Source organism: Falco peregrinus, chromosome 7 (genome assembly GCF_023634155.1).
Source record: "Falco peregrinus isolate bFalPer1 chromosome 7, bFalPer1.pri, whole genome shotgun sequence".
Classification (NCBI taxonomy): Eukaryota; Metazoa; Chordata; class Aves; order Falconiformes; family Falconidae; genus Falco; species Falco peregrinus.
In genome coordinates, this window is record NC_073727.1 from 377,255 (window position 1) to 661,238 (window position 283,984).

The 283,984-nt window shown below is 44.1% G+C and overlaps 8 protein-coding genes and 1 non-coding gene across 35 annotated transcripts in view; 4 read left to right on the plus strand and 5 right to left on the minus strand.

Annotated features, from left to right (window-relative positions):
• Window positions 1-35,735: 35,735 nt before the first annotated feature.
• Window positions 35,736-45,584, plus strand: LOC101914298 (casein kinase I-like). Of its 3 annotated transcripts, XM_055809925.1 has the most exons (6): window positions 35,742-36,563; window positions 41,031-41,094; window positions 41,356-41,382; window positions 41,778-41,853; window positions 42,020-42,168; window positions 42,650-45,584. In XM_055809925.1, the coding sequence occupies exons 1-6, from the start codon at window positions 36,532-36,534 to the stop codon at window positions 42,656-42,658; spliced, it is 357 nt and encodes a 118-aa protein (XP_055665900.1). In that variant the 5' UTR covers window positions 35,742-36,531; the 3' UTR covers window positions 42,659-45,584. The 3 variants fall into 3 exon arrangements, with proteins under 3 accessions (XP_055665898.1, XP_055665899.1, XP_055665900.1); XM_055809923.1 differs by lacking the exon at window positions 42,650-45,584 and having other exon boundaries at window positions 35,736-36,563; window positions 42,020-42,642; XM_055809924.1 differs by lacking the exons at window positions 41,356-41,382; window positions 42,650-45,584 and having other exon boundaries at window positions 35,739-36,563; window positions 42,020-42,642.
• A 2,275-nt stretch (window positions 45,585-47,859) lies between these two features.
• On the plus strand, window positions 47,860-70,054 carry ERGIC3 (ERGIC and golgi 3). 4 transcript variants are annotated; one of them, XM_055809919.1, is made up of 13 exons: window positions 47,860-48,017; window positions 48,168-48,238; window positions 48,768-48,855; window positions 50,134-50,253; window positions 54,067-54,160; window positions 55,311-55,476; window positions 57,142-57,199; window positions 60,717-60,748; window positions 61,388-61,484; window positions 62,835-62,899; window positions 65,399-65,535; window positions 66,500-66,555; window positions 69,197-70,054. In XM_055809919.1, exons 1-13 carry the CDS (start codon window positions 47,930-47,932, stop codon window positions 69,274-69,276), a joined length of 1,152 nt encoding a protein of 383 aa, XP_055665894.1. In that variant the 5' UTR covers window positions 47,860-47,929; the 3' UTR covers window positions 69,277-70,054. The 4 variants fall into 4 exon arrangements, with proteins under 4 accessions (XP_055665894.1, XP_055665895.1, XP_055665896.1 ...); XM_055809921.1 differs by lacking the exon at window positions 48,168-48,238 and having other exon boundaries at window positions 47,862-48,017; XM_055809920.1 differs by lacking the exons at window positions 57,142-57,199; window positions 60,717-60,748.
• LOC114010756 (CMP-N-acetylneuraminate-beta-galactosamide-alpha-2,3-sialyltransferase 2-like) lies at window positions 70,047-77,648 on the minus strand. 8 transcript variants are annotated; one of them, XR_008748044.1, is made up of 4 exons: window positions 75,616-75,692; window positions 75,413-75,512; window positions 74,487-74,593; window positions 70,047-72,299 (listed from the first exon to the last, which is right to left on the minus strand). XR_008748044.1 is itself a non-coding variant. In XM_055809926.1 (3 exons), exons 1-3 carry the CDS (start codon window positions 75,446-75,448, stop codon window positions 71,926-71,928), a joined length of 291 nt encoding a protein of 96 aa, XP_055665901.1. In that variant the 5' UTR covers window positions 75,449-75,711; the 3' UTR covers window positions 70,196-71,925. The 8 variants fall into 8 exon arrangements, 1 of the variants encoding a protein (XP_055665901.1); XR_008748043.1 differs by lacking the exon at window positions 75,616-75,692 and adding an exon at window positions 77,549-77,648 and having other exon boundaries at window positions 70,050-72,299; XR_003552394.2 differs by lacking the exon at window positions 75,616-75,692 and adding an exon at window positions 76,647-77,027 and having other exon boundaries at window positions 70,050-72,299.
• LOC114010758 (small nucleolar RNA SNORD45) lies at window positions 74,930-75,014 on the minus strand. Its single transcript, XR_003552396.1, has one exon. It is a non-coding gene; the product is annotated as a small nucleolar RNA SNORD45 (small nucleolar RNA).
• A 3,519-nt stretch (window positions 77,649-81,167) lies between the features above and the next one.
• LRRC14B (leucine rich repeat containing 14B) lies at window positions 81,168-86,029 on the minus strand. Its single transcript, XM_005232331.3, has 2 exons — window positions 85,125-86,029; window positions 81,168-83,617 (listed from the first exon to the last, which is right to left on the minus strand). Exons 1-2 carry the CDS (start codon window positions 86,027-86,029, stop codon window positions 82,972-82,974), a joined length of 1,551 nt encoding a protein of 516 aa, XP_005232388.1. The 3' UTR covers window positions 81,168-82,971.
• Window positions 86,030-98,778: 12,749 nt separating this feature from the next.
• Window positions 98,779-183,294, plus strand: MAP4K3 (mitogen-activated protein kinase kinase kinase kinase 3). 10 transcript variants are annotated; one of them, XM_055809732.1, is made up of 34 exons: window positions 98,779-99,010; window positions 107,989-108,046; window positions 111,241-111,331; window positions 117,566-117,630; window positions 119,772-119,827; window positions 123,259-123,306; window positions 125,462-125,504; window positions 126,147-126,219; window positions 129,325-129,456; window positions 129,760-129,822; window positions 129,906-129,987; window positions 130,089-130,199; window positions 135,200-135,275; window positions 136,278-136,336; window positions 138,971-139,033; window positions 147,779-147,837; window positions 149,015-149,053; window positions 149,359-149,409; window positions 153,050-153,092; window positions 154,080-154,242; window positions 155,220-155,329; window positions 157,093-157,134; window positions 161,146-161,230; window positions 162,334-162,413; window positions 165,055-165,115; window positions 165,202-165,319; window positions 167,940-167,998; window positions 170,537-170,640; window positions 171,423-171,594; window positions 174,135-174,203; window positions 174,318-174,410; window positions 176,694-176,764; window positions 179,275-179,330; window positions 181,808-183,294. In XM_055809732.1, exons 1-34 carry the CDS (start codon window positions 98,906-98,908, stop codon window positions 181,893-181,895), a joined length of 2,688 nt encoding a protein of 895 aa, XP_055665707.1. In that variant the 5' UTR covers window positions 98,779-98,905; the 3' UTR covers window positions 181,896-183,294. The 10 variants fall into 10 exon arrangements, 8 of the variants coding, with proteins under 8 accessions (XP_055665707.1, XP_055665709.1, XP_055665710.1 ...); XM_055809734.1 differs by having other exon boundaries at window positions 165,208-165,319; XM_055809738.1 differs by lacking the exon at window positions 98,779-99,010 and adding an exon at window positions 99,990-100,008.
• Window positions 183,295-197,242: 13,948 nt separating this feature from the next.
• Window positions 197,243-249,350, plus strand: SOS1 (SOS Ras/Rac guanine nucleotide exchange factor 1). 6 transcript variants are annotated; one of them, XM_055809512.1, is made up of 24 exons: window positions 197,243-197,663; window positions 198,951-199,068; window positions 200,494-200,659; window positions 206,496-206,621; window positions 208,879-209,010; window positions 209,548-209,712; window positions 213,599-213,808; window positions 214,311-214,454; window positions 218,236-218,346; window positions 218,451-218,549; window positions 230,955-231,082; window positions 232,062-232,717; window positions 237,848-237,929; window positions 238,358-238,480; window positions 239,045-239,148; window positions 240,297-240,519; window positions 241,132-241,251; window positions 241,580-241,742; window positions 242,088-242,205; window positions 243,557-243,729; window positions 244,714-244,830; window positions 245,006-245,270; window positions 246,269-246,387; window positions 247,759-249,350. In XM_055809512.1, the coding sequence occupies exons 3-24, from the start codon at window positions 200,552-200,554 to the stop codon at window positions 248,245-248,247; spliced, it is 3,975 nt and encodes a 1,324-aa protein (XP_055665487.1). In that variant the 5' UTR covers window positions 197,243-197,663; window positions 198,951-199,068; window positions 200,494-200,551; the 3' UTR covers window positions 248,248-249,350. The 6 variants fall into 6 exon arrangements, with proteins under 6 accessions (XP_055665487.1, XP_055665488.1, XP_055665489.1 ...); XM_055809513.1 differs by lacking the exon at window positions 198,951-199,068; XM_013295198.3 differs by lacking the exon at window positions 197,243-197,663 and having other exon boundaries at window positions 197,736-199,068; window positions 245,033-245,270.
• A 6,338-nt stretch (window positions 249,351-255,688) lies between these two features.
• ARHGEF33 (Rho guanine nucleotide exchange factor 33) lies at window positions 255,689-275,572 on the minus strand. The gene is made up of 14 exons (XM_027779663.2): window positions 275,546-275,572; window positions 274,463-274,627; window positions 272,730-272,851; window positions 271,668-271,810; window positions 270,266-270,325; window positions 268,844-269,059; window positions 268,072-268,201; window positions 266,612-266,744; window positions 265,717-265,800; window positions 264,752-264,835; window positions 263,794-263,942; window positions 262,751-262,936; window positions 260,303-261,056; window positions 255,689-258,535 (listed from the first exon to the last, which is right to left on the minus strand). The coding sequence occupies exons 1-14, from the start codon at window positions 275,570-275,572 to the stop codon at window positions 258,398-258,400; spliced, it is 2,391 nt and encodes a 796-aa protein (XP_027635464.1). The 3' UTR covers window positions 255,689-258,397.
• MORN2 (MORN repeat containing 2) overlaps window positions 274,623-283,984 on the minus strand; it is a 22,659-nt gene continuing 13,297 nt past the window's right edge. Inside the window, 2 exon segments of the mRNA XM_027779647.2 lie at window positions 274,623-275,650; window positions 280,789-280,838. Coding sequence (XP_027635448.1) covers window positions 275,577-275,650; window positions 280,789-280,838 — 124 coding nt within the window. The 3' untranslated portion in view covers window positions 274,623-275,576.

Here is a 283,984-nt window from a genome sequence, read left to right on the forward strand (position 1 = left end):
TCCTGAGCAAGCCACCACTGTGGGACGCACTGAGATGCTCAGCAGAGGCAGTTTAGGAGCGACAGGGGTGGCTGGTGATCTGTCCCGCTGCTTGGAGGTAATCCCCTCCATACAACCCTGAGATGCAACGTACCCAGCTAGAAGGAATCCCAGAAGAGATGGACAAAAAGATGAACAAGTGCAGGTATTGCTCCCCAGCAACATGTGAAAAAATTCATCAGCAGTACATATCCTGGCATGTATCCGTTCATATGGAAGGTGAATATTTATGGTTTTTAGTGTAAGTCAAAACTTGTTGGACAGTCTGTTTTGCCTTGGAACGAAGCCATACAATTAAATTTCGCAAAGCAACCTGTGTTTCACATCCGTGGACAAGGTGAAATGCCATGTGCATGAGAGCGTTTCTCATCAGCGCGGATCTTTGCTGTCTCTAAAGCAGTGCAGGCTGGGGCTGTGGGTGCTACTGGAGGTATGCAGCCCGCCTGCACTGTAGGAAGGTCATTCTGGTCTCACTGTCAGATGGAGCTGTATGTTGTACAATATTGTACGTGTTGTGCCAAGCTTTCTGCAGGTAAAGAAAGAAGCAGTCATGTATTTGACAACAGCAATCATAGGTGTTGCTGTGAAGAAATTCAGGGAAAATCTGTAGCACATGTAATTTTGACTGCAACCAAGCTGTAGTTCTGACTTGTCTTGGTCACTTTAATTAGTAATGTGTCATTAATTTAAAAATAACCAGTGCAGTTAAAGAGCATGGGTGTTGGTCAGAAATGCCTGGTTTCTCATGTGTAAATGCACCAAGTCAGAGGCACTGATGCAAGTGCCTGGATGAATTGGTGAAACAGGGCTGGGCTAGCCAGGGCTGGCACAGGCAGCGTGTGCAGCATGTAGTTGTTTAGGCAATAGCTCTAATTCAGAGTTATGATGGAGGCGCTGAACGTGCTTGGTTTTGAAAGCACACAGTCTTTGTTAGCTTCAACGGAAACTGCAGGTTTCTGCTGTCCAAATCAATGAAACTGTGAGATACAATCCACTGTTCAGGAAAGTCAGAACATGTTTTTAAGGAAGTCTCTGTTGGGAGGTAAAACCGCTGCTGAAGCAATAGCAGTGATGGAGCGTGTGTAAAAGAGCCTAGGGAGACCAGCAGCCTTCTGGAGCCAGGCAGAATATTTAGGTTTGCATAACGCCATCCAGCTTTACTCCCAGCACTGCTGTGAAGTTTCGCACCTCATCTGAAACCAGCAGGCAGGGAAATAGGGAAGTGATTCTCCCTTCCAAGCCCTGAGGAGGAATGTGGCCTCTAGAAATGCTGAGGGACTTGGTACTTTATGCAGTAAGATTTGCACATGTATTTTGCCAGAGATACCGAGGCTAGAAAAACGTGGCAAGCAATCATTCTATGTTCAAGACACCCATCATTATAAATTATACATATAAGCACTTTTCAGCTGCAACGCTAGGACTCCTGGAATAAAAAGGGTTTCAACACCAGCTGTTTCCCTTTGAACTGGTGGAAATTAAGTGTCAGGATTACCTGCTCTTCTGCTGTCAGACAAATGGCGTGTGAAGTGAGTTGGGAGGAGGTATGAAGATGCACAAAAACCTAGGTGAGCTGAAGACGATTAGATGTCAAGTTTACAATCTGCATTATCTGTGCTCCTGGGAGCCTGGGAGCCCAAGCCCGTGTGCCGCCTCCTCCCGGGTGGACTTCCTAGTGAGAGGATCCTTAGCCCAAGTGGGGCGGCTGTGGTTTGTCTGTGAACCTGTGGGCAAGGGTCAGGAGGGAGAGGAGAGCCTGATGGGGAAGAGCCCGTTTGTCATGTCAGAAGCAGATGGTCCCTGTGTGAGGCCACGTGACACCAGCCCCCCGGTTCCCGTGAGAGTTGCCCCCCTGAACGCAAAGTGCCAGGGCCGGGAAGGCTGGGCTGGGGCTCGGGCTGGGGCTGTGTGGGCCTTTGTGTCAGTCCGTGAGTGACCTCTCCTTGCCCCTCGCCTTCCCAGCTCGGCCTGAAATGGGTTTTGCTCGTCTGTTGCGCGCTGTAAAAACTGCTGGGTGCTCAGGGAGCAGGGAAGCAATGGCAGCTGCTCTCATGTAACCCACCCGCTGTCACCCTGGGATGTGCCATGTTATGTCAGCATCACTCCAGTCTGTGAGCAGCAACTGAAATACCGACAGAGAAGGAAGAAGAAACCCAGGGTGCAACTCTTCTGGAGAGCAGCCGATAGCACTTGTGCTCTGTTTGTCTTGTTCCATGTCAGTAATACATTTATATAACTTTTCGTAGTGATTTTTTTTTTTTTCTTTTCTACAAGATCACTTCTACAGGATCCGTATCACAATGTCTGGAAGTAAAATTCAGTTTTCCAGCAACATCAGTGGGTCATTCTGCTCAGGCATCTATTGTCAGGGCAGCAGTTTGACTGAAATACTCTGTCTAGATCCATGTCTAGAGACACATTTGTGTCGTGCAAGGAATAAAGCTGGGGTCTTCAAGATTTCAAGCCTGTGACTTTGTTGTTTGTGATTTTCTGTGCACAACACATACGGAAACTGGAATTGCTGGAGGAATACTGTGTGGCGCACAGTGTGTCAGAGATACAGAGGTGTATATCTACGTATGAGACAGAGAGGTTGTGCATGTTTAAGAAATAGGAATGGCCTATTTGTGACCATATATAGTGATTCTCAGCAAATTTCCCGTATACATTAAGAAGTATAATGCCCTGGAAGAAAGGAATTCACACAGATGCATCTTAAATCTGTATTATGATAATTTTCTCTCTAGGAGTGCACAAATTTGAGGGGATGTTTTATTTTGTGTTAAGATTTTTGTCACAAGTAGGATGATTCAAGATGCACTCTAGGTGTAAATAAGTAGTATTAAGTCATGCTGGTTATAAAAATGTGTGGTTTTTCACTGCAAGTGAGAACTCAGGATCTACCTTTCATATGTCGTCATCATCTGAAAAAGAAGACATGAAGGATGCCATTGAATATTGTGGGGTGTGGGTATGTAAACCCATATATTTTGGATTACAGTCTGATTCAGTAAGATGTACTATACACTAAGGTAAAGAAAACTTACCAGTCAGTGAATAATGCTGAAGGGAGAGTCCTGTAGGTGAAGGCTGTATTACAGTCTGAAGTAAAGTTGGCTACAGTCGTCTTATGGTGGGGTAAAATCCTTGTCACTATGCCGGATGCTTGCTGTTACACTGATTTGTTTTCAGTTCGTTTGCTTAAATTTTGAGCGGTGTTTTTCCTCTTGTGCACTGCTGAGAAACAGTGCGGCCAAATGCGGGGTTTTTTGCCTATGCAAAACGCACGTTCAAGTGAAGAGGGAGATTTGTCTATAATACGCTGATCTGTTTGAGGAAACATGCCGATCTTCCTCTTTTATAGACAACGATCAAAGAGAACGCCTTGAAATGTGGTGACTTTTCTGATGCTGCCCCAGCCTCTGCAAAATATGCTCTTGTTTGGCCACGTGAAGTGTTTGAAAAGGGTTTTCTCAGAGGGTATCCTAGAGGGGAATAAGGCAGGCGTCCTGCTTGTGTTGGGCGTGTGGGGCAGGGCTGCACAGAGGGGTCTGGCGTCCTCTGGAACACCCGAAGGGACAGCGTAGCAAATGATTTCCACCCCACAGCCGGGCATCACGAGAGAGGGATGTGCCTAATTCTACTAGGCAAAGCACAGGACTTAGTTGCAAGGTGGTAGTAGTTGGCCAGTGAGCTTGGGAAGGGGGAGAGTGAGACAGGTGGTGTCTGGCTGAGGTGCTCCTTCCCTCTTGTTAGGGGAGGGGTCTTTGCCGCGGGAGAACAGGGCCTGGCTGTCAAGAGGGGAGCGCGAGGAGCATGAGGGTCTCAGCCCGCTGGGACACCAGGGCTGCAGGCCCTGTTCATAAGGCACCGCGAGGGGAAGGAGCGTGTGGGGAGGGAGCGTGTGGGCAGGACTGTGACACGGGGCAGAAGCAGTCGGAGCTGTTGAGAAAGAGGGTGGGGACAGGGGCTTGAGGGGGCTGGGTAGGGTTAAGGCATGGTGCGGTTTTCCTGCAAGCTTGGGTTCCTGATTTCTTGGATGACGGCAGGAGCAGGCAGGTTTCCCTAATAAATCCTTTCCTTTGCACGTTGAAATGGAATTTATTATTTCTGAAGCTTGGGTGAAGAAATAATCCTCCCTTAGCCAGTTCTCTGTGTGGTGAACGGTAAAAAGCTTGTCATGTTCATTCCCCTTGGGTTAGCTTAGACGGCCGGGGACTGTAAAATGCCAGACAGTAGAGTGCAATGGAGGGAGGTGGGTGGGTGAGAAAAGTGTTGGCAGTTTTAATGAAAAATGGTATTAAAGCAATAAACCGTGAAAAATAAACATGCTCTGTGACAAATGACGGCAATTACAGAAAGCAAGCAGGCTAAAAGGTAAAAGCAACCCTAATGCCTAGGCAAATCTAACACCAGAAACTGTTGTTTCCGAGTCCTTCTCTTGTTAAGAAGATGGTGATGCAGTGAACCTTTCATTTAGTATCCTTGATTTTTATTATAAAAATGGCTTTCAAAATGCCTTATTTCTATTATAGGATGAGTTTGCAACATAAGTTGCATAGATTAACTGTAATGTTTTTTCTTGATAATCTTTCTGTCTGTACCTGTTTACTTAAGGATAAATATATTTTAGAAACTACCAACTTGATAGAAAAAATCAGCACATGAAAATCACACTGATAAGGCAGAAATTTTACATCAGAAAATGAGGAATTGCACAGTGCTGACAAGCAGTTCTACATTTAAAACCTTGGGAAGAAAGATATGCAAGAATGTGGGTTGAAAATGAGAAAAGGGAATTGAAAACAAGTTTTCAAAACGTTACAGCAGAACTAAAGCAGCTGTTTGGTGAAATTAATGAAACTGGGAAAACTACTTCCCATGTGGAAGAAATGTCAGAAGATGGCTTCAGCAATGAATTGAAGAGTTTTCCTGTTGTTTCATCTCATGCAACAGAATCAAGTAACAACTTAGAAAAAAAAGGTGAATTTGGAGGTATTAAACTTATGCTAGGTGGAAAAGTACCCAAAATGGAAACTGTAATCCAAGTCTTGTTGTCCTTGCTGATCAAGATAACTGAAATGCAAACACGGAAGATACCTGGAGTACAGATGAAGAAGATTGCACAAATAATATCAATGATACAAAGGTGCCTCTAGCAAATGGAGAGAGAGAACAAAAAAGCCTCCTATGGAAATGGAAGAGAATGAAAATGGAAGTAGTAGAAATGCAGTGGGAGGTTGTGAATACTTCCTGAGATACAGCTTAAAAACCAAGTCTTTTGGATGACGTTTCTAGTATTATTCTTAAAATAAGACCAGTTTCTACACATGATGAAAATGCACTTTTTGTAACAGAGAGGGAACTTGGAAAAGACTCTGGATTTAGTGGTGATTTTCCCAGGGACTGCTTTATTGACAACAAAATAGGAGAAACAGAAATGGAAAGTCTTTTTGCAAATGCTCAGCAATCATGTGCCATGCTGAAAAGGAATCTTGATGAAGAACTAAAACAAGATATGGGAAGATTTAAGGGTAAGGTAGGAATGCTGCAAATAGTATTCCTGGCTTTGGAGAAAGAGAAGGTACAGCTGCCAAAAGAGGTAGTTCACCTGCTGCTCTTTATTCTTTAATCTCGCTCTGGATCAATGGTCCTGTTCACTTTAGCTATTTGTCATGAAGTGAAGATGCTTCCTACAAACTGGGTTTTGTTCTAATGGAAATAGGTGACTGGTGAATAAAGAGGGCAGTGGAGAGTTGTCTTTTTCCCCATTTTTGGAAAACGGAATGCATTATTGTTCCAGTTTAACAGCAGGTGGCACTCGGTTCCAGTGCAAGTAGTTATCACTTTATTGCCATAAAAAAAAATCCATATAAATATGTTGGTTCTGATTCTGAATCAAAGAATGAAAATAGCTTCTGAACAGGGTCTTGACTATTAATTCATGTGCTGTGATATCTGCGTGGTGTGTCTTCATTGCCTTTCATGAAAATTCCTCTTTCCTGTGAAACCATTTGTGTTTGTGGGTTTGGGATCTTTTTTTTCTTTCCTCCCCTTGTTCAGGGAGCAGTAGCCCAGCACAGTTCCACTTGATTTTTTTCTGGTGGTGTTACAACTAACACTGCAGTCCTTCTAACTCTGTCCATCTGTAATGCTTTCACTTTTTTGTTGTTCATGTTTTAAGATACACTATTGTTTTCTTTCTAAGGGCTGTATTTTTGTTATGTCTTTCATGATGAGTGAATTTGAAGAACTCTCAATGACAAATAATACAATTTGTAGTGTATTTTTGTGAAAATGCTTCTCTGTGGATTAAAAAAAAGATAACATTTTATATTATTTGAGGGGTAAACCCTGAATTAATCCATCTTGGATGTGGTGTTTCTGTCTTCCAGAAATACTAAGAAATACATGAAGCTTAACTTTGTTTTTATAGGTTGAGAAGAAAAAAGCAAACAAAGATGTTCAAGAGCACAGGCGGTGGCAAAACAGGAATGTCTGGATAAATTAAATACACCACCAGGCAACATCACTAACTGGCAAATGAAGCATAAGATTACTCTAAGGAAGAATGACTGTTTGAAAATGGAGAATAAAAACACGATAGAAGAAAAAGACAAAAAGAGTTTTTCATCTGGGGAGAGCTCAAAATTGATTAAAATGCCAATGAAAGGGTAAGCTAAGGAAATAATCTCTAATTCTTATTTGTAGTGCTATGTAAGTGTCTTAGGTTTTCTAATACTGTAGTAGTTGAAGTAGTTTCCCCAGTGGTGAAAGCCATAGTGAGTAGTCCACTGCTTCTCAAAAAGTGAAAAAAATTTCTTTTTAGAAAACACGAAGCTGACGATGGAGGTTCAATTTTATTGCCTGCTCTTAAAAAAGAAAAGGGGGAAAAAAAAGAAAACAAAACTCACCGAAATTCCTGTGATTTACATGTCAATACTGAGGCAAAATGCATCTTCAAAACCAGAAAGATGCATAAGGAATGTTGAAAATAAAACTTACTGATAAAAATTGCCCTGAGAGCTGGAAGCAAGTTTGGATTTTTGTTGTATTTTGGGGTTTTTGGCAAATCTGATGCATATGAAGATTCTTGTTCTTTTGTGTGACCACACTACCTGATGCGCTTTGTGTTGACACACAGTTCTTTTTTGTTTAGAGTGCTTTGAACATGCTGGCCAAGTCAACAATAAGGTCACGTGCGCAAATTCTTATTAATTGCATGGGTGTGTGCACAGGCATAGAAGTATTACATGTGTTTAAAAAGGACGAGGAGAGACTTACAGAAAAGCAAAATTACTCTTTCACTGCAGGTATCAGGATTTTTTGCCCTGCTCCCCGCTCCAACTTTTCTCTCGCAGCTGTGTACCCTCCTGACTTCTTGCCCACCCTGAACTTACTTGTGTGGGTTGTGGCAAAGTGAGAAAGAGAAGTTGTTGACACTGTTCAGCCTTAGCTAAAAATCTGGTGTGTTATCAACACTGTTTTGGTCAGAAATCTAACACACAGTGCTGTGTGGGCTGCTGTGAAGAAAATAAACTGCATCCCAGCCAGACGCAGGACACCAGAGAATCCAAAATTACAGTTCTTTGACCTGTAGGAGAAGGATTCTCAGTACTGAAGAGAGCTAAACCCCTGGTATTAAACAAGGAATGCACATAACCGTATAGCTACATGTCTGTAGCTCTAAGATTTCTGTCACTTTGTGTGAAGCTGAGAGAATAGTTATTTCAACTATTTGCTTAATATCTTGTGGAAAAAATAGCCTTCCAATAGACATAATGGTAGACAATAACTGTTTCAGTCTTCAACTACATCTAACAAAGTTGTTGTACTAGATTTTAGTTTAATTAATTTCTGCAATGAAGTTTTCAAAGCAACTGTAGTGTTTTTCATAATCAATGTAAGCATTTCAGTACTGAAATATATTTCTGTTTTCTAGACCTGCAGCAACAACCGGGAGTGAAAAGAACACGGTACTGTAAAACTGGTTTCTTGATAAACGGTTTCTATCAGCTTTTAATCACTTAGATGGGAACTGTGTTTATGTCGTTGTGATAAATAACTTAGTCCCAAAATAGGATTACAATCAAAGTTTGCAATTTATTAAGCAAATAGAGGCAAGCAAACAGCGCTGGGTGCGCCGGGAGCCTCCGCTCCACCAAGACGCGCGCTGTACAAAGTTTATTTTTGGTTTATATTTCCTAAACTAAGACATATTCCTCACTATTTCTAAGAAAGGGTCGGTTTATGTAAATGGGTCCATGGAACAGGCCTGTACTTCGTGGCGCATGCTCTTTCTATCTCCGAGGGTCTTCTTAACCCCTGTCTGGCGGTCGGTGGATGAAGTCAGCAGTCTTCCTCGGCTCACCCTTAGGATGACCCTAGATTTTACGCATGCGCCCTGTAAACTTCTCTTACTTAACACTGTGCTGTTAGCAGCTCAGCCTGCATATCAGGGTGTGTAACCAGATGTCCTTTTTAAGATACAGAAATGAGGTATGTAGCCAGATGTTCTTTGCAAGATACAGGAACTATATACATTGATCACTCTGTTTTTCTTAAGCGTGTGGTTATACAAGGGTATGTAAGACAGAAGGTTACATTTCATCATGTGGTCCTAGCATTGTTCTATATTGACACGAATCAAATGAACACATTTCACACCATCCCCTGTCTTCTTTTTTATGGTATTGATTCATGTTTTTGTTTCCAGTCAAGTCTTGTCGAATTGGTATCAATTTTGGATCTTTTTTTGTTTTTATTATCATCAGGGAATGGGTTTTCTCTTTCCCTGTTCTGGGTGAACAGGTACCGCAGATATTTGTATCCCTTGTATAACCGAGTGTATTAATCTGGTAAAACAAGGTATTAAACATGGAATGATTAGCAATCCTCCACATATCCCCAATACAATTATCCCAATTTTAGTAAGCCAACCACCGCGTATAAATTTTCCCCCTAATCCTTCTAGATTGATTACATTCCAAGTTTGAACTGGGACATGTGCAATTTTCTTCATTTCTTTTATCAGCTGATTTACGGCTTTTCCTTCATCATCAATCTCTAAACAACAGTTACTAAGGTTAAATTTTCCACAGACAACTCCTTCTTGTGCTAACAAATAATCCAGAGCTAAGTGATTATGATACAAAGCGGTTCTTATCTTGGTATTTTGTTTTGCAATTAATCCAAGTACATCTCCGTTTTTATTTTCAACTATTTCTACTACAGCTTGTAGCCTAATTACTCTATTAAGCATATATATTGGGGTCCTATAACCCCAGGATCCATCTTGTGCCCACCTAGCTGGATCATAATAGGCAATGATTCTTTCAGGAGGCCATTCATTATATTTCCAATTTCCATTTGTAAGCTTCATTTATGGCGCCTTTTCCTTAGCTCATCAGCTTCGGCATATACTGGGACTCCTAATCGCTTTCCCTGATCTATGGGTAACAGGAAAAAACTGGGTCTTATAGTTCCTAATACACAGGATCCTGTCCAATTCTTTGGTAAATATGCATAGACTAGTTTGCCACATATCCAGTAACGTCCTTCAGGAGTTGGCCAACCATTTGGTGTGTTTGTTCCATCGGTCCAGTTCTTAAATTGATGATTCATTTCCCGTGGGTATCCCCATTTATCCCAGCTATTCTGAGTTTCATTCCATAGGTAACCTCCTTCACACTCCAGGTTGCCTACTTGTCTTCCTTAGGTTTTTTAGATTTTGCCAACAACTTCTTCCAATTATACTCGTTTGGAGTACCCATTGTTGTTTTCTATTACCCTTTTTCGTTGTTTCCCATACTTGGGGATTGCTTATGTTGCTCTCCATAGCCTCCCATGGCCATCGTTCACCTTGATTTGTTCCACCACAAACATAACAACTAGTTATATTCAATGACTTACAATGTTTTCAGCAAGATTTATAAATAGATTTTTAGCAACTGTGGGAATTTCATATTTTACTCCTGTTTCTATTTCATGATAAAATGAGTTGAATAACAGTCTATGTTGCACTGACTCTTTTATCCTTTCTTTGATTTTAATATTAATAACTACACCCGGGTCTTCTCCAGGTCCATATATCTTAAGTCCAATTTTGGTTACTTTCTTCTGTTTCCAAATCTCTAAATTTATAAGTGTTAAATTTACTAGATTGCAGGTACAGGTTGTACAATTACTGTCTGTTTGTACCCTTGTGATTGAAGCTTGTAAATTTCCACATTGATTATCATATCCCCCGCCTGCAGTATCCCAACGTACACAGGACCATCCCCTTCTTCGGCAGAGGTGTGCTGCTTGATGCCTCGCTGTTTGACTAGGTACATAATCAGGGTTTATTTGACATTGATGTCTGCCAGGGCAGATGTATTTTGGTTGATTACTATAGTACCGTCTCCACTCCAAACTCCCACAATTAGTGTCTAGATCATCATCTATAATATCACATGCATCAAAGATTACTGATACTGGATGTGTTCAAATTGGTTATAACCCGACTTGTTCCGATTAATCTACATACTTCCAAATTTCTCTTAATTTCCACCCAATATTGATAAAGGAGTTCTTTTGGATCATAGCATACGGTCCTGTTACCTTTTCTGCATAGAGCATACTGGGTTTGGTTATGAATGCAGTTTCCTATTTTCTGGTCTTTACAGTCATAGTAGTTACTATACATTGATTGCAGTTCGTCATAGCCTGGGTTAAGGAACTCACCCCAAGTAGGACTAGAAGAGGTCTGGTAAGGGCCATAGTGATCGATGGTCACAGCCCGAAGGGGTTGCAGCCCTTGGCAGACCTTCCAAGCCACAGCACCAGTTCCCTATCCAGTGTTGCCCTCTTCTTTAATCTTAAGATCGTCTCTTTTAAACAGCCAGATAAGATAATTTGTATGCTGTGTCCCAAAAATTTTAGTATATATTGTGGATAGCTTATTATTTTCTCTTATTTCATAAAAACACTTCTTGATTAAATCAACAACAATAAAACCTTACCCAGGGAAGGTTATGGAAGGGGGTGGTGGCTTTGTATCGAATACACCGAAACTCTAAGCTGTTATTTAGATAGTGTTCCTGTCCTCCTCCTAGGGAAGTAATATACTTAAAACATTTGGAACACTTAGCCCTTAAAAATAAAAAACACTGTTTACACGACGGACAGGCACTAGTACCAGCTCCTCTCCAGGGGCCTGAGAGGGTACAACTTTTTGTCAATCCTCCTATACATTAATACATTACTGGCTCTTAACTGTTCCCGGTTACTGCTTAATTCTACAGGAGTAATTACAATGAAATTCCCACAGCAACTTAACTTATGCTCTTTGATGAAGGCTTCGTCAAGTTCTTCTGATGGTTAGTTTAGTTCTTCCTGGTTCAGATGTTATTTTCCACTCCTTCACCAGACCTTTTACTCGCGAAACATGTGGCCATCCTTTCTCAGCAGTTCTTACAGCTGTTTCTGTAGTTAATAAAACAAGAAAAGGTCCTTCCCAGTGAATAATGAATGCTGTACCACTTATCTAAAGGATGACACACCTATGTTTAGTTAAAAGTCGGGAAATGTCCAAGGACCCTTATTGCCACATGACAGATGCACAGACTGCTAAGTCCTTGGGTTGGTTATCTTTAGAAGGGACATTTTGTCTTAGATTCCTGTTGTACATGCGATGTGGTGAAGATGGAGACTTTAAACATGACCGCTAAGGAATAGAGTCTGCATAGAGACAACTCCTCAAGGACATTGCGCAGGCACGAGATATGTAAATGAATTCTCAGTATTGTAATGAATATATAAACAATTTCTTGGAAAACTAATGAATAGGTCTGAGTAGCATGTATAAAGGGGGGACTGAAAAGTCCCCTCGGTGTGCATGACTTTGGTGGAGCAATCCCCCATGCAGCCAGCGCTGCCTAATAAAGATAACCTCCGCCCGCCTGCATATTGCTGACTGATTCTTCAAATCACCAGAGGGGAGATAGGTTTTCTTCTTCCCATGTTTTTATCAAAACCTCATCTCCCGCTTTCAACTGATGTATTGCAAAACCTAAAGGTGGTGTTTGAGCCATCATCCCAATTTCTCTCAGCTCTTTTAATCTCTTTCCAATGGTAATGATATATTTTTAGATACTATGATCCTCAACTACACTGTTCCCTAGAGGCATCCCTTGAGAATAAGGCATGCCATATAACATTTCATATGGCGATAATCCAGTCTCACTGTGTGGTTTAGTTCTTATGTTTAAAAGTGCCAATGGTAAACATTTCGTCCAGGGCATTTGTGTCTCGATCATTAACTTAGCTAATTGTTGTTTTATTGTTTGATTCATTCTTTCTACTTTCCCCGAGCTTTGTGGGTGCCACGGAATGTGGTATTCCCACTGAATACCTAATGATTGACATAATAATTTTATTATCTTGGGAGTAAAGTGTGTGCCCTGATCAGAATCAACGTACTGGATTATACCATATCTAGGTATCAAATGCTCTAATAAAATATTTACCACTGTTTGTGCTGTAGCTCGTGCTACAGGATAAGCTTCTACGCATTGTGTTAAATGATCTACTATTACCAACAAATATTTTATCCTCCCTACCTTTGGTAATTCAGTGAAATCAACTTGTTCTTTCTCAAAAGTTCTGTAAGCTGTTTTTCTCCCCCCCATGGCTACTTGTCAAACACTTTCTTATTTATCTTCTGACAAGTTAAGCAACCCTGTGTGATTTGCTTTATTTAAAAAATCCCAGTGCAGCCAAATTGTTTAAGGAAATGATCACTTAATGCCTTTGTACCCCAATGTGTTGTGCATGCAAATGTTCCAATATTTGCCTAGCATAGGCTTTTGGCAACATCTCTCACCCATCGGGCTGTGTCCATTTTCCTTGTTCTAACTTAGCTCCTATTCTCTCCAATTTTGTTTGTTCCTCAGGGGTACACTTCTTTTCTTCTTCCTCTTGTCTTTCTTCCTCCTGTACTACGTTAATTTTAACGTCCTGAGTCCTCAAGGCTGCTTCCTGGGCTTCTTTATCTGCTAAATTATTTCCTCTGGTTTGGTAATCTAATCCCTTTTGGTGTCCTCTCACACGTACCACTGCTATCTCCCTTGGTTCTCTTAATGCCCTTAGAATTCTTACTATTAATTCCTGATGTATAAAATTCCTCCCTTGAGTGTTAATTAAACCTCTTTCTTCCCAAACTTTTCCAAGTGTGGACCACCCCATATGCATATTTAGAATCTGTAAATATATTCTCACTTTTCCCCTTTAATAATTCCAGGGCCCTACACAGGGCATACAGCTCAAAAGCCTGAGCTGACCATGATGGACTCAAAGGTCCTGATTCCACAGGTTCTAGGTCCTTATTAATTATTGCATATCCTGATTTTATTTTCCCTTCCACTACCCGGGAGGAGCCATCTGTAAACAGTGTTTCTCTTTTCTCCAATTCAGTATCCCTTAAATCTGGCCTTACCTTCGTCTGGGTTTCAATTACCTCTAAACAGTTGTGTTGTCATTTCTCCGATGGTTCTCCAAACAAAAAATGCGCTGGACTCTGAGCAGAGGTTACCCTCAGTTCTAAGCCAGGGGAGTCAATTAGTATTGCTTCATACTTTAGGATCCGGCTATCTGTTAACCATTTTTCCACTTTCTGTTGTAAAACACTTCTGACATTGTGTGAAGTATACACCTTTAAAGGAGCACTGAAGGTAATCTTCCTAACTTCCTCTATTAGTAATGCTGTAGCGACCAAAGCTTGGAGACAAGCAGGCCATCCTCTACTTACTGGATCAAGTAACTTAGAACAATACCCCATGGGTTTCTTAATTCCTGCCCAGTCTTGAGTAAGGACTCCATATGCTGTCTGGTTTGATGTATTCACAAAAAAATAAAAAGGTTTTCCCAGATCTAGGAGACTCAATACAGGCACTTGTATTAATGCCCTTTTTATTTCCTCAAATTTCTGATCATCTTCTGTGAATCACTTAAGTTGGTTATTAATTTCTCATATAAGAATTTTACCTTTTCGCTGTAGCTTTCAAGCCATGGTCTACAATATCCTAATAATCCAAATATCTGCCAAATTTCCTTTTTAGTTTGTGGGGGTCTTAAGTATAGGATCCCAGATACCCTGTCAGGATCCAACTTCTTTCTTCCCTTACTCAGCCAATGCCCTAAATATTTCACTTCCTGTTTTACAACCTGTAATTTTGATCGAGACACCTTTAATCCCTTTTCTCCTAGAAAAACTAACAATTTAATAGTAGTTTCTCGGGTTCCTTCTTCAGTTTCTCCTGCTACTAATAGATCGTCCACATATTGCAATAATTTTACCTCCCTGGGTAATGTAAAATCTTGTAAGATTTTCTCTAAAGTTTTTCCAAATAAATTTGGTGATTCTGTAAACCCCTTTGGTAGTACAGTCCATCTTAATTGTTGTTTTCATCCCGTTTCAGGGTCCTCCCACTCAAAGGCAAAATAATCTCTGGGTCTCTCACCAAGAAGGCAGGCCCAAAAGGCATCTTTTAAATCTGTTACGCTATACCAGGTATGTTTGGGAGATAGATGGCTCAGTAAAGTATAAGGATTTGCCACTACAGGGAATTTAGTGATTGTTTGCTGATTGACAGCTCTCAGGTCCTGTACCATCCTGTATGACCCATCAGATTTCTTTACAGGGAGGATGGGTGGATTATGATGTGACATACATGGTTCTAAAGTTCCTTTTTCCAGAAGTCTGTCGACTACAAGTTTTAATCCCTTTCGACCCTCCATTGGTATAGAGTATTGTTTGACTCTAATGGGACAATGCAGATCTATTATTTGAACTTTTATGGGGTCCATTTCTATCTTTCCAGTTTCCCCCTCCTTATACTGAAGGGTTAATGGCTTCTTCATCCTCTTGTGTTAAAGTGTAAAATTTAATCTGCAATTTGTCCCCTTGACTCTGAATCCTCAAGTTTAGTTTCAAAATCAGATCCCTTCCTAATAAGTTGTACTCCGCTTCAGGGAGCAAAAGTAAATCATTAAGACAAATTTTTTCTCTGTTTCTACTTCTACATCTTTCAAGACAGGTACTTGAAAAGGTTCTCCTCTTGCCCCTACTACTGACATATAACTCTTCCCTTTTTCTATTCCTTTTGGAAGTTTTCTAATAGTGGATTTTTCAGCCCCTGTGTCCACTAAGAATAAAACTTCCTCCTTATGGGGACCGATTAATAATTTTATCAAGGGCTCTGTTGATGTTGAAGTCCCCAGAAGATATAGCCCCTGACACCTCTGTTCTTCTTTGAATACTTTCTCATCCTGTTCCCGCTTCCGACAGTTCTTCCGAACATGTCCCTTCTTATTGCAATAGTAACAGACAGGAATTGTGGATCTTTCTCGGTAAGATTGTCCCCTGGGTGTTTTCTCTATTCCTTTTTCCCTTCTCTCTTCAGACGGGCTTTCTCTTACTGCTGCTACAAAGATTTTGGCTTTTGCTTTTTGTTTTTCCTCATCTCTCCTAACATATACTTTCTGTGCTTCCTTAAGTAACTTTTCTAATCCTCTCTCTTGCAAGTCTTCCAACTTTTCTAATTTCCTTCTTATGTCCCCCCAGGATCTAGCCACAAATTGTGTTCTAAGGAGTGTGGTTCCGGCCACTGTATTTGGATCAATTCCAGAATACATTTGTAAGCTTTTCCTTAATCTCTCCAACCATTCTGTTGGAGATTCATCTTCCCCTTTTTGTTCATTAAATGCTTTATTAATGTTTTGCACTCGGGGAACCGCTTTCCTTATTCCCTGTATGATTAATGTTCTCAAGCCCCTCATATTCTGTCTTCCTTGGGGTTGTTGATGATCCCAGTGGGGATCCACATTTGGCCATTTTTGGTCTCCTGGGGGTCCCGCCTGATTCTGTCTTTCCCAAATTCTCATTCCAGCTTGCCTAATCATTCCCTTCTCCTCAGCAGTAAATAAGATCCCTAAAACGGACTGTATTTCTTTCCAAGTATAAGTATTGGGGCCTAGGAACTGGTCCAGTTTTTTCAGCTGCTCCGAAGGGATCGCCTAATAGGGTCCCCATTTCTTTCATCTGTAGTATTTAATGGGACTGCCACAAACCCGATGCCTCCCTGATTGCCTCTGAGGGGTACCTCTCGTAAGGGATATAGAGAAGCTCCCTCAGATACGGCAGTCCTACTTCTCATACGTGCAGCCGGGGGTCGATCTAATTCCGGTGCTGTTGGTGGTGGAGGCAGGGGCAACGGTGGTACTGGTGGAGATACCCCGGCCACCGGAGGGGGAGCTGCTGCCGGGGGTGGATTGTTGAGATATGGAGGTGGTAGGTTATCTAATGGCTCCCATTTATCATCTTTTTCTCTTTCCTGTTTTTCTTCTTCAGCTTTTAGTGTAAGTATTGAGGCTGGAAAAGGACATGAAGTCCTGATCCATAATCCTGCATAATCACTTTCCTCCTGACTAAAAGGTTCCTTTGAATTAACATGTATATTTAAGGCCTGGAAAATCCAGTCTTCAAAAGAACCAAAACCAGGCCAGAAGACATGTGGTCTTATAGGTTCCTTTGGCCATTCTACCATGCAATACTGGATCATTTTTAATTTACTTTTTCCTTTTATGGGGCCATTGTTGTTCCAATTTCTAATCATGATTGCTAATGGACTTTCTGGTGGTATGTCTGGCAATTTGCTCCCTTTCTCCTGGTCCCTGGTCTTCGATTTTGTCTGACCCACCTAGGAATTTTACTGTGGCAACTCCTACAGCCCTTGGTTACCTTAGTAGGAGTGTCTTGCAGGGGGTTTAGGACCCATCACCCACCCACGAATCCTATAGGAATCGCTTCGGTCCTTCACGGCCAAGTCCCTCGCGGGAGATTGGAACCGCGGTTAGAAGACCTCCACAATGGCTTTGGAACAAAGTTCCGTCTCAGTCACACTCTTACACACACAGGTAACTGAATCCCACCCAACCAAACAGTATACACCTTAAATACTTACGACTCTGTCTTCGTTCGGATCTTTGCACGCAGAATTACGGGCAACATATAGTGCTGCAGGCAGCAAGGGAGCTCATTAAAAAAATCAAATTCTTTGCTTGCCTTTATTCAGGTTCAGGATGGTGTTAGTCCCGACCTGACTCGAACAGGAGCCACCAAATGGTGGGGCGCCCCTCCTCGATCAAGTCAGACTTCAGGAACCAAAGCCATCCTGGATGAGCCCCCAGTTGTGAAAAGAACTTAGTCCCAAAATAGGATTACAATCAAAGTTTGCAATTTATTAAGCAAATAGAGGCAAGCAAACAGTGCTGGGTGCGCCGGGAGCCTCCGCTCCACCAAGACGCGCGCTGTACAAAGTTTATTTTTGGTTTATATTTCCTAAACTAAGACATATTCCTCGCTATTTCTAAGAAAGGGTCGGTTTATGTAAATGGGTCCATGGAACAGGCCTGTACTTCGTGGCGCATGCTCTTTCTATCTCCGAGGGTCTTCTTAACCCCTGTCTGGCGGTCGGTGGATGAAGTCAGCAGTCTTCCTTGGCTCACCCTTAGGATGACCCTAGATTTTACGCATGCGCCCTGTAAACTTCTCTTACTTAACACTGTGCTGTTAGCAGCTCAGCCTGCATATCAGGGTGTGTAACCAGATGTCCTTTTTAAGATACAGAAATGAGGTATGTAGCCAGATGTTCTTTGCAAGATACAGGAACTATATACATTGATCACTCTGTTTTTCTTAAGCGTGTGGTTATACAAGGGTATGTAAGAGAGAAGGTTACATTTCATCATGTGGTCCTAGCATTGTTCTATATTGACACGAATCAAATGAACACATTTCACACAGGGAAAGCGGCTGTGAAGAGGGAGAGCGATTTAGTGGGGCAGAAGGTTTTAGCCCAGCCGCAGGGTGGGAGCGGGCCAAACCAGGGGAAGTGATACAGGCTCCCCTGCGCCAGGCTGTGGGAAATGAAGGACCCATTACGGTGACAGTCTCATTTTCAATAACAGAGTTGAAGAATTGCAAAAGCAACCGCAGGAAATTACCGAGACGACCCTAAGAAGGCGGCTGGTGTTTTTGAAATAATGATGGGTAAAAAACAGGATGGTCCATGGCCGGAGCAGTGCGCTCCCCAGCCAGCTCTGGGAGCCGAGCGGCAACTCCCTGTGGGGCCGAGCGCTGCCCTGGGGGCTGGCAGGGGAGCCGGCACAGGGGCTTTTCCAGCTGGGACACGGGGGCACGGGCGAAGGGCCACAGTCACTCAGCCTCTCTCCTCGCCTTCTCTTGCAGACGGACAGCCCGGCGTGCAGGGTGGCAATGCCCTCCATCAGGGTGAGGCGGGAGGAGACAGCCCGTCTGCCAGCAAGGCAGGCAGCAGCACCACAGAAGGTGCACGCAGCTCGGGCACCAGGAGCTGCCAGAACTTGCTGCAAGCTCCCGCCTCTGCCAGCAGCAGCCTATGCAGCTTCTGGCCAGGGCAGGGGAAAGGCCAGCAGCACTGCAACCAGCAGACTCCGACAGCTTGTCCCATCTACTCGGGGCATCCCTGGTGAGCAGGGGAAAGCCACCAGTGCGCAGAGCAGGAGGCATGCCCCACACAGCCCTGCAGCCAATGCCGCAGCTGGGAAGGAGACAAAGAGGTGCCTTTTGAGGAAGGACCCGGACAAGGTTTTCACTGGGAGCCACCGACCCAGCCAGCAGACAGCGGCACAGTGGCACCGGGAACACAGGCTGGGTGCGGCGAAGATGGCAAGATCAGAGGAGGTCCGGGCGTCCCACAGTGGCAAGGCCTCTGCAGGTCAGCACGTGCGTGACGCACGTAAAAGCACTGGTGCTGCTGGCAGGGTTTCTGTGCCAGCTTCCCTGGGCAGGCGGGATGTGGCTTCAGGGCAACAGGGGCAAGTGGAAGAGTGCCACCCCAAAACACAGCTGTCTCTCATAAACACCAAGTGCAAAGGCAAATCGCTGCGGGAGCACCAAGAGGCTCTTAAGGAGCATGTGGCCATCCCGTCAGTGAAGACGGAGGATCAGATGGCCACCATCACCACAGCCAGCAGACACCAACAGCTTGACTCATCTACTCGGGGCATCCCTGGTGAGCAGGGGAAAGCCACCAGTGGGCAGAGCAGGAGACATGCCCCACACAGCCCTGCAGCCAATGCCGCAGCTGTCTCCCAGCCCACCCGCACCCGCTGCCTCCAGAACCAGCTGCAGCAGGAGATGGCACTGTCCACCCAACCCATCCTGCAGCGGTTCAAGCGCGAGCTGCCTGCCTCCCCCTGCACGGCCCAGCCCGAGGGCTCTCCTGGCCACCAGGGCCATCAGGGGACGCAGAGCTCCTGCTCCTCTGGCAGAAACAGGCCCCACACCTTGGCGGCTCTGCAGGAAAGACCAACAGAAAGCCACAGTGCTGGGCCACAAGCAATGTGCCAGGCTGTGAGAGGTGCTCAGCTCCGGGTGATGGAGCGGGAGGACTTGGTGCTGCCTGGCAGCGCATGCAGCCATCTCCTGGAGCAGAGCAGACGCCTGCAGCGTCTTCTGAAAGACCTGGAGAGGCAACAGAGTGCCCTTGAGATGGAGAGCCGCCTCCTGGGAAAGGACGGTTCTCCAAGAGCGTGCAAGGAGGCAGGGAGACTGCAGCAGAAGAATGCTCAACTAGCTGCCCTCACCTTGCGGCTGGGAGAGCGAGCCAGGCAGCTGCAGGTGACCATCGATCGCCTGGTCAATGCTCGCGGGCCACTGCCCATCCAGCGCTCCGCTGAGCAACTGTGCCCGCCATTGCTTCCTCAGCCGAGGGGTGGAGAAATGGGAGAGCCCACCAGAGCTCTGCTGGCACGGGACAAGCGGCACGACTTGGCACAGAAGGCAGCTGAGGGGCTGGAGGCCCGAGCAGCCGCAGATGAAGAGGGATCCTCTGATGTGAGCACCCCCGGGCAAGCTTGTGAGGAGTTGCAGGTGCAGCTCGCCAAGGTGACAAATGAAAACACCCACCTGGCTGAAGAAAACACTCGCCTGCGTGGGCAGATGGCTTTGACAGAACAGGTTCAGGCTGAAAATGCCAACCTGAAAGGGCAGCTAGCGCAACTGGCAGAGGAGCGAGACTCTGCCATCCAAGCAACCATCTGTCTTTTTACCCAACTGGAAGCGGCCATGCGTGAGCTGACAGCCATGAGGGACAGGGCAGAAAGGAGTCAACAGCTGGAGAGGGAACATGAGGAGACAAAGCTGGCCCACAGGGAGCACAGAGAATCCCTGTGAGCGTTTCCAGCCCCGCTGAAGGAACTGAGTGATCGGTTTGAGAAGCTAAAGAAATGCTGCCAGCAGCTGTTTCAGAAATTGGGATGGCTGGAAGGAGAAAGATCCAACAGCACCGTTTCCAAGCCGCAGCAGGCTAACCTGGGAGCAGACAAGGAGTCCGTCCTGCCGGAGGCTATGAGAAAACAACCGGCAGAGCTTCGAGCATTCATCGCTCGTTACAGCTATGATCCTTTCGATGGTCCCAACGAGCGGCCTGAGCTGGAGCTTCCGCTAGTTGCTGGACAATACGTTTACATCTTTGGAGACGTGGATGGAGACGGTTGGTACGTGGGAGAGCTGACCGACGGCACAAGGGGATTGATCCCCTCTAATCTCGTTGAGGAAGTTCCAGGTGACGGGCGACCTGATGACACCACAGTCTCCCCAGAGACAAGTGATTGGTGGCAGGGCATAGATGACGTCTGTCCTGTCTTCTCATAGAGCTTCTCATTAAACCTCTTTTAATGACCTCTCTGTGTAATCTCACTCCCTGTCCTGTTTGTCTGTGAGCTGAAGGGACTCTGTGCCTGCTACGGGGGACGTGGCGGGGGTGGACTGAGTGCCAGCTACTGGAGTCAACCCGAGGCCGTAGGCAGCTCTGGCTTGTGGTGCCAGCTACTGGTGTGCGTCCCAGTGCAGCCAGTGGAGTGAGGGGCGGTCCGAGTGCAGCTACTGGAGCCAGTGGGGATCTCAGCCATCAGGCACTAGGGGTGGGATTGGTGTGCGTCCTGAGAAACCACAGGGTATTTGCACTACAGTAGCATGTGCAGTAAAGAAAACTGCTCTTGCAGTTTGATCCAACGCTGCATCTGCAAACAAAACGAAGCAGAGGCATGAGGAACATGGATGGAAACCTCACCTGCCACACCAAAGTTACGCCACGGAAACTCTTCCCTTTTTGTCACCTTCCTCGGTTTTGGTAAATCTTTTGCTGAGTCTGAAGCAAAGGCCCATTGCCTCTTCCTGCTTCTAACAGCTAACGTCTGGGTTTCACAGGCTGCTTTGTTGTGCGGCACCGCTTACACCCCAGAGTTGCCTTCATAAATGCATCCTTGTACTAGGAAAGGAAAATTGCCTGTCATGCCAGTCATACCACTGTACTACCCTACCTGCAGGGCAACAGACCGCCCTGCTTGTAAGAGGATTTAATACAGTAAATAATCCTCAAGTATCTGGGTGTTTTAACAGTTTAATCACGTGCTCGCAGTCTGACTGCTGACACAATCTCACAAGAAAAAATATTAAGGGGGCTAAATCTGTGTTTCAAAAGAAGTGGGGTTTCTCTTTCCTTTCCTGAGAAAACTTGCTCCCTCTATGTTTCTGCCCTGTCATTTCATCTAGCAGCTTCGAAGAAGGGTTTCCCGGCCAGCTATTTTGATGTCATGGTGAGCTCTGAGATGTTTGAGTTTGTTCATTTCACGCCCCCAGAACTTGGAGTCCTGTGGCTACAACAGCATCTCTGCTGCTGCACAAAACCAGGGCCCTTGCCAGGTCCTCACGATAACGCACTTGATGGGCAAGGTGAACACGTTATTTTACACAGCTTCAGAAATCTCACTGCATTGTTGCCTGCAAAAAGCCACTTTCCTTTTGGCATTTGAGACACCTTTGAACACTGACCATAGAGCCCTGTGGCAACCTCTAGGCCTGGGGGAAACCTGCATTAGGGAGGAAATAGGCATTTCCTCCTCCCCTTAAGCTTTGAGTGTTGTTCTGTAGAAGGAAGAGAGTTGCCTTATTGCCCCAGGATGGGGTAGGGGAGCCCGGAGGCAGCGCTGCCTGAGCCTGGGACAGGGTTCTCCAGCCTGGAGGCCAAAGCTGTTGGTGGGACTCTTCCCTCCAGCCTCCCGCCTGGTCTCTGCAGGGGGCAGGGGACCCGTGCTGGGGCAGCAAACACTGCTGTAAAGCCTAAAGATGTCCCCAGGGGCTGCTCCCAGCTCTGCCTGGGAGCTGCTGCTGTCAGATTCACCCACTAGCAAGCAATTCCTGGTGCAGGAGTGACAACTGCAGGGAGGAGAACAAGTCTGGGTGCCTAATACCAAGGTCTCCAACATCAGCTGAGCAGCGTTTATTTTAATGGGTTTTTTTGTTCTCCCCAGCAGTTTCCATTGTGCCCCAAAGCCATTTTCTGTCAGAAAAGGTGCAGGCACGTGCACGAGACACGGGTGTTTCTCTGTGATGTAACTGGGAGCAAAGGCGGCTTTTCTTTTCGTTCCAGCTCGAAGGGGAGCACAGAGCGTCAGCCCCAGGGAGGCAGCCCTGCTCCCTCGTCCTGGCTGTGGGTGTGAGCCCTTGCACGCTCCACCTCTGGAGGAAAGGCACTGAAGAAGAGCAGCCTGGGAGGGGCCTCCCAGAGCCGGCTGGGGAGAGGGCTGGTCACCCCGCGGCCCATGGCGACTGCCGGGAGCAGCTCGGCGTGGCCAGTGGCCTCTGGGCACGGGCCTGCGGGCCTCCCCTGCGTTGCTGTAGGCGGGCACCGGAGCGTCCCCAGGCCTGGGCGCCCTGTGTGGGAGCCATGCCTGGGGACAAGGCCCCGGGCGGTGGCACCCAGAGCTGCTGCACGCACACAGGACTGAGCTCTGCAGAGGCTGCTGGCACCGGGGGGATGTGGGAGGTGCGGGCTCGGGCCTGCTGGGGCCTCTGTGAGGGGCAAGCAGGGGCTGCCCCACGCCGGGCACAGCCGGGCACAGCCGGGCACAGCCAGTCCCCGCCAGGTGTGGGTGTGAGCGTCTCCACAGCAACCGCAAGGGCTTTGTGATGCAGGCGGCGCACCGTGCCCAGAGGTCATTGTGATGCGGGTCCCCACGGTGACCCCGCGGGTATTTAAGGAGCCAGAGCCTTGGGGTGCCCACTCCCAGGAGAGCCACTCCCTCAGGAGGCAGCATCTCCCCTGGGTGACCATGGCCGGTCGTCGGCAGGCGCCGCCAAAGATGCTCACGGATGAGGAGGCAAACGCCCCCCCCCAGCCCAACAGCAGGCTGCAAGGCCTGCAGAACCGGCGCCAGGTGAGGGACGGGGCAGGAGGGGGAGGCCGGTGGTGGGACGGGGCCACGCGGAGCTGCCTTAGTGCCAGGGCCGGGCTTGCCGCCACTGTGGGGGCCGCTGTGCCAAGGCAGCCGCCTCCAGTCCTTGACTTCTCCTCCTCCTGCCCACAGATGGGCCACAGGCAGCCGCTGGCAGCGCCGCAGGACAGCCAGGGACAGGCTTCGTCCCCCCATGGGAACAGGCTGCGACGGCTCCCCTGCCCACAGAGCTCGCAGGCCGCTGGGAGCCGACGCGCACAGGTAAGGAGCCCGAGGGAGCCAGGGACAAACGTCTTCCCAAGTCCAGGAGCTGCCGACAGGCAGGCGGGAGCTGCAGGAGGGGACGGGAGGGCCCGGTCACATAGCAAGCTGAGCCCACCTAACCGTGCCTGCATGCTGCCCGGGCATGCTGGGGATGCTCCCAGGAGTCACTGTGGGCCGTGGCCGGAGCAGTGCGCTCCCCAGCCAGCTCTGGGAGCCGAGCGGCAACTCCCTGTGGGGCCGAGCGCTGCCCTGGGGGCTGGCAGGGGAGCCGGCACAGGGGCTTTTCCAGCTGGGGCACGGGGGCACGGGAGAAGGGCCACAGTCACGCAGCCTCTCTCCTCGCCTTCTCTTGCAGACGGACAGCCCGGCGTGCAGGGTGGCAATGCCCTCCATCAGGGTGAGGCGGGAGGAGACAGCCCGTCTGCCAGCAAGGCAGGCAGCAGCACCACAGAAGGTGCACGCAGCTCGGGCACCAGGAGCTGCCAGAACTTGCTGCAAGCTCCCGCCTCTGCCAGCAGCAGCCTATGCAGCTTCTGCCCAGGGCAGGGGAAAGGCCAGCAGCACTGCAACCAGCAGACTCCGACAGCTTGTCCCATCTACTCGGGGCATCCCTGGTGAGCAGGGGAAAGCCACCAGTGTGCAGAGCAGGAGGCATGCCCCACACAGCCCTGCAGCCAATGCCGCAGCTGGGAAGGAGACAAAGAGGTGCCTTTTGAGGAAGGACCCGGACAAGGTTTTCACTGGGAGCCACCGACCCAGCCAGCAGACAGCGGCACAGTGGCACCGGGAACACAGGCTGGGTGCGGCGAAGATGGCAAGATCAGAGGAGGCCCGGGTGGCCCACAGTGGCAAGGCCCCTGCAGGTCAGCACGTGCCTGATCGTCATGCACGTAAAAGCACTGGTGCTGCTGGCAGGGTTTCTGTGCCAGCTTCCCTGGGCAGGAGGGATGTGGCTTCAGGGCAGCAGGGACAAGTGGAAGAGCGCGATCTCAAAACACAGGTGACGCTCACCAAAAACAAGTGCAAAGGCAAGTCGCTGCGGGAGCACCACAAGGCTCTTCAGGAGCATGTGGCCATCCCGTCAGTGAAGACGGAGGATAAGAAAGCCCAGCACAGCAGGACAGGAAGTCATGCAAGCGCAGTGGCCCGTGTCCTCAAGAAGAACTGGGCAAGGGCAGCAAGGCCACAGAACAACCCAGGGTCCCTGCCAAAGGAAAAAGACTGGGGAGAAGACAGAGACAATGAGCTGCCCCAAGAAGAGGCTGGTCCCCAGGATGGGCCCTGCTGGCTGAGCAGTGTAGGCAGAGGGGCAGCAGCAGACGCAGCTGGCAACCTACAGAGCATTTCAGCTATGCAAGGGGAACCCGTGGAAGTTGAGCCAGCAGCTGCTGCCCTGGCCACACCTTCTGAGGAAGAGGGGCACTGCGCGCATCTAACTCGCATAGGAAAAGAGGTGGCAAAGGCACAGGAATCTCCTCTCCTCAGTGAGCAGCCCACAGCAGCACAGGCAGAGAGCCAGGCGGCTGCCCCACACAGCCCCGCAGCCTACAACATGGCTCTGCAGGACACAGACCAGTGTAAAATGAGTGGGGTCCTGAACCAGGCTGTGGCTGCAATCCAGGGACTTGGTCAGCAACTGGCAGAACACTGGGACCCAGCACAAAACATGCATGTGGTGATGGCACCAAGACCACCTTCAGCAACTCAGGACAGCGAGTCTTCCTTGCCTGGAAAGCCTCCAGGAGAGCCCAGCGCAGCCTCTCTCGTGCAAGAGGAATGTGAGGATGGAGAACACATGGCTTCTGCCATGTCTGGAGACCATCAAGGAGAGCCCAGCACAGCCACTCTAGTGCCAGCAGAATGTGAGGATGGAGAACACACAGCTTCTGCCATGTCTGGAGACCATCAAGGAGAGCCCAGCACAGCCACTCTAGTGCCAGCAGAATGTGAGGATGGAGAACACACAGCTTCTGCCATGTCTGGAGACCATCAAGGAGAGCCCAGCACAGCCACTCTAGTGCCAGCAGAATGTGAGGATGGAGAACACACAGCTTCTGCCATGTCTGGAGACCATCAAGGAGAGCCCAGCACAGCCACTCTAGTGCCAGCAGAATGTGAGGATGGAGAACACACGGCTTCTGCCATGTCTGGAGACCATCAAGGAGAGGCCAGCACAGCCATTTTCTCCCCAGCAGCGCACGAGGAAGGTCTGGCTTCATTGCTGCCTCAGATCTCTCTGCATGATGCTGCCGCACCCCACCTTGACCCAGCAGTAGAAGATGAAACAGATGCCACGGGGACTCCCTTGTCCTGGGACTCTTGGCACCAGGTGAGCCAGGGGCGCGTGACCAGCACTGAGCACCACGAGCTACTGCCGGCAGGTGCAGTGTCCAGGCCATGTGCAGCAGGGAGATGGCTGGTGCTGTCCGTGTCAGCCCGCTGACATCCCCTCCATCCCCTGCCTGTGCTCTTGCTCTCCACGTGCATGTGGCTTCCCAGCACAGAGGTGACGCACAGCCCTCATCTGGCTGCAGGGACCATAAACCTAACCAACCCGACACATGGCACTGCGTAGTCTACCACTAAAGCATGTCCCTAAGCCCCTGTGTTTCCCCCGGTAGCCAATAACGGGTGCTTAGATGTCCTTTGGCTGTTAATGTTTTCATAGGGGCAGCCAGGGCACTCAGCCATAGAGGAGGACAAGCGGGAAGACAACGACAATGGCAAAGAGCTGTGCCAAGGGGAAGACATCGCCATCCACAGCATCTGGGTCAACCCCTCATTCCTGGAGCTGTTCCAGGACCCCCGTGGTGGTTTCCAGGAGGGGCAGCCAGCCCCTGAGCAGAGCGATAACACGTGGCCCTGCTCCAAGCCCAGGGATGAGCCCGAGGATGAGCCAGGTACATCCCCGAGTGTAGCGCTGGCCCGGCAAGGGAAGGCTTAGCCCAGCCGTCCCGGCAATGTGCACCCAGGCCAAAGCAGAAGGACTGCGTGCATGGGGGCTGGCCGTTCCCTGGCCACCACTCCCTGGGGAAAGCTCTCGGTGGCGGGGAGCAGGCAGGATCTTGCCCGGTACCTGCCCAGCCCCCTGCCTACACTTGTCTTCCTTCCACAGGCATGGCTGCCCTCCCGCATGCCCCAGCTCGACGGCGACGGCCCTCCCTCTTCCGCAGGGCACTCAGGGCTCTGCGCAAGACTTTCTGCCCTACTTGCATCAGGCCACAGCAAGAGCAGCAGCGCCGTGCTGGCAAAGGGGTCCCCAGAGATGGCAGCTGGCCCTGATCCTGTGCGGTACCCAGAGGGTGTGGCACAGGGAGGCACGCGAGGCATGGGTGCATGGATGGTGCCCAGCACGTTCAGCTGCCATGAGGACATTGTGCTGCCAGACTCTGCTCCACCTGGACACATTCTGAGAGCAATAAAAGCTGAGCACGTTGCCCCGGTGGTTGCCTGTGCCTGCCTGGTCCATCCTGGGAGAAAGACGTGTGCAGGCAAGGCCCATGCCGGCAGGCAGAGCTGGAGAGCCCCTGTGCTCCTTCTTCTCCATGCCAAGCAGAGCCCACGCCTTGGGCCTCTGCCCGTGCCTCTGGCGCTCCAGCTGCTGACCAGCTGGGGCCTCTGCTGCCCTTGCTCCCAGGGCCGGTTATTTGAGTCAGCCTCTGTCCTCAGGGTGTCCTGGCACTTGCTCGGGAGAGCCCTGGGCTGGTGCTGGCAGCAAGCCGGCACTCTGGCCGGAACTTGCCTCTAGCTGACTTCCAGGTGCCTCTCTGCCATTCAAACCGAGGACTTTGACCATTTCCTTTGCATCGTAAACTTGGTCTGGTTTAACTAATGCTTGCACCGCACCACCCCGCAGCACCTTGGTCTCACGAGGAACCTGCCCATGGCAGGGGGGCGTAGGAGCACCTACCTGAGCCACTTGTTTTTAAAGCCCTCCGTTTTTAAGACCTGGTCCTGAGAGTAGCTGTTTTGGTGAGAAAAGCCAGACCTTCGGTGGTTTAGCTGTTGGCCAGACGTTTGGGGGCTCCGTCTGAGTTGGTTCTTGACATTTTGACATATTAGCAGGGCAGCAGGACCATGCTACGAACGAAATGAGGTGCACAACAAACCTCTCAGAATAAACTGAAGTAGGTTTTTACAGACGTTTGAAACAGAAATAGGGAAGACTGGATAGGATACTTGAACATTGCTGCCTGAGGAAGCAAACCTCATAGTAAACTGTTACGTGTATGTGCATTTATGTCTTTGTCTCAGGCGTCTTTCCACTTGTGCATTTCCCTGACCTTTGGCTGTTCTTAGAAGAGAATCAGTTCTGGAGGAGAGTGCTTCCAACTTCTTTCTGTAACACTGGGACCCAGGAAGTGCCTCGGTGGCACCCCTAGCTGTGACGAGAGAAGGATTTTCCTTCCGTGGAGCCTTTCCTTCACTGTGGCTGTTTGGAACAGGAGGAGGCATGGGAGACCTTCCAGGGTGCCTGCTAGCTGAAATGATTCTAGCGTTCCGTGGGCAATATAGCCACACCTTTCTCTGTCCTCCTTTATGGAGAACATCTGGCATGAACCTTGGGTGGTAATGGGTGTCATTTTGATTCTCTTTTGAAACGTAATTTTTCACAGTTTAAGCTCCAAAACGCTCTAGTGATTACACGCATGCATGCAGTTGGGCATCCTTTTCCTTCCCTGAGAGAAGCCTAGAAAAACCTCAAGCATGTGGTGTAGCTGAGAGTTGCAACGTGTAAGAAACTAGGCAAGGAAGCTCTTTCTGACATCAAGGACCAAGCGGGTTGACAGTTTCCCCCCTTCTGGCTTGGCACTGGAGTTTCAAACCGTGGCACCGCATGCCTTGCAGCACCATTTTCTGTGTTGGCTGCCTGAGGCAATGGAACAGCCGAATTCAGAGGGATCCTGTGCCCAGGGCTATGAGGCCTCCTGCCGGGCCTCGCCCCCCTCTCACAGTGCAGCCAGGAGCTGCTCTCAGGTGAGCGTCCCCTGTGCCTGACGGTCGGCATGAGGAACAGAGTTGGCTGCTTTGGGAAGAGCCCTGTCAGAGCGGCCATGGCCCAGAGGAGGTGACTTTTCGACGGAGGGGACCTGCAGGCTGTGCTGGGCCGTGGCGGGAGGCCCACCCGATGCCACACAAGCTGGGGCTCCCAGCAGCTGAGCCCTGGTGGCACTGGCTGTCCTGTCCTCCTCTCCCTCTGAGGGTGACCTCAAACAGCAGCAGCTGCAGAGATGCTTGGCAGAACCTGAGCGCCTTTCCCACCGCGATGGTAAAGAGCCAGCCCTGCTGGGGCCAGGGGGGGCTGTTGGGGACAGACCGTGGGGCCGGGGGAGAGATTTCAAGGACGGACTGGGGGGTGGGGGGAAGGAGTCTCTAGCAGGCCTGGGGGGGCAGGGGGGGGATGGATTTAGTGACGGACCGAGGGGTCGGGGGAGGCCTGTAGGTAGTGAGAGGGGGGTTCCAGGGAGGGTTTTAGGGGCTGCCGGGGGGCAGGGGAACGATTTTAGGGACAGAGGGGAGGGGGGGCTGTGGGAAGGAGTGTAGGGCATGACCGGCAGGGGCTGGGGAGAAATAGTGACGGGAGAAAGTGTGGGGTCGGGGGAAAGGAGTCTAGGAATGGCCGTGAGGGTCTGGGGGGAAGGGCTTTAGGGACAGGACGGGAGTGAGGGGAAGGATGTTAGGGCCAGGCTGGGGGCAAGTGGAATCACTGCAGGGCCCAACGGAGGGGGGTGGTTGGGGTGTTGAGGAAGGTTCTCAGGGTGGGATGGGGGTACAGGGGGAAGGTTGTGGGGGCAAAGGAGGGGGGTGGGGGAAGGATTGTGTAGATGGACTGCTGGGGTTGGGGGCACAGGGGAAATAGTTGGGGGACAGTCCGAGAGGCACGGGGGAGGATTTTAGAAATGAGCTGCAGAACAGAATGAAGGAGGTAGCCCGCAACTCTACAAGTGCTGACCCTGAATCTTAAGAGGGATGACATCAATTGGCCCCTCTATTGGTGGGCCAATCCTGGGATGGTATTAGAAGAAAGATACAGAAGTTACAAGGAAGTGACTGCTCGAGGTAGGGGAAAGCTGTTGGATGTTGCTTGGATTGCAGATCGTCATAGAGAGAGTCGAAAGGGAAGAGTAAATTGTTGCTTGTTGGCGGTATCAGAGTAAAATGGTAGGGTGAGGGCAAGGGCCTGAGGATGGGGCAGAGCCCCGAGAGGGGGACTCCGGCCCAGCCCTCGGTTGGCTGATAATCAGTGTGCAGAGTGCAAAAGGGATGGGCGTTCAGAAGAAGACCGTCTGCTTAAGGATTGGAGCCCCTCTGCCCCCTTGCTCCCAGTAAGCGAGGAATGAGGGGGAGCGGAGGAGTCTCTCCCCAGAGGAGCCTCTGGTGAAAGCGGAGCTGGGAAGTGAAGAAGTTGAGCTTTGGGTAGATCCTGGGGCTGCTTCCTCTGTTCAGAAGACTTTAGAGGGGAACTAAGCAGTAAGGATATAAGCATTGCTGGTATGGCAAGGACCCATGAAACTTGGCCATTTTTGAAACCCTTAGCAATGAAGCTGGGAAAACAGTGGGTTCCTCATCAGTTTTTATATTAGCCAAATTTTCCAAAAGCATTGTTTGGGGAGAGATCTACTCCAAAAAATTGGAAGCAGAAATCTGATTTTAAAACGAGGAAATAGAAATCTTAATTCCAGAAACTGTTTGTGTCGAGAGGCAGCAGCTTTGTTATTACAGGCTATGCTGCCTTGAAAGGAGAAAGATACGCCCGGAGGTCAGAGATGCTGTGATTCCTATTGTACGAGCCGGAGAGGTTCCTGGAAAATCCTGTAAGGATTGACTTAAAGCCTGGATCATCCCCGCTGAGAATGAAACAGTGTCGCCTGAAGCTGGAAGCTAGGAATGGGTCGGGAGCAATAATTCAGAAATTCTTGAAGTACAACCTGTAGGTGGGGTGTGCGTCGAAATCCAACACCCCTGTTTTGCCAGTGAAAAAGGCCAAGGGTCAAGATTGCCGATTGGTGCAGGATTTAAGAGCAACAAATCACATACCTCAAGGTATTTATCCTGCAGTAGCACATCCATACAGATATGAAACCACCCTTACAGGGGAACAGGGATGGTGTACAGGTTTTGATGTGAAGGATGCCTTTTTCTGTGTTCCCCGGGGCACTGACAGTCAGAAGCCTTTTGCTTTTGAATGCGCAAACCCAGAAACGGGAAGGAAAATGCAATACACTTAGGCGGTTGTACCACAAGGCTTTCAAAATATCCCGACAATCTTTGGGAATCAGTTGGCAAAGCAGTTTGACATTTGGAGAACAGAAAATGATCAGGGAAGAGTTCTGCGATCATAGGATGATATTCTGGTTGCGGCAGGGACTTGGGAGCTGTGTCTTTCCCTGACGATAAGCCTTCTAAATGTCTTGGGAATTAGTGGATATGGAATTATCGAGGAGTCACTTCCACGTTTGGGGTTTGAGGTGCTGGAAGGCCAGAGACAGTTGGGATCTACTTGCTGGCTCGCGGAGCCTCAGACTCTCAAGGAACTACGAGGATTTCTCGGGGTGGTCGGATGGTGTCGGCTTTGGGGAGGCAATTGTGTTTTATTTGTGAAAGCTCAGTACGAGCTACTGAAAACCTCCTGCCATGGGTCTATTCGTGGGACAGAGGAGGGTAAAGCCACTTTCAAGCGTCTGAAAAAAAGTGAGCTCTGGTGGAGGCCCCCGCGTGGGGATTACCTGATGTGACAAAGACCTGTGCACTTCTTAAGCGTGAGGGAAAAGGCATTGCCTTTGGAGTTCTGGCACATTGTTTAGGGCCTCAGGGGCGGGCTGTAGCTTACTCCTGCAAAGAGCTGGATGAGGTGAGCTCAGGATGGCCTGGATGCCTTAAAGCAGGAGCAGCACCTGTGCTACTGATGCAGGAGGCCCCTAAGTTCCCCATGGGGCAGAAGGTGACCGTCCATTTACCACCCGTGGTCGTCACGGCACTAGAGGAAAAAGGAGGACATTGGTTGGCCCCTAGCATAATGTTAAACTATCAAGTGTCATGTGGGGAGGGGGTCCTCCCATTTTGGGATGGGGAGGGGTCTGTTTCTGGGGCTCCGTTTCCTTGACAGTGCAGATCTGAGGGCTGCCCTGCTGCTAAGGACTTCCATCGAGGGGGAGCTTCTGCGTGATAACTGAGAATGACCTGCTGGAGGGTCCCCTTGGGGGGATCCTGATGTCCCAGGAGTGCTCTGTGGAGGGTCCTTCTGCTTCCAAGATGTCCCTAATGTCACCAGGGTGTCCCTGGGAGGGTCCTAATGTCCCCAGGAGTGTCCCTGGTGTCCCAGGGATGTCTCCAGGGATGTCCTAGTGTTCTCAGGTGGCCCTATAGGCATTCGGGTGTCCCAGTGTGTCCTGTGGGGGTCCTGGTGTCCCAGGGGGAGTTCCTAATGCCCCTGCAGTTTCCCTGGATGCAGGTCGTGTGTTTCCAGGGGGGTCCTGAATGTCGCTGGGGTGGTCCTGGTATCCCCAGGCCATTCTAGATGTCCCAGTGGTGTGTCAGTGGGTCCTTGTGTATCACAAGGTGTCGCTGGTGGGGGTCATTAGTGTCACAGCGGTGTCCCTGGAGGCGTCCTGATGTCCCCAGTCCATTCTAGATGTCCCAGTGGTGTCTGTCAGGGGGTGCAATATGTCCTTCTGGGGGTCCTTAATGTTCTAGTGGTTAAGGTTCTAGGGGAGTCCCTGATGTCCTAATGGTGTCCCGGGGGGGATGTGTGTGGTGTCCTGGTGCCGCAGTGTGTCCCTGGGGCGTTGTGGGGTGTCCCTGGGGGTGGTCCTGGTGTCCCCAGGGAGGTGAGTGGGTAGGCTGTTATGTCCCGGGGCGGGTTTCCTGGGGAATTCCTAATGTCACGGGGGTGTCCCTGGAGGGGTCCTGATGTCCTAAAGGCTATTCTAATGATGTCCCAGTGGTGTCTCCCAGTACGTCCTTGTGTTGCAAGGTGTCCCTGTGGGGGTCCTTAATGTCCTTGTGGTGTCGTGGTGTCCCTGATGTCCCAGGGATGTCTCCAGGTTTGTCCTTGTGTTCCCAGCATGTCCCTTGTGCGTTTCTGGTCCTGTGGGGGTCCTGGTGTCCTGGGAGGAGTCCTTAATGCCCCTACATTGTCCCTGGGGTAGGGCTGTGTCAAAGGGGGGTCCTTAATGTCCCAGTGCTGTCCCTGGAGGGGTCCTGGTGTCCCCGGGGAAGGTGAGGGGGTGGTCCCTGATGTCCCAGGGGGCGTCCCTGGGAAATTCCTAATGTCACAGTGGTGTCCCTGGAGGGGTCCAGATATTACCAGGCCATTCTATATATCGCCGTGGTGTCTCCCCGTGTGTTCTTGTGTCCCAGTGTGTCCCGGTGGGTGTCTTTAATGTCCCAGTGACATCCCTTTGGGAGTCCTGGTGTCCCCCCGGAAGTCCCTAACATCATAATATTGTCCCTGCCTGTGTCCTGGTGTCCCCAGTGTGTCCCTGGAGAGTTCCTTTTTCCCTGGGGATGTCCTCGGTGACCACAACCTCTCCTGCCTGATCTCTGCCTGCCCTCACCCTCACTGCACTCTGCGACCGAGACCTGCAGCCGCTGAAAAGCTCACCCTCACCCAGCCCGATGGCCAAGGCCGAGAAAGGTGAAGCGCTGCTGCTCCTCCCGCGGAGGATTCACAGCGGGCCTCTCTCACGGAGTCCCTCAGCAGCTCTCCTGCTCTTGCTTCGTGGTCAACCAGGGGCGAAAGCGTGCCCAGATCTAGTCTGAGAAAGCATTTGGCACGTGATAGAGTTTCGCTCTTCCCTGTGCTCAGCCTTTGTGCCGTTTTCCTGGGCAGGGGTCCTGGTCACAGGACTCGGGACCTTTGCTACGGTCCAAGAGCGATTCCAAGGTGAGGAAGAGGTGTACGCGGTTTGAAGACACGTTGCTGAGTTATCTCTGCGGGAGCTCGCGTTCCTCACAGAGGTTATCCCTGGTGAGAAGGCAACTTCACATGGCTACCAGTGCAAAGTGAGAACCACAAACAGAAATCCTTCCTGGCACCTTCTCTGGTGGAGCTGTGCATGGGTGGTGCCGTGGAGCATTTTGGCTGCGGCCGAGTGCAAATGTCAGCTTTGCCCCATCTCACCCCAGAAAGTAGTTAGCACAACTGTTGTGGTGTGCTTCACATGGCTACCAGGGCAAAGTGAGAACCACAAAGAGAAGTGTCCTGGGGCCTGGTTGTGGGCCACAAGTTCCTCTGGGGGGGCCCGTGGTGCTCATTGGTGCTGGAGGGGGGGGCACAGGGGCCTCTGGGGAGGCTTGGAGGGGCCATAGAGTCTTCCCTGCCCCTAGGAAGGCATAGGGGCCTCGGGGGGCGGCACAGTTGCCTCTGGGGGGGCTTGGGAGGCATAGGGGGCTCTGGGGGGGCACAGGGCCTCTGGGGGTTTTGGGGAGCCCATGGGGGCCTTAGTGAGGGCGGCTGGGGGCTTCTGGGGCCTCTGGGGGGGCTCCATGAGGCTAGTTGAGGGCCTGGGGGGGGCATAAGGGCCTCTGGAGGGACTTGGCGGGCAGGTGGGGGGGTACAGGGGCCTCTGGGGGGGCAGTAGTGTTGCTGGGAAGGGACTTAGGTCCTTTAGGTGAGCTGGGGGGTGCAGTGACTATGCAGGGGCCTTGGCAGCGGCTGGGGGGCTGGTTGGAGGGCACAAGGTCCTCTGGAGGGGCTTGGGGGGCGTCTGGGGTGGATGGGAGGCACAGGGGCCTCCTGGGGGAGCCCATGGGGGGGCCATGGGGCTGGGGGGGCCATAGGGCAGCTGTGCCCCCAGCCCGTTCCTCTATACTCCCAGTTCCTGCTGGTGGGTCCACAGAGGGCCCAGGTCGAGCCCCCTCCCCAGGTAAGGGGGGGGCCAGGACGGTGGACACGGTAAGGGGGCCGGGGGCGGCACTGACACACACACCCCAAGCCCCCCCGGCACCGCTGTCCCGGGCGGGGGGGGGGGGGGGGGGGGGGCGTGCGAGCGATCCCCCCCCCGGTGCCTCCCCAGCAGCAAACAGCCCGGGGGGGCTGCCCCACCCCCCTGGAGCAGGCAACTGGTGAGGGGGCGGGGGGGACAGGATGGGGGCTATAGGGGTTAGGAGGGGCTATAGGGGCTATGAGGGAGCAAACCGGGGCTGTAAAGGCTGAGGGGGCAGGGGGGCGGGGGTGCACGGGGGCGCGGGGGGGGCAGGTGGTCGGAGGAGGCAGGGGGGCGGGGGACACGGGGGGGGGCAGGTGGGCGGTGCGGGGGGGGCGCACGGAGTGAGCGGGGGGGGCTCTCCGGGCAGGCACAGATTTGGGGGGGAGGGGGGGGTGGGGGGTGGGCAGAGGGGGGCCGGCGGGAGGAGGCTGGAGGGGCAAGACAGGGGCTATAAGGGGGGGAGGGAGGGGGGGGGAGGGCGGCAGGGGGCGCCACAGGGGCAACCCCCCCCCGGGGCCGTGGGCATGCCCGTGGCCGGCGGCGGGCCCGGCCCGGCCCGGCCCCGGAAGGCGGGTTTAATTTCCGGCCACGCGGCGCCCCGGAGCGGCTGAGGCGGTGCGGGCTTCCCCGGGAGCCTGGAAGGCTTTCGGGCCGGGCCGTGCGGCGGCGCGCTGGGTGAGCGGGCGGGCCCGGGCCTCCCCGTCGGGCAGCGGCCGGCCGGGGGGGACGTGGTGCCGGCGGCGGGCGGGCTGAGGCGGGAGGACGGCCCGGGACCGGCGGGGCTGCCGGCGGTTCTCGTCTCCCCGGCGGTGGCGGTAGTCAGCGGGCTGCTCACGGTGCCGCCTGTTTTTTTTCTCGGAGCTGCGCCGCTACCTCAGCGAGGAGGCGAGGAGCGGCGGCGGGGCCCGGGCGGGGGGTCGGGCCCGCGGCGCCCTGCCGCCCCCCCCGCCGCCTCCGGGTGCCCGGCAGCCGCCGCAGCTCTGCGCGGGGCTTTGTCTTTCCCCCAGCCGCCGGCCGGGGCCGTGGCAGCGGGCTGGGGCCGCAGAGGCCGCATCGGGGCCTGCGGTAACGCTGTCGCAGGGGGGCGGCTCTGGAGCCTCTTCAGCCCCTGCGAGCGGGCACGACAAAAAAGAAAGCCGGCGGCGGAAATTCACCCCACCCCCGCGGCTGCTGTCTTTCTGTACAAAGTATTACAAAGGGCAACAGCCGGGGAGGAATTGGTGGTGCCTCGTGGTTACGCAGCCAGGCCTGCTGGGCGCTTAAACCAGCGCGTCCAGTCGGGCAGTATTATTTTTCTACATTGTAAATGAGCCTGAGGCATAAACCCGCTTACATTTCTGTACGGCAGTGTACTTGGTCAGGGAGCTCAGTCGCACTGACAGAGCTGGCACAGAGTTCCCTTGGGACTCCAGACTTGACTGTCTTGTTGAAAGGCTTGAGAGCCTGCTTTGGAAGTCACTTGGCAAGGCACAGCTTTGCCGTGATTTTGGTACTTGAATTCTGACTGTAATGTCAATGCCATGTGTTAGCCTTTCTCCAGAAGTTATAAAAGCAGAATGAGCGTTAAGAATCTGATTACCTTTTAACTAAATTCAAAACAAAGTTGCGGGATGAAGTGAATGGAAGTCCTTCAAGTCTGACTGGGTATTACTGCTATGCATGTTATCCGCCTGTCTACCGATCGTTCCTGCCTCTTGTTCAGTTGTGGTAATTCCTTTGGGTAATGCGTTGGGGCTCTAGATGTAGTGAATCTTGACTTCCTCCTGACCCCCCGAGGTGTTACCGGTCTTTGCCTTCCTTAATTTTAAAACGGTGTGGGAAGGCTAGAGAGACTGGAAGCCTCGGCTGTTGTGTGTGGAGAAGCTGTCGGCCTTCTAAGAGAGCATGTAGCCAGCAAGCGCATCGTGGTGCTTCGGTACCGAGCTGATACCACAGGCCTCAATCTTTTTGTGAAAAGAGATCACAAGGAAATGTGCTGATGTTGAAGGGGGAGAGGTGGCGGGGGAAGAGGTAGGAGGCAGCTTTCAACCAATTTTAGGCTTAACTCCTGTGTTCCTGAAAATGGTTCTGGGCTTTGAGGGGTTTGCTTTTGGCTTTTTGCCTTAAGCGCGTCTACCTTTCAGGGTAACGCTTTCTTGGAAGTTGGAAACGGTCCTTCTGGGACACCAAACCAAACCCTGTACCTGGGAGGGCCATTTAGCATGCTGCATTGTGCGTTTTATTCCGTCGGTCACTTGACCCTAGCCGTACACGCTCTCCCAGTTTGGCACATTCTTACCCTGCTGGCTGAAAGATTCTGTCTTTTCACTTCCTCAGCTTGTCACAGGCCATAACACTTGTGTGTTCATAGACCGCTTTCCTTGCTTACTGCTTTCAGATTTGAGCATCGATGCCATGGATGTGGCAGGAGAGCAGCAGCTGGACGTAGAGCATAATCTGTTTAAACAACGCTTGGATAAGGCTGGCAATCGTGTGACTCCAGAGGCCGACAGACATGGTAAGATGCTATTCTGCCATTTGTGGATGGATGCTCTCATAGCCTTTCCATCGCCGTATGCCTGCTATGAGGTTCATGGGAACAAGTGATGGCTGAATTCACAGCGTTTTAAACGCCACAAACTCTTGAAGAGTTTATAGGACACAAATCTATTACACTGGCAGATCAGACAAGCTCCTCTGTGTGTGTGTGTGCGTGTGTGTGTGTGTGTGTGTATATATTATACTCGGTACTTTTGCGAGGCAAGTCTCTGCCTGGTCCCTCTGAAATTGGGACAAGGACTCATTGATGCATTTCAGGAGCAAAGCTGCTGAGTGAACAGGCTTTTCCTACTAGGAATCAAGCAGCTGGTCTGGCAAAACTTGACTTTGGTTGCATCTTTAAATCCTGGTAGGCTGGCAGATGGGACGAGCTGGTTAGAGGAAAGAGCCTCTCTCCAGGGAAGGCTCCGCTGACTTGACCCTTAAGCCTAAGCTATCATCTTACTGCGTTTATTTTGCGTGTGTCAATGCATACCTGATAAATATATTTCAGTTGATATATCAATAAGTTACAAGTTGGAGTAAGTGGTCCTTGGCTACATAAAGCTCTACTCTGCATTTTTTTACGTGTTATGACTTACCGTTGTACTTCAGTACAAACCGGGAACGATTCTGGTAGTGTTGCAGTCAAACAGTAATGCTGTCCTGACTTTGCAGTCTGCGTGTCTTCAGAACCTTTGGTCACTGCAGAGTATGAGCAAATGCCTCTTGCTTGCTTGCAGCTGGTACGTGGGATAACACTGCCAGTCCTGATGTGAGAGGAGAGTTCTGGGAACAGAGCGTGTGTTGGGATGTGAAGTCAGTACCATCAGATCTGGATTTTCCAACACCTGTACAAGATGTCTGAGAGGTCCCAGACCACTGAATTTGCCAGAGGGGCTAGCAGGTCCATTGAGCCTTGTGTCTTAATTCTGATTTCCTGAGCTGTGGCTTGGTTGGAGTGTCAAGATGGTGAGTGGGAAACACTTCAGATCTCTTTCATCAAGATGAGCTAAGTGTTGTCTTCTAGCTCCTACGGTACTGGCTTGAGTAGTGTTCCCAGTTGTCAGTACTGCATGTTGTACCTGCGTGAGCACCTGATCTTCTGTGTCTGCCCACCAGTGCTGAAATATCTCTTCCTAGGCATCCGTCCTAACACAGCCTCTCCCTCCACTCTCACCCACATATACATTTTTGGTCAGGCATCCCAGGGTGGAGAAACTGTCGTCTGTTAACCAGACTCGTAACTCCTTTGCTGAAGTGCCCTCGTGTGTTCCATCCTTTGATGCTCCACTACTCTACCAAGGAAAGTGCAGGCTTCTTTCAGACCTTGTTCCCGGCTTCTCCCAAGGTGTGTGCCACGTTGTCACGTGAAGCGGGGGGGAGGCAGCAGCAGTATGCAATCCTCTCAACCCAAGGTGTTTGATCTGTCTGTTAGCACCCCAGGAAAGCAGAGACCCTTGTTCCCGACCAGTCTGTCAGCATCCCAGTACAGGGACCCTTCACTGAAAAGTCCCACTGGATCGAAGGGCAATTCGACTGACTTGTTCAGGGTGGCACACTAGCAGCATTAGGGGGACCCCTCAGCAGGTCTTCCCACTTTGTTTGAATGTGTTACCCGCTGCCGGCAACTGCCAGCGCCCACAAAGGACTCACACCAACAGTTCACGGAATAACACTCTTTATTAATAGGAAATCGTGACAAATTAAGGTTCGTGATTGCCAGTGATAGGGACTGTCTGCAAAAACAAGCTTTGAATTATATACAACTAAACTACATACAACTAAATTATAATCGCTAATAACAGCTAGCATGAGTTAGTTATTTAACATGCATAAAACAAAGTTCTTACCCGATAGGTGTCCCTACGGGGGAGAAGACAGGTTCAGCCCATCGACGGATCCCAGAAGTTCTGATGGAGTCTTCCCTAATTTCTCCCTTCATCTGTCCACTTCTTATACTTCATAGTACATTGCATATTCATTTTCATACACAGGGTTAGTTACAAGTTTCTGGCTTCTAGTACAAATTAGTACGTATCCCCAGATAACACTGCTGAAGTTCTCTGCTAACTACGCATGCTCCTCAGGCGGGGTTTTGCCCTCCTTTGGTGGGGCTGTTTGAGTTGGAGGTTGTGATCTCCCGCTAAGAATAAGGCAATTATCTTTGTCTTATTTTCAACTAATTTTCTGTTGATGTCAGTGGATTGCAACACCTTATCATCCCGTTTCCTCTCGTAGCCAGAACTTTCCTCACTTGAAGGTTTCTTTCTGCGTAACTTAGGTAACAGCATTGTTTTCACTACCTGTTCTTTGTTTCTCATCCTCCCCAAGGCTGACTACCTTGGTGAGAAGTCCCTGCATAACAACTGTAGAGAGTGAGTCAGCTTGACCTAGCTTTGTGAACACTGAATCAGAGTTGGGTAATCGAGGAGTTTAGACAATCCCCCCCCCCCCCCCCCCCCACCCCCTCTTTGGACTTATTTCAGTCCAGGACCAGTCCATTTCCATCACATTTAGGCAGAGCTTGAGTGACTTTAGTCATGCATATTGTTGTTACTAACTGGTGTTGTGTGCCCAGTGAGGTGTAGTAGTACCTTGGAGGCAGGCAGCTTTGAGGTGGAGGTGTGTGTTAGTATTACAATGCGATTATTTCAGCTGAGGAAAGTAATTTCACCATAATGGTTGGCTCAGCCACAGACATCTCCTGGATTCTTCATGTGACAACTGGTGTGCAGCTTATCAGCTGTGTGGTGCCATCTGGTTCCCTTTCCTGCAGGGAGCACGACAGCCTGGCCGTGGTGTCTCCACTCCGCACTGTCCTCCGTCACCACTATCGGCATGCGCTGAGCTGCCAGGAGGTGTTGCTTAGGGCACTGTGGTGATACGGATTCTGTGCATGCCAGCCATCCTGAAGGCCATAGCTGTATTTTACCCTAAAAAAGCTTTCCGTAATGCTACGCTTCTGTTAGGACACAATTTTGTCGAATTCCCCCCCCCCTCAAGGTGATTTTCCCACACACCTGCAGGCAGCAGGACTAATGTCATCTCCTTTTGCCTGCCTGGGCTTGGACTAAAATCCCTTCCCTGACTATTCTTTAGCTCTTCCAGCCTTTGAGCCTTCCCTTGGGCCTGGTTGATAGCCCTTTGCCATTTCACCCTGTTCACAGCCAGCGTGAGTCTAGGTACTGAATATCTCAAAGAATTTCAGTTACACGATAAACCTGCTTTTTTGTAAATTAATTTTAGCATTTTAATTGCTTTCAAAGGGAGCTTTGTGGAATCCTGTCCACATGGTGACCTAGCATAAGCAATGATGGAAAGATGCATCAGATGTGACCTCTGTGTCAGCTCAGTGTGCCTCAGACTGCATTTGGCACTCCGTGGCATGCTGCGCAGCTCCAGAAATTCATGCTAGGGAAAAAATGGGCAAAAATAAGTCACATAGAAACATGAGTTAGGAAGAAATGCTATAAATTAGGTATTTGTGTTGATTTGAGACAGTTGATCTTGCTTGTGGATCTTTGGGGTGTGAACTTGATGCTGAATGGCTCGTTTTTCATTTGACATGCATTGAATTATTTTAAAAGAGATAGAAGAGAAGCTTATGAAATAGAATAGGTTATTGAGCCTTCCTAAAATGCTCACAACAATTATGTATAAAGCCAAAGTGAAGGATGATGGAATAAAATTCTGTGCTTTATAAGTAAATGCAGTACAGTTAAACCTGATCCCCGGGCAGGGTCCTAGTTATTTCTGTTCTTAAAATCCAAAAGAAGTTTAGGAAGTCTTAGAGGTTAGTATTGTGGGAAATAAATGGCTCTTCCACAAAAAATTCCACGTAAGCAAGGCTCTTTGAACAATTCTTTTTGAAATCTGTTCTAACTACAGCCAGTTAGCAGTTTAATGTTGAAATGTATACTTGCTCTCCTATAAAGCAGTATTTCATTTGCATTTCAGTGCTGTGAGTCTTGACAAATTTAGGAAGAGCCCAAGGGAAATTTTTCATCCTGAGATACAAAAGGTAGGAGGTGACTTCTTTTTTTGTTTGTTTGGTTGTGGCTTTTTATTATTTTCTGGAAAAATAAGTTGTTACATATAAATGCTAGTGGTTTGTTTCTTTCGGTAGCAGGATAATAATGAGGAGCAGGGTTACAGTTACAAAATAAGCTGTCTTTATCAGTTGAACTGGCTACTTTGAAATTAAACAAATACATGAATACCTTACACGGGGGGTTGTGCTGTCTTCAGTACCAGTGTGCTAAAGATACTGTTTTGTTTACAGGATTTATTGGCTCTTGAAGAGCAAGAGGTAAATGTAAACTTTTCACTCCTAGCACTTACTTAGTGTCTTATAACAACTTAGATATCAATTGCTTATTGCAGTAAAAAAAAGTGGTATTTCTGTGCAAATATGAGATCAAAAATCATTTTAAGCACCGGCATAATATATCGTATTAATGGATGAGCAACTTAGTAATATCATAAAATTCATAATCTGTGATCAAAAGTGAATTATTAGGTATCTTCAAAAGTGAATTATTAGGTATCTGCTACTTGAACATGCAATGGAGCTGGTATGAAGTGTATATTCCCGTGTGTAGGACGTATACAAAAGATGTATAAAAAAGTCCTTGGAGGAAACATTATTTTAGGTCTTTTGTTTGATTGTCTGTTTATCCTATAATATTTGGTTTTATTTCTCAGGGACCTGTGAATTTTAAATTTGGAGTCCTTTATGCTAAGGATGGGCAGCTTACAGATGATGAAATGTTCAGCGATGGTGAGTTTTTCACCTTTTTCTCGGCTGACGGTTGCATAAAATATTGAGCTTCACTGTGAGTACAAACATTCACTGTCGTGACCCTCTTAGAATTCATCTTAGGAGCCTTGAAGATTTGTATATAAATCAAATTGTTACACTGAATAAACTGTTTCTTTTTCTCTAGTGTGCGTTCCCACAATTAAGTGGTGTGGAGCTGAAGGGGACTACAATGTAATGGTGATGGAGCCGTTTGGACCGAGTCTTGAAGATCTCTTCAGTTTTTGTTCAAGGAAATTTAGTCTCGAAACAGTCCTATTACTTGCTGACCAAATGGTAGGAACCTGCTTTGTTGATCTTGACGGTGCAGTATGTTGGAATATTCAGATTCCTTGAGAGATCAGAACCAAATACGTTGCTTCTGTAATTTAGGGGTGAATAGGCCTGTATCATTAAAGACTCAAAATTGGTTTTGTTTCTCTTAAATACAAAGCGCCCCATCTAAAGTGATTACAAAGTCTTGATTTTTAAAAAGCAGACTTGCACTGTTTGCAAACCATTTGTTGCACTGCTCAAAGACAAAAGAAATTCGCCCGAGAAAGTTTTGGGAAACAAACATAAAATAGACACGGGGAAAGAGCTGGAGAGGTTTATGTATTGTCTATCGAATTATATTCTCTTTAATGCCCTTACATTTTACAATAAAAAGTTTCATTACCTCTTTTATCATTAAGACAACGTTGCTAGTGTTTTTATAAGGAAAAAAGTGTATGCCTAGTCTCTCTCGAGTGATTTCTTTTTTTTCCTCTTTATCTAGATTAGTTGAATTGAATATGTTCACTCTGAGAACTTCATCCACCGAGATGTGAAGCCAGACAACTTCTTAATGGGCCTTGGGAAGAAAGGCAATCTTGTCTACATAATAGACTCTGGTTTAGCAAAGAAGTATCGAGACTCTCAAACTCACCAACATATTCCATATCGTGAAAATAAAAACTCAACAGGAACTGACTGTTATGCATCCATCAACACTCATCTTGGAATCGGCAAGCTGGAGAAAGCAATACATAGAAACTTTAAAAGTGTTGATGCACATAATTTTAGCACAAGTAGATGTTGCTTTAATGAGGCATAGAGTATGATCCTTATTTATGGCACTTAACAGTGCAGTGTGCTTGGCCTCTTATCTCTTGATTGGGTGGGAATTGGTCAGATTGTAATTCTCAGGAATTAGCACGTTTTTTTAATAATTGCAAGGGTGATAGGCTTTTTCTTGTACTGGATGAGTTTATCATGGGCATAGTAACTCTCAGCTTTCTCTTGTTTTTCAAAGGGTTTTTATGATGGTCTTGTTGCACAGTCTTTTGTTTTTCCAGTACTCCTAATGAGTCCACTTTTTTATACTGTTGTAGAGCAATCTCGCAGGGATGACTTGGAGTCCTTGGGCTATGTACTGATGTATTTTAACCTGGGCTCCCTCCCCTGGCAGGGACTGAAAGCAGCAACAAAGAGGCAGAAATAGGAACGTATCAGTGAAAAGAAAATGTTTACACCCGTTGCGGTTTTGTGTAAAAGGATATTCTTGTAAGTTACTTTTCCGCGGCACTAGGCTTACGTGTTCATGGTTTAGTGGGATTTCTTTTTGCTTTACACTGAATTCTACCAGTCTTTTTACTTGTCCCTCTCTTTTTTCCTTTTTTTTTTTTTTCTAAATTCCCCCAACCCCGCCCATGGTTGGGCGTGTCTGTGATAAAGATACTGTGCTTTGAAGACTGGGATCTTTCTGTTGATAGACCATTTCTAATTATCCTTTGTCTTAACTATTAGTAAACAATCATTGAGGTGCCCTCAATTCAAAGGGTAGCTTAGTACATCTGATTTGCACTGTGTTGTGTGTGCATGTGTTGGTGTTGGCTGGATAACTCTTGACGGCAAACAGCATTTTGAGAAACTACCCATTTCTTCATATGGGTGGGTACTGTTTCTTGAATTAATTAGATTGCATAGTCAGATGCACATATTGCAGTTGTTTCACTTGAGAATTGTCGTTCCAGGTTCATGTAGTTTGGCCTGCTGATGGTCAGCATCTGTGAGAGGTGTAAGAAACCCTCCTATATCCTAGCATCGTGCTTCAAAGCTTTTCTGTTTCTCAGTTTGGTATTCACGCCACAGTAATAATGAGGTGGTTTTGAGCCCTGCAAAATGGTACTTAAATCGATTTTAAAACTTGTTAATGTTAGCTGCCATCGGGGAATATTGTTGATCTTTCACAAAGAGTGCTGTCTCTATTCTGTCCACGCTCTTGGCTTCAGCAGCTAGGTATGACAATGGGAACTATGGTTTCTGTCATGGTTGTGTGAAAACTTACTGTCTTCGATGTGTTTTAACTGTCCCTTCATAGGTGTTCCTTTACATTCATTAACTGTGTTTTTTCTCTGGGGTTAACAGGCAGGAAAGACTAATCAACTTTTCTTGTGCTCTTCGTTAGAATTTCTTTCTTAACATAAATTACTAATATATAATTTCAGCCAGAAAGACTTGAGCTTGTTAGAGAAAATTTGCTTTTCACTTTCCCAGTTCTTGCTTACTCCATAGCAGGTGAGATGCCTCAAATTGTTACAAGTTTTCATAGCTTGTGCTCTTACTGTGTTCATAATGTTAAAGTAATTCTTCCATAATCAAAACGCATCCTTAGATGTTAACCAGGTTACCAATTAAAGTCATGGTTTTCCCATTATCTTTATACCTTGTTCTTAGTCAGGAAAACTTCAAGTATCCAGGTCACATGGCAAGGTTACTAAGGAGAATTTTGATTGGCTAAGTGTAAGACTATAGAAAATCATTCATACCGCTTCTTACCAGGAGAACAGTAAAGAACAGCAGCTGTTTGTCCATACCCATTCCAAGTGTGTTAGTTTCCTTGGTAAGTCTTAAGTAAATGTGCTGCTGCTGTTCCTGTTTCAGGAAGTGCTTAGACCATACTCCTGGTAGAAAGCAAAGTTTGCTATGCAGATCTACTGATGTCTTATGTTAAGGACTACGGTTTTTATTTATAACTTGATAAATCAGTTGTTATTTTATTTGGATGCCTTCGTTTGCTAAGGCAGTGCTGCATCTGCGATCCCCACCTTTCGTCGTCTAGAGGAAGGGCTACTGCCTGTTGAACTCTGGGCAATGGAGATCTGCAGAAGTTACTCAAATAATGAAAGCTGCTTACTTCTAGGTAGAGTTCTTAAAGATGACTCTGCATTTTTATCTTTTTTTTAAAAATGAGTTCTGATTAGTTCGGTCTGAAACTGAAAACTAAGGCTGGGAATGTAGCTAATATGAATGAAAATTCTCTTATGGAAAATACATTTCTCCCAGAGAAATTTAATACTCTTAGAAAAATGGTAATTGGTAAGGATAGCAAAGTGTCACGTATATTCCCTACCTCCAAGGTATTGTCCACACAGTACCTAAATTTTTCTCATTAGAAAGGCTAGTGCTTTGTAACGCTAAGTAATGAGGGTTTATTGGAGTAACAGCTAGCACGTCTACAAAATGGTTCATGAGACTTCAGTGTTTATAAGGAAATTATGTAAATTCAATGTCACACATTATTCGGTAGTTCTCCTGATTATGTGGAAGCGAATGCAACAGCTACAAACCTGCAAGTTGTGAGATGTTTGACAGTGATAAACGTTAGTGAGAGTTGAGCAGTCAGGTAAAGCCTATTCATATAAAATGGGCGTTACTGCAGTACTCCAAAACCCGATTAGGATGATGAAGTGGAGCCCATTGTCTCGTATGTGGGAACTGTATCTGTGGTAAGCAATGGTTGAGGAGGCTTTAGGTGTAATGGTGGAGGGGTTGGTGTGATGTCATAATGAAAGGGAGTAACTTCATCCTTGAATCTATGTGTGGTATAGTAATGAACAGAAATTGAGACATTATTTCATGTCATTAATGAGACAGATGCTGGAATATTATGCTTAGTTCAGTTCTCAGAATCTTAAGTTCTTGGAAAACTGTATGTAACACAGAGAAGAGGCATAAAAGTTGAGCTTGGGAAAACAGGTACAATGTAAGAGTTTCAAATCTCCGTCTTTCAGTTTGTCTGAAAGGTAAGAGATCATCTTAAGTTAGTTGGTGTAGTATTTTATAAATTGATTTTAACAGGAACTGACATTTATGCAAAAGACATATGTGAAGAACCTATTGCTTAACACTAAAACCATTCACATTTAAAAAAAAGTGAAACTGAGGTCTAAGTGAAGGCAGTTAGCCACTGGAACAACTTCTAAAAAAGTAGAACATCTGTCCCCTTTGCTTTTGCATCAAAACTGGATTCATTTCTAGGTGGTGTATTCAGGTCTAAATTAAGCCTAAGTTACAGGTCTCTGAACTACAGCGCAGAGAAACCCTCCATAGACAGCATTCTCAAATGAGAAATAAATGCACATATGACATTAGGCATTATATGTTGGTGATGTGGTAATGCGATGGCTGTTTAACAATGATCCTTCCTCATCAGGAGAAACAGGATTTCTCTTGTTTGGAGATGCACAGCTTTGAGGTCGACCCATTTCTTCAGCCAGCTTACATTTTTCTGGACTCTTCAACTTCAGCTATGGCAATTAATCTAAAAAGTAAGCATCATATCTTTCCCTTTTCACATACGCAAATACAATTTTTAAAAAACACTGAAACAACCAAAGCAAAGCGAAGCCAGATACCGTTAATGATATTCACAGAGGAGGAATGTATCACTTAGTCCTCAGAGCAGACTTCAGGGGACAGAAACAGCAAACAATCGTTACCAGTATTTATCCTAGCTAGTGCTAGCCAAGTGGGAACGCCACATTCTGTAAGAGTATTTGGTGATACCAAGGGTCTGCTAAATGGCATTTTTGCTTCCTCCTTTCATCCAATTCAGTCACCATAATTCAGAAAAACCTGCTCAGCTGTTTTTCTTTCTCAGCATTTGTTATTATTGATTCCATTCCTATAATAAACTGTGCAGTCTGTTAGATAGATTGGCTGCAGTACCCAATTTTTTGTCGCCAGGTGGCAGCAGCGCCCCACCAGCCCTGTGCTGAGCACTGGCCGGGCGAGCACTGGGCCGGGTCTCAGCCCAGTTTACACCACCGGGCCCCGGGAGTGCTCGCTGCGGCTGCGGGGTGCCCTTCCCCCTGCCCTTTGCCCACTCGCAGCCCGGGCATTCACACTTATTGCCTCCGTATGCAAAAGCATCTACGTGCCTCAAGCATTTCAGTCCTTTGCGTATGATGCGCTGTGTTTTGCTGTGGGAAATAGGGGTGCATTTGCTCTGTTTGCATTTGGAAGCATCTGTTGGTAACAGCAAATTTAAATATATATTTTTTTAAATAGAGATTTTGCAGGAGTGCACTTTTTGAGTAGGACAAAGCGAGTGGTGTGAATGTGGCTTAGGAAAAGCTCAACAAGGTTTTCCCCTGCACAAGTAAGCCATTATGAGCTGTTGCACGATTTAACCTCTTGAGTTCACAGCCCTTCCCTGTGATGGGAAAGTGAGCCGTTACCGGAATGAAGGGGTGCAGAGTACGTGGCAGGGCTGGAAGGTGGAACAAGGGAGCGGGTCTTTCCTCCTCCTGCCTCCCTCTCTCTCCCCTCCGTACTCCGGCAGCGGGTACCCTCCCGCAAGGAGTTGCTTTTTGCTCCGTCGCCGTGCCAGCCGGTCGGAGGGGCAGCTCGGCTGCTCTCGGCAGGGCGTCTGTAAGCAAGTGCAGCGCCTTGCAGGGCGGAGTCAGCGGCGGGCCGGGGGGCTGTGACACCGAGCGGCAGCTGCTCTCGGCCAGCAGCTTCCCCTCGGGACCGAGCCCCCCCAGGCAGCCGCTGTGGGCACAGCCCGCACCCCGCGGGCGGCCCCCGCAGAGCCCCGGGGCCGGCAGGCTGAGGGGAGCCCGCGGCGGCACCGAGCCCCGGCCCGGCGCGGAACGGCAGCCCAGCCCCTCCTCGGCCGGCTCCGGGCCGCGCTGCCCGGCGGGGCGGGGCCATGGGGCCGGGGGCGGGGCCGGCGTCGGGCCCGGCCTGGCCCGGCCACGGAAGTCGCGTTTTTTCCGGCCCGCGCGGTGCTATGGAGTCGCTCCGGCGGCTGAGGCGGTTCGATGCCTTCCCAAAGACCCTGGAAGACTTTCGGGTCAAGACGTGCGGCGGCGCGCTGGGTGAGCGGGCGGGCTGAGGGCGGCTGGGGCCCGGCGGGCGAACCCGGCCCCCGCCGTGGATACCGGCCGGCCGGGGGGGGACGTGGCAGGCGGGCGCGCGGCCGGGACCGGGACTGGAGGGGCTGACGGCGGTTCTCGTCTCTCCGGCAGTGACGGTGGTCAGCGGGCTCATCATGGTGCTGCTTTTTTTCTCGGAGCTGCAGTACTACCTCACCGAGGAGGTGAGGAGCGGTGATGGGGCGGCCCCGGTGGCTCCCTTGTTGGCGGCGGGGCCCGGGAGGGGGGTCGGCCCGCGGCGCCCTGCCGCCCCCCCGCCGCCTCCGGGTGCCCGGGCAGCCGCCGCAGCTCTGCGCGGGGCTTTGTCTTTCCCCCAGCCGCTGGCCGGGGCCTTTGCAGCGGGCTGGGGCTGCCGGCCCCCGCGGGCCGCAGAGGCCGCATCGGGGCCTGCGGTAACGCTGTCGCAGGGGGGCGGCTTAGGAGCCTCTTCAGCCCCTGCGAGCGGGCAAGGGAAGGAAAAGAAAGCCGGCGGCGGGATCCCCACCCCTTTCCCCCCACCGATTGCTGTCTTTCTTTATAAAGTATTACAAACGGGGGAAGGTGTGGGAGGCAGCAGCTCAGGTGTCTCGCTGATCCTGTGTCTTGACAGTCAGCTCCTGGGCCAGAGCAGCCGAGGGGAAGAGGCCTTTGGATTTGCTTCCCAGTGAAACGGCTCTCTTTTTTTTTTTTTTTTTTTTTTTTCTTTGTACCTAGGTTCATCCGGAATTGTACGTTGACAAATCAAGGGGAGATAAACTGAAGATCAATCTAGATGTTACTTTTCCACATATGCCTTGTGCTTGTGAGTCGAACTGCTGACTGTGGAGGGATAACTTTTGCACTTGCCGAGGGCCCAGAAGTTTCCATCTGCCCGCTGCTTCCAAGTGCTGCGCTGCTGCTTGGGCAACAGCCGGGGAGGAATTGGTGGTACCTCGTGGTTACGCAGCCAGGCCTGCTGGGCGCTTAAACCAGCGCGTCCAGTCGGGCAGTATTATTTTTCTACATTGTAAATGAGCCTGAGGCATAAACCCGCTTACATTTCTGTACGGCAGTGTACTTGGTCAGGGAGCTCAGTCGCACTGACAGAGCTGGCACAGAGTTCCCTTGGGACTCCAGACTTGACTGTCTTGTTGAAAGGCTTGAGAGCCTGCTTTGGAAGTCACTTGGCAAGGCACAGCTTTGCCGTGATTTTGGTACTTGAATTCTGACTGTAATGTCAATGCCATGTGTTAGCCTTTCTCCAGAAGTTATAAAAGCAGAATGAGCGTTAAGAATCTGATTACCTTTTAACTAAATTCAAAACAAAGTTGCGGGATGAAGTGAATGGAAGTCCTTCAAGTCTGACTGGGTATTACTGCTATGCATGTTATCCGCCTGTCTACCGATCGTTCCTGCCTCTTGTTCAGTTGTGGTAATTCCTTTGGGTAATGCGTTGGGCTCTAGATGTAGTGAATCTTGACTTCCTCCTGACCCCCCGAGGTGTTACCGGTCTTTGCCTTCCTTAATTTTAAAACGGTGTGGGAAGGCTAGAGAGACTGGAAGCCTCGGCTGTTGTGTGTGGAGAAGCTGTCGGCCTTCTAAGAGAGCATGTAGCCAGCAAGCGCATCGTGGTGCTTCGGTACCGAGCTGATACCACAGGCCTCAATCTTTTTGTGAAAAGAGATCACAAGGAAATGTGCTGATGTTGAAGGGGGAGAGGTGGCGGGGGAAGAGGTAGGAGGCAGCTTTCAACCAATTTTAGGCTTAACTCCTGTGTTCCTGAAAATGGTTCTGGGCTTTGAGGGGTTTGCTTTTGGCTTTTTGCCTTAAGCGCGTCTACCTTTCAGGGTAACGCTTTCTTGGAAGTTGGAAACGGTCCTTCTGGGACACCAAACCAAACCCTGTACCTGGGAGGGCCATTTAGCATGCTGCATTGTGCGTTTTATTCCGTCGGTCACTTGACCCTAGCCGTACACGCTCTCCCAGTTTGGCACATTCTTACCCTGCTGGCTGAAAGATTCTGTCTTTTCACTTCCTCAGCTTGTCACAGGCCATAACACTTGTGTGTTCATAGACCGCTTTCCTTGCTTACTGCTTTCAGATTTGAGCATCGATGCCATGGATGTGGCAGGAGAGCAGCAGCTGGACGTAGAGCATAATCTGTTTAAACAACGCTTGGATAAGGCTGGCAATCGTGTGACTCCAGAGGCCGACAGACATGGTAAGATGCTATTCTGCCATTTGTGGATGGATGCTCTCATAGCCTTTCCATCGCCGTATGCCTGCTATGAGGTTCATGGGAACAAGTGATGGCTGAATTCACAGCGTTTTAAACGCCACAAACTCTTGAAGAGTTTATAGGACACAAATCTATTACACTGGCAGATCAGACAAGCTCCTCTGTGTGTGTGTGTGTGTGTGTGTATATATTATACTCGGTACTTTTGCGAGGCAAGTCTCTGCCTGGTCCCTCTGAAATTGGGACAAGGACTCATTGATGCATTTCAGGAGCAAAGCTGCTGAGTGAACAGGCTTTTCCTACTAGGAATCAAGCAGCTGGTCTGGCAAAACTTGACTTTGGTTGCATCTTTAAATCCTGGTAGGCTGGCAGATGGGACGAGCTGGTTAGAGGAAAGAGCCTCTCTCCAGGGAAGGCTCCGCTGACTTGACCCTTAAGCCTAAGCTATCATCTTACTGCGTTTATTTTGCGTGTGTCAATGCATACCTGATAAATATATTTCAGTTGATATATCAATAAGTTACAAGTTGGAGTAAGTGGTCCTTGGCTACATAAAGCTCTACTCTGCATTTTTTACATGTTATGACTTACTGTTTTACTTTGATACAAACTAGGAACAATTCTGGTAGTGTTGCAAGGTAATGATAATAGTGTCCCGACTTTGTTTTTCTAAAACGTGAGCTCTTTATTATCTGTTCTGGGAGATAGTGTAGTTCCGTGTATTGGCATGAACAAAATTTGCTGATTTGTTGTAACTCAGATTTAACTTTTGTGTTCTTGAAGCTGAAAGACTAAACTAAGCCAAGAGCTGAACAGTGGGTAGGTACAAGAGCTTCTCCTGTTGTCACGGGAATGTGATGATTATGTTCTTACTATTGTGTCACTTAGCAGCCTTTCTGTATTCAGAGGCTGTGGCGTTACAAATGTAATGTCTCGGGATAAACCCCACTTTTCTGTATCTAATTCTCTGTTAACACACATAGGCCTCCTGCCTTACTTATGTTGCCAGCCTCAACTGGGATTACTCGGTCTGAACCGATTGCTCTCACTCCTTATATTATCAACACAGAGGAAGAGAAACCTGAAGGGAGCAAACCATCTCATCCAGAAGAGGCATTTTGAAAGCAATCAAGTTCCATTGCATGCAACAAGCAATTTCTTCTGCTGTCTGGAAAAGGGACATGGCTAGTTTGATTTCCATCACCAGTGTGGCATGTTAGATAGGAAGTGTCCACTCATCTTCATGAAACTCTATGGTTATCAGTTTCTATTAGTAACACTTGGTTCAGTCAGTTATTTAAATGGCAACTATATCAGTATTGACTGTTAAAGGAAAAATTTACACAGTCATAGGTACCACTGGGCTTTCTTTAGTCACAACTCAGAGCTGGGCCACCACCCCAGTGAGTGGCAGAGAACCAAGCGATACAGCACAGCTTATATACACTTATCAAACCATTAGTCAACATCTGAAGTTTGTAGCAGTTTCCTTTGGTCCTGTCAGTTCTGCAAATCCATCGCCTGACTGTCCCAGGTGATTCATCTCCTCGGCTCCAGGCTCTGCCTTGGCTCCAGGCTCCTCCTCTGATCGTGATCTTCTTTCTGCCAACTTTAACTCACACGCTCCTTCAAGCGCACTTAGTCTTTGAACAAGCAATTCCTATTCTCATATACTATTTTTTCTAAAAACACCTGTGTTTCTGAGAGCACCTGTGTGCACAAATTGGTCATCTAGTGTTTCTCTGTTCTCCCACTGACTAACTGGCCTGGGTTTTAAACCAGCCTTGGATTAGGGCTACGCTAGGGATGAGGCCTGGTTCTGCCACTTAGCTGCTTCGGCACTTTAAATTTCTTAGTTAAAAATACATTTTCTGTAACATTGACCTTAAATTTAACAAAGCATACCTAAATATTATGGAGTAGTATGTGGAGGCTTTTCCTGATCATAGTTACATTAAAATAGTTAATAGCTTAATGATTTCCGTGGTAGGTTGCATTCTGTGCTGGGATGTCATCTCATTCATTTCTATTGAATGACAATAGAGGATTGGATTTTTTATGGGTGGTTCTTACTGTTTCCTTCCTTTTAACATGAGCGGAGTTTTCCTGTGTCATGTGTCATATCTGCATGCAGGCTGAGGACCATGTTAACAGCAAGAAACTTTGCATGTGGGGTTTCATTTACTGCAGTTTCTTTATAGTATCCAAGCTGTGTGCAGTACCTCTGGGTGCTCTCTGAGACAACTCCACAGGCAGCTACCGATTGCATTCAGAAAGCTGTTACTGGTTGCTGTATCTTGAAAGATTCTGTGTGTTGTACAGGTGTTCTTCAAATGGCAGGAATCATGGCTTTGACAAAGCGTAGGAATTAAGCTGCATTCTTCCTGACACTATCTTTTAGTGTAATTACAGGATCAAAACCCATACTGGTTGAATTCCTATGTGTACTTTCAACTTGTTTGAATGTTGTAAGCTGTAGAAATTAAGTCTCATACCGTTGTTTAAGAATGGGTATATTTTCCTAAAAGTTTTTATTTGCTTGATCATAACTACCATAAAGTATTTGATTAAAGAAGTGGGGTTAATGGTTGATTTTCATGCATATTTCATACTTTCTAATTAAAATCTCTTTTTTTCTGTGGCTAATACAGATGTCTTTAATACTCACTTCTGTCCACCTGTTATACTTCCCAATCTCAACAAAGAGGGTCCTGATAACATTTTGTCCCCTCGGCAGTGTCTGACTTATCACCTGCCCCAGCCTTAGTTATCCAAGAAGCCACCTTTTCAAGGCTTGTAAGAGGGTAGTGCAGCGGTACCTAGAGAGTGAGCCTTAGAGGGCTTCTGTAACCCAGCAGACTTGGTCTTGTCCTTCAGGATTTGTGAGTGAAACAGCCTGGTTTTAAGGGGCCTCTTCTAATAAGAACCCATGTTTTTGAAAATTTTAGACATGCAGTTCCTTGGCTCACTTATTCCGAACTCCAAAATTTGCAGACCTTTGGTATTTATTTTGGTTCTTGGAAAAACAAAGGTCCTGTTTGAGTTTTCTGGAGGCATGTCTTGCCCTTTGGCGGGTTTCAGCTGTCACCAGCTCTCATCTCCTCTTTTACGAGTCCCTCTGCAGCCTTCTGCACTTAAGAACATAAAACTCCATGAGTTTGTGCCCCAGCTGTACTGCAGCTGTGCATTCAACACACAGGTGGCACAGACACTGGCAGAATTGTAAAGTCATGATGAAGACAGAAATTCCTTGGAGATTTCTAGTAAGCCAGTGGTTAATGTGTATGCATTGTCAGCATCGTTTTTCTGGAGGACTGAGTGTCAGTTTTCCGCTTGGGAGATTCCCACTCTGATCTAGTTCCACAGCAATGTATAACTGTGTTCCCTACGTATCTTGGGGTAGGATTACCCGTTACGCCCTGTTGTCTGCTATTTAAAATGTTGTTTGTGTAACAGGTCCTGTATCAGTTGCAATTTGCTGTTTGTGTCTGCTTTAGACAAAGTTTTAACAAAGCCTTTGTGCAAGTAACATCTGATCAGCGCTCCAACAAGGCTTTCAGGTGACTGGTTCTTTCTGTGGAGGGTGTTCTTCAGATGACAAATGCTACTCTGCTTGATCTTACTTTGCAGCTCAACAGGTTCTGCATTCTTTCAGGTGAGCTTCGGGTGCAGGATGCGCAGCTTCTGACACAAAATCATTTCATTCATGTGTAGAACAGTTTCTGTGCATAGAGCAGAAGTACAAGATAGTGTTTCTAGACATGCCTCGTGACTTTGAATCCTCTTTTGTCTTAGAACTGGGGAAAGAAGAAGAAAAGGTGTTTGATCCAAATGCATTGGATGCCAATCGCTGTGAAAGCTGTTACGGGGCAGAGTCAGAGGACATTCGGTAACCTTTACATCTTCTTAGTGCTTGAATCCGTACAGTTAATGTGGCATACGTGGGTTGGGTTTTTTTTCCAAAATGTCTGTGAAGATTTGTGCAATGAAATCCTCCTGGGCACCTGTTCAGAGAATGGTGAGAGCTGTCGTGTTTTAGTATGCCTATGCTGCACTCATGATTGTTAAGAGCATGTAGGGTTAGGTTGTATGTTTTGTCTGCATGCCTGTTTAAGGGCAGTAGCACAAAGATTGTATCTCAGCAACCTGAACCTTTTCTGGGATTATTTGGTGTCCAGAGGGGAGCTGTGTAAATTATTTTACCGTTCTGTGAGCTGTCTTGGAATAAAACCTGGTCATGGCTTTGCCTTCTCGCTTCTGCTGCAGGCTTTGCATCCTTATGGGAGCAAAGACCAGACACCTGTCACTCACACAAACGATGGGTGCCATTCAGTGTTTCTCATTCCTTCTACCTGCAAATTTGTGTAAGAATGGATTTGTGATAGTCTGCAGGTTCTGGACTATCCTTTGCTATTATTGTCTCTGTAGTAATTTACTGAGACCCATCTGTCAAGTTGCATCCTTCCCCAGGGAGAGATGTTTCCATCTTGAGGGATTTATGATTCCAGGCTTCAACTTTTTGTTTTGTCCAGCACAACACGGAACCAAGACAGACAGTTGTTTTTTCTGGTGACCAAGATGTTGTCCAGAGGTAGAAGAGCAATGAAGAAAGTTTGCCGTTAACCCTTCCTCCAATGTTGGCAGTCTTGCCCTAAAAACAGAGAAAGGGAGGAACAGAAACAGGCAGATGCTTTGTTCACATGGGGAAGTTCCAAGATGCTCAGAGATGTGGGACACTGATGTCATTTCTGCAGCAAATTTCTTTGCCGAGGATTGACTTGGCTGTCTGAATGGACAACTAAAGCCCTCTTCAGGCTTAAGCGCTGCATTAAAACAGCTTGTACCCTCGTGCCGAAATCTCAGAAAGTACGTCAGGAAGCTCAAGCTCCTTCAGGAGCATTAGACCACCTTTCAGTGTTTAGTCCCTGATGTTTGCATCATTGATTTGTTGAAATAGGATCCACCAGGGATTCGAGTCCTGAGCTGGAGTGTCTCTATCTCGCTGTAAAGATGAGAAGATGATGCTTATGTTTTTGCAGGTGTTGTAATACTTGTGACGATGTCAGAGAAGCATACAGGCGACGAGGCTGGGCCTTCAAGAACCCAGATAGCATAGAGCAGTGCAAGAGGGAAGGATTTAGCCAGAAAATGCAAGAGCAGAAGAACGAGGGCTGCCAAGTGTACGGTTTCCTAGAGGTCAACAAGGTGAGAGATGGGTCTTGCCATGAGCCTGTTGCATGGTGGTGATGGGCATGAGAAGGCACAGTCGGGGCATTCCACTCCTTTTCCAGCTTTAGGTGTTCACAGGTCTGTATTAACCCCTGGGCTCAGCAAGGTGCTTGTGCCTGTAGAGGGATTCAGTGGGAGAGTTGGGAAAAGCACTGGGAAGGGGCTAATTCTCTGTTTCATGAGGTGGGCTGGATGGAGAAGCTTAGCTTTTTCTACCATCTAGCTAGCGAGTCTTTTTACCAAAGTTTCTGGAGGAGGAGAGGCAGCTTCTTTGAGGTTAGATTGTCCCACCTGCCCTTCTAGTCTCAAAGCAGAGACCACCAGCAGGTGCTGGAGATAACAGTAACCAACAACTTGTCAGCAGAGGTGCTGGAGGGAGTGAAATGTTCCCTTCTTTAGAAAACCGGTGGAAGCAAGACTTGGAGTTGATTGTCAAGGTTGAAGATATTCAAAGAGGTGGTTTTTTGCAACTGGTGTATGAAAATGTAGTACAAGATACACCAGATGTCTATGTAACTACCCTGTCATTTGACAGGTTACCGAGCTCAAAACACTTGGACGTGCAGGTTACATACCCAAGTACGTTCTAGCAGTCAGGCCCAGGCTAATTTTTTTTTTTTTTAATTCCAAAATTTGGAGGGTTTTTTACATCTTTGTGTACTATTTCTGGAGACAACATTCTTTATTTCTGAAAAAAAAAAAAAAACCAAAACAAAACCAAAACCACCCGTTCACTCATGAAGCCAGACATTGTGATTTGAGCATCATCATGGGTGCTGAACCATTACGGGACCCTTTGTCACAACGTGTGATAGCAAGAAAGATTGAAAGATTCAAAGGGGAGTGCTGTGGGTAGCAAGAGTCCAAGGGTGGGTGTCACTAGGGAAATTTCTGGGGGCCACTGTTAGGCACTTCTGCGCATCTCCATTCTCATCAGGTCCGCAATTAACATATGTGATAGGTTTGCACAGACATCAAAGTTGTAATGTAGCATGTGAGCTTGATGCGTTGAAATCCTCCAGGAGAGGGTGTGTATGATTGCTAGTGAGTGTCAGGGAGGACTGACATCTAATATCCATATCCTTTTCGTATTCCAGGTTAAAATTTTAACAGACTTTGTCTTTTGGGGGATATTGGGGGGTTGTTGGTGTTTTTTTTGGGGGGGGGCGGGAGGGTTGTGCTAGGTTTAGTGCGTTTTTGAAAGCAGCTTATTTTCATGGATGCATATATAGGACCACTGCTGTTTATTGTATTAAAGGTTTTCTTACCCTACCTGCTCACCCTCGCAGTTACTTTCTCCACCCCTTTTCTGCAATACCTTTTTATTTCATACAGCAGCAGTTAGTTCCCTCCCAGTAGACTTGATTCCTTCTTCTCATTTTTATGTCCACTCAAATACTATGCATAGAGCAGTTGTTGTCAACATCAGTATGTGCTTATGGCTTTCCACATGACTGCCTGTGAGGAAGAGGGGAAATTCATACCTCTTTTAGGACAATATCTGCTGGTGTTGTCACCTATGAAAATGAGTTGCTTATTGTCTGTCTCATTTAAACAAAAATTTGAAAATCCAACCACTGGTATGACTGCTTTATTTATATAGATTCAGGCCTTTTAATGAAAGATTACCATTTCCTGCAGGTAGCTGGAAATTTCCACTTTGCACCAGGAAAAAGTTTCCAACAGTCTCATGTGCATGGTAAAGTATTTTCTTTTTCTGCTTATTGTGACCTTTAGCTTCCAAGCATTTCTGACCATTTCCTTTGAACATCTTTGCATTGCTATCTGTGATAACAGCAGCACTGTTTCAGGGGGGAGGACATTGGTAAAATTTTGTTAGAGATGTTTAGAACCATCAGGAACTAATAGAAAAATGTTTTCTGAAGATGCCGCCACCTGGGTGTGGGAGAACATGGAGGAGAATGTGTCTGGGCAGTCTCTCAGCCTCACTTGTTCTACAAAACCTTGCTGCCCTGCAGTAAAACAACCTGGAGTATGGTGTTGGGTCCAGGACCTGAATATCACTATCTCTGGAAGGGATATTTTGGAGGAAAGCTGTTGAGAATTTTAAAGCAATTCAGAACTTTCAGAGTAAAATTTCAGTTGTGAAGGACTTCCTCAGGTATATAGAAATACACAGTGGCCGGAATGACAGTGGTAGTTTACAGAATCATAGAAAGGTTTGTGTTGGAAGTGACCTTTAAAGGCCCCCTAGTCCAGCCCCCCTGCAGGAAGCAGGGGCATCTTCAATTAGATCAGGCTGCTTACAGCCCTGTCCAACCTGATCTTGAGTGTTCCCAGGCACGGGGCATCTGCCACCTCTCTGGGCAACCTCCACCAGTCTTTCACCACAGTCATAAAAAATTTCTTCTCTATATTTAGTCTGAATCTACCTTCTTTTGGTTTAAAACCACTAAGGCCCCACTAAAATGTCTGCCCCCATCTTTCTTATAAGCCCCCTTTAAGTAGGGAAAGGCCACAATAAGGTCTCCCCAGAGCCTCTTCTCCGGGCTGAACAACCCCAGCTCTCTCAGCCTGTTCTAGGAGAGGTGCTCCAGCCCTCTGACCATTTTTGTGGCTCCCTTCTGGACCTGCTTTGCCAAGGACTCCGGAGCCAGATACAGTACTCCAGGCGGGTCTCATGAGAGCAGAGGGGCAGAATTGCTTCGCTCGACCTGCTGGTCATGCTTCACTGGATGCAGCCCAGGATATGGTCAGCTTTCTGGCCTGTGAGCACATGTTGCTGGCTCGTGTCCATTTTTTCATCCACCAGTACCCCCAAGTCCTTCTCTGCAGGACTGCTCTGAACCTCTTCATTCCCCAGCCTATTGATACTGGGCTGGGGGGGGAGGGGGCGGGGAGGAGTTGCCCTGGCCCAGATGCAGGACCTTGCCCTTGACCCTCATGAGGTCACATGGCCCCACTTCCCAAGCAGAGCACTGGGGGGAAATGTTTTGGAGAGCCCGAACTCCATTTATGTTAAAATGGGTCACGCATGATGTAACTAGCGTAACAGGTTAGTTAATGACTGGTCATTCTCAAGGGGTGCCCTTGAATTTCTCTGGTGCTGCTCTGTAAGATTTGTCACCCTTGCAACTACTCAGCTCACACTTCACATGCTAACAGCTGATCACCGCCATCATCCTGTGCAGGGTTGTAGTAGAGCAGCTACCGGGAGGAGCATCCCTGTCCCTCCCTGTGCATCACTGCACGGTGCCAGCACAAGCATTTGTGCAGCTGTGTGATTAACCTCACTTTGGAGCTACTCTGACTGGAAGAATAGCCTCACATAAAAGCAGTACTTAATGTTTCAGCCTGCTGCATGGTTCTCTGATATGGTTCACCTCGAAGGGAGAGTGGGACAGGAATGGGCCATCGACAGAAAGATGTGGAGACAGGCTGGTTTATTCCTTTGGCAATAGGTCCAGTTTAAATGCCGATCCACCAGAGCCAAGTGCTCTGTAGAACTTTGTTATTTGTTGAAGGTTACCCTGCTGGTGTCTGTGCAAAAGCCAGCGTTCTTGACATTTCACTGACAGCTAAGCCACTTAACTCTTGCCTTAACTGCAGATAGTATTGCAACATGAAACAGGGTGTTGCTGCTAGCCATTAAGAAAAACGGCACAACGTAATACCAAGGCCGCTTCTCCCTTTTTTCCTTTCTCTGGCCACCATTTCACATGTATTTCCAAATTTTTAGTAGGAATTTCTTTTTTTAAATCCAAAGGAGTTCCTTGATCCAGTTGCCAGCGCAGGCACGCAAACCACTGTGTTTGTATAAGAGACAGCAACAAGAGTATCTGAAGCCAGTGCAGCTCTGAGCTCTTTATAATGCAGAGCCGTTGTCTTAATTCCAGTGACTGCAGCCTTAGTTTCTGAGCATTGAACATTCTAACTGTGAAATGGAAGGGCCTTTCCCTAGATCAGAGCATTAGGAGGAGTATAGTTTAGGCTTAGCATTTCCTTTTTCTAACTGTGTGTTCTCGGTTCTGCATGCATATCTCTTTGGGTTTAGTAAGGGGTTTGTATAAATGCAGATAAAGCTTCTCGTGTTTTATTGATAGATGTTAATGGAAAGAAACTGAGTTCACAGCACACTCATGCTGAATAAATGTTTTAAAGGAGAGACTAGTTCTGGACAGTTCTTTAGTGTTCTGGCCTGTCTTGTGCTAGGCTGTGTATCAGAAACCCTTCAAGGGAGCAGCATTCCTGAGCTTTGTTAATTGTGTAGTAGCACTTGGTGATCTGACTCCACCAGCTCCTAAATAATAAATAGCCCACGATTTTTGAAGCGTGATTTTCTTTGCAAAGGTGAAAGCTGAGGTCTGGCTTCCTGACCAGTGTTAAAATGCACCATGGCCTCTGGCTGCTTTAAGATGATAGTGTGACTTCAGACGAACCTGGTAGGAGCAATACTGAAATCAAGTTTTAAGTTACATTTTCATCCTGAAACTGATGCTTCTGGCATTACATAAAGTAATTTAAGTAGCCAACCAAAAGATATCAGTTGCCTCCCATTGCCCCTGTTTTCCAGCTGCCTTTGGGTGTGTGTGCTGCTGCTGGCATTGTCACCTTGCTGTATGCAGGAAGAGCAGAGAGAGGGCAGGCCAAACACCCCAAACCCTGGCACTGGTAATAGTCACCTTGGTCCTACCAGTTGTTTGCAAATATCCTGCTCAGGCTCTCCCTGCAAAGACTTTCCCTTTCCCTGTGTGTTGTCTGGGCAGCTGTAGCAAGGCTGATTGATGGGCAGAGCCGCTGGGAATTGCTAAGATGATGATAATTTCATTAGGGCACTTGCTCAGTTGTTAGTTTAGATCTGTTGTGCCTCTGTGTTTTACGGTAGTTAGAGAAGTTTTGTGTATCAGTTGGTGACAGAGATAACAGTGAATTTTTCCTCCCTTGCCCCTGGGGTCTTGTTTTTGCTGTAGATTAAGAACACATTCAGATAAAGACCAAAATACCTAATCTGAAGTAACCCCAAATTAGATACTTTCATTCCGTGTAGCAGTGGCTAGTCTATGTCACATGGGGAATTGCAGCAGTTTTATTTATCATGTGCCCTACTGCAAGCAAAAGAGAAACCCAGGTGATTTTCATGTCATTTTAGATCTCGGTGGAAATGAGAGGAGCTCTCTTATAAGCTAGAATAAGGTAAACAGATATGTTTGTTATCACAGTGTGAACTATATTGTTAAACTGTTCTTCTGTTACAGTTCACGATCTGCAGAGCTTTGGACTTGATAATGTAAGTGTTCCCAAGATAACGTTCTAGTTTTCTTGGTCTGTTTTCCTTCTGGATTTCCCTCTCTTTGCCACATTAAGATCCTAGTGTACTGATCCCAGATGGATTTGGCCTTACGAGTCTGAGCAGAACCTAGCACCTGCTTTCACAGAGGGCTGTGAAGGATGGTCTGGGACATCTGCATGTTGCTTGGCAAGCCTTTTCCCCTCTTCCCGAGACTGCCTTGCTCCTTAGCTATGCTCCCCAGTTTCCTGAGGCTGATATTTTCACAGCTGCTTCTGGATCTGGGAGGAAAGCAGATGATGCCCATACCAGTGCCACCGAGGCAGCTGACAGCATCATGCTCCTATGGCAGGGAAAGCAGTAGGTGCAACAGCCTGTGCTGTAGGTGGAGGGGAAGGGCACTGGCGTCTGTGTGTTTCCAGCAGGAAAAGGAGAAAGTCCACATCCTGGAATCTCCCATGAATAAAAAAAGAAGAGCAAGTATGTCAGAGTTTACTGGTAGGATGTGCAGAGTAAGGGAGGACCTGTCTCTTTTCCAGAGCTGCACTCAGAAAAATATACAAATAATTAACTTTAAGCTTCTTACCTTGCCCCTCGGGTGCTGTGCAGTTGTTTGAGTTATTACCATTTCTGTTTCAGATCAATATGACGCACTACATCAAACATCTTTCATTTGGAAGGGATTATCCAGGCATTGTGAATCCTCTGGATGGGACAGATGTCACTGCACACCAAGGTAAAAGCCATCTGAGAGAAATCTCTTTTTAAGTGTCTATATTCATAAGTGTTACAAAAGAACAGGAGTGAAGTTCCCAGTCAGTCCTAAACAAGAACCCTGACATGCCTAAAACATGGACTCCTCCACCTTATGCTCTTTCTGGAACAGCTGCCTCCATTCATCTGGAACAAATGTGCCAATGTGTTTTGATTCTGTGACCTTTTGGAAAGATCTTTGTTTTCGGTGTTCATGGCCTAATTGGTAGTTGCTGGAGAGCTGTGGTGTCTGCCTGACCTTGATCTACCTGACAGTAACAGCCAAACAGCTGCAGTGAAGTTGAAATATTGCTCATCTTTTCTATAGCTCCAGTTTGCTGGCTTGAAAAGCAAAGGCAATTCTCTCCTCATGCTACTGCTGCTCAAACTATAATATTGGCTTATTGGCACAAGCCTGCTTATGTGCATTTTCTGTGAAGGATCCTGACTGTATCACTTTATACACCACTGCAGAAATTTGTTATTTTTTCAGATCTGCTGAAGTCTGCAAAGTTTGTCTTTGCAGGTACTTGGGGTGCTTTTATATAATAAAGCTTGGAGGAAGAAGTAGTTTGCTTTGAGGTGGTGGTAGGTAACCCTACCTGAATCTGTTCTTTTAAATTTTCCAAATTCTTGAGGAATTAGGATTGAAGACGTGCTTTGGAAAAGAAGTGGCAGAAGTAGGCGGCAGGTCAAACTTGTGTTTATTGCAGACCAGCTAAAGATATTATATATGGCAATTATTTCTTCTGTAGAAATAGATGGATAATCTTCTTTAGGGGATTTAATAGAAAACAGGTTTTCAAAGTGACTCCTGCCTTCCATTATCCTTAAGAGAACTGAAGGAACAGGCTGGTCTGAGGCAGCAGCAGGAGTTCTCATCGTATTTTTTTCCTCAGTGATCCAGATCTTCCTTTTCATCTCCTGATATGGTAAAACCCATGCTTCTACAGCCATAAACTGTAGCGCTAATTGAAGTTAATAGAGGACGCTTGTTTAGAGCTGGTGTTTTCTTGGGGCCATGCTGTTGAAATAAGGGGTTTTACATGCTAAAATAAGAATTTTCAAGAAGTTTTCTGTAGAAAGTTTTCCATTTCATCGAGGCCAACATGCCAGTAGTTTTGGTTTTGGTTGGAACAGGAAGATTTGCTTTGGCAAAAGGAAAAGTCATGTCAGAGATTAACTTTATTGTCCTCGGAAGCCTCCAGTTGCTGTTGTGAAGAAAGATGTTCCCTGATGAGTCGAACAAAACCAGTTTGTGTCTACCTAACCTGTCAGTTAAGCTTTCAAGCTCTTCACTGGTTATTAATTTTGTCTCTGTCTTTGCTTATAGCTTCCATGATGTTTCAGTATTTTGTCAAAGTGGTTCCCACGGTGTATATGAAAGTAGATGGTGAGGTAAGTACCTTTTTTTCTCTATTGTTTTGGCAAGTGAGCGAAAGCCTTCAGACTTTCTCCTCAGATTCTGACACTGAGCTTATCTGACCTCTGGTAGAAACAACGCAACCTGTTTGACTTTCTTCATATCACCACCTGAAGCAAGAATAACAGTTTCTATGATATAATGTTATCTGTAATGTTGCAGCCGTGATGAAACAGATCTTAGCCTCCTCCACCACACCTAGATCAAGGTGACCATGCCATTCTCATCACGTTCCCTCATGAATCCCTTGTACTGCATGCTCAGAAGTCAAAGCAGCAAGGAGATCCTAAAAATGCTCTTTGGAGAAAAACCCAAGATCAGGCTTGTTTCCAATTTAAAAACTCTTCCACAAGAGGGTGGCTAGATTTCCAGCCCTGCTTTCAGAATGTGTCCTTCTCTGGGGACAGGTAGGATAAACAAATTACCAGGGAGGTACCAGGGTGAGGCGGAAGACCCTGTGAACAGACACAAATTTATGCTCCCTTCTGAAGCCAGCCTGAGGGAGCGGAAGGAACTCTGATTTCTCTCTTTCATTTGTTTTGGTTGCCATCATTCTGCAGTATCTCAAGAGTTACAGAGAACCTCCTTTTGGTAAAAAAAACAAACCAAAGTTATTATTTGGGCCCCCATAGTCTTAGGGCAGCAAAGTGATGTAAACTGTTACGTTTCTTTTGCAAAGAACACGCCAATAGAGGCAGCAGCTCTACTTTTGTGCAGACTTCACTACCAGCGCTACCCAGTGTACTTACCTAAAGCTGTGAGGAAGAAACAGGTGCCACATGCTCTAGTACCTCTGTGAACATTCACTACAAGATGGCTTAGCTCCCTAGCTGTCTCCCAGGTTTTGGTTGCACATCTGCTATGCTGCGTGAGTGGCCCGTGCCCAGCTTTACTTTAACCGTGAACCAGTTTCCTCTGAGGTGAAACCCAGGCCTGGTTCTAGGGCTTGTTCAGTGCACAGACAGATCTACATGTGGATGAAACTACGTCAGAATTTTATTCCCTTGTGCTACACACACAATTTTATAACACTGTGCAAACCACACAGCACCGGGAACCCTTACCACCTCAGGCTCTTCGCCCAAACTTGTGCCACTCTCTGGCATGTACCACATATACTGCACGTCCTGGCATGTACCACATATACTGCACGTCCATGCAGCCTGTGTTGCTTGAGGCACTCTAAAATGTAAATCACCAGTAGGTTATTACCCATTATGTCAGAAGCCGCATAGGAACCACAGGTCTGAGGAGGCACATGGCCACTGTCGATACAATGCAAGCATTCGAGTGAAGTTATTGTAGGGCCACGTGGGCAGAGCAATCTAACAATCCATTGGAAAAGTAGATGTAGTTTGTATTTCTTCATCTGCCCTAAAGACTGAAACTGTTTGCAAGACTCGGTACTCATGTGATGAATCCTTATTGTGGGCCCCTCTTTCTTCAATGCCCTGTCTAGAAAGGACCCATCTGTTCTCTCCTGGAAATTGGGTGGAAGTTACTTGCTATGAGGTGATACTGGGAGAACCTACATACCATGTTGGAAGCTCATTCTGCTTGGATTCGATGTTGGATGTTTAAAATTCCTGAATTTTAAATTCCTGTGGATGATTAAAATTCCTGAAGTACAAAGGACAGTTAATCAGTGCCCTGTTTTTATGGCCACCTCCCAGCATACCATGGCTTCTGTTTCTCTTGATGAAATCTCACATTGTACTGTAGAGCTGTTGTTCAGTCAGACTTCTGACAAAAAACTTGCTTTTTATGGTAACTATGGTTCCAAGTGTGCTGCCAGATCTGTACCAGGGTGATGTTATGCATTCAGTAGCTGGAAGCCCCAAATGTGGAATGTGGTAAAGAAACTGGATAGTATCTTTCTCAGTTTGGATCGTAATTTGTGTCAGATGGCTTATTAGGGATGATAGAACATAATTCCATTTTACAGAAACCCAATTTATTTGCTGTAAGAATAGGACTGTTAGGAATATGTGGAAGAACAGCAGGGTGCAGAGGAACGCTGCAGAATGATCTTCACTTATATAAAGATGAGCAGTCTGTGTCCTTCTGTAGGCCTGGCACTCCCCTGCCTTTATGGATTAATTCCTTTTTCCTCACTCGTGTGTGTGTGTGTACTGAAGCGTGCTTAAATGGACTACGATTTGGTAGAGGATGACATGGACTTGGGGTTGAGGTCAAGAGGGACAGCTTATGCTATTACTTGCCAGCAGAGACCAAAACAGTCCAGCCTGGAAACTGATGCATCACTCATTCTGTGGGCTAGCTGGGGCTTTAACTGGTAGCCTGTATTAAAGATAGACCTGATCCTGATGATGCTTTTTACAACTCTTTGTAACCGGTGTCAGGCCCTCAACAAGTGAGTGGGCAGGGCTTCAATGGTGTGGTTCATTGAGCTCATATAGTAGCCTTTCCTATTCCTTGTTAACAAAACATTTGCTGTGTTTGTTTCCTGCTAGGTGGTAAGGACCAACCAGTTTTCAGTTACACGACATGAGAAGATAGCCAATGGTCTACTAGGAGACCAGGGTCTGCCTGGGGTATTTGTGCTGTATGAACTTTCACCCATGATGGTGAAGCTGACAGAGAAACACAGGTAAGAGACCTTTTGGTCCATTTCATTCACTCTCCATTGATTTTGTCATTTTGCATAGCTTAAAACTCCATCCTCACTTAGGCACGATGGTGCAAGTGCCTTGAAAGCCATCTAAGCCCCTTCCCAGTGAGTGGAGAGGAAGAAGCACTCCCAGACGCGCTTACTCTCAGTGTGAACATCTGAAAAGGATTGGAGTTTTTCTGATATTACCAGAAACTTTTATACTAGTATCAAGATGAAGGGAATTGGTGTACTGAGCAGAAGTCTGATATAATGGTTCTCAGTTCAGACTAATTTCCTCAGAGTCTTTTTTTTTTTTAATGGGAAGATGATTTATATAGCATACGCATCTCACCAGCACCTACAGCAGCACCCACACTGATCAAAGCTGGTTACTTACTCTGCATTTTCTGCATGTCATAGTCGGTATGGAACCTCTTTCTTCTTTCCGAGTCCTCTGTTAATCACAGGCATGTAGTTGCAGGGGAATGGAAGGGGTTGCAGCTGTCCAATATTTTAGGATCATAATGAGGGACAGCTGATGTCTATACCTTAAAATGTATTAACATGTGCTTAGGGATTTAGTTTTTGTGTTACAGCAGCTTGCTGTACATTCTGCCTGTGGGAATGGATAAAATCTTGGTGATTAAAAGTCCATCTCTAGGTTTATAAATACAGAACTTGCCTCCTAGTGTAGCCATTGAGCTCCTTAGAGCACACTCCTTGAATGCTACTCAATGCTGCTCAGTAGAAGTATCAGTGACAAACTATTCTGTAACCGATAGGGGTTATTTAGTTGTTAAATCTGTTAATCATCAGGTCTTAATAATTATATAATGCATACTTATCTGCTATGATGAGCATTATGATAATTATGAATTAGGTTTTATTAGTTAATTGTTACTTATCTGACATAGGGTATCTCAGCTCATGTTGGTTGTTCAAATTATTTTCCTCTTTCTAGGTCCTTTACACACTTTCTCACAGGAGTGTGTGCCATCATTGGAGGCATATTTACAGGTACTGCACCTTTCAAGCTTTTTTCTTTGTAAATTGTAAACATTTGCCATCTTTTTCTAAAATCTGCATGGCTGATAATAAATCCCTGTGTGATGCGGAGAGATGATTTCAGACTTCAGGAGGTGATAGAGCATGTTCTGTAGAGCCATGGGTGTGGCATCAGAGTATAATTAGTACTGCTGATGAATCAAGATGCTGTGGATGATGTAAGACCTATCATAATATTTCACTTTGATGCTCTAAAGGACATTTTGTTTTCAAATAATGCAGTCTTTCACATACCGTATGAATATATCTGTACTGTGTTTTTGGCCAGCTTGGGTCTGTAAGCCGACAGTTGCTTTCATGTGGAACTAAAGCCAGTAGACCCTGTGAACCCAGGTTGCCGTGAGCATAGCCATCTCAAGAGGTCTCAGAATGTGTTCCCAGACATAGGAGCTCCAGTGAGTGCTCTGCAGGGACTAAAAGTAGCCCTCGCAGCTAGATGGGGTCCTGTAGGAGAGGCTGTTCCTGCACAGCCGTTGGAGTGTCTGGGCTTCATTCTCAGTGTTGGCTTCTGAACAGCTGATCAGTGTCTGCTCAGCTCCATGTGTGTGACAGAGCCCAGCCTTGGTCCAGCCTTGCACTCCAGGTAATAATAACCCAGGGTGTTCTGAAACAGTCATAGATGTTCACAGGGCTGTGAAGGGCCAGTCTGCAGATATGGTCAGCAGATCTTACTGGACCTAAGAAGTCAGCTTCTGTATGTATCACGTAACACCTGTATCAAAAAATACCTTTATCTGCAAGGTTCTCCTGTTACCTGAGGTGTCACAGTGCTCCATTAACCTGATACTATTAAGCAGAATTTCTGTCTATAATAAATGTGGTCATATTTATTTCTATGGCTGACTCAAGGAGAGGCTTTCAAAACTTATTTTCATGACAAATGCAAGTGCCCTCTAGCACTGATCAACTTTGACAGCCAGCTCGTGTTGCCATATGCCATGTTCTGAGTCTGTATTTTAGAGGAAAGATGAAATGGTGGCCAAGAAAGCCAGTAGCGGCCTGGCTTGTATCAGAAATAGTGTAGCCAGCAGGACTAGGGAAGTGATTGTCCCCCTGTACTCCTGCAGTGGTGAGGCCACCCCTTGGATTCTGTGTGCAGTTTTGGGCCCCTCACTGTAAGAAGGACATGGAAGTGCTGGAGCTTGTCTGAAGAAGAGCAATGAAGCTGGTGAAGGGTCTAAAGAACAATGAGGAGCAGCTGAGGGAACTGGGGGTGTTCAGCCTGAAGAAAAGGAGGCTCAGGGGAGACCTTATTGCTCTCTACAGCTCCCTGAAAGGAGGTAGTAGCGAGGTGTGGGTCAGTCTCTTTTCCCAAGTAACAAGTGATAGGATGAAAGGAATGGCCTCAAGTTGCACCACGGGAGGTTTAGATTGGATTTAGATTGGAGGAAAAATTTCTTCGCTGAAAGGATTATCAAGCATAGGAACAGGCTGCCGAGGGAAGTGGTTGAGTCACCATCCCTGGAGGCATTTATAAGTTGTGTACACGTGGCACTTAAGAACATGCTTTAGTGGTGGACTTAGCAGTGTTGGTTAATGACCAGACTTAAAGGTCTTTTCCAACTTAAATGATTCTGTTCTGTTCTAAAGAACTCAGCTTAGCTGTGTAACAGGTTTTGTGCTACAGGATCGAATTTATTCCACAGGTAGAGAGAATTTCAGGGCAAGGCAACCACAAAAGGCAGTCATCTGAAGTGTCACTCAAAGACCAGATAATAAGGCCAGTAATTCTGTATTCTACAGTAATAAACAGAAGACTCAGTTCCCGTTCTAGTGGCTACTCTTTATATAGCATTGAAATGTGTGTCTTTGTGTACGGCCAAGTAATCACTTACTTATTCCTTAGACTGAGGTGTTGAATAAAAGAAAAAAGATGACTCTTCATAAAAGCACTGAAAATACCTTTGCTCACTGGCACCCTGTGTTCCCTCCCATGCAGGAGTTTAGGGTTCCCGCCCTGTGAAAGCTGCCCCGATGGATGCGGGGTTGTCTGGGTTTCATGGTGCAGTAGACTCTTTGTAAACTTTTCTGTGGTCCCAAACAAGCACTGAATTAATAGGCTCCTTCAGGGCTTGAGAGATTTGGGGAAAATACTGCAGAGAGAACTAAAGGCATCGGTTTGTTTTTCTTTGTGTCCTTGGAGGGTAAACATTGCAGTCTTTGATAAATGATGTCCATCAAGGGCAGCATCAGGTAGGGTAGCTTATTTTTAAGGATACTGTGAAATGACCAAGAAATGGGAAACATGCCCTTGGCAAGCTGGGTCAGTGCAATAACATGGCATAAAGCGCTCAACATCAGCTTCCTTTCCAAATTTATTTCATTCATCAGTAAGCATATGTGACTCAGCCTGTCTCTTTTTTACTTCTGTAAGAAAGGTCTTTTTTTTTCCATAATCACCTCTGCCCTGCAAGCTGGATCTTATCTGTCCTAATGAGCTGAGGTGGTTATTCTTCTGAGCAGTAGCTGTTTTCTGTTGCGGGGGAACTGGAACTCCTTTCCACTAACAGAAGGCTTTGTGTTTTCTTTCCCTGAGAGCTGTTCTCTCTTTGAGGCATGTCTGGCTTGATCAGTCTGGTTTTTTTCCTTTTAGTCGCAGGACTGATTGATTCCTTGATCTATCACTCGGCACGTGCCATCCAGAAGAAAATTGAACTAGGGAAGACAACATAAATAAGCAATGAGCTCACTCGGCAAAAAGAAACCCCAACCCTCTTTAAGGAGAACTAAACAGGTTTTTTGAAACACAAGTGATCTTCTGAGTACACAAGAGAAGAGGTTTGGAATTACCAGATAGCCCTGACTGCTCCTGCGTTACTGTCCCATCATTCTTTGTTTGGCATTAATTTCAGAATGAACTGCCTGAACCTTGCTGCTATAAAGATTAGCTGTCTTGTCTGGCTTTGCAGACACTTCTGTAAAAACCCTTTTGTGCCAGGCCATGTTCATCCAGTTCTGCCCCCTGCCCATCCCCCCACCCATCCCCCAAAAAAAGAAATGCTGGAGATACTGCATTCTGTTTGCCTCCAGGTATAATGTACTGTATTGTCATGAGACCTGGAATGGGTTGAATTTGCCATCAAATACGCTTCCTAGCCAAGACCATGTAGCTTTTTTTATCTTAATGTTTCTGAGTGTGCTGATGCTGTATACCAGACCTCTGCGAAAATGTGCTGAATCCCACACGCTTTCCTTCCAGCTCTCCTGGGCAATGTGATGAGACCTAGCACCTGAGATGTGCTTACTGTACCATGGAGCATTGCAGCTGCTCCAGATTGCTGCTCTTGTGAAAAATGCAAGTTGATGTTTCAGAAAAAAAAGGGTTTGGAGTTTTAATTTTTAAATCTGATTGTGTTTTTCACTTCCCCCCTGTTTGTATTTTGAAACAAAGTCCATCCTCTGTCTGTTTTGGTAAATCATTTAGAAGAAGAATTAAATTATTTAAACTAACCCTGGTACTGAATTGGAAATTATAATTAAAAAACATACCTGCATTGTGGCAAAATACGTAGATACACTATTTGTGGTGGGTGGGTTTTTTTCTTTTTAATGATCTACACAAGTGAGTAAAGTGCTTGGTATGTGAAACTATATTAGGAGTCATCTGAAAATATGAGGAAAAATAAAATATTGTGGAGGCAATACTAAGCCAAAACGTACCACTCTTAAATCTCAGCTCTGGGTGTGCTGTGGTTTTGACTCTAAACTTGGTCCAAGCAGTTGGTCCAACAGTGCGCAGTGAGTGTGACAAGCACAGGATCAGATAATGTAGAGAGAAAGCTATTTTATAATGCATTTGAACTTGATTATAAACCAGGGAATATAAAAATCTGTGTTTTTTTAAACTGGGAAGAGAAGCAGTTTGAGGTGTCTGTAAGAAGTCTGATTAATCTCCAAGCAAGAATACTGAAAAAAATGGGTTAAAAAAAAAAAACACAACCACAAACAAACATTTGAAACAAGGATATTTAATAAATCCATCAGGTCAGGATCATACAGTACCACTACAATGTAAGGGAAGTGATATAGTATCTATATGTTACATAAGGAACAAAAAGTTACTCGAACAGTTTCAGTCCCTCAGCAGAGCACACAGCTTTGTAACTAAATTTGAAAGAATAATCAGGAGAGGGAAGATGAATGGAAATAATGTAGCAAGAGTTTAACCTATGCTTGAACATTACCAGCTAATCGCTTGTCTGAGGTAAGAAAGCCAATTACTTCTAAATCTCAGAAAACCATTGAGGAGCGTTGCACAGAGCACTGCTCAGCATCTAGAGAAAACAGGGGGAAGGTGAAGGGGCAGGTCAGCGCAAGACTGGTACCGAGCGTGAGGAAACTGGATATAATGGAGAAGAGAAACAGAAGACACAGAGAAATGGAGATTCTACCTGGAGAGGCAGAAAAAATCAATGGAGCTAATAGTTAAGTAACACAGGCTTCTGCTGTAAAATGGGAGCTTATGAGTAGGAGAGGTGTGGTGATTTTAATAGACTGAAAGACAAAGTGACCAACTGCCATGGGAAACTCAGTCTCATTCAAGGATGTTTGTGTTTGAAGCTCCTTTGGGGAGTTCAGTCTCCAGGGTTTGCAATCTTGTTCTGCAGGGTGGGGCTGAGATAGATGGTACTATCTTCTCGAAGCAGTAAGGGCTCGAAAAGTAAAGCAAATATTAGTAATAGGTTCACAGGCAAAGTTTGTCAGTGTAAGATCATTTCAACTGTACTTGAATCTGTGATCTTCTGACAGCATGCTTGATTTTCTTTTTCTTTCTTTTCTTTGACACAATTTTAAAAATATTTCCTTCCTTAAAAGACAGGAAGGGAAGATGCTTCTCTCTCCCTTCCCCAAGAACAACTGTGAGCCTCCCCCAAAAACCATTAGTGGATGAAAATGTCAGCTCCACCATGTGGACAGCCATGTTTGAGTGGCTGCTGTCACCACCACCGCTGTCATCCGGTGGCTTTGCAGCTGCTACAGGGACACATACAGCAGCTCATGAGCTACACACCCACCTCCAGCCCCTTTGTCTCTCCCAGCCAGCGTGGGCAGAGCCCTGCCCACCCTGTGTCCAGCCAGATTCAGCATTCCTGGTGCCATAGGACCACATCACCTGGCAGCCACAGTGCCCAGCTGGTGGGACCAGCACAAGAAGCACTGAGACCCTGGGGTGCATGTATGTATGCCAGGTGTATGGCACTGCTGGTGGGGGAGAAGCAAGCTAAAGAGCCAAGGCAGCTGCTGCCAGTTCCTGCACTAACAACCTGGCTTCAGTTTCTTAGAACCGAATCATTTGTAGAATAAAATCCAGACTTCCACTGCTCATCGCTCAATGAGGCTGAACTCAACATCGGTGTTGTGGACCCTTGTCCTGCAAAAGGCTCCAGACCAGCAGTTTTTCTTCCAGTAGTCATGCCGGTTCCCTTCACTGTCTGCTCCGAAGCCAAATACAGAAACCTGCACACACACCAGAGCCATCACTGCACAGGTGCTTGGTCACCCTTGAGGGTGCACAGACAGACAGTGGTATGGCAGGTGGTATGGTGGCAGCACCTGGTCATGCTGGCCACGCTCACCTGCTGGCAAGCATGCAAGGCAAAGAGCAGGGCAGCGAAGCTGGTGGAGGGGTACCATCCGTGGTGCTGTGTCCAGTTGTCATGGATGTACTTGAGGAAAGCTGGGTTTAGGATCAGCACCTGAGTGGGAAGCAGAGGAGCCATCATCTGCTCGCTGTGCTGCAAATGTGATGGCCAGCCCCCACCACCAGCACAGCCATCAGCCTTCCTGCTTGCCAGCTCTTCCCCCATCCCACTGAAAAACAAGCCTGGTCTCTGCCCAGAGGAACCCTGCCTGCCCAGGAGGAGTGGAACCCACTGAACCCTTACCTTGTTTCTGTCAGCTTTGATGAACTGTTTCACTCGCACATATGTGCTGCAAAAGCCAGAGGATAGCAGCGAGCATGGGGCACCCCTGCTGCTGGGGCCTCTCCTTCAGAGGGAGTTGGTTTGCAGAGGGTGACTATGTCTGCTAGCACTTGGCCCCATGCCAGCCCAGCCCCTTGGGCTGGCCCAGCAGGAGCCCCTGGCCGGGCTCTGGGAAGGGTCACATCAAGCCCATGGTCCCACACAGGAGACAGCCATCACCCCACCTGCAGGGGTTATGGGACTGCAGGATGCCCAAGCTCTGTGGGGACAGGGCAGTGCTTACCGTGGTGCAGAGGGATGCCAGAACCCTCATCCAGGGGCCCTTTATCCCACCAGGACCATGATGCCAGGGCCTCAGTGAGGCACCAAGGTCCCCAGAACCACCCCGCACCATCCTCAGGGTCTCTAGCGCAAGAGATGCTGTTGCCCCAAAGCTGATGTGTTGCATGGGCTCTCCAGTGGAGAAGGCACTGGCCACCCACTGCAGGTCCAGTGGCTTGAAGGGGACAAGGACAAGGTGGACACCAGGCCTGAGGTTCACTGCACTCTCGGGTACATGAAGTCATGGGTTGGTCTCGTGCCATCATCCAGCTCAAAGCCAGCAATCTTCACTCTGTTCATTCTAGGGAACAGTGGGAAGGCACACCCCAAAATGAAGCTGTGTGCCAGTCCCAAGCTGCTGGCCCCACCAGGCAGGGACACCAGGTCACTGTGGCCAGCAGCACAGAGGGAACATGGGCAACCCAGGGCTAGCATGTGCCCCAGGGTGGGGGGCTGCAGGGAGCAGGGCCAGCAGTCCCTCTCCCCCACCATCACAGGGCTTGTGTTTGTGGATTGGAAAGGGGACAACAGGGGCATGTCAGGGTCCTGGGGAGACAGGGAGGGGCAAAGCCCTTTTGGGGTACCCACCTCAGCACCCAGTCATGCCCATCGATCTGCAGCCCATGGCCAGACCCCTTCAACCACCCCGAGTTCCCCACCACTGCACAAGTCCTGCAGCAAGATGGGTCCCACAGGCCACTGCTCGGGACCCAGAAGACAGTGAAGGGCTGCTGAATTATGGCCTGGAGCTGGACGCTATTCGGGTGACCCTGCAGGGTCTGGAGGAGCAAGGCTATCAACAGGCAGCATTAGTGCCCCACCCCCAGTACCCCCAGAAGGGGACAGAACCCCACTCGAACCAGCAGAGCCCTGGGAAAGGCACAGAAAACCCCAATGAGATAACAGGAAAAGGGTGCGGGACAGCCCAGAGAGGTGGGAGCAGTGGTGAGCTGGGGTCCCTGCATCCCCTTCATCCCCCATTGCCTCCATCTGACTTGACCTCGGCCTTGCCCACCACAAACAGATTTGGTGACACTGGCAAGAGCCCTGAGCTGCCACCCGTGCCCCACTCACCAGCCACCACTGAACCATGTCAGAGGAGAGCTCATGGGCTGTGCCCTTCAGCAGATGCCCCATGGCCATGTCATAGTGGGCGTTGAACCATGCAGAGCCATTGACAGCAGCAGTGCAGCAGGCAGCAGGGGTGTCGAGGAGTGGCAGAGCCCCAGATAACGGGCTGAGGCCACCCACGGGGGCTTGGAAACATTGCCACAGACAAGGCAGGCACAGGATGAGCACCACCTGCATGCACCTCTGGCACAGCATTGCTCATGCCACCTGCAGTGAGATGTCACAGGGAGTGGCAGTGGCACCGCAGAAGCCCTTCCCACCCATGCTCCCACCTCCTGGGACACCCCTTGGCTGCTCACCAACCCTGGACCTGACATAGCCTGGTACATGTTTCCTTTGCAAACCATTCAATGCCTTTATTGCTGTGCCCTGCTTCTGACACTGTTGCAGTTACTTAGGTCCGGGCAGGGCTGGCTGCAGCATGTGCTGTGGGAGGAGCTGCTCTCTGCCTGCAACACTTCTAGGGTCTGCAAACTGACCCGCGAACAAGTGCCAAAGCATCCTCACCCTGGCCCCGAGCCAAACTCCAGCTCCCCTCCAGAGTGGCAGCTGCCTGCACGTGAAGCAGCCCCTCTGCCGGTAGCAAGCCCCGCTGCCTCCTCCCCACACTGGATCTAGATAGAGTACAAGAACAATAAGTTGTCATAGACAAAGTTGTCATTTGGATAGAGGTGCACGGCATCCCTTTTTTGCAAGTCATATAGCAGGTATTCAGTGTCTCTCACACATTCTTTTTCTGCATGACTAGCTGGAAAGATCATCACATACTGAACCAAAGTAGAATGTCCTGGAAAATTTAAGTCTTTAAGATCATTAGAAGAATTTGCCCATGGTGATATACGAGTAAGTATTAAATTAGGCTCTGGAACTATCAGGTGAGGTAACATGATGATTCACCGCACTGAGATCCTGAGCAAATCTGTACTCTGCTGAAGGGAACTGGAGTTCCCTGGGTCTCAGAGTAATTCTAGAGCTAAAGCAGTGACAGACATCAACTCTAGATCAGACGATACATGCCAACACTCACCACTGACCCAGGATGGCAACCTCCTTCTGTCCTACCCAAAGGTTTCAAACCCAACACACTGTCTTCCTACGGCAGGAAGCTACCTTATTTATAATTCGTAACACCATTAATGCATTCCTTGAGATGGAACTACAGATACATTATGCAGGCAACCAGGCCACCATTTGGAAGCAGCACTGAAGCCTTCTGGTGAGAAATTTATTCTACAACGGAGAGCGCCATAGTGAATAAATAAGACTGAGACGGGGTCCTTTTCCTCAAGGGAAAAGCACGCAGCAGATCAATGATTGTTGAACCAGGCAGAATTCTCAGAAAAAGCAACCCCTAACTCTTAACAAGAAAAAGAAGGTCATTCCTCTTAATAAAAGCACAGCTGTGCTGAAACAAGTCAACACAATGTACTCACCTGTCCTCCTCCCAAATGAAGGTGTACAGGCAACATGTTTCTCTGGAAATGACGTGCTCAGGGCATCAGGTTTTCTTATCCCATCCTTTCACGGTGTCACCTTTAAAAATCAAGAACAGGTCAGTTGTGGTGTTGGCTTGGGAGATTCCCATGCCTGGGGGAAGTCAGTAATTCCACAATAGTAAGCCTGTTTGGACACAGACCAGTCTGAGGTGCCCCCTGCCTCCAGACATCTCCCTGGACCCTGAGCAGCACGTACACGTGCATGGAGGAAAAGAATGCCAGGGAACAGGCCAGAGAAATGGGGGTCGGGGGTCGGGGGGGGGGGGGGGGGGAGAGAAAATAAAAAAAGAAGAAGTAAAAAAAAAGAGACAGATACAGATCAGGACAGAGATGTAAAGGAAAAACCTGTCCTGGGCTGCAGGACAGAGATGGAGGATGAAGAAAAGGGAAGAAGGAGAGGGAGTAGGACAGAATCAGAGAGAGTAAAATAGAAGGGAGCAGCAGAACGAGTGATAAAGGCAGAAGAGAAGAGGGAGCAGGACAGAAGAATAGAATGCAGAGCTATAGGGAATCAAAACACGATGGGTTTGTATGGCAAGGTTTGGGAAGGAGGAGGAAAAGGAGGAGAAAGAAGAAGCAGCAAGAAGAAACAACGTGTGATCAACTGACCGCAGCTGCCGTTCCCCATCCCCCTGCGGGGAGGAGACAGGGAAATCGGCAGTAAAGTTAAGCCCCGTAGAAATGGGGGCTGGAGGGAAGGTGTTCTGAAGATTTGCTTTTCCGGCACGTTCTCCTGCTCTGACTTGACTGCTAATCAATCGCGCTGATTTCCCCAGGTTCAGTCTGTTTCGCCCACGGAGGTAATGGCGGAGTGACCTCCCCATCCTTGTGCCCACTCGTGAGCTTTTTGTTATATTCTGTCCCCCCTGTCCAGCGGAGGAGGGGGACCGGTAAGAGCAGCTTCGATCCAGCCCGGGTCACCCCCACACAAAATCACAGCGGCACAGGGAAGGGGAGGGGGGGCAGAGGAGGGGCAGGGGGCGCCTGGGGCACACAAGAGGGGAGACAGGGTCCCACGGACCAGGACTCACCACAGCTCTCGCTTTGGTACCGCTGCGAAAATGTGCCAGTTCAGACGCGCCTTTCCCCCTCTCCCCTCCCTCCCTCCCTCCCTCCCGCAGAACGCCGGCCGCTCGGCTCCCCCACCCCCGGTAACCCCCGGGTGTCTCACAGCTCTTCCTCGCAAGACGCGGCCTCCCGGACACGGCGCGTCGCTCCCTCGCGCACCGGGGGCCGCCCCAGGCTGTGGGTGACACACGGACCCCGCGGGTGACACACGGACCCCGCTGTGCACGCTGGCACCCGGCTGCTGCGGGGCTGGGCCCCCCCCACCGCAGGGCCAGGCCCTCTGTGCCCGCAGCAGGAGGCAGCTGCTGCCCGCCTGCCCTCGGGTTCCTTCTCCTTCGCCTCGCCCCGGCCGGCCCGGCTCCTGCCCACACCGGGCCGTGCCCCCGCTCCCCTCCCGCACCCGCGCCGCGGGGGGCGAGGCCGGGCAGGGACAACCCCCGCCAGCCCGAGGCGGCGCGGCCCCCGGCAGAGGGACAGAAGCGCAGGGGGCCGTGACGGCGCCGCTCGGCCCCGCCCGGAGCCGCTCCTGCCGCAGGCCCTTCCCGAGCGGCAGCGGGGGGGCCGGCTGGCCGCCGCCACGGCAGCGCCGGGGGCACCCGGGGCTGGGGCCCGGCTGCGGGGGAGGTGCTGCAGCGGGGGCAGCGGCGCGGGGCGAGCGGGGCCGCGGCAGGCTCGGGGGTCTGGCGAGCTGGGGAGGCGCCGGCGCCCGGGGGGCGGCCTCCTGCTTCCCCGCCTCCCCCCCTCAGCCCCCGGACCCTCCGGGGCTCCCGCACCCGGCTCGCGGGCGGCTGAAGCTTCCCGTGCCGCCCCCCGAGGCGGCCGGCGGGCAGGAGACACCCCCACGCCCCCCCGCAGGGTCCGCTCGCCTCCCCCGCGCTCCTGGCACCGCCCCGGCGCGCCGCCATGCTGCTCCTGCAGCGCTTATGCCGCGCCGCAGGGGCCAGCGCTGGCCGCGAACGTCGGGCTGCAGTTCTGCACGCCGAGCGCCCGTCTGTGGCTCCGTACCGAGAGGCAGCAGCGGGCGCCGCGGCACCACCCCGCAGGCAGCGCGGGATCGCGGTGCCGTTAACGGCGACCGGCAGCGCCGAGGGGAGGTGCCACCGCGCATGCTCGGCGCCAGGGCTGCAGCACCGATTTTTGGCCGCCGGGTCACAGCAGCAGCGCTCCCCCAACCGGGTGGCTGCAGTACCCAATGTTTTGTCGCCAGGTGGCAGCAGCGCCCCACCAGCCCTGTGCTGAGCACTGGCCGGGCGAGCACTGGGCCGGGTCTCAGCCCAGTTTACACCACCGGGCCCCGGGAGTGCTCGCTGCGGCTGCGGGGTGCCCTTCCCCCTGCCCTTTGCCCACTCGCAGCCCGGGCATTCACACTTATTGCCTCCGTATGCAAAAGCATCTACGTGCCTCAAGCATTTCAGTCCTTTGCGTCTGACGGCTTTAACAGTCGGGTGGTTCTTTGTGTCCATGCCCCCACCCCATTACCAAGGGAGAAGCCGCAGCACAAGGAACCGGTGGCACAAGTAGGGGGTGCGGTGTCTCCTACGGTTAAGTCCCAGCGATTGCTGTTGTTCCAGGAGAAATTCACACACACGTGGGTACCACTGGGCTTGCTTTAGTCACAGCTCAGAGCCGGGCTGCCACCCCAGTGAGTGGCAGAGAACCAAGCGATACAGCACAGCTTATATACACTTATCAAACCATTAGTCAACATCTGAAGTTTGTAGCAGTTTCCTTTGGTCCTGTCAGTTCTGCAAATCCATCGCCTGACTGTCCCAGGTGATTCATCTCCTCGGCTCCAGGCTCTGCCTTGGCTCCAGGCTCCTCCTCTGATCGTGATCTTCTTTCTGCCAACTTTAACTCACACGCTCCTTCAAGCGCACTTAGTCTTTGAACAAGCAATTCCTATTCTCATATACTATTTTTTCTAAAAACACCTGTGTTTCTGAGAGCACCTGTGTGCACAAATTGGTCATCTAGTGTTTCTCTGTTCTCCCACTGACTAACTGGCCTGGGTTTTAAACCAGCCTTGAAATAGGGCTACGCTAGGGACGAGGCCTGGTTCTGCCACTTAGCTGCTTCGGCACTTTAAATTTCTTAGTTAAGAATACATTTTCTTTAACAACATGAGCAATACTCTTACATGACAATGTGTGTTTGCCAATATTGGCAGAGGCTAAAACTCCTAACACTTTCCTTCTTACCTATAATATGAGCAGTTATTTCAATTAAGGAAGAATAATGACCCTGAAAGATAGTCTTAACATTATTATTAAAGATCAGTTTAGAAAAACTCAGCTTTAATATTTTTTCTTGCTAATTTTCCTTCTAATAATCATTTCATAGAATCACAGAATGGTTTGGGTTGGAAGTGACCCCAAAGACCCCCCAGTTCCAGCCCCCTGCTACGGGCAGGGTCACCTCCCCCAGCCCAGGCTGCTCCCAGCCCCGTCCAGCCTGGCCTTGGCCACTGCCAGGGATGGGGCACCCTCAGCTGCCATGGGCAACGTATTCCAAGTCTCACTAGCCTCACTGTAAAGATTTTCTTCCTAATACCTAACATAAATCTCCCCTCTTTCAGTTTAAAGCCGTTACCCCCTTGTCCTATCGCTAAAGGCTCGTGTAAAAAGCCCCTCTCCAGCTTTCCTGTGGGCCCCCATTTAGGCACTGGAAGGTGCCCAGGGCCTTCTCTGCTCCAGGCTGAACAGCCCCAGCTCTCAGCCTGTCCCCCACAGGAGAGGTGTTCCAGCCTCTGATCATCTTCGGGCCCCTCCTGTGGACTCGCTCCAACAGCTCCAGGTCCTTATGTTGGGGGCCTTGAGTGGAGTAGAGGGGGAGAATCACCTCAGCCTGTTGGCCAGGCTTCTTTGATTGCAGCCCAGGATTCAGTTGGCTGGCTGAGCTGCCAGTGCACATTGCTGGGTCCTGTTGAGCTTCTCGTCCACCAACACCCCCAAGTTCCTCCTGCTCAGGGCTGCTCCCAATCCGTTCTCTGCCCAGCCTGTGTTTGTGCTTGCAATTGCCCCGACCCACGTGCAGGACCTGGTACTTGGCCTTGGTGAACATCATGAGGTTTGCACGGTCCCACCTCTCAAGCCTGTCAAGGTCCCACTGGGGACTCCTACTACTGGTAGCAGAGATCTTCCGTTCTGTTCAATTAAGTTTGCAGGGTCTTGGAAAATACCTAAACCAAACTTCAGCACCTTTGTGAGAATGCTCACACCTACCAGCAGATAGCTGGTAATAAGCCATATTAAAGTACATTCTCATCTGATTTTGCTTTGGTTTAGGAGAACTTAGGCTGGACTTAGAGTTGACTTAGGGACCTTAGGCTCGACTTGGGGACCTTTGACTCAACTTAAGCTCAACTTAGGGACCTTTAGCTCTACTTAGGCTTGACTTAGAGACCTTAGGCTCGACTCAGAGTCAACTTAGAGACCCTAGGCTTGACTTAGAGACCCTAGACTCAACTTAGAGACCTTAAGTTCAGCTTAAGCATAATTTACAGGCTGTAGCACAAGTCTGATGGGGAGCGGCTGAAGGGAGCTGGGGGTGTTCAGCATGGAGAGGAGGAGGTTTGGGGGGGGCCTTATTGCTCCCTACAACTGCCTGAAAGGACGCTGTAGGCAGCAGGGTTTGGTTTCTTCTGCCAGATAACATGCGACAGGGCAAAGGAAAATGGCCTCAAGCTGCACCAGGAAAGGTTTAGACTGGACGTTAGGAAAAGATTCTTCACAGGAAGGATGGTCAAGCATCGGAACAGGCTGCCCAGGGAGGTGGTGGAATCACCGGCCCTGGAGGTGTTTAAAAAATGCATAGATGCAGTGGTTGAGGATATGGTTTAGTGGTGGGCTTGGCGGTGCTGGGTTAACGGTGGGACTTGATGATTTCAAAGGTCTTTTCCAACCTAAATGACTCTATGATTCCCCCTGGCCCAGAGAAATGTAAATAGACAGCATAAATACGCAAGACCAAAAATGGAAGACAAGCAGGCATTTGTGGGAAGCAGAAGAAGGAGGAAATAAAATACAGGGGTGGACCGGGACTGGCTTTAGGTAAGGAAAAAGCAGAGAGATAGCTGCATAGGCAGCAGTCTTCATAAGGCATCTAAATATCCTGAAATAAGAGCTTATCTATGAACAAGTTGTCTGCATGTACTGAAACAGGCAGGGACCGGCTGTTGTAGCACAACATGCTTCCAAAAATGGCCAGCCTTCACTTCCAGGTACAACCTGTTGGCTGGTTCTGCTGCCAGGGTAGAGGAATCACTACACATAGGTTTGCAGCTACTATACACATAATGTCCTGTCCCAGCAACAGGAGGTGCCACTACTCATACCAAAGGAGTAGATCCTTGGCCTAAAAAATTCAAACCACTTACATCTGGCTAAGAAGTCATGGGTCAAGTCTAGGATGGAAAGAACAGCAATGTCAGAGAGACAAAAGATAAAGGGTAGAGGTGAGGAAGGGAACATGTAGAACTCTGTCCAAATATAAGCAAGACCATACGGAATGCAATTCTAGCAGTTTTCTAAATCACAGCTGCTTGGCTTGGCAACTTAATTCTATTTTTTATTTTTTTTTAGTGCTCTGTAAACATAAACAGGTCACATCCATTCACTTCCAATTTTACCATCATATGTTTAATCAAGAAAACATACTAGAAGGAAGAACATAAGAACTTAAGACATCAAAAAATCATTTAAATGCATGCTGTGGAACCTGTAAGCTCTGCTTAGTACTCAGCCCATTGATATTTATTTGTTTTTTGTAAACTAGGTTAGTAGCTGCTTGCATATTCATATGATGGATTCAGCATTATTTCAAGTAAATTGCCTTTGTTACCTTAATACTGTATCTTTAATACTACAATGATACCTCAGCTCCTGCTACAACATTGACTTTCAGTGCTGTTTAATCAAGTTTCCATGAACTGTTGAAGTATATTTAAGGCAGAGTGCTGAGCATTAACCTGAGCATCTTTTCTTTTTTTTTTTCCCTCCAGATAACCTAGAAGCTAACCAAGTCTCTAGTTCTACATTAAAGCAGTTTGGGCTCTGGTAGAGTTGACAGAGGCTATTAGGAGAGGTCTCAGATCGGCTGACAATGGGTAAGATTCATTAATATTGTTCTCTTTGGTCTGTTCACAATATTACAGGTGAGAAGCTGAGTAGGCTATGACACTTACCTACTGCCCAGGGATTGCTCCCACATTATAGTAGTCTCCCCAAATTTGTTTTGTGGCCCTACTGCTGCATCCTGACACGCGGCTGGCCCCTTTACTCATGTTCCAACACAGTGTGTGGCTTAGTCTGGGATTCTGTTTACTCCATCACACACATTTCTTGCACTGGAGCTTGCCAAATAAACGCTTCCAGACACTGGTTCTAATTCTGTGGCAGAATAATACACAGTCTGTGCAAAAGGAGGCAGTATTTTATGTAGATGAACTTCTAGTTGCTCAGCAGCCGGCTTTGTCCCTTTTCCACATCTTTGAAGTTGGCATTGGATTCATTTTTCTATGCGTGTTTTCAACACTAGTCTTTTTTTCATCATTACCACTGTCCCAGACTTTCTCAAAGCAGCTGAAAGCAGCAGGGTACATTCTACCAGCCCAGAAGCTGATTCAACAAAGGGAACAGCTTGAGGCACTTTGCTACTGACAGTGCAAGCATGGCTGTGCAGCTCTGTCCTGGTACACCTTTGTAAAATACGCTTGGCAAGAGCTTCAGCAGAGTCCTCATAGGCTGCTTGGTATTGCTGGGGGAAGTGGAGAGAAATCCCCTGCCAGTCAACAATTTGATTTTCTGCCTTCTCGGTATGGAACTTTACTCCTCACCAGCACAATGTATTAAAAAGACTCCTTAATTCCCCATGCAAAAGGATGTTTATCGTTCTTGCTTCTGCAGAGGAAAGATAGGCACAGGGACACGTAAACATCCCCACTATTGGGAATGTACTGGATAAAACACAGTCCGGTGAATTCAGAAGGCCAAAGGCAAAAACAAAAATTGTTTTAGGGAGTCATAAATGAGGATAAGCATGCAATCTGTGGGACATCTTGCTGGACTTGGGAAAGGACTTTCCTGTCTTTTCTGTAGGGCTGCAAGCCTCACTGCCAAATCCAGAGGAAACCGTGTAAGAAATCGGCGAGGCTTAGACACCTATTGTCTTACTGAGAAACAAACTCCTTTTGTGTAAAATAATAAGCTGTTAAGTGTCCTCCCCTCTTTTGAGAGCAAGCAGCGCTTATGCAAAGTGTATGCAATAGATACAGCATAGTTAAAATACCTCAGATGATCAGAGGCTAAACAGAAGTAAATTCAGCTGAGAAATTAAAGAAAACTCAACTGATCAATGAAGGCACAGTTCTAGAAAAGACTAAATTAACTCCCGATTTGACAGAACATTCTTATCACCATTGTGTCACACCTTTAACTCATTTTGTTAAGAGAAGTAGTGAACTTTTCTAAAGTCTCTTTGAAGGACTTGATCAAGTAGGCTCCCAGTTCATTGTTCGTCTCCTGAACAGCTGCGTCATAACTGCCAAAGAGCGGAGTTGAAGCCTTCATATCCTCCCTGTTTGCTTGGAGTAAAATAAGGTTAAGCTCCTCTGCTACACTTTCATATTTTTGGTGGTCAAATCTGCAGAGACTGGCATCATCAATTGGGTAGGTGATGCCAGCAGGGTAGCAGTCCCTTGGAACTGGGAACTCCACATTCTTCAGCATTGGCAGCTCACAGAGAAATGTGAAAAGACGTTTAAGTGCTTGGGATGACAGTGGGTTTCCAAGAAACTTAAACTCCTGTAGTCTCTGGCAAGGGCTTAAACCTAATATCAACATGTAGACGTGAGTGTCTTGGATGTTACAATCCTCCAAGGTAAGACTCCTGAGCACTGAAGAGGAACGGCTGAGAAGCTTAAAGAATATCGATGGGTAAAGGTCAGGTATATTATGACCACTCAGGTCCAGGGCTTCTAAGTGATTAGCATGGAAGCTGTTGGCTAAATAGGCCATATCAGCATGGTTCAATGAGCAGTTAGAAACATCCAGCATCTTCAGTGGAGTTTTTAGTGGGCTGCAGAATAAAAGAGAGAAAAACTTTTAAGGCATAAAACATTGAAAAGCTACAGTTACAAGATTTCATGCAACTATCCACATTATGAATACAACCATCTGCCACATTCATTATTCTTTCTAAACTCTTTTGAGAAACAGAAGCATGTGCCAACAATGATGAGTATATTTCCCTCCTGAAATCAGTTCCATGAATTAGCTCCTACTTTACATGACTCCAGCTGTGTTGTTTTAAGGGGGATTAACTTGGTAACATTCTCTGTGTCTATTCTGTAACCAGTTGTATGTTGACAGGAGTCTGTTACTTGCTGGATTAATAGCAGATCGTAACTACCATAAAAGCATTGGTGGTTGCTGCTTGTAGAAACCTCTTATAATTCCAGAGATTTAGATAATTTCTAAGGAAGGATTAATTCCAATATGAAAGCTGATCAGTATTCTAACAAGACATCTGCTTTTGTTTCTAGTTTTGTTTTTAAATGCTCAAGAGGTTACGCTGTATTGTTCTGGAGTTGCAAAGAGACCTTCTGATGAAGCAGAAGGTTGTAAGAAGTGTACCTGAAATTATGTGCAAATATTCTAGCTGAATATAAAATAGTTCTGACAGATGAAAATGAAGAGAACCCTTTCACACATACTAAATCTTAGTGAGACTTCTGCCACAGACCTCAGCTGGATCAAGGTTAGAAATTTGTAATTTATTTCCATCAATATAAGCAGTGTGCCATTCACAACTTTTAAATTAAACGTCTTTTTTGTACAGGAGGAATTTTAGATCAGGGTTATTTGTCTGGATGAAAGTTTTGTCTGCCTTGGGTTTTTTTAGATGCTCTGAAAAGCCCACAGTTAACTTATTTCCTGCTCAAATATGAACACTGTTCACTGGCAACTTGTTATCTTTTAAAGAATTGCCAATTTTCCCCAGGAATTAATCGTGAATATTCATACATTAGTTTAATTTGCATCAGAAAAGCATCAGATCTCTCTTCCCTTGACGTCAACAGAGACAACAAACATAAAAGATTTGAAACCGAAGTCTCAAATCAGTCTGCTATCCCCCCTGCCTACCTAAAAATACAGTATCTGTGGAATCAGTATATTTACTGCTTGTTTTTTTAGAAGACAAGAATTCACTAGAGACCCTGAAAAAATACTTGTCATATGGCTAAGTTCTTGCACCAAAGGCCAGCCCAAGCTGATTGAGGTCTAAGCTCAAGAATGTGCCAAATCAAAAATGTTTGGGTGTACCCCTCTCTTACGTGGTAGTGAAAACTATATTCTCCTCATACTCATCAGATGGGCTCTGGAAGAGCCAGGTCTTCTATGTGTGTTAGGTATATGTTGGCTTCCCATTCTCCCCAAGAAATACTGTTTCCTAGCTTCCTGCTGTCCCTTCTCACACACCCCCTGAGATATACTCACTTCCCCTTATTCTCAGATTCTCAGCTTGCTGGTGGCACAAAGGGCTGTTCTTTACGGTTTGACTGGAAGCAGGATGACCAAATTACCTGAGCAGTTTCTGTATTCTTCCTGTGAGTATAGAAAATGGCATGCTCAGCTCCGTCAGCTGCGTCATTTCACCCATCTTTTCTCCAATGTTAGTAAGCATCCGTTCATCTGTAGCTGTGAACCTCTGCACATTAAATGTTCGTGCTGGCAAGGTCAAGGACATCAATAGAGGGAAGTGCATGCTGTTGAAGAGTATTTCCAAGTGTTCCATTTCCAAGCGAACATTGTGAACTATTTCCAGTTTGCGCAACAAAGAAGGATCAGTGAGCTTTATGATATAGAAGAATTTCTGCAAAGCCAGGTTGTCAGATCTTAATGCCACACAGCAGATCTTCAGTGGACAATAGCACTTCTTCAACAGGGCCTGCACTACCAGCTCATAGTTCCGCTCTGTAACAAACAAGTCAATTAGCACATCAATACTGATTTCAAAGGTACCTGGATTGCACTCTGTGTGTTGCAGGTGAAGCAGCAGTTCTAAACAAAGCTTAGAGAGCAGCTGTGTCCTGGCCCACCTGCCCATTGTCTTCTTACACTCACAAAACTGAACTTCAACATCTTTTATACCCGTCAGGTCAACCACTTTCAACCTTTTCACGTAGGGAGAAGGATGATTCAGCACATAGTCTTTCAGCCCGGTCAGACAGCTTTCCAAGCATACTAAGCATGTTCTATGGCTCAGGTCTTCCTTGTAGTCCACAGTAGTTCCCAAAAGTTTTCCCATGTTGAAGTCAACAAGTGGCCAGTTCTCTACCAAGTCATGAATCACATCACCTTGCTCCAGTAAATAACTGGCTTTAAAAAGAAGAGGAAAAAGATTATGGGCAACACTGCTGAGACTCCTTCTGGCAAACTCTGCTTTTGACACGAATGCTTCAGCACTAATGAATCGGAGAGACTTCATTGTTGCTCTGCGCTCCTTGCTGTCACGAGGAGTGACTTTTGCATTTAACTAAAGCTCCTAGTTGCTTATTACCTTCTATTTTTATTTGCAGCTGCTGTTTGCTGCTAACAGAAGCCTTGCTGGGAAGGCAGAATGAACATGCTGATCCTCTGCTTTCTATTTTGGAGCTATACTGTGATTCTGCAGTAATTAACTGTGAGATCTTTGGTCAGAGAGGATTTATTCATTTAAACCCTCATATTTATAACAAAGCTAACTCAGCTAAGTACAGACCACTGCCCAGCAGGAACAGTAAGATCAGGGCAGCACACATACATGACAATATTTCTGTAACTTTCCTATGCCATACAAAAAGGCACTCAGGCTTCCAACTTAAACATATAACACGATCTGTATTCCACTTTCTTGTACGAAAAATGATACGCTGGGGGTTCCCATGCTGAATTCAATGGGGAAGGTTTCTCAGTTAGCATCAAGATTCTTCAAACAATTATAGCCATAAGGAAAGACTGAGGTGATACAGTCATTGAGCTACACAATGTCCCTCCCTCTATTTTCCCCTTCCAATCAGCAAGGAGTAGTTAAATACTGTGGCTCCAGTGGAAAAGACACAAGGCTCTAGAAGAGCTCAGAGCCTTAGTGATGGAGACACTTGCCTGTGATAGGAAACTGAGGGTTAAGTACAAGACAAGCTGAACGAGACAGAGCACAGACTTGGAACTTTCTCATAACTTCCCAGACAAGCATCCCATTGCTGTTGCTTTGAGCAACAGATGATCTTTCCTGTTAAAAAAATCATGGTTTAAGCTGGCCGGTCAGTAAAGTGAATAAAAGTCATTACCGATGACTGGGATGAAGAAGGATCAAGTAAAGCAGTCTCTGGGTATGGGCTGTGTAGAAGAATGCTTCAGTAGAGTATGTTGTCCTTGGCTCCATGTTGGCTAGCATGTTAGCCTTGGTCTAATCCAAAAAGAAGAGCCCCTTTCTGCCACATATATGAAACAGATCTATATATGTTCCTAATAAAAAACAAATACCAGCTGGGAAAAGTAGTGTTATTCTACCTGCATATTTGGGTCATAAAGAGAATCTGGGTTTATACCGTGCCTTCCTGTTTCCTTCTGTCTCGTTATAAAATACTATTATTTTTAGTAACAGTAATATTTCCTTCTACTTTGCATACTTCCTTGACTGAATTTGCAGACTTCAGCCAATCATACTCGTGTACATGCATATATGCGTGTAGGCAGTGCGTGCAGTGCAGTCAGCTATTCTGAAATTCCAAAACTGATTTTGCCGGGATCGTATTTCTCTCTGTCTAGATGAACACATACACAGAAGTGCTGGTAATGCACAGCTGTATCCAACTGTAGCTAGATGTCAGATATTAGCTTTGATTGTAAGTTCATGTACTTGCAGGATCCAGAAGTCATGTAATATCCTTAAATCATACAGTTTATTTATCCTCACAGAATCTTGCAAATGTCAGGGGATCAAACACTATGGGGATCTTGCTGCCACTGCTCCCTTGAGACAACAGGGATTTTTATCATAAGTTAAATAGGCCTGCACCTTACTTTAGACTTCATGCATAAGGGAATTAAGCTTGAAGAGCTAATTGCTCTGACTCACTAGTACTCATTTAGGAGCATGCAACCTTTACCTCCAGTTTGCATCAGCTCTGCAATACATTGTTGAAATCACTGGTATTTTTGTCTAATGTTGAACCTGCAGTGTCTGTTGTGCCTGATTAACTGAGAATCTCTTCAGTTTTGATATTCAGTCTCTGCCTCTTTTGGGTGCCTATCCCATTGGATCATATTCCATTTTGCTCTTTTCCCTATCTGTTCTCTATCTGTTCGAGATAGTCTTTATTTGCATACAAATGTTATTTGAATGTCACAAATAGCTCTACAGGCAGAAACGCCCTGTCTCAAGCTCCAGTTTGTAGGAGCTGGTGTGACAGTGAACACGGTGGTGAAGTCTTGCTGGTGACAGACTGTAACAGGTGCTCAGAAGGGACTGTTTGCTTGATTTTCAGGGCTTTTAACAGAACTGATGGTTTGGGTGTTCATGCTCTCCTGTGCATTCACATCTTTTGCATCTGGACACTCTTTCATAAGGTCTTCAGATCTGAGAAGTTGGTCTGAAAGAACAGAGTGCATTGCTATCAAACAGTTTTGTTTCAGCCAGAAGAGATGCTACCTCAAAAGCTCTGCTGGATTACAGTCAATGTGATTTATTCCTGTAATGTGATCTCAGCTGTTTGAACCAGATTCATGAGGTCAGGCTCTGTTGTCCTCACACTGGGCTTAGATTTCTGTCGTGAGAAATCTTACTGACAAATGTGTATCACCCTTCCCAGAAAAAAGCAGCACAGCATGGTAGAACAGTGCCAACAAAATAACTTAAAGGTAAACGTTGGCACTCATGTAACGTATTATACCATGAGTTAAGGTGGGATAGAATCTATTTTGTTACTCAAGCAAGTCGCTCGGCAAAAACGTAAGGCAGAAATTTCAATTAGTGACTTGCTTTAAGTAAACTCAGATAGAAAAAAAAAATAATTTGACAACTTTATTCATTGGACTTTTTTGTTTGTTGAAATCTAGTTTCTCCAGAAACGATTCTAAAAGATGGATTTTTAAATGCGTCAACCACAGAAGTGTAAAACAACACTGTATGGTGTAAGAAGCTAAAAGACGAAGCCTACCGTACTGACACCCAGTTATGTCACCGTTGTGACACAAAGCAAAACATGGCAGTTTTGCAACACAAAAGAAATCAAAATGCTGCAGTAAGCAACTGATAGTTTAATTTAGTTACTCATCCCATGGAAAGCAGTTTGACATTCGCAGGATCTGGACCTTAAAGAGACCTCAGCATTAGTTCAATATCGCCATTTTTCTAAGATGACAAAGATAGACAAAATAAAAATTGACTGGCTTTTTGCCAGTAATAGTACTTACAGGTGTACAGCTGCACTGATGTTGGTGAATCTTCTTGCATCTACCTTTGCCCTTCAGCTCCTTTGATTTATGTTGCGTGTTGTACCCTTGCAAAGGCAACAAGGTACAGAAAATTCTCAGTTAAATAAGATGGTATCTGCGATATTCCATTCTTGAACTGGCAGCATTTAGAAAACATTTTTCAGTGGGATCTGGTTAAAAAAAAAATAATGGTTAAATTTAAAAATAAGTCTTACCTATCTTCAAAGTAACTGGGAGGAATCTAAAAAATATTTTTCAGCGTTCAGTTTATGGTCACCTTCACTGTACATGGGTACTGTAACACAGGTCACCAAGAGCTGTAGAGTTATTGCTTTGGTTTCAACCAGCATGCACAAAATTTACTTTGCATCTGCTTTATCGACAGCTCAGAAAACGAGTTGCCAAGTATCAGATAAGGTAGTCCGACCTCTAGTGGTGAAAACAGACGTCCACATTTCAAAAATGTGGAACAGGCAAGCTACAATTTGTAGTGACTTTCAGTTTCAAACGACAGGCACAGGCTAACAAAAGTTAGTTGGCTGAAGTATGATGCAAAATTTTTAAGATCACTCACTTAGAAAACTTTGTAGGGTTCTACGCTTTCCCGTTCTACACCCCCCTTTCCAGGGAACTGTCCTGGTTTTGGCTGGGATAGAATTAATTTTATTCTCAGTAGCTGGTGCAGTGCTGTGGTTTGGATTTGGTGTGAGAACAATGTCGGTAACACACTGATGGTTTTGGTTGTTGCCGGGTGATGTTTATACTAAGTCAAGGACTTTTCAGTTCCTTGGGCCCTGACAGCCAGAGGGCTGGGGGGCACAGGACATTGGGAGGGGACACAGCCAGGACAGGTGACCCAAGTTAGCCAAAGAGACATTCCATACCATGGGACATCATGCTGAGTATATAAGCTGGGGAAGAAGAAGGAAGGGGGGGAACACACTCTGCATTAGGGTGTTTGTCTTCCCAAGTCCCCGTTAGGCGCGCTGGAGCCCTGCTGTCCTGGGGATGGCTGAGCACCTGCCTGCCCATGGGAAGTGGCGAATGAATTCCTTGGTTTGCTTTGCTTGCGTGCATGGATTTTGCTTTATTTATTAAATTATTCTTACCTCAACCCTCGATTTTTGCATTCCTTTCCGACTGCTCTTCCCACCCCTCTGGGTGAGGTGAGGTGAGCGAGCAGCTTCGCGGTGCTTGGTTGCCAGCTGGGGTTAAACCATGACAGCTTCCTTTTCTACGCTCCCCTTCCCATGGAACTTAAAGGACACTTCTGCTAAGGCTTCAACAAAGAAAGAATCCACAGAGGTTTCTAAGTTATAATCCTTAGAATAACAACTAATTAAGAAACCCTAGAGAGCAGTGTGCCTAGAGAAGAAGGATCATGAAACGCTGCTTGACATGTAATGTTTATGGAGAGGTACTGTGCTGATAAGGTGAGAAAACTAATATAAACTAAGGATTGCCCTTGACTATCTTCACAGCATTAATTTGTCCAAGAGGTTTCAGCACCTTCAGGTCACTTCTTAAATATTCTTCTTTTCCTAACTGAAACATTTAACTGCTAATTAACAATTTATTTCCAGAAAGGAACAAAGTTACACTTTCTTATTGCTTGTAGAGAAGGCTTAAAACTCAAGAAATATTTTGTTTCCCATTTCCCTGTTTAAGGCTTCTGTGTTTGATGGAGGAGAACAGGCAAGACTGAGTTTTTAAAGTTTCATTTTGCCTTATTTTTTTCTAAGAGACAGTATGCATGACTGCAGAACAGACAGGATTAGCAATACCGTACAGTAAGAATTAATAAAGTAAGAGGGTGTTTATTTCCAAAATCATGATGACATCTCACAATGTGCCTAAGCCAACAGAAAATTAGTCTGTGAATCAAAGTACTGCTTTACCAAGGGGTCAGATAAGCAGCAATACTAAAGCATGGAGGGTGGCAGGAGACTGAAGGAGAAGTTTACCAGACCACTGAGGCTCCCTTTTTCTCTCCAGGGAAGGAAGTGTTAAACAAGCATGGTTATCTTGTCTAATCTCTCAAAACTGATATTTAAATTCTCTGTCTTTCAGCTAACAGGGCAAAGTCTGTCCCTTTCATATCTGAGATCATCAATACTAGGAAAGATCAAGCCCTCAAATATGCCTGAAGTTCAGGTACTTCCCTGGCTTTTTCCAGCCCATACGTTTTCTCTCCCAAATAAATCATCATCAGACAACACAGAACCAATAAAAGATAATGAATCAATTTATGATACTGCAGCTTGCATGTAAAGCACATGCAACCAAATTCTTTAACAAGCATCACTCCAAGGTGTGGAAACACTAAGCTGCTACTTCACACGCTTGCTGCTTTCCTGTGTGTCTTGCTAAACCTGACAATTTCTGTTGGCTTAAGCTATGTAAGATCTGTTTCGCTCTGGCAGGGAGCAGTCTGCCTGCCTTGAACAAGAAACTACCAACCGAAACATCTTTGCAGGCTGCATACCTTCATTCCTTCATCTTATCCCCCATATCAGGGGTTCTCAAACTACAGCCCGCAGGCCAGATACAGCCCCCCAGGGTCCTCAATCCGGCCCCCGGTATTTACAGACCCCCCCTGCCCCCCCGGCGGGGGTTGGGGGGGAAACCAAGCAGCCGCAGATGAGTCCCTGCCACTGCATCCGCGCCGGCCCCCTGGTTAAAGGGTTTGAGGACCCCTGCCACAGATTCTGTTGCTTATTCTGCAGAAGTAGCAGAAATGGGTAAGTGCTGCTAAGCTATGTTCCCTAAGCAACGATAAAATCAACAAGTAATGATCACATAATTTACATGAAGCGAGGAACTAGATAGTAACTACTTTGAAGAAGGCATTTCCATGGCTGGTTAGCAGGGAATCTGATTGTGTCTTGTTCTTGGTATACAACGCATACATGCCAATCTGTTCTTCCTAAAAAAAGAGAGGATGCTGTTAGTCCTTGCTACTTCTCTGCTAATAAGTTCCTTTCTACCATTAGTTTTTTTCCAGTTAAAAGAAGCCTCCTAGTCAAGAACCTTACCAAAATGTATAACTTCCTGTCAGCAGAAACCTATTAACTTTTTCAGACATCAAGGTAGTAGTCCAGACATACTAGAGAAGGCAATGGAGTGAATATTTAAGAGGAAAAATCAAAACAGGCTAGAAATTAAGCTATGTAGACAACAACTATAGTCACATTACAGCAACTTTGTCAATTAAAACAACCACTTGAACCTGTCATTTGCACGATTATCTGCACACTTTAACTGAATTCTCACCTGTGTTTAACACTATATGAGGAAAAATTTGGGCTTCTTGCCAGCTTTAGAAGCACTGGTAAAGAGGCCGGTCAAGGTAGACAGCTGCTTAATTTCCTTCACTTCCAAGGCAGTTATACCATAAGCCCACTGGTACCCTTTTGCGTCCTTGAAATAACCTCTCCTGAGATAGTCTGTGCCAAGGATGCACGGAGCCTCTGGGCCAGTCATAATGGTGAGGTTTTGCCACACATTCCCAGTCAGGCTCACTTCAGTCTCTAGTACAGTTATAGCTGTTGGAATCCCCCTGCCACTCTAGAAATACTAACAGGTTCTGTCCCTGCATAGCTTGATGACATTAGGGTACACTGTGCACCGGTATCTACTAAAGCCTTGTATCCCTGTGGGTCTGACATGCCAGTCCAGCAAGCCCAGTCGTCCCTCTTCTCCACTTCGTTGGAGGCAGGGCCCCTCGAGTCCTGGTCATAGGATCCTCCGCTTACTCCTTTAAAAAATGGATTAGAATTCCTTTCCAGAGGACCAGGAGTAAGATCAGCCCTTCCACTCTGCCTGGAAAACTGCCCACTGGAGGCTGGGGCAGCAGCCTTTCCAGAAGAACCCCCATTTGTGATGGGTTTTCCTTGCAATTCACATACCTGTACCTCTAGGTTTAAGGTGGATTTTCCATCCCACTTCCTCATGTCCTCTCCATGGTTACGCTGGTAAAACCACAGAGTACCCCGCGGTGTGTACCTCCTGTATCCTCCCTCTTAATCAGAAGGACACTTACTGTTAACATGTATAGGTGGGGAATAGGATCAGTCCTCTTTGAGTTCCTGGACCAGTTTCTCCACAGCCAAGGAAGGAAGAGATGTTGTCTTTGTATTCCCAGAGCTGGCAAGCCACTTCACCCACCATCAGTACCACTTCATCTCTCCAGCCCATTACTGCAAATGAGTTGGCATGTGAAGCTGGTGCACTCCATAAAGTTTTCCGCCAAGTGGGTTGTGTGCATTGGACTTTGTCTGGATCTGTGGGTAAGTGCACACTGTTCAGGTCATAATAAATAATCTCCAGCATGGCTAGTTCCCTTGGGTACTGGACACCTACCTCTCTCTATTGCAGTCCACTTGCCTGGGCAACATGTAAATCCTCTTTGAAGGGATACCTTTCCTTCACGCTTGACAGGAGTTGCCTCCAGAGGCTGAGGACTTGTGTCCCCCTTCCCTAGAAAGTGATCCTAACTGTTTGGCTTCCCTACTGGCTTCCCTACCCTTTAATTCCAAACCATTAGCCCTGTTATCCCAGCATTGAAACAGACAGGTGATAATGCGCTCATCTGGATGACAGCTGAAATCTTTTCGCATATGCCACAGCTCATTCAGGGATTGGGATTTGGTAGTTACTTCTTGCTTCGCCTTTTCCTCCTGTTCTTGTGATGGCCCTGCTTCATCCTTTGCTAAATGAGCTGACTTTCATATCCATTTCTTCTTGCGTATAGGGGCAACTGGTACCATCACGAGCTGGTTCTTTGGCTCAGCCGCAGCCTCTGTCATGGGGATTGGCACAGCCACGGTGCCTGTTGCTGCAGTTGGAATAGCCACAGTGCCTGTCACTTTGCCATCAGATCCAGGGACCTTCTCTTCACTCTGAGGACATTGAATAGTGTTGAACAGGCCAGGCCCCAGCACGCTGCAGTAATACCTGCCTCTCTGGAATTGCCAGGGTGACAGCATACTTTTTCCAAATATTTAACTAGCTTTTCTGGATTCTGCACTTGTTCAGGGGTGAAGTTCCGAAACCCTAGCAGTGCTCACTGTTCTGGGTACTTGGTCATGCTATCCCACACACCCTGCCACTCATAACTATGCAACATCGGAGCAGACCTCTGGATGGTGTTCTTAAATAGTTGTTAAACCTTAAACAAGACTGGGAATGCATTCAGCATTCCTAGCAATAGGATTATGCTGGTTTCAACATCCCAAGGACATTCAGAATTTTCAAAGTTCTCAAACACTACTGTAATTAAACTGGCAGGGAAGGGGAAGATGTGGAAGGATATTGCCTCCATAGCCTGACTTTCTGAGGAGAAAAGGCAAAAGGTATGATTATTAATAGTTCCCATTAGATGACTCACAAAGTACAGGGGTGATGGCAGTGCTGAGTACACATACCGGATCAGTTTCATGACCAGCAATTCTGTCATATCACAAGCCAGTATTACAAAGTACAGCAAAAGGATAACCTTAGCCCAGGCACCAGAAGGGATAAACAGCACAACAGGGAACAAAAACTGCAAGTGAGGTGTGACATAAGGCAGCTCTGAGAGCAAGCCAAACAACTCTGAGAGCAAACAAATCAACGTTGTAAACACCTACCATTAAACCAATACAATGAATGCTTACAACATTAATTTAACACAGTCTGGTTAGATCTGTTGTCATCTCAGCCCTTCACATCCCACATTGGGCGCCAAAAAGGACTGTCATCCCTTTAGCCAGCAACTAAGTACCAGGCAGCTGCTCGCTCGCTGCCCCCCCTGCCCTGGTGGGATGGGGAGGAGAACTGGGAAAAACAAAGGTGAAACCTGTGGGTTGAGATAAGAACAATTTAATAATTGAAATAAAGTATAACACTACTACTACTAGTAGTAGTAATAAGTAGTAGTAGTAGTAATAGTAGTAGTAGTGATGGAAAGGGAGGTAACAAAAACAGAAAGAGAAATACAACTCAAGGAAAATAAAAAACAAAATGAGCGATGCACAGTGCAGTTGCTCACCACCTGCTGACCAATGCCCAGCCAGTCCCCGAGCTGCGATCCCATACGCTCTGGGTAACTCACCCCAGTTTACGTACTAAGCATGACGTCCTATGGTACAGAATGTCCCTTGCCAGTTGGGGTCAAATGTCCTGGCTGTGCCCCCTCCCAATTTCCCCTGCTGCTCCAGCTCTCTCACTGGCAGGGCCTGAGAAACTGAAAAGTCCTTGACTTAGCATAAACACTACCCAGCAACAACCTCACACCAAATCCAAACCACAGCAGTGCACCAGCTACTAGGAAGAAAACTAACTCTGTCCCAGCTGAAACTGGGACAGGGGAAAGACATCCCTGCTGCACTGCTGCTTTTTGACACTCTTAAGAGTCATCCCTAAAAGTATGAGGCATAGCTCTTCTCCCTAGACATCAGGACTGACTGCAACAGGAGTACACCAGTATGGGACTTGTGTACATGGGCCTTCCACATCTGGAGCTCACTGGGCCCACTACATTTAGATTTCCCTTCAGATGCTTTCTTTGGGGCAGCTTAGGACCACAACCAACCTGCCCTGGGACTAACACAAACCACAGCTCTTCCGTGACCCAAGGCAGCCTGGGCAATTCCAGAAGACACTTGCCTGCCTCCATGTCTGTTCCCACCATACTCAAGCAGGTGCTCTGTGGCCCAGTCAGAACACCCTTCCCTTTCCAGCAGCTCCAGTCCCACAAGCGAAAGGCATGGGCTGGCCCCAGGCATGCTCCACGCAGCACTGGCAGACGCAGCACCTCACCCTTCCATGTGGCAAGGAAAGATCCAGAGGAGTGGGATGAGGTCTCCAGCTGTGGCAAATTGCACTGGCATCACCCAGCTGGAGGCCGGTGGAGCCTGCCGACGTGTGCCAGCCAAGGAGCCAGCACTCCTGCTCCAGGCAGTGGCTGGGATTTAGGGCTGTAGGGCACAAAGTGCCATTTCAGATCTCAGCAGCACCAGGATGGATGCGTTGTGAGTGCAGCTGAAAATAATGAGGCATCCAGTCCCAGCAAGGTATTTTCCATGGCTGTGGTGTGCCACAGGCTACAGCTGGGGCTTATGATCCTTGGAGGCAGAGCAATCAAATGTCACAGTGAATCCCCCACCATCACCAGAACTCTTAAAGCAAGAGCATGGGCTGTCCTATCACAAAAATATTTGCTGTCCAAATACAGTTTCATTTAATTTGTTTGACCTTTCTGAGTGGTGCCCAGCCTGATTCTCTGCAGCACATGGCTCAGCTGTCCTACCATCACCACGTCTAAGGAATAGGAGGAAAAAGAGAAAGTGGGAGAAGTTGCCCCAAAGCTTGGGGAAGCAAACGATGCCTGATACCCATTTGAACTGAGCTATTTCTGAAAGCAGTGGGGGGCACATCTCTCAGCTCCGTCTGTCTCTCTTACCAAGGAGAAGGGATCCAGACACTCCCAAAGAAACCAGTGGGTGTTTTTAAAAGAACAAAGGAAGTACAGGCAGCTGCCATGGATAGAAAGCAGGATTTAAGGGGAAAAATAACCCTGCTTGCCTCATTCATAACTATTTCTACCCAAGCACAACTTGGCAAGGACATAACATGGAAACAACTATAACCCGTTTTCCCTCTAATGAGATAAAAATTAAGACTGAGAGGCAAGAGCAGGCGGGTGATGAGGTTATCGGTGCTCCCCAGCAGGATGTCTGTTAGTCTTTCCAGACAGAGTTCGAAATCCCTGGCATTTCCTTCCGTAGCTCATTCAGAGCTGCTGCTACTCTCAGACTTGTCACAGAGCCCAGTCCCCTTGGACCGGCTTTCAGAGCATCTGTGGCAGCCCTGTCCAGCTAATCTACGCCTGCCACTTGTCTCAGCTCTTCCACAGCAGAAAGCAGCACAGCACAGCCCCAAAACCTCAGTCACAAGCCAGGAAAAAAATCACAGCAGCCTGGATCTGATTCTGGCAGGTTTGAGACTGTTTTACTTGTGAGAGCAAAAGTCATAAAATTGAAGCCAAGGGCATGGATGCAGAGCTCAGGGTGGCTGGAGGGACAAATGCACTGACAGACACTATGCCACTTTGCAGGCATCCTTGCTGCATCTGCCAGACCCCAACCCCCTCAGCATCTCTGCTCTGATAACCACACATTGAAATGAGGCCATGCCCAGCTCCCCATCCTCAAGCAGCTTCTCAGCAGAAAGGAGGGTCCCACATACCAACATCCTTGGCAAGGCAGGCAGGGGTGGTGAGCAGACGGTGCATCTTTGTGCCCAAATTGCCCCCTCATCCCACTCTTTTTGTTTCACCCATCAGTCACTGGCAGCAGGAGCATGGTGCGAAAAGCCATGTGTCGTTCACCAGAACAGAGCTCAAGAGGTGCCCGGACCTAGGACCCACACACAGCTGAGCCAGGCTCAAGGGGTGGCACATCTAGGGAGAAAGGTTCCCACAGCTGTCTGGCACTTGTTCCCTGTACAGAGAGGGTGGAGGGCATGGACAGGGATGGAAGCAAGTATCCACAATGCTCCTTTGTGTTGGAAAACCATATGCAAGATGGGAGTAGAAGCAGGGCTGGTAACACTTGTGTAGAGGGGATGCACACTTTAACCCATGGGGGCATGCACAATGCTCCAAAAAGTCACAAAATAAGGGGAAGCAGTCCTGCAGGTGAGAGGAAGATGCTGCGCAGCCAGGGTGCATTGGACGGGTGTGCACAGATGCTGTGCCAGTGCTGCAGGGGGCTGGCAGGTGCATGGCATGGTGCCCGTGTGGGGCCATCCATAACGCATGGCTACCATGCTTCACTGGGAAGGCCAGATACCCCACAAGAGCTGGCAAGGGCCCCAGGAGCTGCGACAGGAGCTGGCACCGGAGGCTGTGGGCAGCTGGGCAGTGCTGAGATACCAGTTTTGTGCACTGGGGCAGGGAGCGCCAAGTTCCCACGGGGAAACACCCTGTCCCAAGCTAGAGACCAGGGGTCGGGCACCAGGGTATGGGGGAGGTGGTCCCCGGTGCGCAGGGACAGCGTGGGGGGACTCTTGGGCTCTAGGTGCTGCAGAGGCCCCTAGCTGCATGCACAGGGGCTGGTGAATTTGTGAGTCCTCAGTGGCATGGGCGGGCTCCAGGGGCTCCGGGGTTCCCGCGCCAAGGGGCTGGCTCTGTGGGGTGCCGGCTGTGTGCTCGCGCGCTGTTTTGCGGGGTGAGCCGGTGAACGTGCCCGGGGCCGGGTCTTTGGGTCCCCGGCTGCACCCACAGGAGCTAGACCCGGGGGTCCCCGAGTCGGCGGCGCCGCTCACCGCCGCGGACGAGGCCGTCGGGGCGGGAGCCAGCGCCCCGGTCCGCCGCAGCCCGGCGTGCGTGGCGAAGACCGGCCGGGCGCAGCCCGGCGGCGGCGACTGGGGGCGAGAAGCGGCAGAGACGGCCGTCGCGAACTCTCGCAAACGCTGCCGGTGCCGCCGTGGGTCTGTCTCGTACCGGTGGTCGGTGCCGAGCTCCGCCGCCGTCAGCCACAGCGCCCACTGCCTCAGCTACGGCCCCGCGGCACGGCCCGCCGGGGGGCGGGCCACGAGCGCCGGGGACTGGCACGGAGGGCTGCCGCGGGGCGGGGCGGGGCGGGGCGGGGCGGGGCGCGCAGGCGGCAGGCGCACAGGCAGGCAGGGCCGCCCGCCTGCTGCCGGCTCGCGCAGGCGCACAGCCTGAGGCGGGGAGAGGGGCGGGGCAGCGCGGCGCCATTTGCGCCTGCGCGGTGCGAGGCGCGGCGCCATGTTGCTGGAGCGGGCCGGGGGGAGGCGGTGATCGCTCCGGTGTCGGGTTCCTTTCTCCTCTCCTCCCCCCGCTGGGGGGTCGCGGCCGAGCGGGGCTTTCCCCGGCACCATGAGCGGTGGCGGGCGGGTGTGCGACCTGTCCCGGCGCAACCCCCAGGAGGACTTCGAGCTCATCCAGCGCATCGGCAGCGGCACCTACGGTGACGTCTACAAGGTAGACGCAACACCGCGCTCCGGCGGGGGGGTGTTCTCTCTTCGCCCCTCCCGCGTTGTTCGTGGGTTCTGTTGCTAAGCAACCGGGTCGGTCCTTCTGTCCAAAATCTGAGGGGGCTTCCGTTGCCAAGCGACGTGCCCCGCCCCGCCCCCCCCCCGGCTTTCCCCTCCCCGGCCCGGAGGGGGCTCCCGCCGTTGCGGGCACGGAAGGCCGACGGCAGTCCCGCCTCTAGTGGGGGCGGCCCTGCCGCACCGGCCCCCAGCCCTGGTGCGGGTGGGTGGGCGCCTGGCTTGGCCCAGCCGGGCTCCCCTCCAGAGGGGCCCCGCGCCTTTTCCAGCCGCCGGCCTGGCCGCCTCTGTGGCTCGGCCGGCCCGTGCGAGGGGGCGACCCCCGGGGGCCGCTTCGGCGCTTGGGGGCGGCCGGGCCCCGCTGCTGGTGCGGGCCCGGCGGTGCGGCACCGCAGCGCTCTCACGGCGCCCCGCGGCCGCGGAGCCGCCCCGTGAGCCCGTCCCTGCCGCTGCTGGGTGCCGGCTCGGGTGTCGACGTCACGGGCGGAGCCGGCGGGTCGGCTCCCCTCCAGACCGAGCCGGGAGCCGCGGGGGTGCGGGAAGTGCACGCTTGGTAGTTTGCAGCCCAGATGTCACTTGAAGTAGTGTGCCTGAAGGCGAGCAGGGCTGTGCGTCCCGACTCTTGCTCCCGTCGCGGTCCTGGGTGGAAACATCAGTGTTTTGTGCTTATGCCTCTGTGTAAGGTGAGGAGGGTAGACCAGTCGGAGGGTAAACTGGGGAGTCAGGAGAGGGGCTGTTAGCATCACAGTCTTTCCCAAACATCCTGCCCAGACTTGCAGGAAAAGCAAAGCTGAAGCAATAGCTGCTGAGCATAAGTTTGGGTTTTTGGGCTTTATAGCGCACTGTGGCATTTTTCTCTGCTCTGCAACATATGTTATTTGTTTATCCAGCTGAACTCTTGCCCGACAGGTGCAGCGGCCCGTCTCTTAGGTAGGGCGACCCTGGTTCTTGCCCGCTCCTGTTTGAGGGCAGAGCAGATTGGAGAGCTGAAGTTTGTCACGTGTGGCCTTTTGGAAGCATTGATTTAACTGTGCGCTTTCCAAGTGTCTTCTGTTTTTGCTATCGCAGGGTGGGCGTGTGTGTTCAAGAAAACTTGTATTGGTAGGCAGACTGTAGGGAAACACGTAGAGCCATTCCACAAGTTGAGGTGCACGCAACTGGCCCTGATGCTGCCTTTGACTGTAAGTGAATGTGCCTAGAATGAAGTCTTGTTTGGGCTGGGGCAATTTTGGTTTAATCTCAGTTTGCTTGTATGTTATGAAAGTTTCAGGACCTAAATCCTCTTGTTACTGCGCTCTTAGTGTGCTCACTTCTTGCTTTATTGTTTAATTGAAAGGGTTTCTTGTGTTGTTTTCCCCACCTTGCAAGCTTCCTTTGAGTGTTTGTGTACTATGCCAATGTTTTAATTATGCAAGACTACTTGCCGTATGCTCTGTTCTTTCATTTTTCTGCAAACTGTTCTCTTAATGTGTTCAGCTCTGTTTCTGTTGCAGTTTTTAACTGGCATATTGACTCTGATACCTTATTGATCAGATTTTTTCAGTGCTGTGTACATAATTTTGGTCAATATGAATTATCCAAGTCACCTATGTTTACTGTTTAATTTTAAGAACGTTACCTCCAACCATGGAGTGAATATTTACATTTGCAGTACCACTGTGCATCTGAAACCTGTTAAGTTTCACTGGATTTGTCAAGGTGTTCTTGATGATTATTGTACTACCATTGCAGTAGCCTTCAGTTTGGTGTTCTGCGAGTGGCCAGTGCTGCTTGTGGCTTTTCTTTGTTTGAGGCACAGAAATTCTGTCCTCCCTCAGAGTGGATTTGTTTATGTTTATAATCTGCCTGTGACAGCTGAGATAGAAAGTGGTATATCCGGGATAGCCTAGGCTGGTGCTATAATTATTTCTAATAGATGAGAGAGAGGGAGAGAGGTAAGTGCTTTCTGGTTAGGTTGTAGACGGTGTAGGGAAAATGAGATGTGCTTTTCTGCTGGATGGATTATTGCCTGTTTCATTTTGAGGCAATCTTCAAAGGCATCTTCAAAATGAAGAATGGAAGTAGCCCAAAAATAATAATGAAAGCTGGTTACTTCCTCTTTGTTGCATTAAAAGCAATATATAGTCCTAAAGTGTCAACCACGTTTGAGCTTACTAGGGCTTTATCTTAAATTTGTGAGGGGTTTCATAAAGCCTTTTTCATTTGCTTCATCCCGTCATCTGTAGGTGAACTTTGTGGTTGATGAAATAATTGTCTGAATTTGAGATTAGCTGTGTGATGATGGCACTCATCAGTAGTGAGATTTCAGCAAGAGTGGACCCAAGAACTGGCCATACGTGGGCAGCTTCAAACTACTCTTTGTAAATTGTGGGGCTTCCCCCTTAGCAGGGAGAGCCAGGTAGGGAGGTGTTTCTACTGGTAGGTGGGGATTATTGCCTTAAAAAGATGACAGTCTTGTTATGTTGACATTCTTGCTAAATGCTGATGTTTCTGTAACCTGCTTTCCTGGCAAATTGTTGAGGAGCTGAAAGCAGAGCAGACTGGCATCTACTTCCTTGCTCTGTTTCAGTTGAACTGAGCTACAGCAGGGCATGGGTTAAATGTTTGACATTAGGGAGGTGAGGGGGGCGGGTGGGGTGTGTGGAAGACAGGGTATCTGTACTCTCAAGGTTTTACAATTTCAGGAGCCCATGGTGTGGACTGAACTATGGAGACTTGAAGGGAATGAGGTTATGGATCAGACTGATAAGAGTCCTGCTGCTTGGTTGGTACTTGGAAATGCACTAGTGCACCACAAGTACAGCTTTTGGGCTTAAAGCAGTATTTTTATAATTATCTGCCCTCCCACCCAAGTTCAGTTTTCAAAGAGGCCTTGGAGCAGACAATGATGAATGCATCACAAGAGGGGTAATGGGGTAACTTGTTCATGCCATTTGCTCTTTATCAAATATGCACGGTCAATAATAATGTCTCTTCTAACTAGCACCAGTCCAAGGCTGTTGTAGGAGATGAAGCTTCATCTGGATTCTTAGTTCTTAATGTAACCCAGGGATATAATCGCTGGACATAACACAGGTTTCAGTGAGGGTCTGAGAGAGAGGCAATTGTTAAAAATTTTTTTCAGTGAAGCTGTGTTGCTACGATAGATAGCTAAAATGTATTACAAAGTTCTTGTGAGAAAATCTTATTTCCTTGTCCAGAGATGTCTCCTCTCAAGACTGCTAACATTAATGGTGAAATCGAGTTACTGCTTTGTTGGATGGTTGATGATGTATCTATAACAAAGCACAGACAAATGATCTGCTAATAGTGTTTTTTTGGTATTGAGTATTCTTGAGTGTTGCATATCACATTTTCATTTGCATGGGTTTGTTTTCTGTGTCTCAGTAAATGTACTTGACAAGTAAATTAGCTTCCTCTAGTGTCTTGTTTAGAGGCTGATAGCAAAATTGTTTTTCTGATTGCAGTTACTTGCCAGGAAAGTTCTTGAATGTCACCTTCTGTTTCTGTCAAATTTTCCCATCCAAAATTAGACCTGCTAGAAAGGGTAGAAACTAGTTCTGCTGTTGTACAAATAATTTCTGTCCTTTGTGTTTCTGTGTTTCACTGCTGCAAATAATTTGTGTAAAGTGGCCAGCAAAGTGTGAAAGAGGAGTTAAGTTTTTTTTCAGTTGTGAAAAAGAGACAATGCCCTGTCCTGCTCAGTTTCAGGAAATATTCCTAGAGTTAAATGAGTGGTTGCCTAATTTAGTTTGCTCTATTTATTCCATCTCCCATTTAGAAATACTTCTGCCTCTTAGTATGAAATTGCCGTTCTCATCATCCCTAGTCCCAGGCCCTCTAATTTGTTTGCCTTCGTTTCAAATCTTTTTGCTTAACATCACCTTTATTGGAGCATTACTTTCTAAAACTGTAGCTCTGTCGCATTTTAGTTACCACGCCTCCTACCAGAATGTGGAACCTAATTATTTTTAGCATAATTCTCAGTAGTTCAATTCCTGTTAATTACAGCCGTGACTGTGGGGTGGGCTGGACTGGTGTAACAGCTCACTGTTGCCCGAGAGGGGCGATCCCCTGCCCTGCTCCCGGCTGTCTGGCCGCTTGCCTTGCGTTGGCTCTGATGCTCAGCACGATGCCTGGGCCAGCATGGTTAGCTAACCCGGCAGAAAACTAACCAAGAAAAGGGAGGCAGGTGGGTTTCTGCTGGCTTGGAGAGTTGAATTGGCTCTGGGACAGTCGTGTGGGTTTGGGAGAGGCTGAAGGGGAAGCCCGTAGGGGTGGAAGCAGGGGGTCGGGCAGCCGTTTGGGTGCGTTTTCCTGAAGAGCGGAGCTAATCCAGTTCAGGAAGCCTGACTGTGCCCTGGGATCGGTTATCCCGTGAGCAACAACTTGTTTAGAAATCGCTCATCTGCATTTTGTTCAACAGTTCACATAGGAAGTAGTCAAAGCCAGAAGCACTCTATTGTTACTCTCTTAGACTGCTTTTTGGCCTAGTTTTTGTTGCAACATTGTTTATTTTATTGCCAGTTTCCATTTGAAGGACAAATAGAAATTTGGCAGGAGATTTACCTCCTTGGACCTTGGATTTTATGTTTGTACTAGTTCAGCTGCACAGTCCTGTCTTCCTTATGACTGTACTGTTGTGGCATTTATTAGGGGCAGTGCTAAATACTAGCCTTCTTCCTCTTCTTTCCCCTCCTTTTCAGATACCGTGCACATCTCTTGCTTGGCTGGTGTTTCCCAGTAGAGCCCATCCGAGCGCTGTCCATTGCTCTTTCCTTCTCTATTTCAGAGTAATAGTGTCTTTCCAGTTGTGAGGCATTTTCGTTAATGATTTTTTTAATAATGAAATAATATCCAAACTTGTATTTTTCTAGTTTTCATTTCCAGCGGGTGGCAGTTTTTATATACCAATTTGATTTGATACCCTACTGTTGTCACAGAGACACTAGTAATTCTTTCCTGTTTAATTAGTTGCTGCTTCTCCAGCTTGACTGAGCGGTTGGTGCATTAACTCCTCCCCAGATATGGCAGTCTAGATCTCTGAAGAGTCTCATTCTTTTAGCCGCTGGTGGAATGAGGATCCTTACATGGTTTTCCAGAGCAGACACTGTATAAATGCTGTACACATTTAGTAAAGTGATCGCATGGAGACACAGGCATTGTAGGCCATTCCGTGCTTCCGCAAACCCTGTGTAATGCATTTGCACTGACATAGTGAAATCTGCATTTGACGGAATTGGTTGCAGGCTCCTGCTCATGGAAACAGGGGTGGGAGGAAGAACTCGGCTGTTGCTGTTAACATCAGCAGCGCAAAGGCTGGGAGTTAGAGCACTTAAGGTGCAAGTGGCAGCAAAAAACAAAGATGTGTCTTCTTACTTGAGCCTCTTTGAAATTTTTGGTTGCATTTGCTGACTTAGAAATACTTGTTCAAAATTGTTCTTCAGCCAACTATTCCTTATTAATGCACCCATCTCAAAGCCCGTAAGTAACGGGCGACTTTAGTGTGATTATGCTGAATGAACATGTAAGGCAGTGCCCTCAACATTCTAAACTATTGTGTGGTATATATACAAGCACCCCCAAATTAAGAGTCAGAGCCAGCTCCAACACGTGTTGAAAAGCATGCAGTGCTTCAGTCTTTCTCAGTCTGTCATTCATGTGAGCTTAGGCAAGAAATTGTTTCACAGTCAGTGATTTCAAAGGTATTTGATGAGATCTCGTAACACCTGTCGGGGTACCTAATCTTCATCCTTTGCAAGGAACCCTTGTGTCACTACAGTCAATCTCTTTTTTTCTAATATGTATATATATACATACACAGTCAGATTAACAAAGGCAATTCATAGTCTTACTGGTGACACCACCTTCAACACTAATAACCCAAATGGAGTAAGATGCAAAGTGGTAACTTACTCAGACTGTCAACTTCAAGTCATGTTATCTTAAGTAATAAGGTATGCCCTTAAGCAGTTGGTAACCTGCTGTTCCTGAAGGCATTGGTGAGTGAAGGCATTAAATCAGATTTTGTTCGTCCTTTCTAGCTTTCATGAGTCCAGGCAGATACTGGTCCAGAGAATGACTAGCTGGCCAAAGAGTCCCACTACTGCTGGTGTTGAGGAAAGGAAGCAATGGTGATGCCTAAGCTGAAGGAGAAAACACATGACATTTGTTCTTTCCTTCCCACAATTTTGAACAGTTCTTTTGAGAACATGATGTTGAAGAAGAAATCCCTTTGTGATAGGAGAGGGCCGAATCAGGCACAAGGTATGGAGAGCATGGATTAGGCTAGGCTGCCTGCTGCTCGGACTCCTTTCCTTTGGCTGGGATTTTGCATGTCCTTCTCCGGATGCATCTATAGATTTGTCAGTCTACTGTTGATAGATTTTTGGCATCACCATCACATAAGTCTTTGTGTTGAGTACCCTCATATGTTTTCATCAGTTTTGTTCCAAAATTTTCACTAGCTCCTACCTACCCTCTATCTTGCTTTGGTTGCCATAGCACTCTGCAGAGCGTAGTGACCATAGTCAGCGAAACAAATTCCTGACAGCTGGACATGGTATTGTTAAAAATAAATACAACTAAAAAAATTACCAAACACTTTTTGTTAGACTAGCGATGTCCCTGAAGCCTGTGAAATTTTTCCAGCTTGGCTTGTACATGCCATCTGCATGCAGGGTGCTTAACTTCAGGATCTCCTCACTTGTATCTACTACAAGTTGCATCTCATTGATTGCCTTACTAGTACAAGTTGCCGTAAAACAGATCTTTAGATATTAACAGGACTCCCTGATGATCTCAGGTCTTCATTAAAGCTTCAGTAATTTTTCTTGTTAATCTTAGAGGTTAAAACATGCTGACCTTCATCAACATCTTGCCTCTGTGTAGTTTCTTGCTGTGAAAAGAATGTGTTGGGAGAAGAATAAGGAATAAAAATCCTAGCTCATGCTTCAGTGGTGCCACTTTCTGATGTGTTGCCTTTGTACAGATAAAAGGAACTCTTATTTTTGCTGTTCTTAATGTCTTTGCATCTTTTTTCCACCATACAGTGATGAGTGGAGACATTGCTGCTCTCGGTGGGGTGGGCAAATAATGACTTACAGGGAAGGCTGCCGGAGAAAATTTATTTTTTAACTGTGTGTCAGTTTCCACAGTCTATCAAGTTTGGACTACTCCTTGATTTTTTTTTTTTTTTGGTAGGATTTCCACTGGTCTCAGGATCTATCCATACTGGTGTGCCTGCACGTTGTTTGCAAATGCCAGTACTCCCAGCATTGCAGAAGAGCATTGCCACACCAATGAGCAGTGAGAGGTTTGAGATTGGCTGTGGTAGGAATGGCCTGGGTAGATTTCTAAACATGGGAATACACACTGCATTTATTTTCAGACTGTATTACTGGCTATTTTTTATAGTCTTACGGTTTTTTTCCCCCTCCACCTTACAGTATTTGGTGAGTCTCATAGCCAGTCAATGAAAGGTGTGAGCCCTTGAGCTCCTAAAGTGACTTAAATGAGATCATTAGCAGGCAGGCTAATTAAAATGTGGGCACCTGTCTGCATCTTTAAGTTCTGTAATTCTGGCCTTTTTTGATTTGAAAGCGGATGAGGGGAAAAAGCAAAAGCAGGACTGGTCTCGCCTTCTGTGCCATGTGCAGGGGCAGCGTGGGCATAGCATTCAGTGCAGTGGTGGTCCAGCACAGTGCAGCTCTGGGTACCAAGACTCCCCAGGGGAGAGGAGAGGCTGTAGCTGAGCATCCTTCGGGAGCTGCTGCTTTGCTGCCCTCTCCCCATAGCTGGGTGCAGGGACACGGTAGTTTCTTGAAAGCAAATGACTCCTTGACTTTCAGTTAGTAGCCAAACACAACAGTTTTCTAGAAGAGAAATAATTATTATTAAGCAGCATCATAAGTCATAATTAATGGCTTTTTAGAAATCCAGCTTCCTGGTTGCTCAGTAGAACATAGGCTTTAGCATGACAGAGCCCTGTACAAAATGCAGTTAAGCTGCTGAGGTTGGCCACAGAGCTTTCTAACACCTCTGTTGCTGGCTGGGTGTTTGGCACCTTCGCAGCAGAGGGAGGGAGGATGCTGTTGCTGGTGGAGAGTAAGGACCAAGGGGCATGCAGTGAAATGAGCAGGAAGCATTGCATTATTGTTGCGGGAGTCTTGGAGGCAGTCGCATGCACTGCAGGGTGCAGCCCTTGGTGCTCCCTGGGCCTTGCTTGTCTGCTGTGAGATCCGTGTGTGTTAGAGCTGCTTTGCAGTCCGTCTCTCGGTGGACGGTTTGTTTATGGATTTTAACATGGAAGTACAGCATGGTGGAGGACTTGCATAATTTAGGACTGTTGTGTGGCCCGGAAGGTTAAAGCTTCAGATCTCAGTACAAATTAGCTGCCTAGTGGAGGGGTGTGGTTTTTTTGAGATGGCTTGCTTTGTTGCTAGAAAATAAATCCAGAAATTTTGTTGGAACAGTGCTTCCTACGAACATGTGCTGGAGAAGAGAATGTTAGCTACAGAATTCTTACTGTTTGGTTCACTGTTATAAGCACAGACATGGATTTTCATAAATAAGTGTTTTAGGTGTAACAGAACTTGATAATGATGCTTATCTAATGAAAATATATGCTGTAAACCCAATAAAAAATAAATGCATGGTATATTTGGGAAAAAAATAACCTTGCATGAGATGTAAATATACAAGATGTTTTAATTTATTGGTTCCTCCTGAGGTTGTTTTTGCTTTAAAAAAACCCCAAACCACAAGTGGTTTCACTGTTCAAGACCCTTATGTACCTCAGTTGTTTTCTGACGCTGTGGTGTCATAGAATGTATAGTTGAGAATGCAGAGCTGGTTGCTGTGCTATGTTCTCTAAATATTTTTTTTATTATTTCTTTTTTCCCCTCCTAGGCTCGAAATGTCAACACGGGTGAGCTAGCAGCAATTAAAGTAATAAAACTAGAACCAGGTAAGTGTTTAACTGAAATAGGCCACAGAAACTTAAGTGTTTTCATGCTTAAAATACAATTGTACAAAGTCGGTTGAGTCCACTTACTGAAAGAAGAGATGATTATTGCCTTTTAGTGTAGGACAAAATACACTGTTCTAAAAAATAACAAGTGTGAAAAGCAAGATATGAAAGCAAAAAATGTGACTGGAGAACAGTTAAAGGAAAATGTAAAATTTCAGCAAGAGTTTGGGTTTTTGTCTTAAGTACCATGTTTGCAAACCATGAGATACAAAAAATATATATGGAGCAAAAGAAATGAGGAAGACAGCAAGGCAGAAGAGAACTCAACTGGAAAAAGCATGGAGGGAGAGATAAAAAGGAAGGGTGAATTAATAGTTGAGCATTAGTATCTGGGAGTTGAGTATTTCCTGAAATTCACTTGGAGGCTCTCATTAGGACTTCACTGTATGGTAGATTTAAGCTTAAACTGTGCTTATGTTGTGATTTCACAAAGTACATGTGCCCTAGAGATCAATTATCAGCCTGCAAGTGCTGTTCTGTTAGTAAGGCTAGACTTGCTGAACAAGAGTACGGTAATCTGGGAAGAAAGATGTCCAGACTTCTTGTTGAACTTCTAACTGTTGGTGTGCCGTTTCAAGGTTTAATGTTGGGGGGTGGTAGTGGTGGTATGTGTGTGTGCATGTGCAATACTTTTACTGCTACCTGGTTTGATCCTTAAGGTCTATGTGGGCAAGAAGAGAAAGAAGTTACTAGTTTTCTCTTACGAACTGGGAAGTGATTAGAAATGTTGTGTTTATATAATGCATACACATTAGAATAAACCCCCACAACATTCAAGACAGGTCAGCATGTTACTGTGTAGTTCCAAAAGTGATCACACTTTTATCCATCCTCAAACTTGTGGTCTCAGATTATCTCGCCTCGTTCTGCTGCTTTGGCCTTTTCTGTGAGTTCCCACTGCTGGAGTACTTGGCAGTGCGTGGCTGGGTTACCAGCCTAGCCAAGCCAGGCAGCTGTGCTCTGTCTCCCTATGGAACTGCGAAGATACAAGGGGGAAGGAGACTTGTGTAGTAGGGGAGGAACTGTAGGATTTGGCAGACTCAGATCATGTCAACCTTTAAAATAATGCAACTTTTTACTTAGCAGACTACCACTTTCAAAAGCATGAAGTATGCTTGGTTGAAGAGTGTTGTATGGGTTGTGCCGAGTGGGACTTGGAGAAGCGTGCTGCATGCATCGTCTGAGCTGTGGATGGAGCCTGGGGATGTGCTGCAGCTGGGGTAACTTGCCGTCATGCTGTGCTGATGGGGATGACAACTGGCATCTTGCAGTTAAATTGGGTGTTTTGGGCAGCCTTTGGATAGCTGAGGGATACACATAGAACGCACTTTAGTTACCCTCAGTTTGCTCACTGAGCTCGGTTTATCTCTGCAGTTGTTGCTTCCAGTTGTGGTAGAGGCTTGACTCACAGCTTTGGACAGGCAGCAGCCGCAACCCAGGACCGTGGCACTGGCTTTCTTTGCAAGTTTTGCAGATTTGGTGACAGTGTGAAGACTAAGGGTCAATAATGTTTAGGCGCTTACTCTAAAACTTATGCTACTTCAGTATTCTGGATGCAATGAAAACACTGGAGGAATCGTGTCCTTTCAGAGAGATGCACTTTCATATGTGAAAATAATTTCTTGTTTGCTCTTCAGTGTTTGCATGTCTAGAAGTCTAGCTAGGGTACAACAAGCCAGTCCGCAATATACCTTAGATTGTAGGCAAGTCTGTTGTGATGTTAGCTTTCAGCTTGTAGTTTGCAGGTTGTTATCAGTTGAATAAAATACATGTGAATATTTGATTTCTGGTTAAAAATAACTAAATGGATAGGTCACCGGTATGTTGATGTGATTGGGAGAAACTTAAAACATATTTTCTTAGGTAATAGCCTGTCCAGTTCTGCTGGGATTTGTTGTTATAATTGAAATTTATTAACAGCCATATTTCAGAAGTGATTTTGGGTTGCAGCAATTGATAAATATGAGCTTAGTGTCTGTATCCAGCTTCTTAGACAATAGCTTGGCTTCTGGTTTAAAAGCTCTTTTGGGTCATGCTGAAGTGTGCTACTACGCTGCTGAAGTGTACGCTAAAAGGAGAATTTTGACATACTTTGAATGTTCCTGTTTTTTCAGCTTGCTTAAAGATTCTCTTCAGTTATTCATGAAGTTAAGTGGTTGTTTTAGGCCTTCAGGCTTGTTTCATCTATGAAGTCCTTGAGGTTAGTAAGAATGAGGTTTTTTGTGAACTGTGTGCATCTAGTAACTAAAACTTCAGAAGAACTTCTTTGGAAACAACAAAACAAACTAGCTATAATTTGCCTTTAATTTCAGAGGAGCCCTAGTGTAAGATACTGAACTGCAAAAGAGCACTTGACATGTAGTTCTTTAAAAAAAAAAAATAAATGAAAAAGGCTGTCAAATGTTACTAGCATTTTCTTACATCTTGCTGTCTTTCTTGCCTTGCCTCTTTAACTTGCCAACAAAAAAACAGCAAACCCCCTGCACAACACCCCCAAAACAAAGATGTGTCTGCGTTTTCCATTTCATGCATGAGTTTCTCAGTGTACACATCAGATAAGAATCTTTTATAGAAAGACAGGTACAACTGACAGGAACAACTTATGATAATAATACTCATTAAGTGCCACATCTGTGTCAGAGTTTTATCTGGACATATGTTATGTATAGTCCATGAATTTATGTGCTTTACTGAGCTTTCAGAAAAGTTGCAGCAACAGCATGTTTTCTGCTTGGGAAGATGATCTAACGGGGGTTGGACTTGTGACCAAAAATAGCAAAGTTTTGTCATGTTTTTAAGGTCTTGGGCTATTGGCAGGGCATATGCAGATGGACACAGTGGGATCTCGGGGAAAATAAAGAGTTCAGAAGGAGCTGTGGCCGGTATCATAAGAGGTATCAGATAGCAGATGCGAGGTCCACCTGGCCCAGAATTAAACTTACTCTGAAGAATATAGTTACTTATTGCTAAGCCTTTGCTAATAAATACTGATTTATAGTTGCTTTATGTCTGTGAAACTGGCAGATTAGTTTTAATTACTCAATGTTTATTTTATAAATATGTACTGAAAGTCTAGTTGAGATGCGAGTATGAACTAGACCAATGAAAATACTCATTCTTTTGCTTTTCAGGAGAAGATTTTGCTGTTGTGCAGCAGGAAATCATTATGATGAAAGACTGTAAACATCCGAACATTGTTGCTTATTTTGGCAGCTATCTCAGGTACAGTTTGTTTCTTTTGTTCATTTAAAAATGCCTTTCTCCTTAAAGGACGGGTCTATAAGGTAAGTTAGGCAAAACATAATTTACCAAATAAGTATTATCCACTTGTATATTATTTTTTCACTTACCTTAAAATCTGTTCTGTTTACTACAGTATCTGTCTATAAATAGTACTGCTGTAAACAAAATCTTTCAGTGACCATGTAGTCATATTTCCTTGGAAATGAGTTGTTGTTTGAAAGCTTTGAATTTAATACATAAATGGAAAATTAAGCAGAAGTATGACAAGTATGAAGAAAGTCTGTGTTTATAGTATCTTCTAAATCTGTTTCAGTAAAACTTCTCTTAAAGTTGCAAAATTTTGGTAAGTTAATGTTGCATAATGCAGATAGAGTTCTCAGAAATGTTCTGACTTAACTGGTGTTGGGATGTAAAACTGAATTCAAAATTGAATGTTATGGGGGAAATAAGGAGGGAAAAAATTGTTTTTTTCCTTGCTTAATAGTAGTAGTGTTAAGCTTTAAGGAGAATTTCATACTTAACTACCTAAGAGTGTAAACCATGCAGCCTTTAAAAAGCTGACTGGTGATTTGTGGTTTGGATTTGTTTTGAAATCTAAAAATTATTGATATTTCTCTCTTGAGCTGCGGAGTTGTTTAGGACAGCTAATTCACTATATGTAAATTGTTCTTTTTTTTTTGTGTGATTCCTTTAATATGGTATTATGCTTACTTTTGTAACAAGTGCAGTAAACTCGTACTCCATACGAAGTCTTAGTATTGAGAAAATTGATGTCTAGTTCCTAATAACGTTTGCTGTTACATTTCTTTTCAATACATCCTTACAAATGTTTTATGCTAGATATAGCAATTGCTTGATATTAAAGGACTAGACTTTTTAATGCTGGATTTTGTGAACGTAATGTTGCAATAATTTTAGGCGTATAGTGTCATGCAATAAAAAGCTTTTAAAAGGTTCTGGGAAATCATGATGCTGTTTACAGCAGAGGGATGTTCCTTTATGGGTATTCACATAGCTTCTGTCTGCACAGAGACAGTATAGGTAGGGACATGGTAGCTCTGTGTTACACCTTCTGCTATTCATAATGGAAAGATGCAGAGCTGAATTACTCAGATGTGTACTAGGCTTCAGCAATTCCAGCTGAAATTCTCTGTGATGGCTATCAGCTGCAGCCAAAAGCTTTTCAGCAATATAGGCCAAGTGCTTTTGGATTGAGGGTGGGAAGATACAGGATTTTCACATGAAAAATCTTGGTACTTTCAACAAAAAATCACCATCTTTTGAAGGAGGAATATGTTACAGAACTTGGCTCTTGTATTTGGAGTACATCTTTTCCTTTTAAAAATCCTTTCAGATTTGTCCAGCAATACTGCATTTCTTTTACTTTCATTCTGCATCAGCTAAAGTTTAGGAATTCCCAGTTGCTGGTTCTTTTCTAGCCAGTAGTGTCTGGTTTGGTGCATGTTTGCAGTGCTACAGAGGAGCTAACACATGTTCCCTGGCTTACTTGGCTGTTGTTGAGCATTCCCTTGCTCTAGGGTGAGCTGGGACAGGATGTTGAAATGGTGAGCATGGAGTGCTTTGTGGTGCTCTTGGTGACCTGATGCTGAACATCTGCATACTTACAGCAAACAGAAATTGGGCAAGTTGACTGTGCCAGAACTTCAAGGCAGTGCTGGGGAAGAAAGTCCTGGCAATAAGTGCTAGTGGAGGAGGAGAGGTCTCATGCAGAGGATCAGCTGGCTAATGCTGTCCTGAGGAGTTTCTTCGCCTTGCCTCTTGTATTTGGTGTCCTGAATAGCACTGCGTCTGCTCATTGAAAACCATGTTTTATCACTGGTGGTGTTCATTGCATCTTTCTTGGTACTGACTATCTTGGTAGCTTTTGTCTGATGAGTGAAAGTGATTGTTTGATGAGTGACAGATGTGATTCAAGTCAGTAGAGCCTGTGTTTTGAATTGTATTTGCTTTATAGTAATTTCAAAGATCTGTGGTAGAAAACCTGGTCGTATTAGTACTTCACAGACATAGTTTAGCGTGGAGCACAGAGGAGGTTTCCAAGAGGAAATGTATTTTCAGAATAAGATTAAGTGGAAATGCACTTCGAAAGTATGAGAGGAAAGCAGGTTGTTGATGTTGTAGTTTAGCCCCAACCATGCAGCTGTAGGTAACTACTTAAGTACTTAGTTACTTACTAAGTGTCATGCAGCTGCTTGCTTACCTTCCACCCCCAGGATGGGGAGCAGTCCAATCATGAAGGAATGTAAAACTTGAGAGTTGTGATAAGAACAATTTAAAAACTGAAATAAAACCAATAACAATAATTATAATGAAAAGGAGAGAGAAGGGGAGAGGAATGAAGCCCAGAGTGAAGGGAGAAAGGAAAACCATCGATGGCCAATGCGTTGTTCATCACCTCCTTTCTGATGACCAGCCAGTCCCCCTAGGAGCAATCGGCAGGCCTTGGGCCACCCCCAGGGCTACATACTGAGCAAGATGTCCCATGGTATGGAATACCTCTTAGGCTGGTTTGGGTCAGCTGTCCTGGCTGTGTCCCCTCCCAGTTTCTTGTGCCCCTCCAGCCTTCTCACTGGCAGGGCCTGACAAACTGAAAAGTCCTTGACTTAATATAAACATTACTTAGGAACAACTAAAAACATCAGTGTGTTATCAACATTGTTCTCCAAAACACAGCACTGCACCAGCTACTAAGAAGAAAATTAACTCTTTCCCAGCTGAAACCAGGACAGTTGACTTGCCCATTAGATGAACACCTTCTGCATGCTACACTGAACTTGGGCAGGAGTGTGTGATTGTGTACCGCTTGCATTATCATGTATACATGTGCAGGAAGGGGTCAAAGTCTGAAGGCAAAATCAACAAGCCATGCTGTTCTGGCATTCCATACCTTGAAGGGTGCTTGTCTTGGCAGCTTGAATGCTTTGTTAACACCAGGCTGGACTGTGAGCTGCGTTATGCGCAAGTTTGAGTGTGCATATGTGTGGAGTGTGTGTACATGTAGGGACTCAGTATTCCAAACCAAAAGTGTCTGCGCTTGTTTAAGGTTAATTTGAAGGTTAACCTGAATTGGGTGTTACTTCCATTCTGCGTAGTACTGGCAGCCTTTTTCTTGTGCATGAACTGTCAGTTCTTAATATTGCTATGTATCTCAAAGTCATGTTAAAACTTTTGAGAATTTTTGGAGTTACTAGTCTGCTCGACAGCAGTTCACGGATTGTGAGGTGGTAAAGTTGGTGAGGGATTTTGTGATTTCTTAAAGGCAGTATTTCAAAGCTCTGTGTTATGGTGACTAAGCTTCTTAAATGGATGTTGCATAGTGGGAAGGCTGTGTGGCTTAGTATTGCACCTCCTTAAGAGTCCTCACAATCTCAAAGCCTGCCTTTGTTTGGCAAGAGAGCACCTTTTTGTATGTTAAGATGTCCTCAACCTAAAGACATCTTCCAGTGGGTATGATGACTTTACCTCTCTGCAGTACTGGAAGTTGTGTCGACATTTTTTTTTATGTCTCACATTTTCAGGTTTGTGGGGCATGCCAGACAATCATAGTATAAATTTCTTCAGAAGACAAATTCAGAAGAAATGACTAAGTGAGGAATGGCAGCAGTGGGGGCTGGGGCTCTGCAGTGCTGTTGAAGCTATGCTGAGCTGGTTTTCTAACATTTTTTAACATAATTCTAACATACTGACCAGAATGTGACAGTTGCATTTGTGTTTGTTTCTGGAGGTGAGATTATTTGCATTGTCAAAGCACTGACTAATGTATCCAGTTGTCTTAACAGCTGCTGCTTTTAACTAGTCATGGTGAGAACAGATTGCTTAGTATAACTAATAAAAAGCTGTTTAATGTGAAAAAAGACTGCGAACAAACATAACTGTTGCATTCAACATTCTTTAAAATCTCAAGATTGAAATGGTACTTCTCATGATGCTGTGTTCAGGCTGGGGGTGCTTTTTCTTTAAAAATGTTTCTCTTGTCTCGGGGTATAAAAATATATCTTTGTAGACTCAATTTAATTTTGGCAAATATAGTGTATATTTTGGCACTCTGTTGTGCTCTTGCTTGGTCCCCTCTTGTTTCATTGGTGTAGTGTTTCTCTTTTGCCTGGGCAATCGAATGGCTGTCTTGAGCTTTTGTTTTCCAAGTATCTTTCAATGCTAAGAACAATAAGAAAAATACCATCATCCTGTACTTGGCGCTTAGTAGCATATTGTTCCCCATGCTTTCCTTTTGTTTACTTAGGGATTTTCTGCCTTGGGTGTTAAGTTGCAGATGCTAAATGGTGCTGTTGATCCTGTCTATTTTGTTTGCATTTGCCATAGCTCTGCAGAAACAGACAACTGTATACACTGTTACTGTTGATTAAGTGGATCTTCACCTGTCTCAAAGTACTTAGGTACAGTATAGATAGAAAATTAGAAATGCCGTCTCCTCTTTTGATCCTCTTATGTTTTTTTCCTTTTCTGTAGGGCTTTTCCACACTGGGAAGTTAATGCCCAGTAAGTGAAGGTGTGAATTTACAGCAATACTCTGCTTCATGTCTCTTACTTTGTGGGTGCTGTGTTGCTGTCCCAGGGCTGCTGGGGTTGTCCTAGCTTTTTCCTGCTTCTGTGTTGCTGCTGTTGGCATCAAACGTGATGCAGCCACACGGGAAAGAGGGGCTTTCACAAGCCAAGTACCCCCAAAAGTGTCCCTGTCTGAAAATCCTGCATCATTGTGGGGGATAAACAAGGGACTTGCAAACGTCTGTCTGTCTCTTCAGTGCTTCTTTTTCACTTATGTTCCCCTGCTGCCATTGCTAATTCTGTGTTCTTTCACAGGTAGTCACATTGCTTCTTTGTCTGACTTTGATCAGTTATTTCAGTGGAAAGCCTTCATATTATTTCAAGCAGTGCTTTAATTGACCCCTAGAAATATGTGGAGTTAACAGCCAGGGGATTCCCTTGCTTAAATGTAATGCCTGAACAATACCTTTCCCACCACTAGGGGAAGCACCCGGGGTATAGCTTTGAGGACCATGTGGACTATGGACATATAAGGGGAGGACATCCAAGAAAGGCAGTTCTTCCTTGGAACAGCAGCTATTCTGGCTGTTGCCTGATGATGAGAAATATTTGCAATTTGCAGCTTGGGGTAAGCTCAGCACTTACCCCGCTGCCTGGCAGAACACTTCCATGAATATTGACATGGCCCACAGGGTGTCTCAGCTATTCTAAAAGAGCCTTACGAATGCATGAAGCCCAAGACCAAGGGTTGTGGACAAGCTGCAGAACAATCATCAGCCTTTCCTTTGGTTGTCCTGTGTCCCAGTCTGCCCTAAGGTGGTTGTGTGCGATTTTTCTTTCCTGCATGTTTTGACTAAGAGACTCCCAGATATTCTGCTCTCCAAAATGCAGCCATTTTCTGCATCTTTCTGCAGCCACGTCTGGTACATATGTCTTACTAGTGAAAATTACTAAGTAAAAATAGAATGTAGTGTCCATAATAGAAGATACCTTTGAATCCTTCAGCCCATTGTCTAGTCTTGGAAAGCACCTTTTATGAAGATAAAATGAGTCAAAGTGGTTCCCTTAGTGAGAGGAATCTAAAGAACTTCCCTCTGACCCCTGCCACCAAAAGAATATGTGGATAGTTTTGAGGGAAGAGACTTCATCTAGGAAGGTACTTACTTACCCACCGCATGGGCTCCACTCTGCCTAGCTTTGAATAAAGCACTAGAGTTTCACTCCATTTGCTGTGAAATAAATTTGATTTGAGAGATATCCCTAGGGCTTTTTGTTTTGGGTTTATTTCTTTTCCCTCCTTTTTTTCCCTTGGTGTTAATTTCTCTGCTCTGAAAAAAGTGGAGAAGTGAAAATGAGGAAGAAACAAGAACCCATGTCTGTCTTCTCTCTACTCTCAGTAATAATATAGTTCATTTTCATAGTAGATCTTTGAACAGTTAACAGTGTGCGCTTTCAGTAATACTGTTTCTGTTACTCCAGTAAACCCTGGAATATTTTCTGTATTTCATTAGTTACTATTTTGACAGTGAACTATCATATAAAGAATAAATCATATTCATTATTTGACTTGTACTTTTGATAATACAGAGCTTGTTATGTTGTGCTTTATAATGTTTGACTCCCCTGACGTTCTTTTATAGGTGCTGTTTTGAATCTGACAGCTAATGAATGGTTTTGTTCACTTTTTAGACGAGACAAGCTATGGATTTGCATGGAGTTTTGTGGAGGTGGCTCTCTGCAGGATATTTATCATGGTATGTCAAAACAAATTCTTTAAAAGCTAAGTAAAGCTTATTTTCAAAAATGAGGTGTTTGCAGTGTTTTGGAATCAGAGAGGGGGAATCCTAAATTTAATACCCATAATATTCCATTGAAGGTCAGTTTTAGGTTATGTATTTATGTAATTGGTTGGGCTTTGGTTTTTTAAACAAAATTAGCTGTAGTGGGGGTTTTTGAGCAGCAGAAGTTATTTCCTTCCTTCACTAGCTCATATACCCATCACTACTTTTTCAAAAGCTTTACAATTGGACGATACTGTATGGTAAAAATAATAATAATAAAATATAATGATGGGCTCTCTTCCTAGCCATTTTGTTTCTAAGCTTTTGAACTTTGCTTTAGTATTATCTACTAGTACTATCCACTGCCTACAGATACTTAGATAAGTGGATTGATTAGCATGGATGCTCTTATCCTTTGTAAACAGTGATCTTGTTTTCAAGAGACAAAATGAGTTTTGAGGGATTTTATTGCCCTAGAATTAAGACTTGCGAGCGAGTAATGGCTCTGTGGTTCTCGGGTGATTGTTTTCAGAGAGGAAATCCGTCTGTATTCTAAATTGTGAAGATTTTACATGCTAGGATCTTCACATCTGTCTTCCGTGCATAAACGGCTTGTATACCTTTTCACATTTAACTTGGGTGCAGTTAAAATAAGGCACCAACTCACAGGTTCACACCATGCTTATGGCATAGTCATTTGAACATGGCCTTGTTGATTCTTTACATCTTAACTAGTGTCAGAAAAAGCATTGTGTCTGATAGGCTTTGTGTGGCACCTGTAGAGTAGGAAATGAGCTCATGACACATAAATGCCTAAACAGTTGTCATACAGAAGCAGTTTCCTGTTGCAGCTGATTTTTGGCTTCTCTGCCAGTAGTTAAGAGTGGAAAGTTCTTTTCTGATCTTAATCACATTTCAAGGAGTTTTATTCCAATTGAACTATAGGCCTCCGTAATCTTTAGTAATTTAATCAGAATTTATTTTTTTTTTAAATAAACATACCTGCCTAGAAATACGTGCTCTGGGTGCTAATATCTTTAGCTTTATGTTGGTTTGGAGCTTTTCTTTCAGGAAGGGGAAGATGGATCTAGACCTCTTTTGAAGACATAGATATATGTTGCATGATAACTGATTTATATTATGGTTGTGGGTTTTGTAGAAGCTGAGAAGTTAGGTGCTTAAATCTTGTTTTGTTTTTAACTCCCTACTCCTTCAGTTTCCTTTGAGGAAACTCCATCCAACTTTTTTTATGTTTTCTCTGCCAAACCTGAGAAGCTTGCAGTGATGACTGCATTTTCTGGTCTTAAAACACTTCAGTTTCAGGATCAAAGTTCAGTGACTGGGGACAAGTTGCAGGCCATTCCATGCCTGCTGTTCTGTGTTTGGTTTACATATTTGTTCAGATTTTGTTTTCCTTTGAGAGACTTGAGTGAAGTGGGCAAGGGAGAGGAAGACTCCTTCCTTAAGGAAGCTGCTGGGCCTGCTCAGAGAGATAGTTTGAGAAGGTGCATTGTGTGGCAGGCCCAGGAGCAGCAGTGCTGGTAGCTCATGCAGAAAAGGGTTGAGAAGCTGCAGAGAGCACTTCACACAGCTGCAGGGGAGAGCAGGTCACCTGGCAGCGGGAAAGTGAGGAGGAAGCAGATTGCAAAGGGTAAAAGGAACTTCCTAGAGCTCAAAAGGGACTGAGCGGAGTTTGCTGCAGCTCTGAGTCACTGGGTTGGAAGTCCAGCCCTGCATAGAAGGACACAATGGGTTTGTGCAGGGAAAAGTGTTTTCCTTAAAATCACCGCTTCTGTTTCTTTTTCCTCTTAATTACTTTGTGATTTATATATGGAGGGAGTTAGTTTCCATTCCAATGGGGCTAGACATTTTTGAGTTTAAAAAATGTTTGGTGGTCTTTGGGATGCTCAATCTGGGGGAAAGTCTAAGCACATTTACTTTGAGGCTAATAGTGTAAGATCTTATCAGTGTGTCAGTGTGAATGGCAGTCATTGTATGGAGTGTGAGGTGTTTTGGAGTTGCATGGAGTGAATGGAGGTATGTATGGGTTTGGAATGGGCAGTATCTTACTGATTTTGAGAGCTGTTTTTTTTTTTTTCCCCCTTCCATTTCAGTGACTGGACCACTTTCAGAACAGCAGATTGCCTATGTTAGCAGAGAAACACTGCAGGTAGTGTGTTCTCAGGTTTTTGTGGTTGACTTTTAATGTGAAAGTATTAAAAGCTAAAACTAAAAGTTACAAATAAGTGTGATGCCATGGATGTACAGTGTTTGGCTGGCTTAGCATTTTTCTCAGACTTTTGAGGAGGTCCTGTATTATAGCCTAGAACTGATATAATTGTATAACCTCAAATTATCCTGGATAATTGGAAGAAAACTGTTGTCATCTTTCTGCTGTTAATTCTTTCTTTTTTAGAAGAGGGGAAGCAGCATATGTATTAATCCATACTTGTGGTACAAATTAGTTATTGCAAGTTTGAAGGAAAACTTAAAAACTCAGTTTTGCATATCTGATAGTTGATATGTGCCAGTAAGGAGAGAGAAAAAAAAAAAAGCCTATGTACTTGAGATGTTCAAGTTAAGGTCACCAGCCTCTCCTCATGGGTATGCTAGCTTTCATTTTCTTCCCTAAATTCAGTTCACCAGTAAAACTTAAATCAGAAATGGCTTTTTCGGTGGATGTCTTGCTTCCATGTGAGAGAGCAGTTCTTGGCCTCTAGTGAATGTGTATCTCTTGAATACCATCGGTTGAGAGCTGCTGTCTCTCTCAGACACTCAAGATAGCTTTGTCCCTGAGCCAGCTCCCTTGAATGCCATTTACCATGTCTCTAGGCTATTGCCAGAGATTGCAGACTTCTGACTTATAGGATGTGGCTTTTTCTTCCTTACAGTGAAGTCTTACATGACATCTGGTTTTTTTAACCTTTAAACTGTCTTGTTCCTATAGAACCATAAAATGGTTTGGGTTAGAAGGGACCTTTACAGGTTCAGCCTCCCTATGGTGAGCAGGGACGTCTACAACTAGACCAGGTTGCTCAGAGCCCTGTTCAGCCTGACCTTGAATGTTTCCACAGATGGGGCATCTACAGCCTCTCTGGGCAACCTGTGCCAGTGTTTCACGGCCCTAATTGTAAAAAATGTCTTCCTTGTATTTAGTCCGAATCTACCCTCTTAACTTAAAACCGTTACCCCTTTTCTTATTGCTACAGGCTCCGTCTGTCCCTGTCTTTCTTATAAGCCCCCTTTAAGGACTGGAAGGCCGCTATAAGGTCTCCCTGGAGCCTTCTACTCTTAGGCTGAACAACCCCAACTCTCTTCAGCCTGTCTTCATAGGAAAGGTGCTCCAGCCCTCTGATTGTTTTTTGTGGCCCTCCTCTGGGGGAGGGGGCCCAGTTCTCAAGCTGATCCAGGTTCCTCTGAATGGCATCCTGTCCCTCAGGCGTGTCAACTGCACCACTTAGCTTGGTGTCATCTGCAGATTTGCTAAGGGTACGCTCAATCCAACTGTCTATGTCATTGATGAAGATATTAACAGTACTGGTCCCAATACAGACCTCTGAGGGACACCACTAGTCACTGATGGCCATCTGGACATTGAGCCATTGACTGCTACTCTCTGGGTATGACCATCCAGCCAATTCCTTATCCACCGAATAGTCCATCCATCAAATTCGTAACCTTCTCAGAGTATGGAGGAGTGTTTCGGTAGTCTAGAGTAAAATTTATGAAATCATTGTTTATTGTGTGGGAAGATTTTGTGGTTAATATGCATAAATTGCTTGTAAGAAGGAAACTTGCTACATTGTGTATGTTTTTTAAGTGTTATCCATGGACCCATTTTTGTATATTTTAAAGTTGTCTGTAAATGCATGCTTACACCACTCTGACCAAATATAATGTAGTATTATATAGTGTATCATGTATTATATAGTGTATAATGCAGTTTCTGATACCTTGGTGTAGGTTACAATGCAGCAGTCACTTTTACTAGTAAAAAGTCTGAGCATATAGGCTATCTGTCCTTCCATAAAAGTAATTTGGCCAATGTCAATTTTGCCATCAGCTTCCATGAACCCAGAGTTTCACTTGAATGCTTAAAGTTAACATTTAGTCTCCACATTTAGAAGCCCATAAAACGGTCTGTTTTCAGAGAACACTTGCTATCAGTTCTGGTTGGAATCTGTGAGACTGATTCTGAAAATAGAGGTCCTTTAAATATGGCCTTTAAAGTACCTGCCTCCGGGCATTCAGTTTTGAAAATGGCAACCTCAAATTCTTCTAGGGCAGTGGTAAGAATGAGTGAGTTGTTGGGTTTTGTGTGTCAGTAGTATCCAGAGATTTAAATGGGAGGAGTGGGCACGGGACTCTTCCAGCTAATGCCAGTTGTTGCAACAGTCAGGTAGGTTCTTTGATTAATTACACTGTACCAAAAGCAAGTAAGAGTTCAGTTTTTGGGTCTGCGTGTGTGCCTGTAGTGAGGACTCTGAAAAACTATTGGACCAACTGGGTGTTGTTAGTCACTTCCCCCAGTGAAACAGGTTAAAACATCTGTGAGTGGGGTTTTTTTTTCTTAGTTTAAGGAGTTGAATTTCATAACTGATTAGCACTTCAGCTACACTGCATTCAGATTTTCATTAACTGACCAAAAAATACCCCAAAACTGTATCTTCAGTGGTATTGTTGTCTATCTGTACAATGTTGTTCACATGAAAATCTGAAATATCAAGTCATGTAAGTAATTGTTCCCTCATTTTTCCTGCTGGTACGTTTAGGACCATCCATGAAAATGCTAATCATTGAAAACAGTCTTTATTTTTGCAATCAACTTCATGATGTGCTGCATGAGCTGGCAAAAAATGTCTGTTTTAACATGGGTATCTCCCATGAAAATGTAGTCTTTATGGAGGTTCATGACTGCAGAGTGAGGATGTTGTTTACGTGACGTTTTACCCCTGGAAGAGAATTTTAGAGACAAGCCTTGAGTGACAAAAGTGATGTGCCTCTGATTTGTCATGCATGGATTTGGTTTGATAGAATTCTTCCAGGATTTCAATTTGGAGTTTCTGACACATGTTGAGTCCTAAAATGCTTTGGTACTGTCATCAAGATCCAGAGAGACAGCCTAATGCTTCCGCAGAAATCCATGAATGAAAAGTTAACTCCTGTGTTAGACTTGAATTGCTGCCTGCTAGTATGCTTCTTCGAGACTTAACTGAAGTGTGTAATGACATAGGAAATAACTGCGTTAGGTATCCAGTGATCTGACTGCTGAATAGAAGACTGTTAGGCAATTTAAAAGTAATTAACTTGGTCTAAAAAGGTGATAGTTGCCATGTCCAGAGGAAATCTTGGTGGGGTAATGCTTTTCTTACAATAGGTGTGGTGACTGGTATTCTTTCCATCTAGCTGGTGTTTTAGGTACTATGCTACTACATGTATTGAATTTGCAAATGCAGTTCAGATACGCTAACATAAATGTTCTTCAGTCAGTGAGTTGTTTAGATAGTAGAATTGGATCCTAAATATGTCTTGTAATTAAGTAAGAAATGTATCTAAAATAAAAACCACTGGACTAAATTATTATCTAAATGTTTTATGCAGGGACTATATTATCTTCACAGTAAAGGAAAAATGCACAGAGACATAAAGGTAAGTAAAAACCAAAGGGAATTTTGTTGTGTTTAAAATAGGTTATATCACCTCTGATGGGTTTGTAATGTTATGTATCAATTTTGGGGATATTTAAGAATATATATGTTTTTCTGTCTATTAGAATAAAATTTTCTGCCCAAGGGAAGAAGAAATCCTTATTTAAAAATGCATGCATGGAAATAGTTTGTTCTTTTAATTGGAGTCAAACATACTGTTTATTTAGACCAGTGCTGTAAAATTTAGGCATCAGCTGATGTCCAGAGCAGCACGTTCAGATGGCTGTAAGGGTGTGCTCTGTGCTCAAGTAAGTTTAGTCTTTTCCAAGAAGCTTGACATACCCTTGTCTTTGAACTAGCTAGCGAGCAGAGCTGCTGCTTTGACGACTTGCTACTTTTCTTGGTCAGTGGCTGCTGTTCTGCATGGTTCTTGGAAACTACTTCTGTCTCCTTCTTCACATGCTAAAATTAGAGAGAGTACCACAGATCAGGCTCTTAACACTGCCTTACTTAAACCTTCATCTCAACAAAGCTGTATCAAAGGTGGCTTGTTCAGACTCTTACACTCTCTTCTATAGTTTCCTTCTGGTGCTTCCTGTTAACTTTTTGTCCCTGGAGTTTTACTCCCTACTGTTTCCCTTTCCAAGCTCTTCCTTGCCCAGACTGCAGCTTAAAATTGGCAGGCTTCCTCCTGGAAATATGACAGTAAATTTTCATATTCCTTTGTGTTGTATAGGGGGCTGGTTTTGGTTGGTTGGTTTGGTTATTTTCAGACAAGGGGTGCAGTGTACACAGCAGTTTCAGGTGTAGATATCTTAATACAGCCTGATTCCAAGTTCTCATTGACTGCAGAAGGATATTTTGTCTTTTCAGCAATCATAAAAATAATTTCTGAATGAAAGTTTACTTTAGACACAAAAATTAAACATTTTTCATTATACTTTGCAAGGATCATTTTGCATTCTGTAAGGATACAGTGCAGATACTGCAGATACTTGTTTCTAAACAGAACCGTGCAGGTAAAAAATGCTTTCAGTGCTTACATTGAGAATTTTTTTTTTTTAAAAAAAAGCATGGAAATTTAAAAAAAAAAAAAAATGAGCATGGAAGAATACTGTCTTCATCTGCAGATCCTCTGACTGTTGAATTATGTTTGCTTCCCTCTGTAGTCAAGTTACATATTTAGAGTATCTGTCCTGTTAGTCTTGAAGGTGAACAAGGTCAAGAGAATGTTAACTGGACTGTCACACTATTGACCAAACTCTGTTTATAAGGCTCATTAACTATACTTGTATGATGTTTGCCAAAGTAAGCTGCATTTTACTGCAAGCTTGACTTTTCATTCTCTGTGAAAAGCCATAATCTGTAAAAACAGTTTTTTGGAGGCCTATCTGTGCTGCCTTTCCATCTAGTTTATGGGCAGTGCTGACTTAGAACTGTGTTTAGTCAGTTCCAGCTTTTGCTCAACTCTGCCTGTACCTGGCTTCACTCTTCAGATCAGGTTTGTTCTTAGTCTTTTTATGTCATAGTTCTATGGTACCAACTAGTGCTTTGGTTTAGTTGATTATTGAACTGAAGTGAGCGGTACATACTACACAACAGTGAACTCCTCAAGTCTTAGCACTAAACAGAACCTCTGTTGTGTAAGGACAGAAATAGTTTTGCTAAACACTTGAGTATCAAGGCAGATTCTTAAGGCTGTAGTTATCATGGCTGTCAAACAAGACAAAACCAGCTCCTACATGTGAAAAAATAAAAATCAAATTACTTCCACTTTGACCTTTAGAGCTCCTATTTCCTTTCAGTCAGTGTAAATAGAAAAGAAAGTAAGAATTTGCCAGCATAGGAAATCATCATATTCTGCTTTTTGAGAGGGGTTTTGTGTACAATGGAAACTCTGTAGTACTATAGGGTAGAGAGTACTAAACTAAAAATGTACAAGAAACCCCGCCTGTCCAAGTTTCTTCATATAACAGAATGGCAACTTGCTAATTTCACAAACATTGCCTTGGTAAGGCTACCGATTTCTTGAACATGGAATCCTTGGTTTGCCTTTGGCCCCTAGTTTGCCATAAGATTTCATGTACATTTTTTTACATAAGATATCAGAGGAATCTGCATGTTTTAATTCAAGTGTGCTTACTTTTTTTTTTAAGGGAGCAAACATTCTTTTAACGGATAACGGACATGTAAAATTAGGTGAGTTAATGCAATTTAGTGTTATTAACAGATTTTATATCCTTTAAAAAGCAGTCTTCTTTATTTTGTTTAACAATGTAATGATTCATGTAAGGAATCAGTGAATATCAAAAGTCTTTCTCTTGCTGGTAATACCTAACTGCACCATCCAATTAGTGTATGAGGAATAATTGGAGTAGTTTTGGAACACTGAGGTAAGACTGATGGTGTAAGGTGGACGTAAAAATCAAATCACAGGTTTTCATAGAATTTTAATAAAATGTACCATCCAGAGTGTTTAAGTGTGAAGTGTACCTTGAAAGGTTATCTGAAAGTATCTCTTGAATAATAATGAATTATGTATTTTATCATGTTAAAACTGCATGTAACTGTTAAGACTTCTGTACTAGCCTGCTCTTCCTTGAGTTGATGAGGGGCATGTTTGTGTGCAGTATGCATATTTGGCAGGTGACTGAGAGGAGCTCACTGATGGATCTGAGATACACCAAGTTTCCATTATTTGCCTTTGTTTATTTTTGTTAAATATTTCCAGTATATTTAAGAAACTCTTACAGTAGGGAAACCAAACTTGTGTTTGTTAACAAATAATTGCATCAAGTCAGTTATTAACTGTCATTTTGGTTTTGCTTTCATTTTTGATAGCTGATTTTGGAGTATCTGCGCAGATAACAGCTACGATTGCCAAAAGGAAATCATTCATTGGCACCCCATATTGGTAATTCTGTTTTACTTGGCCGTTAATATAATAGTAACGTATATAATACTGTTGAAAAATTATAATTAGAGTCACTTTCTGGGTAGACTTAATCACTAAAGGCTGTGTCAGACTTTCTGATGATTGTATTACTTACTCAGATAATTCAGGATTTAGATTATCAGAGAAAATACTGTAATGCTCTGAAAACCTGAAAGGCTGGTATTATCACTGTTGACTAATGTATCTCAATTTAGTCAAACTATCAATAATTTTGCTTGTTTTTAACATTGATATTAATTTTTTTGTTCTTCCCTGATTTTCTGTTTAGGTGGTTTGTTTCTTCCCTTCCATCCTAAATGTATCTTTTCTGCATCTCCTCAGTTAACATTGAGTTTCATTTGTTTGTCTCTGCAGATTCTTTTGCCACTTGTGGAATGTTTCCTCTAAGCAGTTTGTTCCCCCCTCCCCCCTTATTTGCTTGAACTGATTGAATTCAAACATAGATTTCTAGTCTGTCTGTATAGCATCTTCATTCTTCCCTCAGTAAACTAGTTTGCACAGTCTAAAGTTCAGCATTTTATTTTCTCCTCTTTGCATTGGAAGTGATTGTTCCCTTTTTGCGTTGAAGTGAGTGACACACGTTCTTCACTTCCATTGTATGTTTCCTGGAAAGATATTAAAAATTCTGTTGTCTGACAGCATAGTAGATACAAGATAAAAATGTATATAATGAAAAAACGTTACATTCATGTATTCGGTCTTGAAATAGTCAAACACAGCATTTTTAGCATTCTTCTGCAGTGTAAGTCATCCAAGGCATGGATTCACTTCCCTTTCAGAATAAGACAAACATGTATCAGTCATGATTGTGTAGCTGGTTTGTGCCTCTTTCCTAAGTTGTCTGGGTGACTTTAGTCCTGGCGTGTATCACTGTGTAACTTCCAAATTGTGCCAGGCTTCTGAAATGACATACCATAACCTTAAACAATAACTTTGAAAGCATTACATAGGTTAAATGCTGATGGAAAGCATTGGGTTTTCCTTGCAAAGCTCAAATTTGAGAGGGGAGCGAGATTGTGGAGAAGAAAATCTAGTTGGAAACAGGCAGTGTTAAGGTTTTATTGGTCATTTGAGTTGTCTGGTCAGGTAAGGCTATGGTGCTTGGATGGGAGAGAAATGAAGGGCAAAACTGCTGTGCAGTGTCTTTAGTTCTAGTAATCCTCCTATTTGTCCTTGCGCTCCTCCTCCATGCCTTTCTAAAGTTAACCCATGTTCCCCTTCTACCTTGGTAACTTCCTCCTCCTATGATTTAGAGTGATTGGGCTTTTTTATGAACTCTCAAAGAAATTTATGTAAGTGTACTTTACTATGCAAACTTAATTTTACCACCAAACCTGATGATGTTTTCAGATCTACAGATAAGGATGTCTGTGTTTAAATAGTGCATCATTTGAGATGCTGCTTGCTGCTTTACTGGGTCTGTCATTAAGTGACATTAATCTGTTTTACCTATGTTGAGTTACATCTCCAATTCCACTGCTATTTTTCAGGTGATCTGGATTAATAAAGTTCAAACCTAAAAGATATTAACATGTTTTCCATCTGCTATGACTACATAGGACAATCAAATCCATAATTCACTTTGGCTGTTCAAAATATGTGACAATGCCCAGTGAATCATTTTTTTTTAGGTATTCCTATTTATATGTCAGTTATGTTTGTTAGTTTTTGCCACCTGAGGGTGTGGAACTACTTCTGTAACTTAAATGAGGCGTTCTGACATCACAGTGAGGCAGACCTGACAAACAAGGAGTGCTCTCTGCAGAGGTGACAGTGAGTCTTCAGGTCTCATGCTTTCTGGGTACAAGAAAGCTGACGTTTTGTTAATTTTGTTTTAATTAGAATTTTCTTCACAGTCAGTTGATCACTTTCTAGGGCAATATGTGAATATGGATATTACCTGGATTTTACTGCAGTTGAATACCTTAGACTCTTTGGTTCATAGGTTGGAAAAGACCTTTGAGATCATCAAGTCCAACCATTAACCCAGGACTACCAAGTCCACCACTAAACATTGTCCCTAGGCACTGCATCCAGTGCTTCTTGAACACCTCCAGGGATGGTCTCTCCACCACCGCCCTGGGCAGCCACTTCCAATGCTTGACCACCCTTTCAGCGATTAAGTTTTTCCTAATATCCCACCTAGACCTACCCTAGCGCCACTTGAGGCAGTTTCCTCTTGTCCTGTCCCTCTTACCTGGGAGAAGAGGCCAACCCCCCGCCCCCACCTGCAGCCCGCTGTCAGGCAGTTGCGGACAGTGGTAAAATCAACACCCCCAACCCCCTGCCAAGTCTCCTCCGGACTGAGCCCCCCCCCGCTGCCCCCCCCCAGCCCTGTGCCCTAGCCCCTTCCCCAGCCCCTGCCCAGCTCTGGACACGCTCCAGCCCCTCCACGTCCCCCTGGCGGTGAGGGGCCCAGAGCTGAGCCCAGGGTTCGAGGGGCGGCCGCACCAGCACCGAGCGCAGGGGACGGGCACTGCCCCGGCCCTGCTGGCCACGCTGTTCCGGGTACCAGCCAGGATGTGTTGGCCTTCTGGCCACCTGGGCACACGGCCGGCCGTCAGCCAGCCCCCCCCAGGCCCTTTCCCCCGGGCAGCTCCCCAGCCCCCTGCCCCCAGCCCGCAGCGCTGCCTGGGGCCGCTGTGACCCCAGGGCAGGACCCGGCCCTTCTCCTGGCTGAACCTCGTACAAGTGGCCTCGGCCCACGGGCCCAGCCTGCCCAGACCCCCCGCAGAGCCCCCTGCCCTCGAGCAGATCAATGCTCCCCCCAGCCTGGAGTTTGTTGTGTACCTGCAGAAAAGTCTGAGACAGATTGGTTTCATCCACTTACTGCTAAATAGGTGTTTTGGAAACTGCGTATTAGTTACTAGAATGTGGCTGAGGAAAACTCCATGTATACATTACATAACTTTTTGCACATGTATATATATCCACATGTATAAATATATATGCTGTAAGCTTACAGATTGAGAGCTCTAGAGAAAAGAGCCTTAAATTGCTTCATACAGAAGAATGTTTGATTTATGGTGAGAATTTTATCTAAAAATGTCTTTTACCCTTTAGGATGGCGCCAGAGGTTGCTGCGGTAGAAAGAAAAGGTGGCTATAACCAGCTCTGTGATCTGTGGGCAGTTGGAATAACTGCTATAGAGCTTGCTGAACTTCAGCCTCCAATGTTTGACCTACATCCAATGAGGTTAGTAAGTGTTTAAAGCTTGGTGGATAAATACAGCTTTGTAAGTAATCCATTTGGAGTAGTGGCTATGTGTGCTTATGGTGTTTGGGGGTACTGCAAGGGTATTGGGTTGTAAGTGTTCTGAATGTACATGATGGAAATTATAATAACTCCTTTTGGTGCATAAATATGTAATGGTGTCCTGGTAGTATCTCTTAAACTGTTGGTCATCTTCCTGCCAACTAAATAATGTATTTAATAATTCGTCTCGTGTATATATATTAAAATGTGAATCACAGAAATACTGTTGCGTTTTCTTCCCAGAGCACTGTTTCTAATGACAAAAAGCAACTTCCAGCCTCCTAAATTAAAGGACAAAATGAAATGGCAAGTACCTTTCTGTTTCAGTAAATAATGTTTGTGTATTTCACTAGGCAATGGATTCTAATGTTTACCACTTCATTTTACAGGTCAAATAGTTTCCATCATTTTGTGAAAATGGCACTTACAAAAAACCCTAAAAAAAGACCTACAGCTGAAAAGTTACTACAGGTATAAATTTATGTATGAGATTGATTTGAGTTATAAAATTAAAATATGCTTAATATGAGTGGTTAGAATATTAATATGGGTGTTTTCCTTCTATCTTTCAGCATCCTTTTGTTACCCAGCCATTAAATCGGAGTCTTGCTATTGAACTTTTGGATAAAATGAATAATCCTGATCATTCCACTTACCATGATTTTGATGATGATGATCCTGAGGTAGGAATGTTTTAATGACAGAATCAAGTTAAGTTTTAGTTTGCCGCCAAAACTAAATGGTTGTGATTTATTGAGCCACAGGATATTTTGTGATCTGGAAATAGTCTCAAGGGTTGCTTTTACTTTCAGTTGTGCTGCACTATCACGTGTATACACACCAAAATTCATTCTATCTGAGGGAGAGAAGCTCAAAGAGAAAGAGATGTGAATACTTAAAAATTTTGTTTGTTGTTGGCCTTCAGCAATTTTGCAACAGTAAATGTGGACTACTTCTCCAGTCCTGAGTTCTGTCATGCATTCTGCTTTCCTTTTATTTGTGGAATTACCTTTCTATTCATCCTCAAAGCATTCATAACAATCTTTTTATGCCTCTGTAGAACTTGTTCTTTTGTTCCTAATTTACTTTCTTATAAGAAGAGGGAAATGATTCTTTCGTTGTTTTTGTCAAATGGATTGCTGCATGTTTCTTGCAGATTATTTTTTCTGTCTTGAAATTATCTGAAACTTAATTTCACTTATGGTTTTGTCAAAGGCAATGCTTCTGATTTTCTTCTTTAACAGCTGGGGAAAAATTGCATGCTTATGTAAGATGATAAACAGTGCAGGACTGAAGTGTTTCATAAATAAGAAAACACATTCTGTTATTGCATCCTGCCTTTGTACTTATCCTGTATGTTAGTGAAGACTTTCCAAATGTTTACAGTTTCCATAACTGGCGGCTTTGGGAGGAAAAAAATTAATCCTTTTGAAGCAAATGCCATTGATTCATTAACTGCATACTTGTGTTTCACTTTTTATGGATAAACTAGTCTAAAAATTACTTCAAAGGAAAATAAGCTTAAAAGAAGCACCTACTTTAAGATCCTAATATTCAGATTTTACAGCTTAAATGAGTTTTTACCTTCTGAAACAGCAAAGACAAGTTGACATGCACCAAATCTATTTTCCTTAGAAGCTGAAATAAATGTGGAAAGCAGCCAAAGTGAAATAGATCTTTTTTGTATTGTAGAATGCAATGTTTACATTATTTCCTAAATGGGAGGGAAGGAGAGCAGAAGGCCTAAGGATGGAGCAGTTGGTACTTCTAAAAGCGAGTGCAAATAGTGGAGCACACTTAGTAAATTTTTCTCTTGAAAAAATATTTAGGGAAGTTGAACACACAAGAAAAGCTTTAACGTGGTTGACTTTTATGTCAGCGTTAAGAGAAAGATACCTGATTCCTGATGGAGACAGCCCTGAGGAACTCATATCTTCTCACCATAAGCGCTACAGATCAGGTGTCCTTTAGCTCTTTGTCTGATCAGTGATGATAGAGAGCTCTGAGGCCTGTTAAAGCAATGTTTCTGTAGAAGCCAGAAAATCAAAGCTTTCATAAGCTGTAATAAGAAGAAAGGTAGCTGTTTTCAGCATGCTCCCTCTGAGTGATCAGAGCAGCTTGCCCTGTGAGTCTTCCCTGCTTTCCTGGACATTGTACTGAAACCCTGATGTGCCGTTCCCCTGCGTCACTGGTATCTCTTTTCAGTAAGTATCTTCATTTTGGGCCAGTCATGTGGAGGATCTTCTCCCCTCCCCATACAGAGTCACTTCAGTTACTTGTAGCTTTCAGCATAGCATTCACTCTTTTATGTCCCTTCTGACTTAGCATGAAGAAGGCTCTTCTGTTGTCTAGTGTATTACTTATTGGTTATCCCATAATGAAGTGTGGTACCAGGGGAAAACTATTACTCTGGGGAGAAAATGAAGAGAAAATAATCTTGCAACAGTAATTAAAGAAAATGTGTATTTTCATAATTTATAAAGGAGCTAGACTGGCTGAGAGTATGGAGGACAAGTAAGCTGCTTCCTTATCTTTTGGTATGCATTTTTTCAGGTGTTAGTTCATTTGTTGTTTGTCTTACGTTGCTGAGAGTGTTCTGCTGAATTCATGGTCTTCTGTGCTAGGTGCAACGATACTTCTCCGTCATAGTTCATCACATGGCCTTGAGCTCTTCAGTGAGCTTCAAACACTATTACGTGCCGCGCCGGATCATTTTCATTGGATAGACAACTTAAGATGTCTCTTCTCATTTCTCCCCTAACCATATTGCCAGATAATTTTCCACTGAGGCTTTTAATCCACCTGCAAAATGAGATTAATAGTGACACTTGGGGAAACTTTATTTTATTATAAATGAGCCTAGATCCCACCCTTGTGAATAAAGCAGGTGATAATGATGCATGTATCCAATGCCTGAGCAAGGCCTGTGTTTCAGGTGAAGAATCCTGCCACAGGCAAAGCAGTTGTTGGGGTATTGAGGAATATACCAAAGAGAGTAAGAAGGGTACTTGCTCCTTTATACGTGGTTGAACTTGCTCCAGTACCTGTGTGCTCACAGAGGTAGCTGGAGGTGTTAATCCGAATTTGGGGATTGACCACTCCTACACTTGTGGCAATCACATGAACACATGCATCAAATACTGAAAAAAAGAAATATAACATGGTACAAACAACACTGGTGAGAATCTTGAGCTTCATACCTGGTTTCCAGTTGGTTTGGAGTTTTGGTTGTTTGGTGGGGGAGGGGACAGAGGTGTTTGTGTTTTGGAGCTTTTTAGTGGTTGTCTTTTTTTTTGAAGGCTAGAGAGGTTTTCTGTCCATCAGTGGTCTTTGAAGGCAAGTCTGTGCCCACTATGATGACAGCTGTTCACCTGGCCTTGTGCTGCTTTTATGGGGATGCTGTCTGTTGGTGCTTGGGTAGTCTGCAGAATTGTGTGGGTGAGGTGGGGCTTAAGATGTGAATTTGCTGCCTCTTTGAGGAGTGCCATACTACATCTTTAAATGGTTCTGAACTCAGACAAAGGTGAGATCTTTAATGTGTAAAAACAAAACTTAAATCATGCAAGCAGATTATTTGGGTGTAATCAGAGAGCTGTCCCTTTAATACAGTTGTTACTCATTTGGCAACAATATATTTTTCTCTACCCTAACTCATGGAGGACATAATTTGGTTTCTCATTCAGACAAAGACAGGATTTCCATTTGGGATACTGCTTTCACTCCCTTAAGAATAAACTTTTGGAGATGTTGGCAACTGCATGTTTGCATTTCTGTGACAGTGACACTCATGATGGATGTGATGATATTAGCTGAAAAGGTTGCAAAGAGGAAAGTGCTTATTTTATCCTTAGCACACTGTGCTAAGTTAACATACATTCCTTTGTCCTCTTGTGTAGCTCAGATGTCGGCTGTTTGTATGAGTTTCTTCTCAGCGTAGGTCTTCCAAGGTGACTTGAGGACTTTGTCCTCATGACTGAGAGGTGAGGATTTGACTCCTTCCAGTAATTCTGTGGTCGTGGAGAAGGTGGTGTGAGGGCAGGTTCTGCCTGTTAAGCAGTAGAAGCATCTGTGCCAGGATGTGAGGAACTCGCACATACCACTGCAAAGGCAAAAATACCTCCTGCCCTCACTAAGGTCGGGCTCCTTCCTGGTGCTGGCATTTCAGATGCACGTGCATCATGTGGAAGTGGGCAATGCCTCTTAACAAAAGATTATAAATAAGCAACCTTTTAGCACTTAGTGTGTTTGAAATACTGAAGTAGAAAACTGGATCAGACATTGAAACACATCCTGGCCTGTAGCAAACTGTTTTTAAAGCTTGAAAAAATGCACAATAGACAAACAGGAACTGAGGAAGGGCAGGATTGGCATGTTACAAGAAACGAAAAACTGCCTGTGAGAGATGTGGGGGAAAACACATATCTGCAATCTGTAAGTCTCTTCAGTTGCAAAAAAACTCCAAGGTGAACATAAATGGGAGGTGAAACACTGTAAATGTATGTGTTGGATCGCAATACAAAGCAAAGAGGTGGTGTGCAATGAAAAGAGGAGAAGGGAGATAATGCTGTGGGATATTTCAGGGGTAAACAGTATTGCTAAGCTATTAATGACTCTTTGTGATAGTACAGCAGGTGATGTTCTCATCGCTTCGTAGTTGAAAGTTGCCAAGTGAAGATTATAATTTAATATATATAAAAGCAAAGCTAACATACCAGCATATCAAATTTCTGATGCTATTGTGTCAGATTGCTTTAATTAAAAATCGTTTTACTGCCACATATTCAACACAGAAACATAATGGACATGCACTTTTCAGAGCTTGCTTGGGTTAACAGCATGGAGGATGAACTTCAGGGGAAAAAAAAAAAGTAAGTTTTCAACACAGAGGACATACTGAGAGCACACTGTTAGGATTTATGTTGCTAACTTTGGGACCTGATTGTATACAGCAGTGAAACGGTCTTGTACTCTTGTTAACAAACCTTAAGTTACAGTTTCTAAGACACCTGCAGTAGTAGGTCTAGAAAGAAGAGAGAAAGTCCAGCAGGAGCAAAGAAAAGGAAGCCAAGTCTAAAAGCTCATGACACTTCATCTTGTTGAGAAGTAAATAGAAATTCAGGGGAAAAACCAGAAGTGGAACATAAACATGAAGGAGAATTTGTAGAAATGATGGTATCACACAAGAGTACCAGGAATAATCCCCTCTATTCAGCTCTGAAAACTTCAAGCTAACTTGTCATTATTTAAAGAAACTAACTGATGACTTCTTAGGAATCAGTTTAGGTTAGAAGCTGGGAAAATGATTGAGATATCTAAATGAACAAAATGTTGCCAGTAAGTCACATTTAGTCTTACTGCTTATTTTGGAAACTACCAGTACCCTTAAACTGAAAGGTGTAAAAAGGAAATGTTATCTGAGCAAAGACAAATGTGGACCAGCATTGTCTTTATTTGCTCAGATCTGGTGTTTTAAAAAACCTTATCTTGAAGTTTAAGACGCTCCAAATAATTCTGACTTCAATGTAAAATAAAATGCATGCAATCTTTATTTTTAGCTTCAGTTTGATTTCTTTCTTTCTTTTTTTGATATTATGTTAAACAAATCTGCTAAAAACTAAGTACACAATACCAGGTTTCAAGTGAGTATATTTTGGTATTAAAGTATTTTATTTTTCTCTTCTAGCCTCTTGTAGTGCCTCATAGAATTCATTCGACAAGTAGAAATGTGAGAGAAGAAAAGACACGCTCTGAAATAAACTGTAAGCATGTGTAATATGACAACATGAAATATTGTTTAATCATTAATATTCACTTATTTCAACTGTTATTCTGGGTATCTGACATATATAGAGACATTTTAGTGATACATAGGAAAATAAAAACTTATGCCATTTCACTTACGGTTCTAGATGACTGTGCCAAAGAAAGATTAGTGTAAAATGTTTGAATACACCGTTTGTCAGCACTTCAGCAGATCTCACTGTTGCTTCATCTTAATTGAACAGGATGCAACCTAAGCTTTCCTGACAGCTCATTGGTATAGCTTCATACGGTATTCCAGCAAGGATATTTGGAGTGATGCCAGATTCTGCTGAATGACAGAGGAAGATGTTGATTTTTCTTCCTCAATTTAGTATCTTGTTGTAGTTTTTGCTTTTGAATTGGAAGAGTCACGGGAAAGGAGGGGATTGATCACTGGCTTTTAAAAGTAGACTCCATCCCCCAAATTGTAATCATTCTTTTGCTTGAATTAAATCAGAGCAATACTTGGAGCTTTTTGACTAGTTGTCTTGCCTTAGGCTAAAATTGAGGAGAGGAGTGTTAAAGAGTATCTGCCAAAGAGGTGTCCAAGAAGATCCGATTAGCTCTCTCCAGGCTTCATTCAAGGCTCTTTAGTGCTAGTGAATCTCCCAAAACAACTGATCCAAGAGTGAGTTCACACAATAGATGTGTTTTTTCTATAAATTATAGCTGTATTGGGCTTCTGAAGAGGGTGCTTCACTACCCTATTTGCCAAATGGTTTTCCTGATTCTTCTGGTGAGTAGGTGAGGCAGATGATGATTGTGCTGCCTTTGTGATGCAAGAGTACTTTGTGTCCTGTTAGTTTCTACCAAATGGGGTATGTCCGTGTGTCAGAAGTTTCCATCAGTGGGGATATTATATGCTTATTAAACTGGATTTTTTTTTGTTAGACAAAAATTAGCTCCAATGACTAACTATAGTCCAACTTAAATTCTTGTTTTCTTTTTCTCCTTTTTAGTTGGTCAAGTAAAATTCGATCCACCCTTGAGGAAAGAGACAGAGCCACATCATGAATTTGTGAGTAATAAGCAGCACCAGCTATGCTCTGCACATTGATCCCTGCAAATATCTGTGGACAAGAAATCCAGGATGTGTAGCATACTCCCTTAGTGCCACTGAACTTGGTAGTAATTTTCCTGACGAGTCATGACATATTGGTCCCGAACTTTTTGGTGCATTACACTATATGCAGCAAGACCCCTATTCGTGGCCTCTGCCAGGTGTGATGTATGTGCTAAGCAACAGCCCTTTGTTTTGTGGATTTCCTCTATCCTTTATACCTCATTGCCAAGTATGTCATTCCCTTTATTTATAGACTTGGTTTTTTTAATTGTAAAATTACTGTGTGTATTCAAATGTTTCTCTCCCTATTGAGAATGATTGATAATGGAAATAATAAAATTGAGAGCCTGGGAAAGAGGTATGATGCATTTTAAAAGAAAACTGGAGGTTTTTGGGGTTGCTCTTTCCCCATGCAAACAATCTTTCTGTGGCCCTGCATCAAACCTGAGCCATGCTGAATCTGGAAGTTGACATACTCTGTGGAGGTGTATTGCCAATGTTTTCTTCCTATGGACTTGGCAGTACAAGGGATATGAGAACTCAGGCAGTGAGGGAAAAGGTGTCTGTGCTGTCTCACACATGATTGCAGTAGCTTCTATGGAGACTGTTGCTTTCCACATTGGTGCACCTGGGCAGTTTCTTCACATTCCTGGATAAGACACCCCTTTGGTTCCTCAGTGCAGACTTCTATGTTCTCTGTTTTTCTAAGGTGGGTGTTAAGGTGAAAAAGTTGGCTTGGTACATAGGTGGGAGGGACATTGCCTTTGCTCTGAGCTGGTTTGGGGAAGGGCGTGTACCTAGGAATGCACTTCCTGTTGTATACTCTACAAACCATGTGTGAGTGGGATTTCTGATGCAGATTTCCTTGTATTGCTCTGTAGTTGTACTAAAATCTCCTTTCCCATATCTTGTCCTTTGGTAGCGGGTCAGCTGGCACTGGGTGTATGAGCGTGTGTATAATCTTGCTCTTCCTCAGCAACTGGCTGGACAGGTAGTCTGCAGTTTCTGGTGACTGAGATGGAGGAGAATAGTTTGCCAAACCACATGTAGGACTTAGGCAATTATTTCAGATATGTTACATAGACCTTGACATAACTGCATAAGCCATCATTTAGAAGCCCTGGTTATACAAATATTTATTGAATATGGTAGTAAAGGCATAGTGTTTCTACCATAAACCTGTCAGTTAACTCAAGATGATTATTTAATTCTAAGTTACCCTGGCTTTGCTTCCCTGTTGCATTGTCTGGATTATAAAGAAAATAGAATAGGTAGCATTGTGTAGTTCAAATATAATGCTTTGGCTCCTTAAGAATTTTATTTATTTATACACACACAAAATTATAATTGCAAAAAAGTGCTAATGGAGAAGCTCAAGTTTTAAAAATACTTTTTCCATTTCTTTCTTGTTTTTTCAGTCACTGACGATACAAATCAGATATTAGACAACTTCATGGAGCAGAGAGGTGTTTTTATTGCACCATAGGAACCAAAGTTGCTGAACTGGGGAGAGAGATTTTCTGCAGGGATTAAAGCACAACTTTTGAGAGCACTTCTTTGGCAGGTGTTGTCAGGAGGGTGGAATTGAGCCTTTTCCTACCTTGTGCATTAGCAGTAGGAACCTCTGGACTTGGGAATCTCGGAAGCTCTTGCTGCTCCAAGAAGGAGCTTGAAAGATCCAGATTAATTCTGTTGATAAGAAAAACTTAGTACTGTCTATTTCTGTCAAGAGTTTGCATATTTGAAACCTGTCCAAAGAACTTGCCTCATCTCCCTGTCTGTAAGGAAGACCTATAACTGCTAGTTTGGATCTTTCTGAAGAGGGAAATGAACTGCTGCACTGCTCATATCAGAATGAAGCACGCAGACCTGGTGTGTCCTTTCCAGATTAAGCAGAGCTGTTATTTTGAAAATGATAATGTTGGGTCTAGAGACCAAAGATGGAAAAAAACATACTTTGTCATTAGATGTAGAACTAATGGACAATTTAAATTGGCGTGTCTAATCAAAGAATGGATGCTCTAGCAGAGCCTTAGCACAAAATAGGCTGAGGGAGAAGTTCATAAGTCTCCACGCTCTGGCAGAGAAAGTCTTTTAAATGGAAGTGGGAGCAAGAGATGCCTGTCTCTTTCTCCAGCATTAACAGTGTGGATACCTTTTGATTAAAGCAGTTCTTTTGACCCTTTTGCTTCTATCTCACTAAAGCATGCTTGAATTTTATGCTCATTTACTCATGGGTATGAATGTGCAAGCAGAAAGGCTGGACTACTGCAGCATGATGAGTTGTTTTTGGTGGGGCCCTGAGATGTTAAACTGGTACATACTTGCCTCTTACTGAGGCAGTTTGTCACCCATTACCGCAGCTCAGGTGATGAACGATAATGCAATGTTTTGGTGTGATTTGGTAGTGGTTTTGTAACGTGACCAAACCCTTAGTTGTGTTTTACCCCTGTCCCCAGAACTGTCTTAACATGATTTGAGTTTCAACTAACAAGTTTTTTTTAAGTAAGAAAATTTCCCTTTATGTGTACCTGGCTTTCAGTCACAATGTAAATAACTTGAGTTTCTTGATCTCTGTCTAATGAACAGCCTGACAGTAGCGATTTTTTGGACAGTTCAGAAGAAATATACTACACTGCAAGATCTAACCTGGTATTTTTCATCTTATGCCTTTCTTTGTCAGTGTTAGTTTTGTGTGTGTGTTTTCTTCTTCAAAGCTCATGTTTTGTCTTGTTGGTGTACTGGTGTTTTCATGTGTGCAAAAGCCATTCAGTATAAGGATTAGTCTATATGTGTATTTCTGTAATGTAGGAAGGAATTATTAGTGTGTGCAGTATTGAAAGTATTTAAACTGTATTCATGTTTAGTTGAATCACTTTTGTAGAAGGGGCATAGTATTATTATGCACTCACTCTGATTTCTTTAACTGTCTTATGTTGCATAACTTGTTAATTTTTTTAGAGGTTGATTAAAAATAGAAGAGACATTCCCTTGATATCTTTGCCTGGTAGTTCCTTTAAATAGTCCCATGAAAGACTATAAAATTATATAAATATAAGTCTCTGAATTCTCCAGATGGTAATTATGTTACAGAATGAATATACACTTAATACAAATAACAGAAAGTGGGGTCATAAGTGTTTTCAAGGCATTTGGCATAGTTTATAGCCTGATAAATTCTTCTAAGTTTTCTCCTACTGCATACTAAAAAATTTGGTTTTAACATTACAGTGTAGGAATTACTCTAGAAAGTGAGTTTTCTTTGCTCTTTAGGCACTGTGTGGTTAGAAAAGTAATGCTTTTAAATCTTGGACATCTTCATATACTGTTGAAAAATAAGGAAGAAATGTTCTGTACTAGATGAAGAACGTTAGTCTGCTAACTTTGATTTGTGAGACATTTAATATAAGTGCACTGAGGGGAAAATGGAAAATGGGTGTTGGAATGTCTTTTTTTGGATTTTTTTGTTTGCTTGTTTTGGCATCAGTTGGCTTGGTTTGATTTGAATTTGCCAATACTGTAGTTACAGAGAGCTTGGACTGTCTTCCCTGTTCTTGGAAGGAACTTCCTGTATTGCTTTATTATAAAAATGTTGCACAAATTGTTTTGAGATCAGTACTTTAGGTTTCTCTGTATGTGGTGAAACATTTTCATCCTGTGCAGTTGCTCTGGTTTTGGGAGTGTGGTTTTAGTTTTTCAATTTGGTTTGATTTTGGTTTTGTCTTTCTAGTTTATTAATTTTAAAAATGTCTGTTTCAGGTTGCTTTGTGTTGTTGCATGTCTTGCTAGCCTAATATCTGCAGGTCTAAGACAAATGAGAACATGACTCTTTACTGGACTGTCCTTTTCCATCCATGGCAGCTTATGTAGTTACCATGCATGTTACCTTTTTAAAATTTGTCACCTATGATGTGGTTACCCTTAAAAATTATTCCTCTCCTTTGCTTCTTCCCTCTCCTTCCACCTCTCTGCTCCTGAAACAACTACCTGGATGCACCAGAAAAATGGAGAAATTCAGTACGGGTCTTGTTTGCAGGGAAAATTCAGTGTCCAAGCCCCCCTTCATGCAAATGGACAAGATAGTACTTCTCTTTAATCTTCTACAAATATACCTCATATCTAAATAAATAACAGAATATTTTGCTCTAGGTACAAGGCTCTCTTTTTCAGGATAGAGCTTTTTTACTTTTTCTGCAACTTGACAACAAGTTTCTCAGTAACATAGTGGATACTTTCCATCATTTGAAATTTTCTTGCACGTGTTCCTTCCTGACATTTTTTTTTGTTCCTCGTGTTCCTATTCTGGTCATTGTGCTGTGTTTTGGTGCTTGTTTTCTGATAATCTCCTTTGCCTCAGGAGCTGCAGAAGTATGCTGGACTCAAAAAAGACATTAAAAAAAAAAAGTGTCTTACCTTATGTGCACGTTAGACTTTACATAGGGTACAAAAGGTAGACCTCAAACAAAGGCTTCTCCCATGTTTTTCACTGTCTTCCTGTGTACTTTAAAAGCAGTTGTTTGGATACAGACTCAAATAAGTGGGAGAGCTGAGCATTGCATTTCCAGTGAGTAAATGGTTTAAATCAAAGTAATCTTCTCTAAAATACGTACACCTTTGTTCTAGAACAATTTTAAAATGTTATGCTGTTGATCCTGGGAGAAGCACCTGAAAATCCAGTGGCTAACATTGTGTTGTGACAGCCACCATGATGGCAGTCTTGGGAGTCTATGTGAGTTGACACAGAAGGACCAAATTTCTGTCAGTTGAAGTGTTTTTGCTGTACTTAAGCGTATGTTCAGAAGTAGTCTTGAGTATATATGACATCCTGAGGAAGAACATGCAACTCCTGCCAGGGTTTTTTTCCCACCAGGTCAGTTCCCCATTTGGGTTCCCTGTGTGGCATTGCAAATGGCTGTGTCAGTATGGTGGAGGGAGATGCATGGAGTAGAGAAGAGCCAGGAGTAAGGGCTGTTAAATCCAGCTTCTGCAGAGCTGTTGCTGTGTATGTAACTGTGTCCATCTCTCAAAGGTGATGTGTTGTAGGTATGAGTGGTGGGGTCTGGGAACATTTCTGGGAAACTGAGCTTACTGTGTTCTGATTCAAAACAAAAGGTCATGTTGGGCAAATAAATGTTTTTGTTTGGGTTATCTTCATCTGCAATGAAGTATTGTGGCAAAAACTTTTTTCCCTCTCATAGTGAGCAGAAAAATATTTCTGGTTCGTATAGACTGAGCTGCATACCTTGTTAAGTTATAAAATACCATCAGAGGTCCCCCAAAAAAGATGAGGTATGAAGGCACCCCTGGAGATCTCTAGCCTACTCCTGCTTAAAACAGGGGCAACTTCTAAGCTAGATCCAGAGATTACTTTGGGCTTGTCCAGTTGAAGTTTCTCAGGATGGAGACAACCGAGCATCTCTAGGCCCTGTCCCAGAGCTGTGCTGCTCCTGCGGGAGGGAGTTGATTGCTTATGGCCAAATGGCATTTGTTCCTGGTGCCTCTGGTGCTTTCGCTGTGCACCTGAGAAGAGTCTAGCTCTGTCTTCTCTACATCGTGCTGTGGGATAGCTGAAGACAGCAGTTACTTTGTCCAGGCTACAAAAGCTCTGTTCTTTCAGCCTTTCCTATTGTGCCATTTATTCTATCACTTGAACAATCTTTGTGGCCTTCTGCTGGCTTCCCTCCAGTCTGTCAATGTCTTTTTCCTGGGAAGCCCAGAACTGGACACCACGTGTGGGTGTGGCCTTCCATGTGCCAAATAGAGGTGATAACCCCCTCTGGCTTCACTGTGCTTGGCCTTTTCTGCAGTTGCCCTTCCTGCCCCCAGCCACCTTGGTCTGTCCTAGCTGCAGGACTTGTCGGTTGGCTATGTTAAACCTCATGGGGCTTTGTTGTCTACTCCTCCAGCTTATTGAGGGAGCTGACTAGCAGCCCACTCTTTTCCGTTTGTGTGTGTGGTTTTGTTTGGTTTTTTGGGGGCTGATTTTTTTTTTTAATTAGCAAGTGGTCTCATAATAATGTTGGCCAGCTTCCTTAGCAACTTGGATGCGTTCCACCTGGTCCCAGTCTGCATCATACTAACTGATTTGTAACACCATAGCCAGTGATTTTCTTTTTCTTTGTATTAGGGGAAAAATTTAATGTTTCCACTTTAATTTAGTCCGGAATATTCAACACACAGTGAAAAGTGTTAAATTCTACTGGTTTGGAAAGTTACAAAGGAGTTGAACAGAACTTGGATTTGATATCTCAGCTTCCAACCTACAGTTATTTTTCAGTTGTTAGGAATTCATTTTAGACTACTTTAGCAAGGAATTCAGTAAGGGTTTTGCAGTTACTATGCGATCTGCACTGTTGTATTTGCCAGATGCTTTTGTACATTTGGTTGGTCCTGTTTAAATGATTTGGTCATGATTGGTGTTTGTTTTGTTTTGTCTTATAAATATATTCTGGGCTTAATAATTTGTAGTAGGTTTCAGTAACAGTTAATGTTTCAGCATACAGCATAGCTATTCTGTGTTAGTTAATTATTTCTGACAGGAAAACTAAAATACTGGTAGGAAAGGATTGAACTGAAGAAGTCAATGTAGGTAATGGAGAACTTTGCCCAGAAGCCTTTCGTTCATTTTAAGTCATTTTTCTCCTCACTACGTGAGCATACATACACTCTTCCTTTTGTTACAAGCTGTGAAGACTCCTATCCAAGTAGTTGCCATATGTTTTAGAATTAGGTTAGCTATCAGTGCTGAATTTCAGAGAGTCTTTGTGTTTCATTCAGCTGTAGGTAACAAAACAAGTGGAAAGGGGGAAGAAAGTGCCAAAGGGTTTAGAATGCTGGTTTTGCTCTTTCTTTTCCTTCCTTGTATTTTTGGGTATTTTCTGCCTTGGCAACAGTAATTGAGCAAATGAGATGTTCAATTCCATCACTAGAAGGCAGTTTGAAAGTGCTGCATACAATTGCCTGTTGCATTGAGGCCTTACTGTAGCTAGTTAGGGTAGTGATGTTCCATTATATGGGTATGAAATAGCGCTGTTTGTGCCAAGTGGACATCCACAGATAAAATGCATAGAAAAATTAAATACAAGGGAAAAGTGGAACAATGGTTGTGTAGCACCGATGCACAGTAAAACCATAGTCAGTCACCAAGAAAGAATTATATTTAGCATGTTTTAAAAAATATACCTATAACTTGCTATTTCTGTTGTGCTAAGCTATCCAAAAGAAGTTCAAGAATGCACTTTTTAATGAAAAAAAAAGGCATTAAAAGTATAGGATATGCATTAGGTAGTATGACTCTTCCGTAAAATTAGCATCCTGTTTTACAAAGCAGTGTGATAAGTATTGCTTAATCTTTTTACTGAGAAAGAGGTCTGTATGTGCCGCCTTGTTTGATATGTTAGTAGTCCAAAGGTGATTTGTATTCTTCGAAATTCAGAGTTACTACCCCAGCGCTTTGTGGATTTAAAGTCTTGATGTTGCCACTTCAAATGATTTTGTTTCTCACTAGATTTCAGGAACAGAAAGTGTAGGAAGTAACTGTGAATTGCTGATTCACTGTATACATTAAGTTTTGGGTTTTGAAGGACTGAACACCTAAAAAATTCCAGTACAGCTCAGCCCTACAGAACAAATTAGGAACATAAGACTGGTCAAAGGTACAGTAATTAATTAATTGGGAAATTCTTCAGAATTCTTCAGAAAACAAATAGCCGGTTTTGAAATTGAAACTGCAGGAGGTATAGTAGATTTGATCACTCCTGGGGAATTTGTTTTATAGCACGGCCTTACCACCAAATTTGACTTTGTTTTGAGGAAATCTTTATGCTGTTTCTAGTCATTGATTACTTTGTATATGTGATTTATCTGAAGGTGTGATTTACCTTTCTACACGACTTCTTAATTGATTATTATGCAGGCTGTTGAGAAGAACTGGTAATTACTCTCCATATTACCTTTTTATCATTGTCAGCAAATAGCATTCTGTCTTGTACCCAGTTGTGTTGGTTCAGGAATGGGTTGTTGGTAACCTGAGGCTAAATGCAGAATAATCTGGGATTTCATCTTTGATTTAACACCAAGATTATTGACCCTTCTCATTCCTGTTGCCTGTAGATCTTGAGATTCTCTTGGAAAATATCTTGTCTAGTTGCTCAGATTTATTCAGTGTGAATGTTGTCTGATCTAAAAAGAATTTTATTTAACTAATCGGCTTTGTACGTATGTTAAAAGAAAATGCTAATGTAGACTCATAAAGTTGTTGGGTTACTTTAGGGATGCAGGAGAGCTTTTATTACATTTTTTTATTAAAGCTATTAACAGCTTTTACTAAGCCAGTTGTTGCACCATTTAGTAATTAGTGCTAATCTGTTCTTACCAGTGGGAATCCATAACTGATTAAGACTTCTGTTTTGTTGAAAAATACCTTTGTTTAGCTTTAAAAAAATCTAGTTATACTGGTTGTTCTGATAAAGTCTTAACAGCTCACTGGAGGCTTTGCAGGATACATGCAGTATTTACTGATGTTTTTATATCTAGTATCTAGCTAGAAAGTTTATATATGGAATAGAGGGTACAAGAAAAAATGTGTTGTGCTTCTTAAAAGCTCTCTAGCCCAAAGTATTTATCTGTCAAGAGTGCAGAACAAGGAATTTCAGTAGCAGTGGATTGCTTCACCCCAAATGTGGGGTGAAAGCCAGCAATATTAAAGGGATTAGAAGAACACTAACAAGCTAGTTAAGGGGGGGGGGGGGGGAAGTATATCCAATTAGAATCATAGTCAAATAAATACTAATAGGCAGCACAATAGTAGATTGAATCAAAACAAAGCTTTTGTCTCTTTAAAGCATTGAAGTAATTCTGGCAGATGCAATTTTTCATTTAAAAAAATTAAGGCTAAAAACGTTTGGTGACAGATGAAGGCTCTTTACGTTTTATGGAGATTTGCCTGTTTTCTCTTACGAGCTTTCCTGTCATTGCTGACAATATATAGAGCCATGTATTGTACAGTGTGTAAATTAAAATGGGCAGATGTTTTAGCTCTGCCCAGCATGTGATCTTTCCCACTTCTGATCAGTGTGATTCTGCAATGTGTAGGCAAAACGTTTGTCACTTCAAGGTGAAAATCTCAGATTTCTTTATATTAATCTGGGGTTGTGTTTCTCAACAGCCTCCCAGTCTTTGTTCTGATGTCCTCTTATGTAGACTCACACAACCTGTTTAACCTCCTTGTTTATGAGTCTGGTGACATCTTATGTTTTAAGTCATGGTATTTTCTGCTCTAGAGCCTGAATCCTCAAAATACCTGTGCTTATGTGTGAAAGTTCTTGAGGTTGTATGGAAGTACTCATAGTAAAGAAAGCTAGATCTGTGTTTCTTTGTGGTGGACTGGAGTACATCAACTGGTGATGAGGACCAGCAGAAGGGGATTGCCAGGATAAGGTGACAGATGCTGGGGGGTGAGGAAGAGACTTGACATTGCAGAGGGCCTAGAGTGGCCTTTCTTGAGGGAAGGAGACTTGCTGAGCTTGTTTGGAGCAAGGAGCAGGAGGAATTGAGACCAGGGCATAGGAGGAGGATGAAACTTTGAAGCAGGAAGGTAAGGGTAGCAGAAGAGATCAAAGATGCCCATGACTGAGGCCTGACCCCTTTCATCTGCCACCTTGCAGGTCCCAGGTCACGTTCCTAGGGAGGAGCAAGCCAACCTTCCTCCCTGCCAGCACCAGGCTTTCTAGCTCCACAGACAGGTGTCTAGGGGGAAAGTCCGGTGGCCCCTGTGAGTCAGATCCATTGAAGTGGGTGGGAACTGGTGATTTTGGGGTTTCTTAATTTCTCTAGAAAAAAAGGTGTGTGATAAAGTTGGTGGAAAGATTGAAAAGTCAGTCTTTCCACAGTTCAGGAAATGCCACCACTGGGCTTGCCTTCACAATTTTTATTCAGCCCTGTGATCTATGCATTCTTTTACATCAAGTAATTATCTGTTACATTCTGTTTTTTCCACAATATCTCACTTGCCTTGGGAAAATATAGAAAGTCACTGAAGCAATCAATTACTGCTGACAGCTGTGGTAGAAACACCCATGTGGAGACTACTACTTAGCCTTACACAGCAGAACTCAGAGTGCAGTAAACAACTTGAACTCCTCGCCAAGCAGAAAACAATACACAGAGCTTTGTCTTAGAGTGATCGCCCTTCAGTCTGGAGCTGAAAGCTGCCGTGGTTTCTGCTTCATCAGCTTGGAGCGCTGGCAAATCTAGTGTGAGACTTTTCCTGTGATTTTTTTTTTTCTTTTTTTAAATGCCCTTTTGAGAGACCAGCCCCATGAATTATCCATCTAATCGAAGCTTATTACTCTTATAGCTTGGATATCTGCGCATCTTTCTGAGTGATAGCATGCTTTTGATATGGGCTGCAGCTGAAAGAGGACTGTTTAACAGATGATTTTGGGAGACCTTGAAAATGTTTTCTAGAAAGGAGCAATGTACCTCCATTTATAGCTAACTTAGGTATCAAGAGCTCATTTCTCCTGGTGAATACTCAGTGTTTTGGAAGCAAATTTATGCTCAGATTTTTCCTGTTGTGATCCACCTGAAGAAAAAAAAATACCCTGCAACTACAGCAGTATCCTCCTGGCAGATGCAGATTCAGTGACATTTCAGTATGGTCCCTATATTCCCATTAATGCATTAAATTTGTATGCCATACAGCATCTATCGAATAGCAGTGTTGGAGGCCTATTGCCACTTCTTTATCTAAGTAGCCTGTGCTTGGTGATTGCTTGAGTGCTTGACTTAGCTGTTAATACGCTGTTTTTCTTTTCGATACAAGAGGCAATCTTAAAGCATACATGAGAACATCTCTATTTATCCTTAAAATATATACTGCTGTAACCAGAGCTGTAAAAACACTCTTACTGTTCTCTCTGCTTATTTAACGACCCCATGTGCTAAAGTAATTTCAGGCTAGAACTACTCCCCATCTGGAATGAATACTACAGTGTGCCAGTGAGGGATGGCTGGGTTCTCTACGGGGTGTGGTAGATCACAAAGTCTTTTTTGTTGTCATTGGTTTTTTTTGGATTTGCTTGGGTTTTTTAAAATTGTTACATTATTTTTGTTGTTTTGTTTCCTTTTCTGCAGCCAGCTTTATTTGAGCAAAGGATCTGTGTGTCCAAGGAAGGGGGCTAAGGTCAGAGTTTTAAAAGGAATTGGAGATGCAGCAAACTAGAAGAGAGGAGATTTTGGGGAGTGATGGGCATGAGAGTGGTGTTAGGAGCCAGGAAGGCCAGAGGAATGAGCTTGTTAGCACACATGGCAGAGGGGGTAACAGCAGCATGACACAGGGTATGTGTTTGACGTTCACCAGTTTGTCTTAAAGGTTTTTTTGTCTTATATTTGTAGGATCTACAGCTAGAATATGGTCATGGTCCTCAGTGTGGCTACTTCTTGGGAGCAAATAAGTGAGTAAGCAACAGCATTTTCTGTCTTAAATTCATCTGAGACTGTTCTACTATAAAAATCATAAATGTGCATTCAATGCATTAGCTGAAAGGGATGTAGTTACAATTCCAAATAAATCAGCCAGTTAAAATTCCAAAATCACTTTATTTCTAAAATAATAGTAATTCCAGTAATACAGAATTACAGCACTATTCGGTGAGGCTGTGTTGACCATATTGTTTCTATGGTGCTGTAAGCTTCCTTTTAGAAGATGTTGTCTTGGTCTGGTGGTTAACAAAATGTTCTGCATGATGGGTCCCACAGAGCACAATTTTACCCCATGTAGGGAGCTACCAGTGCTGCACTTGTGACATTGCTTTATACCTTTCTTCATGTTGTGGGACACTAAGAACTTTCAATTACAGATGCTCTAAAAAATAAAACTTACCTGTCTCAGCAAAGTCCTTTTAACTTCATGTTCATACATTTAATAATTCTGTTGTTTTAATCATATGCAATAGCTTTCCATATAATTCTTCCTTTCCACCCAATTTCTTAATTACTTTTATGCATGTCAGAATTGGGATGCCTAGCTGTGCTTTAAAACATTTCTGCATTAAAAAAATGCAGAAAATCGTAAGCATAGAACATGATATTTTTATGCAGTCTTCCAGCTGGGGAAAATACGAATACTGGTATCTTCTGAAATCCTGTTGTTTCTCATCCCTGTGTTTTGTCTGCTATTCCTTCCTGTCTGTGTTTTCAGACAGACACAGAAATGAAGAAGTTCAGAATGTTACAAAAATTAATTGGAGACGAATTAATTTATTCCAGTAGCAGTTTAATCCTCTTGTCAATCTGATTTTTGGTTTTTTTAATGATTATGGTTTTCTTGGATAGTGTGGATTTGTTTTAAATTGTGTCAAACTAAGACGGCCCTGTCTGTTTTACAGTACAAGGAACAAGGACCACTGCACTTAATAGCAATAATTAATAAGCGCATATGAAAGTTTGTTGTAAAAAAAAGGCAGCTGTGTTCATTTGTATGTTGGTGTTGGATGTATGTTCTGAAAGACAGCTGAAATAGTATGCTTTGGATTATATATCGATTAGTTTAGGAGCATTTGCCCTAGCTTTTGATAATTAAGTTTGTGTGCCACAATTGAACTGTGTTCTTATTCTTATTTAATGCTGAAGGAGTCTCTTAAAATCAGTTGAAGAAGAACTGCATCAGCGGTAATTCTATTTTTTTTTTTCTTCTCCCCCCTCCCCGCCCTTGTGTGTTTCAATGTCATTTGTGTGTTGATTTCTTACATCTGTCACAACTAGTTCTGGTTTGTCCCTGTACTTGTTGAGAGGATATGGGAGAGGCTTAGTTGTCTGGATTGCAACTGTGCTTTAAAGGGTAATGATGATAAAAAGCTAAAAGACAGTAAAATTCTGTAAAAGAGTTAGTAGCCCTTGAGCTTAGAATTTTTCACAGTAGCCAAGCTAATTTTAATACAACTCACTCAGCCATAGTACCTTGTTCATTTTCTTAGGGGACATGTGGCACATTTAGAAGATGACGATGCAGATGATGATGCTAAACAGTAAGTCCTTTCTTCTTGTAAAAATAAAGATAAATATAAGCTGATTCTTGAATAGGTGGAGGGAAAAAAATTGAATCATGTTCTGTCCCTGATAGCTCAGGATTCTTTTTCTTCTATAGCATTTTTAAAGATAGAAATTTAATGTTGTTCCAAGGTTACATCACTGGAAGTTTTCATATTCTGTTGATTAAACTTGTGATAAATTAGGGGGCAAAAAAGTCCTGTTCCTGGCTTGATACAGTTGTCCTTTTATCTTCTATTATTGAACAAAATCTTGATATAGTTACACTGAGCTGGTAATTTGTCTGACCCCAGTCCCAGTGTCGTCTTCAGAACTGATGACTGTATATTAAAATAAAACTCATTAAAAATACATAATATATATACAGAACTGTCTTCTCTAGATGACTTGAATTTGTCCTGTCTGCATTCTCAGCTGGTAGCATGCTTGTATGGGTTCTTGATCTTAGAACAGAGCTGGCTCCCTTACCACAGAGGGAGCAAGGTTATGTGACTGCAAAGGCAGTATAAATAGGCACCTATTAAATTGTTTATGTTCATAGTAAATTCCACTGGTATAAGTATCCCTGGGCTCCTTTTGATTGACAGATAAGAGCTGAAACAATTCAAAATGTGCAGCCAGTATTTGGAAGTTTACATTCCTAAAATGACATAAAGACCAAAAAGAAAGATGCCACTGTGACAGAAGTCTTGTTAATATTTTGTTAATGGATAATTCTGAAAGCAGTTGCTTCATACTAGAAACCTGTTAAACGGGCATCTCTTACAGAGAGCCACATACCACCACCACCATCCCTCCCTGAGTTCACTGCTGTTCTTTTATAACGAAGACAGTGGGTTATGTCACTGGAGCATGAAGGACAGCCCCCTTCAAGAAAGATAAAGCTACTGATAGTGTCTGTTGTAATTACATTACACTTGCCTTGTTTAATGATCAACTTCGGGAAACACAAGTATGATTGTTGTTTGACACAAGCAGTACTTAAATACAGTTTTTAGCAGGCTTTATTCCCTTGCTAATTCCATAAGATCTTCATATTTCATTATTAAGCACTTTTAAAAAGGTGTGACTGATTATGTAGTTCATCAATAATATAAGCTCCTATGTCTTGTCTTTGGGGAGGAGGAGGTTGATAACACTGTTCATTGATTTACTTCCTTGCATTTGGACCAAGCTGAGAACCTGCTTTACTCATAGCTGGATAGACCTGGTAATTATAATTCAGGCTTCTGCACTGTAGGATGTAATGGTCCCCTATAGCTCCATATACTGCCAGCTCCGCTCTGGCAGAAGATGCTCTGGATATCTGCACTGCTGCAAGCCAGCTCAGCTTGGTTCCTTCATCCATACGAACCTCTGGATGGTTTTCGTGTACAGCTCTGTGTCTGCCTGGGTTTTTTTGCTTGTTTCTCTGCCTCCCCCCTCTTGTTTTGTTTGCAGCCAGTATTTTTGACTTCAGTGATGATACAAGGCTTAGAACCTCTTGATCCCTGCTGCCTTGAAGTGTTTGCAGTGATTTCTTTGTTCAGTGCTTTGGGATCCTTGTTCCTCGCACAAGATCCATCAGAACTTTCAAACAGCATTTGGCTTTAGCTGCTTCTGTCGCATTTCTGTGGATTTTCTTTTTCAGGTTAAGTGAGAAAGAACCTGATAGCTTCTGGAGAGGCTCCGATTTGTCTGACCCTAAAGACAGTCACCACCGATGGTCTACCAAAAAAGTCATGTTGTTTTTTACTACTTCCCATATTTCATCCTAGGTACTCTTGCCCTGTGGAGAGGGCCTGAAGGTACTCTTGCCCTACAGAAAGGGCCTGACAGTTTCCTGTAAGCTTACCTCAAGGTGTAAGCCTTGAATATCTCAACCTTGGATCAGACAGATTCTGCATCTGTGCCTTTCCTTTGGGTATCTGCTTGAACCCAAAGCTCTGTTGCAATATGTTGGTTCATCAGCTTGGTCTTGGATATCTTTCTCTGGAGTCCATTGAAGATTCAAAGCTTTTGTTTGACTTATAATCTGTGAGATGGAGTTGCAATTGAAGAGTGCATGTGACATCAATCACTTCTCCCTTCAGATCCAGAACAAAAACAATGAAGCACCTGTGTGCCTTCCAGTCCAAACCTGTGTCTCTGCATGACTGAAGCTGGGTGATTCATAGCAGAGAATTCACATGCTTCAGGGAACAGTATAAAATCCTCTGTCTTTATTTTATATTTTTAATTGGTTTTTTTATTTCTTATGTTCAGCAAAGCTGATGATGCTTGAATTTCCTGGCTGTGGAAACTGGGAAAGCAGAAATTATTGGGGCACTGCCCTGCATGATCAACGGTGACAAACAGTGCATAAACCTTGCTGTTGAAACCAGGGTGCACAGTCCTTTGCACAAATATCTGTCACATTTATGCCAAATCATTGCCTTTTTTGGTTTTTACATTTGGCTGCCCACAAACACTGTGATGGCTGTCTGAGATGCAGGGAAGAATATTAAATAAAATGCAAATGGAGTTTGGACACACTGAGGATTTAAGCTTCTTCCCACGTTATGAAGAGAAGATAATTTCTACCACCATAGCAGCTGAAGTGTACAACGCAGGGTAACCAATTCTCAGATAACCTTTCAGCTTATCTGAAGTAAAAGCAAGTGATAAGATGCCAGGACTGAAACTCCTGAAAAGAATGAAGCAAAGCAACAAGCTGTCGATCTGTAAACAAGCAAACAGCTATCTTAATAGGTTGTTTTCCCAAAACTTTGGAACATAATTTTTAAAAATAAGGAAAATATTTTTGCAAGACTGTAAAGTGTTCACAGCTGCAATCCTAATTTATTTAATGGAACTAATTTTCTGTTCCAAAAGATTAGGAAGTAGGACAATGCGTAAGAGTTTTTAAAAACATAAAAATTCGGCATTTAGGATTATTTTTTTTCAATGCAGCATGTTATTTAAAACATAGAATCAGCAGAGGAAAAGTGCTCTTGATGCTTCCACTTTCTTGCTTCCTGCTAATATCTTGTACTGTTGAGCCAAGCTGTTGAATTGTTCTTGCATTAAAAAATTGTAATACCCAAGACTTCTGTGAAAAAAAAAAAACTCATGGAAGAAAAGACACACCAAACCAACCCAGACAGTAGGCTGTCCACTGCAGGTAGAATTTGCTTTCATGTGTAAGGCTCTTCTTCAGAAGTCAGTGGTAAATTTTTCAAGGAATGGTATTCATCGGTTTTCTTTTAACTCCCCTTAGCCCTGTATACCTACAGTTGGCCCTTTAGAAAAGCTCACTAAATCTTTCTCCTTTCAACAGATGAAATAGCAGGCCAGCTCTGCATCTCCCTACTTTTTTCTGCATGAGTATGTGCATCTCCAACAAAGCAGTTCATGTCACTTTGTGCTCTCTAGGGAGGATCTTGATACTTGAGTTTGTAGATAGTATCTGTGGTATGCAGAGCAATAACAAAACGTTTGAAAATATTCATGATGCAGCTATTTGGATATAATACTGCTGTTGACAAGTTGATGGTGTTTGTATGGCGTTTCAAAAATCCTGTATCTTCTTTAACACTTCAGTGCCAGATTCGAAGAGCTACACTGGATAATGATCTGTTTTCTTTCTTTTCATTATAGTGCTACTATGAAACCTAAAGTGCCACCTCCTTTACCACCAAAGGTAAGTGAGGGGGATTTTGTTGCCCAGAATAAAAGGGCACTTTAAATAAACAAATGCAGAAGCGTCTAAATGACTGTACTGATGGTTCTGTCACTTGAGCAATGGCTTGAAGACTTAAATCAAGTTTTAAGTCAAGGGTATATCTAGAGGTCTGACCTCTGTGTTTGTAGCCTTTAATTGCAAATCTGCATGAAGTCTTGCACTGTAGGGTGTTTCAGTGTGAAAGTTCTGATTACACTTCTGATATTTTGGGAGGGATAAATTGGGTAGGTAAAAAATTTAGTGCCACGAGTAATTATTAATAAGGAGCTGCCAAATAAAGCATCTGCTTGCTAACTTTTGGAATTAAAATTTTTTTATGTCTAAATGGTATCTTCAGAGGAATACCTGTATCAAGTTAGGTTTTGCATGCTGGCACTTAAAGAGTAAGTGAATCTTTTCACACTGAAGTTAACTTAATATGAGCAAAGATAAAAACAAAAAAACCTTTTTTTTTCCCTCTGGCTGTTCGTTTCCAGGGCAAAAACTGCAGGTTTGATGACTTGCCCACCTGCGCTCTCTTGCCTAACTAAGGATTTTACAAGCAGCATTAGTTCAGCCTGCATGTAAACAATGTTGCTCTTTGTGGTTATACCTCCTATTTGGGACTCTTCACACAAAGTCCTGGCTGTATCTTTGAATGTTTCCTGGTTTCTCCTTAAATGTCTTGTTTGGTTATCTGTAGTCACAAACTGGCATTTTGACATGTGCAGTAATTGTTCAATGCTGTACTTGAATACGACGATTTTGAATCTGTCCTTTGTCAATAACAAGGTTTGTTTTTTGAAAGAAATCTGCATGGCAGAACATGATGCTTTACCAATTTACTTGTGAAAATTCCACGATCTAAGTATTGCATGTGTTGGGTTTTTTTTTTCCTCATTGAGAAGTAGGATGGATGCTTTGAATCTTTTTTCATTACGTTTTTATTATTACTGTCTTTTCCAGCCTAAATCCATCTTTATCCCCCAAGAAACTCATTCTTCTGAAAATGATAATCAAGGAACAATCAAGAGATGCCCAACATCAGAGAGTCCAGCGAAGTCTGCATGTCAGGTTCCACCCAGACCACCACCTCCTCGGTTACCTCCACAGAAATCTAATGCTTTAGGTAATAAATGTGACATCAAGAAGTATACAAATATTTCTTAAATAATCTGATGTGATTTTATTTCTATGTCCTCACCTATGCACACATTAAAACACTGTGGTAATTTTTCTGTGGTGGGCAAGTAACAGTGCATGAAAGCCCCAATACATGAAGAAAGTGTGCTTAACTCTTAAGAAGGTTAAATATACCTTCTAGTAAAGTCACTGACACAATTCCTGTTGATACCATTGGTGACACAATTGCTTTTCTAAGCAACAGGCTTGTAATGTAGTGTCACAGGGATTTAAAAAAAGTTTTCCTGTATGTAGGTTTCTGATTCTGGCCCTGTGTGTCAGCTGCTGTTTTCATTTGACCTGTCAAGAATAGAGGTTTGCTTTCAAAATTTGCTTTATATGTAATGAACTGAGTTGGGTAGTATAGGAGGTAATTGTGTTTGCTGTTTGCTCAGGCTGTTCTTTTTATGCTTTTGTTGAAGTCTGAAGCTTTGAGAGTTCTCGTGGACTGGCTTGGTTTAAGGAAGCTTAATGTCTGACTCTTAATTGATACCTTGCTGTCTCTTCCTTGCTACATATTTAGTACTGCAGTTGATGTGTTACAGATTTGATTGTAACGCTTAAGCATCCAGTGTGAAGACATGCCTCAAGGGTATTTATAAAGAATTGATAATTGAAGTGTTAGATATAGCCATGTTTTTCTTTAAATATGTTAAATAAGTTTTCCCCCCTAATTGTGACTGTGTCCCTTTCTATGTCCACAATAGACTTGTTATAGTAATTACTAAAAGCCAGGAACTGAGATTGAATGTGACTAGATGGTTACACGTGCACATGTAGGAGCATAACATGCTTCACAAATAAATCAGCATATTGGAATGTGTTCTGACATAAGTGGAAGTTTGGGGCCTTCAGAATTGTTTTTAGGCCAGACTGCTTGTTGAGTTCAAGGTAGAACACATTTTTAAATACGATTCCTTCTAGGTAATGGAGTCACTTCTGTACAGTTAAATGGTGAAAAAGAGGGATCACCACATCAACAGAATGAAGTTAGAGACACTGATTTTTCAAGGAAAGAAAAGAAGGAATTACTGGTAGGTATTTAAGCTTCTAGGTGTTATTTTAAAGTTGTCTCAACTGTTCTACATGTGCAATGAAAAGGGGCGGGTACATTCTTATACTGGATAGTGTCTTGTTTACTTTGAATCAAAGCACAGTTTTGCTAGATCATCCAGTTGTGATACAGTGTTAAACTGAGGTTTGAGTCAGTATTTAATTTTCATCAGAAACTAACGTAATCATTGATATACAAGATTTACTTGTTTGTATTCACATACCTGAGAGACATGTAACAAGAGGGAGATAACCGCAAGAAAGGTGTAATGTGTTGTACTGAGCAATGACTGTTTAAGTAAATGAGGAAATTAATGAATATGCTGCCACCTGATGGCTTGCTGGAGGATTTGACTGGCCCCGGGAAAGGAGATGGATTGCAGTTCCCAAATGAGTCCTACTCCTAGCCCAGATGTAAATATACAGGCTTTTTGGTATTTGGGGCAGAAAAATGGAGAAATGTAGATTGAGGGTCCAGTTGGGCAAGCTGCTGGTCCCTAGAGCTCTGGGTTTTCAGGGTTTAGCAGCCTGAGCTGTGTGTCAGGCTTGAACTACATATACTCATGTAAAGTTGCACTCATGGAGAGAAGTGGTTTCACACTGTGTAATCTGATTCAGCTGTGAGCTGAGGAAAGGGAATACTCCTGCGCCCCCTTTTCTTCTACCAAGTGAGTTTTTCTATCAAAGCAGCAGTTGGCTTCGAGTGGTCATTATTATTATGAAGCCAAAGTGGGAATATGAGATAGGAGAGAGTGGATCCTCTGTAGGTAGATTAAATGTAACATGAAACTGCACTCTATGGGGGCCTCTTCTAATGATGAGGTTGGAAATGTTGCTCTTTTGAGAGAAGTGAAGAGGAGATAGAGCAGAAACATTGTGTGTATGATTGCTTTAAGGGAATGCCAGTAATACTGGCAGTACTTTGGAAAATAAAATTTCCTGAAGTGCTCCGAATTTGGCATTTGCAGTTGTGTGTTGGGAGTTTCCAGTGTTACCTGTAAAATACATTTCGTTGGAAGCATGTTTTTACTAGGAGAAATTGATACTGATATGGGAAAGTGGGTCTAGTATTGACTAATAAGAGTTTTATGCTGCTGTAATATTGAACAGTTGAGCAATTGCTGCAATATTGCTTAGACTTTGTATTGCTGGATATGGCATTCTTTCAGGCATCACTGTAATGGGAAAAAGTTGTGCAATAGACGATGCAGATATTCCCTGAGGAGATATTAGGGAATCACAGTAGAGGTTTTAATGAAAGAAAATTATACTGATAGGTAGTGGTGTGTAGCCACTAGAGACATGTGGTTAGAAGCTCATATAGAATTACGGAAGTGTTGGTTGGAAGGGGAGGTCGCTAGTCTAACCTCATGCTTAAAAATGGGACTGTAGCCAAAGCTCAGCCGGCTTTCAGATCTAGTGCATGTGGCATTGGACACAGCAGAGTGTCCCAGTTAGATGCCTAGTGTCTTCCATTTAGCATAGTATAGAGATATACAACACAACTCCATTGTCTTAAATCTGCAGGGAGTGTTTTATATTTATTTGTTATGCAGACAGAATTATTGGCTTTTTCTTTTCTCCTAGTATAATTATGCTCAATTATATATCAAGTGCTTTTAACAGCATTCTGAAATAAGTTTTTACACTTGTATTTTGATTATGCTGTAATGTAGGGAGAGAATATGCTGTTAATGCATATGTGTGCATCAGAGTGTAAACAAACTTAACTTTTGTTTTCTAGAAACCACTTAGTAACGGCCTTCCTCCCACACCTAAAGTACATGTGAGTATTACTGAGTCATACAAATGCATGTTGGAAGCAGGATATGTTTTCTTACTAAAGCTGAGAAAGTGCGTCTTTTTGAATGTTTGTAGTATTTTTTTTAAATTATAAAAGTCAGTATCTCTTAGAAGTGTTAAGCCACAGGTATGGTACTTCAGAAATCACCCTTGATTGGTGGGGGTTTTTATGGGTTTTTTTGCTCTTGAAGTAAATTTTGGAAGGTTTTTTGTTTGCTTGCTTCATTAAAAAGTGAATGAGAGTTCTGTGACTAATATCACAGAAGTACTTTCAGTGTACTGGAAGTACTAACTGGTCTGAGGGGCTGATGCCTCTCAGGAATTGCAAATAGCTCCAAGTTTATGCTGTGCAGCTATAGGTTTCAAAACTTCTAAAGATAGGATTCATAGATGCCTTAGGGCTGGAAATAATTGTTACAAACATCTGTGTGTACCTTCATAACATAAAGCAAACTAGAATTTAATTGTAATGTCTGCATGGGCTTGTTACTGTGCTTTTACGTAGCATCGCGATCAGAAGAGCCAGTCTTTCCTTTCTTCTTGGCCATTTGTTTCTGCCCTCACCACTCTCCTCCTTGAGTGCTGGCACATGCATTTGTGTAGTTGTGCTGTGCACAAAATGGTGGATTAATCTGATTTTAAACTAAGCTTTTTGCTACATTACTGCTAAGCCAGAACAGTTTCTTGTCTTTAGATAAGAAAATAAAATTGCTAAAAGGATTTGTAAGTGCAAATGGTATTACTTTTTGCTTCCTGCCCACTTTAGAGAAGCAGGACAGTTGTTTCATCCCAACTGTTGCCTGAGTGGACCAGCAAGGGAGATGAAACTTTCCTGAAACACCACTGGAATGCCTTGTTTTTTCATACAGAATGGCTGGAAAATACTGAGTCCGGACTCAGTAGATACCATGCTTCTGTTCCTTAGAAGTGTAATCTGTCACATAAATGCACAGGATTGTTCCAGAGCTCTGAATTCTTGATATGTTTAGCATCATTTATTGAGGTTAATCCTGCTTTAATAAAGTAAATAACAAGCTAAATGGATGAGCTAGGAGTGCACACTTTAAACTAGTGGATGACAGAAATTTGGAAGCACTCCTAGCACTGAAAAGAACTGAATCATCGTGAGGAATGGGGAAATATGATAGATTCGGTGACTAGAATGAGAAAAAGGCTAGAAAATAACTAGCTCAAAATGAAGTAATACATGTTGAACTTTTGCCACAAACTTCCGGAACTGGCCATCAGAGAATGACTTTGAGTTGCTAATGAAGCTGTAAAAAGAGACTGACTAAAACAGGAAAACTTCTGTAGCTGATCAAATGAATCTTTGGGTATTGGACTGCTCTCTGCGTGTTCATGCATATTTGTAGTGCACTGATTCTCTGGTTCTCCTGGTCCTCGGGTTAGAAACTTTCTCCTCTCTTCTTCCCTCATCGCACCTCACCTTTTATGTACAACAAACTTTATAACCTTCCTGTTAAGTGTTGAAGACCAATCTGGCACTTACACGTTCCTCGCTGCCTGCTGTCTCCATGAGTTGCCAAAAAATGAAATTTTGGGTAGGGAAGGGTTTTTTCTCCAGGTCATTTGGATTACTGGACTTGTTACTTTTCTGTGTTGTGGAGCATGTTTTGCATCCTACCATCACCTGGGAATCTTACTTACCAAATACTCTGCTACTGCAAGTAAAACAGTATTTCAGTCTCTTCTGTTCTTTTTCTGTGGTATGTCATTGTTCCGATTCTTGTTTGTTTGGGTTTGGTGTTTTTATTGATTTATTTGTGGTTCTTCAGTATGTTGCCAAGTGGTATGAAGTGTTTTGCATTCTTACTGTCCTCTGAAATATTTAGATGTTCTGTATGCATGCTTGCCTGTAACTCTAGAGATTGTGTTCACCCTTCTTAATAACCCAGTTTGGTAGTGTGTTTTTACCTGCTGTTTTAGGTGGCTTGCAGCACAGGGACACCTATTAGATCTTGCCAATGAGGGAATGTCCAGCCTGCTGAAATTCCATTGAGGTTTAAATGCCTCCATGGCAGCAGTTAAATCAAGCAGCCTGGCTTCAACCCTTTCTTGCATGTTTCTGGGTGTTTTTTTTTTCCCCCACTAGCAGCTCAGTTTAATAATATGTCTGATTCTCAGCTGTATCCTTGAGATTTATTTGATACTTAGAGATGATACCCTCAGGCTCTGTTTACCCTTCTGAGGCATTTGTCAGTGGCATCTTGGCTCTGCAGGCTTCTTGGAGACCAGGGCTGAGAATAGCCAGAGGAAAATGGCTAGTCTCCTCTGATATCCTCCTCCTTTTTTATCTAGTTTATCACTGCAGAGCTCAGCTAAGGTCTTAGCAGTGAGCACAGCTTCTGTCCACGGTGCAGCATCTCTCTTCAGTGCTTGGAAAGGGTCAAGGAGAATGGCATAGCTGGTTACAGGAGCAGCAGAAACAGCAGTATTCTAGGAGATCAGTGCTTCGAGTGTCATTTGGTATTTTCTGTTGAGTGCCTTTCAGTACCCTGCACACTTGGGAAGAGGCTTCCATAAAACCACAAAAAAAGCCCTTTATTGTTGGTGGATTGGGTTTTTTCCTTTTTTTTTTTTTTTGTGTGTGTGTGTCATCCCTCCTTCAGACTTCTTCCTGTGAAGATACTGCAGAAGGATCATCTCATTGTCTAGCAAGCAGCCACCTCCTGTCTTGGTACTCGGACTTCTACAGCAGTACTAGCAGTGCTGAAGTCCTTTCCCCTGTCTTTGTGCAGTGGGGTCTTTCATGTTTTGCTGATTACCTTAATAAATTTGATTCTTCCCTCACATCAGTATATATGAACAATCTCATGGACTTCATTATAGTGAGAGTGAGAGATGTCCGAAGCACAAAGAAGGATCTAATTTCTGCTGCTTCTCATTTTAAAGGGCTAATTATGAAGTTCCTTTTCTTTTCTTATTAAACTAAACTGTGTTCAGAAATCACTAAAATGTGTACAGACTTTCTTACGCAGCAACAGGTTAACAAAAAAAAATTGTCCAAATGTTAACACAAAAGCTATTTGGTTAATTCAGTTTATAGTTTGATAATTCACAAAGTATTAATATAAAGTGAAAGTCTTGCCATTCTGTAGCTGTATTACAGAGTGTATAGCTTTGTGTAAAGGTGACACCTGCTTATAGTCAGGATGGCAACCCTGACCTATGATTTCTTGTTGTGTTTGACCATCATTTGATAAATAATGTTTCACTTCACTAATTGCTGTTTACTTCTGCATCATCTACAGTACTATTGATCACCTCTTGTTTCTTAACAAAATAGGATGGTTAGTTATTTTGTTGATGTTTAAGGAGAAAGGAGAAAGCCCTGGCATGTGCTTTTATGTAATCTTAGAGCAAATTTACAAAGTGTTCTTATAAATACCTACAAATCCTTGCATTTCACTAGGGGCAAGATGGCGAGCTTGATTATATTATACTATGCAAAACACTTCATAGTTAAACTGAGTTTATTAGTGTTATGCTGAACAAGGAGTCTACCTGAGGTTTCCCGTTGGGAAGCAATCAATATTGAAAATAAGTTAATTCGAAACAACTAATAGAGAATCTGAGGCTAAGATTTTGTCTCTTGCGTGACCTAGCATTTTATTTTAAATGTGTGAAATACAGCAAGAATGAAGTTTCTCTGAGACTTTCTAAAGTTACACAATTCAGGAACTGTTTTCAGGTTGTTCACCTTTTTTAGTAAGTGTGTGCTTAGATTGCTAATTTAAGAGCAAATTCTGAAGTGCTGTTTGTGGAATGTTTGTTCAGAAAGTCTTATGCACAAAGGAAAAATCACTTTAAAAAAAATTCCTTTGTCAACTTGTCTGCATGAGATTATCTTCCCATGTGGCAAATGAAAGTACTCGTAACCTTTTTTTTATTATCTCAGGTAAAAATAATTCTATTGGAAATGTCACATTTTAATTTTTCATACATATATTTTTAATTGGTTTTGCTTCTACAGATGGGTGCTTGCTTTTCAAAGGTTTTCAATGGCTGTCCATTAAAAATTCATTGTGCAACATCATGGATAAATCCAGATACAAGAGGTAGTGTATTACCTATATTTTACCCATGTTGTCCTCTCCTTGGATTTCAAGAGGGCTTAAATGAGCAAGACAATTCCTTTTACAATACACATTATTGTAAAATAGGTTTAGTCATATAAGCAGAAGTTCTTTAATTACAACTGCTCTCTGAAGTTCAGTGTTGGGTTTTTTTAATTACGTTAAGATATGTGGGACATAGATTTCAGCTTTGCTTAAAAAGAATAAATTGCATATCAATGGTAAAAAGTATTTTGCTTGTTTTTAATTCGAGACTCTTCTCAACATTTTAGTCCAAGATGCCACTCATAATTTATTTTTGAAAATCTGACTGCTGGAGGACCTAGTTGAGATTGATTTACTTAGAATTCAGATGATTATTAATAATTTATTTCCCCCTAAATCTTTCTGGTACTACAGGTTTCTGCAACTCTGTTTTTGCGTGTATTTTAGTACTTTATAGCTTGGTGGAAGGGATAATTGGTAACATTGCACTCATGTTGCGTGCAGTTTCACCTTTTGATGATAGGCTGTATAGACATGAGTAAGCCAGAAAATACTGAAGTTTTTTTGAAATTTAAATTGCAGAAGTCAATCTTTTGCTGTTCGCATCTTCGCAATATAAGATGTCTGTCTTGTTTGCATGCCTAAATGCAATTCAGGATATTAATTATGTTCACAAGTGAGGCACTCCCAAAGTACTGACAAAACACTCCAGTCAATACTGCTGTTGAAGTACTCCAAAAGAAGGCTATGAATATGTCACAAAAAATATGGAAATGTCTAAGTAGGATGATCTGTATGAGGAAATTATTCACATGAATTCTTGCTTGTATGTGTATCACTGCTGTTTTTTATTCCAATTGTTAGTTGCAAGAAAGACTGATCTTTCCTAATGTCTTAAAACAGCCCCATCCACAAACTTAAGCTTCCTTAGCAAGATTAATTTTCCATGCTTTCAAACACCATAACTGTTATAGGTTGGTTTGTTTCAATATGTATAACTTTTTTTGAAGTCTTTTTTTGGTAAAGAGCTGCATACTCTTACAAAAAACCACACCTTTCCTAAATCAGGATAGCTAGATTATTTTTTTTTGTGTTTGCAGATCAGTACTTGATATTTGGTGCAGAAGAAGGTATTTACACACTGAACCTCAATGAACTTCATGAAACATCAATGGAGCAGGTATATTTCTGTTTTGATGTTTTGGAAAAAAAGTAGGTCTTTGCCACTTTTTTTAGCCACTTGGATAAATGTTGTACAGTCCTTGTAGAAATTTCTTTACTACAGTTACATAAGCACTAGCAACTCTGAGAATTACCTTAAATGTTTACTACGGAGGATACCTTTCAGTCATGTTTAAGTTTTTTGTAGGCTAAACCTTGTCTAAGTAGATCTGCCTCTATCAATGTGTTGAAATTCAATTGCAGTGTATTGTCCTACACTTAAATGGTTTATTAAATAGTGTGGAATTTCCCTGATATATTTTGGATGAAAGTTTCTGTTTTCTTTAGAGCTTTGTAACAAGACAGAGTATTTGCAACAAACATGGGAAGCAGGGAAGGGAAGGAGTTCCTTCATACACAATTTCATTTTTTGGTCTTAAAAGCAGCTTTGCTGATGAGACTCAGCTTACTGAACCCAGTTAAAACTCTGTCTTTGCAAATTCTTATTAGTATTTTTTTTGAGGTAGTACTGGGGAGGGGGAAATGCCAGTTGCAGGCTTTTCTGTATGGTGTCTTCTCCAGCTCTTTTGTTAACCTCTAAGAGACTCGTTTTCTTTCCTGCCTTCTCCCTAACTTAGGGAGCTGTGCATCTGCCATCAAGATGGAGGAAATTGCAAGGACAGCCTTCACACTGTAAGCTGGAGGCACTGGTGTTTGTTCATCTTCCAGGGTCTAGACGTTGTAGATATGTCTGTGTTAAGAAGAAGGCCTAAACTAGCTTGCACTGAGCTCCGTGTAACCCATATTCATACTGGTGCTTGAGTTAGCTAGTTTAAGCTTAGCTCAGATACCTTTCTGCTGCTACACTGCAGTTGTAAAACCTAGCCTGAGAATGTCACTAATACAGTACATGTTGTAGGCCAAGTAGACAAAGGAAAGTTTTGTTTGGTGTTTGTTTTTTCTTTTGGGTTTGGTTTTTCTTTCTTCTTTTTTTTTCCGCTTGTTTTTTTTAATTGGCAGGGAAAGCAGTGCAATGTAATTCATGCTCTCATATCCATCCTTGTTTTCTTTAAGCACCATGTTCTGTAGTGCATTGCCTAGTGAGCTTTTCGGGAAGTGTTTTAATAAGCACTTGAGACAAGACGAGATGCTTGTGAAAACAGCCAGTTGTGTGGCACATGAGCGATGGTTCAAACAACCTGCAAATCTGAAATATTGCTATTCTTGTCTAATCCTCAGATCCAAACTAAGTCACAATATGCTTATGCTGCTACAGAAGGTCAATCAAACGTGTACATTAAATTTGGATACAACCAGCCTGGTAGATTATTACTACTGTAGGTTTTTCTTACAGTGTGTTTAGGTTATGAGAAGACTTCAGGAATAGATGTGCACCCTCTGTGCTAACCATTCATTCCATTGTTATTTATGATAACAGGCAATAGGGGTTTAATAACACTTCCAAGTTCTGTGTGTGACTTCATTGTTTACTCTCTAGGTCTGATACAATTCAGTATAAAAGCGAAAGTAGTATCCTTGGTTATTTTTCACTACGTTATACTTCACTAATGGACAAAGCAGAAATAACATACATTTCCAGGAGTTAGCACAGCTTCAAAATTAATCTCTCGCTCTTTGGCAGAAAAATCTTTCCATTTACAGATCTCTTCAAATTTTTCTAATAAACTAGCAGTGAGGGGGTGGTTGGTTGTTTGTGGTGATTTTTTCTTTGGATGGGGGTTTTTTAAGAGCAAAAGTAATGTCCTCCTGAGTGATCTGCCTAGACTAATAGTCTTACTTCCTGAAGTGGCAGTAGGAAATGCCCATGAGCTTGGCTGCTGGCTGTTCCCCTCAGGCTCCACTGCAGTCATTGAATCAAGGATGTTGGAGGATCCCTGTGTATTTGCTGTTTGTGTCCAGTTATGGACCTGTTGAACATGAGTATGTCTAATCCCTTGTTTACACTGTTGATATGTTCTTCCTCCATGACCTCTGGCAACAAGCTCCAGAAGTTATGTGATGGAGGGGAGAAAAACCACTTTTTTTTTTTTTTTAAAGGTTGTCTTGCTGGTTTCAGCCTCATCTTTCTAGTAATTGTGGGATTTGGCAAATAACACTTCTGTCTTGACCATTTGTTGCATTCCTTGACCGCTTAAGTAAAATGTGTAATCATATGTATATGGAGAGTCCCTTCAAGTGCCAGTTTTAATTGTTTCAAGAGATTTGAACTATCACAGGCTTTAGAATGGCTGTGGTTTGTTGAGCATGATTTGTTTACTGAAGTTTATGTTGTTAAACTTTTCACCTTTGAAGGAGAAAGTTTGGTGGCTTTTTAAATTTTTTTTAAAGATTGATTGATCTTTATAATGCAGTCTTGTGGGCTAGTTATAGTATACTTGAAGACATGAATATAAAACATGATAATTGTCTAAATGTTATTGTGTGTGTTAAATAGTGTGTGACACTAAGATTTACTCTGAATTAACTCTGGAATCCAGGTGAAAACTACTTGGCTTAAGCTAATTTCTGCTATAAAAAGCAAGTCAATGTTAATTTTGTCCTGTCATCCATGCAGATGTTAATTGACCAACTTAACGTGCTCTTGTTTTGTGCATGTTAGACTGAATGCTTTTCTTTCTTTTTTTCCTTCCCTTTATCAGCTATTTCCTCGAAGGTGTACATGGCTATATGTCATGAACAATTGCTTATTATCAATATCTGGTAAGTTACTGTGCTATCTTTGAGTGATAGTGCTGATAAACATTTGGTTTCATATTTCAAGTGTGGGTTTGTTTCCTAATTTCCAGGTAAAGCTTCTCAGCTTTATTCCCATAATCTGCCAGGACTCTTTGATTATGCAAGGCAAATGCAAAAGTTACCCGTTGCTATTCCAGCACATAAACTCCCTGACCGAATACTTCCCAGGTAAATACACATCATCAGGTATATCAGAATACTTAATTCTGGGAGTTCAGGATATGTTTGTGGAGTGCTGTTCACAGGTTGTCATGAATAACTCAGATGAGCTTTAATCAGAGGGTGGACCACTACATTTACACAAATCAAGATGTGAATACTGGAGAAATAGAAATTAGGGTTTTGGTACATCATACCTTCTTGTCATGAGGCCTTTTGTTTCTGTGCATAGCTCTTTTCAGGTATAGTCTAGTATGCTAAATCCTGGCTGTACTTGATGCTAAACAAAATCTAGGGTCAGTATTGTATCTGTGATATTTCAGACAAGTAGAAATGGTGATCTTATGTTAGTTACTCTGGGCACTATCTTTCCCACTTTTTTTTTTTTTTAATAGAATGGAATGTGTCATCTTTTACTGCAGAGGGAATGGGCTAGCTCATGGGTTATTTTGAAAGCTGGGAAGAGTAGAACTGGACTACAGATTTGGCATTCATCATTAGCTAGTCTTTTTTTACAGGCCAGTGTAGAAGGTACTTTTTGTCCCCGGATGCCTACAGCACATTGTGCATGCAATCCCTCCAACTTTATTTACTAACAAATGCATGCAAAATCCCAGAGACTGGGTACAGTGCTGGCTGCCAGATGAGCCTTAGGACCCCATTCAAGTCCAAGAGGAGGAGGCAGTGATGCTAATCTAGTTTCCAGAGAAACTTTTGAATCTTAAAGTGGGTAGTGAATCACTGCTTCTTCTCATATAATAGGCTTTCTGTTAGGAAGTTGTATTGTGGAAGACCTGGTTCTCTGCTACCTTTGGTTCTATTAACAGCCTATTAACATTTAATTATTGGATTCAGGAAGGGCTTCTTGTTCAGTCATCTGTAAACATAGTGGTGCAATACTTGTCTGAAAATTGTGTTCTTAGAGGTTAAATCTGAATTACCTAGAAGATAATCTGTGCTTTGAATTGCTGTCTTCTGTGTGCCTGCACCACTGTTCTGCACCTCTCTCTTCCAAACTAACTTTGGCTGGGTGGCTTCGGCTTGAGGACTGCATCAGCAGTGGACTGATAACTGTAATTACCATGAGGCTCATGTGAGGGAAACCTTCAGACTACATTCAGCCTGGAATGACACCTCACCTAAGTTTGCAGCGGGCTCAGAAAATTTCTTGTCCTATCATGTCATTTCCCAAGAAAAATGTAGCACAACCTGAATGTGCAAGTGCCAAGTCAGTCACTCAAAGGCAGAAGAGATTCATTTAAGTAATCTGTTTTGCTGTTTTATCCCTTGCTGTAAGGCATCAGGGTAGTAACATTTAGCCAGGTGGGAGAAGTACATTTGAAATATGTAGAAGAGCATAATTTTTTTCCTACCAGACCACAAAGTGTATTCTTCAGCAAGTTCCTGGATACCATGATGAGTGCTACATGAAGAATGTAGGTATGTTAAAAGCAAAGTTTTCAGCAGGGAAAATGCAAAGCAAAACAGAATTTGGGATAACTTGTGAGGTTCATATATACATCTGCAAAAAGCTCAATTTATGATTCTTGGTAGGCAAACATTCAGTAGCAAAAGATACTGTAGTAAGTTTCCTTTCCAGCTTCTTTCCCTTGAGTGTCCTTGAGCAGTTGCTGTCAAACCTTCCATTACTTACTCCAACCAAAATTTGTAGCCTGTCCCCAGTTTTTATGCTGCTCAGTCCTGCTGCGTTATCAGTGATTTCTGAACAGCTTCATTTGAAATGCTGTGCAGGTGTTTTCCCAATTCATAGCTTTGACTGCAGCATCTATCTATCTATCATGCCACTTATTCCCATCTTTTCTACAGCATTAAATTAGTTATTCTTACTGTCAAGGCTGCTGTGGCCATCTCCATACTGTCTGTCATCTTCTAGTCTATGCAGAAACACAGATTCCCATTACCAGCAAACAACATCATCTTCCCTGGCTTACCTAATATATTTTCAAGTAATTGTTTTCATGATTTCTCAGGGAGCGTCCCCTGCACATCAGAAAAGATCTTGCAAAGCTGTCTTCCAGTCTGCATTCAGACCTCCTTTTGGAATGCATGCTTTGTTGCCTATGAACAGTTCTGCAGAAGTTAAGCTGTTAGTTTGCAAGGACTGCGGCCCAGCAAACAATCCAGTACAACATCATTTGCCACACATCTTGGGTTCACGTGTCTTGTCTTCAAACTACATTATTCTTGGAACAAGAGTGGACTTTGTGTTGTCTGTGCAGTATCCAGCACAAGATGCATTAAGTTACAGCATTACAAAGAAGATTGATCATGGGAGTACCAGTAGACTATCCAGGCATGTGTATAAATACATAGTTAAATATCAAGAGAGAGTGGTAAATGATGCTTGAATGTATTGAGGTACCTATTCTGCTCCCTTCCTGACTTTTTTTAAACTGTTTGTAACACTGAATAACTGAGCAGCATCTCAGTGCTAACAGGGATCACCATGTATGTTCTAGGCATATCGTTTTGAGAAAAAATACACAAATAAATATATTTTTTAGGTTTGGGGGGGGGTGGGGCAAATACAATTTTCCCACCACCAACTCTCTAAGAAGCAAATTCAAATGTTTTAGCTGATCAATAATTCTGTATTTATATCTTGTAGGAAGTTTGCAGTGTCTACAAAAATTCCTGACACTAAATGGTGTCAGAAGTGTTGTGTTGGTAAGTAAAGATCTGCAGAATAAATGCCAAGAAGCAGTACAAATGGGTGGCAACGTTAAGATTACTGAGTCAGGTTTAGGAGGTAGAGACTTTTTTTCATTATGAAACTATGCATTTGCAGTTAGTGAGCTCATTCAGGTTAGTCCTTGTGTTTAAGCAGTGAAAACTTTCCAATTTAGTCTTTAAATATAAAGACAATTGCAAAGAAATGCAGAGAAGCAGAATAACATGTCCAGCTTAAACCAACCCTCAGGAAGAACCTAATCTCCATGGATGGCATGACTGAAAGAAGTTACCATCACGCTTAAGCAGCCTGGATCCTAGCACAAGTTTGTTGCCAATATTGGATGACAAAAAGCAAGGCGTATTTTCAGCTTTTTGAGGACAGTGTTGTCTCTGAAGCCTTTATAGGGTGTTCAGAGTGCCAGCTACTGAAGTGTCAAAGCTGTTCTGTTTTAAGACACGTTTTAAAAAGAGGATGGGAGCACACAGGAAGAGGGGGGGGGGGGGGGGGGGAAAAGATACAAACAGGAAAGGTGTAACTATGGATGATCTCCTGGGGTTGAGCTCTTGTCCCCGGAGATGTTTCACCTGGTGTTCTGTAATCATGTGTTTGGTGTGAGGAGTTGTATTATACGGAAGATTTTCAGAGACTCGGTAGAAAGTGAGGCACCTGTCATTTATCCTGACCAAAATCTTCCTGATATTGCTAAAAAATTTGATGGTTTTTGTCACTTCTTCGTCTAGCGTGCCTGTTAAGCTTGACTTTTTCTGGGATACAACATCTAGTGTGTTGGTAGGGTGCTAACAATATGTACTGTGTATGTCCAGGCCTTTCCCTAATTGAGGCATCTCGTCAAGCTGCGAGTGGTAACCGATGCTGAAGTTAACACCCAAAGGGGTGGAGTGACAGGGATCAGAGGAGGTACAAACGCTGGCTTTCTGCAATGAAAATTAATTTGGAAGCCCTTATGTTTTCAGTTCTCTCATTATGAAATGAGGAAGCCAGTGGGGTGCTCCTCTGTAACCTTACTGTTTCTGCACTAGCAGGCAGAGAATTTAGCAAGAGTGCCATGGGATTTGGCATTATGAGGGGGAGTCTGCTGTCTTGGCATTCAGATAGCTTAGCCTAGTAAGTCTGGAGTCCTTCTTGCATGAGAGGCAACATTGTGTTGGCAACAAGGACAGCTGCAAAAAGCAGGTCCAAGGGGAGAAATTACAGGTTCCCCTCTCCTGCCCTACTTACTACGTGCCGCCTGAGCCTCTGTTCCTGCTGGCAATGTCAATATCCCTTTGGTCTGGGGGAAGCAGTAGTACCACAGGAGGCAAAAAAGATTAGAATTTCTGGTCTTGTTTCTCCACCTTGCAGGTGTTGGTAATTGCATGTTTTGTGGTTTCTGCTGCTGAATTTGGCCTTACTAAGCATCTTGACAAGTGTTAATTTCTGCACTTTGCAGTCAGTGTCACTGATGTTGGGAACAGGGATTGATTAAATTAAGCTTTGATGTTTAAGGTATCAAGGGATTACTAGTGGATTTCTTTGGTAGCAATGTAGTGTGAGCATATTTCACTTACGTAGACAGTACTGGACTGTAGAAACTCATTATCTGAACCATGTTGTTACTTGCCTGGTGGCCCACAGTCTCTTAACTGCACTTTAAAATCTGGTCTTTAGATGTAATCGTACAAAGTGTGAAGTAACACCTGTTTGTCTTAATGGATATGCTGGCAGTGCTTAAGGAGTGAAATTTTGTCAGTACTGTAGAATAGAAATTGTGAAACTTCAGATTTCACAATTCTCAATTTTGCAACTTTATTGTTCTCTTCCAGTTTTTAATTGAGCTTTGAAAAACAATAGCAGAAGAGCCATTGAGGGGAAATAGATGATGTAACTTTAAAAAAAACCCCAACCAACTGATTTTCCTACTGATCTAGAAGTGTTCATCAGAAATACAGATCTCCTGGATTTCAGACTGACAGTGACAGTGCTTGGAAGACAGCTGAGCAGTTATCAAGTGACAGCAGTTGTTCAGTGTCTGCTGGATAACCGTGTGTCATAGAAAAAGACATTCTTTAACAGTTTCTCCGGATGATTTGGAGGTAGCCTAGATAAACCAACATGGTGGGTTTGAAGTATTGAAGATACTTCAAATGTATATGTGGTTGACAGTATTTTTTTTAGGACTATCTAAAATAGTAAATCCCACCTGTCAGTCTGAAAACACAACAATAATCTTGTATTTTCAGTTGGAGAGGTGAAATATAACACAGTACTCTTGTGAGAGTAGTTTTTATTCTGGCTTATTTGGCACCAGCTGCTGGCTGTTCGTGCCAGGTGGAAGAGCAACCCTGGCTCTAGCATGCTTAGTGTCACCATTTTCATAGCATGGATGCTGTCTTTTCAGCAGCTTCCTTATGTATAAGATTTAGGGGTGTGGGTATTTTCCAAAAGCATGTGGACTGTTATTTAGTTGGAAATTGTGTATCATTTGTATTTGCTTAGTACACTAATGTACTCTACCTCTCCTTTTTTGGCAGTGAGGAATCCCTACACGGGCCACAAGTACCTTTGTGGAGCACTACAGTCTAGCATTGTTTTGTTAGAATGGGTTGAACCAATGCAAAAATTTATGTTAATCAAGGTAATATTGCAATAAGGTGAAATACGTTCATGTTCAGTTCTATTTATCTTGTAATAACTTGTTAAGAGTAAGTATTAGCCATTTCTTGAGTTATTAGACTTTTCTCGTATTTTCAATGTAATTTAACAGAAACCAGCTGTTTAAATATATAATACATGTTAACTGACTCATAATATTCATAGAAAATTTTTTTTCATGTGATGCACTGCAGTTAAAGAACAAAGCCCTTCTCTCCATAACATTGCCTTTTAGTTGCATAGTAAAAAAACTGTGGCTGACAGACTGAGACATGGTGGAGTGGTAACATGGGTTAACAGTGGGCTTGCTCCCCTGTCAGAGAGGAAGTGGCCACTTATTCTATGCTTTGTGACACTGGAGGTGCAGACCAGCTTGTTATCTCCCCATCTGTCACCTTTGGAAGAGAGGGAGCCAGGGTGGACTCTTGTGGAGAGGCAGCTGCTATAACTTGATCAGCCTGGGAAACAAGGCTAAGAGACTCCATTGCCAGGGAGAGCTGTGATCAGTGTAGCACTCTTATCATCTGTTGCCAGCAGCACAGGACACACGATGAAAGACCTCCTATCTTATTTTAACTTAATATCAGCATGAAGACTGTCTAAGCTTCTTAACTGAGGCTTTTTGTATCTATGAAGTATCTGAAGAAGTAAACTTAATGTTACAAAAATGTGTGGCTTAAAATTTACCATACAGTTTAAATACGTGATAGTGACTCAAACTAAACTTGTTTCCCTTCTAATACCTATTTTTGTTTCTTAATCTAGCATATAGATTTTCCTGTACCTTGCCCACTGAGATTGTTTGAAATGCTGGTAGTCCCTGAGCAGGAATTCCCTTTAGTTTGCGTTGGTGTCAGTAGAGGAAGAGACTTCAACCAGGTGGTGAAGTTTGAGACTGTCAACCCAAACTCTACCTCTTCATGGTTTACAGAGACAGGTTTGTATGCTGTTGTAATGGCATTCAGAAATGTTCCTTGCTCTTCTGTTACAGCTGAAGCACTAGAAGGTTAGTTTCCTCTCAGAAAACTAATGGTTAAATCATTAAGGCTAAGTGTTCACTGTAAATTCTCCATTTAAAGGGGTATCTGGTTGTATCTGCTTGCACACACAGATTTTTCTGATGATTCTGATTGTTGAACTGATTGGGTTTCTTGAGATTGAGTATTACAGAGGACGGAGTTGTGGTTTCTTGCATTTCCATAAATCAGGCTGTACTTGACTATTACCCCCTGTGCTGTTCTGTGCTCTACGCTGACACCATGACTTCTGTTTATTTGATAGATTTTACTAGAATTGAATTCTGAGCAGTTTCTTTCAACATCTCTGTAGGTATGGTTTGGCTGTCCTGCAATAAACCAGTTGGTTAGAAACGGTGTTACCTGCTTCCTGCTGGGAGAGAGCATATTTTTATTGTTCCAATGTTTACAGAAAGTGAAAGGATTAGGACCAGTGGTAGCAGGAGGACAAGTACCTGTTCGTCACTGGTCTAGGTGCCATGAGTGAGGAGGCCACCATCTGAGCAACAGTAGAAATTCTCTTAAGAAGGAAGTGTGCTAAGAATTACTTTTTCTAGAGTTGTAGGTTCTCCCCTTAAACCTAGATACAGTAGTGAGCTGACCCTGGTTTATAGTTTGCAGGTTTAGGAGCAGTAAATAGCTTTGTCATTAGTGGGCATAGAGCCCTGGTTGATCCATGATGAATTTATACACACCCCTGTGCTGGCATTGTGTACTGTGGATTTCACCAAGAACAGCTTCCACTAGGAAGATGCCTGCTGCCTTTCTTGCTGCTGAAAAGTGCATTGGATTTTGACACAATTTAAAGCGTAGTTACAAAAAAAAAAGCGATCACTGAATGGCCAGTTAATGTGCTTGACTGCTTCAGAATCAGTGCATTTTGTTTTCAAACTTGTATGTCTATTTATATAACTGTTTGACTTCAGTAAAGTTCATAAAAGTAGCCCGCTGAAGAGAAGTTCTTTGACCCATGATGTCCTGTTGTCACTCTTCTCTCAGTATTGGCTGCGTTGGTGTGTAAATACAAGACTAGTAATCCCTTCCTGGTTCCTTTTTTTTTTTTTTTAACGTGGAAAATTTAACGTTGCATTGTGCCTTCCGAAAATACTTCTTTAGCTTCCTTGAATCATTTGTGTGCTCTCATGTTATGTCTGTGTTGTTTTCTCCTAGTTTGACTCTTAATTTAAACCCACATATTGTATTGGTTTATTCCTGGCCCCTGCTGGCAAGAGAGCACTAATGCAATGGAACAGATTAATCGGTATTTTTAAGTGAGGAGATAATGTACTACTATATGGTCACAAATAGCTTCCATTGTATAGTACTTGTCATTGTTTGACATTTTTTCTAAAGGTGTGATTAAGAAGTTTTTAAAAAATCAGCTGGCAGAGACTTACTGCAAGGCATTTCTCCCCTTGCCATCCTTCTGTTAGCTTCAGCCACTGCAATGCATGTTTCCACATCACATAATGTGGTTGGTATATCCTTCAGTCCTTCTGTTGCATGCTTTCATCATGGTTATATACATCTTTGGTTAAAATCATGCATTGGAATGGTTAAGATCATAAATCCAAGACAAACAGCAAAAAAAAAGTTGGAGGGACCGTTTCAAGGAGCACACTTCTGCCATCATCCTTGAGGAGGTTTTTTTTGCTTCTCAACAGGACCATGGATTTTCATATTTAACTGAAAGCTGCTTTTGTATTTTAGGTAACATGCTCTCATTTCTCATCTCTAACAGATCTAATGAGTTTCACTTTTCTGTATGAAAGAATGCCTACAGAATTGCTGGCAGTAATGCTGAATTAGTAAGGGCTGCTTTTTGTTTAATGTTTACAAACAAATGGACCAAAACTACACATCTCTTTTGAGTTGACATGTCCACTAACCATTTGTGGGTCAGATCCCCCTGTTTGCTGTGATGGAGACTGCTGCAGCTGTAACCCAGAAGAGAGGAAGGTAGCCCTTCTTTTAAGAGTTTGGAGAAGGAAATACTCCCCTGTTTTTGGAAAATCTGACAAGTAGCAGCAAGAACTAAGTACTAATATTAAGGTACCCAGCAAGATTTAGAAATAAAGTCAGGAAAAAAAATTGGTATGAATCAGCGTTCAGGTTTAGTGTAGACAGTCTTATATCTGCCTTTTTTGCAACAGCAACATTAAATGACGCCAACAGAGAATAAAGGGAGAGCGATACACACGTGAGTTTGCTTTTGTGACATGGCTCAGAAAAGGCTGGATTAAGTCCATACTTTAATATTACAGCTTCAGTTTTCCTGTCACAGTCAACATGTTGGATAAGTGGACATGCCTCTCTAAGAGAAGAGAAATGTCACTGGTAAGATGATTATTTTAAGTAGATAAAAACACACTAACCCATTAAATTGTCTCAATCTCTAGAACTTCCATTTCAGTTTTCATGCTGATTTATGTTATGAACTAACACTGTCATTTTTTTATAGACACTACAGAGGCAAGTGTTGTACATGTAACACAGCTGGAGAGAGATACCATATTGGTGTGTTTGGATTGTAAGTTTTAGTGTCAACTAAATACGTATGCGTATACATGCATACTGTCTGTCTTCAAATTAGGTCATATATTGAAGGTTAATTCTTGGTTGACATATCCTATTTGTTGCCTAGGCTGCATAAAAATAGTGAATCTGCAAGGCAGATTAAAATCCAGCCGCAAACTGTCATCGGAGCTCACATTTGACTTTCAGATTGAATCAATAGGTAAGTTGGGTTTCATTGTTAATACTGAATATCTGGGTAGACTAGGGAGCTGTGCAATCACCAGTCATGAAATTTAATGAGCAAGTGCTGTGCATTCAGCACCTGGGACAGTGTAGTCCTGGTTATATGTACAAACTGGAGTACAAGAGGCTGGAGAGCAGTCCTGCGGAAAGAGATCTGTGAGTTCGAGCTGTTGGCAAGCTGAGTGAGTCAGGAGTGTGCCCTGGCAGCCAAAGGGGCCAGCGGTGTGCTGCGGTGCACCAAGCCCAGCACAGCCAGCTGGGCGAGGGAGGTGACTGTCCCACCCTACACCACAGTGGTGTGGCCCCACCTCGACTGTTGGTGCAGGTTTGGGGGCCTCAGCATAAGGACGACATCAAAGCACTCCAGTGTGCCCAGAGGAGGGTTACCAGGATGGTGAAAGGTCTCAAGGGCGAGACTTCGGAGCCGGAGCAGCTGAGGTCACTTTTTTCAGCTTGGAGAAGAGGAGGCTGAGAGGTTCTCTCATCGCAGTCTGCACCTGCCTCAAGGGAGGCTGCAGAGGGGACAGTGCTGAGCTCCTCTCTCTGGTGACCACAACAGGGCACAGAATGGAATGAAGCTGCGTCAGGGGAAGTGCAGACTGGATGTTAGGGAAAGGTTCTTCACCGAGAGGGCGGTAGGTCACTGAACAGGCTCCCCACAGAAGTGGTCATGGCACCAAGCCTGACAGAGTTCAAGGAGCATTGGGGTGACACTCTTAGATGGTTTAGTTAGTCCTGCAAGGTAGTTTAGGTAGTCCTGTGTGAGGAGCTGGGAGTTGAACTCTGATCATTACGGGTTCCTTCCAACTCAAGGTATTCTGATTAACTTGTTTACAGAATTAGAAATGCTAACTGTCAAGTCTTTGGCATTTGAAGCACTAACTCACACATTACATGTTGTATGAAAAGGCTTAGTGAAAGGTTCAGCATGCTATATAACATGCTTCTCTAGGAGCAATTGGAATAGAGTAATAACCCTGGAGTCTTCCCTGATTAGGCTAAATACCTTTGCAATATGATGGAGACCTTCAGCCTCTAAAGGAATACCTTAACACAACTTACACAAACTCTGAATCACTTGTGGTTAACTCCTTCTGCATGTGTGTTCACACAGTCTATTTTTATAATGCAGCTCAAAGACCAAATTGTATGGGATGTCACACTTTACATAAATTTTCTTGTGAAGAATCTGAATGAGTTAATTTGTGAAACAGAAAGACAGAACATGTTTATTTTGATAATTCCCCCACACTGGGATTGTATCACATGCTTTTGAAAGAGGGATGAGGAAGGATGTGTACACAGATGAAAGGTAGCGTTAAAAAAGGAGGAAAGTGGAAACAAAAATAATTGGTTGGAGGGAATTTACTTTTGAGGAGAAACTTTAAAGCTTCAGGGACTTGAGACATAATCTCTCACAGAGAAGAGGGGAAAAAAACCACATTGTCATGGAAAACATGGCTTTTATGGCTCCTGGTGGTTAGAAGGTGGGGGAAGGAAGGTGTACACTTACTTGAAGCTGCTTACTGTGGGACCTCTGCACGTGCTGTAGTCCTCTCTTTGCTAGAGAATCACAGACGAGGTACCAGTGTCCTGGTCTGGTCTGATAGTGCCTCCAAAGACCTCTGCTCTCTTTTCTGCATACCTGTCCAGAGGCAGGATGCTGGATGCAGGTGGGACAGAGTCTTCCTGGGGACCTGCACACTTGCCCTCTCTTTGAGGAAGGCTTTAGACCCATTTCCTTTCACAGGGTTCAAATGCAAGTGTCTGTCACCACATTTGTGACAAGGGGAAGGGCTGGGAGGTAGGGGGCTCTGTAAAGCTTTGTGTTGCTACTGCAGAAGGACCATATTAGCCGTTAGTTGCTGGCAAAGTGAAGAATGTTGCTGCAGTACCCCGTAACTTCTCTGCTAAAATTCAATATATTTTCTGTTAGTATTGGAATGAAAATGAGGATGAGTTTCCTGTTCAGAGGAAAGGACATATTTAGGACTACACATAAGGACAATTTTAGAACTTTTTCTGGTTGGGTGGGAATGCTTTTAAACCCTGCTTATTAAACAAACATATATATAAATGCAGCTACTCTTCAGGCAGGTTAAGTGATTCCTGCAAGAGACATTTTACAGTCTGTGAAGGTGAACGTGATACAATAAAACATACGTGTACAAATTTCAAAATTGCAGTCATATGCTTTTGGCCTTAAAAGCACAAGGTGACATTATGCCTTAAAACTGATTCCAGTGTTCCCTTTTACCAGTCTGCCTACAAGACAGCGTGTTAGCATTCTGGAAGCATGGCATGCAGGGAAGGAGCTTTAGATCAAATGAGGTGAGTACTGCATTTTGCTTCATATTCTAGATTCTAATGCAAACCAAGAAGTAGATAAACGCTTAATGCTGTGGTCTGAAAAACATTAAAACACTTCAGTAACTCCTAGGGTAGACTTGAAAGCTGGAGTCATATTCTAAGCATGTTTCATATGCTGCAAACTAATTGGCAAAGCTATACAAAAGCCCCTGTCAAGTCTTAACATACAAAGCAGAAAGCAACAAGAGACCAGGCCATGATGCCATAAAAAATACCTAAGCCTAATTCTTTGTAACACTTATCTTCTTCACCTTAAATTCCTTAGAAGACCAGTGTCAGTTCCTTAGCTTATCACATGTGGTTACCAAAATTTGGGTTTTACCAGTGGTTGCGTGCTCCACTGCTGAGCTTTAGCTTTTTGTCGTGCTGTTAAATAAGTTGCCTGTTGTTTTCCAGTCTCTTCCATGTTGCCTTTTCTCAGCCAGTTTGATGTGATTATGTTTTTTTTAGACAGTTAAACCATTGTAAGTACATTCCCGACACTCCTCCTTTTCTTTCTGCAAACCGTGTGCATCTATGTGTTAGTAGTAATGCTGTACTTTGTAGGATTTTAATTAGTCTTTTCATCTGGTTCTTTGTCTCATTGGCTGAGAAATGGAGCTCGTTATGACTAGTTGTATCTGAAGGTACACATACAGTCAAACCATGCCAAGATTAGATGTTCCACATGGTTAACCACCACATTTATTTGCACAAAGCCATAGTTAACCTAATCTGTGCTGACGCTAAGTCTGCTCTTTGTGGGAAGTTGGCCCCAAAGACTAGAGAGTTGGACTACTTATTTCCAAGACTGCGAATGTTTCTTGTGGCATTTGCACATGTTTGATTCCCCAGGCATGATTGTCCTTCTCCCAAAAATTCTTAATGGTGAACTGCAGCACCCTGCTATTAGCACAGACCATGAGGAAGAGATGATGCTGCTAGGCACTTCTCCAACTCCAGCCTCCTGCTAGCAGCATACTGTGAGGCTCAGTGGATTACTCCACCCATTGGCACTTAGTAGCTCTGATCCAGTTGTTGGAGGACATGCCCCAGAGTGCTGCAGCACAAGTGGATGCTTTGTACTGTTATATAAAGCATAAGGAACACTGTCTTCTTGCTTCGTTACTGTCAAGCCACAGCCAGCACCTAAATGAAGAACAGAAGGCAGAAACTGAGCTGTTAGAAAGCAAGCCACCCAAAACTTTTCTCTGTAGAACGTGTCTAGGGTAAGCTGTCAGGCCTTTTTAAATTACTTCTCTCTCCTGGCTGTCCTACTAGCCACAGGTATTAAGAAGAAAAAAAGAAAAAAAACCCCACCACCTCATTTTTATCTATAATATGAGAAGCCAGACTCAGATCTTGACCATATTCCTTACTTTTTGGGAATTTTATACTATGTAGTATGTAGGAAGCAGTTACAAGGGACAAAAACTTAACCAATGTAACTTTGCAGCAAGTTTGTCCTTGAAAATGGTATTAGTTCAGATTCCCTAATCTGATATCATTCGGTCTAATTGGGGATGATTCGATCTGCTTGCAAAGTTCGTTCTTTCCACAGCCGTGAGCTTCCACCATGGTTTGAGTGGGAAGAATGAAACGGGGAGCTGTATGAATTCTGAAACAAGACACTCAAAATTTGGGCCAACATTGTGCAGACCTAGCCCCACAAGCGGGAAGTGATTTTTGTTAACAAAGTGGGGAAGCTTCATTGTTGTGAATCAAAATTCTTTTGCAAGTTCTCTTTGCCAGAAGTGTATTCACTACATCAGCTAATGCTACTAGGATCTGGGAAGGAGAGAAGTATCCCTTCTTTCCTCAAGAATGTGAAATGTGGCTGTATAGAAAAGGAGCTTTGTAAACAGTGCTGCCTGTTCACAGTGTGTCTTGATATCCCTTGGAGTATGCACTGGGCTTTGGGTGACTTCATTGGTTAACACGATGTTTTCTTTGATGCTTTGGTATTTATGTGATTATAAAGATGTATCACGCAAGTATAATTCACCCACACTAAAAAAAACTATTGCATTAGTCTGAAATTTCAAAATACTGTGTTTTCTTTTCACAGTGGCCTAAGTACCACAGATTATGTTTCTATTTTTAAGGTTTTCAGAATAAGACTTTACTGGATCATTACTATGATTCAGAATTTCAACAAAATGCATTTCATGTGTGATTTACCTGACCCGTTTTGGAGATCTACTCTAGAGTGAGACAGATTGCACCCTACAGCTACCTATTTCATTCACAGCTGTAAAGAAAACTGCACTGGTAGCTTGGATGCTGTGCAGTGCTGAGCCCTGCACAGGAATTCACATAATGTGGCAGGAATTATACTTTCAGATCTCATTTAAAAGTGACAGTTGCATTAAACTCTCTAGTGGATTTAAATCAGCAGCAAATAGTAACAGTCATAATTATTTTCTCTAGGTTGATTTTAAAAACACTTCTTCACTTAACATGTAAACACTTGTCTTATTTTTATTGTCTAGATCACACAGGAAATTTCTGATAATACAAGGATATTCAGGCTTCTGGGATCTGACAGGTATGGAAAGAAGTGAACATGGTATGCTCAAATAGAAGAATAATGTGTGTTCCTCCAATCTTGTAAAAGTTCTTTTTGCTCGTTCTTTGTGATTCCTTTTTTACCCATTTTACGCATTCCTTTGTGTATGTCTACCTTCCAGCCCTTCAAGTTTACTTGTCTGTCTTAAAGAAAAAAATAATAATTCCTAAAACTGGTGTTCCAGAAGTATTCAGCCAGGCTAGCAAGCTTCTATTTGGTTGCAGTCACAGTCTGCAGGAGTGTCTTCCTTCCTGTGCTGTAATTCTTCTGTTTAACTTGGTGAAATATTCACTTTCATGTGCTCTGCTGCAGTAGCTCATCAAGATCTACTTCTTGAGAATGCAAAAAATACTTAAATTCAAGTATCTCACTTTCACCCCAGAAAGGAACTCTACCAGTTGTCCTCCCAACATGACAGCTTAGGTCTTGTCCAAGAGCTCTTGGTAATTCCCAGCGTAGCTGTTGTTTGGCATCTGCTGTGCAGGACACTAACACTGTGCCTATCTGACCCATCAGATACCAGCTTGCTGAGTCAGTAATTGCTATTTTAGGAGTGTCACTGACTTCCTTAACTTTCTCTGCCCTGTAGTCGAACTCTATGCTTCTGTAACAGCCAGGAGAACAGCAGATGTTTTGTCTTCTGGAGAGTGTGTGTTGATGTGACGGTTTCCCCAGTAATGTATTCATATGAAGTGCAAAAGATAGGCTTTAATTATTCTTTTGAGAATTGCCTCTGTCTCGTGCCACTTGCAGTAAATTCACTCTTGTGGCATCTTAGAACTACCAAAAAAGCTTCATATCAGCCAAAGGCTTTCCCCCTATTCTGCTTCTCCAGGCTTGATGCATGGCTCTGTAATTACCCATAATAATAACATCAGTGAATGGTACTGTGGCTTTATCAGCTATCTACCAGCCATTTTTTCTGGCTGGGGTTTAAGGATTCTGCCTGATGTGTGATACTTGATAGCTTTTCGGTAATGGGCAGTTGTAACAGTCATCTCTGACCTGGGGTGTTTGGAGCAGAGATGGTAGTGAGGTGTGTGTAGAGCTCAGCTTTATTGTTTCATTTCTCTTAGTTGTTGAGAGACAGCACAGCTCAATTTAAAAACAAGTCTGACTTCACAATGGAGCTTGACATTGCAAATCACTGCCTTGGAAAAATTAGCATCGTCTTCCCCAAATATGGTTCCATCTATTTCTGGCTTGCATTAATAGTTTTCCAAGTCTGAGACAATGTTTAAAGACTTTGCACTGCAATAAACATTACTTCCAATCTCTTGAGATACCATTTTGCTTGCAGCTCTGTCATGTTTTGTGCTCGAGCTGTGAAATCTTTTTCTAGTAACATGTCACTTCCTAGGCAGTTCATAGGAACTGGGGTTCTGAGAAGCCAAAAGCCTTATCAGTCTGATAAGGGCTTGCATGTTGCTTTCTCCTGGTAAGCAGGGAGTGCTTTATGGCGTGAGGTCTTGTTCTTTTTGTGGAGCACGTTGAACAGAGGGTAGATTTTCTGAGCGATAGTTTTGAAGCAAGCAGCTTGTCCTTGGGTGAATGCACAATAGATGGATCTGAATTTCCCACAGTGTGCCTTCACCTCAAGGTGTTTGTGGAGGAGAATTTAATCATGAGCATCCTGGTCCATTTAGCAGTTCTTGCCTGATTAAAAAAAAATCTCAAATAGCTTGTGAAACACAGTTGTGACTGCTAGTTTCTGTCCTTTGAAGAGAAAGGTCTGATCTAGGACACCCCTTTATGGTCTTTGCAGTTGTGGTGTAGGTCCAGCTAACCCAGTCTCCTGTCCCCAGTGCTGGCCAAAAGTGGGTGGCATGAAAAGAGTAAGAGAAGATTCTGCATGTAGCAGACCTTTCCTTGAGGACTTTCTCAGCCTGCAAGTCTTTGTGTCTGGGACCTTCAGAGCTGGAGGAAGTTTCTGTGGATTTGGGTTCCCAGGGGCTCGGGGAAAGTGCTCACACAAGAGTCAGCTTTAGTCATCTGTCATGTCCAATGGCAAAGGGCAGAGTAACAATTTCCAGAACTGGAGCCTGATTCATGGGTTAACTTTGGAAAGCTCTGGGGAAGCACAAGCCCAGGCAGTAGGGGAGTGATGGACCCTCTTCAGTAGCCCCCACTGAAAGGATAAGAGGCAATAGGCATACATTGCAGCAAGGGAAATTCCAGCAGGATGAAAGGGGAAAACAGCATTGTGAGGGTGGCTGAACTCTGCAGCAGTACCCCAGAGAGGCTCTGGGAGATCCTTGGAGACCTTGCCTGGACAGGACCCTGAACTAGCTTTGAGGTTGGCCTTACTTGGAGTGGCTTCTGGACTAGAGGTGTCCAAGGAAAGAGAAATGACCACTGGTCAGGTGGATCCTGGGAAAGAACGTTTACAGTTATGTCCAGGGATGTTTTTAAACAAAGGCATTCTTGATGATGTGGCTTTTTTAATTTTCTTGTAGGGTCGTGGTGCTCGAGAGTAGGCCAACGGATAACCCAACAGCCAACAGCAATTTATATATCCTGGCAGGGCATGAGAACAGTTACTGAGAACAGCGCATGGCAGGCGGCTCACTGTGACAAGAGAACACTTCTGCTGCAGCAGCATTCGTGACTGGCTGAAATTGCACAAAAGCTGCAGTAACCCCACTTCAGTTACTTCATAATTTATTGTGGCATGAGAGGAAGGCGAGAATTGTTTGTGGTATGGACACATAAGCGTTATGGCACCACAGATGTTCTTAATTTACTGTTATGTAATCTTTGTACATAGGCAGTATTTTTCAGTGAAACTTCTTGCTGAAGACCTACACTGACTTTCTGTAGATAGCAGTCCTCCTGTTAAGTACAAGTGTCTTACCTGTACAGATGTAAAAGTCACTGAGAATGCAAAAATTAAATCGGGGTACTATTTTAAGGACTTCTCATGTGTTTATAATAAAGCGGGATGCTAGCAACAAATATAGTACATTTAACAACACTATTGTATTTTACTATATGTGATTTACTAATAAATCTTAACTTTTAGGAATTGTAACCAAGGCTATAGTCAGATTACAATCTAGTTTTAATTTTGATGCAACACACTGGTGTTCATGTTTGCACAATGTATTGATGTGATGTATACAGTCACAAAGGTAAGCTGTGACTTTGTGGATATAACTTGGGCTTCAAAGTTCCTTTTTATTTTTTGGTTTTGTTTACTTGGGTAGTTTTCTTTGAAACAAACCAGTTAAGCACCTGTGTTTTTCTATTAAAACTCTCCTATGATTACTTCTCTATGCTTGAAAACAATACTTTTGGGATGGGTGTCAGTCCCAGACTAGTGGTACCTGGCTGTAACACTGCAATAGGTGTTTGACGACTTAGTGTATACAATGATAAAAAATAGTATTACTGTTCATCTTACTAAATAGTTTCATATCACAATGAAAAGGAGCAACATTCCACATTGTGGAAATGCCTCAAACATTTTTGCGCCTTTGGGGTTTTTTTTTTTGCCTTATAACCATTTTCACCCTTTCCCTTGATTTAGGATGTTAACATGTGGCCAAAATAATTTAGTTACTACCTCATTCAGACAATACAGTGGTTACTACACATCACAGGAACTTGGTTTTGATCAGAAGTATTTTTGATTGCTCTTTTCCAATGGAGTATGTAAATGCCAAGTTTTAGTAAAATGCACGCATTTGACTCCCTTTTTTTGTATATGTTCTTTATATTTTATTGTGATAATATACACTGAAAAGAAACTAAATTTAGTGATTTATGGCCTGCATTATTGTTGTGGTTGGTAATGTTCCCAAATGTATATAATGTAAAATAAACTTTTTTAACATGTTGTTTTACAATTAGATTATCACCTGCACTAATTTTCCACGTAAGACTAAAATGGAACATACTGAGTTTTGAATTCTGCTATTAAATGTTTGTGCTAATCACAGAAGCTGGGCATTTCTGCATGTATGAATGAATGGTCAGACCACAGAAGCTCAACTCAGTTGGAGCTAGAGGGTGGATGTTAATACCCTTTTGGCCTTTAGGCAACGGATGTATGTATCTGAAATGAGTCCTTCCAAATTCCAGCTGGTTTGATTTCTTCTGCTTTTCCATCTGTTGACTGCAAAAGTGATGTGTGGTTTTTGGTTTTGTTTTTTTTTCAGCAGGGCTTTCTTTTCTGCCTGTGGGACTCAAGCTTGCTGCCAGCTGGCCCCATCTCATCTGTTCCCTTGCACTGAATCTCAGATCCACTCTGTGGGAAAGGTGGTAGTGCAAGCCCCACTGCTGGGAAGCTGAACTCTCAGAAAAGGCAAGAACTTGGCATGTGTTTCACAGCACACTTGTGCTGCTGCCCAGTTTCCATCGTCCCTCTCATGGGTGATTCTTCACTTCTGATGTGCAAAAAGTAGCTAAATTTTAACTGAGTACAGTATAGCTGATGTGCTATAAACATGCTTCCTCCTGTGGTGTTTCTGCAGGAACTGTGGCCAAGTGTCTTCCCTTTGGAGGTGCTGGGGCATTGCTGAATTACAGGCAACAGGAGCTAAGGGATATTAGGTTTTATTCTGGTTGAACGTTTTTGGTACGAGGATGCTTGCCTGGATGCAGCTGGAAGAGCTAAAAATAAAGAGGACAGAGTAGTGGCATGTGGGAAGTAAGCAGGGGAACATTGTGCTAGGGCAGGCTTGTCTCTCAGCTATGGGTATAGCCAGGCAGTTTTGCTTTCTGCGTGCTGCTCTCCAACCTGAAAGATGAAGCAGTGAAAGCTTTCTTCTTTTTGAGGAATCGTCCTGTTGCAGTATTTGGGGTCTGTGCCACAAAACTGCCTCTCACCTGCTGTGAGCTGCTCTGTCCTCAGCCGGCAGCTGCCCTGAGCTGAGCCCAGGAGCCTGGGTGTCTGGTAGAGCAGAAGGTCTTTGTTAGACCTGCGGCTGCCAGGAACTGATACTTTCCTTGAGCAATGTTGTGTGGGAGCTACTGCCACCCCCACCCTGATGTATGGCTGGGTTTGGTGTGTGCTAACTGGTGGGAGCAGTCACAGCCAGGAAATGGAAACACAGGCATGATGAGGTCAGAGCAAGGCTTCTGCTTACACCTGCCTGACACAGGTTCTCTAACAACCTGCGTAGCTTTCCTTTTTCTCTCTCCTCCCTACCTCTTCCACTCTGGCTGCTATCGCTGGCTTCTAGTGAGCAGTCCTAGCTGCTAAGAGGCAGAAGTGTGTTGTGATGTGGCCATGTGGTGGGGCATTCATTCATTCATGTCATTCGCCTGACAGCAAAGTTTAGTCACTGCCGGGGGTGAGCTTGGGTCCCGGTCCAAACTGAGCTTTCTTAAAGAGAACGAGGAAGTGGGTTTCTTGGGATCCATTGCAGAAGTGCTGCTGGAAGCTAGAAGGACAGGGGAACAAACGCTGCTTTTTCCCTGTTCTTGCACATTCTCTCCATACGGTGCTGCCTGCCCCTGTCAGAAACAGGATCTGGTGACCTGAAAAAGAGCAGGGTGGGGTTCAATTCTGCATCCCACAGCCCCTGACTGAAACCAAAAGCTGTGCAAGGCAAAGCGTGTGTTGCCGGCTGCCTGTTCCTGGTAGCTTTGCCACTGGGAGCTCGTGATGGGGCTGGGGGCACCCAGTAGCGCTGCAAGCCATGATGGGGATGGATGCATCCCCTAGGCAAGAGGATTTTCTTATGCTCCACAGGGTTCAGCTTTAGCAACAGCACTGCTGGTGTTTGAAGGAGTCTCTGTGAAAAGGTGGGGAAAAAAAGCAGGTAAAACCTGGGAACATGTCTGGCTTCCCTTCAAGGAAACACCCCAGGCTGGTCTAAAATATGTGTTATAGGGAGTCATGTTTCAGGCTTGTGTCATCCGCTGAGGGGTGCAGAAGCAGCTGGAGGAATGTGCCTGGGGGAGTGGAACAGGGACGCTGGTAGGCCTCAGGTCCTCATTGTGAACAGCAATGCCGAGTTTGGTGTCTGCTCAGCATCACCCTCTATGATACATCTGCATTACTGTTGCCAGAGGTAGTCTTCCCTCCTGGGGTGCAGATTTTCCCTTTAAAGCTAACTTGGAAAATCCAACGCATTAAAATTCAGGTTCCCCCCTTGCATTGTGCTGACAGGTGGCTACTCCTAGGCGTGTCTTGCAGGCTGAATAGAGGACTCCACAGTTACCTCCTGGCAGTCCCTGTCCTTCCTGGTGGCACCTCCCCACATTGCCCATGGTGGCAGCTGTTGAGGGTGAAGTGGTGCTGTCGCTCTTTGTAAGCCTCAGTCGCTTAGCCAGACCTCATGACAGCATAGCAAAAGGCTGCCATGAATCTCTACCTCATACTCCTCTCCCTCTTCCAGAAGCACCGGGGGAGCCCAGGTGTCCTCACGCTACCCACAGACACTGTATACCCCTGTAAAGCCACCACTGTACTGGCTGTGACCTTTAGTTTCTGCTCCTGACAGCAACAGCAGCGAGTCTCATCTTTGCTTCTTGATACAATGGCAGCTCACCCCAGTGCCTGGCTCCATGCACTTCCCCGTGCCATGGAGCTTCCTCTGCCCCCTCATGCTTCAACGCCTCTGTCACTACATCTCCATAAAAGTAGCCCCCAGCTTTCAACTCTGTGCTCTTCCCCGCAAGAGCTTGTACGGTAATGAGCACCCAAACAGCCACAGTCCTTCCTCCAGGTCCTTAGATGCCCTCACCTTGGAGATGCACGCATCCATCTGTGGTAACCACCCATGCCTGGCTGCGCCTCACCTGCCTGCGTTTTCCACCACAGCTTGGGTGCAAAGCCAGTGGCCTGGGACAAGAACTGTTATAGATTTGCTAATAAGTTAAGATTGATTGACTTTATTTGATTGATTATTTGATTTTATAAAATCAATTATGTAATAGAAATATAGAAGGATAAGAAATATATTGTAATGAAACTTATATAGTAAAAGCTGCTATAAGAATCCTCTGTACAGCCCCGTACCAAGGCCGGAGGAATTGGTCAGAATCACCTAGTAGGAATGTTTAGAACTTAGAAAACAGACTTAAGATTTGAGATGATTGTTTATATGTAACCTAGGAGAATGTACTAAAATGTCAAAATGAGAATTTATGTGAACTGGGAAGAGTAGAGTGAAGCAACCCGTAGTTGCCGGCCAAGAAACAGTTACCTTAAGTGGCAGGTAATTCCGGCAGGGGGAGATGGCGACCACCGACTCACATACCACCTACCCAAATCGTACCCCAGACCCATTTCCGGACCTTTCTAACCTTTACTGCGCAGAATCGGATATGGGAGCAGAGTATGTTAATGATTTATGGGTAATATTATGATTATGCATGAATACTTAATGAATATGTATGAATGAGTTTTATATAAGGTGTATGATTTTGACCCATGGCGTGTGTCGATCGTGAGGGGACTCGCTCACGCACCCGGCTGTCAGTACAGAAGTGTCTGCTTATCTACATCACGTTGGTGTTGATAAGTTCTTCATTCCGAGATTTCGGTAACAGTTTTGGCGACCCAGATGGGACCTCACTGAAGGAGACCGGAGGAGTCGGGGACCTGATCGGTTCCAGCCGGCACCGAGGATTTCTCGGGGATACCCATCGATCCCCGATCCGTAAGGCTCTTCGCGACGTTCCCTGGGTTTTGGTAAGACACTTCTTTTTCTAATTGTAGTAAGTGGGTTGGAGTCCCACTAAAGTAAGTAAGTAAGTGCGCTAGAGGAAGTGGGTAGGAGTCCCACTATAATAAGTGTATGGTAAGGAGTGGGTTGGAGTCCCACCAGTGGGTTGGAGTCCCACTGAGTAAGTCTGCCTGTCAGAGGCGGTGAAAGCTGCGCAAGGTTGGGCTAAAAGGATCCTTGTGGAAGTGGAAGCCTAGGTGTCTGCCCGTAAGACATAAGCGAAAGCTATTGCAGGGTTGGACAAAAGTGGAAACAAGAGAACCTATATGCTATAGTGTTCTCTAAGGTAGTGCCTCTAACAAGAAGTTAGGAGGCGTTTTTCTTTTGATACGGAATTGTTTATTGTGTCTGTGTATCGAGAAGAAAATTAAGAAGTGTATAATATTGTGGTTTATGTCTTTGTTTAAAGTAATAATTGTGGAAAAGTGTGAGTGTGGCTTTAAGGGTGAGACGTGCAATCGAGCACGAAAGCGAGTGTGGAGTGTGGATCCGTGGATCAGGGAGACAGAGTTGGATAATTGTGTATTGTACTGTGAGTGATTATACCAGGGCATCTAAGTTAACTCAGTTGTTTAAAAGTAAAAGCATGCGTAATCTTGCTGTAAATGACAAAATCCCGAAAAATTCTCCATTGGTATGTTTGTTGGCACATTGGGGAGATTTATATGAGGATTTGCCAAAGAGCCAGATGATTGAGTATTGTAATAATTGGTGGCCTCTGTATACATCGGAAAATCAGGAAAAGTGGCCCATGAATGGCACACTGAATTATATTATTATTCTGCAGTTAATGTTATACTGTAAAAGGGAAGGGAAATGGAGCGAAATGCCATATGTGGATTTGTTCTTTTACTTGAGACAGAGAAAAGACTGGCAGGATGAATGCAAGTTAACTGTTGGAAATAGTTTTGTGATGGCTGTAACTGCTGATAATAGGAAAGTGAAAAAGTGTTGCCTAACTTGTGAGATCGGGAAAGGTTGTTTAAAGAAAAGGATTGTTACTGAGAGTGATGATGGACCAGAATTAGATATATCCCCTCTTAGGAGAGAAAGGAATCAGGGTCGAGAATCTAGGGCACGAGAACAGGCGATTGAACCGGATAGCAGTGGAACAGGAGATGTGGAAGAGAGATTATCGGAGATTGTAATTCATACTCCTGTTTCACGGAGAACTCGGCAACAGACACAGACTATAGCTCCCCTGCGACAGGGAGTTGGTAGTGATGGACCGGTCTATGTGAAAGTACCTTTTACAGCTATGGATTTGATGACTTGGAAGCAGGCAGCAGGAAATTATAGAGAAGATCCTGAAAAAGTGGGCAAGGTGGCAGATACTATAACTAGAACACAGAATCCAGACTGGAATGATTTACAGGTGATCCTGGATAATGTGTTAGATGATACAGAGAAGCAAATGGTATTAAAAGCTGGTAAAGCTCAGGCAGAGTTGGATGTGATGAGTGGAATAACAGGTGGAACAATAGAACAGAATTTTCCATCTGGGGATCCGCAGTGGGATCCAAATAATGTGACACATAGAGAAAGACTGAGACGGTATCAGAAATGGGTTTTATATGGGATTAGACATGCCATGCCTAAATCTCTGAATTGGTCTAAATTATATGAAGTAAGACAAGATAAAAATGAATCTCCCTCAGCATTTTTGGAACGATTAAAGGAAACTGCCAGAAAATATACTGATTTGAGAGTGGAAACAGAGGCAGCACAAATGCAACTGGCTTTGATTTTTATGGGGCAATCGGCACCAGATATAAGGAAAAACTTCTGGAGGGAGAGAATTCAAGGAGTTTGAATACAATGCTGGAAGTTGCATGGAGAGTATATAACAACAGGGAAAGAGAAGAAAGAAAATCAAGGAGAACAGATTCATTGGCAGTAATGACAGGAACGGTAGACAGAGGAAGGGGCAGAGGAAGAGGACGAGGATTTAATGGGAGGGGAGGTTGTATGCACTGTGGCCATCGGAAATTTAATACCCCCTTAGGAGTAAATCAGTGTGCTTTGTGTAGAGAGGAAGGACATTGGAAAAAGGATTGCCCTAGAAACAGGAGTGTTCCTCACGACCTTGCCAAGGTAATGATTTTAGACGACTGAAGGGGACCGGAGGGGAGCCCAGCTGAACCTCTGGTTAAAATTAAGCTGGGAGATAAAGAAGCTAAATTTTTAGTAGATACAGGAGCAACATTTTTGGTATTAAATACATGTAAAGGAAAAATTGGAACAAAAACAGCCAATATAATAGGAGCAACAGGGAAAGAAGAAAACAGGCCATTTCTACAACCCCTAGATTTGAAATTTGGAAATAAGATAATTACACATGAATTTTTGTATGTACCAGAATGTCCGATACCCTTGTTAGGAAGAGATTTGTTGTCTAAATTAAATGCACAAATTGTTTTTGATGAAGGAGAACTTTTCTTGAAAATACCTGAGTCAAAAACGGGAGAAATCTTGATGATACAAGAAAGAGTAAAGGAACAAGAAATTCCACCGGAGGTGGATTTGGCAGTGATCCCTACTGTATGGGAAACAAATATTCCTGGTAAATCAAAACTAGCAGAGCCTGTTAAAATAGATCTGAAGGAAGGCACAGGAACAGTGAGAATTAAACAATATTCAATCAAACCAGAAGTGAGACAGGAATTGAAGAAATTGATTGATAAATTTTTGGAGTATAGAATTTTGGAAGAATGTGAATCTGAGTATAATACTCCTATTTTACCAGTCAGAAAACCTTCGGGTGAATATAGGCTGGTACAAGACTTGAGAGCAGTAAATCAAATAGTTAAGGATATTTATCCTGTAGTAGCAAACCCTTATACACTGTTAACAGCATTGAGGGAGACTTATCAGTGGTTTACAGTGCTTGGTTTAAAAGATGCTTTCTTTTGTATACCTTTGGAAAAGGGAAGCAGAAAACTGTTTGCTTTTGAATGGGAAAATCCTCAAACCGGGTGAAAGATGCAGTTGACATGGACTAGATTACCCCAAGGATTTAAAAACAGTCCAACTATTTTTGGAAATCAGTTAGCAAAGGAACTTGAAATGTGGAAACAGGATAAATCAAGAGCTGGGCATTTACTTTTACAATATGTGGATGACATACTGATTGCTACAGAAGAAAGATTTATTTGTATACAGGTGACTATCGACCTCTTGAATTTCCTGGGACTAAATCCAGGAAGAAAGCCCAGATAGCCTGCCAGACTGTGATATATCTGGGCTTTGAGATTTCAAAAGGACAACGACAATTAGGAAAAGATCGCAAAGAAGCTATTTGTGGTATACCTGAGCCGAGAAATATTCATGAACTCAGAGCATTTTTGGGAATGACTGGGTGGTGTCGCCTTTGGATTATGAACTATGGGCTAATAGCTAAACCGCTGTGCGAGGCCCAAAAGAACTCTCCCTTTGTATGGGGCCCACAACAACAAAAGGCTTTTGTAGAGTTGAAACGTGCCCTAATGTCTGCACCTGCCTTGGGACTGCCGGATCTAACCAAAGATTTCCAGCTGTTTGTACATGAAAGGCAACACCTTGCACCGGGCGTGTTAACCCAGAGGATAGGAAGCTGGAAACGACCAGTCGGATATTTCTCTAAACAACTGGACACAGTGAGTAAAGGGTGGCCAAACCGCTTTCAAGCAGTGGCCGCAACAGTGATGCTCATACAAGAAGCTCGGAAATTGACTTTGGGAAGAACAATAACAGTCTATGTCCCACACATGGTGATAACTGTCCTAGAACAGAAGGGGGGACACTGGCTGTCTCCCAGCCGAATGATGAAGTACCAGGTAGTACTGACTGAACAGGATGATGTGATTCTAAAGACAACTAACCTGGTAAATCCTGCAGTGTTTTTAAGTTCCATACAGGAAGAAGGACGACTGGAGCATGATTGCTTGGCTACCATCGAGTATGTTTATTCCAGTCGTGAGGATCTGAAGGATGTGCCATTGGAGCGACCAGACTGGGAATTGTATACTGATGGAAGCAGCTTCATGGAACAAGGAGTTCGATACGCCGGATATGCGGTAACAACAGATACTACAGTTATAGAAGCAGGAGCATTGGTGAGTACCACATCAGCCCAAAAGGCGGAACTCATCGCTTTAATTCGAGCCTTAGAACCAAGCAAAGACAAGAGAGTAAATATCTGGACTGATTCAAAATATGCCTTTGGGGTAGTGCATGTCCATGGAGCCTTGTGGAAAGAGAGGGGGTTATTGTCCTCTCAGGGATCAAACATTAAGCATCAAACAGAAATTTTATGATTATTGCAAGCAGTTCAAAAGCCAGATCAAGTAGCAATCATGCACTGTAAGGCACATCAGATTGGGAATACAAAATAATAGCTGGGAATAATTTAGCTGATAAAACAGCAAAAAAGGTAGCAAAGAAACAAGCATTGCAAATGGCAATAATTCCTTCTAAAACAGTAACCCTTCCCAGGGAGAAACCGAGATATTCAGAGGAAGATGACAAATTGGGTCAGTTATTAAATGCTAAGAAAAACTTAGCGGGATGGTGGATAACTCCTAATGGACAGGTAGTAATTCCACCTCTTGTGATGAGAGAGATAATTCAAACGAGACACCAAGAATGTCACTGGGGAGCAGAAGCCTTAGTAACATCTTTACGAAAGCAAGTAATATCAGTTAAGATGTTGGGAATAGCTAAAATGGTAACTGCAAAGTGTGAAGTATGTTTGAAAAATAATCCAGTGATTAAGAAAAAGGTTCAAATGTGTAGACTGAAATCTGGTGTAGAACCTGGAGATTATTGGCAAGTAGATTTCTCAGAGCTACCCAGACAAAATGGGTACCGGTACATCCTGGTAGGGGTTGATACTTTTACAGGATGGCCAGAAGCCCTTCCCTGTCGCACCACACAAGCAAAAAGAGGTTGTGAAGTGGTTATTACAAGAAATAATTCCAACATTTGGAGTTCCTATTGGAATTTCCTCTGACAGAGGTCCACACTTTGTTGCTGAAGTAGTCCAAAGTGTTAGCAAAGTATTGGGTATTAATTGGGATTTACATGCGTCTTGGAGACCCCAATCTAGTGGGAAAGTGGAGAGGATGAATCAAACTTTGAAACGACAAATAAGTAAAATTTGTCAAGAAACCAGTCTAAAGTGGCCTCAGGCGCTTCCATTGGCATTATTATGAATCAGGGTACAGCCAAAGAGTGGAACCTCAGTCAGTCCTTATGAATTATTATATGGAAAACCATATGAGTCTCCAGAACCAAATCCAAACATACATGTAAAAGGAAAGCAGGATGTATATAACTATTTGCTTTCTCTAGGAAAACCTTTGGCTGCAATTCGGAGTGCAGTAATTTGGAATAGACCTTTATCCCTGGAAAATTCAGTGCATGATTTCCAACCAGGAGACTATGTCTATGTGAAGACCTGGACCTCTGAACCTTTACAGGAACGTTGGAAAGCACCTTTCCAAGTACCGTTAACCACTTTTACAGCTATCAAGATAGCAGAATCGGATGCTTGGATCCATTATACTCGAGTGAAGAAAGCACCTATTCCATGGAAGATTACCAACCGTGACCCAAAGACTTTAAAATTGACTTTGAAACATGTCTAATTTTTCATATCAGGTTATGATTGTTCTTTGGATTCCATTTTGGTCAGTAGTGTTGGCAGGATCATGGGCTGACTTGGTGGACAGGAACGAAAGACAAGTAGAGACAGAACAAGTGATTGAAATTCCCAAACAAACGGCTGAGGAAAATTTGATGGTAGGATTGATTAAAGGATTTGCCAATTTACAAAACGTCACGCAGATCACTGCTTGTTTACCAATACCGAGGGCAGTAGGTGAATCTATTCCATGGGGAATCTTAACCATGAATCTGACCAAATTAGAATATGAAAATGGGACAATGGATTGTAAACAAGAACCTAGGGAAACTTGGGAATTGCAAAAAGTTAAAGTTGGGGAAGAATCACCAGTATATTCAACCATTTGGGAATGTAAAGGACGATTTGTAGCAAAACCGGGATTATATGGAGATTTAGGGAACAAGGGATGGTGTTACTAGCCTAAAATGGCTACAACAAACACCAGTGTATGGATAACCGAGACAAAAAGTGAGAAAAAGAATCGAACCCTACAGGAAAAGGAAATAGTTTGGGATTCGGTTTGGTCTATGACCTGATATTCCCATTTTCAGTATATGGCAAAAACTCCTTGGTGTTTTACCTGGGATGGAAAAGTTTTTTCAGTATTACCCTGGGTCAATGATAGATCAACTTCATTGGGAGAAAAGGAGAATACAATAGTGCCATGGTGGAAATGTGAAAAAGTGTATGATTGTAGCAATGCAGACTTAATAATTCAAAGAATCCCTCCTTTGGCCGCCGCTTTAAAATATGGTTGTTTTTGTCGAGGTCTTAAGAATACTCTCAATCTAACTAGCGCCTATACACCCAGAAGAGGAATTATGTTTAGTTGTAGAAAATCTACTATTCAAAGTCCAGGACATCTAATTTGGGCATTGAGTGATGGAACCTGGACAACTCATCTACCATTAGATGGTAAGGTGAAACAAATTACTTTAGGCGTGCCAACATTGTGTCCAATTTGGAAGAAATCACCATTTAGAGGATCCCTAGAAAATTTAGAACTGAAACGAACAAAGAGATCTGAGACAAATGATGATACTTGGAATGAACCATCTACAGGAGTGAAAATTGGCTGGGCACTTGAATCACTTTTAAATCCTATAGCTTCATATAGAAACAGAACATGGCTTTATAAGTTAACTGGTCAAGTGGAAAAATTAGCAAATGTTACCAAAAAGGGGTTTAAGGAATTGAATGTACAATTACAGGCGACCTCCAGAATGACTTTACAAAATAGAATGGCACTAGATATGCTCCTACTTAAAGAACATGGAGTATGTGGATATCTCAAAGATAAACTGGACCACTGTTGTATCCACATTCCAAATGTCACACAAGATGTGGAACATGATTTGGATTTATTAGATAAAATTGAAAAAGAAACAGAATCAATTCAAGAAGATATGTCAGAAAACTGGTTAGGGAAGATTTTTAACAAATTAGGATGGAACTTGAGCTCTTTGATACAATCCATAATCAAAACTTTGTTTTTGTTACTAATTGTCTTTTTGGTGATCATGTTAGTATATGCATGTTTGAAGAAGCAGTTTACCAATAGGATTGCAATCAATCGTATGATCATGAGAGAAGTACCAACCAGTCCACCAAGGTATAGCCCACCACCAAAATATGTTGAAACAAATGATATGTAAATAATGTGAAAGTATTGAAATAATAACTTTCAACACTTTCAAAGGGGGGAAATGTTATAGATTTGCTAATAAGTTAAGATTGATTGACTTTATTTGATTGATTATTTGATTTTATAAAATCAATTATGTAATAGAAATATAGAAGGATAAGAAATATATTGTAATGAAACTTATATAGTAAAAGCTGCTATAAGAATCCTCTGTACAGCCCCGTACCAAGGCCGGAGGAATTGGTCAGAATCACCTAGTAGGAATGTTTAGAACTTAGAAAACAGACTTAAGATTTGAGATGATTGTTTATATGTAACCTAGGAGAATGTACTAAAATGTCAAAATGAGAATTTATGTGAACTGGGAAGAGTAGAGTGAAGCAACCCGTAGTTGCCGGCCAAGAAACAGTTACCTTAAGTGGCAGGTAATTCCGGCAGGGGGAGATGGCGACCACCGACTCACATACCACCTACCCAAATCGTACCCCAGACCCATTTCCGGACCTTTCTAACCTTTACTGCGCAGAATCGGATATGGGAGCAGAGTATGTTAATGATTTATGGGTAATATTATGATTATGCATGAATACTTAATGAATATGTATGAATGAGTTTTATATAAGGTGTATGATTTTGACCCATGGCGTGCGTCGATCGTGAGGGGACTCACTCACGCACCCGGCCGTCAATAAAGAAGTGTCTGCTTATCTACATCACATTGGTGTCGATAAGTTCTTCATTCTGAGATTTCGATAACAGAACTGATGGGCCAGCAGTGTCCTGTGGCTCTCAGTTGTGCTCTGTCTTTCAGTGGACCCACGGAACTCTTCCCATCCTGCCGTATAGGCTCGTTTATTTACCACGAACAGTGGAGCGACAGCTCCTCAGGCAGCCCTGGAGATGGTTAAGCCTTGTTCACTTGGTGGCTTTCCAAGCAGAACTGCGCACTCCCATGCAGCACACAGAGTGAGCGAGCGTGATCAGGCACAGGCCAGTGAAGAACCCAGACTGCCCTGTCAGCACCAATAAATCCAGGATGCCCTGGGGCAGGGGGCAATGGAAAAGCACTGGAAGCTGGGAGAGGAAGGCTATCAGCTGGCAGCTCCGGGTGGAGGAAGTGTTTGGGCCCGGACTGTCCTGTGGCCTTACTGAATGTTTGAACCAACTGAACACAGTGTCTGCAATCTCAACTTACTCGACGCTGTTTTGTGTGAAGGAAGGAGATGCTGTAGATCATTCACTGGTGTTTAGGAGTCCTGGCACCCTCGCCTCCAAGTGGAGGGGCTGGAGGGCAGAGTGCTGGTGCAGTTTTACACCGACTGTTGCACATACTTGGAACCCGCTGATGATTTAAATTTCAAGACTGATGTCCCATGAGGCCATGAGTGCAATAACTCTGTGAGATGCTGTGGTGCTGTCAAATGCACAGACAGGCTACCAGACCAAGGACACAGCTCAGAGATGTGAGTACTCCTGCCTTTCATCCTTGTTCCAGCCGACTCAAAGCAGAAGTCTGGCTCCTTCAGACAGCAGTACCTGTCTGGAGGAGAAACGCCTCAGGCGGAGCTGCTGGGTGAAGACAGCTTTTTTTGAGAGGCTGGGCTCTATCCATTACCTGTTAGAAGTACAGTGCTCAGCATCTCGGGAACATGTCCTCAGAGTACTTTACAAAGACTAATTAGCCTCCCAATATGCATACCATTCCAGACAGGCGTCTGCACGACCAGCCCTTGAGACAAAGGGAGACTTGGCAGTCTCTGTCCACCCAATCTTTGTGGGTACTGTGCTCTCCTCTCAGCTGGGAAGCTGGTCCTAAACCTTCCTTCCAGCGGCCAGCCAAGATTTTCACACATCAATCTCTGTGCTCCCCAACAGCAGCTCACTATTTCCTCTTCTGGTCCCAAGGCACTCCCAGGTCCCCTGCCTTGCACTGCTGAGCACAAAGATTTCCTTTTCATCCCCAGCATCGTCCTCCTCCCCCTGCTCTGCCAGGCCCAGCAGACCGCCACAAACTTCGGCCTATTTAAACCACTGGGCTTATTTGCATGTTGGCTTTTCTTTTCTGCCCTTTTCCCCCCCCCCAAGAACTAAGCTTACTTGTCACCCCCAAGGCTGTTCTTGTGCCGCTTGAGCGGAGCATCTGTTTATCTCTGATCTTGGCCCCCCTGTGAGATGACAAGTGGCTTTCAGGCGGGGAGCGGCAGCGCTGCCCAGGGGACAGTACCACCCGGCGCCCCCCAGCCCTGTTGTCACAGGCAGAGCCATGCGCTGGTGCTCCGGGTCACCCAGGGGGGGCGGCGAGCAGCCAGCACCCGCCTCAGTCCCGGCCTGCGGGGAGCAAAAGCGCTGTCGCCGGCGGCGGCGTTACCGGCGTGCCCGCAGAGGCGCCGACCGGGAGCAGGCCCCGAGGGCTCCTGCCCCGGCGCGGCCCCCCGGCGACTGACGCGGAGCCAAGGGCCTCGCCCTCCCCGGGCCGCCGCGGGGGGCCACCGGCCCTCGGCCACCGGCCCTCCGCCCCAGGCCCGGCACACGGCCCGGCCCGCGTGGCTCCCTTGGCGGGCTCCGGGGAACGGCTGGGCGCCGGCGGGCCCCGCTGCCCGGGGCTGGCCCGGCGACTGCCGAGGGCGGGCAGGGCGAGGGCCGCCGGCGAGCGAGCACCGCGGCGCGCCCGGGCGCCTTGCGAGGCCCATCCGCGCCCCGCCGCTGGCCGCGCGGCGCCGAGCCCGTCGGGCAGCACCGGGAGCGGCGGCAGGCCTCGCCGACAGGGGGCGCGCGGTGCCGCGGCCGCCCCGCGCAGGCACTTCCGACGGGGAGGGGCGGGGCCGGGCGGTGCGCGGCCGGGGCGCAGGCGCGGGGCGGCGCAGCACTGCGCATGCGCGCTGCCAGCCGCGCGGGTGAGGGCGGCAGCTGGCGCGGGGGGAGGCGGCGGCGCTCGCGCTCCGGGCGCCCGACCCCGCCCCTCGCGGCCCGCGCGCCGTGCCGCGTGACCCCGCTCCTGCCGCCCCCGCCCGCCGCCCCACCGCCGCCCCCCGGGGCGACCACCGAGCGCCGGGGGCGGGGAATGCGGCAGCGCCCGCCTCCCCCCGCCGCTGCGGGCCTGGCGGCGGCGGGGGGCCGCCGGGGCTCCTGCTGAGGGGCGCGGGTCCTCCCGCGGAGGCCTCCTCGCCGCGCCTGGCTCGGCCTGGCCTGCCCGGCCCGCCCCGCCCGCCCCACCGCGGGCCGGGCCCGGCGGCACCATGCAGGCGCAGCCGCTACTCTACGAGTTCTTCAGCGAGGAGAACGCGCCCAAGTGGCGGGGGCTGCTGGTGCCCGCCCTCAAGAAGGTGAGCGGGAGTGGGCCGCGGCGGACAGGGCCGCGGGAGCGGGGCCTCGGCGCGGCGCACGGGGCCGAGCGGGGCGGCCGGGCCGCTGGCGCTCCCCGCGCTCCGGAAGCGGCCCCGGAGCTCGGCGGGGGTCGGTCGCTGCCGCCCTGCCGGGCGGGCCCTGCCGCGGAGCGGGGCCTGGCGGCCGCGCGCGCCGCGCTCGGCCACGCGCTGACAGGCGGAGACATGCGGATAAAAACCGTTTAAAGGGCGCAGGGGTCCCGGCCGCCCCATCGCCCCGCTCGTTGCGCTTCTGCGGGGTGCTGCCGGGCTCCCTTCGCGCCCAGCAGTGACACGGCCGGGGAGAGGTTGTTACGAGGAACTGCTGAGAGAGTTTTGGTTAATTAGTGTTCGTGCTTAATGGCTTTTAGTTAAGTTTCTCGTACTTTAAATACCTTTTTGCTGAGAAGGCTTCATTAGGGCAAACTAGCAAGTCTTGTGCCCTTGAGATGGTGAAGCTTGTGTTTGTGGTGCAGAAAGAATTTATTTGGAAGAGAGAAAAAAATGGTGAGGGCTCCTCTTGCACTTATGCAGCCACAGCCCAGAAAGTGGAAGGCTTAAGGAACAAGCGGTTTCTGACACTGTTGCTTGAACTGGCTTCAGATTGCTGAACTTTATGCTTTTTAGTGGTACAGAGTGACGCCTTATGGGTCTGTATAGCTACAGTGATTAACTGCAGTTTTTAAGTAGACTTGCTTCTAGGGCTAGTTAAACCATTGCATCCTCCAGTGTGGACTGCGAGTCTCGAGTATTGCAGTTGTACTGGTTCAGTGTTTCTTCCTAATTTCCTCTTGCAATGCATTGCCTCGCTTTTCTGGGCGTGCTCTTTGAAGTCTCCAGCACTGTGTGGTTTCATCCAGTTCTTGGAAGTCTTCTTGCCTGTCTCATCTGTAGCATGTGCTGTTAACGTCTTATCCCCAGTCGGTAGTCACTTCTTTAAAACTATACTTCTGCACTAACCATACAACTTGCTGCTGCTTGTGGTGCTCGTAAGCGCTTGGACAGCCCTGGAACTGGAGCTACTTGAGGTCCCAACCAGCAAGAGTTTGTTTCTTCAGACGATGGTTTATTCCATGGTGTAGCAGAGGTTTGTCAAATTTGGAATGAGGCTCAGTGCTAACTACTGAGGGACGCAGAGTGAGGATTCAAGGCAAGTATGAGCTAAGACTTTGGGATTACTTGCTACATCTGAAGCACAAGTTTTCTTCCCAATGGATAAGCCGTTTCTGGACTCACCCTGCATCAAAGGTGCTTGCTGAAGGAGTTGGATAAATTCCTTGGGGGGGAAAAGGACTTCTGGAGTCGGAAGTCAACAGAGAAGACCAGCAATGACAAGCTCCCAAGGACGACAAACTGGCCCTGCAAGGTATAGTTGTCTTGAATTTGTGCTGTGCTCTATTTCTTACTGTGGGTAGAGGGGTGACAGGAGTGCGGTGGGGTTAGTTCTGAAGACTTCACACTCAACCTTGCAACTATCTAGCAGGCATTAATTCTTTTGGCCTCAGTTCTTCATGAGATTGCCACCTGTTTCTTATCTTCTCTGAGGCTATTGTCCCCTGTGCTCCGGAATCATAGTCTTCTGCTACTTAGTATTGCTGTCCCTGTAAAGGTAGAAATGAAGAATCTGTCCATACTGTCACCTGCTTTACTGAACAGCTGAATTCTTGAGTTACTAAATGGCAGATGAAAATACTAAATTATTGTCTTAATGGCATCTTTGTTAATGGAGAAACCAAATCAGGTATTCTATAAACTTACATAGCTACAGGTAGTGTCGGCTAGAGTGTTTAGTCCTGATAAAGGCCCCATGAAGTAATGAACCTGTCACAGGTGGCAGGTAAATCTGTGAATATTGTGGTGAACTTACTTTGACAAGCACTTGTCATTGTTCAAAAGACAGGTGCGATACTGCAGCTTTGCAGCGGGTGGGTTTGGGGTGCTGATCCCTTGCTCTGCCAGCCAGAGACCTGAGCTGTACCTCCAGCCAGCATGTGGGACTAGTAAAGCAGAGAATGTGGCAGTGTATGCCAGTGAGGTCAAAGGGCAGAACTGTCCTGGACAGAAACTAGTGCCTTGTGGCTTTGTCTGCTGAATTGCCAGAGCATGCTGTCTCAGTAGGAGTCATGTTGTCTGAAGCTCATGTACAGCCTGTCGATACTAGAGGAGAACCTTTCCTTCGTTTCATCTGTTAGCTGACCAGATGCTGACACTCATTCTCAGGTAGTGACAGCAATCCGTTTTCTGAACTCCACCTTGAAACCAGGTAGATGCACAAACAGGAGTGCGATGATTTCCTGCGTATCTGGAAATGAGACTTAGTAGTTTGGGAAGACCTATCTCAAATTAGTATCTCTGATGAGGAGAGTGGCATTTAATCTAGCATTGTTATAGTATATATACCAGAATGGCATGTTCACAGCTATTGGAGAATCATTAAAATGCCATTGCCCTTTTGTAACTGTGAGTTGGCTTTTAATGTGGAGTTCAAACTACAGCCTCAAAATCACTTTCTTAAAAAATAGGTATTGTTGAATCATTGCAAATAGCTTTCTTTTTCCAGATGAGTTAGTTTGAATCTATCCTTTTTATTCCTCAAGCAACAAAACCAAGAAATGTAGTAAGAATAAATCTCTTCCTACATTCCTACATCAACAAATTCTTACGAGAGCATGCCTTGTATTTCATTAGATGTGAACCTTAACAATAGAACTCTTATTTGCATTGAACAGCTGCATTTGCAAAAAGCAGCTCTTGTACCATTCAGATCATAATGTAATCCCTTTTCTTCCAGTTCTCCTTCAGATGCTGTCAAGATAGACTCCAGTGCACTCAATTAGGAAGAAAATGATATGAACCGAGATGCTTCTCTGCTTGGTCACTGTTGTTTTGAAGGAGCAAAAGAGGAGTGTGGCAGAGATCCTTGGTTGCTGACGAAAGACAGTAATCGTGATGATGAGGTACAAGAAAAGGAAGTAAGAATAACAGCTGGTGTCTGAAATTGTAGTTGCAGAGATGGACAGAAGGTGAGATGCTTGCGCTGAAGACGGAGGATTCGTCAAGACATGTGAAACACCAGAGCTCTTGGGTGGCTGGAGATGGAGATACATGGCTTTTAATACACCTTGGAAAATGGACTTAGAAGGGACATGTACGAAGCGGTGCCTCCTCCAACATTGGTGTTGAATTTATACACCTTATTCTGGTCATAACCTTTTTCCTAAACGTCTTCCCTTGTGGCTTCATCTTGCTTGTATAACTTGTTTATGCAGTCAGAATTTCTCTGCATGCCTATGACTTGCTTCTATCCTGATATCTTGGTTTTTACAGTAGAAAGCGTGTCATTCTTACTGACTGATACCTTAATTAATTTAGTGATATCATTGAAAAAGAAAAAAACTTCCTTACTGTACAGATAGTCCACTGTTTGCAAACCTCATGTTGTCTTGAATCAGTTGAACAATTGACAAGGGATGCTGTTCGAATGTGTTGTGGCAGAAATGATTGGACTGATGTGGCTTGACATCTGTCTGAGGGGGACTTGCTTCCTCAGTTAAGGAAACTGTTCCAGACAGTGCGCTTCCAGGTACTCTACGTATCATATAGTCAGTCTTTTGTACCCTTCATGGAGCAGGAGAGATGAGAAAAGCTGCTTCAGTGACTACAGAGTGCTCAGGAAGCTGTGACTGACAAAGATATTTCTACCTGACTTAATTATCTAGGTCTTCAAATTGATGACAGTCCAGTTGCCACTTGCTACTCAGAATGGCACTTCTTATTCTTGGTACTGTTTCACTACAGATGTAGAACATTCTTAATTTCTGATCACTCTGGGTTCTCTGTTCTTCTGATGGCTATGGAGGATAAAGTTAAGATCCTCCTACGATTCACATCTTTACTGTTAAGGTTTTTCACATGCTGACTGGTGCAGTGTAATACTGCTGCCTTGATGCATCAAGAGAAGTGTTAGAAAAATCTTGTGGCTTCAGTAAATTGTTGCTGAAGTCTGGATCCAAGACATTTGCATTTGCTTTAATTTACTGGATTTTTAATTGATTGAGATAACAAAACATGGGCAAGGTTGCCAAATATCAGCAGAGATATACAAGAGTAGAAGAAAAAAACTTTTTATGGAGTGCTTGTACTCTTAAGAACACTCATCCATGCAAACTGTAAATAAAATATTTAATCCTGAAGTGTTTTAGTGGTAAGCAGTTGCTTGTCAGTTGTTTTGTAGTCATTCAATGAGAATTAACGGAAGATATGTTGAGTAAAATAAGGGTTATAACAGTGTACACTTTCAAAGTCACTGAAGAAAAATCTTCCCCTCCTCCCCCCCGCCCCCCCCCCCCCCCCAAAAAAAAAAAAAACAAACCCTGCTCAGTGGCCAAGTAATTTCTACTAATTATCTGGCGAATAAACTGTGCCTGTGAAGGTTTAGAAAAATGCTTATGATCAGTAAAGTGTCACCCTCTCTGATAGTGCTTTGGAAAACATCTTGGCCTGTTGTCTCATTACAACTTCTTCCAGTTTATTATTAAAATGGTGTAGTAAATATGGAGTTTTCCTTTAGGCACTTTCTTAAAAGTACTTCAGCCACCACCAAGGAAAACTGGCAGTGTGGCAGTACCTGTACTGAGCGGTGAAGCACAGTTGTTCTGTAGCAGGCATTGGTTTTTGATTCGTAATGTGACTTCTTGCCAGAATCCCCATACATGGGTACCCTTGCCCAGATATGAAAAATTTATCTCTAATCAACAGTAGATGCTTTGGTTTTATTTCAGTTTGTAATGTAGCTTTAGAATTACTTCCTTCTGTTACGGACTTTTCTGAAGTTGCTGCTGCTCCTGATAGGGCTTGGTGTGGTATTGTTCTCTGCAGCCTTTCACAAGTAGGATTTTTCTGGTGTGTGCTGTATTTAACAGAACAACTGGGGACCATGAGCTTGATTGCATTGTTTGTTAATGATGATTTGGGAGCATCACACTGGTGTTTTTGTGTAACACATCAAGTTGCGTCTTTGGAGAGGCTTTTTTCAGCTTTATGATGGGCATAAGCTAGGTTTTTCCTCATGGCCGGGTGAGGAAGAGGTAACTGAAAACTGTTGCTGAGGAAGCGTGATTTAGTATCAATCAGATTAAATTCACTGTGTAAGGCTTCCTTTCATATCTGTTATCAAACTCTTCTTTCTAGTGCAGAATGGGCTGCTGAGTGTCAGCTTGAACTCGGGTTTGGGTCATCTTGTGACCAGCCTCAGCGTTCTTGTGTTGGACCAGTTGGAGACCAAGCCTCTGTGTAAGCTGTAGGCATTCCATCTGCAGTTCTTTAAATTACATTTATCTCTGGGCATGGTCTAGGTCCCTACTGCTTCCTGTGAGACTTATGGGAGTGTTTAATATTCCGATTTATTATGTAGAGTTTGAAAGGAATGGTTTGAGAAAGCTTTATATAAAGCTAAGTTGCTAAGAGTTATACGGTAAGATCTGATTTATCTTTACATTATTCATTAAGCATGTTTTTTTAAGTTGGTTTCATTGACTCTTTCTGGCAGTTTAGATTTATGGTTGCCTAATTTTTAAGCTGTTACCATTCCTGATTGAAATTCCTTGCTTTTGTTGATTTTTATTTTTTTTTAAGGGAAGAATGAAAAAAAAAAAGAAAAAAGTCGACCTGCCATGTCATAGGATTTTCCTGAAGTGCTACGGATTTTCTTAAGCAGACATTGCTTGTCTCTGCTGATGTTCTTTAACAGAGCATGACAAGCAGTTCAAGAAATGCTAGCTCTGCTTATCTTCAAATAAAGAAAATTTTGGTCATTTCCCTTTTGAGAATTAAGAAAGACTGTGGAGACTGAACATTCAAAACAGCGATCAGAGGAGTTGAGTGAAAATGGAGCCACAGAGGCAGGGATTTATAGCTGATGTAGATTGTATTTGCCCATTAGAATTTTTTGGGGTATTTTGAAGAATTGAAGCTTTAGTGAAAATATCTTAAGCTGCTCTTTTAGTAATTTCCCTTCTCATAAGATAGACATTTTGGGGTGTGTGTAGAAGGGAGGGGATGGGTTCTGTCATTATTTACAGGCGAGATTAAATGTTTAGATAAGAATCTTATCTAAACATCACTACACTTCAGAAGTTGTTAGTTGTTTTTATCATGTGTATTCCTAACATAGGTCTGTGAAGGATCTGGTGGGATTCAAGCCATGTTCATTTTTTTCAGGGGTGATTAGGCAGGGTGGCCCAGGTTTTTTCTATTTAAAATCTGAGCTGACTTTATGAGATAGATGGAAAATCCCAGTAACTTGATCTTTTTTTGAAACGGGTCATGTGACAGTATGCTAACAGATGTTCTCATTTCTTGTCTTCTCTGACTAAATCTTGCATCACGTCTTTAGATAATGGACTTTTGGGGGCTTGCTTTGAGTACCCTCAAATAACACTGTTTCATTCTCAGTCTGAGCCTTCAGGTACTCCAGTAGTGCAGATACTAAAATTACATGTTTCTATGATAATTGTACACCGAGGTATCCTGTAATTTTTGTTGTTAGTCTAGTTTTCTTGCTTTTGCTCCTATGACTTTGAACCCTAAATAATACGAGACCTTACTTAAGTAGCAATGAAGCTTGTTTGCTACCTACCTAATATAGTTAAACTATGCTGGCAAGCCAATGGCACTTCATGATGTTTTACTCAGCAGAGGTGGATATTCTATTACAGTAGAGCTTGATAGTGCCAGAAGATGATGGCCTTTGAGAAGGATGATGTAATTGCCCCCCAAACATACATGCTTAGGAAAAATGTTTGGAACTTACCTCCTGCACTAGGAGGAGGTTATCATTGTTGGCTCTATTTTGGCTGACTATGGATAATGTTTCAGGTCGTGGCCTGGCCTGCTGTGGTATTTTTGTTTGTTCTTATTCCTGTAGACTGTTACAGGCTGAAAGAGTTGTGATGAGGCTATTCGTCTACAGTCTGTTACCTAAGTAAAGGAGAAAATAAGAGTTGCTCTTCATCACTCTGGTTTATCATGCTGTGTGTTCTTACTGTGGGATTGACTTGATGCTAGAGTATATTGTAGGGAGAATGTAAGACAAATTCGTTTAGTTCTGCTTTAAAAAAACCACAACCAAAACAAAACATTAAAGGCAGCATCTTCCAGGCAGCTCAGATCAACTCTGATCTTTAAGAGAATACTTCTGCAAGTCTGTAATTTCTGGTGTTAAGATGTTCCAAGCTGGTACAGTATTTCAGATGTCAGTGTTCGAATTGTAAATGATGCTTGGGACTGCTGGGTATGGTGCTGCTTTGAAGTTCTTAGGAAAATGAAACTGTTGGCATAATCAAAATAGTTGTATTAGCTAGTCAAACAGAGAGAAGTTTTCCTGTTCTATTTTTGCCAGTGTGCTTTTAAGTTAAAAAAGCAGTAACTTCTGGAGATATTTTTTAAGACATGCTACATAAGAGTATGCCATCTGCAAGAAACTAAATATGCGATCCAGCGTATTTAAATCTCAACAGCAGTTAAATGAGCGCTAGGGCTATGCCCAGACATGAAGTTTTCAAACTAACAAGTGCCTTAGCAGGCAAGAGGATTTCTGTTTGAGGCTGTTGTGTGTTTGAACTTCATAACACTTAATTCTTGCTGTAACTGCAAACAGGAATGAAACCTCAGGTGTCAAATTAAATAATTATGGCAGCATTAGTTGAATATAGACATGGGTTTAATATTTGGATGAAACAGATCGTTGGGTTTTGGTTTAAGGTGGTTAAGGTCTTGTGTTAGTGATGGAGAGAACAGGAGGCATTTCGAGTTGTGTGCAGTGGAATGATAAAATGATGAAATTGGGGCTTGAAAGATGCTTTGCAAAAGTTAGCAGTCAGCTTGCTCTGGCATAATATTTGCCATCAGTGTAGGATTGAATTTGAGCTGCCTGTCTGTTTATGCTCTGAAGCACTGAGCTTTGCATACCTGAAATTTAAACTGGTTAAAACTGTGCTATTTTCTGAACTACAGAAGTGCAAAGGAGAGCTATACTGGAGGCTTGTTTCAGAAGTTAAATGACTGTCTGGAAAAATAATGGGAGGAGCAAAGAGAATCATGCCTCACTGGATTTATACCAGTGAGAATTTGCAGACACAGTATACAAGTAAACATATGAGGACCAAACTTTCAAAACCTCTGAACCGCCACTTAATGCCAGGACAACGCTGTGGCCTCTTTTGAAGTGTTTTTTACTCTAGAGGCTGACATCTTTTTAAAGAAAACAGAATAGAAACAAACTTCGAAACCAGTGTTATTTTAGTGAGAGCTGAGTATGGATTAAATAAGTTGAAGACTACTGCTGAAATCATTGTTATTTCTGTAGTGTGCTCTTTGAAAAAAGTTCTGTATTTCATTATTATAGATGGAGTGACAAACAATGAGTTGTAAAAGGGAGAAAACCCCATGTCTAAAATGTCTTGTACAAACAGTGGTTTAACGCTAAGGGAGAAAGATAAATATATTTGGGTTTTTAAACAGTTTTCCTAGTTGTACTGCTAAGCACTATTATTAATTAGCTGGTTTTTTGACATTAAATGTCACAGTGATTTGAGTACTTTTAACATTTGAGATTTGTATTTGTCAGGTGTAGATGAGTGTTTCACTCATGTTTGATGTGCCTTCATAGAGCTACATTTTGGGTTGGATTTTTCTGAGCTGTTTGGTTCATACTTTTGTCATCTTTTTTGGAAGTAAAGCATGTGGTTTGGGGAAAAGGAAAACTTAAAGCTTGAATTCTTCTGTTTCCTGTAGGTTCAGGTGCAAGTCCATCCTAAACTTTCTTCTACTGAAGATGCATTACAGTATGTGGAGGAGTTAATTCTCCAGTTGTTAAATATGTTGTGTCAAGCCCAACCAAGAAGTTTTCTGGATGTAGAGGTATTGAGAATTACTATTAAAAATCTGTAATAATATATTAACTTTTCATGTAACAGTTCAAAGTAATCATTTCACAACATAAAAAGAAAAACAGTAGTTATGTATCTTTATGTAGTAGAACCTTCCTCATAAAGCCTGAAGAGTTACCTAGTAGTTTCCCTATCAATTGAATTTGTTGTTCAATGCACAGTAAAACTATCTTTGAACTGTATTAGTGTATAATAGGTAGTGAGTGTAACTTGTGTACATAAAGTTGACTGGTTCCTTTTGGAAGACCCGTTTTTTTCCCACTGATATTGCATGCAAACTATAGCTGCTTAGTCTGAGGCTCTGTGCTGCTTTCTCAGCATGGTGATTTAGGCTGATACACCCCCTGCTGTCCCAGAAATTTGAACAAAAATAGTTCAGTCACTTTCTCAGAATGAGTTGAGGAACACTTCTTTCCTCTATATAGAAACCTCTTCTCTTACAATTGCCTTTTCAAAGATCTACAAGCTGTGTTACTCAGAAAAGCAGCTTGATGTTTGAGAAGAGGGCTTGATCTGAGAAGAGTTTCTCCATTTGAGAACAAATCAGTTAAATGATGTAAGCTTCTACAGCCATGAAAATCTTGGTAGCCCTTTGTGCTTAACCATGATTTGAAGACTTTGGTGCCAAGGTACATACTCTGTGTGCAATGTGCCTGTTGGCTTCCAGTACTTGGGGTCTGTGCCTGTACCAGGTTAGGTAACAAAACAAGATGCAACTTCCTCATGTTCTGAAGAAAGTGGCCTAATGGCAAAAAAACCTCAAACCCAAAAACCCCTTTAAAAAAAAAAAAGTAGCTGTCTGAGCTCAAGATTCATGAAATTCATCCTTCCTCTTCTCTTTTGTACACTGACACCTAGTCTAGTGGTGTTCTACTGTCCCCTTTAATGGCTGGCTTCTTTTGCAACATCATCTGGTCTGGCAGCTCAAGAGACAAGCAGCTTGTGGAAGATTGTTTGATGCTGTGTTTTAAACAACGCTAACAAAACTTGTCACTTGTCACTTGTATTAGGAGTCTTATGGCTGTGAATTCAGGATGAGAAATGCAAGAATTAGAGGTGATCAAGCAACCTCAGTTTACCCCCTTTGTGTTAATGCATAATGATGCTGCCTTTAATTATATGGTCGTACACATCTTATTTTTCCCCTAGGACACCGTCATTGTTCAATCAGCAGGCTGGACTGTGTTAGAGGAGTGAATTCATATTACATAGCGAATGCAACTTTTTTGGTTTTTTTGGTAGGACCTCTGCTTTCCTTTTGCAGAAGCGTTATGATGAGGGAAGAAAAAGAAAAGCCTATACTTTGGAAAGTTGGGTGCCACCTTTATAGAACTGTATTCTGTCCCAGTTTTTTGTCAGAAAGTTTTTGTGTACTTTGTTCTCTACCAGCTCTTTGTAAGTGGTCATTAACTTAATCTTCCCCATTTCATGGTTGCTCAAACTGGGGTCATATTTACGTAAGTGAGCACTTGCAACCGAAACAGTCAGTGGGAACTGTGATCTGAAAAAAGAAAATGTGAAGTTATCTGAGAAGTTAGATTTCTGGCATCTCTGAACACCAAGGCTACCAAAATCAGTGAAGCTTTTAAACCTCCAGAGACCTGTGTGTGAGTTCCAGCAGGAGAGTTGTTCGATGCATGGGAGAGTGTGGTGTCCTCCAGCACCCTGACTGCTAGGAGGAGTAAACAAACTTGGGTCTGTATGGTCCAACTGTAGACTATGAAACTGCTTTAAAATACACGGGTACTGTTGGACAATCTCTTTTCCTATTATGTTCATTTCCATCATCCAGGCAGTTGCATGTATGCAATCTGGACCATGTGCTGATCAGTAAAGGTGAAACAGAAAACTTGTATGATCTCATTCAGTGACCACTTTGTACAGGGAATAAAGTGGCAGGACAAAATGTAAGTCATATATTTCAATGCTGAATTACCAGGCATGTGCACAAGGGGAGCAAATTGTGCCTGCAATGGCAATTTAATTCTGGCATTTCTCAAATTTTGAGCACTAGATTACTCTGTAATGATATCCTGATACAGCCTTATGAATATAGTGAGCAGCATGTACCAAAATGATAAAAATTGTATGTTTGTATAAACTTTTATAGTTGAATTATTAACATTAGCAAACATTGCTTTAAGTAATGGAAAGCAATTTGATAATGTAGTCATATTGCTAAGCTCATTCAGATTGTGCATTTACCCTTTAGTCCTGTTTTTTTTAAGGATCGTGTTCAAAAAAGTTTTCCCCATCCTATTGATAAGTGGGCAATAGCTGATGCCCAGTCTGCTATTGAGAAAAGGAAACGAAGAAATCCATTATCTCTCCCAGTAGAAAAAATCCATCCCTTATTAAAGGTAAGCAGTGATGTAATCTTGCTTTTAGAATACACAGAAGTGTTAATTTATTGTAGTGTTTCATGTAATGTCTTTATGCTGCCTGAAATGTAAACAAAAAAGATAAGAATGTTTGTTACATAGTTTTAAGTGTTCCAGTTAATTGCATGTATTTTTTTCACTTAAAAATTAGTTAATTCTCTCTTGGACAAACAAAGCCAACAACTCATTTGCTATGAATTTGATTGTTGTTGTTTCATTTTGTATGACTAGCAAAATGCTCAAGAAACTAAACATTTAAGTGATGTTTTTGGGACAGTCGTTGGCTGTTGTCACTTCCACAGTTGCTCAGTTAGTAGAGCAACATCTACAATGACAGCGTTTCCTCCCTAGGCCTACAGACTACTGTGTTTTTATTACTAAAACAGACTGTGGATATGTGGTGAATGTTTATTGAGCTGGATCTTAAACTTACTGGTTTTAGTTGTAACCTATGGTGTGTATTTCATCAACTGAGTGACAGTGAAACACTTGTTTTGTGGTTTTTTTCCCTTTCAGGAAGTTCTAGGCTACAAAATTGACCACCAAGTCTCTGTTTACATAGTGGCAGTATTAGAATACATTTCTGCAGACATCTTAAAATTGGTTGGGAATTATGTGCGGAATATAAGACACTATGAGATTACAAAACAAGATATTAAAGTAGCAATGTGTGCTGATAAGGTAAGCCTAACTCTTGTTTCTCGTGTCAACAGGAATTTTTAGTTAAGTTTTGAGAGGACAGTGTCTATTCCTTAGTGAGTACATGGAGTGTTGTAGCTTTGAAAGAAGAAAATGCTGCCATAAAATATGGTTCCTGTAATAAAGCAAAGCTACCAAATAGCTAATTGAACTTACAGAGCTGTTGCTTGTGCTTATTAATAGTTAAGTCTCTCTTCCTTTTGATATCGCTTGCCTAACCTCAGCAATGTGTGAATGTTTTAAAAATTATTGTGAAGCAGCACTGACATAAAAATTTAACATTCCTAACCTGTAATAGTGGAGTCTTATTTTGTAGTTTGAAAAAAGAAGGCTGAAATTAAGCTTGGGTGTTCTCCCAAAATCATTAAGGCTATATTGCATGTAAAAAGCATTTTGATGGTCCAACATCTTAAAACAAAAAACCCACCTGCGTTGGCATCTCAGCCTAATCCTCCTTAGCAGTCCGTATTTTTATCTGCAGGTAGTCTTGTAGTTTCAGAAGATTCATTAAATTTAGACAGGAATTACCTCTCTCTAACAGGGATAGGGCAAGGTTCCCTGCCTGTGTCTCAGGTGCCTTTGCACTCTAGCTTCTGTGGCCACCTCATTAGCATCTCAAGTTTTCCAATTTTTAAAGAACAAAGCTTGAAATCAATCCTTTAAGTGCTGGGATTTAAGAATCTCTAATCTTGCTGAAGTCTTAAGGATTTTCAGATCTGTTGCCTCTCCAGTATTTTCTCTTCGTCTATGTTAATATCTTCAATTGGGAATGTCTCTGTGTTTCAGTTAATGCCTTTGTCTCATTCCTACTTGCTTTTTTTCAACCTGCTTTCTTCACCTTTCTTTACTCTCTGTTAAGGTATCTGGTGAGGTCTTGAAGAGTCAAGTCCTTCTCAGTCAGGACAGTAGTCTTGGCTGCTCTTGCCTTTGGGCATATCTGCCTGGGTTGTTAGGGCAGGTTTGAAGGTGTACATTTGAATATTTGTCATAGAATAATAACAGGAACAAGTGCTGTTGCTGCATGCTTCTTTCTATCCTAGGAAAGGTGATGAGCAGAAGAGCTGTGATGAAGTTGATTTAGGAACTTCCATTACATTACATTGGAGGAACTGCTTGATATGTACACAGAAGAAACTTTTGAAAGGCTCTAAATCAGGCCTGTTGGTTTACTGCCTCAGCAGAACAAGCTATTGCAGGTGCTCCTAAGGTGTTTTCTTTCCAGTTGCACTGAGATACTTTGTAGTATATTATGTTCATTCTCATAATATCTTCTGCTTGGTTTTATTTCTTGAGACAAAATGACCAGAACGGTTTCTTGGCCTGGGGTGCCATTTGTTTTATACTTCCACACTTGTTTTTGTGCCATCCATCCTTCTGGAAAATTTTGCCTTGTCTGCAAAAAAACTCCATTAAAATGCAATCTGTTTTTCTTCCACTATCTGCTCATGCTTCTGATTGCTTTGAATTCAATATCTGGGGTATAGTTACTTTAAAATGTTTCTGTGGATTTCATAGTAGTGAGATACCCACTTTGTGAATTACAGCCAGCAATCTTCTAGCTCAAGTGTGTGCTAGAGCTGCTTCTGTGAAGTAAAGTTACAGATGTTGGGGCCTCCGTGAATACCTGCATTACTCCATGTAATTTCCTACAGTATCATAGAATTACAGAAACATTTAGGTTGGAAAAGACCTTTGAGATCATCAAGTCCAACCATTAACCCAGGACTGCCAAGTCCACCGCTAAACATTGTCCCTAGGCACTGCATCCAGTGCTTCTTGAACACCTCCAGGGATGGTCTCTCCACCACCGCCCTGGGCAGCCTGTTCCAGTATCTGACCACCCTTTCAGTGAGGAAAGTTTTCCTAATATCCCACCTAGACCTCCCCTGGTGCAGCATGAGGCCATTTCCTTTTTGTCATGTCCCTGTTACCTGGGAGAAGAGACCGGCACCCCCTGCCTACAGCCTCCTGTCAGGCAGCTGTAGGGAGCAATAAGATCCCCCCACTCTGAGTCTCCTCCAGACTCAGCCCCTGCAGCTCCCCCCCCCCCCAGCCCCTTCCCCAGCCCCTGCCCGGCTCTGGACACGCTCCAGCCCCTCCACGTCCCCCTGGCAGTGAGGGGCCCAGAGCTGAGCCCAGGGTTCGAGGGGCGGCCGCACCAGCGCCGAGCGCAGGGGACGGGCACTGCCCCGGCCCTGCTGGCCACGCTGTTCCGGGTACCAGCCAGGATGTGTTGGCCTTCTGGCCACCTGGGCACAGGGCCGGCCGTCAGCCAGCCCCCCCAGGCTCTTTTCCACTGGGCATCGTGAACTTACAGATCCCCAAGAATTCTCTTGCAGGATAGTTAATTTATCTAATATCGGTAGTCAAGAGCTTGGTTAACTGACATGTCTTCTGGAGAAGTGCCTGTAATGTGCTTTAAAGAAAGAAGACTTTTACTGTAAATACCAGGTAAATGTCATGTTTGTTGTGGCTGTGGCTCATTCAGAATTTAATTTTTGATCTCCGGTTTTTTAGTTTTGAAAAACACTTTTTCATTCTGTTTTCTGCCATTTTAAAAAGGAGTTCATGTTTAATGGGTTAGCCTTCCCTCGTGTGGTTCTTGGGCTATTTACAGCTTTGATCCTGCAGTCTTTTCCTCATTCTTTTCACGGATTGACAGCAATCATGTTGGTCTCTGCAGTAACAGGCAAAGGTTGCCATTGCTTCACCTCTTACCTGTTCAGAAGGGAGGCTGGCAAGCAACACTTAAGTTCTCGTTTATTTCGAAGTTCACATGTATTGTTTGATATGCTTCATGACTTCCTGGAAGGGGTGTAGCTCTGGGCAGCAGATTTGTTTATAAGTGCTGTCCCATCTGTCTATCCCAGAACAAAGTTATTTTCTACATTGAACTACAACTTGTGCTGGCTTGTTAACATTTGCTGCATCATTGTGGATTGTTTCTGGACCCTCTTTAGTTTTCTTTCTGATAAAGATAACTTCAAATTAGGATGCCTTTTACTAATTTGCAGGCAATTTAGTTTGCCTTTGAGATGTTCTTTATCATGGAAACAATGCAGAGTGTGATTTGTTTGCCACTTGCTAAGTCATTGTAATGTCTCCTGGCTCAGATACCATGTTTGGAAGAAGTGTTCAGTGATCCACTCTTCTTGAAGTTTGAATTATTAATTGCTTGTCTTTGGTAAGCCTTGCTTGGGTATGAATTGGGACCTCTGGTAGTCAGAGTTTTTAGAGGTCCTTTTGTCTATGTAGTTTTGCAGTGACTGCCACCTTTTCCGAAGCTGGTGCCCTTCCTTGAGGGTCTGTTTTAACAAGAGAACTCGGGAGTTACTAAGGACAGAAACCAGTCCATGTACAGTGTGTGGTCAGGCCAGTACTCATCACAGATAGATTACAGGGTTCTGAGCATGATCATGTGTGACTTCCTATTAAAGCTAAAGCTGAAAAGCCAAAAATGCACAACCTTTTTGACTTCAGGTAATATAGTGTCTTCAGAAACTTAGATTATGTATAGCTAATTCAGAGTAATAGAATACAACTAAATGCTAAATGTGTTTGTATACTTCATAGACCTCTTAAAATTATAATTGATTTTAGGACTACACTTTTGGAGAGATGCCTGGATTGGTCTAAATGACTGGGAATTCTTCAGAAATTACTGCTGCAAATTATGACTTGCAAATTCATAGCAATGAATATTGCTTTTGTAATGCTCAACCAATTGCAGAATGATAATACACAAATCTTACTGCTGATCAGTCTGATTTCATGGGAATTATAGGTTTCCTTTACTGGGAACTTACTGGTACATCTTGAAAAGAAATTATTCTCACTTTGTGGATTTTTCCTTCTCATTGCTACGTAGGTATTAATGGATATGTTCCATCAGGATGTAGAAGATTTAAGTGCACTAACTTTATCTGATGAGGAACCATCCACCTCAGGGGAGCAAACCTATTATGACCTAGTGAAGTCATTTATGGCAGAGGTTCGACAATATATAAGGGAACTAAATCTCATTATCAGAGTTTTTAGAGAGCCATATGCCTCCAACTCCAAACTATTTTCATCTCATGTAAGTATTGTACAAACAGTAAACAAAAAAAAACCCCTACTATAATATCTATAGTTAAGTTCTAGAAGTGTTCATCTAGATTTATTGTCCAGTTTAAATAACATCAGTAGAGGAGCAAGCACTTGTCTCAAGTTCTGAAATAGAAATAATAAAGGAGCATTTAGGGGGAAGCATGGGTCTTGTAGAACTGCAGAAGAAACCACCCAATTTACTACATTCACTTGCAGGCCTGTAATTTAAGATCTGTCACTGTTGTTCCTTGCCATGTTTGAATCATTGTAAATGTTTGTGTATTTATAAATACAGTCGTTATTTTAAACATTCTATGATCTTATATAAATTATACAGAAAGTATGTAATAAAATGTTATAAAATCTTGTTCTGTTTAAGGAAGTGCTTGACTTTCTTGTAATAACAGAATAGCTTTGCAATAACATTCTTCCTTTTAGAAATTGTGTCCAATTCCCTGTTGACTTTTGCCTGGTTCTGTTGCTTTTTGCAGGATGTGGAAAACATATTTAGTCGTATATCAGACATTCATGAACTTAGTGTGAAGTTATTGGGTCATATAGAAGACACTGTTGAAATGACAGATGAAGGTAGTCCTCATCCACTAGTAGGCAGCTGTTTTGAAGACATGGCAGAGGTGAGAAAATACTTGGGGGCTTTTTTGCTATTCACGTGTGTCTTAATTATTTGCACTTCGATGCTAAGTGCATCTCTGTTCTAGCTGCCTTTGTTTGGGTTGAGATCTCTTCTTCCAGCCTCACCATTATGAATAGGGTGGCCATTTTTGAGAGTGCTTTTACCTTTTTAGTCTCTAAACCATAGTTTATATAGGGCTGTTTAAACTTTAGAGCATGGTGGGGAAAAAACACCTGTCACTAGACTTCAACAGTGGAACAAGAGCTGCTTTGCCAACAGGCTTGCTAAGCTGGTGAGGAAGCTTTTGAACTAGACTCCTCTAGTTCAAAATGGATGGAGACTGAAGTTTGCAGATTAAAGAACTGAGAGGAGAAAGGGACGTGCATAATAGAAGGCACAACAACAAAGGCCCTTGCACCTTCCTCCTGAGAAGGTGGGGTGACCAGAGGTTCATCTGAAGTGTCTCTTTCCCCAGGGTACATGTGCCCATGTACAGATACAAGGATGTGGGAGTCTGTGCGCAGTTGCAGGGGTGTTGTGACTGGAATTAGTGACATGGCAGGAAGGGCTGCATGGTGGAGGGCTGTATGAACAAATACAAGCACTCAAGAAGAACAGGTGGGGAAGATGAGGCCAGGAGGCTTGACAAAAAATCACTTCAAATACATGGAGCTCTGTTAAGGAATGAACGATGAGCTGGTTGAATGGTTAAGGATCAGAGGAGGAGGCTACCAAAGGGCATGTTGTGGTCAGGCTCCTACTGCAAAGACTGCCCAGTCATTAAGTGGCCAAAACCTTCTCTAAACAAGTAGGAGTTGTCTCCTTATCCCAGGCCCTGGTTCTCTTGGGAGAATAACCTTCCAGACATCTACTGGGTGGACAACTTATCTGTGGTTTAAGTAATCCAGAAGATTTCTTTTTTTATGGCACATGCTGATGGGCCAACTAAGAAAGGTGTGGCGTTTGACCTCTTATGAACAGGGAAGAACTGGCAGGAGCGTTGTAGCTAATGGCGGTCTTAGCTGCAGGTGGTAGAGATGGTAGAGTTTAAGGTCCTGAAAAAAGCACAGAAGATAAGCAAACTGAAGACTTTGGGCTTTGGGAGAGTAGACTTAGCTTGTTTAGGGAATTGGAAGGCAGGATCACATTGGTGGTTTCCTTGAGGATAGAAAGGGTTCAGGAAAGCTGGTTCATTTTCAAAGGCAAGGTGTTCAGAGCACAAGGTTATATGCATTCCCAGTCCCTAAGAAAAAGGGTAGGTGTAGCAGGAGGCAAGGACAAGCACGGTTTGGAGTTTCCTGTTAAACCAGGCTTGGCCCCCTCGCTGCAAGAAGAGCATTGAAGTGCTGGAGCACATCCAAAGGAGAGCAACAAAGCTGGTGAAGGGTCTAAAGAACAAGTCCTGTGAGGAGTGGCTGAGGGAACTGAAGTTATGTAGTCTGGAGAAAAGGAGGCTAAGGAGAGCCCTTGCTGCCCTCTACAGCTGTCTGAAAGGAGGTTGTAACAAGGTGGCTGTTGGTCTTTTCTTCTTCCAAGTAGCAAGTGATAGGACAAGAGGAAATGGGCCTCAGGTTGCACCAGAGGAGGCTTAGACTGGATATTAAGAAGAAACTCTTCACCAAAAGAGTTAGCAAGCACTGGAACAGACTGCCCAGGGAAATGGTTGAGTTGCTATCCCTGGAGGTATTTAAAAGATATGTAGACATGGTTTAGTGGTGAGCTTAGTAGTATTAGGTTTATGGTTAGACTGGATGATCTTAAGGGTCTTTTCCAACCTAAATGATTCTGTGATTCAAAAAGAAACATAGGCTTCCCAAGAGGAATGTAGAAGCACTGTCTGGGCAGGTAGAAATGGTATTAAGAGGGCTGCAGCTCAGCTGGAGTTAAACTCAGTGAGGGGTGCAAAGCAAGAAGGACTTGTATAGGTAAAACAGTATGAAAAAGATGATGGTAGGAAATGCACAAATCTTGCTCATGGGCTGAGAGACCCTGTGCTGGAGGACATGAAATGGACTGAGGTACCTGAGTCTCCTTTGCTTGGTCTCTACTGGCAAGATGTGCTTCCAGGATTCCCAGTTAGGCCTGCTGCCAAAGATCGAGGGAGAGAGGTGAAAGTCAAAGAATGACTTAGGGACTGTTGATCTAAGGCTATATGCGAGCCTATGGGGCAGGTCAGAACGCTGAGGCAGCTGGCAAATGTCATTGCAAGGCTGCTGTCTAGAATTCTTGAAATTTAGTGGTGAGTTTTGGTGTTCTCCAGTAACTGGACATAAAATGCTATGCCCAGTCTCAAAAAGACTGATGAGTATGATCCTGGAAACGAGAAGCTGGCCAGCCTCTCCTCAGTCCCTGAGAAGATCAGCAAATCTTTGTGGAATTCACATCCAGCGATGTGAAGGACTAGAAGCTGATTGGCAACAGCCAGCACAGATTTCCAAAGGGCAAACTGTACCTGAACAGCTTGCCTGCTTTCTATGAGATGGTTGGCTCCATGGACAAAGGAAAGAGCAGTTCACATCCCTTATCTGAACTTAAGCAAGACCTTCAGCACAGTCTCTCATAGTATCCTTGTACTCTGCAGGACACCAAGCTGACTAGCTAGTTGAATTACAGAGTGGGTGGGAAATTGACTGGGCTGGCAGGCCTGAAGGGCTGTCATCAGCAATACAAAGTCCATCTGGTGGCCAGTGGTTAGTGGCATTCCTCAGGGTTTGATACTGAGGCTTATACTGTTTAGTGTCTGTATTAGTGTTGTGGGAGGAGGTCTGCCCCTCAAGTTGGTAAGTGATGCCAAATTGTGGTAGGACACACAGGATGACAGGGCTACTGCTTGGGGGATCTGGTAGGCTGGAGAAATAGACCTACAGGAACCTCATAGAGATGATTAAAGGCAAACATGAAGTTCTGCACCTTGGACCAAACAACCCTATGCAATGGTCTGGCTGCCTCGCTGAGGAGCAGTACTGCTCAACAGGGCTCAAAAATCCTCAGGAATTGGCAGTGAAGGCTAAGTGCCTACTGGGTTTTATTAGGAAAAGTGTAGCTAGCAGGTCGAGGGATGATTTCTCAACTGCTGCACAGACCATGTCTGGCACACTGTGTCTGGTTTTGGCCTTCCTAGTACAAGATAGGCTTATACGTGAAGGTTGTCATGATGACTAAGGACTTGAGGGCCATGATGCACAAAGAGCGTCAAGAGTACTGGGTTTATTCAGTCTTAAAAAGAGAAGTCTGAGAAGGGAGATCTTACTGCTGTCTTCAGTCTACACCTGAAGGGAAGGTGTAGAACAGTCTGAAGCAGGCTCTTACTGGGGACTCACAGTAGAGAACTGTTATGTGAGGTGAGAGAGAGTGTGCACGAACGGTAAAAAGAGTAATCTTGATTAGATGCAGGGGTGGAGTGGAGGAATCTGCAGTTGAGAACAACTGAACACTGAAATAGCCTGCCCAGAGAGGTTTTGGTGCCTCCATTCTTGGAGATACTTGAAACTCAACTGGATGAGACCCTATGCAACATCACTATGTTTGACGCTGGGTCTGGCTTTGGCCCTGAGGTGGGCCCCGCTTTGAACAGGGAGTTGGACCAGTCAACTTCCAGAGATCTCTTCCAGACTAAAGTACTCCGTGAGTCTGTGCATGTGAAAGTATTGATTCTTCTCTATAGGTGTTCTGGAAAAAGTATGCAGAAAAGTCTCTCCTATGTAGTATATGTATTTGCTTTAAGAAATACGAAGTTTAGGTAATAAATCAGTTTTGTAACATTTTTCTGTATTTCTTCTTAGGAACTAGCGTTTGATCCATATGAATCATATGCACAAGATATTTTGCGACCCGGTTTTCACGATCATTTTCTAAGTCAATTATCAAAGCCAGGAGCAGCATTTTATTTACAGGTAACTTTCTTCTAAGTCAGTCATACTATTGATATTACTATTTTAATTACATTGTTGCTTTAATATATTGATTGTTTTAAGACTGAAACTTATTTTGTTTCTAGTCAATAGGTGAAGGCTTTAAAGAAGCTGTTCAGTATGTTCTACCCCGGCTGCTCCTTGCCCCTGTTTACCACTGTCTTCATTACTTTGAACTGCTAAAAGTAAGAATATTGTGTCAATCTGATGGTTTTCTTTCATAATTCTCAGTGTTGGGTAACAGAGCTTTGTGTGTTCAGTTAGGTGTAAAACCTTTTACTAGAATACGAATAATAAAGCTGATATGACAAAAGAAAAGCAGGTTATATGCTCTGCTGCGTAGTATAGCTAACTGAGTATCAGTTTGTAATTTCATGGAAGCTTTACAGTAGCTCATGATTTGTGTTGCATGATCGAGGAGTTATTAATTTAGAAAGCAATAGAGATCTAGATACTCATATTCTTGGAATTATTGTTTTGACAATGGTCAAAGAAAATGGCAAATGGTTGTATTACAGAAAATGTCAAAGGCTTTCTCAAGCTGTTACTTTGTCAATTTAAAATCACAGGAAGATTTCCCTTCAGACTTCTTTTTATTTTCTTAAAATCTTCAGTGTTCTTGCAGTGTACATCCCTTGGTGGTTGTAAAGGTAATAACTTTCTTCCAAAGGCAGGGCTTGGTTGATTTATACTCTTCTTGGGCTTTTTGTAATGAGACCTCACATCAGTAGGGTAACAATAAAGGCTCTGTAACATACACATGTAGAGAAAATAGCTACAACGTGTTTTTTGGGGGCGTTTGTCAGTTAGCATTGAATAATAATCTTTAAGGAGTGTAGAGCACTTTTAGGAAAACTTTAAGTAACAAAGTCATTTGAGTATAATGAAAATTCGTAAGGAATACAGCATTCCAAACTTAATTACTGTATCTCTGCTCTTTTGAAGAAATCTAGATGTGTTTTTCTTGAATGTTTGGTTGGTTGTCTTTGTATAACCCAGTTTTTAGGTCATCTTTGAGCCTAAGTGTACAGTTTTAACAGCATTTTTAGGGATTTAGATTTACACATACAGCTTTGCAAGCAGCTTATCTTGTATAACGTGCTTTTGTTGAATTTTGGAAGGTAGGCTTGGTGTGTTTGCCTAGCCTCATGGGTTTGGTCTGACTTTTCAGACATCTTTAATGTGTTAAGCATTTCCTTTTGTGACAGTCCATTGAAAGGGAGGTAAGATAGAGCTTGTCTGCATTTTGTATGATAAAGATCTGCAAGGTTTCTCTACTCATGCTTTTATTACATAGTCTCAAAATGCAGTACCTGGTGGCTTTGCATACTTCCACGTGAACATGGTATTGTCTTACGTAATACACAAAATGTAAAGGATTAACATTGACACGCAGGCATCCTGTGTTGCTTCTTGCCATTGATAGTTGTAGTGGGGGTAAGAGGACATGTGTGCTTATGGAAATAGGGAACAGCTCATGTTCACCTTTTTTAGGGAAAACTGGAGTCTGAGCTAAGCCCACCTCCAGAAGGTTATCAATCTTTTGCAACTCCTGACCTATGCTTTATGTAAAATTCTTCTCCCATTCATGCTCTGCTTACACACATCCTACACACTGTGTAAATCTGATGCTATTGGGTTGGATTTTGTTCTGTTCATGATAACCTTCCAGGTTTTCTTCCCACTGTGTTGCTCATCTCACATTTTAGTGAGACACCGTTGCTGTGGTCTGTCAGACGTAATACACATCATGGGTAGTGATGGATAATAGGAGCACACAGAGAGATACTTCACTCTCATGGCAGTGGCTTCATCTGTAATTAGTACCTACATGTGCACACAGCATATGAATCCCTTGAGTAGTCTGTGCTGAAAATAATATTTTCTTTCTTATATCTGGAATCTTCAAACATTTTCCAGCTTGGTTATGTTTAAGAATGGCCTGACAGAAGGGTATTTGCTGTGGAAGGGTATGGGTGGAATTATTTAGCCATGTAATCGTGACAATTTCACTGGTGCAAGGTTGTATTGAATTCTTTCATATGGTAAGAGATCTGATTTAGTGTTTGTAGGCATATCTGAATAATCGAGTTAAAAATACTGTGAAAGTGATCTTTTGGTATGAAGAGACAAAATGATGGCGAAGTAGTGGAAAAAAAATCTGATTTCTCTTGAATATAGATACACTTAAGGGTAAAGGTTAAAAGTTAGCATTTTTCTTTGAGCTGTGTTTTGTAATCTTGCATACTTTGAAGTTATCTATTAAATGGATCTCAAAGTTACCTTCTAACTATTCAGACTACAAAAAAAGTAAATTTCTATCCACTGATGGTTATCCTATTTAGAAACAAAAGCCCTCCTGAAGCTTGGCAGGCCACCAGGAATGCACAAATACATATTTTTAGCTGAAGCTCCTTGTGTAACTTTGTTGAATATTAGCATAGAACTTAAGGGCTGTGTTTTCCCCCAACCAACCTGAAAGTCCGCAAACTTTTATATAAGAAACTAACTATATAAAATAACAGTTTTATACAAGACTCTGCTTTTCTGTGAATTTGCAGATAGTATGAATGGGCTTTTTTAAGTCATAGTTCTGTGAATAGAAATGTGAAATCTTAAGTGAAAGGTAGGGTGGTACAAACCGTGCAGTTATTTATGACCTTAAGTAACTAAAAAGTTTACAAGACTTTAATTGGGCACTGTTTCAGATGCTGTAAACTTGTGTGCATGTGTGGTACTCTTTCGTTTCTTTGAGGAAATAGATTACTTTTTTTTTTTCAAGTAGGAATGGCTCAAAGCATATAAAACTTTGCTTATATAAAATAATATAAGTTCTGGAAAACAGGAGAGCTATTTTTATTTTTTTTTAAACCAAGTGTGGACTTGGCTTCCGTGACTTATGAATAGAAACTTGTCTTTTTGCAAATATTTTCTTAGTTGGAATTCTACCTAATAGTGATCTTAAATTCCAAGCATACACTTGTTGTGAAATAAAAGTGTTATATTTTTTTTTTCAAATTTTGTTCTTAGACGATAAATAACTTGCCGCTATTTGGTGACTGGCAATTCAGCTCAAGTAGAAACAATCCTTAATCAAAATTTTTTTGTCTTCCTCTTTCACTATGCTAATGTAACTTAAATATATAAAAATGATGGCTTGACATGGTCTTCCAAGATAAGAAACCACCCTTTCCTAACCTGATGGTATTAAATTTGTTACATTTGTTGCTGGAGAAGGCACAGGGTGGTGGAAAGTTAGTAGTTTAGGACTAGAGTATCTTTAGGTTGATCCTGTAAGTCTTGTGCTGTGTGTTGTGTTGGGCAATGCATCCCAAGCTATTTTGGGCATTGACTTCACTTTGGTTCTCAGGTTTGTTTCAGCCAGGCTCAGGATCTGGAGTGTAACAAATTTAATGAAGTTGGTTTGTGATCCCATCTGTAACTGGGGTTATTTTTTTATTTTTTTATTTATTAAAATTTTTTTTAAAATTAAAATCAATGTTTAATTTTTTTAAAACTTCATCTCAAAACACTGTGTTGCCTGTATTTAGTACGGGCACTGTAATTAACAGGTTCTCTTGCTTTAGTTGATTCTTAGTCTTTTTCAATTATTATAAAAATCATAATGTCACAGATTCAGACTAGCTATGTCTAGCTATGAATTATTTTAAGAAGGCATTTACTTAGTGTCAGCAAAGGTTTATTTTATGAAATCACTTTGGTACGCTTCGTTCCAAATGCAGTAACTTGTATGTACAATACTGTTTTGAAATAAAAGTAAAAGCGAAAGTATTACTGGTTTACATCCATTTGTATATGCAACTGCAGATCAGGATGACTGGGTTTTTTTGCACCCATAATGTGCAATATTATGTCTCTGTGACAGATGAAGGCCTATCTGCTGGAGGCAGTGTAGCTTGACCCAATGGTTGCTAGTGTGTGGTAAGGACTGCAAAGCATATTTGAGTGTTTCTTGGGAGAAGAAGCTGGGGTGATGTAAAAATTGGTCTCAAGTCTAAGAAGAGATTTCTTAGAATGTGACAGTAGGTGAAAAATTGAAGTAGCTTCTTCATACAGTTAAGCTATGAAGGCTCATGTAACAACTGCAATGTTCTAAAGGTACAGAAGTTGTGCCTTATGGTAGAAGTTGGAGGTGATACAGCCAGGTAAATGAGATTCCGTATTTCTTTCTTGCTTGTGTGATTTGATTGACAACACTTGCTTTTCTCCTTTAAATACTAGTGGGTTTATATCTGGTCTGCCATGCATTTGGCAGCCAAAGGGAAGGCAGTAGGGGAAACAAAATCGTCGTGTGTGTGTGCACTTCTTCCACAAACTTGGTTATTGTTAATCTAACTAATTGGGCTTTCTGAGGTAACTCTTAAATTGAAAAAATTATTCAGAATGTATTTAATGTTTTCCTTCTAGCTGTGGTGCTTGTTGATTTATTTCCTATGTGTCTGCATCAGAGACATATGTGTGCATGTGTATCAATTCATTTGTCAATGGTTGATGTCATGTGTTACGAAGTTGTGATGGGGATGTGTGTTCTGTCCTGTAAGTTTTTTCTTGTTACACAGGATATATCTGGGCTTTTGAGAAGCAGATGTTTCTTTTCAGGGAATTTTCTGATGAGAATTACCTTGGAGAATATTTTTTCTGTTACGCCACTAAACTTTTTCTGCAAAAGCTGGATAAAGTCTACCAAAAGTAAAAGTAAGAAAGTCCTCCTTCCACTTTGCTTATGGTCCTCAGTGACACTTGAGCTATGTTATAGTCTGTCTGCTGCTGGATGAAAAACACTGTCCTTCAGTCCCTTGAAGCAGGGAGTAGGATGGTACAGGGCCCCACTGTTCTTATCTAGACATCCTTTCTGGGGAATCAAATGAAGCACCAACTGAACTCTGACTTTTGACTTCACATATGTGTTTTAACTGTAGGGTTCCAGAGTCCTTTTTCCTGATGCATTTTCTAGGAATACCTGCAGGGCAAATTCTTCCCAGTACTGTGGGAATTGGGAGAGCTGTACTGGGGCAGACTGTTCTCTGGGGCTGGTGATTGGTTCCTGGTTTTCAGTGACTGATGATGATGGTAGGTAACTCTTCAGCTTACATGGCAGCAGTTTATGCTGAACACCCAAGACCAAGCTCTCGTGAAAATAGATCGGTGCTACAGGAGCTTGGAGAAATTTTGTTCCTTCTCCCCCCCCAAATAAGAGGTTCGACAGAGTCCATTGAGGTTTGGAAGTTAAGAAGCTGATTGTAGGGGAGATTTTCATCTCCTATAGGATGACATTAGTATTTGTGACTGTGGCGGTCATGGTATAGTCCCTGGTACGCTCATATTGATGGATCGTCTTTTAATAAATTGAGTAGTATATTTCTGTGTCCTCTTCTCCTGCCTCCATTCCTGTCACCTTCTGTACAAAAGGGAGATCTTTGGGGAGAGGTAGCGCTATGGCTGAGACTTTTATATGCTTGATTTCTTCAGTGGAAATGTTTCTGGGTGTGGAGCTGTGGATTTAGTCCCACTACCAGCGTGCTTTCTCTGTTTGCTCTTATAGCAGTGGAGGTCTGTGTTTTCTGTCCATACTTTGATATCTTCAGTGGAAATCATTGGAAAGATGTAGGTAATAACAAACAAATAAAACAAGAAGCTGCATTCATGGTTTCTGTAGACCAAGTCTACAGATAGCATTCTGCTTGTCATCCTTCATTTCCTCTGCTGTTTTTTTTTTTCTTAATCAACAGGGTTCCTCTTAAAATCAACAGGGTTCTGCTGTTGCTTGCCAGAATGATCTCTGAAATTGTGAATTTATCTTACATAGCATTGAAAAATCCATACTTTTCTAGCTAAACATAGAGGTGCTATCCAGTTGAGCTTTTGGCCTTGCAAACTTGGCTGGCAAAGACTAGACTTGAATTGTGTTGAAGCACTAAAAGTGGATTTTAATCCACTTTGGAATTACAAAAGAGAAAGGGAAAATGTTTTCAAATGAATTGTCTTTACTATCATGGAAAATTTGGAGGAAGAAAATGGAAGACCTCAGTTACAAGTGTGGAAGCACATAGGTAAATATTTTGTGATACTTCAAATACTGATCTAACTAAATGTTATCAACTTAATGATTAATTTTAAATTTCTAACGTATTCTGCAGGTCAGCTAATAATGATGAGACAAACGGAGCTGACAGTAAGAAAGAAGAGCATTTCAGAGCATGAAGGCTCTGGAAGGATGTATGAACTTATACGTTTGTTGCAGAAAGGTAATGAATCTGCTCCAGAAGAGACATCAGCATATGCAAAACAAACAAGAAAACCCCAGCCATATTTTTGAAGAATGCAGAGCAAATGGGTTTTCCATAGTTTGAGAAGACAAGACCTCCTGTAAACAAAGTAGCCATTTCCCTAGTAATGGAATTTGGGCATATAAAATGCACATATGGCAGCTAGTAGCCTACAGAAAGTCTTGAGTGTTTATGAAATGGTTTTATAAGAACATCAAGGAACTTATTTGAAAACAAAACTTTTTGTATCTGTTCCTTGGTGGAGATGTTGATTGTGTAAGCTCAATGAGAATCGCTTGCATACATGAATCTGTCCACAGCTGCAGAAACTGAGAGCAAAAATACCCTCTGTCCTGCTGAGCAGACACCAGGTGAAATATCTGGCAGGCTGCAGTAGCACTTGAGCAGACCTAATCTGAAATAGTCTCTTGACAGGCTATACTTACAGGAATGCAGGTGGCAAATTGGCCACATAAGAAACCTGTTGTGGAAAACTTCTGAATTGGTGAAACATCAATTGACAGACTTCTGTGTGGTGTGTAGTTCTGAATAGCTCTTCCTGACTTTTCCTCAGTGTCTATCTTGATTTGAAAAATGGCATTTACTTTGGAGTAGTGTGATTTATTTCTGAAACAGATTTCATATATGGAATGCTGGAGGCTTTTTGTAATTAATTGCCTGATATCTGAGGTTTGATACATGACATGCTTTATGTAACATTGTGATTTAATGTAACTTCTTAAAATTAAACTGAGAAGGCATAGTTAAACTGAGTGGGGAAAACATTTTTTACCATTACTTCAGTAATAATATATTAAGTTCTGTTCCACTCTTAATGCAGGTAACATGCCTGCTGTAATGTAAATCTAAATAAATAGTTACATAAAAGTATGCGTATTTTTACTGCTCTGGGTCAAGATTGGGTTTATATGAAAACAAAATGACTTTTGAAATTTCAGTGCATTAAAGCTGTGTATATGCCCAGAAGTATGGGACAAGGAGTTTCCTTTAAGCTTCAAGTGTGAAGTGCCTTTTGGACTGTTAGCATTTTCCAGAAGCGTTCCCTGCAGTTGTCTCCATTTGCTGTTCCAGATGATTTCATGATGCTTTCTAAAAATTAAAGCCTCTGGATAGGAGAGCACGTTTTTCCCCAGCATACTGCTGCTTTGAGGTGAGGTGGTTGGTTTTCTTTGGAGGAATTGCAAAAAGTCAGAAAGAGCTCTTGGGCAGCTCAATGCTATTGAGCTAGCTTCCAGGGTGGTTTTATGGCAAAGTGCCAGCAGGCCTGCCTGCCTGCATTTGTGAGGAGAAACCCTGTTCATTTATATTCTTGATCATAAAATAGCTCGTTTCAGGATTGCCTTTTGGTAGGTACCCCATTCTCAGAAATACGTTGAAGAAGACAGTGAGGCATTAGAACACAAGCTGGAGTAACTGGTGGCAGTGCACCTCCAAGTTCTCATGAACACTGCTTGCCAGTAGGATTTCTCTACAAAGCAGGTAGCTAGGCCACACCACAGATCAGGCTTGCTCTGCCAGCTGTCCAAGTGCTTTGTTGCCTTGCTGGGGGCTTTAGGACATGTGAAGAAATTACATGGGTTTTGAAGAGGATTCTCTGAAGCAGCCCTACTAGTTCAAGCTCATAGTTCTAAATAGTGTTGTGTGCAGCTTCCACTTGTAATGTGGGACCACTTATGCACTGCAGTTCTGGATTAATGTTTTGAGGGGCAGGAGGTATCGTTAGCACCTAGAACAACCAAATGTTCCTGAGTTAAGCTTAAGTTAAGCAAATTCAATTGTGATTTCCCTGCCTCCCATATGCTGTTGTGTTGTGTAGAAAAGCAGATTTGTGTTCTCTTCTCCCAGATGAATTGGGGAACCTGCAGTTCACAGATTTCAGTGGTTAGATTTAGAATAATCTTCTAGGAAGACAGAAGTCTACATTGTGATGTGGGCCCTGAAGTGCAAGATTATTATATCAATCATGACACATACTAGTATTGTTGTATCTGTGTATTCTCATAAGTATAAATATTTTCTATCACTGTTTTTCTAGATAAATGCTCCTCTGACTGCATAAGAGGAGGACTACCATAGCCTAATTTTGCACTGAGGAGGATTTCTTTTGTATCTGTTTGGAATTTTCTGGTTTTATAAATACCTAATCCTTGTGTTACGCAACAGAGAGAACAAAATACCTTGTCTTCCACTTCTCTGTATCTCTTAAGAGCTTGTGGCCTAGAAAGTAGACTAATTTTTGGTGTGGGTTTGGTTTTTTTTTTAATTAGAAACTTCCCTTAGCGGACCGTTTTACAAATTTGTTTTCCTTGAATGACCGGGATACTGCACCTATAGTATTGTGAATCATTATAGTCATCGCAAACCAATATTTCTCATAAGCGTATTAAAACCAAAATGACCGTAATACTAAGATAATCAGAAAACTGAACCTTCTTCCTGTAATAACACAGTATTCTTCACAGGACACTTAAATACAAATTAAAAAAAAAAAAAACAACAAACCAAAAAAACCAACAACAAAACAAAACACGCTTTTATTTAGCATCTACCCAATTCGTTCATTAGGGGGCACTGCACAGCTATAGAAGGGTTCCTGGGATTTGCAGAGAAACTTGGCTGTTTCCAGTGATGCTATTTCACTTCCCATAACCTCCTCTTCCAAACTGCCTGAGGACAGTGTAACACGAAGTCGTTGCTGTGATTTAAGCTCCGTTCTGACTAAAACTGGTTTTGATAACAGTTTATGGTAATTGAAATTTTACATTCTAACATTGTATAAAGTCCTTTTCTGTGTGCAGAGAAGTGTCTTCATAGTAGTTTGCAGCACTGTCTGATTTGCCGTTCGTGTGGATGTTACACTTAACATGTATGTTTCTATGTACAGCTTTCTAAATGTTAATTCGGACCATAAGTACTTACATACAAACTAAATCAAAGTCCAGTATCAGGGATCCTCAAACTTTTTAACCAGGGGGCTGGTGCGGATGAAGTGGCAGGGACTCATCTGCGGCTGCTTGGTTTCCGCCCCCAACCCCTGGCGGGGGGGGGCGGGGGGGTCCTGTAAATACCGGGGGCCAGATTGAGGACTCTGGGGGGGGCGTATCTGGCCTGCGGGCTGTAGTTTGAGGACCTCTGGTATATATGGTTGGAAATATGGGTTACTTCTTATGGATCCTGATGGGGAAATGTTAGTAATAAACAATTGCTTTCTCTCCAGCACTGCATGCAAATATGCCTTTTGCCTTTGGACATGGACTTCTCTAATGAATACCAGAATTTTTGCAACAAAAAATTTTGCAACAAGAGAAATTGCTTAAAAAACATTTTATAAACTCAACACAGGAGCAGAATGCTTTGCAGTAATGAATGTTAACCTGTACCAGTATGTTTCTGAAGAGAATGTACAGGGAGTCACTTGTTTTTCCAGGTATTTGAGTTGATAAGGTAGCACATTGAGAGCATTCCTGGTTACTTTATAGGGGTTTGGTTTTCTGTCTGCCTGGTTTAGCGCTCCCATTATACACATGAGCCTACATTTGCATAGGTTTCTTGTGAGATTTTTCCAAATTTCAAAAACTTTTTATCAATTAGATCTTTTGGGATATGAGCCATTCTTGTTCTGCCTTATGCTAGGCACCATGCATCTGTGTTACTTTGACTTGAAGTTTTAGGTTATATAAATGGTGTTAAAAATAGGGAAATAATTTCATAAGCTTTGTTGCATGTTAAGCCTAATTTTAATTATTTTTTTTTTGGTCCTGTATTTTACATGCCTTTTGTCTTACCCTGTCTCCTGTGGTACCCTTATAAGCAAATGGCAGAAGATTGTAGTATCTAATAATGCTTGTTTTCAAGGAGACTAGGCTAAAGCAGTCCTGGCCGTTGCTGAAGGGTAGCTGCTGGGAGATGATGGGACATCCAGCCAGACTCTTTGCCAACTTCCATCATGAGAGGCAGTGCATAAGGCACAGTGCCTCCTTTGAACTCTTATTCAGGAAAGTTGCAAAATTTTAGAGGCAGTTACATGTTTCTCTTAGCTTTGTTTCAGAACTCCCGCCAGCAGTGCTGCACCTGCCTCATTCATGTGAAGTCCTCTCTAAACCTGTATGATTCACACAGCGGAATCGAAGGGAAGATGATACTTCTGTGTTAAATCTGGAGAGTACAGAGACATGACAAGGGTAGTCTGTTCCTTCTTGACAAGGGTAGTCTGTTCCTTCTTGACAAGGGTAGTCTGTTCCTTCTTGGAGTGATATCTTCTGCCTGAGACCTTTTGGGAAGTAATGCCTGATGTGTGCATTATCAGCCCTAATTTTAGTGGTGGTTACACAAGTAGGCACACACGTAATGCCACTTAGGCCAAGAGCATGACAGTACATGAACCAAAGCTGCCTAGAATAAGCCTTGCAGCTGTCCTTATGGCTGAAAACACAAGTAAAGTAGCCTTTGTGATTGACAGCTATTGCATGGACTAATTAGTCAGGAAAAAAATTAATGCTATTCTGTGACCCATTGATATATTGTGTTCAGTTGGATTTTGGAGGATGTCACTTGTGCTTCACACCGGAAGCAGATGGCACGATTGTACTGTTTCCAAGGGGTGTCCTATTCTGGTCTGTGTCAGCCTGCCACTTTGCTTTTACTGCCTCTGTCAAAATAAATCTTTCAATTGCATGGAGCCCGTTCTTGATATGTAATAGTCTGAAGCATGCATAATCCTGTGACTGGTTTTTATCTCTGTTTTATGTATAAGCCACAGCTCTAGTCAACAATTTTTTCACTAACTAGAATATGAAACATGTTAATGCCTAAACGAAGATTTAAGATGAAAATCTTAAATACCTTGGAATAAAAACATGGCAGATTGTGTTTTATAAAACTTACGTCTAAGTGGTAGTTAGGCACAAAATATTAGTATTAAACCTTCTCGTCTAGTTTTAGTTTATAGCTATTATATTTTTGTTGTCCTTTAAAAAGAATTGCGCTAGTATATGAAGGCATTAATATGGCTGTGTACTTAGGGACTTCTGTACCCTGGTTTTACAAGCTGGCCATAGTTGGATGCGCTGGTGCTTTCTGATGAACAGCAAGGCAGTCCCTCCATGAATGAAGAACATTCACTTCTTCCCACCGTCCGTCTGGTTATTGTTTCTTCCTTTTGGTTTGGGTTTTTTTTCTCGGGGGAAAAAAGTCCTGGTGATGACAAGCTGAATGCAAGCCATCAGAACAGCTTGCAGCAGTGGAGGCCTGTGTTGCTGTACTAGCAAGTGTGTTGCCAGCAGGCCCCTGTGCGGTACTGACAGGGCTGCATCAGGAGAACTGCATCCAGCCGGGGCGTCCTGTTGATACTGCTGTACTGAAATAAGCCCACTGGAAGGGCATGTGGAGATGGCATGGGGAATGCAGAATGTGTTGAAGGAAAAGCTGGGGGAGTGGGGTTACTCATTCTGGAGAGAAGACTGAGGAGTAGGGGAAGCCTTCCTGCCGTCTTTGACTGTGGATGGGGAAGACAGAAATACTTCTTGCAGCTACGTAGTGCTTCCACATATTTCACTATGAAAAGTGAATAAGGGAAATCCTGATAAGCTGTTAGGAAAAAAAAAATCTTGCCATGAGGGGTTACAGACTTTGGGAAAGATTGTCCAGAAAGGTTGTGGCCTTTCCATCCTGAGAGCAGTTCAAAATTCAGTATGGCCCTAGGCATCCTGGTCTGTGTTGGCTCTGCAGTTGAGCTGGAGGTTGGATAAAATAATCTTCAGGGCCCCTTCCAGCCTGAAATATCGGTTAGACTGTTGTTAAAGAAGTGAGAGCCCTTTTAATCTGTTTATAAATGCAGTGAAGGAGTTTTGCTTAGCTTTTGGTCCAGCTTGCCTGTTCCAGGAGCGTTTATACATGTTACAAATGTACAGGCTTCCCACAGTTTTGACACAGTGCTGTAAGAACAGTATGTATGGGGATCTCATCCTCACTTGTTCATCTTAAGATTTAACACCTCTAATAGGTTCTTTTTTTGGAGAGGTAAGGTAAATCAAACTAGTTTTGAGGTAAATAATGTGTGCCTGAGTGCTTCCCTATCTGGGAGACTAGTGACTGCTGCTGTTTTGCTGAAATTAAGCTCTTAGCAGATGATTGTGTCTCTCTTGCTTGTGTCAGGCAAGGTAACAAGTAGGAGCATGCAAAATCAGCAGATGGTTGGATTTCTTCTTCTTAGGCCAAACTGATGGATTTGCACATAGCAAAATGCTTGTAACACTTTTTGTGTTTGACTTTCAATGTTCGCAGCAATTGGAAGAAAAAAGTGAGGATGAGGAGGATAAAGAGTGCTTAAAGCAAGCAATAACCGCCCTACTAAATCTTCAAAGCAGTATGGAACGGATATGCTCCAAAAGTCTTGCAAAACGAAGGCTTAGGTAAACATGTTTCCATTTTTCCTGCTTTCTACTCTGCTTTGCTATAAATCCAGGGCTCCCAGTTTCCTCTTTTAGTAAACAATGAACAAAATAGTTTGTGACAAGCCTGCTTTTTCAGAGGAAGTGACATCAAAGCCAAGATAATTTGTTATTGTTTTAAAACCGTTCTAATTTCTGTGTGTCCTTGCATACTGGTAGTTGAGACGTTCTGAGAATTCACTGGTAAGTAGAAAGTTATGGCATTTGTGGGTTAATTATGCTCAGATAATATTAATAGCTACCTAAAAATGTTGTTAAAGGGGTTTTCTGTGTGATGAAGGGAGCGTTCTTGAATATGAAACTAATTAACCTGAGGAGTTTTTTGAGCAACTTTTTTGAGCAACGGCTAGTTAAAATTACCACTGGATAATAGAAATAGATGCATAGATAACTAGTACTTTGTTGCACTGTTGTAGTGAGTTCTTGGATTATGCTATCTGCTGTTTGATTTAATGCTAGTATTTGTGCAGAAGTTTAAATGTGTTAAAATTTTTACTTTTGCTCTTAAAATTGTTTCAGTATTTTCTTTGCAAAGAAAGCTCTGTGCTGTGAAATGTAGTCTTTAGGCTTGGACATGAGCACATTTAACAGCTTACTTTCTCTGAATATGCTTCTTTCAAATTCAGTCTAAAATTGTTTTATCGGCTATGGAAATAAGTGGTTTGTTAGGCTAAGAAGTGCTAATGGCTTGCCTGTTTCTGGTTGCCTGTGTTTAGGCAAAACATTTGTTGCATAGAAGATAAGATTTATCAGATGAGGTACTTAAGAGAAACATTAGTCAAGGCTTGCAATGGTGCTGATATTGAGTGCTGAAGTTGCATTCTCAGTGGAATTCTCACCACTCAGAAAGATGATCTTGTGTTTTTTGCTATTAATAGTGGTTGTGGTTTTTAAATACATGTATACTAATAGGCTGCCTTTCTCCCATCCTTCACTGAAGTGAATCTGCATGCCGATTCTATACTCAGCAAATGAAGGGGAAACAGCTAGCAATTAAGAAAATGAATGAAATCCAGAAAAACATTGATGGTTGGGAGGGTAAGGACATTGGACAATGCTGTAACGAGTTCATCATGGAAGGAACACTCACACGTGTAGGAGCAAAGCATGAGAGACACATATTTCTGTTTGATGGCTTGATGATTTGCTGTAAGTCAAATCATGGCCAGCCAAGACTTCCTGGTGCTAGCAATGCAGAATATCGTCTAAAAGAAAAGTTCTTCATGCGAAAGGTACAAATCAACGATAAAGACGACACTAATGAGTACAGACATGCTTTTGAAATCATCTTAAAAGATGAGAACAGTGTTATTTTTGCTGCTAAATCAGCTGAAGAGAAAAACAACTGGATGGCAGCATTGATATCTTTGCAGTATAGAAGCACGCTGGAAAGGATGTTGGATGTAACAATGTTGCAGGAGGAAAAAGAGGAGCAGATGAGATTTCCAAATCCTGAACTTTACAGATTTGCAGAACCTGACTCTGAAGAGAATATTGTGTTTGAAGAAAACATGCAGCCCAAATCTGGAATCCCCATCATCAAGGCAGGAACTGTTGTCAAGCTCATTGAGAGGCTGACTTACCACATGTATGCAGGTGAGGCACATCATTTATATAGCCAAAACTCAAGGTGGTGACTAGTTCATGCTTCTTTTTATGCATTAAATACATGCAGCAAAATAATTAATGTGTGTAGAAAGCAAATATGCTTTGCAGTGCCATATTCTAACATGCTTTTTGAATTAAGATTTTGAGATCTAAATATGCACCGCTGTAGCAGTTAAAAATATGAAACCTGTTTGGCTAAATGTAGTGGGATATACATGTGGATAAGTTTATTCTCTTACAGAGGATGGGGAGGTGGGGGCCTGCAGGAATTTAGCTCTAGACAATACTTTTTCCTGTATGCCCCAGGCTACAAGAATTACCTTCCCTCTCCAAAGCTGGGTGGCACGTGAAGCTGCCAGCATTGTGGGAAAGAATTATGAGCCCAGTGTTTTCAGTTAACAAATTGTACTCCATTAACTCTTACCTTTGTCCATGCTGGCAAGTAATGAAAAGACTGAATACCAGCTGGAAGCGGTCACCTGCATAATTTGGCCTCCGAACTTCTTAGTCAGAATTTCAGTGGGGATTTGATTTGAGGACTTTTGACTTTGGATTTCTGTTTGTGTTGAAAATACATCACAGGCATTTCTGTGATCATCTAGTCCAACATTAGTATATAGAGTTTTTCTCGCTAATTTCCCAGGACATTCATAAGCTGTGCTGAAAAGCATGGGCTTGGGTTTTAGTTTGGATTTTGGGGCTGGTTTTGTTGTTTGTTTGGGGTTTTTTTTATTCTACCGGTATGTCAGTTATTCTAAAACTTCATCCATCTTGGTATTAGTGCTTCTCATATTAAACTGCCTTTTGTTTATTTTTTCTTTCCTTTTACTCTTTACACTCTCCTTATCCTAAATTGTTCTTCTGCAGCTCAGTACTGGATACCCTGCACAGACCAGGAATATTTGTTTGGAAGAAGCGGGGAGTAAGCAGAATGTAGTTAGTGTAGTTTAGTACCTTTGTTTGTTTTTAAAGTGCTTTTAAATACATCTGTTTACTCCATTACTTCTATTACTATTCTCCACATTTCCTTCAGTTGAGCTTTCCTAGCATTTATTAGAAACCCAAGTGCAATATCACACTGGCAGTTTTTACCAGGCACAAAAGTGCCTGTGTTCATGTTCTTGTAACTATAAACTTCTAGCTCTTGGTTTTGAATTTTACAGGCATAATTTATGACACATTCTTGTGGTTTGGGAAGTTAAACAATTTATATAATTTTATTTTTTTTTTAAAGCTAGCATTGTATTTGGCAGAGAATTAGCAAAAATAGTACTTCAGATTTATTAGTGCCCTTGTGAACATTTGCTTTGCTTTGCTTTGGCTAACTTTCACGCCGTTGAGAATTGCCCTTCCCATACATACTGGGACTTTGGTGCCATAGCCTTGGCGTTGCTCCAGGTGTTAGCAGTGCCCTCCACACGTTGCCTCTGTCCAGGGAGCCACAAACTACATTCTCCAGTTCCATAAAACAGAAAGGTCTGTTTAAGGATCGTGTGGCTTATTGAAATGTCTCATGTGTGGCTTTTTTGCATCTGCATGTCTTTTTGGCCTTTCTGGCATGTAGACATCAAGGAAGTATTCAGATTGATTGATTAGATGCACCTTCGTCCACAGCCATTTAAACCCCTGCTTATAACAGCCCTTATTTAAGTAGATTGCTTGAAACCGAATGTTGTAGGTATGTGTGACATTAACCAAACTATTGTATGACAAAACTGAGAATGTGGGTACTGTGAGACAGGCTGAAAGACTTTGGCCAAAAGAATAAAAATGGTTGTCCTAGATTCACGGTATTGTTTAGGTTAGAAAAGACCTTTAAGATCATAGAGTCCAACTGAACCTGGCACTGCCAAGTGCACCACTAAACCATATCCCTAAAAGAAGGCAGCAGGAGCTCTTTGCTCCAACAGGAGTAGGTATCATATATATATATAAAATCATATAAATATCATTCATACATAAATAGTGATGTATTTAGCCTGCCTTTGTAGCCTTAAAGATCTTTGTGCAATATACATGGACCTGATACTGAATTGCTAGGTTGCGTGTCATTTCTCAACACTCTTATCTTTCGTTCTATACCTTCTGTTTTATCATTGGTTTTCTATGAGGAAAAATGTCACCGTTCTAACCATTCTGTGCTGTCTTTTCCAGAGGGTCAAAGAAATAGAGATATAGTGACTCAGCCAAAAATACTCTGTTATACAGGAAGCAAGGTCCATTTACTATGTAAATCATTCAGTGTTCTGTTGCGTTATATGAGACAACTTTCTATGATAACCCTTTAGCTCTTCTTTCGGACACAGATCAGCTGAGTTCAAGGCTTCTGGTTTTGCTTAGAGGCATGTGAAGATGAGTACTCTGGTGATGTCTAGCCAAACATTTACAGACTGTAGAAATGCTTTCTTGCCCCACATAGGACTGTGTATGCATGATTGTTATCTTAAAAGTATTTACTGACTTTATGTTCGTATGCCAGAACAGCAAGCCCTTACTTTTCTGATGTGACTTCTTTCAAACACAGTGTGACTGTTATGGCATGGCAGCCCTTGATCTGGCAGTCCAAAGATAGTATTTACCATAGCTGTGACTCTTTTCTAGATTTTTATCTTTGTAGGTCAAATACTATAAGGAATAATTACGGATATAATTGCAGAGGTGGTAGCAATTTGTTGCAAGTAGCTGAAGAGCAGTTTAGGTGGTTGCATATTGAAGAGTATATGGGCTGTGTTCAGGCGGTAGTCAAATCAGGTCTCAACTTTTTTGTCATCTGTGAAGATACACACAGCCCATCTCATTTGTAGATACGGGGGTTGGGGCTTTTAATTTTTCTTCTCTCACCTCCCTGACAATGCACAAACCAGTTTATCAGCTGAAATATTTCTCTTTTTCATCATGTAACAGGGAAAGCCCGGTAACCTAGCTCTAACAGAGCAGTGCTGCTGGGGGTAGGAGGCATCCAGCCACGGTGAGAGCTAGGACAGGGAGAGAACCCTGGCAGCCACCTGCCTGCAAGTGTGGCAGGCTGTCCAAACCATCCTGTGGCAGAGCAGCAAAATAGGGAGAAATCTCCTCTCAGAAGCAGCTTTCGATATATTTTTATGTGAGAGAAACTGCTCTTCCATTAGAAGTTCAGATTCTGACCCTATTTGCATATTCTGGTGTGTTTTACTTGCTTTAGTGTGTTTCTGTGTTCATTATCTCCTCCTTTGCCTGACTCTTGTTCAAGAGCAGCTGAGTTAGGTGGCACCAAGATTTGAAAGTTGTGGTTTGGGTTTTTTTTTGTCTATAGGGCAATGCTCTTCTATTTTTAAAACTTTGATATGTTGAGAGTGCTTGTGCGTCATCATAGTGTCCGTTTCCTTTCTTAAGGAATTCAAGGGTGATTATTTATAAATCCTTGTAGAACAGGTTATTGTTCTTTTTTAGCTTTCAAATTGGCTGTATTGAAGAGAGAATTATCACATGAGCAGACATCCTGACTAACTAGTGTTGTCTGCATTTTTTTAGCGCTTGCTCGTATAGTGTACACTATTTTGAGTTACAGATTTTGCTAGTAAGATAACAGGGTTAGGTTTGATTTTCTGATCTACTTCATTTGAAATTCAGTATGTATCGTGGATTTAAACACTGACCCTACCTGTAAATAACAATATCTGTGACTCAGCTTGCAGTGATCTGAAAAGGTTAATTTTGGGTCTATGCTGTGTACAGAGTGCAAGCTGTGAAAACATGAATTACTGTGCTTACTTCTATACTTGTTTTTTAGGACAACAAAAATTGTGTTTTCGTGATGAGGATGATGGGGACAGGGATGACATTCTTCGTGCAAAAGGATTCAGAGTTTTACCTTTGAAAAGGATTTTAGACTGTACAGTTTCAAGGAGAGGTGGGAGAGGTGTTATGATAAAGAAAATGGTGTAATGGAGGACATAGGGATGGTAAAGCAGAATAGCCAATTGTTGAAGAAAAGAGAATTAACATACAACAGAAATGCGAGGAAATGCTGCATTATGTGTAATGCATTGTTAATCTGACACATTAAACTGTTGCCCAAATGAAGAGCTGAATAGGATCTAAAAAAGTTAGAATGTGCATTCAGATGGACAAGATGCTGGTAAATAGTTAAAGAGGATTTTTAAAAAGCTCTTAAAAAACATACATATTCCAGGAAACAAGTCTAATGGCTTAATGTAGTGTTAGGTCATATAATGCCGGTGCGTTTTTCTTCATTACAGTCTATAGGAACTCCTCCTTCAAGTCCTGTGTGCTCCTTTTCAGCCACTCTGTGTTAGAAAAATTACCATTTGGGGTTTGTTTTTAAAGTATGGATTTATTATGCAAAGCTATTGCAACCCACTCATTAGTTTTGTTCAGTGATAACGATGTTGTCCTTGTTTCTAGTAAGCTCTCTGCAGTGCCAGCATGCTGTCACTGCATTTCCTCATACTTGAAAACAAATGGGTTTGCTTTTATAATTAAGGGAGACGCTTTGGTTTTCTGTTTTGAATATCTGATTGTTTTTAAAATGCATTTGAATATTTTAAATGAACTGATATGTAACTAGTAAATTTAAATGAAATCTGTTGACTTTTTGAAGTGAAGTAAATATAACTTCAAAGTATAGCTCTCGGCTGAAAAAATACCTAGCCTGCCTTAACCACCACAACTGGTTATCAGTTGGACCATTTAGGGAAAACATGCTCTCCTTGAAGAGGCCATTTCTATCCAACGCAGTTACTTGCCCTGTCTTTTGAGCTCTCTTGTCCTGATTGTTGTCAAAACTAAAGTTGTTTACTAGATGGCTCATAAAGAAAATAATCTATTTATTATTTTCAGAGTTGTTGAAAAAGAATCCAGTCTTCTAATAATTGAAGGGAAATAAAAAGTAATTGTTTTGAATTTTCAACAGAATAAAAATAGTTTTTAAATTCTGCTTTGTATTGGTATTTTAAGAGGTTCTGAATTGTTACCAAAGCAATTTTTGTTTACATAATCTTCTCTGTAAATCGATAGGCCGGCATCCTTAATTTTAGGGGATACCTAAAGTTATTTTAAACTGTAAAAAATCCCAATAGGTAATTGCTGACATGAGCATAAAATTATTCTTTGTCTTAGATCCCAACTTTGTTCGGACTTTTCTCACAACATATAGATCCTTCTGTAAACCTCAAGAGTTGCTGAGTCTCCTAATAGAAAGGTATGCCAGTGTTACAAATATTGTTCGTACAAGGTGTGTATTTCTCTCCCCGCGCCCCCCCCCCCCCCCCCCCCCCCCCGACTTCTACTTGGAGTAGAGTTTTTGTAAGATTCCAGTTTTCCAGTTAAAAGCCCAAACCCTTTTAAAAAAGTTGTCAAATTCAACGATTGCAAGTGAAATGTGCAAGTTATATCCAGAAGTTTTAGGGTTGTTCAGGTAGCTCTAGTAACTTCCAGCATCCCGTGGTTTTGTCTTTGAAATCTGTATTACTGAATTTAGCAAATCTTTCTGTGTGCTTACCAAGATGTAAGATTCTGATGTGTGGAAACGTTATGAATTTTGAGCTATCTTTCATCAAAATTTTATTTGTGTGTAGTGTGAGCAAGACTATGTAATAGCCTAGTGCTTATACTCACCTTCTGTGCTAGATTTGAAATTCCAGAGCCTGAGCCAACAGAAGCTGATCGTATTGCTATGGAGAATGGAGACCAGCCTCTGAGTGCAGAGTTGAAAAGATTTAGGAAAGAGTACATTCAACCTGTGCAGCTACGGTGAGTGTTGCATCAATGTGAGCCAAGCTGACTTCCCTTAAGTTTTTTGAAGTACTGTCTTTTATCTTCTGGCTCTTTGTGATACCGGCAGCCTTTCTTGTAGAGATGCTTTGATGGAGAGCGTGCATGGGCAGTCAGCCATTTTGACCTTGCTACTTGAAAACCTGGTGGGAATTTGAAATCATGGAATGAAAAGCCTTGGGAAATGCTTGTGCTGAGTTTTATACTATTACTTTGCAAAATTAGTTTCTTACGCTTTTCTTTTTTTCTTTCTTTTTTTTTAATCCATGTTTCTGCAAGGCTATACAGCATAAGTGTGCCACAGAGATGTGGGTAGAGAACATTTTAGATAATGTTCTTTTTGTGAACAATAGCATTACTCTGACTTCTTTAAATTTAAAAGTAGAAAAATGCTTACAGCTCGTTGCTGGTGAAATGCAGACAGTAGCAGAGCTGCACTTGGTCTGCTGATTCTGGTATTCCTGTGAGCCCTTGCCTACTAAAAGCCTTGAAATGCTAGGTATGAAGATAGACTATATTGTTACTTATCCTTTACTTTTTCAGAGTATTAAATGTATGTCGACACTGGGTAGAACACCACTTCTATGACTTTGAAAGAGATGCTGATCTTCTGCAACGTTTGGAGGAATTCATTGGAACAGTAAGAGGTACTTCAGGTTTCTTAAATGCTGGCACTTATCATAAAGCATCCCTTTTCAAAGGTGTGGAATGGGATCATTTTTCCTTTCACTGAGCAGATCAAGAAAATCAGGACTCCTTATTAAATGCTTCACAAAGAACACAAACCTTAATCTTAAAAAAATCACCACCACCCACCACTATTATTCAGTCTGGTCCCCCTGTTCAGAAGAATGTTATTTACATCCTGAGAAATAAGTACTGGTTTTGTTATAAAGGACTGAAATAATGCAAAACTAATAACTGAGTCAGGACAGAATAATTGTTTTGATTGTCCTCTTAAACTATAGGCGGGTAACTTTTGCAAAATGTTGATGGTGGGAACCACTATTTCTTTGAAGCAAGCGTTTTCCAGCTATTTCACAGTACATAGTAGACCTGTAGGACACCTGCCACTTGTGATTGTACAGATCTTTTCTGTTCCTTTGTAACAAAAACTGAGACAGCTACAGGAGCAGTTTGTAGGAAAATACTATGATAGAGAATATTTAATGGTTATTTAGCAATTAAATGTAGGGGGAGAATAAGCCAGCTAGTTTAATGTAGATTACTGGTAAATTTTCAATGGACTTGCCATCTCATGCGTGAAATTCTTATAGTGTAGAGCTAAACCAGCATTTGGCCTTTAGATTTTATTCTGACCTTTGATGCTAAACGCACTAGAAGGAGAAGCTTCTTGTTGTTTTGCTCTTCTGTGTTATCTGAAGTAAACGTGTACTCTTGCCCAAACTATAAAGTTCAGGAATTGCATTTAGAAGAAGAAGGAGTGAAGTGCAAAGAAGAAAAAGAAGTGCAAAAGAAGGTTAGTTCCCAAAACTCACTGTAAAGTCAGAAGAGAAAGGGAAACACCTCATTTGGAGAAGGAGCCTCTTGTGGGTGTGCTGAATTGTGCTTGGGCAAACCTGGCATACTCAGCATTGGCTGTTGAGGAATTCTTTATATGTTTGAGTGCTTCGAGACTTGGATGAGAACACCACTTATGTGCTACTAAAGGGTATATGGTTGCTTTAATTTAGTAGGTTTTAGGGTTTAACCCAACATTTCCTAAATTACACTTACCTCTTTGAAAAAACAGTATCAAGAGTAAATAAATAGTCGTTTTCTCTCTGTGCGACAGGCAAAGCAATGAAGAAATGGGTTGAGTCGATCACAAAGATAATCAACCGGAAAAAGCAGGCACAAGCCATTGGGCCAAGTCACAACATTACTTTTGAGAGCCCACCTCCGGCAATTGAATGGCACATAAGCAAACCAGGACATACTGAGACTTTTGACTTGCTCACTTTGCATCCAATAGAAATTGCTCGGCAGCTCACTTTACTTGAGTCAGATTTTTACAGGTAACCAAAGTATTCTCCAGCATGACATTGTTTCTGTGGGCCTCTGATGTGAAGCCCTGGAGTAGGTCAAGGGACTTCACCAGTGCTGTATATTAATTGCTGTTTTTTCTGAAAATAAATTCTGAAAAATAGTATTTGTCTTATCTTCCCCAAGTTAACATGCAGTACATGTGACTGCATAATGTTAATTGCATTTTGCTGCAGATTTCTTGTGATACTTTGAGTAGATCAACCTTTGAGAAGTATGAAGATTAATTTTTTCATATTCTAGTTTGTGAAGCAAATTATGAACCATGTCAGATCTCGCCAGCTGTCTGAGAGAGGTTGTTCAGGTGTTGGAAGCTCACATTTTATTATGGTGAATGAGCTATAGACTTCATGCTTCATTTGGATGAACAGAGGTGGTTAATCACATAAATTAAGACATACTTACACAATAAAAAAAGAAGTGTAGAAATACAGTCACTTAGTTGTGTGGGGAGCCTAACATTATAGAAACAATACCTTAAGGCTTTATTTCCAAATTCACTGGAAATAAAGAGGTTTGGGGAATATAGTATCTTCTTTCGTGCTTTTGATTACCTTTGTTGATACATGGATATGCTTTTCTAGAGCAGTGCAGCCATCTGAACTAGTTGGAAGTGTGTGGACAAAGGAAGATAAAGAAATTAATTCTCCCAACCTTCTCAAAATGATAAGGCACACAACTAACCTCACTTTGTGGTTTGAAAAGTAAGTGACTTTCCTGAATCTGCAGCTACTCCATTTCTGGACATTTACAGAACATACAGAAGTATACTGTGAAAAATTCTGTTCTGGGAGAATTCCAGTTTTAAGTCATGTTTAGGTGTTACAACTGTTCCCTGCGAGAATTTTACCATAATGGCCTCAGCTTTTTATTCTTAGAATATTTTCAACTGTTTATTCTCTATAAACTTTTTCAAAACTGTGTCAGATCATTTGATACACTTTTCATATAGGTTTGTGTTATGATTTAATATTTGATTTTGAAAAACTCATCAACACGTTGGTACAGAATCAAATGTTCTTGTGTATTTAGATGCATTGTAGAAACAGAAAACCTAGAGGAAAGAGTAATAGTAGTGAGCCGGATAATTGAGATCCTTCAAGTTTTTCAAGAGCTAAACAACTTTAACGGTGTCCTTGAGATTGTCAGTGCTATGAACTCCGCAGCAGTGTATAGACTGGATCACACGTTTGAGGTACAGTGAAATGTTTTCCATTTTTGCTATGGGAGTGTAAGACAGTGCACCTTAGCTACACTAAAAGCCTGTCTTTTCAGTAAGCATGTTCTTCAAGGAAGGAGCAAAGAAGGTGAATCCCTCAACAAATCAATCAATCAGGGTGTAATAGGGAGGGGTTTCTTCTTGATTTCAGCAGCAAGAAATCAATCCTTGCTTAAGAAAGGCAGAAGGAGGTAGCAAGTGGGGCACTGTTCTCATGGTCACCAACTTAAATATCAGTGGGAGACCACTAACCTCAGTATTGTTGCTGGGTTATGCCTTTACCGTGCCTTTCCAAGAAACCTGTTTCATCTCTCTCTTTAGCAAATTCCAAGTCGCCAGAAGAAGATTTTAGAAGAGGCTTATGAGCTGAGTGAAGATCATTATAAGAAATACTTGGCAAAACTCAGGTCCATTAATCCTCCTTGTGTGCCTTTTTTTGGTAAGTACGTTTGGTTTGAATGAACTGTATCATGCATAAACACTTGAAAAGTACTGAGCTAGGGGACTAAAAGTATGAACAATAGTGAGAAGTCAGTTTTAACAGGATAGTTGGGTTTAAATTTCAGGTACCCAGACATAAATTGCATACGTGTGAAAGAAAAAGTGACTATAAATTGCAGATGTTATTTGCAGTAAGAATAAGTATATCTGTTATATCTTATTTACATATTTACTAATTTTTACTTTTAATGTGGTTTGAACTGTGTTGTGACCATAAATCCCTTAAATGGAAGGTGGTCACATTAGAAATATTATTGCCATTGACTAGTAGAGGAAGAAGGACCCTGTACCCCATCAAGAATTCCAAGAAATAAAGCTAGAGTTGTAATTTTTATAGCTTCCAATAACTAGTGTCTTATTTCTATTAAAAAGTCTTACTTGTATAAAAACACAGTTCGGGAAGAAAACCTCCCCTTTATCATCAGACTTAACAGTTCTTCTTTTGAGTAGATTGCTTGGAATTTCGGATGTTAAGCAAATTGTGAAGTTAAGCACATGGCATTCCTGTTCTTTAGCAAACTGCTTGAATGTTTGCAGCAGATCAGTTCCAGCTGTGGACATTACACTTGTCCAGCATAGGTGTCAGGTCAAAACTGAAAGAAAATAGTGTCGATGGCTTTTTTTGCTTTTTGCATATTGGGGAAAGGTACACTCCAGAGCTCTGTGAAGAAAGATAAGGTCAACTAAGAAACCCCCTGTCCTGCTTTAGAAATGGGTGGAGGTTGGCAGGTTCACACATGAATAGCTTCCGTTATTTCCATCAGGTTACACTTAAGAGAATCATGACGGTTCCAGATACATTATCTGGGGACTTGAGAGCACTCATTTCTTTCTAATGTTCAGGTGATTTGGTGCAATTACAAAGCCAGGACTGGAGAGTGGAACAGAAGAATAAAACCTGAAAGTAATTTTTTGGGGAGCTTAGTTGGGGTCTCAACAGAGTAGAGCTGAATTGAGGCGGAACGGTTGAGTTAAATCACTGGAGTTTAGCGTACTCTTGTCTTGCAATATGCTACTAGTGTTCAGTTGTGTGAGCTTCCTAAACAATAGAAAGATGCATAGACTTTGAAATTTTGATGCAAAAAATGCAGTTCTGGAAAAGGCATATTAAAATATTGTTGCCCTTATTTAAAAATTAGGTGCAGTTCTCTTATTGACCTTAACAGAGAATTTTTCTAAATAATTGGAGTGCAGAAATTAAATTCTTCAAGAATTCTTTGTATTCCAGTCATGTGACTTCCTCCTTTTTTTGTGCTATATATTGAGAACCTCTTCTATGTGCTCTTTAGGGATTTACTTAACTAACATTTTGAAAACAGAAGAAGGCAACCCTGAATTTCTGAAGCGACATGGGAAAGAACTTATAAACTTCAGTAAGAGAAGAAAGGTAGCTGAAATAACAGGAGAGATACAGCAGTACCAGAACCAGCCATATTGTTTAAGAGTGGAATTTGACATCAGGGTAAGTGGCATTATTTCCTTGAGTCCATGCACTGAGCTACTTTTACGGTGACTTTGTCAGCTGGTAGTTCATAAGGATAGACTGAATTCACATAGACTCAATCAGGCTGCATCAGTGATGAGCAGAAGACCTATCATTAAATCTCTCTCAGGTCTCATTGTAAGAAAGGGCAGAAAGCTCGGTACTTGCGGTTTGGTGGGTTTGGGGTTGGTTGTTTTTTTGTTGTTGTTTTCCCCAGCTATTGGGATGTTGGTAGATAGATCTTCTTACCGATCGGTGTTAAACAGGAACAGGAACAACCAGATTCTCACTGTCATTGACACAGTTGCATTTGTTTGTCCTGTGAACCCAGTTGTTGTCTTCCTCCTCCGCTACACTGCCTTTATGTTTCCAGGTTTACCTCATAGCACTGAGTTTACATCATGTGTTGGCAGTGATGATGCTCATGTTTTTCTTTCTCCTGCCATTTGTTCTCCTTGGTCTGTGGTGTGCTCTAAAAGGAGTCCTCGCTCTGTTTGCTTTTCTTCCTCCCTGCTTTTTTTCCCTCCCTGCTTTTTTGAGCTATATATTTTCAGAGGGTCATAGGACAGGTTATCTTAAGAAATTCTGCAAGATTTTCTTTTGTTACCTGTTTTTTGACAGAATGCATTGCGAGAGCAGTCTTCCCTGCATCAGTGTAAAGATGGACTACATACAGCTGCTTCTGAAAGTGTTTGAGCTAACTTGTTCTGATTTTTGCACTGCAGAAGGTATTTAGGGTACTTGCAGAGTTGTTTTGCAGATGCTAGGTTAGCAGTAGCAATGTCCAGCAAAGAGCCGGCAACAAACAGATTTAATAACTTAAAATTGTCTATCATTACTTCTGACTCCAGCATTTTCTTTCTTCTCTGGAACAGTCGGGATCATTTGTGCAGTAGAAACAAACAGTACTGAGCTACTAAGAAGTAGCTTATCTGACAAGTTTTCTACCTTCTTGTATTTCAGAGATTTTTTGAAAACCTGAATCCAATGGGAAACAGCATGGAAACAGAATTTACAGATTATCTGTTCAACAAGTCACTAGAGATAGAGCCACGAAATGTCAAGCCTCCACCAAGATTTGTTAGTATTTAATATATTTTTAAATTTAATTTTTTTTTTAAAAAATGCTTACGTTTGTCTTTCACAGATAGCAGAAGTAATTTTAGATCTCTTAACTTCATAAATACAAAGTTACATTTAGGTGGTCTTGTGGCCTTTTGATTTGGGGTTTTTGGTGTTTTTTTTGTCATTTCAGCCCAAAAAATACAGCTATCCTCTCAAGTCCCCAGGTGTTCGTCCCTCTAATCCAAGGCCAGGTACCATGAGACATCCTACACCACTGCAGCAGGAGCCAAGGAAAATTAGTTACAGCCGTATCCCAGAGAGTGAGACTGAAACTACAGCATCTGCACCAAACTCTCCCAGAACACCTCTGACCCCTCCCCCTGCTTCAGCTACTTCAAGTACTACAGATGCCTGCAGTGTGTTTGACTCGGATCCTTCAAGTCCTTTCCATTCAAGTAGGTGCTCCTAGATAGTCTACCAAGAATAGGTGTATTAAATTTTCTGGTGTTAAACGGGTGAAATCATATTTAGCCTTCTAAATTGGTTATAGGAATAGTTGCTTTTGTCTCCTTGCAGCAGCAAAAAGTTTTAACATGTTTTAGTTATTTTTTTAAATAGGTTTTTATTGTAAAGGGAGAAACTGAACAGAATTAGGTGTGTTACATGTCTTTGCAGAGGCTGTCAAAATGGAAGACAGAGATATATCTTTAGGGCCCATATACGTCTGTTTGATTGTGAACAATGAGAATAAAAACGAATGTTTTATGGGTGCCTTATTCTGCTGTCGGCCATTACAAATTGGTTTTGGTGCACATGGATGGCTTTCCTGCAGAAATCAGTATTTCCCTGTTTTAAATCCATCAGGACCCATCCACAACTGTTTTTCTTCTGTCTTCACCAACATACAAGGAATCTCATATTTTAAGGTGTGCTTTCAGTAATTAATAGTGGACATAGAGCCCTCATACCTGAAAGGAGGCTCAGAGGAAACACAAGGTTAGTCCTGTGTTCACCTCCTTGTGGCAATTAGCTGAAATGACTTGCTAAGAGCGGAGGAGTGACGTTGCTACGTGTCCAAGCCAGATCTCTGGAATACCTCTTGAGAAGATGTTTTTTAGTTGTTGGGCTTGGCCTATTGAATGCAGATTCAGGATATTGTTTTAGTGGTGGTGTGATAGAAGAACAACTTTGTTGTGTGGTTTTGGTCTCGAGGATTACTTAAGAATGTGCAGGAACTGATGGTCACAGAGATGATTGCAGCTCAGAAAAGTTTCAGTTTGTCTGAAAGCTGCAAGGTAGAGGGTTGTTTGGTTGTCTGTCTTTAACACCTTGATTCATGCTTCTCTTTATGAGCAATTACTTCGTTGTTTATGACACCTTTATTGGCAGCAATAAAGGAATAGTTGAACAAAAGTTATCGTTAACAGGATTTTTTTTTTTTAATGTCTGCTAGGATCTGCTTCTGTGTCATCCATAAACTTTACCAAAAATTCAGATGAAGCTCATGTCCCCCCTCCAGTTCCTCCACGAAGAAGACCAGAATCTGCCCCAGCTGAATCTTCCCCATCAAAAGTAAGAAAGAAGGAAAAAAGGCATTTTTTTTCTGGGAGCAGAGGGCATGATATGATAAAAGATAGTATATGTATTTTTTAAGAATATGAATTTAAGTATATGAATTTTTTAAGTATATGAAAGAGCAAGCAGCCGTGTATTTCAAGCCTTCATAGCTCTGCCTCACGTCCTGACCCCAAACAAATGAAAATCCACAGGCGGGACCTAATCTAGAGTTAGACATGTCTCTTTTCTACTGATCTGCTATGCTCAGGCCCTGACATTGCCTGTGAGAACTTGAGGCTTCAGGCAGGTGTTTCCATCTGCAGTAATTTGTCCTAGAGTATCATTTTGGGGTGTATGAGTTTGGGGGTAAAGATCTGAAGGATAGTAATGATGTCCTCTGAAAAGGTTCATTAGAATATTTGACCCTGATGCTGTGGTGCTCAGTGCTCTCTTTCCCTTCTTGATTACCTGTCCTGCCTGCCTGCTTGAGCCATTTCTACATTTTCCTTTTGCATTTGTCTGGCATCTGGGATCTGGTCCAGCCTTATTTGTGGACAGTGTCAAGTGTCTCTTGATTTCAATGGGAACTGGTTTGTGACTTCAGAGAATTGGGTGGATTTGAGAATCCCACTCAGTTACTTTGAAGCATGTGTGTCTTTGAAGAGGTCTTGTATATGGCTCTTCAGCCAGTTGTTGTTTTCAGACTACAGGTGACTGCTGTCAGCCAGCAGAGTTTTAACGCATGTGTTTCCACCAAAATGTAATTGAAAACATCATATACATGGTGGTGTGTGGGAGACCAGTTACCCAGTCACTGTGGTCTGCAGCTTGGGAACTGTTCACTTCAATAATTCTGACTACTTAATTCCGTCTTCTGAGCATAGTTTTATTTTTTCCCTGTTCAGCATCACCTGCCTCTCCCTTTTGCTCATTTTCTTGGAGAAATACCTGTTGCTATTACCCACCTCAAGTGCTTGTTAGTGGGGAGGTGGTGGAGGGTATCCAGACCTACCTAGCAAGCAGATCTAGAAGTAGCATGGAAATTGTTGCTTTGACCATTCTTTGCCTTGCCTTTGTCCTTCTCTGTGCATTTTCATTCCTTCATCCTTGGCTGTTAACTTGTGTATTGATATATCCCTGCTTTCCCCCTGTACATCCAGTCTGTCTTTTCTGCCCACATCATTCTGAGAAACAAGTTTTTCGGGTACCGCCACTCCCTTTCCCTTCCTTACTCCCCATCTTCATTGTGCACCTGCTTGCTGGGCCTCCTTTTTAACCAGATAAGAGCAGTCTGCAGGGCAGGAGCTTTGCATCCGTTTCACAGCAGGGTCCTGTTCTTTACTGCCACTCTAAAATTTTATTGAATGAAATGTTTGTGTACCTCAGATTACTTCTGCGCACCTGGACAGCCCACCAGCAATCCCTCCTAGGCAGCCAACCTCTAAAGTGTATTCACCAAGGTACTCAGTGTCTGACCGGACCTGCATCTCCGACCCCCCTGAAAGCCCTCCTGTATTACCACCACGAGAACCTGTGCGAACTCCAGATGTTTTCTCTAGCTCACCACTACACCTCCAACCTCCACCACTGGGGAGAAAAAGCGAACTTGGTAACACCTTTTTCCCAAACAGCCCATCTCCGTTTACTCCCCCTCAGACACCTTCTCCACATGTAGCACGGAGGCATCTTCCATCACCACCTTTGATACCACAAGATGTGGACCTCCATTCTGTTGCTGGACCACCTGTTCCTCCACGACAAAGCACTTCTCAACATATCCCAAAGCTTCCTCCAAAAACTTATAAAAGGGAGCACACACACCCATCGATGCATCGAGATGGACCACCATTGCTGGAGAATGCCCACTCCTCCTGAACTGTCCCTTGCGCTGGGAGTCACATGTTCCTGGTGCTACGTCTGTTGCTGGCAATGGATGCACTGAACCTGGTGGTGCCAAGGGGTCAGGATGTGTATGCCAAACACTAAAAACTCTCTAATAGATTGGAAATGCAGTGTACAGAAATGGAATTGCAAAACCAGACGTTCTAGTGGAAAAACCGGTTAACTTGCTATTCTTGTTTTAGTATGCAGGACATCGTTCTAAAGTAATTGGGCAACTGATTGTAGCAGAAAACAGACTTGAGAGACTTCTTTGGCCAATGAGTAGAGACTGTGTTTGTGTTAATGATCAGTAGTGTCCAGTACAGGAAGGAAAACAGTCTTTTATCCATCAGTTCCATGCAGTGTCACAGTTTTTGGAATGAAGACATTATGCACTTTTTTTAAATCTCAAACAGGGAACTTTATATCGTTCTTAGTTTTCCTTTTGCTTTACTCCCTGCTTTGAAATACCTTCCTAAAATTATGAGGACTGTGAGGAAGATCTGTGGTACCTAACTGAGGTAGAATTAAGGCAAAGCACTGTATTGCGGTCCTGTTTACAAGTTGTTACAATGAGTAGTAGGGGGTACCTAGGCTTCACCAAAGAGGTACTTTATTATTATTTTCTGAAATATTACGGTGCCAGTTCAAAAATAAATTTTTGCCAGGAAGCATAATGTCTAATTATTGCTTTCTTTAGATAGAGCAGATGAAAGTTTTACATCATTAAGATGACGGCGAATTTTTTTTTTAAAAAAAACAGCACTATCATCCGAAGTAAATATACTACTACATTTAGAAGACTGTTAATCTCTTCTAGGTTATGTCACATTCTTTTTAAGGTTTACTGATAATCCATTTCATGGCTAGTAGCTATTCTTTTTCAGTCACGCCATGAAAACAGTCACTTGTGAAAAGGAGCACTCACTGGTCAACTTCCATAGCTATTGTCATGTTTTACTAACAATAGATTAATCAGCATACATAGAATTGCCTTGCAGTTGCATAAATCATGTGTATATAGTGAACGTTGCATAAATATACTTGCAGATTGTTTTTAATTTAATTGAAATAAAGATACAGATATGTTTGGCTGACATACGTTAAATTATTACATGGACAAATGTATGACTCAGTTTTTCAGTTAAAACGCTGAAGAGGATAAAAGCACATGTTGTGGTACATATTTTTCCTAGTTCAGTGTACGGATTTTAGTAGTAAGAGTCTTAAGAGAAGTCAGTTTGGGCATGTGTTACAAAGTAATAATTTAGTAATATTTGAGAAGCTGGGTTACTCTCAAAGTTAATTATTATACATTATAAAACTTCTCACACCTCCTGTATGATACTTGTTAGAAAAATTCAAACTTATATTAATCTTTACAGTGGCTTTTAATGTCCAAAATACACATGACAGAACATGTACTGGTATAAGTACCGTGATGTGGATCATCCATAAACCTGCTATTCAACTCTAGACAATACTGTGACAGTAATGCATGGCAGGCATTGAAGAAAAGCTCTATAATCTCAACTACATTATGTATATGAAGCACAAAGTATCTCATCTTCAGTTAATATGGCTCATGGGTCAAAGTGAAATTGTATCACGTTTCTCCTTTGGAAGAAGAATATGTTTCAGTGTCTTGGAAAGCTGTGTCATTAGAGATGGAGTCAGCCGAATGACGATGGAAATCACCTGTTTTAATGCTTTCTGCAGTGCCATTGATTGGTGGCCCCTGATCCTTTGGTGTGTTACGTTTCAGATTACATTTCAGAAAGTGTTCTGATTTCATCAAAAAGAATGGTGGTTTTCATTGTTGTCAAATATTGAAATTTTTCAGTTGTATTCCTTCTTGATGTTTTCAACAACACTGTTTTGAAACATTTTTCTGGCAAAAGAAGAAAAAGTGAAGATGTGTAGACCTCATCTTACACAGGAGCTTTGCAAAAACCCTACAGGAGGCATAGTTCAGGTTACTGGTTCTTTAGGTATAAACAATGTGATGGGCATACTGTTGGCAATGTCATCTAAACTATTAGCTCAGTGGTGGATTACCAGGGAAAACACCTTAAATTTAGACTTGCTGATCTGTATCTCTTCTTCTGTATGCTCTTGTCTGTGCTATTTTGCAGCCAAGTCAGACCAAGCAGAAGGAAGGATCCAGCAGTTGGGTTGCTCAGCCAGAAGGAGATACCTCACATGGATCCTGCTAATCAACAGATTTCTTGAATGTCAGTAGGTCTCTGTTTCCCCCTGTGAAATGGGGAATGTGGTTTCACATCTTTGAGGTTAGAAGCGCTTAACTGGTGAGGTATTGGGACAGCAAGTGATAGTGGTCACCATGCAAGAATCTAACTGAAGAGTGCTTTGGAGCCCAGCAGACTGGGTCGCTCATACAGTGCGCAAATCATGGTGTTGACTCAGCTGCACACAGGAGAGACAGCGTTGGGAATCAAATGTTTGCATTTAGGACAGGAGTTTTGAGTACAACTGCTAAGCCACTAGTTTGTCTAATGACAGCTTTATTTGCTTTAATAGTTGTTTAATTTGGAATGACTTCTTATTTGGACCATGTTTGTACTAGTACTTTTCACATAGAAAACAAAATAATTCTAGTGATGCTTTCTCTCTCCTTGGTGAAATGACCTCGGATGGTCTGGTGTAGCCGGGGATGATGATGTGGCCTGGACAATGAAACATGCTTGTGTGGAGGCTAAGTGAGTTGCTGTATTACTCTAGAATGCTGGTGTATGGCTAAAAGTCAGCCGAAACAACTTCAGACGGTGTAGACAGGATTACAGAGGGCAACAGAACTTTATAGGTGCGGTACTTAACAACTTGTGCTGTTTCACCTCAGGGTTTCTACTTTATGTAGTCTAGTGCAACAGTGAAGCATAACCTGAGTTTGTTCATTTTCTTTCTGTTAGCTCAGAAAAGCCCTCTGGACATTTGGAAGTGCTAGGATTCCACGTGCAAGGTCTTACATCTGGATCAGGGCAACCCCTGGTATCAGTCAATACAAGCTGGAGGATGAAGGGATTGAGGGCAGCCCTGTAGAGAAGGACTCGGGGGTACGTACTGGTGGATGAAAAGCTGGACATGAGCCGGCAATGTGCACTCGGAGCCCAGAAAGCCAACTGTATCCCAGGCTGCATCAAAAAAGCGTGGTAAGCAGGTCAAGTGAGGTGATTCTGCCCCGCTGCTCCACTTTGGTGAGACACACATGGTGGTAAAACACTGGCACAGGTTGCCCAGAGAGGCTGTAGATGCCCCATCCACGGAAACATTCAAGGTGAGATGGGACAGGGCTCCGAGCAACCTGATCTAGTTGCAGACGTCCCTGCTCATTGCAGGGAGCGTGGACTAGATGACCTGTAAAAGTCCCTTTCAATCCAAACCATTCTGTGATTTTGCAACTGCCATGCATTTCCTTCCGTTCTGCATGCTGTATGGAAAGTCAGCTGTTGTACTGCCTGGTGACCCCAAGGTACATGCTGTGGCCATGACATTCAGCAGCCCCTGCAATGTTTTTCTGCAACCGTGTGCTAACAGAGACCATTATCCTGCTCCAGGATCTATACTGCAGAAGCATTTGAGTACCCCATCCTCCAGAAGCCATCTCCGGTGTAGGCTAACCTGTTTCTCTAATATGCTGCTTTCTTAAACCTGGGAGGGAGAAGTCTGTCTCAGTAAGAGTGTGCTTATGCTAATGCACTGGATTTAGATCCTTCAAGGTTTAGATTGACATCGTGGGATGATGAATTATTTTTCTATTGTGTGTATCTTAATTGGACCTTCTGTTGAATTGCGTCTGGTTCCAGCTTGAGCTTGGTGATGTCACTGGAAGTACTGCTACTGAAGGCAGTAGATTATTGTGCTTTAGGGAGAAGGTTTTATTTCGTTACATACAGGGAAGTTTCTTTTCAGACTGAAGAGGTGCTGGAACAAATGTGTGTCACGGCCGGCTGTGTGGCAAAGCCAGTGTATTACAATGAGAATCGGTTCCCTTGTTTGTGGCCATCTTCTCAAACTAGTGTGGCATTTTACAGAGGTGGCCCCTACTACTGGTATTTCTAGCATTGCTGCAATTGAAGGTCAACTAGAAAGGAGCTCATTCATGAATGTTTGTCTTACAAATTATGCAAAAGTTAAACAAAATGTTTCTTACTGCTTCACTTCTGTGAGCAGTGCAATTAGCTGCAGTATATAAAAGACCCTCCTTGACTTTCTCCTCGCAGCCTTTTCCAGCTGGAAGGAACTTGTTCAGAACTTGTTCAGAAAGACCATTTTAAGATGATATTAAAAAGTTTACAAATTCTTGTGGGTTGTCCCTCGCCCCCTGCCAAATACCCTTTTTTTAGTCGTTGATTGTCATTTCAAAACCTAGATGATGCATGGGCTAAAGCCTTTTTAGTTCTTATTCATTAAGGAGAGAAACCTGTGGCCCAATATAGTTGTAAAAACAAAAGCCCTTTTAACTAACTTTGTGAATTCCATGTCTTATTTTCTGTTAAAAAACCCACTGTTACGTGCATTTTTCTGTCGACTGAGAGCAAATTTCCCTTTTGCCTTCAGTGGAAAATAGTGCGTTAAGAAGCCAACTGCTGCCAATGCTGCAGCATTATAGGGCAGACAAAGTAAAGAGTAAATCACACTCGCTCTCGCTCACTCTCACACACACTCACACTCTCTCCACCCCGCCACCCACCCCCCAGCAAATGTGAAATCCTGTACCACGTAGCTGAAAAGTTAAAAGGGGAAAAATAAAACAAAAAAACCATATGCTAGATGCATGACAATTTCAGTAGCTGCCAAATGTGCCTTTTATTAAAGAACATCTGTAATATTTTGTAAAATAAGTTAGGCAAAGGTAGATCAGGGGCATGTTTCTGGAATTGCTTTGGACATACTTGTTAGAATCTACTTCAGAATAAGCCTTTTTTGTTGTTGTTTGTGAAAGAACAAATTTTAGGTTCTAAGTTTATTCTGGCGTGCGTGTGTGTGTACATTTGCCTTTGATGCCATGGTTACTTGCCAGAATGAGTACGTGTTAAAAGCTGTGTCAGTCCAGTTGAAAAAGAAAAAAAAAAAGGCGCTGAACTTGAGCTGGCACATCTGACAACGTGTGTACCTGTCTGTAGGTGATATTTGCTGTGTCTGCAGTGGTATTCAGATTGCATTTAAATGAAAATTTAATAGTGGCTGTTACCTTTCGGCATTAAAACAAATGTTCTAAAAATATTTTTCTTAAAAAAAAAAAAAGCCTTATGTATCCCAGGAGTGTACACTTTTGAATATGTAAGTGACACTGAAAGTCCTTGTAGTCCAAGACTGGTTTCCTTAAGCTGAAATACTCTTTGCTTTATATTAAGGACAATCATGCGTCTTCTACAGAAATAGATTTTGCTCAGGATAGTAAAATACTAAAAGATGCAGTAGCTTGTGAGCAGAGGAGCCATTTGGAGTAGGCGACAAGTCAGCAAGGTGTGCATACAGTAGGGCACACAAAATAGCATCTTTTAACTGTGTTGTTCTCTGCCACAGGATTCTTCACTGTAGGTGCTGCTCCAGCTCTGCAGCTTTCAGTTACAGCTTACTGTGTCAAAGGAGCTGCCATCTATGGGTAAATACTGTCTCTTGAATTTTACTGTGTGAAATTTGTAGGTCAGTAATTTAACGTAAGATCATGCATTTCATCTCCTTGTTGAATCAGGTCACAGTAAATAAAGGCACATCATGTTTAATATCTTGCATCTGGCAATAGGCAAACATCTGCTTTCAAAGAAGAGAGTGAATAAATGAAAACTACTCGCAAGGAGAAACTGCTGAAGGTTCATGGTCACCTCCTCCATCTAATCCACCCCACAAAACCGAACAGTGGCCAAAGACAATGCTGTGTGTGCCCCATGCATCCTCTCCTGTTTAGGCGTGAACAAGGGGCCCTGACAGCCTTGTGCAGACTTTGAAAAAAGCAGCTGGATTCCTTGGACCCTGTTGGAAGTGGGTTTTGCCCTTGCTGAGGCATATTTATACATGTGTGTGACTTGTTCTGAGGTGAGAATAGCCTAAGAACTTGCAGGGGAAGCCACAATACATTGCAGCTCTGGGGGAAAGAAGTAGGAGAAAGTATTTAAGTTACACAAACTTAGAAGTAGCCTCATTTACGCTGGTTTAGAGGAATGAAGTGGTGAGAGGACCAGCACTGAAAGTCATAAAGTAATCCAAGGAAATGCCATAATCTGAGGAGGATCAAGGGTGGCTGACTGAAGCAGAGAGTGTAGCCATGGAGAGGTGACCTAGAAGAGTCACAGCCATGAGGAGAAGCGTGTCCTGCTGGGGGCTGCCTCAGGTGCTGGCAGTTCCCTGGCAGCCAGCTGATGGGCATGTTCTGCATCCATGATGGAAAGGGATCTGAGGAGGAAACACCCCACTAGATTTGCACAAGAGTAAAACTGCATTTGGGCTGTTGATTCAAAACTCTGCTGGCATACTCTCAATCCAGGGGTCCTCAAACTACGGCCTGTGGGCCAGATATGCCCCCCAGGGTCCTCAGTCCGGCCCCTGGTATTTACAGAACCCCCCGCCCCCCCGCCAGGGGTTGGGGGGGGGAAACCAAGCAGCCGCAGATGAGTCCCTGCCACTTCATCCACGCCAGCCCCCTGGTTAAAGAGTTTGAGGATCCCTGGTCTAATCTCTGAGACAGTTGTCCCCAGGTGATGCAGCACTGCAGGGAGATGCGGAGCAGGGGGAGGAATGCTGCATGCACTTGCAGGTGCCGCGTGGCGTGGGGAGGTGTGAGCTCCGCGGGCTGAGTTGTCTCTGTGGCAGCATTGTTTTGGACGTGCTGAGAATGTGCCAATGGTAAGAGTGTTAGCAGTCAGAACTGGAATTAAATTTTCAAATAACATGGTATGTGACAGGTGTTTGTGATACACAGGAAGATACTAAGATCTCTTACAGAGTTGGATCAATGAATCACATACAGAGTTGTGATCAATGGATCACAGTGGCGTGTATGTCCATGGAGGAGACTCATGAGATTATATTTTTTTTTTTGTGAAAACTCATGTGTCTGTACAGAAGCAGCAGAAGGACTAAAGGACATGGAAGAAGGAGCTGAAGAAACATCACAGTGAGCTGCACCGACAGCAAGATCTTGACCAGAAGCCTAGAGAGTGAGTCAGGTGAGTGCTGGGTCTTTGAACCAGGCATATGGAAACAGTCTTCTCCCGTGACTGTGTGTGCAGGGGAACAGGATTTTGTAAGTAACGTTGCCTCAGAAGGGGACCTGAGAAATATGTGTCTTCTATTAAAGGATGTGATCTTAATGGCTGATTCACTGCAAAAGAGGCAACGGTGTTATTTAAAAGCAACATTTATTTGGCACAGGAAGAAAAACAATCCAGAGCACACACGTACACTAAAGGTAAAGTTGGATCAGATCCTGCAAGAGGTGTGGTTTTGTGTGGTGCTGAGCATCATTCATTCATTTTATTTACATTTGCAGATTCTAAGTAGGTACAAGAACATCGCAAATGGAAGTACAGGCCTGGAAGTAAGAACTCATACAGGATCAGAAAGAAATAACCATCAATTCTGACCATCCCTTAAATTACTAAAACAGAAGCTAAAATCCACGTGCATTTTACAAGCGAGAGTCTGCCACTTCAGAAGGATTTCCTCACCTAGAAGAAGTTAGCAGGTAGGTTTTCCCCTTTGTCCTGTTTCTGTCCTGGCAAGTGTGAGGACCAAGTTTGTTGTATGAAGGACAGAAGTGGTGTTACATGTGAGAACAAAGGCACAAGCATGAGAGCCCTTGACAGCATCAGTGCTTTACAGTGGAAACTTAGCCGTGTTGGTATAACTGGTTCCATGGACAAATAAGTCTGTCTATGGCTGATTCTTTTGCAGAACAAACAGGCTTTGCTGATGCTTCAGTTACAAGTATCTGGCTCTTCTTGTGTGTTTCTGTCCTGGCCCTGCACTGTCTGAAAGCTGTGAAGTCCTAGGAAGTGTCTTGGCTGCAGTGGCTGGTCAGCATGGAGCAGTCCTGACTGGGAAGGGCCAGGGAACTGCCAATTTGATGAGGATGTGGGGAAGCGGGAAAGAGACGGAAGGGGGTTTTTTTGTCATTAAAAAGCTGGGGAAAAAAAAAAAAATCTTCCCAGAATGGTTTCCAGAAGCTGGGGGGTAGGGGTGGGTGGATGGATGGGTGATGGTTTTTTTCTCTCTGTAAGGAGAAGTGGATTTTGGGGAACTGTTCTGGGTCCAGTAAAATTTGTCAGGCAGGCATCAGCTAAATAAAATGGGGCTTTGCTTGGTCACTTTCTTGAAATGCTGGGAAAACGTTGGTTGAGATAAAGGATGGATTTTGCCTGTCTTGGGTGGATAACCCTTTTCACACACACACACCTCTTCACCTCCACCAGAGGAGCAAAAGCAGATGGTAGATGCAGGTCAGTCAACACTATGGGAGAGCTGTAGGCCCAGCGTCTGCAGTGGGTGTGAGCCGCCACAGCCAAGGACATTGCTCCAGGCCCTCCCTGCACCGTAGCCACTGCCAGGAGAGCTGTGCAGCACGGTGGTTGCTCTTCTCTTGGCACCGGGTTCAGTCACGCTGGTGTTAGTCCCAAGCCCCTAATCTCACAGCCCTGTGTATTTCTCCTGTGGTGTTGCTGTTGGCCCCGAGGAGGCGGTTCAGAACCTCTTCAGGTGGATCTGTTCTTTGACAGATCAGTGTCCCAACCCTGCCAAAATAAAGCGATAAAACCACATTTCCTCTTGAAACTGCCCTTAGCATGCCCCAACTTCAGCTAACGCCACAGCCTTGCACCAACAGTGCCCTGGCTGCGGGGGTGTGACACCAGAGGGCTGTTTCTCTCCATACTTCCTTTTTAACAAAAGCTAAAGTATTCTGTGGAGAACAGCATTACTGAGGGTTTGTCATGTCAAGATGTGAGGAGGGTGGCGTGTTGTGGCCTTGTGGGAGGAAGAGTATCCTTGCAGAAGAAGGAGAGCTTGTGACTTTGGACATGGGGCACCACTGACTTTCCTGCCCTAGCGCCTCAATTTTGGCTAGAACAACTGCTCCAAAGCACGGTGCTGCACATGATGGGGCTTGTGTCAGGTCAAAGAGAGTTAGCAAAGAGTATTTCAGGTCTGTTATAGACCAGGAGCCAGGACACTGGTTGACTGTGTGTCAGCATCTGTGTGGATCCGTGGTGGGAACAGGGTGGAGAAGAGTCGTCGTCTCTCCTGGCAGGACCTGGGCTCAACCTGCATCACCTGCCCAGAGGCACAGGCAATTCGGACAGCAGGAGCAGAGGTTCATACAGCAGGAGGCAATTCAAGAAACAGCATGCCACATAAAAGGTGAAGGACGATTTTTGGGAGTGGTGGAAGGCCAAAAGAAAGGATGCTGCTGATTAAGCAGCACGAAGCCCAGGTATTACAGCTGATGCTTATCAGACCTTCTCAAACCAGCAGGGTAATGTGAGCTGGCTTCCTGGAAGACCTCATTGATGGAGGACGGTGGAGGGTCTTGGTTGGGGGTTTTGGGTTTAAGGATTTTTTTGTTTTGGTTTGGGGTTGTTGGGTTGAGGGGAGGGGGGCAGGGTTGGTCGTTTGGCTTGGTTTGTGAGGTGTTCTGTTGGGGTTGGTTTGGGGTTTTTTTTGAAAGTGGAGGAAAGGGGCATTTCAGACTTCTGGCCAGGATGCCAAGGCTGCAAAGGTAACCCTTCTGTTGTGGGTAAGCCCAAATTAGACCTGGCTTGAATTTGGAAGAGCAAAGATGTATGGCGAGTCAGGCAGTGTTGGGGGATGAGGGGGAGGAGAAGGTAGTGGGATTTGGCCAAAGCTTTCCAAAACTCTAAGGAAAATGAAGTCAGGCAGGAGTGAAAACTAGCAAGTTCCTGTGCTTATTGGACCTGCTGGCTGAGCTCCACTTCCACCCATAGCCTGGCCCTGCCGTGTGCTGGGAAGAACAGGACACATTTGTAAGGCAGTTGTGACAGTCTCCTCTCCCCCACCCCTCCACCTACTGTGTTGGGGGGATCTTGGGCCCTTGCTGCCTGCCTCCACCCTCGGGGACCTGGGGAAGCACTGTTGCGCTTTGGCTGTGGCCTGCCTTTCTTGGGGCTGCTTATTTCTTTTTGAAGAGCTTGCGGAAGGAGCTCCGGAAACCCCCCTTGGGCTCGTGCCGTGGGTTGTGGTCGCTGAAGGATGTTTGCTCATTGTCATCCTTCTGGCAGAACCTGGTGTTGTCTTCTGCATGGAGCTCCTAAAAGGGAAAAGACAATTTAACCAGCATTTGCAACCTCCCATCCTTGTCCCCTCCTCTCTCTCTCTCTCTCCCTCTCTCTCTCTCTCTCTCTGTGCTAGGAGGGACCTGGTGAGTGAGAAGATGCTGGCAAAGCTGGGAGACAGGAGGTCACTTGGGCCTCAGCAGCACTGGCACCTCTGCAGAGAGCTTGTTGCTGGCTCTGAGGCTGAGGCAGTGGCAGAGGAGTGCAAGGATAAGCATTTTTAGAGGGAACTGGAGCCTTCCTTACTAAGCTTTTTGTTTAGGGGGAGCTTACCTAGCCCGTTTTGCCAACGAGGGAGCAAGCCAGCATGGGCAGCTGAAGGAGCTTCCCACCCTGGCCTTGCTCAAGAGCTCTGTTTACCCCTAGGGCAGGGAGGCTTCGGGCTTTTTGAGCTGATACGGTGTGAAAGACTCTTCTGTTGGCTCTGCTGCTGCCTGGTTTTATATCTGTGGGGCAGAATGCTTCATTAGGACACACACCTTGTGGTAAATGTGCTGCTAAAAGGTTTCTCCCCCTTTCTGGAGAGCGCCGAGTTCCTCTCAGCAAGGCTCTGGACAAGTCCCTTTTTGCCAGTTCTGCCCACCAGTGCCACCGTGGTCTGCTTTGCTCCGTGAGGGAGAACGTGTCTTGCTGTTCTGGACTAGCTCCACATCTGCACCCTGCTGTGGCCAGAGCTCTGTGCAGGTGAGAGCCAGAGAGCTCACAGGCTCCTGTTTCAGGGGTGGTTGTGGCCCCATGGCTCTTCTCCCTCTGCCTCATCTCCCCTGCTCAGCTGTGCACCACCTCCTTCACTCACGAGACTTTTTCCTCTTTTCTTTTGATGTTTCTGTGCTGCCTTTTCAGTCAGGCTGTTGGAACCTTCCTCCCATCATCATCTGCATCTACAGCCTCATACGTATCTTGCCTCATTTTCACAGGAGGGTGTTTCTCCACACAGCGCTGAGAAAACTAGCTAAACACTCGCAGCACCCTCGGCCTCTTCTCCAGGAGGTGTGAAGGGCAGCTTCCCCCTGACTGTGAGAGCTCACAGCCTGCTGAACAGGCACTGCAGACGGCGGAAACATTGTTCCTGCAAGACCGGGTGTCCCTGACGGGCTCGAGTGCCACCTGCCATGCCAGTGCCTGTCTGAGGGGCCACAGTTGCTGGGCTCTGTTTTCACACAGACTTTAGCACGGGTCTGCAATCCGTGCAACAAACACGGGTGAAACAAAGCCCATGGACCAGATCTTTGCTGGTGTAAATGGGCCGAGTTTGGCCAAGCCATGCTGGTTTACACTGGCTGAGGACCTGACACTAAAGCCATTGCTTTTTTTAATGCAGCACTCCTCACAGCAGGTGGAAAGGCACCTTTCTAACTGGGTACTGCCCCGTAGCACTAATTTTGAACAGCTTTGCACATACTTGGTGACCCTGATCAGATACATTTACTTGTGGAGGAAGCCTGGTGACAGCTAGAGACACAGGAGAAGCTAGCTTGTCGCAAGGGTGTTCTAGCTGTCACTCAGCCAGCCGCGTGCCTCAAGCCCATGCTTGTCCCCAGGGAAGATGTCTGTGAAAAGAAGCTGTCTTATCCCGCCCTTGGGCATGTACATGCAGATGAGGACTTTGAGCGTGTGGACTTGGAAGCTATTTTGGCATGTTCTACCCTAACTGTATCTCAGATGTTTCTCCTGCTGCTGCTTCTGCACCACCATGTGCCATTATTTATTTTTTTTTCCTCCTTCTATTTAAGCCTCCTTACTTCCAAAAAGCTCTGTTTTTCACCCGCTCCTCTCTGTGGGGGGAAGTAGCCCCTTTGGGAGCTTCGAGATGAGGCTGAGATCATGTGAGGCTGGACATTCCTCTCCTGCTTCTGCTGCAGCCGGCTCCCACTGCTGCTCCGTGTGCTGTAGAGTCTGGTGCTCACACCCTCAGCGCTCCTTGGCAGCTCCTTCAGAGACCTGCTCAGCTGCTTGCCTTTGCTGTGGAACATCTCACGCTTGTAAGTACTGCTGCTTACGGGAGTGCAGCTCTTAGGCAGTGGCTGTAAGGCATGATCTGTCCTCTCTGGTTCTGATGTGAAGTTAACAGGCCTAAGGAAGCAAATGTCTAAGCTGGACTCGGAAGAGGCTGGGGAGCAATTCTCAAAGAGAGCAAGATTTTGGAAGGCATCATCTTCATAGGGGCCTGGCAGAGTGAAAACCTCCCCAGGGTAGTCGAACTCTTCGTAGCTTGGCGCAAAGTTCCTTGCATCCTGCAGCAGCTCCACAGAGGTCCTGATGGCTCGCTCAGTGTTTCCCACTGCATCAGCTGGTGGTGCTTCATACTCCATTTCAGGGATGGATTGTAAGGGGGCTGTCAGAGCCTTGAGTTCCTGCTCTGTGAGCTGAGAAGATGCAAGGATGTTCTCTGGCCTCTCGTGTTTTCTACTTTCCATTTCCCAGTCCGGGGACTTTACAGCCTGGATGTTCTCCATCACGGTTGGCTGGGGTTTCTTCATCTGGGGCATCAGATGCCTTAAAAATAAGAGACAAAACAAAAAAACAGAAGGAAGTGGAATACTAAAGGATGACTGAGAGACAACATGACAAGCCCACTTCCCCCCTCACTCCCCCAGCCCCATTCTCCTGCTTTTAAAGCCAAAAGGTATTTTCCTATCTTGGTAACAGAGCTGCTACTAATTGCCTGGCTGGGTTAGGAGGAGCAAGCCAGCAGCGGCAGAACCACTTATCTAGTAGCTTTGGCTGATTTTTGTACTCTACGCCATGAAATGAATAGAAACAGAGATGAGAAGCCAACTGGTCCATCTCTTTCCTGCTCATCTGCATTTTGGATTTTTACTGCTCTTTCTGTAATGTAGGGGCGCTGTGTCTTGCTTCCGTGTCATCTGACTGTCTTTTCCAGTGGATAAGGTTCTTCTCTTGGGTAGGGTGACTGTCCCCAGAAGTGTCAGGAGTACTTGGAGGGCTCCTGCCATCTGTGTGTTGCAGGTAAGTCAGGAGAGAGTACTGCTTTGGATGAGGTATTAGGTGCAGGGTGTGCATCTCCATTAACGAACACTAGTTAGGAAGGTCCCACTGCCATCTTCTGGGGATATAATGAATGGAGTGGGGGAACAGGAACCTTGTGATGTTCAAGATGTGCAGAGCTCTGCATCTGAGGCAAGATATCTCCATGTATCAGAGCAGGCTGGGAGGTTTGGGTTGAGCAGCAGCCCTGGTATGAATTTGGGATTATAGCCAGCGCTAGGTTAAAGACAAGCTGACAGCATGCTTTTATGGCAGACAGGGCAAACCCTGACCTGAGCTGTATTAAGAGCTGCATAGCCGGCCAAGCCGGCCGAGTTACTTTCCCCACTTCTGTTCAGTGCTGATGAGGCCCCACCTGGACCCATGTTGGCTCCTAAGTTCAGGACGAAGGTGGGGAAACTGGGGAGGCACCAGCTGAGGCTACCAGAATGGGGGCCTGGAACATCGTATCTGTGAGGGGAGGGAGGTTGGCTTGGGTAGTCTGGTGAGGAGGCAGCCAGGGACTGATCTAATGACCCTGCCACTTGAGGTGGGACTCAGAACGATGAAGCCAAGCTCTTCTTGTTAGTGTCAAATGATGTAAGGAAGCACAACAGCCACAAATTGCTGACCTAAGAAAAAAGACACGTCTAGTGTGCTCCTTTGATGATGATCTCAGCTGGCACCTATCAGTGGGCTAGAAATGGCCAGATTGCCGTGTGCTACCAGTAGCCCTGTCTTTCTTGACTTAGTCTTGTGCCTTTTTGAACCCGTTTGTACTTGCATCTTGTGATAGTGGTTCCCATTATCCAATGACATGCTGTCTGGAAGAGTACTTTTATTGCTAGTCTGAGACCTTGGTCATGTTTCCTAGCTCTTGTAATGCTGACAGTGAATAATGCAGAGTGTTACTGTGCACACTACTGCCAGGCCTACACAAATACATGTCCTCCCTGGTATATGGTTAAGACAGCTAGCAAGAGCAGTAACAGCCCTGGGTAGAGCTCTGAAATGTTTCCTGCCTGTAGGCTGCACAGTAGTGGATAGCAGGAAGGAGCCAGCCCTTCATCTCTCTATGCACAGACAGGGAGGGTAGTCTTGGAAATGGCAATCTGTAATTGCCTGGTGTCACTGGCATAGTATGGGTGAGGAAAGAGTTTTCAAGCTACTTTGAAAGCCGCCTGCTAAGACAATAGGCTTACGGGGTTGTCGTGCCAGAGGAAGGTGCTGGTGGGAATGACTGTATTGTCTCTTCGGAGTGGATCCCGCTGTCCCGGATAGATGTTGCGCTGGGTGTCGGAGAAACATCTTGGCTCGTACACTGGGAGGTGAGACCTTTGTACAGCTTCACCAGGGATGACCTGAGGGAGGAGAAATCCATCGTCGTGCTAAGAAATAAGGCAGGCAATGAGCACAAGCATGTAGAACCACAGAAAACAGGGCTGGGAGGGACCTTAGTATTCCCATTCACCACTTCCTGCCCCAAGGAAGGACCCGTTTCACCCAGTCTGTCCCAGTCAGCAGGGCAGCCTGCTTTCTGTCCTGTTCTTAATGGCTTTCCTGACAGCAGCCCCCCCCCCAGCAGTCTGCTCCAGCCCTTTACCACCCTTGATACTTAGAAGCTTCACTTGAAGTTTGATCTTGTCCTGTTCCCCCAGCGAATCATCACAAGGAGCAAAAGCAACCAGCTGTTAATTTTAGTAAAAAGTCTTGATTTCAAAGGAACTCCTCTGAACCACAACTTGAGTATCTATGTTCAGGGTCGTTTCTATCATAATTCATCTCAAACAGGTTATGGGAGCTTTTGTTTCTCCCACCCCACTCCCCCAGTAATACTGTTCTTTCTCAGTCTTAGTCTGTGAGGGCTTCAGGCAACAGTCTTGGTGTTCACCAGGGCCCTGAGCTAAGTCCCCATGGATTCTCCCTTTTGGGGAGTGACTGCCATCAGCTTAAGGAATCAAATGTTCCCCTAAAACATGTGGTTGCTATGTTTAGAAGGATTAAGCTGACTTTCCATTCACTCTCAGAGTTAGAAGAAGGGCCCACCCCAAATCTGACCTCTGTTTGGAGGACACATGCCAATAGTGAGCGTTCTCCAGCGTTCATATGCGAAGGGATTTGTTTTATTTCAACAGAACAGTGTGCCTGTTGATCTTGCCTGGATGTACATCCCCCTGTTTCCAGGCTTTCCCTGCACCTCCCTTTCCCTGGTGATGGAGAGAATGAGAACTGATGTTGTGCTTACTTCTTCAGCTTTTTCCTCTTCTGTATAAGCAGGTCCTCATTGCATTGGAAGAGGAGGCTGTAGTGCGAGATGAAAACCCGGAGGCGCTGCACACACACCAGCAGCAGGTAATAGTCAGGATGCTCTTGCTCCGTGAACTTCAGGACATTCTGGGGCACAGAGGAGAACAGGCTGTTTGGAGGTTGTCCTAAGCCTTGCTTAGGAGAAGCCGCTATCAGGACCATGGATTAGTGTGCTGGAGTGCCCGTAGCACTGCCCTGTGGGAGCTCTTAGCAGCACCAGTTTCTGAGGGGCTGGGATGGGGCCTGCCTCCTACTACTCCAGTGCAAATACACAAGTAACCACTGTAATTGTAATCATGGAGTGTGCAGGTGATGCACTGGTTGAGTTTAGCATTGGATAAATAAACTGATCTTTTGGGTTTTATAGGGCTTGCTTTCTGTGTCATTTGCCTTGTCTGAAATGTTTTGGTACAATTCAGATAACACTCCGGTGAACCAGAACTTTTTATCAGCAAGCTCTCTGTAGGAAAGGTTGTTGGGCCCTAGGAGCCTCTAGCCCTCTGTTTCTCATCTGACAGGCATGTGGACCACCCAGCAAAGAGGCCAGCTCTGTTACAGGAGTTAGGTTGGAGCTCACAGTAGATGTGCCCCATCTCTGGCCTCCTGTTCTCCCAGAGCAGCAGCAGGCAGCAGATCTTTCAGCTTCCCGGGGCACAGAAGCTGGTTCTGTCAGAACAAATGGAGAAACGGGCAAATAGAAGCAAGCTTCAGGTGAAAATTGTGAAAATTAAGCCGTTCTCAGCTGGCTTTCCCTTTCAGAAGTGGTTTGTTTGTTTTTTCAGAGCCTGCTGGTTTAGCCAGAAGCCCTATACCTGTACATGCCTGAATACAAGCTCTCAGTTAAAAGTCACATGTGATAAGAGCTCAACAAAACAGTTTCGATTCTGGGGCCCTACCTGTAGATGAATAAGGTATTCAGGGATTCGCTGGACTATATGGAAGAACAGAATGTAGAGATCAGACTTGATTTCTTCTTCTACCTGAAATAGAGAAAGCAAGTTCAGTCTTTCCCACCCATAAAACAAATCTGCTTCCAAGTGGTTTTGGGATTTACCAAGTAGTTGTGCTGTAAGCAGTTACAGCAGTTCACAGGAGCACACCAGTTGTGGTGACAGTACACTGGTCTTCATCTTGCTTCTGGAAAGGGGTATCTGCAACTCCTTCCACCAGTAATACTAGTCCTAAAGATGAAATTTCTTAGGTTGGGGATCATCTATGAGGGACACTCAGCCTAATTGAGTAGGGGGTGTATGTTTAAAGTGCACTAGTTAAGTTTCATTGAAACCTCAGGTAGACGCTATTGTTCAAAATGTTCTTAGTTTAGGCTCAAATGAATTGAACAAAACAAGATCGACTTCTCAATTAAGACATCTTGGAAGTGAGCTAGTGTGATTTAGTTATTAGACTTTAAAACTACCTTTATATTTAACTTGCTTGGTTTAAACCAGGAATCAAGGGTGTGAGACCAAATACCTGAAGCTGAACACTAGAGACTGTTTTGTCTCTAAAGCACTTAGAGAAACCAAGAGTGGGGTTTTGGTTGGATGAGTCCTCCGTTTTACAGGAGACACCGTCTGCCTGGGACAGGTTTGGCTAGCATGTGCATAGGCAAGCTTTCTGGAAGGTTTGGTCTGAGAATTTATTTCATGTCACAGCAGAAATACAGCTTTGGTTACACAGAGTGACAAAAACTTTAAAGCTGCCTTTTTGTAGGTGTATGCCATGGCAACCTTCGGGAAACTGGCATTTGGTAACAGAACAGGTGGGTTGGCAGGAGAGTCCTGCAGTGGGCAGCGTAACAGGAAGAGCTCTGGGCTTGCATGTTGCCATTATGTGTCTGTGGAGCAGCCAGGAAGTTTACCTCCTTCAGGATCACCACATGGATCAGAGAGATGCATTCGGGCAGGTCCCTCAGGTAAGCAACGTAGTAGTCCAGAAAATTATTCTTACAAAAGGAAAGGAGAAAATAATGAAGAAACTTAAAGAGAGTTTTTTAGTCATAGAGCCAGCCAGAATGAGAAACTCTTGATTTTCCCCCCCACACACCCTGGGAGCTCGTCAGTGCGGCAGAGCTGCTAACTGTGTGAAGCTTTCAGGGCTTGGGACTTCTCAAGAAAGGCCGTTTAATAAAATGTGTTCAGCTGCTGAGCACAGTGTATAAAGCTTTATAGCACATGGGAGAGGTAGAGAGACTGGGGAGGAAGAGGCTTTTATTATTTAAGACTCTTAAAATTTATAAAGCACCAGATGAGCTTTTACACATCCTTCTAGGAGAGGTCCCGTTGCTTGCCTGTGGGTTGGGCACACCTTCTCCCTGAGAAGCAGGTGCTGCTTTACTTGGGGCTACAAACCATATAGGCCAAGGGACCTGCCCACCCGCTTGTCAAAACTCTGAGCAAGGTGTATTGGGGGGAGCTCTTTTCACACCCTCACTGTGACTACAGACACCCAAGCTGTCAAGGCTCATGCTCCTGCAACCGAGTCCAGGGCTCATGCATTTGTTGGAGGGCTGTGCTCTGTGGCTGCATGCCCCGAGGGAGGTCTGGCACCTGGGCTCCCTGACCAGCCAGGTGCTGTAACAAAGGGGCTCCCGTGCACTGGGACCCTGCTCAAAGGAGGCTGGCTGAAAGGCCTTACTAGGCACAGCTTCACAGCACAGCCCCTCTGCTGCAAGGTGACTTGGCCCACCTGTGGGCCAGCGGCACTGAAGTCACGAGTCATAGCAGAAGAAGAGTCCAGAGAGGTCTGTAACATACCTCATCGTTTGTTAACTTCAGGAAGATGTCTCCCAGGATCCCTTGTCGTGGCCAGCTCAGGACTCGCTCCTGCAGAGCGTGAAGTAAATCGACATGCTGCTGGACCAGGTACCGCAAAGAGTTGGGGAAGAAACTGAAGGCAGACGATATCAGACTGGTTATGCAGAGCAGAAGCTCAGCCCTAAGTGTTTACTGCTGAAGCGTGCATTCGTGGGCGGTCAGCACAGGCTTGCTTTAAACACAGGTATTATTAACCACTTTTGTTGGAGTCCTGGCTGCACCAGGAGGCCCTGTTTTGGCTGCTGTGTACATGCAGGTACCCTTTCCAGTAGGCTATTATTACAGTGTTTTGAAGGTTTCTTGGCCTAACCCTCCAGTGCATTGTGTAGCTGGCCAGAATTTGCAGAATTAAAAAGCCCAAGGCAATGCTGGTGTGGCTAATGAAGAAGGGCTGTGGCCCTGAGCCATCCCATAGAGTGCTTGGAGGAGAGCTCCTCAGCTTTGTGTGTTGTCTGATTTGTGAGGTGCTTCAACAAGCCAGTGCCTTGATATGGGGCTGGTCAACATGTGCTTTCTGTCATTTCATGCTGCTTTCATCCAGAATCAGAATGAAGATGTCAAATATTGAAATATTTTGCCATATAGAAAGACGCCAGGGAAAAAGAGTAAACATAAAAGCTCACTTCGGACTATCATGCTTCCCATTGAACTGGGTGTGTGGTGCAACTGCTTAAATGAGTCCACATCAACCCGTGTACCGCATATCCTACAGTGAATTTCTGTCAAATGACTCCTTGGATGTGGGGCTCACAGGGACAATGCAAAGAGCCAAAGAAGAGAGCTAGCAAGGACTGGGCTTCCCAGATGTGCTTAGGGGCTGGGAACTCCCAGGCCAAAGCTGAGGGAACGGGGAGAGCTGTAGGAGCTATCCCATCCTGGGAGCCGAGTCGGCTGCCATAGAGGATGGCCTCTGCAAAGAGCTGGGTTGAACTGCTGAGCTGGGTCAGTCCCACTGGTCTTGTGTCTGTGCTAAATACGTGTGTGTGTATAGATTGATACCTGATGGATAGCGGCCACTGGCCAGGGGCTTATGCCCACAGCAGCTCCTAGACTGGAGCTGTGGACTGGGAGAAGCAGGCAGTGAATGCACAGAGCTTTGTTCCCATACAGGCAGGAGGCGCGCAAAAGAAGAATAGGAGACTGATGGGACTCGGAAGGAGACTGAAATGAAGTAGTAGTGAAATGCTGTGGGATGCAATGTGGACGGGGTGCAAGAACAGGCAGAAAAGTCTTTAATCACTGCAGAAACCTTCCCAGTGCCTCCAATTTTCAACTAGAAATAAGCTGTAATTGTTCCAAGATATCTCTGTGCATGAAAGAAAAGTGGGAGAGAGGATGATGCAGAAAGAACATTGACTGAAGAAAACTCCCCTGAAGAGAGAGCACACTAAATCAAATACCTTCTCTCTTTGGTACTCCTTTTCACATCTGGCCCTTGCAGCGTGGCCTTGATCTTCAGGATTAGGGAAAGGTTGATGACATACTTCCTTTCTGACTCCAGCAGCTCCAAAGCGATGTTCTGCCTTTTCGCTTCCAGAAGATAATGGTTATGTTTAAAATAAGGAAATGCTGACCTCAAGGACAGCCTCATGTTAGACTGGTGATCTGACATTAAACCATGAAAGGAGAAGCTGTCAAAAAGTGACACCAATGTCTTGTCTTTGCATGTCTGCTTTCCCCAAAATATAAAATTCTAGCCTGATGCTACAGCATGCCCCAAACATGACTGGAACCACAGTTTGCTAAGAAAGCTCCAAAGTTAAATGTGTTTTCCTTTATGAATACCACTCTTTTCCTAAGAATAACAACGCAAGCAATCAAAGGCAAAACAACTCATACCAGGGATTCACATCCAGTTTCCTGCAGAATAGAAAGTTGTATTTATCACCTGCTTAAGCAACTACACTGTCACAGTCCTGTCAGTACTCTGAATCTGCCAGGTCTTGGAAAGGAGAATGGGTGTCCTGGGTGCAGAGCAATTCTGTCAGTGGCACAGACCAGCAAATACAGAGGCCAGAAGTCTTGGAGACTGAGGCCCTGAGACATTCCCCCCCTAGCAGAAGAAACTGGCTTGTTTGCCTCCTTCTGTAGAAGCTGATTACCAACCAGCTCACACTGGATATGAATACAGCTTTGAGCCTCTGTAGCCACAGTTTTCCATTCTGTCCTTACCAGCCAAAGATGGTTCACATATGATGTTGTCTGCTGAGCTGTATCTGCTTTGACCCATGTCTTTCCCTCTCTCTGGTTGCTCTTTGGAAATGTATTCATCTCCCCAGTCCTTGGTGTCCTTGGGCTGCTTCCACACTGTTGACGGCAGATGCACTTTCGACTGCCCCTCTGTTGTCAAGGAAGGCTTGAGGCTGTCATCTGTCTCTATGGTTGCTCCTGCAATGACAAACAGCTGTATGGATCCTGACATCTCAGTTGACAGGTATGCTACAGCAGGCAGCTAACCTGCATTATTGTCTGTTTGAAGTACCGGAAGGAGAGCTTGAAGCATTCTCTGTGCTTCGCAAAGGCTGTAGCCTTGTAGCATTATTTTACAAAATGAAATGCAGTTGGGCGAGCACTTCAGCAGAGCAAGGTTTGCACTCTTCCAGCATCTATTTGCAGGCCAAATAAGGTCAAAAATTAGACACATGTTGGTAAAGAAAAAAACCCATATATTCCAAGTATGGTTGCACTTCAGCGTTTTGGGACACTTCAGGACTTGGTAGTATGGTGCTTATTGGCAGGTACTGTAGAAACAAAGTATTATAATTTGGATGTAAATGCCATTTTCGATGGATGTAAATTGTCATGGCTCTTAAAATTTTTGTTAGAGTGATGTGATTATACAGCAGCAGCAGGACTGATAGTCTGAGGCTATTAAATCACAGAGAAGGTAGGAGAGGGTGCAGGTACATAGAACCATTGGGCTAGAATTGCTTTAATGCAAATACTTTGAATTTGGGTTGCAGTGAACAATTTTCCTTAGCTTTTGTTCTCTCTCTTTCAAGTGGAGTCAAGCAAAAGAGCCATCCAGAACAGTGAGTGCTTCTAGTGAGCAGTGCAAACGTCTAATTGTTGTTCTTATGTGTCCTTTTGCTGGCCAGGATCCTTGGTCTCCCCTTACTATACCCTTCTGTTACTTCTGGCCAATAGTTTTTATTCCAGAAAAACTCGGCTGTTAGTATTCAGACATGTCTACAGGTGGGTGAATAAACAGTGCAGCAGCTCTACTGGTGTGTAGTCACTGCAAAGACCATCTCTTCCCCACTGGCAAAATGGCACTTTCATCATTCTTTGCCACATCAGTAAGCCTCAATTCTTCCTTTCTGCAAAGGCACTTGGAACCTGCCAAAAGAGCAGCAGGAAGGCTTTCCCTGCCAAATAGCAATCCTTTGCGTTGTCTGTCAGGTATTTGGCACTTCAGGGATGCAGGTTTGCCCTCATATCTCAACGCCAAGTATGAAAATGGAGGTACAAGGCGAAGTGTTAGACATTCCTGTGGAATGCGTTCCTTGAAAGCATTCCTTAAGTGCAGTAAAGCAAGCAAACACTCTTGAGTCATTGTCCTACTCTTTTTTTGACAGTTTGATATTTTCCTACCTTGACCTGCTATGACTTTCACACTTCCTTCTCCCATTGGCATGATCCTGGTGTCAGACACTGTTGAAGAACAAAGGGAAACTTTACAAGAAGAGACAGCTGTACAGCAGGATTCCTCCTGCCCAGCCCAGTCACTATGGTTAGATCCTCAAGTCTTTCACATTTTTGCTATGGAAACACCCCTGTTAGATCTTCCACTAAGGAGGATCTTTACTGTTGTGGCTCTTGTTGTAGTCTTTGTCGCAGTAGCACCTGCAGGCAGACTAGTGAGGGGAGTTCCCTGTTGTGCTTGGTGCTGTATGACCGCAGAGGAACATGAACAGTCTTGACTTGCCCTTGCTCAGTAGGTGCACATTGGGTAGAAGGCACCCAGCAGGCAGAGCAAGAGGATGGAGGCCTGACACTGCCATTTTGGGTGGAAAGGAGCTTATTGAAGAGTGGAAAGGTGAGATGACTGGAAAGAAAGGGGGAGTGAGATAAGTGGGTGAGGCGGATGTGCAAGAGGGATGTGAGGGAGAGGGCTAACACACCACCTCGGAGTAGGGCAGAGGGGGCATGACTGGCCAGATTCTGAGCAGAACAGAGTAGAAAACAGCACATGGTTTTCATCCAGTCTCTGCCTTTGTTGACATTTTAAATGTATATGGTTTTAGCATCTTCCTGTCTGAACAGCAAGAGAGTGATAGACCAGTTTAGATCCCCAAAGTTAATTACAGAAAAACAGGCTCTGGTCCATCACCTTTTCTTTGATTCCAGCCTTCACAAGTGTTTGGCAGTTGGCAGTGTTTTCCTGGTCAAGGGGTAACCCTAACACCATGGGTCAGCAGCATCCGCAGCTAGCAAGGGGTGGTGATTCTCCTAGCCATATGTATATGCAAGGAGCGGTGACCCCAGTAGCCTACTGTGCGTAGGTACCAGCTCCCATGTCCCCTTGTCAAATGAACCACGGGTATGGCCCCTTTAATGACACCAGTTGTTCTCTGTTAGCCCAGTCCCAGTGATCCTCCTTTCTGTGCCCTGCTCCCTTACATGAAAACAAATACACAGGTTGCAGTATTTTTATCAGGGGCTCCTGCCAGGCTCTGTGTCTGCACCACTAGCATTACAGGGAAGATGATCTAGCCTGCTTCCCTTTCCTTGGTGGAAGCAAGCAATGGCTTCTGGGACAGTGTTCACAGAGCAGCATCTCCTGAATCCGGGCCAGCACTGAGGTTGCTGTCATGAGACTAGGCTGAAGCACATGCCTGCTTGGACCCAGGAGCAGTGCCGCCACGGAAGGCACCCGCATTCTCTTTCTGTGCTGCTGGCACCTGAGGAAAACTCAGTATCCTCTTAACCCTAGTGACCACCACCTGGATTTTTTCCTAAGGAAGATGCTGTATTTGCCTGCTCTATTTCCTACCTTTTTCGTAAGTCACGTTGTGTAAAAGACTTGTAAAATCTTCATTGATCAGCACAGGTTCTGGGAGGTTAATGGATCGAAATGGGCTGCCCTGGAGAGGTGTAGGCACTGTCTGTGACCCATGGTCATCCTTCTGTGCTCTTCTGTACAAATACAAAGAGTAAGGCAGTTGGAAAGTATGAATGCTACAGGTGAAGCTCCTACACTACAGCTGCGACAGACACCAGTACAAGTACAAGCATAGCGTCACAAGTGGGACAACTCCAGCACAGACCAGGAAAGGAGCTGACTTTGATGGAGTTGGCTTTGATGCAGTTCAAGAACAACGTTCTGGAAGTAATTTCCACTGGCTAAAGGAGAAGGTTATTTCAGATCTGTTCTTTTGAAGAGTATATTTCATCTAATTAAATGGCTTCATTAGCTAACATGCTAGCCTGGATTTGCAAAGTGTTTGCATCAAGGCAGCTGTACGCCCATCATCAAAACTCTTGTTTTCCGAAGGAGGCTAATCAGGGCCAAGGTGGATGAGCCATCTGCTTCATCACAGCAACAGTGGGACCCAGCAGTGTGCAAACATGCTTCTGCATAACCCTGCTCAGAGAAGAAAAGGCTGGTGACAGGAAAGCAGAGCATGACTGCACTGTCGGGAGCCCACTGAGTCCCTGCACGCTTGGAAGGGGAAACTGCAGTGCTGTTGTCTGGATGGGGGTGGCTTAGCAATAGCTTGTGACGGTGAAGGCTCTTGGCTTTCAATGATATTGCTGCCCCAACATGTCTCTAGCAGGTCTGTGTGTTTCACCAGGCCCTGGTTCCCCTGAGAGCTGCTGAGGTTATTTTGTGGTTGGAATCCCAGTGAGGTGGTGGTGGTTTTCTGCTGTTTGCTCCATGGGGTATGTGTCTAAAAGCCTGGGGTGAACTGAAGGCTGGAGTTTCCAGTTAAAATCAGGGTTGGTATACATGTCCAGCCAGGAAAAGATTAAGAAATTAAGCTATTAAGGAAAGGAACAAAATGGATACCACTGCTAATAACCAATTCCGAAGCCCTGGAGTTCGGGCCCTTACTTAGCTTTCACTTTCCGTGATTCCCGACGCTTCTCTTGCTGCAGCTGCTCAATTTTCTGTTGCATTTCCTCCTGCTTGGCACTGATTTCTTCAATCATTGACTTTGCATCGCTGAGCTCCTCCTGAGAAACAGGCAAAAGCACAGCATTCCCAGGGTGCCCATCAGCCTTACATAGCACAGCTCTACATGCTGGCTGGTGTGCACTAGAGATGCTTCAGGGTGCTGCAGAGATTGGCTCTGTGATTCAACACTCTTCCTTTGCAAGTTCAGTGTGTGTAATAAATGCCATGCACAGCATGGCAAGCCATAATTCAGCTCCGGGCAACTCCCCCAAGATAGCGTGATGTCACATGGTTAAGGCACTGGTGGGAGATGGAGACATAGGGTGTCATCCACCACCAGTTGAAAAGCACTGCGAGAACTCCTGCCTTTAATGGCATTTGGAGGTGGGCCTGAGGAGACATGTTTCCCTCTGCAGTTCTCCAGCATGTGCGTTCACGTGTTGCACTTGGTTCAGATCCCGGTGTGATCACTCACATGTATAAGCTTTTGCCAGTCAGGCCTTGAAGCTGCCTTTTTAGCCTGGATTCCTAAGGAAATTGGGCCCTCCGTAACCTCCCTGTCAGCACATCCTTTCCTCAGGCAGTTTCAACCAAGTCTTACTCGGATGCAGAGCTCCCTGATGCATGAAGTTCCTACAGGTTTCATCAATGTGAGCAGCAGGATGGGCGAGAGAGGCTCAAGAGTCTCTTGTAAATCAAGAGGGATTTTCCCCAAGAAAGGAGGTGGCTTCACTGGGAGCTCAGTGTTTGGACAGTCAACATGGGCATGAGGCAGAGGGAGAGCAGCCTTTGCCCCTCCTGTTGCTTGCATAATTCCTTGTATCTGGATTGTAAAACCCCCTTTTCCCCCATAACAATATCCTGAATAACCCTGCCTCTCGTTGCTTCAAAACCTCTGATATGCACCCTTACACTTCATGTTGTCTCCCTTACTCATCTGGGACCACAGGGCTCCTTTTTTCCAGTGCCATCTGTCTCTCCCTCTGACGGGGTCAGTAATGGGCTTTTCCAGTAAGCAGCCCTCTTTAACCTCACAAGGTATTACTGGCTCAGAAAAACCCCATGGGGAAAATTTACCATAAAAACAATAAAACAGTTCCCCTGCCTGCCTCCTCACAGGCAACCATCCAGTTTCTGCGTGGAGATGCTAGCTGGTTTAAAGTGTATGTCAAGCCTTCTTGCTAGGCTCTCTCCCCAGTCCTTTGTCTTTATCCTCACGGGTGGGATCAAACCGGGCAGCACTTCCTCCCGGCCTTGCGGGAATGCAGCTTCAAAGGCTTTAGGGTTTTGTGTTAATTCCCTGCTCCCCGGTGGCTTTGGTTCCTGCAGGAAGTGTAGGAGACCTGAGGTATGGCCGGCGGCAGTCTGTGAACAGGCCGTGCCCCTCACGTGTGCAGCCCAGAGCAAGGGCTACTTGTGCCCAGGGCAGCTCACAGCGCGGCCTCATGGCCCATCAAGAAGGCTAAACAGGCCAGGGCATGGGTTCCACTTGGGCTGGAGTAGTCAGGGGCGACACAAAGCCAGAGGAAGCACACCAGATACATCTGAAACAATGGCCAGCTCATTTTCTTTGCTAGCAGGAAGGATTGATGGAGACGGGGGAGTGCTGCCCCGTGACACCTCAGCAAACGGGGCAGGTACGCAGCCCCACCCGCAGGTCACACTCCTACCTTGAATGTGTTGAGGGAATTCTTCATCTCAGCCACTTTCTCTTCCATAGCACAGCGGCAGCTCTTGACCTTCTCCTCCAGGGCGTACTCGCCATGCTGGATTCGCGACAGCTCCTGCATCGCTTCTGTGAAACCCGCCTTCAACTCAGAGGCTAATGCCTGCAACTAGAGGAACCACAAACACAGTGGGTTCAGTCCCTCCTCCCAGATGTGGGTAGCTGCGTCCCCGAGGGTCACTCATGGCTCAGTGACATGAAGGCTGGGTGTACCCCATCCTGTAAGGTGCTGTCGTCTTTCTCCTCCACCTGTCATGGCTGGGAGACACGAGGGGAGGTTCGGCCCCTGCTGCAGCCTCAGCACAGGGTAGGAGATGTTTGCCTTGGGCAGTCAACGTGCCCCTGGTTAGAGAGAAGAGTTTTTCCAGGCTCCCTGGCAGTTTTCAGCCTGTCAGTCTGTGGAAGGAGAGGACAGCCTGAAACATGCCAAGAAGGTTTGCAGTAACAGCAGCCAGATTATCAATCCCCAAAGCGGCTGGGCAGTCAAGAACACGTCCGTTTTTGAGCACATCCTCCTCCCCCACATGCCTGTGGGGCTTGTGCTCTCCCCAGACGGGTCTAACACCTCTTCACTCTCCAAGGGCTGTGGAGAAGGTCTGTCCTTGGTCAGTGGGCACTTTCTGGGGAAGGAGGCAGCTCTCTAACTCATGATGGGGAGGGAGCGGGAAGTCTTCCCCAGCATACAGTGACACTGCCCGCTCTCCCTGTTTTCTGTCCCTAGAGGCCCTAGTGCTGCTGGAGGAGCTCACAACCTAAGCTGGAGGCAGCTGGTTGATGGCCGGGTGAGGCAGGAAACAGGCCGGGCCGAGCCAGGCTGGCATAGCAAGCGGACAAGGCAGGTGTGGCAGTGGGCAGCAGGGGAGGTGGGCGGCTTGCGGAGGGTTAAGCAGGGACACCCCCTCCGGGGCAGCTCAGGCTGGCACCCCTGAGCTCTGTCCCCACTGCTGTGAGCATGGCACTTGTTCTGCCTGCACAAAACCCATGGCAAGGTCGCGGCCCAAGGCGCTTCGGTACCAGTGGTTTTTACCTTTACAACAGAAATTCGGCCTAACATCTGGTTATAAACTGAGTCCAAAACTGGAGCACTGATGGTAAGAGGACAGCCACCCCGGGGAACTCAGGCGCTTGAGTCCTGTAAATGGAGCAGAGATGGCTTCCGATACCTCGGGGCAATGGCATGCACCATCCTCCTCTGATTAAGACTGGCAGTGTCTTTACAGAGGACATCTGCCTGACATCCCCACTCCTACCCCCGTGTTTACTGCACAGTCCCCGCTTGGGTCTGGCTGGACACGCGTTCCCAGAGCTGCCCGGGTAGGAGGAGGGGGACTGACAGCAGCTGGGACAGGACAGAGGCTGGGGACATATTCCCTCCTCCGGCAGTCAACCCTGGCTCCCCAGGCCAGCTGGAGCTCCAGACCCCTTGGTTCAACGCTTTTGCCCACCCTTCCTGGCCACCGTGGACACCTTCCTGTGACACACCTGTGTCACAGGGATTCTTACCCTATGACCTGTGAGTGCAGCCTGAAGGGTTAGAGGAGCTTCTTGGGGCCATGGCTGCTACGAGAGGCAGTGGCCATACTGCTTCTGATACATCAGCCGGGGGGGGGCCACATGGCCTTAGCATCGTCAGACATCCCAACGTATATGCCCGGAGAAGAGGGGGGATATAAGTACTGAAGCTGTGCAAAATTTTAATATTCCCATCCCTGCTCACAGGTAGGTGCTTGGCAGACTTCCACACTGAGCTGACATTGCCAAGGCAGAGTCTCCCTGCCAGCCTGAATCAGGGCTCAGCATCACACAATTTCCTCGAAGTGAAAAGGGGTGATTTGTCAGATCTGTCCCTTCCAACTGAAATATGTTGTTCTATTCTATGCTGTGCTGTATTATTCTATCTAATATATCTATTTTAGAGGTCTGCTTCAGGATGGAGATGTCACAGCCTCAAGCCTTGCTAGCAGCAGAGCAGTCCGGAAGGTGGCCCTGGAGGTAACCATGTCTGGGGAGATTAAGCCCAAAATTAAACGTTTCTGCCCACAAACCTGGCCATATCCTCCTCAGATGCTTCCAATAAGGGAGTAAACTAGACAGATCCTTTGTGAAGGGTACAGGGATGGGAGTCACTGCTGATCTAGAGTTTTCAGAGTCAAAATGCTGCTAGGCATCACCAAAAGTCAGCAAAAAGGGACCACGTCAGAGACTTTGGTGTCCATGTGCACTGAAAAGCTCTGTGAAAGCAGAGTTCAGGTAGATTAAAAAAAGACTTGGACTAAAGGCTGGACTAAAATATCCTATGCATCTAAGAGCAGGCAATCAGTTGTTATTTTGGAGCTTGCTGTTGGCCAATCTCTGCTTTCACAGTCACAGTGCTAGCTTGGTTTCTTTGCGTATCCTTCCCAGTGCTCCAGACCCCAGCCTGGGTCTCTCCTGCCTGGTACATCCTCCCTCAGCCCCATGCAGCTTGCAGTGGCTATTTCAGACACTGAAAACTCGCGTTAACCTTTGTTGCTACTTGATGGATGAAAGCAGCCAGCAACACTAATCAGCCACATCTGCCAGGGCCTGTATGGCTAGAGATGCCCTGAGCACTCCCTCTCCACGGCCCTCAGTGCTCAGAGCATAGAAAGGAAAGACAAACGGCCTTGTGGCATTGGATGCAAATTTGATCCAAAATTGAGTGGAGTGGTCCAGGAACAACGCACTATCTTTGAATTCCTGCTAAGTGCAGTGTGGTGCTTGAGCTGTGGATTTTAATTTGAGCTCATTTCTAAAGACAAGCTGTAAAAACCCATCCTTTAAATCCCATAGGCTGTTACAACAAATGGAAGCTGTTGAAGCATCAGCCCATGCTTATATCTTGCCCCAGTGGTCATGCCTACAGGACCAGAGAGACATGTCACAGGTTTGTGAATCCCTGGAAAGTCAAGCCAATTCAGTGTTTCTAAAGTGCAATGCATACCATAAAAGACAGATTTTATACTACCACGGAAACATGGCAACAGTTTAACTGTAATGTGTTGCCCTGGCTCACCTAATCATGGGAATAAACACACACTTAAGTTGCGGAAGTTAAGGAACACACCTTAACAACTTAAGTTGAACTCACTAGTGCCTAGGCAGGGGTCCTCAAACTACGGCCCATGGGCCAGATACGCCCCCCAGGGTCCTCAATCCAGCCCCCGGTATTTACAGACCCCCCCGCCCCCACCGCTGGGGGTTGGGGGGGGGAAACCAAGCAGCCGTAGATGAGTCCCTGCGACTTCATCCACGCCGGCCCCCTGGTTAAAAAGTTTGAGGATCCCTGGTCTAGAGGATAAATGAATCTGCATGGTCACAGGGAGTCCTTCGAACTTGTCCAAGAACTGTTCTAGAAAAGCATTTAAGCATCTAAATAATTTAGTACAAGATACGCATTTCGTCCCCCACCTGCCTTTCGAGTGTGGCCCTCAAACCTGACAAAGCAATGCAGTGAGGCATCCAGCACCATGAATCTGTAGCAGATTATGTCTTTCATGGGGGCCATGACTCCCATTTTACCTACTGCTCTGATATTTTTCAGCTGTGTGAAAAAAAACCATGCAAGTAAAATCTCTAGCAAGACCAAGTAACTGCACTGTGCTCTGTGGGTAGCTGCCTGTGGAAAAGTGAAGGATTCTCCTCCTCTCTTTCCATGACTGATTAATAGGACACTGGGGAGCAGTCAGTTGTGACTATCACTTGTCCTCCAGCCCAGTGCGAATGTGAACTCTGTCGAAGTCCACCTGGAGAGGGGAGGAAGTGTTTCCCAACATGGAGGGGGGAACTCTGAGCACATGGAAGAAGTAACGATGGCTAGAGGGGAGGAGAAGGGTGAGATCAGAAGACATACAAGGAGCATTTCCCAGCCTGGTTTTGACTTTCCTTTGCAAGAGTGGAGCTATTCTTATAAATATATGTATTAAGAAAAAATATGTATATAATATAATGGCTGTGAAATCTCCTTTGCTGAGCCTCTACTCTTGTCTCACTTGCTATGCTGTCCCCATAGGGTGGACAGGACTAATGTTGCTTCCAGGACCAGAGGCAGCAAAATGCAGAGCCTCCCCGTCCTCACTTGGTGGATGCCAGCAATTTGAGCCGTTTGCAAAAGGTAGTGACCATCCCTGCAGCCTGAAGCTTTGTTCAGACTTGGAGGCAGCCCAGGGAAGATGGTCATGGCCAGAGATGGCTTGTAGAAGGAAGGGCTGGAATGGAAAGCAGAGGGCAGAGCCTTAGTGAGCCAAGTTTAATGCCCTGGCTGCCACTGAGAGGGTGAGAGGGAATCCTTACTTCCATAAGTACCTGTCCCCCCACATATCTCCCCCAGTGCTATCCAGGCTGTCCAGGGTTCTGTGTCTCCAAAGGTGTGGGTATTTGCATCTGCTGTCCCGGGCACCTGCCTATGGTCCTTACACTAGAACAGGCCCTGCCTGTCAAAACATTAGAAAACAGGCTCGTGATGAAGAAATACTGCACAGGAGTAATTCTGTTGTTATATCCTAGAAAAAAGCAAAACCTTCTGTGGCCATGAAGGAGTACTGTCTGCGTTACTTCCCCCAGCTTATCTACTATCACTTTGCACATTTTCTTATGCGGCTGATCTGAAGAAGTAAATACTGTGTCACCTGAAAGAGGACTGCCTGAGGACACTGCCCAAAATTAATCTGGCATAAAGTCCAACACTTGCCACAACGCCTGGATCTGATTTTTCTGAGCCGCATGATACATGCTTTTACCACGGAACAACTAATTTCTAGCATAGCTACTAACTCCCGCGTTTAAGGGCAGCGCTTCTACAGCTAAGCATTAGGAAAGCTTGCAATGCCTTGTAGTGGGAAAGCAGCAGAGCTGTGCTGATTTTACAGTGGAAGAGAACTTGGCCCTAGGATTATATCCAGTATTTACATTCCTAGGCAAGGAAGGTAGGAATAAAGGCAGAGCAGGAGGGGTAAGGACAGAAGAGAAGGATGGGGATACTGAACGGGGGCTGCAGGCACTTAGCAGCAGCTCTTGTTTCACATCTGTGCCATCTTTTTTGGTAACTGCAGTGTCCATAGGCCCCTCGCTGAAGCGGAAGGGACAGGCAGCTGGTAACTTTCATTTAAAGGATTCATTAGGGTATCCACATCTCAGCTGGGTTTTTCACGTGTGTACGGTGTTCCCAGCACACTGTCCCAACAGTCTGCTAGCTTTCCATGCATGTTGGATCCACTGTGCTGGGCCCTTCAGCAACCCAGTCACAGTTCCTGCTTGGAGCTGTCTGGGTGGGCAAGGAGGATGAGACAAGAGAAGCACAGACTAGTTAATGGAAAGCAGTATCTTCTCTACTTGCTGTGGTGCGCTTACAAGCAGTTATGGGCATTAGTATTGCAATGGTGGTGACAAAGGTCTCAAAACAGTCAGGGTTTCCAGTTCAGGGGTATGGTTCCATATTGAACCAGGCCAAGGTTTAAAGTGCTCAAAACTTTATTGCAGACTGGAAATGCATAGGAAACATCACTGTAGAAACACTGAAACTGCATCTTACAGGAAGGATGCTCCCTGGGCTGTGGTATAGGCAATCTTGTTGCATCCGTGGGGGCTAATTGCAGCAAGAATGTCAACTCGAAGAGCAACCCCAGAACTCCAGAAGTCCTGATCACCTTGAGCCAACATGGGCTCAAAGACAGGGTTTCCAAGCTCCTGGCTGAGGAGCCAGGCAGAGACATGCAACAAGACCCAATGCTCTGACCAACCCAGCTGCTCTGGATTATCAGGCAACAAGAGCACGCCATGCTCCAAGGAGCTGTGAGGCTGCCAGGATAAGCCAGCGCCCCACAGGAGACTTGGCCTCCTGCTGGAGAAGACACCCCTGCCCCATGTCAATCAGCACATCCTTGCCCCTGGGACGGTTCATCAGGTTTGGTGAAAGCTCATCAGAGCTCAGCCATGAAATCTCCCTCGAGCCCAGTGAACTGACATTCTGTAATTGATGCTAATGATGCCAGATAGTTAATTAGCTGAACTCACAAATCACCTATCTAAACACAACTGGTTGTGAGCAGAGAAATTTTACTGGTGTCTTTTAAGAAGAGGCCCAAGATGTAGTATGTATGGCATTTATTCATGCAGTGTGCACATTTTAGTTGCCATGTTCCTTGTAAGTGCCTACATTTTTCCTTCCACCTAATTTAGCTCTTTAACTACTGTTTATCTATTAGTAACTCTTTAAACTCTTGGAGTTATTTAGGGCATTTTGTTCATCTTTACCTGGGAAATCTGTGTTGCAGGGGTACTCACAGGCACACTTTCAGTCTCTCCTGTGGGAATAAAGAACTTCAGTCAATTAACATGACTTATTATGGTTGCTATAAATAACTGGAACAGAGGGTTTGAAGTCCCTCTTGAAGTACAAATCAGTTTTAAAGGACTCAAGTCTCACTTTAGGAGGTGTGAACACCATATTGTTTGTAAAATAAACTGCAATTATAAAATGGGAGTGGCTCACCTAAATCAGACATTAAATTCACCTCATTTGCTGTCCTGTGCCTGTCCAGAGCTGATCCATGCAAAGAGGTAAGAAAGCTTGCATGTGTAATTAGGACTAAATTGCTCCCTGTGACGTTCAGTTCTGTATACCAGCCTTAAGTAACACAGTTTTTTCCCCCTAAAGCATTATTGATCCATCTCTCTTCTGAACTTGTCGATTTTATCCTCTGCTATATTTGTACATATTTCTGTTATCTCCACAAAAGGCTGATCTGTATATTTGAAGCCCTAAGTTATGTTTTGTCACAATACATTCCAAGCAGTAATCAATGTCTTTTGTAACACAAAAGAAACACATCTTTTCAGCAGTTTCATCATTCCTAGGTTTTTGTGGCATTGTGATCCCATCTGATCTTGTACAATTGAGCTAGACTTAACATTTCTGAAACAGATTTAGCTCACAGAGGAGCTTATATCTATTTTGCAGAACTGTTTTGGACACTGCAGGGACATGATCTGTAGGCATTACTGGGTTCTTGATTGAAACCAAGTCTTTATTATTTCCTCATCTAACATTGTCTCTTCTGTGCAGAAGCCTTCAATTATCCAACAGAAATTATTGCTGGTTGTGCTACCATTGCACTTTCAGAGAATTGCATTCCAACGGCTATTGGTTCCTATGTTACTTGGTGCATCAGGCTCCCTGGCTGGCCACCACCCCCAGAAAACACCATGTCACCCACCTAGTTCCTCATCTGCATCATCCACCCACCCACCCCCCTCTTAGCAATGTCACTTTATGAAGCGGGTTTTCTCTTGCCTCCAATTTGCTTCACCATCTCTGCCGCCAATCACAGACATGAGTGGTGACCCCATGCCCAATTCTAGGGGCAGCCAGGCTCCCTCTTTCCATGCTGGCTGCAGATGCTCAGTGCCTTACTCACCTGGGCCTTTTAAGACCACAGAAATTCAATCCTGCAGAGGTTTAAAAAGGTGCAGTGAGGACTCTATGCAGTTGGCCAGCACATGAAGTAGAAAGCTGAAGCCTGGAAGTCAGAGCTTTACAAGGCACAGCTACGTTCTGATTTCTGTACCCCTGAGGGGGAATATGGGTTACCGCCAAGGGCACCTATGAATTGGCCCTGTTCTGGTCTCCAGGATTTGTTCTGATTCCGTGAGCGAATTCCCCGGCACCTGCGGAAGTGAGGCAGAGGGGGAGAGGCCATGTGCCCCTCTCTGCCCATATGCCACCTTCTCCTTCTGCTGGCCGGGCTCGCAGCCACGGGGCTGGGTAGCAGGGTCAGACACCGACCCTCTGGGGAATATCCTCTGAAGTTCCTCCCGAGGAAAACAAGGGGCAGATGGCTAACTGGGAGAAGTAGCCATGACTCCAAACTGCCAGCTGGTTGGCGTAAAAACTCATCAGCCAGCCTGCACTGTCCCAAGTTTCAAACAGGTTATTTTAATTTCCAGCTTTGGCCCTTCTGGGTCTTTTTTTTCAGATTTTCTCTGCAACCAATCAGCTAGAAACTGATTTCTGGCCTGAAGTGGACGATGAAGCTTTCTCACAATGTCTGGAGCTGAGGCTTGAGAAGGCAGCTGGTGTGTACCACGATCCTCCCAAATCAAGATAACTGAGGTACGTGTCTGTTCTGATGTAAATGTTACATCTGGATTCTTACTGTGGGGTGGTAATGACTGACCCAAAAAGAGCAAGAGGACATGTTTCTTAATTAATAGCACAATACTAACCAGATGCTGTGAGGACTAGGAAGTGCTGGTTTTGCAAAGTGGTGGATGTATTGAATGCTGAGCTTTGTGAAGGGCTAAGAGACATCACACAAAAGCACAGCATAGCAAGGAAGAGCCATGGTCTCTCCTCGTATTTTCTTTGGGTGTTTTTCAGTCTGGTACATAACTGAGGGCTTGACCCAAGCCCTGCAGAAGTCTGTAGGGATATTTGGGTTTAGATACAGATCAGTCTGTAATGACCTTGGACACACTCAAAGCGAGGAACTGCTCCTGAGCAAGACCAGAAGAAAGAAGAGGATCCCTGCTACTGTGATTTTACCTCCCAGCTTTGCCATGAGCAGAAGCAGAAGCACTCTGTGCATGGATGCAGTCAAAACCCATATCATTTCTACAAAGTCACTCCTAAGAGGTGGAGCAGAGGAGGCTTCTCACAGTTGCACTGTGAGAAGCAAGGAAGTTGGTGGTTATCTCCCAGTTTCTGCAGTGAACATTTACAGCCCGTGGGGGCATACCAATTAATTGGAAAAATCCCTGAGTTAATTTCCTTTTCAGCCTGCTGTATTGCAGGGGCCTAGGTAGGCACACAGACCTAATTTAGTCAAATTAGAATAATAGTAAAAGAGAAATTAACTCTTCTGTTACCTATGCCATGAATGAATGTTAGCACCACCAAACATCTTTTAAGAGGCAAAGAGGTGGTCCGGGCTCTCTCCTAAGCTGACAGTTGGGGCACTCCTAAAGCTGCTTCCCATGCTCCTCATAGTTTCAAGAGTTCCTCACCACATGGACACAGTTGCCTCTGAGGTGGCAAGGCAGAACACAATGCTGCAAGGGGTTTGGGGTGGAAAGCAAGTACCACCAGCCCCACATTTCTCTGCAAAAAGAACATCTAAAGCAAATAACGACTAAAACCCTGTACCTGAACCCCCTGAGTTCTGCAGACTTCTTAGAAGTGCTGCTGACTGTAGCAGGACTGATTGCATGCAAGCAGCGTGTTCTGGATACATCCTGGTGCTTCTGTTGGTGCTGAAGTCTGCATTGTGGCACTGACATGAACGAGAACCCCTTGCAACAGAGCATGTGGGGGAGAGAAGCAGATCCTCATCACAGTGCCCTCATGTAAGACATAGCTTTTGACCTTTTGACAGAGGTCTCTGTACATCCCAAGGCAGAAGTGGGTCTGAGGGAATGACTTCCCATGTTGGACATTACACATGCCACAGGA

Bases quoted from the DNA above. Each gene is read 5' to 3' on its own strand.
- LOC101914298 (XM_055809923.1), top strand. From the start codon at position 36,532: ATGTTGAAGGGGGAGAGGTGGCGGGGGAAGAG. The intron at 36,564-41,030 runs GTAGGAGGCAGC...TTTGCATTTCAG, and splicing joins GAGAGGTGGCGGGGGAAGAG to TGCTGTGAGTCTTGACAAAT. The intron at 41,095-41,355 runs GTAGGAGGTGAC...TTTTGTTTACAG, and splicing joins TTCATCCTGAGATACAAAAG to GATTTATTGGCTCTTGAAGA.
- ERGIC3 (XM_055809919.1), top strand. From the start codon at position 47,930: ATGGAGTCGCTCCGGCGGCTGAGGCGGTTCGATGCCTTCCCAAAGACC. The intron at 65,536-66,499 runs GTAAGAGACCTT...TCCTCTTTCTAG, and splicing joins AAGCTGACAGAGAAACACAG to GTCCTTTACACACTTTCTCA. The intron at 66,556-69,196 runs GTACTGCACCTT...TTTTCCTTTTAG, and splicing joins CATTGGAGGCATATTTACAG to TCGCAGGACTGATTGATTCC.
- LOC114010756 (XM_055809926.1), bottom strand. From the start codon at position 75,448: ATGTTGCCTGTACACCTTCATTTGGGAGGAGGACAG. The intron at 72,300-75,412 runs GTGAGTACATTG...CTTCCCACTCAG, and splicing joins TTCATTTGGGAGGAGGACAG to GTGCTGATCCTAAACCCAGC. The intron at 72,061-72,179 runs GTGAGCGTGGCC...GTGTGTGTGCAG, and splicing joins CCTTGCATGCTTGCCAGCAG to GTTTCTGTATTTGGCTTCGG.
- LRRC14B (XM_005232331.3), bottom strand. From the start codon at position 86,029: ATGAAGTCTCTCCGATTCATTAGTGCTGAAGCATTCGTGTCAAAAGCA. The intron at 83,618-85,124 runs GTAATTTGGTCA...TTTATTCTGCAG, and splicing joins AGAATACAGAAACTGCTCAG to CCCACTAAAAACTCCACTGA.
- MAP4K3 (XM_055809732.1), top strand. From the start codon at position 98,906: ATGAGCGGTGGCGGGCGGGTGTGCGACCTGTCCCGGCGCAACCCCCAG. The intron at 153,093-154,079 runs GTAAGTGAGGGG...TGTCTTTTCCAG, and splicing joins CACCTCCTTTACCACCAAAG to CCTAAATCCATCTTTATCCC. The intron at 154,243-155,219 runs GTAATAAATGTG...GATTCCTTCTAG, and splicing joins ACAGAAATCTAATGCTTTAG to GTAATGGAGTCACTTCTGTA.
- SOS1 (XM_055809512.1), top strand. From the start codon at position 200,552: ATGAACCGAGATGCTTCTCTGCTTGGTCACTGTTGTTTTGAAGGAGCA. The intron at 232,718-237,847 runs GTGAGGCACATC...TCTTTGTCTTAG, and splicing joins GACTTACCACATGTATGCAG to ATCCCAACTTTGTTCGGACT. The intron at 241,252-241,579 runs GTAAGTGACTTT...TTGTGTATTTAG, and splicing joins CTCACTTTGTGGTTTGAAAA to ATGCATTGTAGAAACAGAAA.
- ARHGEF33 (XM_027779663.2), bottom strand. From the start codon at position 275,572: ATGTTAGGCCGAATTTCTGTTGTAAAG. The intron at 264,836-265,716 runs GTAAACTTCCTG...TCTCTATTTCAG, and splicing joins ATGTGGTGATCCTGAAGGAG to GTAGAAGAAGAAATCAAGTC. The intron at 262,937-263,793 runs GTAAGCACAACA...CTTATTTCTTAG, and splicing joins AAGAGGAAAAAGCTGAAGAA to CACGACGATGGATTTCTCCT.